This window comes from Giraffa tippelskirchi, chromosome 7 (assembly GCF_054371585.1).
Source record: "Giraffa tippelskirchi isolate mGirTip1 chromosome 7, T2T-mGirTip1v1.2.pri, whole genome shotgun sequence".
NCBI lineage: Eukaryota > Metazoa > Chordata > Mammalia > Artiodactyla > Giraffidae > Giraffa > Giraffa tippelskirchi.
In genome coordinates this window covers 141,974,529-142,262,886 of record NC_137281.1, presented here as the reverse complement: position 1 = coordinate 142,262,886, position 288,358 = coordinate 141,974,529, and the positions used below count along the sequence as shown (strand labels likewise).

The following is a 288,358-nucleotide window of genomic DNA, read 5'->3' as shown; positions in this document are numbered from 1 at the left end:
AGGGGGAGTCAAGAGGGAAAATTCTTAAAGAGATGGGAATACCAGACCACCTTACATACCTGCCTCCTGAAAAACCTGTGTGCAGCTCAAGAAGCATCAGTTAGAACTGACATGAAACAATGGACTGGTTCAAAATTGGGAAAGGAGTACATCAAAACTGTATGTTGTCACCCTGCTTATTTAACTTAAATGCAGACTATATCATATGCAATCGTAAGCTGGATGAAGCACAAGCTGGAATCAAGATTGCCAGGAGGAATATCGATAACCTCAGATATGCAGATGATACCACCCTAATAGCAGAAAGTGAAGAGGAACTAAAGACCTTCTTGGTGAAGGTGAAAGAGGAAAGTGAAAAAGCTGGCTTAAAACTCAACATTCAAAAAACTAAGATCATGGCATCTGGTCCCATCACTGCATGGCAAATAGATGGGGAAAAGATGGAAGCAGTGGCAGATTTTATTTTCTTGGGCTCCAAAATCACTGCAGATGGTAACTGCAGCAATGAAATTAAAAGATGCTTGCTCCTTGGAAGAAAAACTATGACAAACCTGGACAGCATATTAAAAAGTAGAAACGTTACTTTGCCAACAAAGGTCCATATAGTCAAAGCTGTGGTTCATCCAGTAGTCATGTACAGATGTGAGAGTTGGATCATAAAAAAGGCTGAGCTATTAAGAATAGATGCTTTTGAACTGTGGTGCTGGGGAAGACTCTTGAGAGTCCCTTGGACAGCAAGGAGATCAAATCAGTCAGTCCTAAAGGAAATCAGTCCTGAATGTTCATTGGAAGGACTGATGCTGAAACCGAAGCTCCAGTAGTTTGGCCACCTTATACGAAGAGCTGACTCATTGGGAAAGACCCTGATGGTGGGAAAGATTGAGGGAAGGAGGAGAAGGGGGCAACAGAGGGTGAGGTGGTTGGGTGGCATCACTGAATCAATGGACATCAGTTTGAGCAAACTCCAGGAGATAGTGAAGGACAAGGAAACCTGGCGTGCTGCAGTCCATGGGGTTGCAAAGAGTCAGACATAACTTAGTCACTGAACAACAACAACTGGAGGCAGAGGGCCAAGCTTCAAAGCCAAGTTGTTCCTCTTTGACAAGTCATTCAAACTCCCTGTGTTCCATTATCCTTGCTTTGATCAAATAATAATACTTATGTCATACACTTTTTTGTGGGTTATAGGAAATAATAAATGTCAAAATACATGGCATATAGCAGGTGCTTGGTAAATTTTTAGCTGCTGTTAGTTGTAGTAGTGGTTGTAGTACTATTGAGATATTAGTTGTCATACAATTGGATAGATTGTGGAGATTTTCCCACATTTTTGTAATCTGCCATGCCATCTGAGCCATGCTTATATTAGCTTTTTAAATTGCAAATGGAATCTAACAGACTTAAGTAATTTATGGCTGCTTTTATTTTTCTACAGATTGATCCTGAGTTAGAAAAAAAGCTGAAAATGAATAAAGTGTCATTGGAATCGGAATACGAGGTATTGTATGCTAACGTAGCAATATTCCTAGTCTGTAACGGGTTCTATCTGCCTTAAGGTAAATTCAAATTATTACCAGTACAGAAAAAAAATTACCTTAAATATACGTTGTTGAAACAACTATGTGGTTGTTTGAGAAGACAATAAACATGGATCTGTTTTTCATATACTATGAGTAAATTCTGGATGGATCAAGAATTTAAAAATAAAAAAACCCAAAAGGCTAAAAGTACTAGAAGTAAAAAATGAAGTTTCATTTTTGTGTTCTTGAGTCAGAAAAGCCTATTTAAATGTGATGAGAAATAGAGATGCTTTAAAAGTAAATATTCAAAGGTACCACCTAAGAAAACTTGTGTAATATAAAGTCAGTAGTTAGATGAGAAATCCTAAAAATATTGTTTATCCTTATGAATTAATTTAAATATAAAGAGCAAATCAGTGTACCAATTTCAACAACTCAGTTGGCAGTGGAAATGTGGGCAAAACATGTAATGAGTTCAGAGACAAGGAAATAAATAGCATTTTTTAAACATATGAAGAGATGTTCAACTTATAATAGGAATGTTAATTAACATTATAACGAAGTGTCATTTTTCCAGCTATCTGATTAACAAAATCAAGGAGTTAACGGCATGTTTAATTACAGGATGTAGGGAAGTAGGACATTCTCCATCTCTTATCATATTTTCCCTTTTTTTGTTATGCATGGCCCTTTTTTACTGAAATGTAGGCATTGTGAATAGTAAATATTGAAGAGACTTGTGAAGAGTGGTTGATTCACATTTTAGTGGTTCAGTTATTGGCTGGTCATTCTGAGCTTGATTTTACACTCTGTAAGGGAGGATCTGTGGAAAGGCTTTGAGGTTTCCTAAATCCCCTGAACTTTGTGGGACTCCTTCTCTGAGTTGTTTTCCCGAAAGGATCTTGTCAGAGCTAAAGACTGGACCACTGTGTTGTTTGTTATTTTTGTTTTAGTTTAGTTTGAGACTGGACCACTTTTCCGTGAAGTAATTCAGTCAGCCTTGCATCCCATCTAACAGTTATTCTTAAATTCTTTTGAGCACACATGTTTTTATGTTATCTGAATGAAGGCCATTGTTCTTTCTTAAAACCTTTTTTAAACTTTGGAGCATTTCATAACTATACTTAAAAATAATTTACTCTGTTCTTGAATTAGTAGAATTTTGTTCACCTTTGTAGATTTAAACTCTTGGTAAAGCTGTAAGAGAAATTTAGAGAATCATTATTCACTATTTCCCCATTATTTTCTCTTAAACTTCTCACTTGGTACTTCTCAGTATATAAGCAGTATATGAGCTATGAAGGGTTTGTCTGGAAGTAAGATGTTCCTTATAGTTCTTTTAGAAACCATAGAATATGAGAGCTGAAGAAATCATGCAGACCATTTCATCTTGTCTTTTCATTATTACTTTTGAGAAAATTAGTGCCCAGATGACTCAAATCACTTGCACAGGATTATATAGCTTACTGGTGAAAGAGTAATGCTTAATATCCAAGTGTCAAGGCCAATTTATATCATTTCCTCTGTCACTGGATGTAAGCTGGTCTGTGTTCTCTGGGTTTCTTTTTCTATCTTGTTCGGTTAATAATTCGAGAATAACCAAAGCACATATATGAAAGTTACTGTCAGAGTGGTGTGAGAGGATAAAGAAATGTTTTTGTTCTTCCCTTTTTTCCTATTTTCATTCCTGTGCTTCAGAGGTACAGCTAACTAAAGATACAGTGATCCAAACTGTACATGAAACTAGTTTTTATTGCCCCAAAAAGGCTTTGCTCACAGCCGCTATAGGGAATTGCTTTTCATTCTTCAGTCCAGGCTCATTTCTCAGGTGCCGAACAGATCATTGTGATCTCTCTTCCTTCTAGCAGACTCTATACAGTCTCCACCTTTGGTCTCTTCCTTTTATTTACTGCCAGCACCTGTGCTAATCATTACTCTGCTGGATCAGTGTTGAGGTGGAATTTCATTTTCTCAGCTTCTTCCCTTTCTTTGTGCTCTCAGAAATAAAACATGTAAATTATTCAAGAAATACAAGTCAGAATGACGTGGAACAAAGAGGAACCACCTCACATAGATCAGAATGGCAATCATTAAAAAAAATCTACAGATAAATGCTGAATCCGGTTTAGATAACCGTCCCGCACTGTTGGTGGGATTGTAAATTGGTATAGAGTTGCCATATGACCCAGCAATCCCACTCCTGAACATATATCTGGAGAAAACTATAATTAAGAAAAATATATGTACCCCTGTGTTCATAGTTGCACTATTCACAATAGCCAAGACATGGAAATAACTTAAATGACTATTGACAAATGAATGGGTAAAGAAGATGTGGTACATACGTACAATGAAATACTACTCAGCCATAAAAAAAGAATGGCACCATTTGTAGCAACATGGATGGATCTAGAGATCATCATACTACGGAAGTAAGTCAGAAAGAGAAAGACAAATGCCATGATATCACTTATATGTGGAATCTAACATATGACACAGATGAACATATCAACAAAACAAACAGACTCTGATATAGAGAACAGACTTGTGGTTGCCAAGTCTTGATATAGAGAACAGACTTATGGCTTGCCATGGTGGGGGGAGGTGGGGGAGGGAAGGATTGAGCATTTGAGATTAACAGATACAAAGTATTATATACAGAATGTGTAAACAACAAGGTCCCCTATAGCACAGGGAAGTATATTCCATATTCTGTGATAATCCATCATGGAAAAGAATATGAAAAAGAATGTATGTGTGTGTATGTATACATATATATGCATAACTGAAGAACTTTTGCCATAGCAAAAATTAACACAACATTGTAAATCAACTGTAATTCAACAAAATAAATTTTTAAAAAAACATGTAGACTCTGTTCCTTTTTTAATAGTTTTATTCTGATGAGGGAAAAGATAGGCAGTAATATCAATAGCAAGAAAAATTCCAGATCTTATAAAGAAATATAATATTTCTTTAATTATTAAGCTTGACATGCAGTTGATTTATTTACCAGAATTATAAGTCATGGCCTATTGAATTCTTTCTACTCATTTATTCAGTTAGGTCCTAGCCAAACTCACAGGGCCCTTATACTAATATTTATGCTCTAATTTTTGTGGCTCTGTAGAAAATAAAGGATTCCACCTTTGATGACTGGAAAAATATTCGAGGACCCAGGCCTTGGGAAGATCCTGATCTCCAAGGACGAAATCCAGAAATCCTTAAGACTAATAAGACAACTTGACCATGTTGATTCTGTTTTTACTTTTTTTATTTTTAATTAAAATGTTATCAACTGGAATTCCAACCATATATTCCTATCCAATGGAGAGAAAATTCCAGACCTGCAGAAGCCTAAATATGAGTAATTTGATGACAAGTACTCTTGATAAAAAGTCAAGTATGGGTTTTTATAAGGCCCAACTCTTCCATTTGCAAATGAAAGTAACAATGTTGACCGTATATATTTTTTACTGCTCAATAAACATGTGAATACTGCTACTTAATGAGTGTCCTTTATTCTACTCCCGACAAGCATGCATGCTAAGTCGCTTCAGTCATGTGTGACTCTTTGCAAGCCTATAGACCGTAGCCCACCGGGGTCCTCTGCCCATGGGATTCTCCAAGCAAGAATATTGGAGTGGGTTGCCATGCCATCCTCCAGAGGATCTTCCCGACTTAGGGATCGAACCCACATCTCTTACGTCTCCTGCATTGGCAGGCAGCTTCTTTACCACTAGTGCCATCTGGGAAGACTACCCCTGCCATATTTCTTTTCCACCAGCAAGTAGGATTCCTACTTGACAATAGTTGGTCTAGATCCAAATTTTAACAGTAATGTCAAGCAAAATTTTATATCAAACCTGTGTGGAAAATGATCAGTCTGATGAGATTCTTGGGTTTATTTATAATACCTCACGTGACATGCTAATCAGTCTCTGAGGCATCACCTGATGATTTATTGATACCATTAAAATGTGTTAAGAAACATATTTTCCCAAGTTAAAGGAAAAATAATGAGGTCTTAACTTCCAGCCTAATAAACAAAAAAAATTGAAAAACTGAAAATTGATATTCTTTGATCCATGAGAATGGAGGTACAGGATAAAACCATCATCTGAAAACTTGAGATATAGACAAAGAGAATCACAGTTTTCCTGGAGGAGAAACCACCTGGAAACCTCCGCTGGGCCCAGCATCAGATAGAAGTACCTAAAGGGCAATTGACTAATTACTAGAGACTGAGCATGGACTAACCTGAGAGTTAAAAACTCCTGGAGACCAGGCCAGGGACAAACTTTGACTTCCAGAAGCCCCACCAGCTTCTCATAGTGAATGCTGGAGAAAAATCTTGTTCTTCTAACAAGGGGAGGGAAAGTAACCATTTTGAAATATACTCCCAAAATTCTCTTCTTAACAAAATCCTGGTCTCAAACTAACTGTTTTGGTAGAGCCTAATTACACAGGATTTTACCAGAGCATAACCAACTGGCATAAGGGAAATACCCAACTCTAGCCCCTGCTAGCCTTTCTTTCTCACCTAAATGGGGGGAGGGGAGCAGAGAGTAAGACTGAGAAGCAGTTGTGAAGGTTAAATACCAGGATCCCATGAATGGCAATAGAGTAAGACCTAATCAAAAGACTAGACTGTTGCCATCACTTTCCACATTACTGCCACATCTCCAGAGGCCTACTCAATGGACTTTGTTTTACCCAGTCCAGCTGGATATTATGACCAACTTTGAACAGCAACAACAAAAACTACACAGCATACTAAATGACAAAAGGCACAGTTCTGAAAGACAAACCAGGCATGAGATTCAGATACATACACGGCAAGGATCGGAATCATCACACTGAGAATTTAAAATGACTATGGTTAGTATGTTTAGAGTGCTGATGAAAAAAGTATATGACATGCAGTTGGATAATAAGCAGAGAGATGAAAGTTCTAGGAAATCAAAAGGAAATTCTCGAAATCAAAAATGCTATTAACAAATGAAGAATGCTTTGATGGAGTCACCAATAGAGTAGACAGGATTGAGGAGGGAAGGAGTAAAAAGGAGGAAAAGGATACATATACCATGTTAACACTAATCAGGACAAAGCTGGAGTAGCTATTTAATTCAGGCAAGTAGACTTGAAAGCAAGGAAAATTATTAGGGATAGAATCAGGGAGCACTACATAGTAATAAATGAGTCAATTCTCTAAGAAGACAGAACAATCTTTAATGTGTTTGTACCTAATGACAGCAGCAAAATACATGGAGGAAAAACTGACAGAATTGCAAAGAGTAGTAGGTGAATTCCACTATTATTGTTGGAGACTTCAACTGCCTTCTGTCAGAAATGGACATGTCCAGCAGTCAGGAAATCAGTAAGAACCTACGTGAGCTCAACAGTACCATCAATCAACTGGTCTAATTGAAATCTCTAGAATACTTTCTCCAACAACAGTAGAATACACTCGTCTCAAACTCACACATGACATTTATCAAGACAACATTCTTGGTCATAAACCACATGTTAAAAATTTTGAAAGGAAATTATACAAAGCATGCTCTTAAACCACAATGAAATTAAATTAGAAATCAGTAACAGAAAGCTACTTGTAAAATCACCAAATACTTGGAGATGAATTAATGCACTTCTGAGAGAGTCAATTCCTAGGTAGGTTGATAAGAAGTCCAGGGTTCCCAAGGAGGAGAAAGTGGTCCAGAGCCCTCGAGAAGGAGAAAGGGATCTGGGCCTCTCAAGGAGAAAAGGACATTATTTTCTACATTGCTTTGTCTTAGGCAATATAACAGTGTATCTTGAGGACATGTTTCTCCTTAACAAGAACCTTCTGACTAATCCTGACATCTTAAAATGTATATTATGGGAGTGGGTCTGGTAAGATCTTTCAATTGTTCATTCTAATCTTGTTAATTTAAGATGTATGTTGTGGGAGTGGGTCTGAAAAAAGTATATAAGGCCTTGATAAGACTAGCTAGGGGGTCATTCTCTGTCCCCCTTCTGATGTCTGTGTCAGAAGCTTTCTCTGTACCTTTACTTACTTTGATTAAACTCTGCTACACAAAAGTTCTTGAGTGATCAAGCCTGGTCCCTGGACCTGAAGCTAAATCGTCTTCTTCAGAGATCACGAAACTGACATTGTTCACCATGAGCTTGCACTTCTAAATAACACATGTCACAGAAGTCTAAAGAGAAACTTAAAATATTTTTAAGTAAATGAAGCTGAAATACAACTTACCAAAATTAGCTGGGTTCAGCAAAAGCAGAGTTTTGAGGGAAATTAGTATCATTGAATGTGTGTGTTAAAAAATCTATTAATCTAATGAAAAAGAAGAGCAAATTAAATTCAAAGCAAGCAGAAGAAAATAAATAATAAATTAGAGCAGGAATCTATTGAGAAAATCAACAAAACCAATCGCTGGTTCTTTAGAAAGGTCAATACAATTGATAAACCTCTAGCCAAACAGAAAAAAAAAGAAGACACAAATGACTAATACTAGAAATGAAAAAAGAGGCCATCAGTATTGGCCCTATAGATGTTAAAGAATAATAAAGGAATGTTATGAACAACTTGATGCCCACAAATTTTATAATCTAGATAAATCAGTCACATTTCCTTTCAATTCCTTGAAAGATACAGTCTGCTAAAACACAAGAAGAAATAGATACTCTGAATAAACCCATATCTTTTAAAGAAATTGAATCAATCATTAATGTTCTAACACAGAAGGCACCAAACGCAGATGAGTTCAGTGGTGAATGCTACCAAATATTTAAGGGAGAGCTTATACCAGTTCTCTGCAGTTCTTCTAGGAAACAGAAGCAGAGGAAATACTTCCTAACTCATTCTTTGAGGTCTACGTTATTGTAATACCAAAGGCAAAGAAAGATACAACAAGAAAGAAGAACCATAGACCAACATCCCTCATGAAGATAGATGCAAAAGTCCTCAAGAAAACATTAGGAAGACACATCCAACAATGTATAAAAACAATTATATACCACAACCAAGTGGGATTTATCCCAGGTATACCTAGACTAGTATACAAGGCTCTATACAAGGCTCAACATTGCTCATTATTAGAGAAATACAAATCAAAACTACAATGAGATATCACCTCACACCAGTCAGAATGGCCATCATCAAAAAGTCTACAAACAATAAATGCTGGAGAGGGTGTGGAGAAAAGGGAACCCTCTTGCACTGTTGATGGGAATGTAAATTGATACAGCCACTATGGAAGACAGTATGGAGATTCCTTAAAAAACTAGGAATGAAACTACCATGTAACCTAACAATCCCACTACCGGGCATATACCCTGCGAAAATCACAATTGAAAAAGACATATGTACCCCAGTGTTCACTGAAGCACTATTTACAACAGCTAGGATGTAGAAGCAACCTAGATGTCCTTCAAGAGATGAATGGGAAAAGAAGCTATGATACATATATACAATGGAATATTACTCAGCCATAAAAAGAAATGAATTTGAGTCAGTGCTAATGAGGTGGATGAAACCAGAACCTATTATACAGAGTGAAGTTAAGTTAGAAACAGAAAAACAAATATTGTATATTAACACATATATGTGGAATCTAAAAAGATGGTACTGATCAACTTGTTTGCAGGGCGGCAGTGGAGAAACAGACATACAGAACAGACTTATGGACATGCAGGGTGGGATGAATGGAGAGAGTAGCATGGAAACATATACACTAACATATATAAAATAGAGAGCCAGTGGGAATTTGCTGTATGACTCAGGGAAGTCAAACCAGGGCTCTCTGACAACCTAGAGGGGTGGGATGGGTGAGAGGTGGGATGGGACTCAAGAGGGAGGGGACATATGTATACCTATGGCTGACCCATGTTGATGTATGGCAGAAATCAACACAAAACTGTAATTACCCCTCAATTAAAAATAAAAAAAGTCACAGCATAGATAGTATTTTAATAGCATTGCTCAGCAGTCTGTTAAATTAATAGCAATTAAGCTTATGTTTCTTTGTTGCTTTTTTCCTGAAATCTTGTTTTGTGTAATATGTATATGAAAATTGATTGTTGAAATAAAAGTTTAGAAGGAAATTTTTTTAATGAAAAGATTATATCTAAATAATCTTGTCTCCTCTGTAGACAGCAAAGTCCAGTGGGAAAGAATGCAAACTGATAGACCTGAATTGGAATCTTGGCTCTGTCAGTTTGTCAGATTACAAACTATGTAATCTATTTTTTTTTAATTTTTTAACTTTACAATATTGTATTTGTTTTGCCATACATTGACATGAATCCAAAAAAAAAAGAAAAGAAAAAAAACAAACTATGTAATCTTATACAAATTATATAATCCCCTTGAGACTCCATTGCTTTGTCTGTGAATTGAAGTTTTGTTGTTTATGTCAGTTAACCTAAGTGAGATATGTATGGAACTCAGGCAAGGAAACATAGGTGATAAAAAGAGTGGCTACTACTATTGACTAGGAGATAACAAAATAGCCTGTTTACAGATGACAGATATTCTTTCCTAAATCACTGCTTCCAGTAATTCTCTTTTTTAAAAATTTCTCTAGTTTGTTTTCTGCCTTTTGACCCTTAAATAGTATTTAACTGGCTGGAAGCATCACCAAATGATAGAAGGCAAATGGACAAAAGTCTTCTGAAATGGGATTTTCGATTTCCTCTAGATTGGGAGAGTGGAGACGAGACTTTGAGGACAAAAAAGTGCTGAGAGGCATAACTGGTCTGTGGTATTTCCAACAGAAATCATCCTGGTGTGGAAAGCCTTGGAGTCACTACCTATTACCAGTGGAGGGTGTACTAAGACCACACAACACTGAATTTGGGGGTTCACCTCTTAATTAAGGGTGCTTCCCAGATGGCGCTAGTGGCAAAGAAGTCACCTGCCAGTGCAGGAACCATTAGAGACACGGGTTCAATCCCTAGATCGGGAAGATCCACTGGAAGAGAGCATGGCAACCCCCTGCAATATTCTTGACTGGAAAATGCTATGAACAGAGGAGCCTGACGTACAGTCCATAGAGTCACAGAATCGAACACAACTAAAGAGACTTAGCACAGCACACACACTCTTTTTTTTTTTAATTAGTTTATTTTCTATTTTTTAACTTTACAACATTGTATTTGTTCTGCCATACATTGACATGAATCCACCGTGGGTATACATGCTTTCCCCCTCCAGAACCCACCTTTCACCTCCCTCCCCATCCCATCCCTCCGGGCCATCTCGGTGCACCAGCCCTGAGCACCCTGTATCATGCATTGAACCTGGACTTGCGATTCACCTCATATATGATAATTTACATGCTTCCATGCCATTCTATGGGGAGAGGGCGAGGGCGGGATGATATGGGAGAATGGCATGGAAGCACACACACTCTTAAGTAAAGTCCAGCTCTGGTGCAGGTTGCACTCTCTACAGGGCCCCCAGTCTTCAGTTCTGATTTGTTCTCTCTGCATTCTCCCTTTATATACTGTGAGACCAGCAGATACCAGACTGGGTGAAACTGCCTTGGCTACTTCAGCTACTACATCCTCCTTGTGCAGAGCTGATGCTTGCAGCCCAGGCTGCTGCTGCTGCTGCTAAGTCACTTCAGTCGTGTCCGACTCTGTGCGACCCCATAGACGGCAGCCCACCAGGCTCCGCCGTCCCTGGGATTCTCCAGGCAATAATACTGGAGTGGGTTGCCATTTCCTTCTCCAGTGCATGAAAGGGAAAAGTGAAAGTGAAGTCGCTCAGCCGTGTCCGACTCTCAGCGACCCCATGGACTGTAGCCTACCAGGCTCCTCCGTCCATGGGATTTTCCAGGCAAGAGTACTGGAGTGGGGTGCCAAAAGTATTAAATCAGAGAGAGGACTTCTCTGATTTTTGTGCACACAAGTTGACAGGTGAAATCTGAAGATGAACATAAAACCCTCAATGCAATTACTTCCCCTGTCAAATACAACATATCACGTGATGAAATACGGCAATTCCCATTACCTCGGACCAGGAGAGCCACATAAATTCCGGACTCCACAGAGACGAGATCAAAGAAACTATAGAGGACAACAACTTCCACATCTGGTGCTTCTAGGAGCTGCCCACCACCTCTTTCTGAACTGGGCTTTACTCTCTCTCTCTTTATCTATATCCTTTTGCCTTCACACTTAGTGCTCACCTTTCTCCTATCCCTTCTCATCTTCTTTTTCCTTGCCACTCAGGCCTCCTCCCATTAAAAAAAAAAATCATCAAATAAGCCTTGATGAAGCTGAAACTCCAATCCTTTGGCCACCAGATGCGAAGAGCTGACTCATTTGAAAAGACCCTGATGCTGGGAATGATTGAGGGCAGGAGGAGAAGGGGACGACAGAGGATGAGATGGTTGGATGGTATCACTGACTCAATGGACATGAGTTTGGGTAAACTCCGGGAGTTGATGATGGACAGGGAGGCCTGGTGTGCTGCGGTTCATCGGGTCGCAAAGAGTCGGACACGACTGAGCAACTGAACTGAACTGTTTGAACACTGAGAAGACACTCGACTTGGAGAAATTCCAGCACTTTACCAGCAAAGGTTCAGCACTGAGGTTCATTAAGCCTTATTTAGTGATTTTTTTTTTTTAATGGGAGGAGGCCTCAGTGAGCAGAATAATTATATTGGAGTGTGACACTTCCAAATACACAGGAAAAAATCTTGACAAAATCCTTGTACAGGTGTCTACTCCTAACCAATCCTTTGGATTTTACAACTCGGAGAAGGCGCCAAGGGGAGCTTTCGCTCCCTTTCTGCTGCCTCTCCCATCCTTCCCCATCAAAGAAGGGCAAGAAGCCACCACAGTTGTCACAGTTTTCCCCTTTTTCCTTTGCTATGCTCTGTCAATTGCTTTTTACCATGAACTTTCTCTGAAGTTCTAGAACGTGAAGGCCAGAGAGGCCTTTACAGATAGCCAAACAATACCATCCCACAGTCTTCAGCCACTATTTCTGATGCAGCTCCAGAAAATATTATCTCCTATCATATACTAGAAGAGAAAAAAATCAGGCTCTTCATCAGTTTGCACAGCTAATAACTTGAGCTTTTCTGACAACTGATACTGGGCCTACATTTACTAAAATGTCAGAGAGCTTCCTTGGTGGCTCAGCGGTAAAAAGAATCCACCTACAATGCAGGAGACAGGAGACGTGAATTCAATTCCTGGGTCAGGAAGATCCCCTGAAGGAGGGCATGGCAACCCACTCCAGTATTCTTGCCAGGAAAATTCTAGGTACAGAGGAGTCTGGCAGGCTACAGTCCATGTAGTCGCAAAGGGTCGAACACAACTGAAGCAACTGAGCAAGCAGGCATGCAGAGTTAGAGAATGTGAAGTTGACAAGCTTAGGACCACCCATCTTTGACTAAGATGCTTATTTTACAAAAAGGATAGATGAGGCCAGAGAAGAAAGGTGACATTTCCAAGGTCACACAGCTGGTTAGTGGAAGATTCTGGACTGAAATCCAGTTACCGTTCCAGTTAAAGACAGTCCTTCTGTTTACTTTCAGTTTAAAGGGTGAATGGGAACCATTAGTTTTTCCCAAGGGTGATAAACTCTGCATGTCTCTGTTTGTGAATGTAGATGAGGAAACAAGCCTCTGAGAGCTGGTACAGTGTTTTTGACATTTGTAACAATGCAAGGTGAATACGTGCTTAGAATGCTTATTAAATGAATAGATGGATGTGTGTGAACAAGGAGAAGGGGAGCGGCCATATGTACAATATTGTCTATGACTCAACAAAAACAGACAAGCCAGGGACACATTAATGTTAGGGAGTGTGTTTGTCCCCTGAGTACAAAGCCTGGGTGAGGGAGAGCGTATCCGTGGGTAAGTGACGTCTGTAAGCACCAGGTGTGTGGGGAGTCCAGTCTGTGATCCCAGGATTATCCTTACCCTCCTGGGGCTCCATTTCATTATCTTCCTGAACATTAAATGACTAGATTAGATCTCTAAGGATTATCTCAGATCCATGTCAGATCACAGACCTCAAGGAGGGAATGGACTTCATTTCACTGACATGTCTCGCGGTCTTGTGACACTGTACCCTTTTGTGCATGTATGTGGGGGGGGCAGGGGAGTCTCTTGCTGAAAACTGTATTGGATAGAAAAGGAGCATTCCTACCTCTTAACATCCAGCGCATCTGGCTCCACTCCCAAATCCCAAGCCCCATTTCTCCCTCCTCTGTTCATGAGAGATGAGAACTTGGAAAAAATCTAGAGGTTTCAGTGTTCAACTGCTTGTAGCTGATGAAACAACCTTGAAATAACCTGTGGGCTGTTTAATTTTTTAGCACCTAGCTGGCCATTTATTTCATTTCCTATCCCAGTCCATATCTAGTGAAATCAAAGTCCTGTGACTATTTATTCTCTCAACTGTCATGAAAAGTGTCCCCCTCCCCCAGATGGAGCTGATTTCTTTGATTACATTTCACACTGCCATTCTGAGGCCACCTGCCACTACTCAGGACTAGATCTGCACCAAAGCTTCTGTGCTGCTGGGTCAGGTAAACAACGAGGCACAGAGGAGGGGAGGGGAAAAAGGATACCAGTGGAGGACAGTTCCTCTCTTTTGGAAACTAGTTTCTGGCATTTGACAAGTCAGTTAAAGGAGAGTAAGTTTCTAAAGGTTTGCTGGGCAAATTCTGCTACTCGCCTCCAACATCTGAGAGCAGGCTTAGCTGCTCTAGCTGGCTCTGAGATCCCTAGCACAAGGAACTACAACACCATGACTGGGGGGCATCCTTGGTGCTGAGCCAAATTATAATTTGTTTCCCTAGAAATGAGAATTAACCTGAGCTTAATTCCTATCTGTAGAAAATAAAAACCAAATTAATTAAAAGGTTATACACCCTGACTCCCCATGACTTTCACGGACATTTTTGTAGGGAATGGGCTCATTTAAGTTCATCCTGATCTCATCAACTAAAGGACTGTTGTTGTTGTGTAGTCGCTCAGTCGTGTCCGACTCCTTGCGACCCCACGGACTGTAGCCCGCCAGGCTCCCTGTCTATGGGATTCTCCAGGCAAAAATACTGGAGTGGGTTGCCATTTCCTTCTCCAGGGGGTCTTCCCAATCCAGGGATCAAACCCATCTCCTGAATTGACAGGTGGATTCTTTAGCACTGAGCCACCAGGGACACCCCCAACTAATGGACATGAGATTTCAATTCAGGTTCCAGCCCTTCTGCTCAGCTTGGTTCTGTGGTGCATTGCAGGGCACAGAATCACACCCAGTACTGGGGACCAGCCTCCTGATAGGCACGAGGTTACAGCGGGAATGTAAGTTCTGTGAAGAAAAAGGTGCTAGCAATGGAAATATTCAGTCTGAGGCTGGTCGGGATGAGGTGGACTGAAATATGGTCCCCAACTTTGGGAACTTTGCAAAGCAATCACTGATCAGTCTCTGTGTGTATCATCTATGAGTTAAGGAAAGGCACAAAACGCGCTTTATTGGCAGCAGCAGTATTAGAGATCCTGGACTGATAAAATGTTAGGAAGTCAACAGTCAGGCAGACCAGGGGGTTTCTTCTTTGGACAAATTCCAGCAGAAAAGGAGATGGAAAGGATTAATTCATGTGCCAGTTCATTGAGTGATTGTAAAGAACAGTATTGCATGGGAATCTGGAATGTCAGGTCCATGAATCAAGGTAAATTGGAAGTGGTCAAACAGGAGATGACAAGAGTGAATACTGACATCTTAGGAATCAGTGAACTAAAATGAACGGAAATGGGCAAATTTAATTCAGATGACTGTTATATCTACTGTTGTGGGAAAGAATCTCTTAGAAGAAATGTAGTAGCCCTCATAGTCAACAGACAAGTCTGAAATGCACTACTTGAGTGCAATCTCAAAAAGGACAGAATGATGTCAGCTGATTACCATTCAAGATCACTGTAACCCAAGTCTATGCCCCAACCAATAATGCCGAAGAAAGCTTAAATTGACCAGTTCTATGAAGACCTACAAGACCTTCTAGAGCTAACACCAAAGAAGGTGTGCTTTTCATCATGGGGGGACTGGAATGCAAAAGTAGGAAATCAACAGTTACCTGGAGTAACAGGCAAGTTTGGCCTTGGAGTACAGAATGAAGCAGGGCAAAGGCTAACAGTTTTGCCAAGAGAACACACTGGTCATAGCAAACACCCTCTTCCAACAACACAAGAGGTGACTCTATACATGGACATCACCAGATGGTCAACACCAAAATCAGATTAATTATATTCTTTGCAGCCAAAGATGGAGAAGCTCTATACAGTTAGCAAAAACAAGACAAAGAGCTGACTGTGGCTCAGATCATGAACTCCTTATTGCAAAACTCAGGCTTAAATTGAAGAAATACAGAAAACCAGTTGGCCATTCAGGTATGACCTAAATCAAATCCCTTGTGATTATACAGTGGGAGTGACAAATAGATGCTCTTCCATATGATCTGCTGGAGAAGGCGATGGCACCCCACTCCAGTACTCTTGCCTGGAAAATCCCATGGATGGAGGAGCCTGGTAGGCTGCTGTCTATGGGATCGCACAGAGTCGGACGCGACTGAAGCGACTTAGCAGCAGCAGCAGCATATGATCTGCTCTGTTTCCAGTGATTACTAATGCATTCTTCATCTTATATACTGAGTTCTTCAGCTGCCAAATTTATGTTTGGTTATTTTTTAGAGTTTCAATATCCTTGTTAAATTATTCTGTTCATTAATTTTACTGCTGAGCTGATTGAACTGGTTTTCTGAGTTTTCTTGTACCTCGTTGAGTTTCTTCATGACAGCTATTTTGAATTCTTTATCAGTTAGATTGGTGGTTCATTATTAAAGAATCCGCCTTCCAATTCAGGAGACAGGTTTGATCCCTGGATTGTGAAGATCCCCTGGAGAAGGAAATAGCAACACGCTCCAGTATTCTTATTTGGGAAATCTCATGTAGAAAGGAGCCTGTTGGGCTACAGTCCATGGCATCACAAAAGAGTTGGCCATGACTTAGCAACTAAAAACAACAACAATCAGTTAGATTGCAGTATTCCATGATTTTAAGTTTGGTTTCTGGAGAATTATCATTTTCTTTCTGTGGAACAGTGTTACTGTGGATATTTGTAGTGCTTGATGAGTTGTTCATCTACTGATGCATTTCACATAACAAATACCCTTCTGCTGCTGCTGCTGCTAAGTCACTTCAGTCGTGTCCGACTCTGTGCGACCCCATAGATGACAGCCCACCAGACTCCTCTGTCCCTGGGATTCTGCAGGCAAGAATACCCTTCTACTTGATTCTAATGATTCAATTTGTTAGAAATTAAAGGATTTTATTCTGTTTTCCCATTGCTGTTGTTTTTCAGTCGCTCAGTCCTGTCTGACTCTTTGCAACCCCATGGACTTGGGAAGATCCCCTGGAGGAGGAAATGGCAAACCACTCCAGTATTCTTGCCTGGAGAATCCCACGGACAGAGGAGCCTGGTGGGCCACAGTCCATAGGGTTGCAAAGAGTTGGATATGACTGAAGTGACTTAGCACACATGCACACGTATGCAACAAGAGCCCCCTCAATTTTTAGGGCAAGATTTCCTCTAGTATCAGTTCAGTCGCTCAGTCATGTCCAACACTTTTCAACCCCATGGACTGCAGCATTCCAGGCTTCCCTGTCCTTCACCATCTCTCAGAGCTTGCTCAAACTCATGTCCATCAAGTCGGTGATGCCATCCAACCATCTCATCCTCTGTCATCCGCTTCTCCTCCTGCCTTCAGTCTTTCCCAGCTCAGGGTCTTTTCCATTGAGTCAGTTCTTCACATCAGGTGGCCAAAGTATTGGAGTTTCAGCTTCAGCATCAGTCCATCCAATGAATGTTCAGGACTGATTTCATTTAGGATTGACTAGTTTGATCTCTTCACAGTGTAAGGGACTCTCAGGAGTCTTCTTCAACACCACAGTTCAAAGGCATCGGTTCTTCGGCGCTCAGCTTTCTTTATGGTCCAACTCTCACATCCATACATGACTACTGGAAAAAGCCATAGCTTTGACTATATGGACCTTTGTGGGCAAAGGAATGTCTCTGCTTTTTAATATGCTGTCCAGGTTGGTCATAGCTTTTCTTCCAAGGAGCAAATGTCTTTTAATTTCATGGCTGCAGTCACCATCTGCAGTGATTTTGGAGCCCAAGAAAATAAAGTCTGTTCCCTAGTAGGTGGCACTATATAGCACAAGGTTTTGGTTTCTCTTGCTTGAGCTACCTCTGGCTAGAATTGAGTGTTGGCAATTTATACCCTTCACTTCCTCTGGCAGAGGTGTCACCCTGAGCCCTTGTTATGGCTTCTTGTGCCTGTAGGGTCAGTGGTGCCTTGCCATTGCCAGTATCGCTGGAGTTTCTGCCTGGGGCACCAGAATGGTGGGCTCTTCTGCCATGTGTAGGATCTGCTGAGTGTTGGGTTCTGCTGCTGCAGGGAGAGAGGGAGGCTGGAGGCCTGGAGAGATGAGAGTCAGGATGCATGGGAGCTTCTGCTGTGTTCAGTGTTTTAAGCTTTATGGGCTCTGCTGCTGTGGGATTGGAGGAAAGGCTCTGGCATCATGCGTACCTCAGTGGCTGGATGGTCAGTGTCCCAGGCCCCACTGCTACTGCTGCCCAGTTACCTGTGGCCACAGGTGCACAGATAACTGCAGCCTGGAGGCTAGAGTTGCACGCATCACCTCCCCTGCTACTGCTGCACTCTCTGGAGAGCCAGGGTTGTAGGTACCACCTCCACTATTCCCCTGGTCCCACCTCCTCTTTCTGTTTCAGTTCACCCACCTTTAGATGTCCAGGTATGTGGCATTCTTTGGCATCCTTGTATGTTTGGTAGAAGCACCTCTGTCGAGTTGTGGATGTTCTACTGGTTGCATAATGAAGGGTAGAAACTGTGTCATTCTGTCATGCTGCTGTTGTCACAAGACTCCATCTCTTAATGGCAGAATGGCAAGATCACCTAGCATAAGAAAATGTGGGTTGGGAGATATCATTGGAAAATATCTGTCAGATATATGTATATATTGGTGTGTGTATATGTATATACACAAAGAGAGATAGGTTTTCCCTCCCAAAGAACAACAATATTAGTAAATTAGTCTCAACTTTTTTTCTGTTCTGTTTCAAGAATCAAGGTTTTCCCCCTATGAGTGTCACTTCCTTCTCCTCTTCTCAGTATTTTGTAATAGCACGCATGACTACTGTACACAAAAACATATTCTTAGATCAGGTAACTGCTGCAGGCAAAATGGCAGGTCTATGCAGTTCCTCACCTTAGTACGTGGACTTTTATTTTTTTTGGAGTACAAAATTTTTTTTATTATTAATTTATTTATTTTAGTTGGAGGCTAATTACTTTACAATATTGTAGTGGTTTTTGCCATACATTGACATGAATCAGCCATGTGTTTACATGTGTTCCTGAACCCCCCTCCCATCTCCCTCCCCATCCCATCCCTCTGGGTCATCACATTGCACCAGCCCTGAGCACTTGTCTCATGCATCGAACCTGGACTGGCATTCTGTTTCACATATGATAATATACATGTTTCAATGCTAGTCTCTCAGATCGTCCCACCCTCACCTTCTCCCACAGAGTCCAAAAGACTGTTCTATGCATCTATGTCTCTTTTTCTGTCTCGCATATAGGGTTATCATTACCATCTTTCAAATTCCATATATATGCATTAGTATACTGTATTGGTGTTTTTCTTTCTGGCTTGCTTCACTCTATATAATGGGCTCCAGTTTCAACCACCTCATTAGAACTGATTCAAATGCATTCTTTTTAATGGCTAAGTAATATTCCATTGTGTATATCTACCACAGCTTCCTTATCCATTCATGTCCATATCCTGATGGACATCTAGGTTGCTTCCATGTCCTGGCTATTATAAACAGTGCTGCGATGACCATTGAGGTACACGCGTCTCTTTCAATTCTGGTTTCCTCAGTGTGTATGCCCAGCAGTGGGATTGCTGGGTCATATGGCAGTTCTATTTCCAGTTTTTTAAGGAATCTCCACGCTGTTCTCCATAGTGGCTGTACTAGTTTGCATTCCCACCAACAGTGTAAGAGGGTTCCCTTTTCTCCACACCCTCTCCAGCATTTATTGCTTGTAGACTTTTGGATAGCAGCCATTCTGACTGGTGTGAAATGGTACCTCATTGTGGTTTTGATTTGCATTTCTCTGATAATAAGTGATGTTGAGCATCTTTTCATGTGTTTGTTAGCCATCTGTATGTCTTCTTTGGAGAAATGTCTGTTTAGTTCTTTGGCCCATTTTTTGATTGGGTCGTTTATTTTTCTGGAATTGAGCTGCAGGAGTTACTTGTATATTTTTGAGATTAATTGTTTGTCTGTTGCTTCGTTTGCTATTATTTTCTCCCAATCTGAAGGCTGTCTTTTCACCTTGCTTATAGTTTCCTTTGTTGTGCAAAAGCTTTTAAGTTTAATTAGGTCCCATTTGTGTATTTTTGCTTTTATTGCCAGTATTCTGGGAGGTGGGTCATAGAGAATCCTGCTGTGATTTATGTCGGAGAGTGTTTTGCCCATGTTTTCCTCTAGGAGTTTTATAGTTTCTGGTCTTACGTTTAGATCTTTAACCATCTGGAGTTTATTTTTGTGTATGGTGTTAGAAAGTGTTCTAGTTTCATTCTTTTACAAGTGGTTGACCAGTTTTCCCAGCACCACTTGTTAAAGAGATTGTCTTTTCACTATTGTATATTGCCTCCTTTGTCAAAGATAAGTTGTCCATAGGTACGTGGATTTATCTCTGGGCTTTCTATTTTGTTCCATTGATCTATATTTTTGTCTTTGTGCCAGTACCATACTGTCTTGATGACTGTGGCTTTGTAGTAGAGCCTGAAGTCAGGCAGGTTGATTCCTCCAGTTCCATTCTTCTTTCTCAAGGTTGATTTGGCTATTCGAGGTTTTTTGTATTTCCATACAAATTGTGAAGTTATTTGTTCTAGTTCTGTGAAAAATACCATTGGTAGCTTGATAGGGATTGCATTAAATCTATAGATTGCTTTGGGTAGTATGCTCATTTTCACTATATTGATTCTTCCAATCCATGAACACGGTGTATTTCTCCATCTATTTGTGTCCTCTTTGGTTTCTTTCATCAGTGTTTTATAGTTTTCTATATATAGGTCTTTTGTTTCTTTAGGTAGATAGATTCCTAAGTACTTTATACTTTCGTTGCAATGGTGAATGGTATTGTTTCCTTAATTTCTCTTTCTGTTTTCTCATTGTTAGTGTATAGGAATGCAAGGGATTTCTGTGTGTTAATTTTATATCCTACAACTTTACTATATTCATTGATTAGCTCTAGTAATTTTCTGGTAGAGTCTTTAGGGTTTTCTATGTAGAGGATCATGTCATCTGCAAACAGTGAGAGTTTTACTTCTTCTTTTCCTATCTGGATTCCTTTTATTTCTTTTTCTGCTCTGATTGCTGTGGTCAGAACTTCCAAAACTATGTTGAATAGTAGTGGTGAGAGTGGGCACCCTTGCCTTGTTCCTGACACTAGGGGAAATGCTTTCAATTTTTCACCATTGAGGATAATGTTTGCTGTAGGTTTGTCATATATAGCTTTTATTATGTTGAGGTATGTTCCTTCTATTCCTTCTTTCTGGAGGGTTTTTTTTTTTTATCATAAATGGATGTTGAATTTTGTCAAAGGCTTTTTCTGCATCTATTGAGATAATCATATGGTTTTTATTTTTCAATTTGTTAATGTGATGTATTACATTGATTGATTTGCATATATTAAAGAATCCTTGCATTGCTGGGATCGGAGAAGGCAATGGCACCCCACTCCAGTACTCTTGCCTGGAAAATCCCATGGACGGAGGAGCCTCGTAGGCTATAGTCTATGGGGTCGCTAAGAGTCGGATACGACTGAGCGACTTCACTTTCACTTTTCCCTTTCATGTACTGGAGAAGGAAATGGCAACCCACTCCAGTATTCTTGCCTGGAGAATCCCAGGGACGGCGGAGCCTGGTGGGCTGCCGTCTATGGGGTCGCACAGAGTCGGACACGACTGAAGCGACTTAGCAGCAGCGGCAGCAGCGGCAGCAGCAGCAGCATTGCTGGGATAAAGCCCACTTGGTCATGATGTATGATCTTTTTAATATGTTGTTGGATTCTGTTTACTAGAATTTTGTTAAGGATTTTTGCATCTATGTTCATCAGTGATATTGGCCTGTAGTTTTCTTTTTTTGTGGCATCCTTGTCTGTTTTTGGTATGGCCTCATAGAATGAGTTTGGAAGTTTACCTTCTTCTGCAATTTTCTGGAAGAGTTTGAGTAAGATAGGTGTTAGCTCTTCTCTAAATTTTTGGTAGAATTCAGCTGTGAAACCATCTGGTCCTGGGCTTTTGTTTGCCGGAAGATTTCTGATTACAGTTTCGATTTCCGTGCTTGTGATGGGTCTGTTAAGATCTTCTATTTCTTCCTGGTTCAGTTTTCGAAAGTTATACTTTTCTAAGAATTTGTCCATTTCTTCCAAGTTGTCCATTTTATTGGCCTATAGCTGTTGGTAGTAGTCTCTTGTGATCCTTTGTATTTCTGTGTAGTCTGTTGTGGTCTCTCCATTTTCATTTCTAATTTTGTTGATTTGATTCTTCTCCCTTTGTTTCTTGATGAGTCTGGCTAACAGTTTGTCAATCTTATGTATCTTCTCAAAAAACCAGCTTTTAGCTTTGTTGATTTTTGCTATGGTCTCTTTTGTTTCTTTTGCATTTATTTCTGCCCTTATTTTTCCTTCTACTCACCCTGGGGTTCTTCATTTCTTTCTTCCCTAGTTGCTTTAGGTTTAGAGTTAGGTTATTTATTTGACTTTTTTCTTGTTTCTTGAGGTAAGCCTGTATTGCTATGAACCTTCCCCTTAGCACTGCTTTTACAGTGTCCCATAGGTTTTGGGTTGTGTGTTTTCATTTTCATTCGTTTCTATGCATATTTTGATTTCTTCTGTGATTTGTTGGTTATTGAGAAGCGTGTTGTTTAGCCTCCATATGTTGGAATTTTTAATAGTTTTTTTCCTGTAATTGAGATCTAATCTTACTGCATTGTGGTCAGTGAAGATGATTGGAATGATTTCAATTTTTTTGAATTTACCAAGGCTAGATTTATGGCCCAGGATGTGATCTGTCCTGGAGAAGGTTCTGTGTGCACTTGAGAAAAAGGTGAAAGTCATTGTTTTGGGGTGAAATATCCTATGTACGTGGACTTTTATAAAGAAGAGAATGGTTTGGCTTCTCAGCTTTCATTGTTAATCAAAAAATAGAGAATGAGGTATCGTCCCTAAAATTTAGATGCTACATGGATCTTGGTTTACTGGGTCTTTGGTAGAATTCTTAAGCAGATTTGCCAGTACTCTAGTGCCCTTTTTCCTGAACATAAATTAAAAAAATTTATTTTTTATTGCTATCTTCATGTTGCCTTTTGCTATTGAAGGAACATTTGTACTGCATGCTTGAATTTATATTAGTAGGTAACCAAGTGCAATTTTGAATGTAACACAAAGACTTTGGAATTACTGGGGTGGGTGTTCTCTTAATGTAGCCCAGGGCCAGAGAAAGAAGGTGCCTCATACTCTAGTTAACTTCAGTTTGCTACAATGTAGTTGGATTACTAGACGGTTTCAGTCAAAGAGTGCGGCTCCTAATTCTGTCCACCTCCAAGGTAACCCTGCTTTCCACAGGTAATTACATATAACTCTAGACACATGTGTATCCCTCAGCATTCTTGCAGCATACTGTGCTTCCCAAACCCCGTGTCCCATTTCTATACCTTTTGGTAATATCTGGGCACTACTTTACCATCGACATTGGTTTTCTATTGTTGGAGTAACAAATTACCACAAACTTAGTGGCTTACAATTTTTTTTTTTTAATTTCACAGTTCTGGAGGTCTGAGTCTGATGTGGGTCTCACTGGGCTAAAATCAGGGTGTTGTCAGGGTTGTATTCCTTTCTGAAGGCCCTAAGAGAGACTCCTTCTCCTTGCCTTCCCTGGCTTCTGGAGGCCACTCGCTTTCATAGGCTTTGGCCACTTCCTCTACCTGCAAAGCCAACCATGGAAGTTAAGCCCTTCTCACATCTCATTGCATCACTCTGACCTTTTCTTCTGCCTCGCCTTTCCACTTTTAAGGATCCAAGTGATTACACTAGGGCCACTAGGTCATCGAGGATAATTTTCCTATTTGAAGATCAGCTGTTTACTATCTAAATTCCATCTCTTAATTCCTTTTTGCTGCATAAGATAACATATTCACAGTTTCCAGTGATTAGAATGTGGACATCTCTGGGCAGGGGCATAGGGGTGAGAAGAGGAATTATTTTTCCACAAGAATATTTTTGTTATTTTGGAGAAGTCTGAGCATACCACCAGTTCTGAGCACACCACCAATATGATAGGGAAAAGGTAGAAATATCTCACAAGTAATGATCATCATCATTATAATCTTCCATTAAGAAGTAAGGCCTCTTAGCTCTTGGGCTCAGATCTAGGTTGCATTAACATGGTGAAACGTACCAAGAAGGTCAGAACTGTGGGCAGATACAGGACCCATTAAGGTGCCTCCTTCAGGAAAATGGTGAAGAAAATTGAAATCAGCCAGCACGCCAAGTATACATGCCCCTTCTGTGGAAAAACCAAGATGAAGAGATGAGCTGTGGGCATTTGGCACTGGGGTTCCTGCATGAAAACAGTAGCTGGTGGTGCCTGGACCTACAACACCACTTCTGCTGTCACAGTAAAGTCTGCCATCAGAAGACTGAAGGAATTGAAGGACCAGTAGAAGCACCACCATTGGATAACGTTGCTAGCCTATAATAAATTGGTTAATTTATGTAACAACAACAAAAAAAGAAGGCCTCTTAAAGATGTTTGAATGGTAAATGACACACAATTGATATGTATCAATTCACTAAAATACTTACTGATATTAAGTATTTAATATCACACTTGTAGAACCATGTACAAGTTACCACTTAACATTTAAATTTTTTTCAACCTTAATAGCATCCAAAGAAACATGAATCAGTGAGATCTCTCCTTTCTTTTTTTTGCTGTGCCAGGTCTTTAGTTGTGGCATGCAAACTCTTAGTTGTGGCATGTGGGATCTAGTTCCCTGACCAGGGATCAAACCCCAGCTCCCTGCATTGGGAGTGTGGAGTCTTAGCCACTGGATCAACAGGGAAGTCCCTCAATGAGATCTTAAATAGTATTCTGTAGCTAGCTATAAAGATTAAAACATTATGATCACCCACAAAGTTAGTGAGCAGTATGAAAAGGCAAAAAGATATGACACTGAAAGATGAACTCCCCAAGTTGGATAAGCTACTGGAGAAGAGTGGAGAAATAGCTCCAGAAAGAATGAAGAGGCTGAGCCAAAGCAAATACAAAGCCCAGTTCTGGATGTCACTGGTGATGGAACTAAAGTCCAATGCTATAAAGAAAAATACTGCACAGGAACCTGGAATATTAGTTCCATGAATCAAGGTAAATTGGAAGTGGTCAAATAGGAGATGACAAGAGTAAACATTGACATCTTAGGAATCAGTGAACTAAAATGGACTGGAATGGGTGAATTTAACTCAGATGATCATTATATCTACTACTGTGGGCAAGAATCCCTTAGAAGAAATGGAGTAGCCCTCATAGTCAACAATAGAGTCCGAAATGCAGTACTTGGAAGCAATCTCAAAAATGACAGAATGATATCTGTTCATTTCCAAGGCAGCCATTCAATATCACAGTAATCCAAGTCTATACCCCAACCAGTAATGTCGAAGAAGCTGAAGTTGAACGGTCCTTTTCATCATAGGGGACTGGAATGCAAAAGTAGGAAGTCAAGAAACACCTAGAGTAACAGGTAAGTTTGGCTTTGTAGTACAAAATGAAGCATGGCAAAGGCTAATAGAGTTTTGCCAACAGAACACACTGGTCACAGCAAACACCCTCTTAAAACAACACAAGAGATGACTCTACATGTGGACATCACCAGATAGTCAATACCAAAATGAGACTGATTATATTCTTTGCAGCCGAAGATGGAGAAGCTCTATACAGTCAGCAAAAACAAGATGGGGAGCTGACTGTGGTTCAGATCATGAACTCCTCATTGCCAAATTCAGGCTTAAATTGAAGAAAGTAGGGAAAACCACTAGACCATTAAGGTAAATCAAATCCCTATGATTATACAGTGGAAGTGACAAATAGATTCAAGGGATTAGATCTGGCAGACAGAGTGCCTGAAGAACTATGGATGGAGGTTCGTAACACTGTACAGGAGGCAGTGATCAAAACGATTCTCCAGAAAAAGAAATGCAAAAAGGCAAAATGGTTGTCTGAGGAGGCCCTACAAATAGCTGAGAAAAGAAGAGAAGTGAAAGGCAAAGGAGAACAGGAAAGATATACCCATCTGAATGCAGAATTCCAAAGAATATCAAGGAGATATAAGAAAGCATTCCTCAGTGATCAATGCAAAGAAATAGAGGAAAACAATACAATGGGAAAGACTAGAGATCTCGTCAAGAAAATTAGAAATACCAAGGGAACATTTCATGCAAAGATGGGTACAATAAAGTACAGAAACTGTATGGACCTAACAGAAGCAGAAGATATTAAGAAGAGGTGGCAAGAATACGCAGAAGAACTATAGAAAAAAAGATCTTCACAACACAGATAACCATGATGGTGTGATCACTCACCTAGAATGAGACATCCTGGAGTGCAAAAGTCAAGTGGGCCTTAGGAAGGTTCACTACCAACAAAGCTAGTGGAGGTGACAGAATTCCAGCTGAGTTATTTCAAATCCTTAAAGATGATGCTGTGAAAGTGCTGCACTCAATATGCCAGCAAATTTGGAAAACTCAGCAGTGTCCACAGAACTGGAAAAGGTCAGTTTTGATTCCAATCCCGAAGAAAGTCAATGCCAAAAAATGTTCAAAGTATCACACAATTGCACTCATCTCACATACTACCAAACTAATGCTCAAAATCCTCCAAGCTAGGCTTCAATAGTACATGAATCAAGAATGTCCAGATGTTCAAGCTGGATTTAGAAAAGGCAGAGGAACCAGAGAACAAATTGCCAAGATCCATTGGATCATTAAAAAAGCAAGAGAATTCCAGAAAAACATCTACTTCTGCTTCATTGACTACACTAAGGCTTTGACTGTGTGGATCACAACAAACTGTGGAAAATTCTTCAAGAGATGGGAATACCACACCACCATTCCTGCCCCCTGACAAATCTGTATGCAGGTCAAGAGGCAACAGTTAGAACTGGACATGAAACAACGGACTGGTTCCAAATTGGGAAAGGAGTACGTCAAGGCTGTATATTGTCACCCTGCTTATTTAACTTATATGCAGAGTACATCATGTGAAATGCTGGGCTGGATGAAGCACAAGCTGGAATCAAGATTGCTGGGAAAAATACTAGTTTTCATTTTTTCTTGATAGTAGCAACTATTTTATGTCTCTTACCTTTCCTATCCAGATCATGGCATTTGGTCCCATCACTTCATGGCATATAGATGGGGAAACAGTGGAAACAGTGACAGACTTTATTTTGGGGGCTCCAGAATCACTGTAGATGGTTGACTGCACCCATGAAATTAAAAGACGCTTGCTCCTTGGAAGAAAAGTTATGACCAACCTAGATAGCATATTAAAAAGCAGAGACATTCCTTTGCCAACAAAGGTCCATCTAGTCAAAGCTATGGTTTTTCCAGTAGTCATGTATGGATGTGAGAGTTGGACTATAAAGAAAGCTGAGTGCTGAAGAACTGATGCTTTTGAACTGTGGTGTCGGAGAAGACTCTTGAGAGTCCCTTGGACTGCAAGAAGATCCAGCCAGCCCATCCTAAAGGAGATCAGTCCTGGGTGTTCACTGGAAGGACTGATGTTGAAGCTGAAGCTCCAATACTTTGGCCACCTGATGAGAAGAGCTGACTCATTTGAAAACACCCTGATGCTGGGAAAGATTGAAGGCAGGAGGAGAAGGGGATGACAGAGGATGAGATGGTTGGATGGCATCACCGACTGGATGGACAGGAGTTTGAGTAAACTCCGGGAGCTGGTGATGGACAGGGAGCCCTGGCGTGCTGCAGTCCATGGGGTCGCAAATAGTCAGACCCGACTGAGCAACTGAACTGAACTGAACAACTATTTTATGTCTCTTAATTTTCCTATCCAGCCCGCCCCGCCCTGAATCCATCTGGAATGGTAAAATCAAGACAGAAACGCGCTACTTGCTTATCTCACAGTTTGATTTGAGGACCAGGTGAGAGAATGCTCAAACTACCACACCATTGCACTCATCTCACACACTAGTAAAATAGCGCTTAAAATTCTCCAAGCCAGGCTTCAGCAATATGTGAACCGTGAACTTCCAGATGTTCAAGCTGGTTTTAGAAAAGGCAGAGGAACCAGAGATCAAATTGCCAACATCTGCTGGATCATCGAAAAAGCAAGAGAGTTCCAGAAAAACATCTACCTCTGCTTTATTGACTATGCCAAAGCCTTTGACTGTGTGGATCACAATAAACTATGGAAAATTCTGAAAGAGATGGGCATACCAGACCACCTGACCTGCCTCTTGAGAAACCTGTATGCAGGTCAGAAAGCAACAGTTAGAACTGGACATGGAACAACAGACTGGTTCCAAATAGGAAAAGGAGTTCGTTAAGGCTGTATATTGTCACCCTGCTTATTTAACTTATATGCAGAGTACATCATGAGAAATGCTGGGCTGGAAGAAGCACAAGCTGAAATCAAGATTGCTGGGAGAAATATCAATAACCTCAGATATGCAGATGACACCACCCTTATGGCAGAAAGTGAAGAAGAACTAAAGAGCCTCTTGATGAAAGTGAAAGAGGAGAGTGAAGAAGTTGGCTTAAAGCTCAACATTCAGAAAACTAAGATCATGGCATCTGGTCCCATCACTTCATGGCAGATAGATAGGGGAACAGTGGAAACAGTGGCTGACTTTATTTTGGGGGGCTCCAAAATCACTGCAGATGGTGATTGCAGCCATGAAATTAAAAGACGCTTGCTCCTTGGAAGGCAAGTCATGACCAACCTAGACAGCGTATTAAAAAGCAGAGACATTATTTTGCCAATAAAGGTCTGTCTAGTCAAGGCTATGGTTTTTCCAGTGGTCATGTATGGATGTGAGAGTTGGAGAGAAACTTTTCTTTCTGTAGAGAAAGCTGAGCGCCGAAGAATTGATGCTTTTGAACTGTGGTGTTGGAGAAGACTCTTGAGAGTCTCTTGGACTGCAAGGAGATCCAACCAGTCCATCCTAAAGGAGATCAGTCCTGGGTGTTCATTGGAAGGACTGATGTTGAAGCAGAAACTCCAATACTTTGGTCACCTGATGCGAAGAGCTGTCTCCTTGGAAAAGACCCTGATGCTGGGAAAAAATGAGGGCAGGAGGAGAAGGGGACGACAGAGGATGAGATGGTTGGATGGCATCATTGACTCGTTGGACATGGGTTTGGGTGAACTCCAGGAGTTGGTGATGGACAGGGAGGCCTGGCGTGCTGGGGTTCAGGGGGTTGCAATGAGGCGGACATGACTGAGCGACTGAACTGAACTGAACTGAATTGAACTGAACTGGGAGTTCGTGCCGGGCGGCAGCCAGAACCACGACTCCCGGCATTCCTGGCGCTCGCGCCTCGCCCTGCTTCCTCTTCCGGTTCGCCGGCTGCTGAAACCGAAAGTGCGGTGTTGTGGCCGCTGCCCGGAGTGCTTCTCACCTTCACCTGCGCCGGTCCTCGCCGACCCCGGTGGGGAAGCCAGAGAGTAAAATATGAACGGAAGAGTGGATTACTTGGTTACCGAGGAAGAGATCAGTCTCACCAGAGGACCGTCAGGTATGTGCAGAAGTAATCATCGTTGAGAGTAGAGTTCTTGAGGCTGCAGATTGCAGAGCGTACACCTCTTCTGCGGAGCCAGATTCTTTTGGCCCCGGAGAAGACGGGTCCCAACCAAGAGGTTTCCTGAAGCATTTGTGAGCAAACGGATGACTTGTCTTGGCATCCGGCGTTAGCCTGAGAGGATCTGAGGAGTCCACCTAATTTTGCAGTCGCTTGTTGGTTCAGTCGCTCAGTCGTGTCCGACTCTTTGCGACCCCGAGGACTGCAGCACGCCAGGCTTCCCTGTCGTGACCACCTGTTTTTCTAGTCAGGAGGGGTTTCTTTCTGCTAATGGTACCGGAAAATTCTGGGCGGGGTTTGGGGGAAGCCTGCTTTTTAGCCAGCACTGGTGAATACCACACCCCTCCTTCCATTTGTCTGCTCTCTATTTCTGAGAGACCGTTTAGTGAAAATGGAAGCATAAACGGTGTGAACTGTAATTCATATCGGTTTTCTCGCTGCTGGTATTCTTCCCTCCCGCCTTTCATTTCTAGAAAATTCATTCAGAGGGTTAACTGGAATGTTAAAGCAGAAAGAGACCTTAGAGATCCACTACAAATGTTCACAAAGCTGGTTTCGCTTCAAAATTATCCTACTTTGTTTGGTTTTTCTTTTTTAAAGTAATTCCTAGAACCCATCTCTCTGAATTTGGATTCAGTGCAATTGTTTCTTTGTTTGGGCTTTTTCCTCTTTTCCTCCCAACAAACCTGTCATGTGATTCTGATACTACCAAATCTTCATTTTCGCCTCCAGTCCTCTTATCTCCTGATGCTCTTGACTCCACTAGGCTCTTAACACTACCACATGCTGCCCACTTTGGCTTTTGTTGCCTTTCCTTTATAGCTGTCTAGTGCTTTAAGAGCTTAAGCTTTGGGTTTATGTAACCTCTTATAGTTCATTGATACTCATTAGCTAACTTTACTGATATAAGCTTTAATGTATCATTTGTAAAGTGTGCATAATAGAGTACATTTCTAAGGGGTGTGAGAATGAAATCAGTTAATCTGTAAAATATTTAGAACATTGTGTGATAAGCACTGTGTGTTCATTACTCTTGTTTTTATTGTTAGGAAGTAAATGAAGGTTAACACACTAAATCTTGCTAAATACTGTTATTTCAAGTCTTCAACAGCTCATCAAGTACCAGGCACTCTATCTGAGATGTTTTTGTAAGCCATACACACCTGTCTGTTGCCATCACTACTACCAAGCCAGTCTCTCTTTTCTCATCTGAAATTTTGCAGTAGCTTGACTACAACTCATGTATTATTTTTCATAAAATATGGCCCAGAATCATCTTTGTCTTTTTTCTTGTTATAAAAAATTGGAAATCAGCTTAATGAGAGTGTAATTTATTGCTAATCTGCATGGTTAAATGCCATGCTTCATAGGAGCTCCTTAACTTTTGTCAAAGGCTCATTCAGTATGCCCAAATCTCTTAGGTATACTTCTCTTATTTAAGTTTCTCCTTCTCTTCCTGTTAATCATTATTGACTTTTGAAACTAACATAGAAAATTATTGTTAAACCAAAATCTGTTTTTCAGTACTTTTCATCCATTGGCACTTGTTCTCCTAGGGCCAATTGAAACAATGGTAGTTGCAAGTATTTAAAGTCAGCTGGCTGTACTGCTGTTTTGTCTCTTCCTTCTAAGCCTAAATATCTCTAGTTGTTAAACTAGTTCTCTCCTGTTGTGATTTGAGGTTTGATTCTTGTTTCCTGCTTAAGAATTTAACCTATTTTGACATAGTTCCATCAATGTAGTATCTGCAGTATTTTCAGAATCACCTGACTGGAGCAGAGCAGCACTCTGATATTTTCTTGTTTATTTCAGTCACTAAATATTTTTAAAGTTTAGTGTAATATCACTTCACCTTTTTGGTAGTTACATAACAGAGTTGCTGATGTTCAGCTGACCACTTACTGAAATTTTTCTGATCCTATTGATCTTGCAAACCTGAAGTTCCTAGTATAACCATTTTTCTGAATTATTGGAATTACGGAAAGGATCAAAGCACTGATCAATAATAATTTTTCTAGCTAATGTATCTCACCTTAGACTTGTTTAATTTCTGTTTTCTATGTGCATTTATTCAAAATGAATGAATTTATTCACCTAGTGACTTTTAATTTTTTCTAAGCATTTTCATGTTTTACCCATAAAAGTTGATAAACTTTCAAAAATTTAGATGAGTAGAGCCACAGACTTTTGAAGTTTGGTTGGTTCATTTAACAAGGTTTCAAGTTTCTGTTTATCACGTGCCATAGCTAGTTACCTGCTATATGGTGTTCCCAAGAAGTCTCACAGTCTGACTCCACTTTTCCTCACTGTGTCATCATTAAGATATATAGGGAAGAAGTCAGTTATCACACCTAGAAGCTTCCAGTCATTTGGGTAGTCCCAAAGTAGCGGTCTTGTCTTTTTTTGGGTAGTCCCAAAGAGCAAACTAGGAAAAGCCTCTAGTTCCAAATATGCATTTCTGTTTGTAGGCTGTATTGTCACTCTTTGTTTCAGTACAGCTTCCTTTGCAGGGACCTGATAATTTTATCAAGTAATTGCAAGAATGTATATACTTTTGTTTTTGTGTGTGAGTGTTCTGTCAGGGACAAGGGTCTCGGAGAATTCCAGTGTTTGGGCCCAATTTGCAAGGCAAATGAACCTGTTCTGTCTGGTCTTGCTTACTGCACAGGGAATAAAATCTTGGAAAAATTATGACAATGAAGTGAGTATCTGGTGTGGCAAAAAGAAGCTTGATATGTTAGCTTGGCATCTATCCTATGCCTTCTTCCTCAGCCATGTAAGGAGTGTCTTAGGTTGGATGACTGGAAGTTTCGTCCTCCTCCAAGAGTTCATGATTCTTTGGCCCACTCCATGTGTTGTTTCATGAGTCCTGCCATTTTTAACTAACAGTAGGTAGTCTAAAGAATCAGTTGAAATTTCAAATGCCTTTAAGGATTTGAAGAGTTCCCTTTTTATCCTTTACAAAACACTCTTCTTTCCGTGGAAATCCAGCTTGATTATAGTCTCAAAGCCTCCTGCTTTTTCCTTTATCAAATTGGGTTCTTCATGTTGGAAAGACTCAGTTACTCTTAAGAAGTATGACAATGAATTTAATCTAGATTTTTTTACTTCATGTTGGATATTAGGATTCCTTGTTCAGGACTGAGTTCTCAGTAAGTTTCAACAAGTTGCTCCTGATTACCATCTTTAAAAAGGGAGCAGAATTTCTATTCTTCTACTTTCTTTAAAGGAGTTGCAGAGGATAATGGGATGGAACAGTGTTTTAATAATGAATAATTAGGGAATTCCGTATTATCTTTCTGGCAATATGCTAGTTATTTCATACACACACACACACACATACATATATACTGTTTTTTTCTTCAAAACCACCATGGGTGGTGATTAATCCATATTATTAGATGAGAAAATTGTCTCTCAGAGAGGTTAAGCATTTCCCCAAGTTCTAAAGTCAGTAAGTTTCAAAAGCCCAGAATTTAACCCAGATCTGTTGATCCCAGTGTTCCATATACTACCGCCTAGTATAGTAGCTGCATTTACTAGGCTGCCTAGTCACATGGCTTTACAACATGCTTCTATAGCTGAGCATCTATCAGCTTTTTTTTTTCTACTTCTGTCTTAAAAAATTTCTTAATAAGGTTGACCCTTGAAGCAGTCTTTAGAGATACAGTTTTTATAGCATATACTTTTCTCACTCTATGTGTTTTTCCACATGTTCCATCTCTTTGTTTCTGGAATCTTAGTCAGTTTCCTACCCACTACATTGTATTATGACCAAATTCATTCTTCTCTCTCAAATTGTGTTTAGTGGAGAACCTTGTTTATGACTTTTTGAAAGGTGAACTAGACCATGTTACTAGTTATCTTTATGTAACAAGATATTATATTTTTTGATATTAATCAATTTGCCTAGTCATTTCATGAACATCTGCTGACTACTCTGTGGCATGTGCCAGGCAAGGCATTAGGAAAACAGGAAATGAAATATATATCCTTTGAATCAGAAGAGTTCAGACTGAAGTTGAGGGAGGAGGAGAGATAAGTAAGGAAGCAAATATAGAAATAAACACTATTTTTTTTCTCCCTATGCTCTCACAGGACTCTGTGATCTTTCTAGAGTGGTTCAGAGTATGGATTCTTAAGTCACACAGCGTGCACAGTCTCTTCAGTTGTGTCGGACTTTGTGCGACCCTGTGGACTGTAGCCTGCCAGGCTTCTCTGTCCATGGGATTCTCCAAGGCAAGAATACTGGAGTGGGTTGCCATGCCCTCCTCCAGGGGACCTTCCCAACCCAGGCATTGAACCCACGGCATCTCCTTCATCTTCTGCATCTCAGGTGGATTCTTTCCAGTCTCACAGACCTGCATCCAATTCTTAACTCTGCCACTTAAGAGACATGATCTAGTAGAGACCAGGCATATGCATTCATTTCTTGCACAAGGGCTTATCCTGGAATGAGAGAATAAAGATGCTGGTGACTGAACAAGAATGCATAATCTAAACATGGAGAATTATGTTTTATCTGGCAGTCTTCCTGGGGACTTCAGGCCCACAAGACAGCTACTCAAAGAGCTCTGAGGGACTGCTGCAAAGTAAAGGAGGAGCCAGAATATTATAGGGATTTTTGCAACAAAGACCAGGTAGTCAGAACATCAAAAGATTACCGTTAATGAAAGAAAACTAGGTATCTCAAGTTAGGGAATTTAAGGCTTTTCTGTGTATGGGAAGATGCGAGTCTGGATTCATTGAAATCATTCCTTTGATACACATCTTAGGTATGTAGGGCCAGTATCCTGTTCTTTCCCATCCTGAGCCCTCTTGGGGTGCACCGTTGGGGGTGGCTGCAGTAGCTGAGGGCTTGCCAGTGGGTCAGCCTGTTTGTTTCCACCCTGATTTCCCTCAGAGCTCACTGTCAGGAGCAGCTGTAATATGATGGCTTAATGGCTGCAACATCCTTTGTTTACCAAAGTGACAGGCAACCTTTTTCATCCACAATTTCTCCCCTTGGTCGTAAATTTGACCAACATTTGGGATAAACATTTCATGACTAATTTTTGTCCCATGAACCTCCCTAGGAAGGCTCATTCCTAGATCAGACAAAGATTCTGTTGCTCTGCCACTCAAGGTGCTATTCTGGATTAGGCCCTGTTGATAATTTAAAATTCTCTGGATCCCCTGTCTTACTAATTTATTATGATCCAAGAAATGTTTTTTCCTTGTTGCTTCTTCCTATACCTAGAGTTGCACTGTTATAATTATTCTATGTAGAGTTATATATGTTTAACTCTTAAGACGTCATTAGTTTTGTTGGAGGCCTGGAGTAACACAGGAGACAACAATCTTACAAAATGGGCAGGATGTAAAGAACACAACCAGTAACATTAACAAAGTCAAGTGCAGCAGAGAGACATAAAGCACAAACAATTAGGAAACAAAGAGAACAAATTAAACCAATGATTAGTATAACTAGTTGTAATCTGGTGGCAATAAACCATCAAGTCCACAGGCGAGCCAGCTGGAGAAGCCAAATTATGGAAGGATCAGGCATAGATAGATCAAATGCTTACCTATATATTTGAAAGAGAAGTGTAGGAGCAATGAAAAGAGGCCCTGATGTACATCCTGACAGGTATTGCCTAAAACATCTTTGGTAGGTATTGACTAAAAAAAAAAGCACAACCTAGAAGTTGAAAGTTATGTTTTATTTGGCAGATAGAACTGAGGACTTAAGGCCAGGGCAAAGCCTCTCAGGTAGCTCTCAGTCTGCTCCAAAGAGGTAAGGGAGGAGCCAGGATATACAGGAGTTTTTGCAACAAAGACCAGGTAGATCAGAGCATCAAAAGATTACTGTTAAGTTAAGAAAACCAGACATCTCAAATTAATGAATTTAGAGCTTTTCTTTGTGGCTCGAACCCAGGTCTCCTGCATTGCAGGCGGAGTCCCCACCCTCCCCGCCCCCCCACCATCCTTCTGAGCCACCGCCTCTTTTCTTCTGTATATGGGGTGATGCAAAAGTCTGGGCTCATTGAAGTCATTCCTTTGATATGCACCTGAGCTCTATAGGGCCAGTATCCTGTATCTTGCTCTGAATCTCCTCAGGGTACCTCATTGGAGACGGCCAAGCAGTGGCTGACTGCTTGTTGACAGGCATCCTGTCTCAATCCTGAGTTTGTTCAAGGTTCATCTTCGGGGGCGGCTGTAATGTGATGGCTTGATGGCTGCAGCAACCTTTGTTTACTGATGTTGTAGGCGATATTTTTTTCATTCACATAGGCCATATTCTTTGTTGCTTCCATCAGAGGAGGCACCAGGATGGAGAGGGACTGAGTTGAGCACAGTACATTTTTTTGTTGCTGTATCATCTTTCTGTTCCTTTGAGATTTAAGATTTCCCTTATTCTCTCCTTGTTTGTCATGCACGCTTGTTATTCTCTTTTGGGAGAAGTAACAAATAAAAAGTGACATATTTTATCTTTGGACCAGAGTTTCTCCAGAGAATATAATAGTTTTGAGTGAAAAGATGCCTCATTGTTAACCTCTTGAGTCACTTATTTGAATCCTTCTTTCTGTCTGCACATATATTGAGCAATGACAATAGGGCAGGTTTCTGTGCCCAGCACTGTGGATACAAAAGAGAACTGAATTTTAATGTAATTGCAGTGGGTAGCTGAGCATAGTGATTAAGAGCCAGAATGCCTGCATTGCTAGCTACGTGTGCTTGGGCAGGTTACCTCACTTCTCTATACCTTGATTTCTTGAAAATGAGGGTATTAATAGTACCCACTCAGAGTCTTTGTGAGAATTAAATGGGGTTTTATTTTGTTTTGTTTTACAAATGATGTTGATTCTGTATCAGGTACTTGTCTAAGCAGTTTGCCAAAAATAACTCATTTAATTAATTTAATGGTGCCTGTCATTACTGCTGCTGTGTAGAAGATAGACTTTACTAGGGTAAGAGCTGAGTCATCTAGGAAAGGCAGGGTAACCTATCTCACGGGCGTTTTAGGAACATTGGGCTTTCCTTCCTGTGTTTCCTTTCTTTTGTGCCTTTTTTTTTCTCCCCAGGCTCTTTTAAAAAGCCTGCTGGAGGCTTTTTAACAGAGACATTTTTAACCTTGCTTCATTTCCCCAGAATTAGAAATGTTAGGAATTCCTGCCTTGAGTGTTATTTCCAATGGTTTAACAGAAACTTAACACCAACTGAAGTCCATAGGTGTACTGGGTACTGTGTGGGACAGGATATAGAAAAATAAACAAAAGCCAATCCCCTGCACATGGATGTTTATAGCAACTTTATTCATCATTGGAACTTATTATTGCAGTAAAGAGTTAATTAAACCACTCATTTCAGTGAAGTGTGTTTCTAGGCAAAAGGAATGTGGTGGTTTAGTCGCTGAGTGGTGTCCAACTCTTGCAACCCCATGGATTGTAGCCTGCCAGGCTCCTCTGTCCATGGGATTCTCCAGGCAATTATACTGGAATGGGTTGCCATTTCCTTCTCCAGAGGCAAAAGGAAGAGGACATTGAAAATCATGGAGACATGGAACACTTATGTGTAAAAGTGTCAAAAGCAGGGAGGTGGTAATTATTATTTTTTTTTAATTAAGACTTTATTTATTTAGAGCAATTTTTGTTTCATAGCAAAACTGAGAAGAAGGTAAAGAGATTTTCCATATCCCCCATCCCCACATATGCATGGTGGTTTAGTCACTAAGTTGTGTCCGACTCTTATGGCCCCATGGACTATAGCCTGCCAGGCTCCTTTGTCCGTGGGATTCTCCAGGCAAGAATACTAGAGTGGGTGGCCATTTCCTTCTCCAGGGGATCTTCCCCACCCAGGAGTTGAACCCAGGTCTCCTGCATTGCAGGCAGATTCTTTACTGACTGAGCTACCAGGGAAGCCACATATGCATAGCCTTCCCCGTTATTGACATCCCCCCCCAACAGTGTTTGTTACAGTTGGTGAACCTACACTGACTCACTGTAAATACCCAAAGTCCAGTGGTTCACATTAGAGTTCACTCTTTGTGTTGTACCTTCTACAGAAATGGACAAGTGTAGAATGACATATGTCCATCCTTACAGTATCATACAGAGTGTTTTCACTACGTTAAATCCTCTATGCTACATCTATACAGCCCTCTCTTCCCCCAACCCTAGTAACCACTCATCTTTTTACTGTCTCCATAGTTTTGCCTTTTCCAGAGTTTCATACAGTGAAAATCATACAATATGTAGCCTTTCCAGACTGGCATCTTTCACTGAGTAACATGCATTTAAGGTTCCCCATGTTTTTTCATGGCTTGATAGTCCATTTCTTTTTAGTGCTAAATAATAGTCTATTCTCTGGAGAAGTGTGAGAAGTAGGGGAGTGTAGTCATATTTTTTGCTCAATTATTTGAACAAATTATTTCAGCAAATTTGGAAAACTCAAAAGTGGCCACAGGACTGGAAAAGGTCAGTTTTCATTCCAATCCCAAAGAAAGGCAATGCCAAAGAATGCTCAAGCTACTGCACAATTGCACTCATCTCACATGCTAGTCAAGTAATGCTCAAAATTCTCCAAGCCAGGCTTCAGCAATACGTGAACCGTGAACTTCCAGATGTTCAAGCTGGTTTTAGAAAAGGCAGAGGAACCAGAGATCAAATTGCCAACATCCGTTGGATCATCAAAAAAGCAAGAGAGTTCCAGAAAAACATCTACCTCTGCATTATTGACTATGCCAAAGCTTTTGACTGTGTGGATCACAATAAACTATGGAAAATTCTGAAAGAGATGGGCATACCAGACCACCTGACCTGCCTCTTGAGAAACCTGTATGCAGGTCAGGAAGCAACAGTTAGAACTGGACATGAAACAACAGACTGGTTCCAAATAGGAAAAGGAGTTCGTTAAGGCTGTATATTGTCACCCTGCTTATTTAACTTATATGCAGAGTACATCATGAGAAACGCTGGGCTGGAGGAAGCACAAGCTGGAATCAAGATTGCTGGGAGAAATATCAATAACCTCCGATAGCAGATGGCATCACCCTTATGGCAGAAAGTGGAGAAGAACTAAAGAGCCTCTTGATGAAAGTGAAAGAGGAGAGTGAAAAAGTTGGCTTAAAGCTCAACATTCAGAAAACTAAGATCATGGCATCTGGTCCCATCACTTCATGGCAAATAGATGGGGAAACAGTGGCTGACTTTATTTTGGGGGGCTCCAAAATCACTGCAGATGGTGATTGCAGCCATGAAATTAAAAGATGCTTACTCCTTGGAAGGAAAGTTATGACCAACCTAGACAACATATTAAAAAGCAGAGATGTTACTTTGCCAACAAAGGTCTGTCTAGTCAAGGCTATGGTTTTTCCAGTGGTCATGTATGGATGTGAGAGTTGGACTGTAAAGAAAGCTGAGCGCCAAAGAATTGATGCTTTTGAACTGTGGTGTTGGAGAAGACTCTTGAGAGTTCCTTGGACTGCATGGAGATCCAACCAGTCCATCCTAAAGGAGATCAGTCCTGGGTGTTCATTGGAAGGACTGATGTTGAAGCTGAAGCTCCAATACTTTGGTCACCTGATGCGAAGAGCTGTCTCCTTGGAAAAGACCCTGATGCTGGGAAAGATTGAAGGCAGGAGGAGGAGGGGATGACAGAGGATGAGATGGCTGGATGGCATCACTGACTCGATGGACATGGGTTTGGGTGGACTCCGGGAGTTGGTGATGGACAGGGACGCCTGGCGTGTTGCAGTTCATGGGGTTGCAAAGAGGCGGACACTACTGAGCGACAAGTGAACTAAACTGAACTGAAAATTCATATACTGAAACCCTAAGCTCTAATGTGACTGTATTTGGAGACAGGCCCTTTTATTGAAGTAATTAAGATTAAATGAAGTTATAATGATGGGGCCCTGATATTATAGAATTAGTGTCCTTAGAGAAAGTGACCCAGAGAGCTCACTCTGTCCTTGTGCATATACAAAGAAGTCATAGGAGCAAGAGCAAGATGGTGGCCCCCTACAAGTTAAGAGAAGAGGCCTTAGAATGCAATCTGTCTTGCTGGTACCTTGATCTTAGACTTCCTAAGCTTCCAGAATAGAATTTCTTCTAAGTCACTCAGTCTGTGGTATTTTGTTATGTCAGCCCAAGAAGATTAATATAGTTATTTTTATCGATTTCTAATTCAGTTCTGTCTTTTGAAATTTATTGGACTTACTTTATTGACCTACCATCAATCTTTGTGAACATTTCCTGTGCGCTACAAAAGGATGTTTATTTTACAGTTGCTGAGTATGTTGTTCTGCAAATGTAAATTAGATTAAGTTCGTTCTTAGTGTTGTTCAAAGATTCCATATTTTTACTGACTTTTCTGTTTATTTGTTCTGTCAATTACTGAGGGAGAAATGTTGAAATCTACAAGTCCTTTTTAAAAAAGTTTTATTTATTTATGGCTCCACCAGGTCTTCATTGCTGTGCATGGGCTTTCTCTAGTTGCAATGAGTAGGGGCTGCTCTTTAGTTGTGGTGCATGTATTTCTCATTGCAGTGGCTTCTGTTGCAGAGTACAGGCTCTACACATTTGGGCTTCAGTACTTCCAGCACATGAGGTCAGTAGTTGCTTCAGTAGCAATGGCCCCTGGGCTCTAGATCGTGGGCTTAGTAGTTGTGGTGCGTGGGCTTAGTTGCTCCATGGCCTGTGGAATCTTCCCAGACCAGGGACTGAACTCATGTCCCCTACATTGGCAGGCGGTTTCTTATCCTCTGTACCACCAGGAAAATCCTGCAAGTCTTTTTTGATTTGCCTTTTTCTCATTTCAGTTCTTGTTTCATTGATATTCAAGTTCTGTTATCGGTGCATCCGTATCTAGTGTTTTAATGTCTTTTCGTGAATTGACTCCTTTTTTTAAAATCAGGAAATGTCCCTTATTATCCCTTGTAATTTTCCTTATTCTAAAGTTTACTTTTTATTACATTCATGGGACCAGTCCAGCTGCTTAGTATATCTGTGTTCGTCCGTTTAATTTTAAGGTGCATTTACCCATATATTTATGATTTCCAGTGGTGTTCATTCCTTCATATCCAAGCTTCTGTTGCGTATTTTGTTTTTGCCTGACAGACTTCTTTAATGTTTATCATAGTATAAATGTGATATGTCACATTCTGTCAGCTTTTGTTTTTCTGAAAAAGTGTTTATTTTGCCTTACTTTTGAAGGCTGTATTCACTAGACATAGAATTATAAGTTAATTTGTATTTTTCTTTTAAAATTTTAAAGATGATGCTTCATTGACTTGTGGCTTGCATGGTTTCTAAGGAGAAGTCTATTGTCATTCTTATCTTGACTCCTTTGTACTTTGTTGTTGCTCAGTCCTCAGTCCTGTCCTGCTCTTTGTGACCGCATGGACTGCAGCGCAGCATGCCAGGCTTCCCTGTCCTTCGTCATCTCACTGCTCAAACTCATCTGTTGAGTCTGTCATGTCTTTATACTTACTATGTCCTTTTTCCCTCTGACTGCTTTTAAAATTTTCTCTTTATACCTGGTTTTGAGCAATGTGACTAAGATATGTATTAGTGTGTGTGTGTTTGTTTTCTTTTGTATTTATCCTGATTGGAGTTTGAACTTCTCAGATTTGTTTATATTTTCATCAAATTTGAGCCAGTTGTTTTCTTCAGACATTTTTTCTATCTCCCTTTCTTCTTCTCCTTCTGGAACTGTAGTTACATGTATATTAAACCATGTGCCATTATCTCATGTGTTACTGTGGTTTCCTTAAACTTATCTTTTCACTTATCTTTTCTCCTGTGGTATCAAATCTGCTGTCATTCACATCTAGTGGATTTTTCCTTTCAGATATGTAGTTTTTAAACTTATTAGTTTCGTTTTCTTAAAAAAGCTTCCAGTTTTACACACAGATCAATAGAACAGGAGAGTCCAGAGAGTAAATTGATCATATGCATATGATCGATTAATCTGTGACAGAGGAGCTGAGACTACAGTGGAGGAATGATAAATGAATCATTTATATCTTCAATAAGTGATGTTGGAAAAAGTGAATGCTAAAGAATGGAACTGGACTCCTGTTTTACGCCACACACAAAAATCAGCTCAAAATGAAGGCAACTTCAATATTTGAGGGAAAAAACTTGCATTTTCTCATGTTTCACTTCCTTTATTTTCACATAGTTGTAATAGCCTTTTAAACATCATTGTCTGCTAGTTTCATATTTCTGATTCTCTTTCTCTTGACCAATTTTTTTTCTTGATTCTAGGTCATGTTTTCTTTCCTTGTTGTTCAGTCACTCAGTCATGTCTAACTCTTTGCAACCCCATGGCCTACAGCATGCCAGGCTTCCCTGTCCTTCACTATCTTCTGGAGTTTGCTCAAACTAATGTCCATTGAGTTGATGAAGCCATTCAACTATCTCATCCTCTGTTGCCTCCTTCTCCTCCTGCCCTCAGTCTTTCCCAGCATCAGGGTCTCTTCCAGTGAGTCGGCTCTTCACGGCAGGTGGCCAAAGTATTGGAGCTTCAGCTTCAGCTGAAGTATTCAGGATTGATTTCCTTTAGTATTGACTGATTTGATCTCCTTGCTGTCCAAAGTACTCTCAAGAGTCTTCTCTAGCACCATAGTTCGAAAGCATCAATTCTTCAGCCTCAGCCTTCTTTATGGTCCAATTCTCACATCCATACATGGCTACTGGAAAAACCATAGCTTTGACTTTATGGACCTTTGGTTTCTTCTCAGCATGTTAAAAGTTTTTAATTAGATTTTGGATGTTGTGACTGATTACATTGCTCAATGTCTGCATTTTGTTTTGTTGCATTAACAATTCTAGTATTACATTGTGGAATTTGTTTTGGTAGGCAGTTAAGTAACTTGCAGATCAGTTTCACCTCTTTAGGTCTGTGTGTAAACTTTTCCAGGGTGAATCTAAAGTAGCATTCACTTCAGGGATAGTTGAACCCTCCAAATGTTCTAAGTGGGTTGCCACTGAATTTCCTAGTATATCACTGAAGATTTTGATTCTGGTTGGTTAAAGGTCTCTCTACCTTGTGTTAACTTTTGAGAATTGCTCAGGCTGTTACTAGTTTTTATTTGTCTAGCCTTGTGGAGTTTCCCTTAATGTATACATGGCCTCTCAGTAGACTCATGCGGATACCTGGCACTCTCTCTTGTACTCACTTTTTTTTGGTCTAGCTTCCTCCTTTCCAGAACTTTGCCTTGTAACTTCCAGCAGCCTCACCCTCCCCAAACTCTGATCCCCATTTCATCCAACCAGTGAAGCTGCTGGATTCAGTTTGGGCCTTACACCTTGTGGTAGTCACTCAAAAATTTTCTCCAGAAAGCTGTGGTGATCACAGAGCTACATGGTTTTAATTCAGGAGCCTTTTAAGAGGATTATATACTGTGACAAAGTGCAGTTTATCCCAAGAATGCAAAGATGGTTCAATATAAGAAACCCGGCTGGTATGATGCAACATGTTAATAGAATGAACCACAAAGAGCCCACGTTATCATCCCAACATACAGAAAAACGATTTGAGAAAATTTCCTTTCCATGTTAAACACCTTCCCATGTTAAAAACACTCAGCAAAGTAGGAATAGAAGGAAACTTCCCCAACATGACAGAGGTCATATATGAAGAATCCATCTATGGATATGTCATACTTGGTATAAGAAACTTTTCTTCTAAGATCTGGAACAAGACAGTATGCTTGGGTTCACCACTTCTGTTCAACATGGTGTTGGAAATTCTATCCAGAACAGTTAGGCAGGAAAAAGAAAGGCATACAGATTGGAAAAGAAAAAGTAAATTGTCTCTGTTCACAAATGGTACAGTCTTATGTGTAAAAAATCCTAAAGGCTCCACCAAAAAAACCCAGAATTAATAGCAAACTTGGCAAAGTTGCAAGGTACAAAATCAACACAAAATTAGTTGAGTTTCCATACATGAGCAATTTGAAAAGGATGTTAACTAAACATTTCTATTTATAATAGCATTAAAGATAATAAAATACTTACAGATAGCTAATGAGACAATAAATTGTACATTGAAAACTACAAAATTTGACTGAAAGAAATTAAAGGTGTAAATAAGTGGAAAGATATTCCATGTTGGTGGGTTCAGTTCAGTTCAGTCGCTCAGTCGTGTCCAATTCTTTGTGACTCCATGAATCGAAGCATACCAGGCCTCCCTGTCCATCACCAACTCCCAGAGTTTACCCAAACTCATGTCCATTGAGTCAGTGATACCATCCAACCATCTCATCCTCTGTCGTCCCCTTCTCCTCCTGCCCTCAATCCTTCCCAGCATCAGAGTCTTTTCCAGTGAGTCAACTCTTCGCATGAGGTGGCCGAAATATTGGAGTTTCAGCTTCAACATCAGTCCTTCCAAGGACTGATCTCCTTTAGGATGGACTGGTTGGATCTCCTTGCAGTCCAAGGGACTCTCAAGAGTCTTCTCCAACACCACAGTGAAAAAGCATCAATTCTTCGGCGCTCAGCTTTCTTCACCGTCCAACTCTCACATCCATACATGACCACTGGAAAAACCATAGCCTTGACTAGACGGACCTTTGTTGGCAAAGTAATGTCTTTGCTTTTAAATATGCTATCTAGGTTGGTCATAACTTTACTTCCAAGGAGTAGGTGTCTTTTAATTTCATGGCTGCAGTTACCATCTGCAGTGATTTTGGAGCCCAGAAAAATAAAGTCAGCCACTGTTTCCACTGTTTCCCCATCTATTTTCCATGAAGTGATGGGACCAGATGCCATGATCTTAGTTTTCTGAATATTGAGCTTTAAGCCAACTTTTTCACTCCCCTCTTTCACTTTCATCAAGAGGCTTTTTAGTTCCTCTTCACTTTCTGCCATAAGGGTGGTATCATCTGCATATCTGAGGTTATTGATATTTCTCCCAGCAATCTTGATTCCAGCTTGTGCTTCTTCCAGCCCAGCATTTCTCATGATGTACTCTGCATATAAGTTAAATAAGTTCATGGATTAGAAGAGTTAATATTGTTAAAGTGGCAATGCTATGTGACAGTGCTAAAGTGACAATTGTTCATGATAGACAATGCTATCCAAAGTGATCTACAAACTCAGTATTTATCAAAATCTCATCTGCCTTTTTACAGAAACACAAAAATCCCATCCTAATACTCATATAAAATCTCAGAGGACCCCCTAATAGCCAAAGCAATCTTGAAAACAAAGAACAATGTTAAGGGAGTCACAACTTCCTGATTTCAAAACTTACTGAAAACTACAATATTCAAAACACTGTGGTGCTAACATAAGAGCAGATGTATGGAGCTGTAGGGTAGAATAGAGAACCCAGAAATAAGCCTCCTCATTTATGGTCAGATGATTTTTGAAAGGGTACCACCACTATTCAGTGAGTGGAAAGACAGTTTTTTCAACAAATTATGTTGGGAAAACTGGATATCCACATGCAAAAGAATGAATTTGGATCCTTGCCTTACATTGTGTGCAAAAATGAACTAAAAATGGATCAACTACTTGAATATGAGAGCTGAGACTAAACTCTTAGAAGAAAAGATAAGGGAAAATTTTTTATAACATTGGATTCACTGATCTTGTTAATGTGACAGCAGATGCACAGGCACAGAAGAAAAAAATTAATTGGGTTTTAGCAAAATTAATAATTTTATGACTCAAAAGAGACTATAAACAGAGTAAAAGATAACCCACAGAATGGGAGAAGATATTTGCAAATCATGTATCTGGTACTGAATTAATACCAGTATACATAAAGAACTCTTAAAACAACCTCATTCAAAAATAAGTGAAGGCCTTGAGACAGTTCTTTAACGAAGATACATAAATGGACAATAAACTTGTGAAAAGATGTTTAACATCACTAGCCTTTGGGAAATCCAAATCCAACTCACACTGAGATACCACTTCACATTAATCAAAATAACTATTACCCCAACCCCCCCCCCAAATGATGATAAGCATTGATGAGGATGTGGAGAAATTGGAACCCATGGGCAATGCTTTTTGGAATGTAAAATGTACCTCTATGATAGAAGACAGCTGGGCAGTTCCTCAAATTGTTGAACATACAATTACCATGTGATCCAACAATTCAATTCCAGATATATACCCAAAAGAATTGAAAGCAGAAACTCAGACACTTGTATACCCGTGTTCATAGTAGCATTATTCACAATAGCAAAAATATGGAAACAACCAAATGTCCACTGACAGTTGACTAAACAAAACGTGGTATGTACATACAATGGAACATTATTCATCCTTTAAAAGGAATGAAATTCTGATAGATTGTACAACATGAATGAATTTGGAAGACATACTTTGTGGAATAAGCAAGACACAATGAACAAATTTGTATAGTTCCACTTATATGGGGTATATAGAATAGGCAAACGCACAGTGACAGAATGTATAATAAAGGTTACCAGGGACCAGGGGAAGGGGAGAGTGAGACATTATTTTTAATGGATGGAGACTTCTCTTTGATATGATGAAAAAGTTGCAGATATGGACAATGGTGATGGTTGCACAACATTGTGAATGTACTTAATGTCACTGAATCATACTCTTTAAAGTGGTTAAAATGTTAAATATTGTGTTGCATATATTTTACCTTTAAACAAACAGTTAGTTGTTTGTCCATTAGAGCTTGATTTTATGCTACATATATTTTGCCATGAAATGATTAAATGAATAGTGGGTTGTGTGACCAATAGAGCTTGACTGGTATCTAGGGAAATTTATTGAGATTATCTTGGGATAGAAAAACCCTCAGGTAGATAGGGGGAAGGTAGAGTATTTGTTCATCTAGTGTTCATAACTCAACATGTGGCCACCATCATTGGTGTTAATGGACTATTTTGTTTCATTTTAATGAATTATTTTTTTCCAGAATAACAGATTGTGAATCACTGCCCTTTTACTTTACAATGTTTAGATTTTAAAGAGAAGCATCTGAATGAAATGAAAGATTTTCCCTTCTCTGTCACGATAGTAAGCAATAGGGATCCTGACTGAGGTAACAACTCAAGAATAACCAATTCTTCCTTTGGAATATATTATACTTGAGGACTGTTCTACAATCATTATCCCAACATTGCTTATTCAAGCCAGCCCCCAAAATAAGTTGATTTATGCAAACTTTTTTTCTAATGCAGTTGTTCATATTTTCTACAAAGATACATAGCAAAATGGTTTAAAACTTATACTTAGCAATCAAACTTCCTAACTTAGTGTCTGAGCTTTACAAAGAATTAGCTGTGTTACCTTTTAAAAAGTTACTTAATCTCTTCATGCCTTACCCTTTTAAGTTCATCTGTAAAGTGTGAGTGATAACCTCTCCATGTGTATATTGGGGAGATTAAATGGGATAATGTATGTAGAGTGCATGGCATTATACCTGGTAAACACTTAATAACTATTAGTTGCTGCTGCTCTTATTTGTAAACAAGCTCAAGATCCAGACCTGGAGACAGGAAGAGGCCCCAGGAAGGCATTTCTTGTTTCATTTTACAAAGCTCTTAAACTAGACACACTTTCTTTCTCTCCCAGTCGTATGATAGTGTCATTCTTATGCCACCCGTACATTTTTGTGCTTAGACTTCTCCTCCAAATTAGAGACCAAGCAATCCATTTTAATCTTGATAACATTTTAAAAATTTATTGGTGCCTTATAACCAGGGTTCACTATGGAGTATGTCTTCATTTACTCACTTTTTAAAAAGTCTATTGAGTCCCCGTCTTTTTCTTTCTCCCTCTCCCCTTAACTGCTTTTGGATAGTAGATGCCAAGTACTGAATTAATTAATACCTCTCAGCTCCATGGGAAAGACTAGAGATCTCTTCAAGAAAATTAGACATACCAAGGGAACATTTCATGCAGAGATGGGCACAATAAGGGACAGAAATGGTATGGACCTAACAGAAGCAGAAGATATTAAGAAGAGGTGGCAAGAATACACAGAAGAACTATACAAAAAAAGATCTTAAAAACCCAGATAACCCTGATAGTGTGATCACTCACCTAGAGCCAGACATCCTGGAATGTGAAGTCAAGTGGGCCTTAGGAAGCATCACTATGAACAAAGCTAGTGGAAGTGATGTAATTCCAGTTGAGCTATTTCAGATCCTAAAAGATGACGCTGTGAAAGTGCTGTACTCAATATGCCAGCCAATTTGGAAAACTCAGCAGTGGCAACAGGACTTGAAAAGGTCAATTTTCATTCCAATCTTAAAGAAAGATAATGCCAAAGAATGCTCAAACTACCGCACAATTACACTCGTCTCACACTCTAGCAAAGTAATGCTCAAAATTCTCCAAGCCAGGCTTCAACAGTATGTGAACCGAGAACTTCCAGATGTTCAAGCTGGATTTAGAAAAGGCAGAGGAACCAGAGATCAAATTGTCAACATTCGTTGGATCATAGAAAAAGCAAAAGAATTCCAGAAAAATATCTACTTCGTCATTGGCTACGCCAAAGCCTTTGACTGTGTGCTGCTGCTGCTAAGTCGCTTGATTCGTGTCCGACTCTGTGCGACCCCATAGACGGCAGCCCACCAGGCTCCGCCGTCCCTGGGATTCTCCAGGCAAGAACACTGGAGTGGGTTGCCATTTCCTTCTCCAATGCGTGAAAGTGAAAAGTGTGGATCACAACAAACTGTGGAAAATTCTTCAAGAGAGGGGAATACCCGGCCCACCTTACCTACCTTCTGAGAAATCTGTATGCAGGTCAAGAAGCAACAATTAGAACCAGACATGGAACAATAGATTGGTTCCAGATTGGGAAGGGATTATGTCAGGGCTATATATATTGTCACCCTGCTTATTTAACTTAGATGCAGAGTACATCATGCGAAATGCCGGGCTGGATGAAGCACAAGCTGGAATTAAGATTGCAGGGAGAAATTTCAGTAAACTCAGATATGCAAATGACCCCACCCTTATGGCAGAAAGCGAAGAGAAATTGAAGAGCCTCTATATTGAAAGAGGAGAGTTGAAAAAGCTGGCTTAAAGCTCAACATTCAGAAAACTAAGATCATGGCATCTCGTCCTATCACTTCATGGCAAAATAGATGGGGAAACAATCTATTTGTTGTTTTTATTAATTTTATTTTATTTTTATTTTCTTGGGCTCCCAAATCACTGCAGATGGTGACTGCAGCCATGAAATTAAAAGACACTTGCTCCTTGGAAGAAAATTTTGACAAACCTAGAGAGCATATTAAAAACCAGAGACATTTGCTGACAAAGGTCTGTATAGTCAAAGCTGTGGTTTTTCCAGTCGTCATGTATGGATGTGAGAGTTGGACCATAAAGAAGGCTGAGCACCGAAGAATTGATGCTTTTGAAGTGTGGTGTTGAACAAGACTCTTGCGAGTCCCTTGGACTGCAGGGAGATAAAGCCAGTCCATCCTAAAGGAAATCAGTCCTGAATATTCATTGGAAGGACTGATGCTGAAGCTGAAGCTCCAATATTTTGGCTACCTGATGTGAAGAGACAAGTCGTTAGAAAAGGCCCTGATGTTGGAAAAGGTTGAAGGCAGGAGGAGAAGGAGATGACAGAGAACATGATGGTTGAATGGCATCACCGACTCAATGGACATGAGTTTGAGCAAGCTCCAGGAGATGGTAAAGGACAGGGAGCCTGGTGTGCTTCCCTGGGGTTGCAAAGAGTCAGACAGGACTAAGCGACTGAACGACAGCAACTTCAGCTCCATAGTATGTTGTCCTCATCAGTAGGTTCAAAGTCCCTTTTGGTTTTCATTCCTAAGCTTTATCTTCTATCCCTCCCTCACAGATAATGTGTCTTAAATATGTATACATTTTTGTAAATAGGTAACACTGTTCCGCATAGACATGTTTTTAAGAAGATTTTTTACTGTTAATTGGGGAGGGAAATGGCAACCCACTCCAGTATTCTTGCCTGGGAAATCCCATGGACGGAGGAGCCTGGCAGGCTGCAGTCCATGGGGTCACAAAACAGTTGGACATGACTGAGCGTGCATACACACATACTATTAATATCAACATTACATTTTAAAACTGTTACTTTGTGTATGATCATTCAGTGTATCTATGTTTTAGTTTTTTCTTGGTTACCTGTTCCCCAAAGGATGAACACCTAAATTGCCGTCAGTTCCTCACTACCACAAAACATGCAGCAATTAATATATTCTTACATTACCCTTGATAAAATGATCACATTGGTCCAAACTGAGATGCTTTTAAAATTGAAAGGGACTATTTTAATTGCACTGGGACAGTATGTGTCTATCAAGATTCCCTGGCAAACCAAGATATGTGGTCCACCCTATTTATGGAAGATTTTCCTTAGACGGAGCCAATAATCATCAGTTGTATACTAGGATAGACCTTCCCATTCTGATTGTTTCCAGCTGACATCTGGTTGGTGCATGTACTGGCTTGATTATTGAATATTTTTAATACTACCATTGCTAGAAATTACTCAGTGAAGGAGATGTCTGGGTCACAGGTAATAGACAGCCTTAATTTCCATAAGGATGAAAGTTTATTGAGTTCCACAGTTCAGTCTTATCCTATTAATAGATGGATGGACATTTTAATCTGTCTTCCTTTATTTCAGGATTTTTCACATTTGTACTTTATGTTCATTCATCGTTTCTCCATCAGACTATCTAGTTTGGGCGTGTAGCAGGCACTACAGTTTTATTGGCAACTACTTTTAAAGGAGCTACTCCATGTAGCAACTACTATATAGTTTATAAAGGATTTTTTCAGACTTTATGTTATTGGACCCTACTTTTTGAGTTAGAGAGGACAGAATTTATAATCCTTAGGTTACAGAAGAAGCAGCTGAGGATCAAAGGTACACTGACTTGTTTTAGTCCACATATTGGATAAGTTATGGAGTTGAACTGGTGGCCAGGTCGTCTGACTTTAATTTACTTTTGCAGACTCTAAGAGGGACAGGAAAAAGGGTATATTTCTATTTGTTGTTGAAGCAGAGACTGTCCAGTTTAGCTTTATGTCTTCCTCGGAATATAATGCAATGCCTAACATATAGTAAATGATCAATAATGAATAAGTTGATTGAGGATTATGTATGTATCCATGGAGCCCAGGCTTAAATTGTTAATATTGCTCCTCAGTGCTTCAGAGGCTCCTATTTATTGCAGCGACGCTTCAAGTTAAAGGTAAGTTCAGTTTGTAAATGTTGTAGCTGAAGAAAGAGACTTCTTGTTAGTCTCATAGAAGTTAGAAGTTCTCATATTAAGTGGTGTGGTTCATTTACAATTGAAGTAGCAATAAGCGTGGCATTATAAATATGCTTATATATTGTGATGGGGGAAGGAGTAGACTATACTTGTTTGTATATAGAAAATTTGGGGAAGATTTTTTCCCCACTCTTCTTTTTTAATCACTATTCTGTAGTTTTAAATACCCAGTAGCAGAGTCCTTTTTCTTTCTAATTACTGTGTTACATTCAGCTACATAACATATACTTCCTATTCCCAAGATTCCCAGAGGCAGCTCTATTGTTTGGTGAGGATATTGGATTTCACTGAAAAATATTCTCCAGATTGTTTCTCCTAGTACTGAGAGAGGCTGATTGGCCTCAGCGCACCTTGCTGAAACCTGTCAGGGTCTTAAAGGTATTTCAGAGCCTTTTATAATCAAGCTCCACCTACCTTTCCATCTGATCTGAACTGCCTCCCATCCCCTTTCCACTACCTTCTACCCACTATGATAAAAATTAAGAGTTTTCTGAGAGAAACCATTTAGTAACTTAAAATTTTTATAATCTACCCTTTAAAGAAGTTGAAGTAGTCATCTTCCAGTGGAAGTTCTTTGTATTATGTATCCTTTTCATTCTCTAGCTGCAGATACTCTGTACAGGAGGTGGGCTATTTCAATTAGACATTTCCTGCTGCTGCTTTCGTTGGCCATGTGTTTCCTCAAATCATAGATTGATTTGCTAGTGCGTATGTTAATACGATAAGGTTCACTTAGGCTTTCATCTCATCCCGTTAAGTATCTGTGTTCTGTTGAAACCAGTAGTAGACTAGTGATTATGGCTGTATTTTTCCAGTTGTGCTGCCAGATACATGTTTTTCCATTGTTTCATATCTCCTTTCTCTTTGCACTGTGTCTTTGAATTCTACAGCACCGCATGTAAAGAAGGCCCTATTTTCTTTCTTTTCTTTTTATTGCATAGATAAAAAGTGGCTTTTCTCTATTGCATAGATAGAAACCATATAACAATAGTTTTGTAAAATGAAGCCCTTCCCACAACTTATTGTTTGGTCCTTGGAAATAGTACCTTGGTAGTCATTTTTTTTTATTTTTTTAAATTCAATTTTATTTTATTGTGGTAAGAACACTTAAATGAGATCTACTCTCAACAGAGTCTTAAATATCTAATAAGGCTTTTGTTATCTGTAGGCACAATGTTGTACATCAAATTTCCAGAACTTCCGTCTTGCAAAACTGAAATTTTGTACCTGTTTAAAATAAAATCACTCATTGAAGTGAAGAATGGAATGGTGGTTGCCAGGGGCTAGAAAGAGCAGGAAATGGGTAGTTGCTAATCAATAGGTTATTAGTTATCTATAGTAAATAAGACGCGGATTCTGGGAAGATTCTCTGGAGGAGGGCATAGCAACCCACTCCAGTATTCTTGCCTGGAGAATCCTATGAACAGAGGAGCCTGGTGGGCTACAGTCCATAGGGTCGTGAAGAGTCAGACACGACTGAAGCAACTTAACACACACACAGTGAATAAAACTTGACAGTCACTATACCCAAGGATGTAGTTGTTTGCACTCATGGCATAAAAAGAAAGAATAAATTTGTTGGTTTAGTCCTGTCATGAAGCATCAGTTACATTTTTGTGCCACCACCTCAGTTCAAAATAGAAAAAAATAAATGAACTTCCAAGGCCATTTCTTCCAGAGCACCACCATACACAAACTCTTCTGAAGGCTGGGAGAAATACACAGGGGAAGGTTTGTTTAAGAATCTCCCTCTCAATAAGGAACAGTTCATTTGCCAACTAGTTAAAGGCATTGCTTCTTCTAAGCAGGAAAGTCAAGATTTTGGATCCTCCAAATGCTATCAACAGAATCTAAATCAAATATGAGCAGCACATCTTAGAATTGCCTTAACTGCCTGTGGTCTGCAATGCTGACCACTAAGTGCTAAAGAATCCAAATGTGAAATACTTAGTCTTGGGAGCCTGGGAGAATGGCTCCTAATTCTTTTGTTTATTGGTTGGGAGAAGTTCTTTTGGGGTAAGAGATATCATACAAGCAAGAAAGAGCTTAGAGCTCAGAGCCAAGAGGCCTGGGTTTCTGCCCTGATTCTCCTCTCGGGGGTGGGGGTCGGGGGGCTGAGGCTGTCATGGCTTTCAGGAAGCAGTGTAGACTGATGACAAATACATTCTCTGCAACGATGCATCTTGTAAGCAGCTAGGGTGGGGAGAGGCTGAGCTAAAGTTGAGCAGGGTGCTTTCCTGCAGGACTTCTCAGAGCCTTTCATGTCATTATAATGACAGGTGATATTTATTAACCACTTACTCTGAGCCATCACAGTGCTAATGACTTTGGAAAAATATATTTTTTTCTTTTTGTATTCAACTAACCATGTTGATCACTGTGTTTGTATTTTTAGCCCTGCCTGGTCTGATTGAGTAACTCTGGGTACTCTTAACCTCTGTTAGTGATTCTAATCACTGACCTTGCCCATTACTAGCCACCAGCTACGTCACAGTCTGGACTTCCCCACCCCGCTTACCCCCCACCACCACTCCCTAACCCCTACCCCTGCCACAAGGCCTTTCCTTTCTCTTTCTCCTTATCTTCTTTAACCTCTTTCATCCTTCTTCACCCCTATCTCCTTTACAACTCCTCCATGATTTTCTTAGGGCTGGGCTTCAACATCGTCGGTGGGACAGATCAGCAGTATGTCTCCAATGACAGTGGCATCTTCGTCAGCCGCATCAAAGAGAACGGGGCTGCGGCCCTGGATGGGCGGCTCCAGGAGGGTGATAAGATCCTCTCGGTGAGAACTGGCTTCTTCCTCCTTCACTGTGCCTGGCTCCTTAGACCCTCGTGCCTACTCCCAACCCCTTCCTTGGGAAGATTCCTGCCTGCCTTTTTGGATCTGGAAATACAGTAATTCCCTCACAGACGAATGCGTTCCAGTCTGAGAGTGAGTTCATAAGGCTGATTTGTTCGTAAGTCCAACAAAGTGAGCCTCGGTACGCAGCTAACACGATTGGCTACATAGTACTGTACTGTAATAGGTTTATAATACTTTTCACACAAACAACGCATTAAAAACAGAAAATGAAACATTTTGAATTTTACAGTCCAGTCCCTTGAGAAGTAGAGGAGTACAACAGCTGGCGTACAGGGACTGGCAGTGAGTGAACAGGCGGCAGAGTTATCGGAGGAGGGAGAAGAGGTGGGAGAGGATAGAGCTGAAGGGTCCTCAGCTCTAGGAGGTGGAGGGCAAGCTGCAGTTTCATCAGGCCTTACGTGACTGGACATTCAAACACGTACTTGCACCTTTAAACGTTCGTATGTAGGGGACTTACTGTATCCAGATTGCAGAGTTTGGTCAGAAGGACCTTGATCAGTCATCTTTTCCAGCCCTGCCATCGAGCATGGAGGATAGTACCTCACTCAACGGAGAAGGCAAATTAAATCCAGAATGTGAGTGAGTGGTGTGGGAAAGGGACTTAAAACTCACATTTTTTGGTTCTTTTATTATACTTTTATTACTTCCTTTTGTTGATTAAACACTAAAGTGTGTCTTCTTTTACTCCAAAATTGGAGACAAAAGAGGAAGGTAGGAATTGTGTCCTTTTAGACTCAAAGACCTTTTTAAACTCATTATTAAGATGAAATTTGGAATGCAGTCTGATTTGGTTATCTGTCCACCATGCTCCCACTTCACCCTGCTAATGTCTCTAAGAGGGCACTGACTACATGGTAACCACTGATTTTATTATTTTCTGGAAGTTCCTCAAGGGCTCAGACTACATCTTTTTTTAACCGTTTATATTCTAGCACAGTACTTAATATATATCTAACAAATGAACAAGTTAAGAAATTTATGAACACCCGGAAAGGTTGGCTGATCTAGAATATAAGTAATAGCATCATGGATGGTAATACCCCATTTTAATCCTTCTCACTGATTGTTTTGCCTCTTTACTGTCTCCTAGGCCCTGTTTATTAATCTGTGCGATAAAGGCAGTGATAATCTGCCTAAGTTTAGAAGCAGGTTATTTCTTATTGCTCCCAGGAAAATGACATTCTAAAAAAATAAAAACATGAAGTCAACTTGAGTGATGTGTTAAGGAAAACTTGAGAATGGGTTGTTAAGATTAAAGTGTAGCATGTAGTTAGAAACTCTGCAGTTTAATATTTTGACACATAACTGCATTCTCTTCAAAATACTGGGAACTAGGCTTCATGGTGAAGAGGGACTTGAAAAGTAGGGTTAAGAAGAGAGTCATTATTCAAAAAGCTTTGGTTAAAGATAAATCATTGAAAAATGAGACTAGTTAAAAGTTTTGAGCATTCTATGCCAAGCAGTATACTGAGAACTTTAAACTTATTTAATATTATAGCAACCCTATGAGGTGGGTATAATTGTTATGCATATTTTGCAGCTAAGGAAGCTTGGTGATGTCAAACAGCTTGCCCAAGGTCATGTAACTAGTAGATGGCAAAGGACTTGGTCTGCAAATTTGGAACCTCTACTCTTAACCCATATACTATATTGCCTCCTAAAAGATAAATGAGGAGCTGGGGTTCTTTATCCTAAAGAGAAAGTTGCATGGTGAATTAGTAGTAGAGTTTATGTATGGTTTTATATAAAAACTGAAATTAGTCTTTCCTGTTAACAGTAAAATGATAGAACAACGGGACATACACCTCAATGTGAGAGAATTTATTAGACCTGAGCCAAGATAAGGAGCCTTTCGTATGTGAACCATCACTTCAGAGAGAAAAGAAATTACTGGAAGGCCACTCAAGTTTTTTTAAAAGATATGGTAGGAGATAAATGTCAAGGAAGAGAAAAGTAGATGTCTAAAAAACTCAGCTCATTTGTCTTTAAAATTTATAGCAAAGAGGACTTTACTTTATCGAAATACAAAAAATGTATTACAAAGATCTCTTGCAAGATATAAAACATTACAAATATATATAAGACATATTCCAAAGAATGATTCAAGTTTACATTCTGGCCAGGTAAGGAAAAGGTATGTGAAAGAAGGGAGGAGAAAATGCCAGGCAAACAAAAGGCAAAAATATAAGACAATATTTGTACCTGGAAAATTCCATGGATAGAGGAGCCTGCTGGGCTACAGTGCATGGGGTCTCAAAGAGTTGGACATGACTTAGCAACTGAGCAACCGTGGTATCTCACTATTGTTTGGGCTTCCCTGGTGGCTCAGTGGTAGAGAATCTGCCTACCAATGCAGGAGATGTGGGTTCAGTCCCTGAGTTGAGAAGATCCCCTGGAGAAGAAAATGTCAACCCACTCCAGTATTCTTGCCTGGGAAATCCCATGGACAGAGGAGCCCGGCAGGCTACAGTCCATGGGGTTGCAAAAGAGTCAGACACGACTCAGTGACTAACCACAGCAACAACCCTCTTCCCTACTTCACCATACCTCAGGGAATGCAGTCACCCTCACCACAGGGCCCCTCTTATTCTTTGCCTTCATCATGAGACAGATACTGAGAGAAATAGAGAAGACCGAAGAAAAGATGGAGCTTATAGAAGAAGAAAAGGCCAGCATGTTCTCGGTTCTATCCAGGGCTACATTCTTTGTCTCCAGTTCCCCTTCTAAGAGTGTGCTGCAAAATTTAAATTCTAGATCCCATTTCTTAAGAAACATTGCCTCACCATCCTGTTCCCTCTGTATCCTTAAGTGTATTTATTAGGCATTAACCATTAAATGGTTCCACCTGTTCTTGAGCTTGCTTTATCTCTTTGATGTACTTAAGTGCTCATTTATAATTAACTTTGGAGTCTCTATAAAGTGATGCTAAATTATTTATTGGCCCATATTCCCATTTGTTCTTTAAGGGCTTCCATATTTTCCTCACATGGTTATTTTTCCATGTTGTAAAATTTGCTCCGACTGTTTCTGGTGCTAGGTAATCAGACTAAGAATATGTCCTTTCCTTAGTACATATTCATTTTTGGTAACTAATAGAAGTATCGTTCAATGACTTCGATTTCATGTGGATAATTATTGACTATTAGTTTAAAGCTTCCCTGGTGGCTCAGATGGTAAAGAATCTGCCTGCAATGCAGGAGATGAGTTTGATCCCTGAGCCAGGAAGATCCCCTGGAGAAGAGAATGGCTACCCACTCCAGTATTCTGGCCTGGAGAATTCCATGGCCAGAGGAGCCTGGCAGGCTACTGCAGTGGGGTCACAAAGAGTGAGACACGACTGAGCAACTAACACTTTCACTTTTCACTTAGGAGATCAGTTGGAAACTAGAAACTCGCATCCAGTCAGTTACAGAGACATTGAAATATGCAGGATCCTTTAGACAGAGTACCTCGAAGGAAAAGTCCTTGTTTTCTCATCTCTGTTAGTACCGTGTATGCCTGTAGCTGGCACAGAGTAAGCATCTAGTAAGCTAGTTGCTCCGTGAATGAAGCTCTATCACCTAGGAGCTTATTGCAAATGCAGAATATTAGGAATGAATTATAACATAACTGACTTTTTTGGTTTGACTTGATTAATTGGAACTAGATAATCTTTTTTTTTTTTTCCTTTAATAAAAAAAGAGGATCCCTTCCCCCAAATTGTAATTCATTTCAAGATTTGGGGGAAGAATTAAATTATCCAGAGTATAATCTGAGGTCAGTGCTTACTAAATTGAACCCATTCTTTCTCTGTATCTTACACATCTGCATTTATATTATCCTATAGTTAGCACTCCAGTAACTCTTAACATTATCCTAAATGTTAGATTATCTTAATGCCATCCAAAATGATTAATCATCCAAGAAGTCTTATTTTAACTCAGTTTACTCCTTTTCTAAGGCAGGAAATGGGAAACTCATTTTTAAATACTGATAATAGCCATAGTTAAAGCAAAAAATCATATAACTCCCCATCAGTTAACTAGAATACCACAATCTTAACACTGATCATTCAGTTAACAAAATTTTCTAGCATGTTGCAAATCTATCATATCTCAAGTTTAATACAACTTACAATACCATGAGTTAAAGAAACTGAAGTAACAAGTTTAGCAGTATTCTAAGATTTCTCAGTTGAATAGCTCTTGGTAGTAAAAGTGAGGTCCAAGGACCATCTGCCCATCACCTGGGAGTTTTTACAAATGCAGAGTCCCAGGAAACAGCCTGTGGATAAATTTTGAGAAGCACAGCTATAGGCAAGTGTTTTTCAAACGTTCAAATTATGACCTGTAATGGGAAATGCACGCACACACACATAAGCAAAATTAAACAAAATAATACCTATCTCTTCTGTATGTGATGCATTTTGATATGTTGTGTTCTCTAATTTCACTTATTTAAAACTATTTCTCTTATTTAAAATTGAATTCTAATCTTGACCCACTGGATTGACTTCACTATCTTTTGTAATGGGTCAACAGACCTGTCTTTGAAAAATCACTACTCCAATAAATGGAAAACCATTGATGGAGTCTGTGGATGCATAGACTATGGATTAAGTAGGGTAAGTAGAAGAAAGCTTCAAGCAATTTAGGTTAAAGCTAACTCAAACTTCATAATCACCAGATTACTAGAATGGGGCCTAATAAATTGCACTTTTAACAAATTCCCAAGTTAATGCTGCTGGTCCTGAGACCATATTCTGAGAACCTTTGGTTTATATTATTAGGTTGGTACAAGAGTAACTGCAGTTTCAAACCATGAATTTTAAATCATTATAACTAGGATCAAACACATCTTTATTAATCAAAATAGGAACTATTACAATCAACACATTTTTGCCAATGAGAAATAAGTTTTTTTATTCTGTAGGGTAAAGATCTGTACGTTGGGATTCGATGAACTCTTGGAAAGCATTTTCTGCCTCTGCTGGTTGTGGAAGCATTTTGCCTGCAAAAAATTGCTGAGATACTTGAAGGGTAGTCGATTGGCGACAGGTTAGATGAATATGGCCCATGAGGCAAAACTTCATAGTCCAATTCGTTCAACTTTTAGAGCATTGGTTATGTGATGAGCAGTTGGACATTGTCATGGAGAACAATTGGGCCTATTCTGTGGACCGATGCCAGAGGCAGGCATTGCAGTTTTCGGTGCATCTCATCAATTTGCTGAACATACTTCTTAGATGTAATCATTTCACCCAGATCAGACTGGCCGCAGACCACCAAACAGTGACCATGACCTTTTCTCCGTGCAAGTTTGGCTTTGGGAAGTACTTTGGAGCTTCTTCTCAGTTCAACCACTGAGCCGGTCATTGCCAGTTGTCATATAAAATCCACTTTTTGTCACATGTCACAGTCCGAGAAATGGTTTGTTTTGTTGCATACAATAAGAGAAGACAACACTTCAAAAATGACGGTTTTTTTGTTTTTTGGTCAGCTCATGAGGCACCCACTTATCAAGCTTTTTCACCTTTCCAATATGCTTCAAATGCCTAATGACCTTGAATGGTTGACATTAAGTTCTAGGACAACTTCTTGTGTAGTTGTAAGAGGATCAGCTTCTCTGATTGCTCGCAGTTGGTTGTTGTCAGCTTCCAGTGGCCGGCCACTGCACTCCTCATCTTCAAGGTCCTTGTCTCCTTTGCAAAACTTCTTGAACCACCACTGCACTGTACGTTCATCAGCAGTTCCTGGGCCAAATGTGTTGCTGATGTTGCAAGTTGTATCCACTGCTTTATGACCCATTTTGAACTCAAATAAAAAAATTGTTTGAATTTGCTGTTTGTTTAACATCAGTCATTTCTATAGTCTAAAATAAATATAAACAGTAAGTAATAAGTCATTATTAAAAGAACATAAAGCAAGAAATGCACTTTAAATAATGTAGAGCCTAACCACATTTATTTGAGAATGTATCCCAATATCAAATGGCAAATTTCAACAGTGTAGAACCACAATTACTTTCGCACCAACCTAATAGGATTGCGATAGAGTGGATTCCACATATATTTAGGATTAAAATCTACAGCACTTGGAAGTTAGTCTGTATGAACTGGAATCTGTAAAAACACTTAGAGAAAGTAAATATTAGAAAGAAAATTCAGCTTTAGAGTGGAGAGATGTATACTTGTCAACAGAGAAAGAATCATTAGTTTTATGGAGCTGTTTTACCTCCCACATACTTGGGTAAAGGATGAGAAATGGTTCTTTAAAAAAGAAAATCCCTTTGCATTTCTAAAAGGCTTTTTTTTTTTTTTTTAATTTTTTTAAGGCAATTAGAGTAACTGACCTCTTAGAATACCTCTAGAGAACTAGGAGGGTTGAAAGAAATCATTGGCCTGTGCTCTTCTTTTGCCTGATGTCACCCAATGTCTTTCTTCCCTGTTGGCAAAAGGAAACTCACGTGAGGACCAAGATTATACTTGCCGTCCCAGCAACAAATGCTAAAGGAACTTCTCGAAGCAGGGAAGATACCAGAAACTTAAAACAACCTTTTACACATGTAGACTGCTGTATCAAAACTTCACGAGAACAGCAAACCCTAAAACCACAATAGATACACACACACACACACACACACACACACACACACACACACACACACACACACACACACACACACACACACACACACACACACACACACACACACACACACACACACGAGAAAAAAAGAAAAAGCAATCCAAACACAACACTAAAGACGGTCATTGAACCACAGGAAGAGAGAGCAAGAGAGGAATGGAAGAAGAAAGACTGACAAAAACAAACCCGAAACAGGGCCTCCTTTGTGATTCAGTGGTATTTAATCCACCTGCCAGTGCAGGAGACACGGGTTCGATCCCTGGTCCAGGAAGATCCCACATGTGTTGGAACAACTAAGCCCATGTATCACAACTATTGACCCTGTGCTCTGGAGCCCGGGAGCCAAAACTACTGAGCCCATGCTCCTGCTGCTCAGTAGCTTCAGTTGTGTCTGACTCTCTGCAACCCCAGGCATTGTAGCCAGCCAGCCTCTTCTGTGCATGGGATTTTTCAGGCAAAAATACTGGAGTGGGTTGCCATTTCCTCCTCCGGGGGACCTTCCTGACCCAGGGATTGAATCCGCATTTCGTGCGTCTCCTGTACTGCAGGCGGATTCTTTACTGCTGAGCCACTGGGGAAGCCCTCACACCCTAGAGCCTGTGCTCCATAACAAGAGAAGCCACTGCAATGAGAAGCCCTCACATTGCAACTAGAGAGTAGCCCACGCAGCAGTGAAGACCCAGCACAGCCAAAAATAAATAAATAATTTCTTTTTAAAAAAAGAAATAAGGAGAAAGTAGCACTAGAGGATATTAAGAAACTTTAAGGGGAAAGGAAAGAAAATGGAGAGAATGTTTGTCATAAGTTCTCAGTATTCTCAGAAAAGTTAAGATAGGAATCTGCTGAGAAAAGAGATGGAATTGGAGTTTGATGGTAGGAAAGGTCTTGGGAACAGCTACCCACTGCATATGTATTAGGGAGTTCACTGGGGAGAAAGAAGGGTTGTAAAGATACAGCAGAAGCCAGCTCGCATGGGTCTGTGGTGGAAAATGTGACTGTATCTTTCTCTCAGAATATTGAACTCACTGATGACAAGGAAAGGAAATGCAGTGTGTTGCCCAGGACTGGAAAGATGGTAGAAGATCATGATGATAAGGGATTCCAGTGGTTTTCCAAAAGCTTTTTTGAAATAGTAGGAACTCCTAGATGTGTAAAAGGCATTGATGAGGATGAAGAGGAAATTTTCAGAGGTATAGGAAGTATGGAGAACGAATTTTTTTTTTTTAAAGTTTGAGATATTAGAGCTGAAGCATGCCTAATGTTGAAGTGGAAGGCTTAATGACAGTTGGTGACTAGAATGGAATAGAGCTGAAATCCTTCAGTTTGGAAAGGTAGACAGTTAATAAGGCCAGACTGTTGGTGGAGTTATTCAGTAAGAATATTGACAGGGAAAAGACTGGAGGGATAGTTACGAACCTCTTGGAGAAGGGAAAGGAAGATGAGAAGGTTGAATAAGTAAATGACTTGAGCTTCAGCAGAGGAAAGAATACTTGGTGAGTCAGGGTGGAGGAGTAATAATAGTGCAGAAGGAGCAGTAAGAGGCAAGAGCACTTTAGTCTTCCTTCCAGGATATAAAACCCCTTAGCCCTAGCTTCTACAGTTACTATGACTTTGGGTAAATTACCTAACCTTGCTAGGCTTCAGTTGTTTTTTTTTCATCAGTGGAAACAAGATAAAAATAATGTCTACCTCATAGGATTGTGATTACTCAGTGTGATAATGTATGAAAGGATATAGAACAGAACCTACCAAATATATTAGATGTTCTTGCTGCCATTGCCAGGTATAAAAGCTATGGAGATTTTGCATAAGGTGGGCTACGCTATATCCCTTGAGTACAGCATAGGCTAGATATTGCTTGTGGCCAGTGTCACTCCTGACACTGAGAAGTGTTGATAGCAGAGTCCTTCGCATCTCTTAGCTTTAGGTGGTAGGACTCAGCTTCACCAAAACATTTTTAGGAGTTTGTATCATCACAGAAACATGGTTTTTAGTAAATTTGAGGAGGATAGGAATATCCATGGAATCAGTGGAAATTGTTCAGAATAGAACAAGAACAATAGAAGAGGCTAGTCGATTTGTACCACATCAAACTAAATTGTGGGAGAGCTTCCTAGAGTTAAATTTCTAGAGCTGAAGCTGGCCCAGCCATGCCAGGGATTAAAACTATAAAGGATATAGAGTGGTAACCTGGAAGACCAGTAGCTTTGAAGATGAAAAAGTTACTCTGAGTTCTAAGTAACTTTACCCCTTCTCCTAGCCCTTGGAATTGTCTCTGTTTTTAAATCTGTGGTCACATGTAAGTAAATCTTTTGACTTATGAGAGTTCACATTCTGTATCTCTCACTACTTTTCCTTGCTGTTTTTGACAGGTCAATGGCCAAGACCTAAAGAACCTGCTGCACCAGGATGCCGTAGACCTCTTCCGTAATGCAGGCTATGCTGTGTCCCTGAGAGTGCAACACAGGGTAGGTTTCATTTGCTGCCACCAAGTTTTTGTGACATTGTTGTGAATTAATCATGTGGTGTAATCTTCAGTAGTGTGTTTGGCTTTTTTCCTTTCCCTCTCATTCCTTTGAAGAGATTATCTGTCATAGGCAAGGGTCTTCTGAGATTTCTCCTAATCTTTAAAGGAAATTCATAACAGTACATTTGCAACCTGGTAGCTTCAAGGTAATGTGCCCTAAAGATAAAGCTTGATAACCAAATTAAAATAAATTGGGAAAAATACAACCAGGCCAATTTTATTTCTTAGTAGGGGAGGAAACATATGTCGTCCCTTGAACATTTTTATTTATGAAACTCTTAAGTGACAGACAGAGAAGGCAATGGCACCCCACTCCAGTACTCTTGCCTGGAAAATCCCATGGATGGAGGAGCCTGGTAGGCTACGGTACATGGGGTCGCTAAGAGTCGGACACGACTGAGCGACTTCACTTTCACTTTTCCCTTTCATGCACTGGAGAAAGAAATGGCACCTCACTCCAGTACTCTTGCCTGGAGAATCCCAGGGACGTTGGAGCCTGGTGGGCTGCTGTCTATGGGGTCGCACAGAGTCGGACACGACTGAAGCGACTTAGACTAGACTAGACTAAGTGACAGAGGTGGTCGGTTTTTTGATATCCAGTATGTGCTTTTCCCTATCATCATCATGAACACTTTTCTGATCAGCTTGGGGGTCCTCTTGACCAAAGGCCTAGTGCTCAAAGGGGAGCTCCAGGAGAAAAGAAATGAGATTCAGAATTTGATCAAGACAGCTATCTATCCCTATATCCTCTCCTTAGTTCCTAGTGTTTTATCATTTGGATGATAAGAAGAAAACCCTGAGTGGACATAATCCTCCTGTAGCATGAAGGACTTTGGAATGCACTTACAGCACAGGTTCATTGTGTCTTTAAAGTTGTTCCTTCTTAAACTGATGCTGTCTTTGCCTCACCCAAGTCCTGAGTGAGGCTTCAGAGACTGAAGAATTCAACAGGAGATAGTGAAAGAATTGGAAAGGGCACAAGGCCCGAAAGATATTTGAGAAAACAGCCAGGGTTGCAAGCAGAATCTGGGTGTGATGGATTAAAAAACCAGGTCAGTAGGAGACATATTAGTATCCAGCTGCTTCTGCCTTGGCCCTTCTTTGTCTCTAAAGCATGGGAGAAAGTATTGATATGCAACAGATAAAGGCAAGCAAATTTAGGCATACACTGTAATATGATTAGAGTTAATGTTGAAGGCATGTGAGGTCATTTTTTAAGGAAACATCCATAAATAACTCCAAACAAAACAGATTGTTCTGGTCAAGGAATTGGCCTAGCCCTAAATGTCATGTCTTTCTATTGAGCATGTTCTCTCAGGACATCTCATCAGGAAATGAATGAAAGATATAGAGGGGGGATATAAGATAGAAAAGGTAGTTTTTTCAGTCTTGTCTTTCAGATTGAGGGGTCAGAGTTTCATGGACTAATGAGATTAAATCTAACTAAAACAAGATGGCTTCAGAGTTACTAAGTTATCTATTACCAGTTAATGTTAATCTAATTCGAAAAGATACATGCCCCCAATATTCATAGCAGTGCTGTTTACAATAGCCAAGACAGAGAAGCAACCTAAGTGTCCAGTGACAGATGACTGGATAAAGAAGATATGGGGTGTGTTTGTATGTGGTAATGGAATATAACTCAGCCATAAAGAATAAAATATTGCCATTTGCAGCAACATGAATAGACCTAGAGATTATCATATGAAGTGAAATAAATCAGAGAACAACAAATACTGTGTCATATCACTTATATGTGAAGTCTAAAAAAAAATGATGCAAATGAACTTATTTATGAAACAGAAATAGACTCACAAGCATAGACAAAAATGTAGGGTTACCAAAAGGGATAGTAGAGGCAGGGGAAGAGATAAATTAGGAGTTTCAGATTAACATATACACACTATTATATAAATGGTGTATAAAACAAATAATAAGAACCTTCTGTATAACTCAGGGAGCTCTATTCAGTATCTTGTAGTAACCTATGATGGAAAAGAATCTGAAAAAGAATATATTTATGTATATACTGAATCACTTTGCTGAAACTAACTCAGCATTATAAATTAACTGTACTTCAATTTTTAAAAATGGTTTTTTAAAAAAAGTTGATGTTAAGAAAGGCTACCTTTTACAAAATTGACTGAAATGAAGAAAGATTACCAGCCTCAAAAGGGAATGTTTTGGCAATGGAAAATTATAACCGTTAGGATCTGAAATTTTTTAACTTATTTACCTTTGACTCTTTTACCTCCATTCCATATTAGTTTCACCTTTTATCTTTGCCTAGTATTACCGAATGGGGGATGAAGGACAGGACCCCATCTTCAGAAGGAGTAGGTACCTTTCAGGAATTGAAAAGTATTTCTAAATAATGGCATTGCGCCTGTCCCATTGCTCAGATCTGCTGTTATTACACACTGACTACTGATACTCTTTCTCGGTAAACATTTCTAGAAAGATGGACACCCCTGCCCTTGCCCAATAATTTCCAGGCTTCCCGTAGGATCAGTAGGCTTCATTTCATATCTTCGTTTTCCTGGTATGGTACGCATATAGTTTGGTGGAGACAGTGCAGAAATAGAGGTTATCGACTTACCCTTGGGTCCCTTTAGGTCAGTAGCACAGCAAGGTTAAATGCCTTTCCATCAGACTTACTTTGTTTCCAAAGAATCAGTGACATTGATGTATCAACTCAGGATAGACAGAGGACACCTTCTGTTCGGTAGTGTTTAGGACTTGCAGCTTTGAGTGATACAGAGACTGCTGACCCAGGTAGTATGTCAGCTTGGACACTGCAGTTGTGGTAAACACACATTGTCACTAGAGTTAACATTTTTCTTTCCCTTCCAGTTACAGGTGCAGAATGGGCCCATAGGACCTCAAGGTGAAGGGGAGCCAAGTGGTATTCCCATAACTATGGTGCTGCTTCCAGTGTTTGCCCTCACCATAATAGCAGCCTGGGCCTTCATGAGATACCGGCAACGACTCTGAAAAACTTGCTTTCTTCCTGTGCTCCCAAAGAAGAAGACACATTTCTCTTTTTCTCTCACCCTCTCCTGCCAGTCTTCCATAACTTTCCCTCTACATAGCCAGCTCATGATATCAAGAGACTGCTGCCCAACCAGAATCTTCTATTCGAAATCTCTGAATCCTCATATTCTCATGGGAGAGTAAAGGCAGTGTTTGAAGGAAACCTGAAAGAAGGACTTGCCTAGAACAAACGAAGAGTTATATATTTTACTAGAACCGCCAATAGAAGTTCAGCTACAACCCAAAAAATGGGAAGGATCCAGTCTTCCCATCACCCTGCGGTATTCCTTTTTTTCTTACCTGGCATGCGTAAAAGTCCAGCTGTAATAAGAGGAAAAAGGATTATTTCTCTTTAATGATCTTCCTTGGGAAGTTTTTGTGGCCTTTTATTTAATTTCTAACTATTAATACCTACGTGGGCACCTACTTTGTATCAAACAAAGATGAATGAGAAGAACATTTCTACTTTTTAAAAAAAGCGAATATATATATATATATATACACACACACATATATACATAGATATTCATGTATGATAGTATAATAGTGATGCCTTGTGGAGAATTAAAGAAGTGGAAAGCAACTCCGGTTTCTGGGTTTCTGCTGTAAAGATTAAGTGGTAGTCTTCAGTTGAAGAATTCAGTACGTAGCAAGAGTAATAGAGTGAGAATTAAAAGAGGATAGCAATCTGAGTCATTTAAAAAAACGAAAACTAAAGCAACTAATTAAAAATATTAGAACAGTGTTTCTTCTTCATAATACCTATGGTGACAGCTGAGGTAAAATGCCATAATCCAGCTTTGTGCAAGTAAGTCTTTAAAAAACTTTGGAGATGTAAACTGTTTTGGTACCTTATAGTCCTGTTAAAGGATCAACTGGAATGACTGTAGTCAGAGCTGTGGGGCCAAACGAACCCAGTGAAAAAAACTCAGGCCATCTACCAGTCTTTCCTGTTTCTATTAATAGGCAAACTCTGAGAAAGAGACTGCTCCCCAGTGGGACAGGCATGAAATCAGCTCTCCTTCAATTCAGTTAAGTTGAAATGGTTTGGATTGCTGATTTTTCTTTTTTTGAAATGTTCTAAGCACTGGTTATGGCTTTTAACGAATTAACTATTTTTGCAAGGAAGGGGAAGAAAGTTTTGTTTGTTTTAGGGGCTCTGGAAGTTTGGTTTATGTTTCGTGGGGAAAACTTGTGGATGAAGGGATGTTAGGTAATGCCAAGGGCACTAATGAGGTGGGAGCCCTCCTGCCCGTGTGGCATTTAAGGTTGGTTTTAAAGCAGTCATGAGAGCTGAGCCGAGGCTGATTTTCTGGCTGAAAGTCATTTCCATCCTCTACATATAGTTGGCAGGCTATAGGCTTTACATAATCTTGGCAGTAAGAGTATGAAAACCCTCAGGACTCAAGAAGTCAGTTGTGTCCAATTTTTAGCATGGATAATCTGATAAGAATTTTACAAGTGTCTATTGGACATCAGGTTTGTTAAGACTTTTACAAAGAAGCAAAATACACAGCCTCCATCCTGAAGGGTTTTTTTTGTTGTTGTTGTTATTGTTGTTCCATTTGGGAAGAGAACACCTTTACACATAAAATAGTATACAGTTACCTCCATAGGCAGGGCAGTGCAATTTAGGGTCAAATTTATATTGCAAACAACAAAAGGGATGGTTAGAGAATTGAGGCACTTGAGAAACTTCTATGGAGGAAGAAGTCAAGTTAAGGACCCTTGAGTTCACAGTCTAGTTAAAAGAATTCATAAGTAGATGAGAAGTTAAAAGTATATCATAAGGTTAAGTGATAGTTGAGAACAATAATAAAAGAAATGGCACTATTCAGAATATGATGCAGCAACAAAGACGTGGACTTTTTTTTTTTTTTTTTTTTTTAAGGAATTTAGAAAAAGCTGTTGATGGCATCAGGCCAAAGTGGAAAGAGAAGGCTTTTAAAAGTAAAAATCTCAGTTAAGACTTTGCCTCTGGGTCACCTATTGGTAAAAGAAGAAACTTTCTGTAAACGATCCTGAGGATTTCTGCCTTCAGACCTGAACAGTTTAATACCTCTGAGACTCAACTTAGACAGCTGCATTCATAGATTCCAAGGAGAAACCCTCGCAGTATTCTGGTTCTCACCTCAACCAGCCCCACTGTGGAGGCGCAACCTCAGGTGCCCTTCCTGTATCGGGAGGAACGTACAGCAGTTTCTGCAGTGGGCCTGCTTTCCTCCCAGGATTCCTCTCAAGGTTTGAACATTAACTCCTGAGAGGACCTTGAGACATACAACAGGAAGCAAGTGGCAAGCAGGATGGAAAGCTGTTTCATCTTTTGTGTGTTGGTATATGTAAATAAAAACACTTATTGCATCATTGGTAGAAGTTTTGCTTTGATAATAGGGATTCTGATACACTTTAATAATTCAGGTTTTCTCTGGAATTGTATTTAAAAGTCAATAGGGACTTCTCTGGTTGTCCAGTGGTTAAGAATCCACCTTCCAATGCAGGGGACGCAGGTTTGATCCCTGGTTGGGGGACTAAGGTCCCTCATGCCTCAAGGCAACTAAGCCTGCACCACAACTACTGAGCCCAAAGTATGTTAGAGCCCACGCGTCACAGCTAAGACCAGATGCAGTCTAATTAGTTAAAAAATAAAGATCAGTATATTAAAAGGTTTAGGTAGGTAGGCTACTTCAATTATATTCTTATTTCTGATTTTCTAGATAATTAAATTATTATCATAAGTGATGTATTGGAGTCCATTGTAGGTCATTAAAACATTCATGCTCTTTAGATCAAATCTAACATTTCTATCACTTTATCAGTTGTATCTAATATTACTTGCACCTAAATTACTATGTTCAAAATGTTCAAAGTTTAAAGATTGAATGAAAGTATCTTTTAAGACATTTACTTAAAACACTTCTCTACATTTATCATCCTATGTTATATATACAGTTCTAATGAGACACTGTTTGCTTCAATTCTCTCTTCTCTTTTCCTGCCAAGTTTTAACCAATGCTGTTAACTTATTCATAACATCTAGCCATGTGTAACAGAAAAAGGAAATGAATACCTGTTACTGCGTTCTGTGCCAGGAGCTGAACTAAACCCTGATTGGTAACACTGTTGATGCCTCACAACTCTGAGGTCTGCTGCTGCTGCTGCTGCTGCTAAGTCGCTTCAGTCGTGTCCAACTCTGTGCAACCCCATAGACGGCAGCCCACCAGGCTCCCCAGTCCCTGGGATTCTGCAGGCAAGAACACTGGAGTGGGTTGCCATTTCCTTCTCCAATGCATGAAAGTGAAAAGTGAAAGGGAAGTCGCTCAGTCGTGTCCGACTCCTAGCGACCCCCTGGACTGCAGCCTACCAGGCTCCTCTGTCCATGGGATTTTCCAGGCAAGAGTACTGGAGTGGGGTGCCATTGCCTTCTCTGACTCTGAGGTCTAGGTGTTGTTAAAAAGACAGTAAAGAAAAGAGAATAAGTTGTTTCCTAAGATTGCATAGGTGGTAATAATAGAATCAGGCTTTAAACTCAGGACTTCATGTGCCACCACCAATGATACTTCCTTACTGGCAGTGGTTCTCAAAGTGAGGTCTCTGGACAAAAGCATCAGCATTGATAATGCTGATTGGGAACTTGCTAGAAAAGCAAATTCTTGGGCTCCACCCTAGGAGTTAGAAACTTAGTAGGGCGCCCAGAAATATGTTTTAATAATCCTTCCAGGTAACTGATGCACACTGAAGTTTGAGAATCACTGCTCTATGCCAATAGTTGCCTTTTTCTCAGGTTAGAATCACCTGGAGAGCTGATAAAAATTCTGATGTCCAGGCTGCACCTAGATCAATTAAGCAGAATCTCTAAGGGTGGGACCAGGGCAGCAGTGAAACAGTTCATCAGGTGATTCCACTGTGCAGTGTCTGGAAAAAAAAAAAAAAGCTATGGCATTTAAACCTAGACTCTGTTTAAATTATTACAGCCAGGCATTGCTCCAGCCCAAAATAAGAATTTCACTCAGGCCCTTTTGGAACCCGGCCCTCCATTAGCTTATGCCTCAAGTACAGACGTGAAATAAGAAGCGGAGCATTCATTGGCTGTTGATTTGTTAGGGACTGACCAACTTCCAGCAAAATGTATTAGCATGTCAGTGTGTGTATCTGTTGAAACTGAATCATAGAACATTGGAACTGAAAGAGTCTAGGATGAATCTGTCTTAGAGATGAGAAAATCAGGGCTGGGAGAGGTAAACTAACAACCCAGATTAAAGAGTCTGTTGCAGAAGTGCCCTTTCTGTCTTACATGTCTTGAATGTATCCACTATATGAACATAGACAAAACTATCCTTTTTATCTCACTTCCCTCTTCTTTCTTTGGGCCTTGAAAAAGATCAGAGAACTGATTGACAGCTGAAGGGTATTATTGCAAGCAACATGCCTGATTGGGAGATTACACAGAATAATCTGAGAAAAATCTGCCCTCTTTAAAAAAAAAAAAAAAGCACAACGTGAGAGTTGGGAGTTGTTTTGTTGGCAAAATGAGGACTATAGTCCAGGAGACAGCATTTAAGATAACTCTGAGAAACTGCTCCAAAGAGGTAGGGGGCAAGTTCAGAGTATGGGATTTTGGTGAAGGGAGAGTACATGCAATCAAGCACATTTTTTTTTCTTTTGCAAAAGCTTTCTAGTCAGGAGGAGCAGCTGTTACCATGAAGGATTTAGTGTTTTGCTAGATATGAGGAGATACAAGAATTGGGCTCATAAAATCAGCTCCTGAAAATATCTTAACTGAAGACCTATTCTGCTGAGCTTTCCCAGAGCACAGTGCCTCATTGCCATCTCCACCTTGAACACCTTTCAGGGGTGTTGAAAATCAGTTCAGTTCAGTCGCTCAGTCGTGTCCGACTCTGCAACCCCATGAACTGCAGCACACCAGGCCTCCCTGTCCATCACCAACTCACGGAGTCCACCCAGACCCATGTCCATTGAGTTGGTGATGTCATCTAACCATCTCATCCTCTGTCGTCCCCTTCTCCTCCTGCCCTCAGTCTTCCAGTATCAGGGTCTTTTGCAATGAGTCAGCTCTTCGCATCAGGTGGCCAAAGTATTGGAGTTTCAGCTTCAACATCAGTCCTTCCAATGAACACCCAGGACTGATCTTTAGGATGGACTGGTTGAATCTCCTTGCAGTCCAAGGGACTCCCAAGAGTCTTCTTCAACATCACAGTTCAAAAGCATCAATTCTTCGGAGCACAGCTTTCTTTATAGTCCAACTCTCACATCCATACGTGACTACTGGAAAAACCATAGCCTTGACTAGACGGACCTTTGTTGACAAAGTAATGTCTCTGCTTTTTAATATGCTGTCTAGGTTGGTCATAACTTTCCTTCCACGGAGTAAACGTCTTTTAATTTCATGGCTGCAATCACCATCTGCAGTGATTTTGGACCCCCCAAAAATAGAATCGGCCACTGTTTCCACTGTTCCCCCATCTATTTGCCATGAAGTGATGGGACCGGATGCCATGATCTTAGTTTTCTGAATGTTGAACTTTAAGCCAACTTTTTCACTCTCCTCTTTCACTTGCATCAAGAGGCTCTTTACTTCTTCTTCACTTTCTGCCATAAGGGTGGTGTCTTCTGCATATCTAAGGTTATTGATATTTCTCCTGGCAATCTTGATTCCAGCTTGTTCTTCTTCCAGCCCAGCGTTTCTCATGATGTACTCTGCATATAAGTTAAATAAGCAGGGTGAAAATAAACAGCCTTGACGAACTCCTTTTCCTATTTGGAACCATTCTGTTGTTCCATGTCCAGTTCTAACTGTTGCTTCCTGACCTGCATACAGGTTTCTCAAGAAGCAGGTCAGGTGGTCTGGTATTCCCATCTCTTTCAGAATTTTCCACAGTTTATTGTGATCCACACAGTCAAAGGCTTTGGTATAGTCAATAAGGCAGAGGTAGATGTTTTTCTGGAACTCTCTTGCTTTTTCGATGACCCAGCGGATGTTGGCAATTTGATCTCTGGTTCCTCTGCCTTTTCTAAAACCAGCTTGAACATCTGGAAGTTCACGGTTCACATATTGCTGAAGTCTGGCTTGGAGAATTTTGAGCATTACTTTACTAGCGTGTGAGATGAGTGCAATTGTGTGATAGTTTGAGCATTTTTTGGCATTGCCTTTCTTTGGGATTGGAATAAAAACTGACCTTTTCCAGTCTTGTGGCCACTGCTGAGTTTTCCAAATTTACTGACATATTGAGTGCAGCACTTTCACAGCATCATCTTTTGAAATAGCTCAACTGGAGTTCCATCACCTCCACTAGCTTTGTTCATAGTGATGCTTCCTAAGGCCCACTTGACTTCACATTCCAGGATGTCTGGCTCTAGGTGAGTGTGAGTGATCACACCATTGTGATTATCTGGGTCATGAAGATCTTTTTTGTACAGTAGAGGAGCCTAAAAAGGATGCTGATCTTCTGCAGCAGCTCATGATTTAATCATTATAGAGGCAGATGGCAAGTGCCAATGTGGAGTTGACAGACCTAGTATCAAATTGAATCAGATGAACTCTTCTGAGACTAATTTCAATAGTTCAAAACTAGAGAGGTATGGTTTGTTTTTAACATTGGACATCGTTTTTGTTGTGTGAATAAGCAATTTTAAAAAACAACATAAGGTTCTCAACTATGTGGGGGAGTAGAGTTCATTTAATTTCTTGTGAAGCTGATAAAGATTTTATTCCAATCTATTTTAGTCAAAATTTATCTTTGGACAAATGGGGGATTTTTCTTTCATTCAACAAATGAGTGCCTACCATGTGCATCAGGATCAACTCTTCTGGGAGGGACAGTGTGAAGAAGGGATTGGGAGATGGGCAGGTGATGAAAAGGTATCCATGACAGTGACTCTCCCCAAAGATCCCATGCTGGGCCCTCCATGAAGCCGTTTTCTCCACTGATCTAGCCCATATAGGTCTGGCTCTCTTTCACTTAGAACCTGCAGAGGAGGGCAGAGGAATCAGTCATTACCATGGCTTTTCTGAGACATATGTAAGCAGCTGGAGGGCAGGAAGTCAGCCTTATGTTTCTGTGTGGGCTGTATGTCAGCTAACCCAGCGCAGGCATGTGGCTACACAGGTGCTTGTTGGGTGACTCGGGGCTCGCTCAGACGTAAGTACAGACACTGATTCTTGGTGACAAGCAAAATTTTAAAAAGTGGGAGTGAATTTCTTGGAGGGTATGGAGTAGCTCATAGAAGAGGTGGAAAGGAAAACTCCCAGACCTCAAGATGGCCCATGGCACTAGAGAGCAAGAAGGAAGAGACAGACTCCATGGGGCACTGCCATCCAGTAAATCACCGTCAGCCACCTTCCATTCTTTGTTTATTTGGCTGCACCAGGTCTTAGGCACAGCCTGCAAACTCTCAGTTGTGGCATTTGGGATCTAGTTCCCTGACCAGGGAGCGTGGAGTCATGGCCACTGAGTCACCAGGGAAGCCTCCCCCCCCCGCCCCCCGTTCTTATAGCCCTCCACCCAAGACTCAAATTCCCAGCTCAACCAACTACTGGCTTTATCACTTGGACAGGTCACTTAACCTCTGTGTTTGAGACTCCTTGTTGGCAGAATGGGGCTAACAATTAAGCCCGCCTCCTAGAGACACGGGAAGGACTGGATAACTCAATACATGAAGGTTCTTAAGGGGCCTAGCACCTAGCAAATACTTAATAGATGCTAGCTAGTTTAAGGGACTGTTTTTTTAGCGGTCATTTTGGCTTTTCACCTTGTGATCATTGTTTCCTTAAATGATACTATATCACATTAATGAATACTATAAGAGCACATAAAAGATTCTCCTTAAAAAGAAAGGAAGGTTAAAAATAACTTTTAAAACACCGAAACAATTCAGCAACTGTCTGTAAAGCAAGCAAAGTCTCAAGGTGCTGTAATCATACAGGTTATGATTCCCAAGACTTAATTGGAAATACAATTTATAGAAAATGACCTAGGAGCCTCTTGAGTCAAGTAGAATCGTGCACAGAAATACATAGCTGTTGAAAATGCCATGACATTTTATTATAGTGGTAGATTTGTGTTTGTGTGTATTTTTGTCTTTAAATTGCACATAATACTGTAAATCATTTATTACTGAGCCAGTATGTAGACCCTCTGGGCTTCCCAGGTGGCTCAGTGGTAAGGAATTTGCCTGCCAATGCAGGAGACACAGGAGACTTGAATTTGATCCCTGGGTTGGGAAGATCCCCTGGAGGAGGAGATGGCAACCCACTCCAGTATTCTTGCCTAGAAAATCCCATGGGCAGACGAGCCTGGCGGGCCACAGTCCATGGGGGCCATAATCCATGCGGTCACAGAGAGTAGGGCACGACCGAGCATGCACTATGCGCTAGGTGCTGAAGGTACAAATATAAATTAAATAGGGTCACTCTAAGCTGAAATAACATCATCTGAAAGGGAGGGAGTATTTGCTGGTGATTTTTTAAAAAACATTTTTACTTATTTATTTATTTGGCTATGCCAGGTCTTAGTTGGGGCATATAGGATCAAGTTTCCCAGTCAGGGATTGAACCTGGGTCCTCTGCATTTGAAGAGAGGACTCTTAACTACTAGACCACCAGGGAAGTCCCTGTTGGTGATCCTGATGTCAAAGTATTTTTCTGATTTCACCTAGAAGTAGTAGATTGAGTTGTGAAGCTCTTATGGGTGCATGCTGAGTCACTTCAGTCATGTCCAGCTCTTTGCGACCCTGTGGATTATAGCCTGCCAGGCTCCTCTGTCCATGGGATTGTCCAGGCAAGAATACTGGAGTGGGTTGCCATCCCGTCCTCCAGGAGATCATTCTGACCGAGGGATTGAACCTGCATCTCTTATGTCCCCTGCATTGTCAGGCAGGTTCTTTACTATTAGTGCCACCTGGGAAGCCCTGGGAAGCTCTTTGTACATGCATGCTGAGTCTCCTCAGTCATGTCCAATTCTTTGCAACCCTGTGGACTGTAGCCCACCAGGCTCCTCTGTCCATGGGATTCTCCATACTCTCACCAATTATATAATAGGGTTACAGTTGGTTGCCGTCCTGGGATAAGCCCCTTTTGCTGTTCTCTTTTATCTGCACATCTTTTTGAGACCAGCACTCACATGCAGAAAGGCAATTGTAATCAAAAGAAGACAAAAGGAAGGCAGTATTTTAAGGAATTATATTCAGAACCAAGTTCTTAACAGCCATAGTCAGCCTGATGTAGATACTCGTATAGAGACTCCAAAGCACTTAATCTGCTTACCTGATACACTTGATGATAGTGTAATAAACTATGGTATAAGCAAGCATTGGTCTGTCTAAGGGATCAAATTATAGTGAACATTAGGTCATGTTTCTAAATGTTTTCCTTTCTTTTGCAGGGTGATAAAGGGCAAAGGGGAGAAGGCAATGGCACCCCACTCCAGTACTCTTGCCTGGAAAATCCCGTGGATGGAGGAGCCTGGTAGGCTACAGTCCATGGGGTCACTAAGAGTCGGACACGACTGAGCGACTTCACTTTCACTTTTCCCTTTCATGCACTGGAGAAGGAAATGGCAACCCACTCCAGTATTCTTGCCTGGAGAATCCCAGGGACGGCGGAGCCTGATGGGCTGCCGTCTATGGGGTCGCACAGAGTCGGACACGACTGAAGCGACTTGGCAGCAGCAGCAGCAGCAAAGGGCAAAGGGAGAAAGCTGATGTGCGTTTTTCAAATGCAAGTCAATCATTAGCAGTCATTTATAAAAGAACTTTGTATTTCCTGTAATCATTAAATCAATTGACCAGTAAGGAAAATATGATTCTTCTTCCTGTTTTGAGATTTGCAAATGGAATCATAAAATTGAATCCCATTTTTTTTCTTAGTAAATGGAATGTGGTTTTAAAATTTTACTTAGTTATTTGGCTGCCTTGGTTCTTAGTTGCGTCACTTGGGATCTTCCTTGCAGCATGTCAGGTCTTTTGTGCAGGCTTCTTTCTCTAATTGTGGCACAGATGCTCAGTAGTTGCTGTGCGTGGGTTCAGTAGATGGGGCACTCAGGCTTCGTTGCACTGGGCATGTGGGATCGTAGTTCCCCTTTTAATTCTGTATCTGCAGTGCTGATTTGAATATGATTTCTTCTTATTGTTTTTTATGTTGAACATTGTTTTTATTGTGTAAAGTACATGTACGTTGTACCCCCAAAACATGTTAATCTTTTTAAATTTCTTATTTTTCATTTTTGAGTGCACTGAATCTTCATTGCCATGGGCGTATCTTTTCCCCAGTTGCAGTAAGTGTGGGCTACTCGCTTGTTGCAGTGTGAGGGCTCCTCGTTGGGGTGGCTTCTCTTGTTACGGTGGCTTCTCTTGTAGGGCATGGGCTTAGTTGCCTTACTGGTATGTGGAATCTTCCTGCACCAGGGATTGAACTCGTGTCCTCTGCATTGGCAGGCAGATTCTTAACCACGGGACCATCAGGGAAGTCCCATGTTAGTCTTCATAAGATTGTTTTCTTTTGAACCTTAGTTTATTTTCCTTCCTTTCTATTTTGATCCTAATGTCATATTGCATGCCTGGATCTAAACAGCAGTCAGTCTCTGATCCAACAGATGCCTTATAGCAACTTGGAAGATATATGGACATAAAATCACTTTTTTTTCCTAAGGAATACCATTACAAATTAAATATGTTAATGATGCCATCAAAATAGGTAGTAATCACTCCTAAGCTTTGCTATTTGATGCCAGCTACAGCACATAAGATAATAATGTATCTAATTGTGCCTAACTTAGTATTGGCATTCAACAGAAACTTGTTGCATTTGTCCATTATTCTTTATAATCCTTTTTTTTTCCACCTCATTTTGGGGATGGTTGAATAAATGTCTCCTTATTTAACCGCCAACTTCATGGGATAACACTCTGACAAAGCGATAAAATGAGAAAAACAAAAATTCTAAATAATTTGAGGCCTAGCTTTGACATAGAAGATAAGGAGATAAGGATAAGGGCTCAATCCTGTACTGCTAATAACAATTGGCTAACAATTATTAAACTCTTATCAATTTATTTCAATCAGTCTTATTTCAGCTACTGTGCTAAGTCCTTTACATGTGTTTATTTAAGCCTCACAACAACTCTAAACTGCTGCTGTTGTCCCCATTTTACAGATGAGGTAAGCAAGACATAGAGAGCTTAATTTGCTAAATTACACAGCTGTTAAGTGCCAGAACTGGGATTTAAACCTAGGCAGTTTAGCTTCAGAACCTACACACAAAACCGTAATATGCTGTCTCTACTCTCCATGGTTCCAGGCGCTACACTGGGCCATCCTTTTCAGTAACTTAAATGTCAACAAGTTCTCGTAACTATGCAAGGCAATATCAATAATTTATTTTTATAGATAAGGTAACTCAAGGCCTAAAGAAATTAATAACTTGCTCAAGATACATAGCGAATCAGTGCCAGACCTGGGAATTTCCTTCAAGCCAATAAGGAGTCTACTTCTCGTCTATCACTCCAGGAAATTAAAGTTTATTATATTTTAATTGAATCGGCTTCAACCACGCTAGCACACTCTTTCATTATGGGTAATAGAGAATTGACTGCATTACGTTAAATGTTCTACAACAACAGCGGTAGTAGTACCATTCATTTATACAAAGTTTGAAAGCAGTTATCAACATTTGCTATCTGACTTGTATCCAAACCTTATAAGATACATAGAAGAGAGAAAACGGTTTGTGCCACAGGATGTGGAAGGTGTTGTCAGAACTGAATATTGACCTTTTGCCTAAGTTACTTTGCATACTCTGATATGAAAAGTTATTGTTACTGTGTCATATGACTGAAGCAAAGTCCAGACCGGGAGTCAAAGTGCTAGTCTCTAACAGTAATGTGTACAGAATGGCCATTTTCTCCCTTGATGGGCAAAGAAAACATATAAGTTAGCAATTACATAACAAACCATGGCAAAACTTAATGTCTTAAATTTTTTTAAATTTAAAAAGATTCTGTGGGATTCTTGGGATAAGCCCCTTTTGCTGTTTCTCTTTTATCTGCACATCTTTTTGAGACCAGCACTCACATGCAGAAAGGCAATTGTAATCAAAGGAAGACAAAAGGAAGGCAGTATTTTAAGGAATTCTGTTCAGAACCAAGTTCTTAACAGCCATAGTCTCTTGCCTGATGTAGATACTTGTATAGAGACTCCAAAGCATTTAATCTGCTTACCTGATACACTTGATGATAGTGTAATAAACTATGGTGTAAGCAAGCATTGGTCTGTCTAAGGGATCAAATTGACTGTTTCTTCTGCTACCACCTAGAGTCACATGGAACTGCATTCATCTGATGACAGAGGAGGCGTAAGTAGTCCAAGGTGGCCTCTCTTTCCTTACTAGCGCTTAGTGCTAACTGTAGACTAGAGTGCCTTGGTTTTTGTCCTCACGGCCTCTCATCTTCTAACAGACCAGACTGGACTTCTACTGCATGCGGAGGGGGTGTTCTCAGGGAATTGTTCTAAGAAGTCAAGTCCCAATGTGAAAAGCATGAGTCAAGCCTTTGTACCTGTCACACTTGCTGATGTCTTATTGGCCAGATCAGGCCAGGGCCAAGCTTAGAGTCATTGCAGGATAGGACCTAAACTCCACCTCTTTTTTTAAAAAAATATGTCACATGTACTTCCCCACCCCCAACCCCATTTTTTGGTTGTTTCATGAGGCATGTAGATCTTAGTTCCCCAACCAGGGATGGAACTAGAACCCCCTGCAGTGGAAGTGTGATGTCTTAACCACTGGACCACCAGGGAAGTCCCCCTAAATGCCACCTCTTGATGAGAACAGTGCAAAGAATGTGTAGTCATTTTTCATCCACACAGAAAGAAGCCAAGCTTCAAACAGCAAAGACCAGGGGTCAGCAAACATTTTCTCAAAGGATAAGATAGTAAATCTTTTAGGCTTGCAGGCCTTGGGTCTTTGCAGTCTGGGGTATGAAACCAACCATAGACAATATATAAGCAAAAGAATGCAACTGTGTTCCAGTAAAACTTTATTTGCAAAACCATGAGGTTCTGTATGGTTGGTTTTATTATATTTACAAAAACTAAACTACACACTATAGTTTGAGGACTGCTGCCAAAGACTACTGCAGGTTGAAATAGACTTTTAAGAGTAAAACTGAGAGAAGAAATTTCCCAAATGTTGATCCCTTGGGGTTCCAAACTGACACATTTTCTAGGAATGGCTTTTTAAAAAATCTCACATCCTCCAAGAAAGAGAAGCCAGGGAAAGTCCAGTGAAAATTTCTCCTACTGTAATTTTGGAAATGAGTTGCAGAGTGACCATTGTCAGACTTAATGAAGCACCCATCATAGCCAGGTTGTGTCCAACTCTTTGCAACCCCATGGACTGCAGCCCACCAGACTTCTCTGTCCTTGGGGTTTTCCCAGGCAAGAATACTGGAGTGGATTGCCATGCCCTCCTACAGGAGATCTTCCCAAGCCATGGGTCGAATCCAGGTCTCCCACATTGCAGGTGGGTTCTTTACCGCCTGAACCACCAGGGAAGCCCTCATAGCCAGGACACCATCCAAATTCAAGGATTCACATAAAACTTAGAGCAATATTAAGAGTTCACTAGGTACTTTATGGAAGTTATTTCATTTCACGCTTAAGAAATCTTGTTAGGTTAAAATTATTACCCCAGGTTAAAGATAGAAAGATCGAACTTTGGAGATGTGAAGTTAAATGTCTCTAGTTAATGTTATTAATGTTAAAACCTAATGTTAAACAGCCAATATTTGAAACCAGAACCAGAACATTTTCTACCACGTACTCTACCACACTGACCCTGCCTTTTGAGTTTGAAAGGAAAATAATCTATGTAGGAAAATAACTTATTGGAAAAATTATTTATAAAAATTATTTGTAATTACTAGTCACACACACACATACAAAATAGCATCTCTTCAAGTGCAGGAAAAAAGATGAGGAATAAGAAGAAATGGTAGTTTTCTCCTACCTATTTTAAATATGGGTAGTTTTCTCCTACTTGTGCTTTAATAGCATGCGAGATGTATAGTAGGGCCAAAAGATCAGGAGACAACTGACATTGAAAGGTTAGTTTATTACAGTTGCCAAGAAAAGAGGACACTCTATGTCTTGGGGGCTGCACAGGAAAGCACTGATGCTGGTTTTAGGGCAGAGGGAGAGGGAGGAACTGTGGGCGAGAGCTTTTATTGTGGTTTCTGTGAGAAGGAACTGACCAGACTAGGTAAGCAGGCCTAGGATGGATTAGTTTGAATAATGTAAATGGTCTCTGTAGCATAGGGGCTGTCCCTACTAGCTATCGGGTACCTAGCCTTGGGGTGATGAGGGCATGTGGATAAATGGCCCTAAGTGTGAGAGCTCAGTAAAAGAGATTGTTGGAATGTGAGCTCTGGATTGGTTACTTTGTATCTGAAAACTGTGCTCATAAGAGAGTTGTTTACTATCTCTAAAAATTTACTAACCTCTGGAGGAGTAGTCCCTTCAGGGTCAGCAAGGCCCCAGATGTCAAAGCATCAAAATATAGAAAATAAAAGACGGTGGTTATACTACCACTACTACCATAGTGGGTTCTCTAATTTTTGCTTTTACTCCAAGACTTACAGAAATAACTGAGATAGTCAAAGGTAATCAGAACTATCTAGAAAATAGCCAAAAACGAGGAAAGAAACAACACAAAAAAAGAGGGTTCTGGTTCAAGATGACAATATAGGAAAATCTTCATTTCACAGACACACTGAGTCTACAGCTATGTGTAGAACAATCTCTTTCAAAAACCTAAAGCCTGGCTGAGTGATGACTGCCCATCAGGCAAACAAGAGGAACCACATCCAACTGGGTAGGAACACAATCTCGCCATAAAGCACACCCCCAGCACAGTGGCACACAACCCGGAGGAAATTCAAAACCTGAAGCTCCTCTCTGAGGAGCAAAGGGTTTTATTTCCTTTCCGGTAACTTCAGCTTTTAGGACCTGCACCAGAGAGATGATACCCACCCACTTTGAAAACTAACAGAACCTACGAGACTGTAGTAATCTGGGAGACATATCCTAGAAGGTCCGTGCCCTGAGAGGAGCACCATGATCCAGCTCATTGTCAGCTGATCTCAACCAGACTTAAAGAGGCTTGAAGATCAGCAACAGGACAAGGGTGCCCACCATCACCACTTATACTCAACATAGTATCAGAAGTCCTAGTCAGAGCAATGAGACAAGAAATAGAAACAAAAGGAAGATATAAAGCTGTCATTGTTCACAGATGACATGATACTATACATAGAAATCCTAAAGGTAACACTGGAAAGCTACTAAAACTCATCAATGAATACAGTATATATTGTTTATTACAGTAGCTTATAGTTGTTTAAACTATAGCTGCAGTTTATATTATAAACTTGTATAATACAAAATTAATATACAGAAATTTGTTGCATTTCAGTACACTAACAAGAAACTATCAGGAAAAAAAGAATCCCATTTATAATCATATCGAAAGAATGAAATACCTAGGAATAAATCTGAGGGAAAATGACTGTACTCATAAAACTATAAGAAACTGATGAAAGAAATTGAACACATTACAAACAAATGGAAAGCTATGCCTTGCTCATGGATTGGAAAAATGAATACTGTTAAAATGACCTTACTACCCAAGGCATATACAGATTCAGTGTATATTTTCATTAGTTATGAAAACACCAATAGCATTTTTCACAGAACTAGAACAAATAGTTCTAAAATTTGCATGGAAAAACAAAAGACCCTGAGTATCCAAAGCAATCGTGAGAGAAAGAAACAAAGCTAGATGTATTACATTTCCTCAATTCAAACTATACTACAAAACTACAGTAATAAAAAACCCACGTTTATATGGCAATTAACGTACTATGAAGGAGGCAAGAAAATACAATGGGAAGTAGACTTTTCGAGCAATGGTGTTGGGAAATAATGGACAGGTACTCACAAAATAATCAAACTGGACAACTTTCTCACCCCATATGTGTAAATAAACTCATAATGGATTAAAGACTCAAAAATAAGTCCTGAAATCATACAATATCTAGAAGGAAACATAGTGCATTCTTTGACATTGGTCTTAGCAATATATTTTTGGATATGTCTCCTTGGGCAAAGGAAACAATAGAAAAAAATTAACAAATGGAACCTAATCAAACTAAAAAAGTTTTGCACAGTAACAGAAACTATTGACAAGGTGAAAAGACCGCCTAATGAACGGGACCAGGTATTTGCAAATGATATATCCCATGAGGGGTTAATATCCAAAAGATACAAAGAACAACTCAACATTTTTTTTTAAAAAGCTGATTAAGACATGGGCAGAGGACCTGAAGAGACATTCCAAAGACATACAGATGGCCAACGGGCACATGAAAAGATGCTCAGACTTCCCTGGTGGTATAGTGGATAGGAATCTGTCTGCCATTTCAGGGGACACAGGTTCGATCCCTGGTCTGGGACGATTCCATATGCCATGGAGCAGCCAAGTCCCTGTGCCACAACTACTGAAGCCCGCTCACCTAGAGCCTGTGCTCTGCAACAAGAGAAGCCACTGCAATGAGAAGCCCATGCACCACCACAAAGAGTGGCCCCTGCTCACTGCAACTAGAGAAAGCGCTCATGAAGCAACAAAGACCCAGTGTAGTCAAAGATACATGCATACATACATACATACATACATACATACATACATACATACATACATACATAAAAATGTAAAAAAAGATTCCCAACATCATTAATCTTTACAGAAATACGGATCAAAGATACAGTGAGATATGACCTCACACCTTTCAGAATGGTTATTATCAAAAAGACAAGAAACAACGTGTCAGTGAAGATGTGGAGAAAAGGGAACCTCATGGACTGTTGGTGGGAGTGGAAATTGGTGAGGCCACTATGGAGAACAGTTTGGAGGTTTATCAAAAGCTAAAAGCAAAGCTAGCATATGATCCAGCAACTCCACCCCTGGGTATGTAGAAGAAGAAAAGGAAAACACTGATTCAGAAGGCCATCAGCTGACTTTTCTGTGGAAACTTTGGAGGCCAGAAGGGAGTGGCATCTGGCATCATGTATTTAATGACTTCGAGTGACTTCGAATGAGTATAATCTATAAAAATATTGAATCACTATGTTGTATACCTGAAAACAATATAATATTGTAAATCAACTACACTTCAATTAAAAAATAAGAAACTGACTTTTCTTTTCATGGTAAATTGATTTCAGGCTGAGCTCAAGCATACTTGTATCTGTTTGAATATTCCTGAGTGCACTAATTTTTAAAAAATCCTTCAGTGTTGCATACAACACATTCATACAGTAGGACATTTTTCTTTTCTAAATGTTAACATGAGTGGTACTTGTTCTAACTAAAAGATATAATCCACAAAAGAAATCAAGTGAGATAAGTTGCTCATGGTAACTACCTTATTTTGAGTTGAGTTCATTTACAGGCAATCCTATTCAGAGATGATTTTTGAAAGCACAAAGAAAATGATGTATGAGACAGTGATGATCATGATAATGATGTAACATTCTGGAAAGAGCTAAAAAGGAGCTGAAGTCAGAACTTTTTTTTTTTAATAAATCAATTCTTTTGAGGTATACTCAGTACACAATAAAATGTTCAGAGTTAATGATGCAGCTTGATGAAGTTTGACTTGTAAGTACCATCCTGTCTTAGCGTGTTGAGAATACTATAATAAAGTACCTTAGACTGGGTGGCCAGACATCCTGGAATGTGAAGTCAAGTGGGCCTTAGAAAGCATCACTATGAACAAAGCTAGTGGAGGTGATGGAATTCCAGTTGAGCTATTTCAAATCCTAAAAGATGGTGCTGTGAAAGTGCTGCACTCAATATGTCAGCAAATTTGGAAAACTCAGCAGTGGCCACAGGACTGGAAAAGGTCAATATTTATTCCAATCCCAAAGAAAGGCAATGCCAAAGAATGCTCAAACTACCACACAATTGCACTCATCTCACACGCTAGTAAAGTAATGCTCAAAATTCTCCAAGCCAGGCTTCAGCAATACATGAACCGTGAACTTCCAGATGTTCAAGCTGGTTCTAGAAAAGGCAGAGGAACCAGAGATCAAATTGCCAACATCCGCTGGATCATCGAAAAAGCAAGAGAGTTCCAGAAAAACATCTATTTCTGCTTTATTGACTATGCCAAAGCCTTTGACTATGTGGATCACAATAAAGTGTGGAAAATTCTGGAAGAGATGGGCATACCAGACCACCTGACCTGCCTCTTGAGAAACCTGTATGCAGGTAAGGAAGCAACAGTTAGAACTGGACATGGAACAACAGAATGGTTCCAAATAGGAAAAGGAGTTCGTCAAGGCTGTGTATTGTCACCCTGCTTATTTAACTTATATGCAGAGTACATCATGAGAAATGCTGGGCTGGAAGAAGCACAAGCTGGAATCAAGATTGCCAGGAGAAATATCAATAACCTCAGATATGCAGATGACACCACCCTTATGGCAGAAAGTGAAGAAGAAGTAAAGAGCCTCTTGATGCAAGTGAAAGAGGAGAGTGAAAAAGTTGGCTTAAAGCTCAACATTCAGAAAACTAAGATCATGGCATCCGGTCCCATCACTTCATGGCAAATAGATGGGGAAACAGTGGCTGACTTTATTTTTCTGGGCTCCGAAATCACTGCAGATGGTGATTGCAGCCATGAAATTAAAAGACACTTACTACTTGGAAGGAAAGCTATGACCAACCTAGACAGCATATTAAAAAGCAGAGACATTACTTTGTCAACAAAGGTCCATCTAAACAAGGCTATGGTTTTTCCAGTGGTCATGTATGGATATGAGAGTTGGACTACAAAGAAAGCTGAGAGCAGCAGAATTGATGCTTTTGAACTGTAGTGCTGGAGAAGACTCTTGAGAGTCCCTTGGACTGCAAGGAGATCCAACCAGTCCATCCTAAAGCAGATCAGCCCTGGGTGTTCATTGGAAGGACTGATGTTGAAGCTGAAACTCCAATACTTTGGCCACCTCATGCGAAGAGCTGACTTATTGGAAAAGACCCTGATACTGGGAAAGATTGAGGGCAGGAGGAGAAGGGGATAACAGAGGATGAGATGGTTGGATGGCATCACCGACTCAATGGACATGAGTTTGGGTAAACTCCAGGAGTTGGTGACGGACAGGGAGGCCTGGCGTGCTGTGGTTCATGGGGTCGCAAAGAGTTGGACACGAATGAGCGACTGAACTGAACTGAACTGAGAGTGGGTGGTTAATAAACAAGAATATTTCTCACAGTTCTGAAGGCTAGTAAATCCAAGATCAAGACACCAGCAGAATTAGTGTCTGGTGAGAACAATTCCTGGTTCATAGATGGCATCTTCTCACTGTAACCACACAGGGCAGAAGGGTTGAAGGATCTCTCTGGGGCCTCTTTGTAAAAGCACCAATCACCTCCCAAAGACCCCAACTGCTAATACCATCACCTGCCGGGGGTGGGGGGCAATGTTGAGGATTTCAACATGTGGACTTTGGAAGGAAACATTCATCTTGAGCACACACCAATCAAGATACAAGTTTCCCATCACTCAAGAAAGTTCGCTCTATCCCTCCATTCCTTCACATCAGGAAACACTGATGAGAATTCCATTCCCTTGTATTGTTTGGACTATTCCAGAACTTCGTACAAAGGAAGTCCTATATGAAGTTTCTTTGTTCTGGTTTCTTTCTATCATCATCCTATCTATGAGATACATCCATGAATGTACACATATCAGAAACTTGTTCAGATTTACTGAGCATTTTCCCACTGAATTAATATGCCAGTCTGTTTGGCATTCATCTACTCAATACTGGTTGTTTGTTTCCAGTCTGTGGAATAAATCCATGCATTATGCTGCCGTGAATATATATACATACATATGTATACATATATATATGAATCATTGTGGAGAACTTCCTATGGTAGAATCACTGAGACATAGAGGAGGTGTAAGTTTAACTTTATAAGAAACTAGTATTATCCACCCTAATGATGCCAACAAATGCAATTACAGAGGGGTGTGCAACAATGACAAAAAATTGTCACTATCAGCAAGGTTAGAAACTACCAAACTGTAAGGAAAAAAGAAGAGGTGGTAGTATACTCAGTCACCCTCCACCTGACATGAAATCAGGTATTCGAGGCAAAATAATGCCTAGTGTAGACATGACTGTAGCTGCATTGTGTATTCACTTCATACTTCTGTTACTACGATGTTTGCTGGTATCATTTTTCATGTAATAGATGTTTTGTAAGAGAGAAAATAGGAAACAAATTTTAATGAAACAGAAAATCCCTGAACAAAAGAAACACTAATGGAGAAAATCACAGTGGCACTTACTGGAAGAAATGATGAATAATCACTCTGATAATTACATAATTCTACCGCTATTTTGGTGAAAGAGGAGAGTGAAAAATCTGGCTTAAAACTCAACACTGAGAAACTAAGATCGTGGCATCTGGTCCCATCACTTCATGGCAAATAGAAAGGGATAAGTGGAAACAGTGACAGACTTTATTTTCATGGGCTCCAAAAACACAGCAGATAGCAACTGCAGCCATGAAATTAAAAGGTGCTTGCTCCTTGGAAGTAACGCTATGACAAACCCAGATAATGTATTAAAAAACAGAGACATCACTTTGCCAGCAAAGGTCTGTATAGTCAAAGCTATGGTTTTTCCAGTAGTCATGTGTGCATGTGAGAGTTAGACCATAAAGAAAGCTGAGAGCCGAAGAACTGATGCTTTTGAATTATGATGCTGGAGAAGGCTCTTGAGAGTCCCTTGGACTTCAAGGAGATCAAACTAGTCAATTTGAAGGAAATTAACCCTGAATATTCACTGGAAAGGCTAATGCTGAAGCTGAAGCTCCAATACATACTTGGCCCTCTGATCCGATGAGTTGACTCATTGGAACAAACCCTGATGTTGGGAAAGACTGAAGCAAAAGGAGAAGGCGAAGGCAGAAGATGAAATGGTTAGATAGCATCACCAACTCAATGGACATGAATCTGAACAAATCCGAGACAGTGGAGGACATGAGAGCCTGGTGTACTGCGGTCCATGGGGTCGCAAAGAGTCAGACAAGACTTAGGGACTGAACGGCAATGAACAACAAAATGTTGGCACTAACATTATAGCATCTCTTATGCCATACCAGGGATTGATTTATTGACATTTCAATCAATGAGTGTTCTCTATTTCTTCTCCTAGATGAGTTCTGCATAATTTTATTTGCACAGACTTTTCCAGGTATTAGAGTTGTAGTTCATGTCAGTGCACCTAGTTTCAAAGAAACATCTTCCCTTTTGTGCAGTTTCATCTCCAAACAAAATACCATGGACAGAGCAATGCATAGCTCTTATCAACCAGACTCGTACCATGTGACAACTCCTAAAGCTAGGAAAACGTTTAGCTCATGAAAGTCAAAAACCTCAGTGGAGGAAGTCATGGTGTTCTTATCAGGTTAAGAAAAAATGGATGTGGGGCAAATAAAAACAGATGGTTATTACTATTTCTGACTGTAGTCTGGGCAAAAGTCTGGCTACAAAAGGATTTGGTCAAAAAAATTTTCTCACCCTAAAAGCCTCCATTCCTTGAGATTTCTATTTTCTATGGCTTAAATAATGGTTGTATCTCTAGGAATCCCTACCCTCCTTGTGGCTTAGACAGTCAGCCTAGACCTTGCATACTTGAGGGGTAGATTCAGCACAGTTCCCTATAAACTTAGAATTTTCACTTCTTCCTTAGCCCAATTACATGTCTTGGGATCTTCCATTCTCTAACTCACCACAAGGTACGGGAGGCCTAAGCAATAATGAGGCTTATGAAGAAGAGAGACCAGGTGAAACAGCTAGTCCAAGCTGATCGAGTCAATTTACCAATCCTACCACATGGGGGCAGTAGGAAACAAGAGAGAGGGAGTTATACACATGCCGTTTGAATGCAGAGAGACTGCCCATCTATCACTGTGGCCAAAACGTTACACCAGAATTTGACAAAATATTATAAACTCCTCAGGATTGGGATGGATTAGGGGAGAGCAAAAGGGAAGACTGAAATAAGGGAAAAAAGATTTTCTTTCTATTTCAATATATATTTTCCCGTTACTTGTCTAAACATAAAGGATAATGTGGCATTGTTTGGTAATTTGTTTTTTCAAGTTAAGAGCATATTTCCATGTGCTTAAATATTTGATAGCACACAATATATAATTTTAGGGGCTTCTCTGGTAGCTCAGGTGGTAAAGAATCCACCTGCAATGCGGGAGACCTGGGTTCCATCCCTAGGTTGAGAAGATCCCCTGGAGGAGGGCATGGGAACCCACTCTTGCCTGGAGAATTTCATGGACAGAGGAGCCTGGCAGCTATAGTCCACGGGGTTGCAGAGTCGGACACGACTGAGCAACTAAGCACAGCACACAGTACATAATTTTAAATCTCTAGATAAATTTTCAGTCAAAGGTGACTCTAATATATCTACTTGAACCACTATTTGGGGGTAGTTGAGATATTTCTGGAATTTCTGTAGTTATAAAATAATTAACTATAATTAGCTCACATCACAGTCATTTCCTCTGATGGAAGTGCTGGGTTCAAATGAATATAGATTTTTAAGGAATATGTGCTAGATCGCTTCAGTCATGTCCAGCTCTTTGCGACCCTATGGACTGTAGCTCGCCAGGCTCCTCTGTCCATGGGATTCAACAGGCAAGAATACTGCAGTGGGCTGCCATTTCACCCTCCACGGTTTCTTTTGGACCCAGGGATCGAACCAGCATCTCTTATGTCCCCTGCATTGGCAGGCAGGTTCTTTACCGCTACAGCCACCTGCTGAATTCATCAAGAAGTGCTTACCAATGTCTATTCCACAAACAACATATTACATTATGCTTACACTTGGTGGCTTTTTAAATATTTACCAAGTTGATTCTCTGTTCATTCATATTTCTTAAATTGTAATAATGTTGCATATTTTATTTTATTAGAATTACAATATTATTGTAATGTTATAACATTCATATTTTATTCATGCTTTTTAAATTTCTTTTTTGAATTTTCCATGAATATCCTTGATCCAGAAGCACTTACTTTTTCTGAGTAATTTTGGTTCTGTTTGGATACGTAGTACCCTTGTCCCAGGTCAAGAAAGCATTAGTAAAAGAGGAGTTTGTATCACTGTGTTTTTGAAAAGCACTGTCTTTCTTTACGGTGCGTTTTAAGTTCTCTTTTCCCCTCTCACCTCAGTAACAGCTACCCCACCCAACACTTCCATCTTGCTTGTCTGCTCCCATAAAGAGTTTGTGTGGACATCCTGAGCAGCCCATTCAGAGTCCTCACAGTCCTCACAACAGGGAAACTGTACCCAGCACTCTCTACCAAGAGGTCACCGCTTGATAAAGCATCCTTTTTAAAAATCTTTCCTGTTCCCCTATTTGTGACGTGAACTTTTCATTTAGTTAGTTTCTTTTGCAACCCATTCTGATGAATTCACCTCAGACTCACTCACTCTCAGTAGATAGATCTGTCATATTAAAATAGCACTTCAGAGTTGGATGAGGCAGTGAGGAGGAAGACAAGAGAGAGAAGAGTGGGAAGAAAAAGAGAGGGAGCTGAGGCGGGAACTCGGATGCTTGAGAGAAAAACTTGACTACCCTGAAAATAGACAGCTTTTACTTTTAGATCAAACTCAGTATTTGATTGTTGGAGGGGGCAGACTATTTTTAACATTTTTTCCTCTATATGACAAAGTTATTTTTAACCTATGCAGATTTGTCAATGACTTGGTCAAAACTGATCTTCACATACTCATGTTTAATGGACAGTATAGCCAGATTTATTAATTTTTAATTAATTTTAACTTCAAAAATTCTGTTAATGTATTCTAAGATAAACTAGTTAAGTTTCTTTTTTTGACAAAAGATAATCAGAGATTCATAAGAATCGAATTTCACAATAAAATCCAAAATTGCAAAACACTGCCCATGTGTTTATTTCTTCAGGATCATTTCTAGTAGCTTGCAAATATCTCTATAATCTTAAATTTTAAATTTTATCAAATTTTTAAACAAAAAACTTCACAACATTACATGTAATGACAGACTTGAAGTAACTCAAGTTTTATTTCTTTGTTTCTACAACCACTGTGCTCTCACTGTTTATTTTAATTTTTTCTTTAAACACTGGAATATGTGCTATGGTAAGAATTGGAGACACAAACTGTACCCAAAGTTACCCAAAGTAACTACCCAAGCTAACCCAAAGTTAGCTTGAATAATTACAAATTTTTACAAATTTACCCTCAAAACAGTGCATGTAGCTAAGTCTGCATGGGCCAGGGCTATCTTTATTTTGATAACATTATTGTCTATGGAAAATCTGAAAAAAATTGACAAAAAACCTCCTGAAACTAGTAAGTGATTATACTAAGGCTACAACATACACTTTAATATATAAAAGTCAATCCTATATCCTAGATACTAGGAATGAAAAAGTGGAATTTGAAATTTGAAACAATACCATTTACATTAACACCACCCCTGCCCCCCCCATGAAATGCTTAGCTGTAAAACTAAAAAATATGGACATGATGTATATGAAAACTACAAAACTCTAATGAAAGAAATCAAATAAGAACTAAGTGAATGAAGATATATTCCATGTCCATGGTCAGGAAGACTCGATGTTGTCAAGATGTCAGTTCTTCCCAACCTTCCCAACCATTGAATTCCCAGATTCAATGTGATCTCAGTCAAAATCCCAGCATGTTATTTTGTGGGTATCAACCAACTGATTTTAAAGTTAATATGAGGGGCAGTTCTTCCCAACCTTCCCAACCATTGAATTCCCAGATTCAATGTGATCTCAGTCAAAATCCCAGCATGTTATTTTGTGGGTATCAACCAACTGATTTTAAAGTTAATATGAGGGGCTTCCCTGGTGGTAAAGAATCTGCCTGCCAGTGCAGGAGACACAGGTTAAATTCCTGGTCAAGGAAGATTTCACAACTCAACAACTAAGCCCATGGGCCACAACTAGAGTGTAGCCCCTACTCACCACAACTAGAGAAAAACCTGAACAGCAACAAAGACCCAGCACAGCCAAATATAAATAAGTAAGATTATATAAAAAATAAAATTACCACAGATTTACTGGTTTAAAACACAGTTGTTGTTTTAATTAAAAAAAAAAAAGCTCATATGGGGAAGGAAAAGACTCAAAATTGAAGAAGAACAAAATTAGAGGAACTGACACTATTCAACTTCAAGAATTACTCTAAAGCCACACTATTCAAAATGGTGTGGTATTGTGAAAGAATAGACAATTAGATCAGTATAATAGAGAATAGAGAGCCTAGAAATAGAAACATATAAATATAGTCAACTGATCTCTAACAAAAGGTAAAAGCTAATCTTTTTAACAATGCTGTTGGAACAACTGAATATCCACAAGCAAAAACCAAACCAAAACAAACAAATTTAGATGCAGACCTCACACCCATCACAAAAATTAACTCAAAATAGATCATAGACCTAAATATAAAGCCCCAAATTATAAAGCTCCTAGAAGATAACAGGTGAAAATATATTGGGTTGACCAAAATATTCATTTGGGTTTTTCCATAAGATGTTACAGAAAAATCCGAATGAGCTTTTTGGCCAACCGATAGAAGACTGTGGATATATAATACCAAAGGCAGGATCCATGAAAAAAATAATTGATAAGCTGGACTTATTTAAAATTAAAAACTTCTGATATGTGAAATACACTGTCAAGGGAATGAGAAGACAAGGCATACACAGGGAGAAGGTACATGCAAAGGATGCATCTGATACATGACTGCTTGGGTGTGTGCATGCTAAGGCTCTTGAGTCATGCCCAACTCTGCCACCCTATGGACTGTAGCCCCCAGGCTCCTCTGTCCATGGGATTCTCCAGGCAAGAATACTGTAGTGGGTTGCCATGCCCTCCTCCAGGGGATCTTCCCAAACCAGGGATCAAACCCACATCTCTTATGTCCCCTGAATTGTCAGGCAGGCTCTTTTCCACCTGGGAAGCCCAAATAATACAGAATGATGTATAATTTACAGTTATTTCCAATAAACACTTTTTTTGCATTTTTGTTAAAGTAATAAAACAATTGTCAGTTATAGTTATATATTTTTGTATATAATACTATATATTAAATACATTGTATATTTAATATTTTAAAATATAATAAATTTATGACATATCTACCACATTATGTATTGAATAATTATTTATTATTTATGTTTTAAAAAGTTGGTTGCCCGAGTCAGCCCCCACATAGTCCCACATAGCCCCCCACATAAATCCTATGAGATAATACTATTATCCTCACTGATTTACAGATGAAATAAAAACTTGAGAGATATTAACTTGCTTAAACCACAGCATAATAAATGATGATTTTTTTTTTCTCCTTTCCATCTAAGGTTAATCAGCTAGATTATTTTCTCTTATCAAGACAACTGAACTTGGAAATGTCCTTTTTTCCTTTGACCATGCTCTGTGATATGTGGGATCTTAGTTCCCCTACCAGAGGTCCAACCCACGCCTTCTGCAGTGGAAGTGCAGAGTCAATCTCTGGACTGCCAGGGAAGTCCCAAAATACCCATTCTTTTTATTACAGGCTTCAAAAGTTAGTCATCCATGGTAGTAAGAATGTGTGTTTGTGTGCATGTGTGTGTGCGCGCTCATGCTTTGGTCAGCAATATATTTTTAAATTAGGAATTTCACATAAAAGTCAGATTTCGGTTTTCTCTTAAAAACTTGGATGATCTGGAAACACTGGGCCCGTATTCCTCCGCAGCAGTTGCTTGCTAATGGACATTTGTCAAGACATTATCTCCAGTTTGCCAAGCTCCCCCTTCTCCCTTTCCTCTACATCCTGCCAGCTTCAATCAAGGACATTACACTTACTACAGAGGAAGCAGACGGTAATAGTTTAAGAAGCCAGACTGGGGTTCAAATCCCTGCTCTGCTACTTAACCAGCTCTGTAACTTTGGACAAATTACTTAACCTCTCTGTGTATAGGTTTCTTCAGTTTGTAAAGTTGAACTAATAACAGTGTCTTTCTCATAGGGCTTTTTTCTAAAAACCAATTTTTAAAAATTTTGTATCTCCTTATTTATGGCTGCCCTGGGTCTTAGTTGCTACACACAGGCTTTCTCTAGCTGTGGCCAGCCTGGAAAGTGTTAATCGCTCAGTTGCGTTCAACTCTTTGTGACCCCCATGGACTGTAGACAACCAAACTCCTCTTTGTTCATGGAATTCTCCAGGCAAGAATACTGAAGTGGGTAGCCATTGCCTTCTCCAGGGGATCTTCCTGGACCAGGGATCAAACCCTTGTCACCTGCATTGGCAGGCGGATTCTTAGCCACTGGATCACCAAAGACGTCCCCTTCACAGAGCTTTTAGAGGATTTAAAGTAATAATGCAAGAAAACCTTAGAACATTCTTTAGCATATATGTGTTCCCTAAGAGTATCATTACATCCTGTTACAGTGTAAGCAATTCAGTTTGAGTCCCCTGTTGATGAAACTCGATCTCTCCACCCTCAGAGGTATAGCCAGAAAATGAACTCAGACCACAGTAGTCCAGCAGCTGTGCTTTCTGGGTTATTCTGTGTTAAGTAATTCCACACGTGGACTTCCGTCATCCAGCCTGTGTTGAGCTAAACCAGGGCCAGTCCAATTTCATAGTCTCTATTCTAAAGGGAATAGACCACTTCACAGCCTTCATGAGGTTTTCAGTTTCCCAGATACCCCGTGCATCATTAATCGCAAGGGAACAAGCAATGCTTGGCAAGGCAGCGCGCTCTAAACTCGGAAGCAAGCAAGAGCAATTTTTCCACCTTCACTTTGAACCCCACCCCACCTCAGAGACAGCTCTGATTCAGACAGGCATGAGAAGGCTCATTACTGAACAGAATTCTGGCCACTCGAGGTAAATCATCCCAATCAGGTTAAGGGTGACTCCTATCTCCCCAAAGCTGAAATCAACTTTCTTTTTCAGGACTGAGAAACCTGGCAATTCAGAAAAGATCTCAGAAGAATCTTAAGGGTCTGACTTTAAATATTCATTTCTAGGTATAAATGTAGATTATAAACATACCTATAATTAAAGCAAAATAGATTTTACTTGATGTCTTAAACCTGCTCTTTTCATTTAGTACTACATTAGCAAAATATTTGATGTAAATATATTTACAATATCATTTTTAGGGGCATTTTGATATTCAGCTATATGACTGTAACAATCCCCTATACTTAGATATCTGGATAGCTTCCTAATGTTCCCCAAGTTCACAAAAATGATGTGATAAACAATCCTGTAAATTAAATTTGGAGAGCAACTTTACTTGTTTACCCTGGAATTTTTCTTAGAGGTAATTCCCCTAAGTCCTGCCCACCATTGGAAATAATTTTTAAAGAAAAAGTAAACCCTAAAATATCCCAGTTTGAATATTCCATCTATTTCCTGTTAGACCTTAATTGACACAGAACCTATCACTTATCAATATCTATTGTGTGTTCTATACTTTACATTCTTTAGTTAAATCATCCAACAGCTTTTTGTGATGGGCATTACTATTCTCAGTTAAGAAATGAGGCTCAAATGTGTAAAGTAATATGTCCAAGATCACAGCTAATAAATATCAGGAAATTTAAATTCTCCTTGGTGACTTTAAAGTTGAGGAACTTTCCTTAATACTGTGTTCCTGAGGAGATTCCATAATTCAATTTTTAAATAGACTCAACAATATTTTAGGTGCTGTGGGGAAAAGGACCATTTAGAGTTGTCAGTAATGATTTGCAAAATGAATACCCACTCACTAAAAATTGATGGAAATTAAAATGTTTAGTTATGAGGTAGCTGAAATCAAGAGATATTTCTGATTTCCTTTGGTTCTGAAAACACATAATTAGTATCACCTGCTCTGAGATGGATGCATGTGCCAGCTCAACTTCACTCTCTTCCTTAGTGCCTTCCAGAGCTCCTTGAAAGGTCTCTATTCAGACTCTAACTCCCTGTTCTTATAATATGCATGCAAGCATGCTAAGTCTCTCCAGTCATATCTGACTTTTTGCAGCCCTATGGACTATAGCCTGCCAGGCTCCTCTGTCCATGGGATACTCCAGGCAAGAATACTGGAGTGGGTTGCCATGGCTTCCTCCAGGGGATCTTCCTGAGCCAGGGTCTATTATGTCTCCTGGATTTCCGAGTGGGTTCTTTACCACTAATGCCACCTGGGCAGCCCATTCTTACACTATATAGGTTAACTTTTCTCTGTTGGGTATCATCAAAAACATATATACTAATGTCAACATGTTTTAGATGTAACAGATAGCATATTTTAAAGAATATGCCATATACCTGTACTCAAAGTTTTGTGGAATATAAATTCTGGTTGGTTCTTTTTTGGCCACTTGCTAATCTAAATCTGTCCATCTTTTGTAAAGATCAGCTTCCACCAGTCAGAAGACAAATGCTCCCTGTTCACCCACCTGGTCAACTCCTAAAATTGGATTTGTTATCTGAGCACCGAAGAATTGATGCTTTTGAACTGTGGTGTTGGAGAAGACTCTTGAGAGTCCCTTGGACTGCAAGGAGATCTAACCAGTCCATCCTAAAGGAAATCAGTCCTGAATATTCATTGGAAGGACTGATGCTGAAGTTGAAACTCCAATACTTTGACCATCTGATGCGAGGAACTTATTCATTTGAAAAGACCCTGATGCTGGGAAAGATTGAAGGTGGGAGGAGAAGGGGATGACAGAGGATGAGATGGTTGGATGGCATCACCGACTCAATGGACATGAGTTTGAGTAAGCTCTGGGAGTTGGTGATGGACAGGGAAGCCTGGCGTGCTGCAGTCCATGGGGTCGCAAAGAGTTGGACACGACTGAGCGACTGAACTGAACTGAGTTTGTAGTTACTACAACATTGAGGGTGCCCTTCAGAAAAGCTTAACCTCTCACTCTTTGACCATTCTTTGCATCAATTAGGATAGGTTCACCTGCAAGAAAAGTGCTTTAAGCCATTGGAAATTTTCTTTTTTCTTAAGGAAGTTTCCCAAAGTGGGCAGTTCCAGAGTTGACTGGCAACTCAAACATGTCATCAGGGACCCAGCGACTTTTCATCCTTGAGTTTCAGCATCCTAAGCGTGCTGCCTTGCATCCTCATGTTTGTCACAAGGTCACAAGGTGCCTACGGAAGCTCCAGGCCTTAGGTCTTCACACAACATTCAAAACTGAGAAAAGGGGGCAAAGGAAAAACACCTTTATTGTTCATCAAGAAGGAAATATTTTCCAGATTTTCCCCTATGCCCAAGATGGGAACTGGATCAAAGAGCCATCTCTAACTGCAACACAGGTTGAAAGGTGAATATCTGGCAAAGAGATTTAAAATTCTGATCGACTTAGACCAGTCACAATTTCATGCTTATTCAGCCTTTCTATCCTACCTCTTTAGTGCATTTTTTGATCTTTCACTCTTACTGTGGCTAAGGTTGAAGAAAGGGGAAATGAGCTATCAGTGGCTGCTGTCATGTGGTGTAGTGTGTCATAGGATCCTCTGTGCTCTGATATGAAGAAAGGATGATAAAGTTACCTATATATTATGATTAGGACTGGTCAAGAAATGGGTTTGGTCTATGTTTGATTCTTGCTTTAGCCTTGGCCACAATCAGTATAAAAGAAGATAACAAACACATCAAAATTGTAGAAATGCAAAAGGTGGCTAAAATCTTCCGTGGCTGAATTAGGAGTATGGGATTAACAGACACACACCACTGTATACAAACTAGGTAAACAACAAGGGCTTGCTGTATAGCACAAGGAACTATATTCAATATATTGTAATAACCTATAATGGAAAACAATCTGAAAGAATATATATATATATATAACTAAATTACTATGATGTATACCTGAAACTAGCACAATATTATAAATCAACTTCAATTTAAAAAATTGTCTGGGCTGAACTCATTACAAATATCATTTAGAGGCTCAGCAGGGCCAAAAATGAGAGAACGGTTATGTCCAAGTCAGGCAGAGAACAGTTAATCTCTGATAGTATCTTTGATGAAGACAGCTCCCCTTATCTCTTAAGACTAAAGAATAAGCCAATTTCTCCTGTTAGAAAGCCCCACTTTTTAGGATAAAGGTCAGGATGTGTATGCCGTGATGCATGCATGCCTGTGTGAGTGCTCAGTCGCTCAGTTGCGTCTCTTTGTGGCCTCTTGGACTGTAGCCCACCAACCTCCTCTATCCATGGAATTTTCCAGGCAAGAATACTAAAGCAGATTGCCATTCCTACTCCAGGGGATTTTCCCAACCCAGGGGTTGAACTTGGTCACCTGCATTGGCAGGCAGATTGTTTACCACTGAACTACCTGGGAAGTTGCTGTATTCCATGGTAGAGGCAGTCAAAAAATTTTAATGCCATTTGTGTGGGTGTGTATGTATCTGTCCCTCAGCAATACACTATGCACTGAAAAGAGTTCTAATGACAGCTACACACTAAATAAAATAATCAGCTAAATAAAAACCAGTCCCCAGATCTCAGAGTCTCCTCTATCCTCTTTGTATAATACACCTTTGTGAGCTGGAGAGGGGAGTCAAGGAGCTGCCAAAGTTGTAACACAACAGTGTTCATCTCAGAAAATAACGCACATGGGACATAATTCTGACTTTGTCAACCCCAACCTGTCCCTGCATAGTTTCCTTGGTATCACCAGAGACTAAAGCCCAGTCTGTGGAATTAAAAAGCAGTATCAGTGGAAAGCTGATTACTAAATAACGCTGAATTTAAAGTTAGGATACAAAATTGTAACTACCAAATGCTCAGGTATACTCAAACACATATTAAGTGTGTAACTGTATGAAATTACACATGTCATAATAGTTATGTCCAGGTGGTGTTATTTGGATGATTTTCCTTTATGCTTTTCTGCATGTCTAATTTCCCAACAATAAATATGTATTGCTTCATAATTAGGTAAATATTACTGTTTTCTTTTGTCTGTCTTTAAAATCAGCATCACAGTGTAAGAGGCTGTTCTGTTACAAAGCTGGTGCTGTTCACCACCTCCGCAAGGAGCAAATCTATCAAGAGCTGTTTTCATCAAAAAGTGCATTTCTCACTGGTGAAAGAGATCAATAGATCAAGACCAGAAGTTTTGTGATGATTTCTTGGAGGAAGAGACTGCGCAGGGTGCTTGGGGCCTGTGCTGTCTGGTTCCCTTCTGCCTCTGGCTCTCTGCAGAATTTAGCAGATTTATCCCTGCACTCCATCGAGACTTGGTTATTTTTAGCTCTGTTGACTTCTAAACTGTAGCATACAGAAATGCAATAGACAAAGTACCTTGTAGGTGGACAACCAAGCCATGGAAAAAGGAAAGAGCCCTCCACCAGGAAGAGGATGACTTACCCCAGGCAGAAGAATGATATGATATCTTGAGTAGAAAGGATTTAGGGAAGGGGACATCAAGCTAAAAGCCTCAGGAATTCCAGGCTGCCTGCCTTCAGCAGCAGCCAGAGCTGAAGGTCTTCCCTGCTTGTTTGCTGCCACCCTCTCCCTCGCCCTGCATCCTTCACTAGGCTCTAGCCTTGATGGCTGCTTCCCACTCCTTGAATACAGCACTGGTCACCTGCCCCCAAATGTGCACATGCCTCACGCCTTCACGTCACTGAAGCTGCTGCTCAAATGTGACCTTCCCTGAGAGACCTTCTCTGAGCATCCAATCTTGATTGCCACCAGACTATGCTCACCACAACCACTCTCTGAACTTTCACCTGGCCTGAGTTTTCTTCATGCCACTTTCTTTCATCTGGAGATTCATAAAAATGCACTCTAGTTTATTTGCTGATTATCCCCCTTCTGCTCCGTGAGAGCAGAAACTTTGTCTTGTTGACAGGTACATCTTCACCCCCAGAACACTCCCGTAGATAGTTGGCTTTCGAGAAATAGTTGTGTCATCCCCCTCACTTTTGAAGGTGGTTTTGAGGCAGTTGTACTGCCCTTCACTAAGGGATGGTAACTCTGAATCTGGGGTGGAAAACGTTTCCCTGTTGTTTCTCTCCCTCACCAACATGTTCACTGCCCAAGAACATGGCCCTCTCGCTCACCTCATTTTTAGCTCTTTTGTGTTCAGTTCCTTCCATCAGCTTTTCCTCTGGGGACTCCCCCTCGAGCCTCAGCCCTTTTCTGGATATCTTTCCTGTGCTCTTGCTTTGTTTTGTATTTTTTTTTTTTTTTGCCAGTTTCTTTGAGGTTTGACTGACAAAACTTGTAAATATTCAAGTTGTATGTGATTTTTTCAAGGTGTATATTGTAATGATTCAATGTTTGAGTGTGTGGTAAGGACACTTATGATCTACTCTTGGCAGATTTCAAGTGTACAATACAATATTCCTATGGTCCTGATGCTAGGAAGAACGGAAGACAAAAGGAGAAGGGGGTGGCAGAGAATGAGATGGTTGGATGGCATCACTGACTCAATGGACATGAGTTTGAGCAGCTCCAGGAAACAGTGGAGAACAGAGGAGCCTGGAGTGCAGCAGTCCATGCGATCACAGAGTCAGACATGACTTAGTGACTGAACAAAAGTAACAAAATCTGTGGTCACTGTGCCTCACATTAGGTCCTTAGAACATATATCTTATAACTAGAAATGTAACTGAGCAAGTGGGTTTGTGATCTGCTGCACAATGGAAAGACCAAATACCAAGTCAATGGTCTTTTACAGAGAGAAACAAGTTTTATTGCAAGGCAACCAAGCAAGGATGCAGGAGGCACTGTACCCTGTGACCAATAGCTCCCCACTTATCCCCATTTATTTTACTTTCTGGTTCTATGAGTTCAACTTTTTTAGCTATCATACCACTCACCACAAGAAGTGAAAAGCGTTAGTTGCTCAGTTGTGTCCAACTCTTTGCGACACCCTGGACTGTAGCCCGCCAGGCTCCTCTGTCCATGGGATTTCTCAGGCAAGAATACTGGAGTAGGGTGCCGTTTCCTTCTCCAGGGGATCTTCCTGACCCAGGGATGGAACCTGGGTCTCCTGCATTATGGGCAGACAGTCTGAGTCACCAGGGAAGCCCATTTCCCAAAGACAAATCAGTAAATGGAGAGATGAGGTGTTGGGGCAAGGAATAGTGACTTTATTTGGAAAGCCAGCAGACTGAGAAGATGATGGACTACTGTCCCAAAGAGCTATCTTGCCCTGGTTTGGATGCTAGTTTCTTTATAGAACAAAGAGGATGAGGTGAGGGGGTAAAGTGAAAAAGGTGATAAGCAGTTGCAAATACTCTCTGGTTCCAGCCAGACTCAGAGGGGATGTGTTCATTTCTTTTTATCTGCAGCTATTTATGGGTTGGCATGGTCAGGATATGTCCTGTGAGTGTAAACAAAGGTATTTTAGCTTGAATGCAGGCATGGGAGGCAGGGTTACCAGAGATGGGCCATCATGTATACTTTAAACTATAGGCAACATCCCTTTAGTGATTAACTTTCAGCAAAAGCAAGAGGATACAAAGGTTAAAGTAAAAGAAACAGATCCAATATGGAGTCAGGTTTGTTCTATTAAAATTTCCCACTATCAGTGTCTATTCCACAACCTTGTGGGAAAAGGGGCTATCACTGCCCTGGCTATTTCCTGCTGAATGGGGGCAGTGAGGGGGTGATCATGGGATAGAATTGATGGAATTGATCAACTTGGGACTGAAAGTTGTACTGAGTCCCTGGTTGGGCATACAGTATATGGCCCTGTCACAATACTTGGACAAGCACTTGAACATATACATACATTCCCACACTTGGAATAAGGACACCTAGGATGCTCTCCTCTGTGTTGTCTCGAGATTCTGCCAAACATTTCATCCTGGAGAAGGAAATAGCAGCCCACTCCAGTATCCTTGCCTGGAAAATGCTGTGGACAGAGGAGTCTGGTGGGCTACAGTCTGTGGGGTCGCAAATAGTCGGACACGACTGAGTGAGCACACATGCAAACACTTTGTAGAAGAGGGAAGGTTATTTCCTCCTTCGGTCCTTTCCCAAAGTCCCTTGTCTGTGGCCAGTGCAGTGAAACAAAAGAGCAGAGCAACAGTCATCATTCCTTACCTGGTAGGAAGCCTGGCTTGAAATAGCAAAGTAAGCCTGTGGCTCAGCTGGCAAAGAATCCGCCTGCAATGCGGGAGACCTGGGTTTGATCCCTGGGTTGGGAAGATCCCCTGGAGAAAGGAAGGGCTACCCATGCCAGTATTCTGGCCTGGAGAATTCCATGGACTATATAGTCCATGGGGTCGCAGAGTTGGACACGACTGAACGACTTTCACTTTCACTTTCAATGGCTCATAAGACCAAGTCTGTTTTCCTTTGTTCCATCCAGGTTCTGGAGGAGTAATACTTGGGTGTGGTAAATCTATGATCTTATCCCCACTAATTTAAAGAGGAGTGAGTGTTCAGCAGCACCTTGTATGGTCCTGTCCACTTAGTGGCAAGTTGATGTTCAGGTCCTTGTTCTCTCTAGGTTTAGAGGAGGAACTGATCCCCAGGCAGGAAAGGGAGCAGGACTTCCTCATTTGGGGAGACAGACTATTGGGGACAAACTCACGAATGGAAGTTAATATAGTGCTAAAGTTTTAACACAGTTGGTGACTGCTAAGTCCTTTAAGACATCTATAGATTCTCCTGCCCAGACAGGCACCTGGAATAGCCTACCATAAATATTTCAAAAGTGCTTAATTTAAGCTTGCTTTTAGGAGCCACATTAATCTGTAGCAGGGCAAGTGGCAAGGCCTTATCTCAAGTTAAATTAGTCTCTTGACATACTTTAACAATGCTCCTTTCTGATGTACGATTCATTTTCTCAGTTTTTCCTGTTGATTGTGGTCTCCAGGTTGGTGGTTGTTTTCAATTAACGTGTATTGTTTAGACACTTGTTGGGTTATGCTTGAGACAAAGGCAGGCCCTTTTATCACTTTAAAGGGTACTAAACCATCCAATGGCTTCCCAGGTGGCACTAGTGATAAAGAAACCATCTGCCAATGCAGGAGACGTAAGAGACACAGGTTTGATCCCTGGGTCAGGAAGATACCCTGGAGGAGCACATGGCAACCTACTCCAGTGTTTCTGCCTGGAGAATCCCATGGACAGAGGACCCTGGTGGGCTATAGTCCATAGGGTTGCAAAGAGTCGGACATGACCAAAGTGACTTAGCACATTCAGAGACCATCCAAATTGGAGGATAATTTCCTTAAGAAGGGCTGTCACAACTTTAGAGGCTTTTAGCTATCTGGGTGGAATATGCTTTCCCCCATCCTGAAAAACTGTACACAAGCACTAGCAGGTATCTAGAATTTCCTGCAGCTTGAAACATTTGAGTAAAGTCTATTTGCCAGTTCTCAGTGGGGCAGGTCCCTCTGTGTTGAGTCCCCAACGGGGGAACTCTGACAGCAGTCTTTGGGCTATTTTTGCACAAATCAAGCAGTTCTGAGTGACTCGCTGCATAGTCTTTTGTAGGTTAGATCCCATTAAATACTTCTGAATCCATTTAAGGTGGCATCTCTCCCATAATGGGTACTATTATGAATGTGCTGCAGGGCTTCCCTGGTGGCTCAGATGGTAAAGAATCTGCCTGCAATGCAGGAGACCTGGCTTCAATCCCTGGGTCGGGAAGATCCCCTGGAGAAGGGAATGGCAACCCGCTCCAGTAATCTTGCCAGGAGAATTCCATGGATAGAGGAACCTGGCAGACTACAGTCCATGGGGTTGCAAAGAGTTGGGCATGACTGAGCAACTAACATTTTCACTTCATGAATGTGCTGCAGCACAATGTCTCAGAGTGTCTCAGGGATCAAAACAATTCCTTGTGCACAACATTTCCAGCCAGGCAATCAAGAGTGAAAACTTTGACCCTCTCCCTGTCCTTTTCTGAATACATTGACTGTCAATCTGTTAGAGAAGTGATCCCATCACGACTTGATAAACGCCCTAGCAAATCATCCATATATTGCAGTACAAGTCCTTCACTTAAGTTTCCAACCTTTTCCCAAACAAGGTAGGGGAATTTTTAAATCCTCAAGGCAGGACTGTCCAACATTACTCTTGGACTACATGTGTTTCTGGGTCCTGCCATTCAGAAGAAAATAACTGCTGTGATTCTTCCGCAAATAGGAATGCAGGGAGAAAAGAAACCATCTTTTAAGTCCCCAAACTGAGTACCAGCCATATTCTCTCAGGATAATTGTGAGCAGAGCACACACAGAGTGCAACTCTTAAATTTTTTTTTTTTTTGCAACTCTTAAATTATTTCATTAATAGCCCTCAAGTTTGGACAAAGCGATATTCTGCAGAGTTTGACTCTGCAGAATAGAGGTTTTGTATGGGGACCTGCAGGGTTTCATCTGTCCTGTTTTCAAAAACTTCTTGAGAATTGTCTGGATTTCCTTTTTGTCCTCTTGTCTCAGGATATTGTTTTAGATTAAGTGTCCCACCATCCCTTTTTAATGAGATCTATGAGAGTCCCTTGGACTGCAAGAAGATCCAACCAGTCCATCCTAAAGGAGATCAGTCCTGGGTGTTCGTTGGAAGGACTGATGTTGAAGCTGAAACTCCAATACTTTGGCCACCTCATGAGAAGAGTTGACTCATTGGAAAAGACCCTAATGCTGGGAAGGACTGGGGGCAGGAGGAGAAGGGGACAACAGAGGATGAGATGGCTGGATGGCGTCACCGACTCGATGGACATGGGTTTAGGTAGACGCAGGGAGTTGGTGATGGACAGGGAGGCCTGGCGTGCTGCGATTCATGGGGTCGCAAAGAGTCGGACACAACTGAGCGACTGAACTGAACTGAACTGAACTGATGCATTTTTGGCCTTCCCTGGGGTGCCATCTGCCCACCCTTTTGGTCTTATATTTCCATATACCTTGGTGGGGAAAGAGCTCTGTCTCCTTTTCTGGGATTTTTATGATTGTCATCTGTAGGCTTAACGCTTGCTCTGGTGGGACTCTGATTGTCAAGCTGTTCTGGCAGAAAAGTTACTTGAACTTTACAAAGGAGATTTCCACCCAAAAGAGGGATTGGACATTCTGGTATATATAAGAAACTATGTTTCAAAGTGATGTCCCCTAGCTGGCATTCAAGAGATTGGATAAACAAAGGATTTTGTGCTTCTCCAGAGACTTCCGTGACTGAGATGGATTGAGATGTTTTCGGTGCCACCTTGATGTTACGTCTGCATCTATCAGAAAGTCCATCAGCTCATTCCCTGCTGTCCCTGGGCTCCTGTGGAGAAACTGGAATCGGGCTCCTCAAGTCCCCTGGGGGCCCTGGGTCTCTTCATTCATCATCAGTGTTGCTCTCTTTCTACCATATGAGAGGCTCCCATCTTTGTTTTATTGCTTTTCCTCCTTATCTTTTAGCTCAGGGCAACCTTTTTTCCAATGCCTTTCCTCCTTACAGTAAGTGCATTGTTCCTTCCACAATGGCTGTTTCCCTCTCTTTGGATTTTTGTTGAATGAATTTCTTGTATATTTTGTTAAACCCAGCCTGCTGGCTATTTGCATTTAGGCCCGCATGGGATAATGACAAAGGGGAAATTGCTCTGCACAGGGAGTGGCTCCTGGTCTGCACAGGGTTCCCTGTCAGGTCTTGGTTGGTTCCTCTGCCCCAGGAACTAGCACAGGATTTTCCAGCTGATTCCTACATGGAGGGAGAGCTAGTCCCATTGCTTTGTGAGCCCCAGCATGGAAGCAGAAGTAGATGTTTTTCTGGAACTCCCTTACCTTCTCCATGATCCTAGGAATGTTGGCAATTTGATCTCTGGTTCCTCTGCCTACCCAGCCGGAGGTTCTCCAATCATGTACTGTTGAAGACTAGCTTGAAGGATTTTGAGTATAACCTTACTAGCGTGTGAAATGAGTGCAATTGTATTATGGTTTGAACATTCCTTGGCATTGCCCTTCTTTGGGAATGGAATGAAAACTGACCCTTTCCAGTCCTGTGCCCACTGCTGAATTTTCCAAATTTACTCATATATTGAGTGTAGCACTTTAACAGCACCATGTTTTAGAATTTTAAATAGCTCAGCTGGAATTCCATCACCTCCACTGGCTTTATTGGTAGTAATACTTCCTAAAGCCCCCTTGATTTCACACACCAGATGTCTATAAAACATACTAGATTGTTTTCAGCTACTCCTCCACTGACTTTTAAAATCATCATATCCAGTGTAAAAAAAAATATCAAACTAGGATTCTGGTAGAAATTTCATTACATATATAAATTCCTTTGGGAAGGGTAGATATTGTTATGACATTATCTCATCCTATTAATATCTTAGGAAGTTGTGACTCCATTTAGATATATTTTTTTCCACATTTTAATAAGATTTGTGTAGTTTTACTTATTTAGGTCTTTTGCCTTTCTTGTAAACTTTATTTCTAGGTATTTGTAGTTTGAGGTTTTATTAAAAATGGGATTTCCTCCCCCCAGAAATTTAAATTTCTGTTTATTAAAACTGTCAACTTTTGTATTTTAATTTTGTATCCAGTGACATTTTTCGATCATTTTAATAACAAAAACTAACAGTTTTGGAGAACTAACAACTAACAGCTAGACATTGTTTCAAGCCTTTTAGTGGGTTAACTCATTTAATCCTCATAATGTCTCTGTAAGGTAGATACTATTATATCATTTCTATAGATGAGGAAGTGAAGGTGTTAGTCTCAGTCGTGTCCAACTCTTTGTGACCCCATGGACTATAGGCTGCCAGGCTCCTCTGTCCATAGAATTCTCCAAGCAAGAAGACTGAAGTAGGTTGCCATTCCCTTCTCCAGGGGATCTTCCCAACCCAAGGATAGAACCTGGATCTCCTGCATTGCAGTCATCTTTACCATCTGAGCCACCAGGGAAGCCCGTAGATGAGGAAAGTGAGACATAACATAGAATTTCTTAATCTTTCCTGGAAAACAATCTTCTAACCTGAAATTGAAGATGTTACTATTTAGTGATATTCTGGTAATTTTTTAAATCTTATTGTATTGCCCAAAACTTATAAAACTGTGTTGAATAACAGGAGACATAATACATGTTTTTCTTTATTTTAATAGAACTATTATAAATAGAGATTATAGGTAAATCCAAATGTACCCTGGAAATATGATAAAGAACTATATGCTTTCAAATAATGATATTATTATTATTATTATTATTAGGGAACAAAGAAAAAATAAAGAGATTTATATGTGCAAGTATATTCCATCATCCCAACTGAATGCACAGTTACAGAGAATACCAAGGAGAGATAAGAAGGCCTTCTTCAATGAACAATGCAAAGAAATAGAAGAGAACAATAGAATGGGAAAGACGAGATCTCTTCAAGAAAATTGGAGATATCAAAGGAATATTTCATGCAAGGATGGGCATAATACAGGACAGAAATGGTAAAGACTTAACAGAGGCAGAAGAAATTAGGAAGTGGAAAGAATACACAGAGGAATTGTACAAAAAAGGTCTTGATGACCCGGAAAACCACGATGATATGGTCACTCACCTAGAGCCAGACATCCTGGAGTATGAAGTCAAGTGGGCCTTAGGAAGCTTTACTACTGATAAAGCTAGTGGAGGTGGTGGAATTCCAGCTGAGTTATATGAAATACTAAAAGATGATGGTGTTAAAGTGCTGTACTCAATATGTTAGCAAATTTGGAAAACCCAGCAGTGGCCACAGGACTGGAAACAGTCACTTTTCATCCCACTTCCAAAGAAGGGCAGTGCTAAAGAATCTTCAAACTACCGGACAATTGCACTCACTTTCCATGCTAGTAAGATTATATGCTCAAAATCCTTCAAGCTAGGCTTTACCAGTACTTGAATTGAAAACTTCCAGATGTTCAGGCTGTGTTTAGAAAAGGCCGAGGAACCAGAGATCAAATTGCCAACATTTGTTGGATCATAGAGAAAAAGGAAGGGAATTCCAGAAAAACATCTACTCTGCTTCATCGACTACACAAAAGCCTTTTGACTGTGTGGATCACAACAAACTTTGTAAAATTCTGAAAGAGATGGGAATACTAGACCATCTTACCTGCCTAGTATGCGGGTCAAGAAGCAACAGTTAGAACCTTATATGGAAAAACTGACTGGTTCAAAATTGTGAAAGGAGTATGACAAGGCTGCATATTGTCACTCTGTTTATTTAACTTATATTCAGAGTACATCATATGAAATGTTGAGCTGGATGAGTTACAAGCTGGCATCAAGACAGGCGGGAGAAAGATCAAACAGTTCAGATATGTAGATGATAACCATTCTAATGGCAGAAGTGAAGAGGAACTAACGAGCCTCTTGATGAGGGAGAAGGAGGAGAGTGAGAAAACTGGCCTGAAACTGAACATTCCAGAAAGTAAGATCATGGCATCTGCTCCCATCACTTCATGGCAAATAGAAGGGGAAAAAGCAGAAGCAGTGACAGATTTTATTTTCCTTGGGCTCCCAAATCACTGCGTACAGTGACTGCACCCATGAAATTAGAAGATACTTGCTCTTTGGAAGGAAAGAGCAAGTTATCCCTCACCTTCCCTCAAGCAACCATTGATTGTTTTCTGTGACTCTAGATTCTTTTTTTTTGCTTGTTCTAGATATTTTTCTTCTTGCCTCTATATCTGTTGATGTTTCTTCAGTGAATATTTGTTTTCACGTCGCTAAGTCGTGTCCAACTCTTTTGCAACTCCCAGAATAGGCTTCCCTGTCCTTCGCTATCTCCCAGAGTTGCTCAAATTCATGTCCATTGAGTTGGTGATGCTCTCTAACCATCTCATCCTCTGCCACCATCTTCTCCTTTTGCCTTCCATCTTTCCCAGCATCAGGGTCTTTGGAAACATCACTTTGCTGACAAAGGTTATATAGAAAGCTTTTGTTTTCCCAGTTGTCATGTACAGATGTGAGAGCTGTATCATAAAGAAGGCTGAGGGCCAAAAAATTGATGCTTTCGAATTGTGATGCTGGAGAAGACTCTTGAGAGTCCCTTGGACTGCAAGGAGATCAAATCACTTAATCCTAAGGGAAATCAACCCTGTATACTCACTGGAAGGACTGATGCTGATGCTGAAGCTGAAGCTCCAATCCTTTGGCCATCTGGTGCAAAGATCGGACTCACTGGAAAAGACCCTGATGCTGGGAAAGATGGAAGGCAAAAGGAGAAGATGGTGGCAGAGGATGAGATGGTTAGAGAGCATCACCAACTCAATGGACATGAATTTGAGCAACTCTGGGAGATAGTGAAGGACAGGGAAGCCTGTTCTGGGGGTTGCAAAAGAGTTGGACACGACTAAGTGACTTGAAAACAAATATTCACTGAAGAAACATCAACAGATATAGAGGCAAGAAGAAAAATATCTAGAACAAGCAAAACAAAAATGAACCTATAGTCACAGAAAACAATCAATGGTTGCTTAAGGGAAGGTGAGGGTTAACTGCAGAGGGGATTGAGAACTTTTGAGAGATGAAAATGTACTGTATCTTGATTTGAGTGGTTGTTATATTTGTATGTACTTTTGTCAAAACTCATCAACCTGTACACTTAAAACAGGTGACTTTTATTGTATGTAATTGAGATGGTTGGATGGCATCACCGACTCAATAGCATGGGTTTGGGTGGAATCCGGGAGTTGGTGATGGACAAGGAGGACTGGTGTACTGCGGTTCATGGGTTTGCAAAGAGTCAGACATGACTAAGCAACTGAAATGAACTGAACTGAACTGATACCTCATAAGGGCTTCCCTGATAGCTCAGTTGGTAAAGAATCCACCTGCAATGCAGGAGACCCCAGTTCGATTCCTGGATTGGGAAGATCCATAGGAGAAGAGATAGGCTACCCACTCGAGTATTCTTGGGCTTTCCTTGTGGCTCAGCTGGTAAAGAATCTGCCTGCAATGAGGGAGACCTGAGTTCGACCCATGGTTTGGGAAGATCCCCTGGAAAAGGGAAAGGCTACCCACTCCAGTTCTCTCTGTTGGAAAATTAAGATGCTTCCAATTTTTTACTCTTATATGTAACTAAACATTTGAGCACAGATCCTCCATTATTGCCACAAAATGAATTTCTACTAGTAAAATTACTAGTAGAGGCAAAAGTGGTTCACATTTTTTAAGTAATTTGATATATCTTCCAAAACTGCCTTCCCTAAAATCTATGCTAATTTATGGGTCCACCAGTGGTCTCTTGGTCTTGATTATGGACCAATCCGCCTCATGGGTCCCCATGAAAACAGACACAAGGTAAATCCTACCAGTTGTCATAACCTGAAGTCTCACGTTAGAAGTTATTGAACTTATGCAGAGTCAGTGCCTCAGCCCTTAACTGGATTCAAGGCCCATGAATGTTGAGGGATGTGAGACCACAGGGCTCAGTTAGGACTGAGGATATCTGGGACTCAGACTCAGGACTGAAACCACTGTGTGATTTGATGAAATAGCATTGTTCAAGGGACCAGGAAAGAACTCACACACCATCCCAAGCTCAGGCGCTCTCTAACTCCTATGCCTACTTAATCACTTTGGACCAAACCTTGTTCCAGAGCAGTTCTTAGGGAAGCCAGGAATCTGGGAAGTTGCACATACTGAGCTTGCTGTTATCAGTGAAAATCCAGTTGATTCCACCTTATTCTGCATGTGGCCTTGGGATGGTTTTTTAACCTCTCTAAGGCTCAATTTCCTCAAGAGAAAAATGGAGTTCATAATTGTACCTGTCTCACAGAGTTTTGTGAGGATGACATGAAATTAGGCAATCAAATTCATTAGCAGGGCACTTGGCCTTGAGGAGGTGCTGACACTTGGAGAGTACTATTCTCACTTTTTTGGCCCATCATTTTCGGCTTCAGGCAGCAAAGGCCTGAGAGCAACTTCGTGCCCCTGTGTTTTTTCCCAGAACCTGCCCTGGTGTCTCTACAGAAGCCCAGCCACCAGGCTCATTTTAGATCTGCCTAATGCCATCCATAGACTAGGGATGTGAAACCCCATTCTTAGGAGAGGCTTGCCCACCCCTCATGCCTCCAGGACCAAGCCTGACAAATATAGCAGAAATTACAGGCATCTGATTTAAGGCTACGTGTGTACACTTTGTGTAAGCCAAGCCCCAAACCCTAGTTCTGTTGCTGCATCAAAGGGTCATCTCTCTTCCAGACTCCAGGCCCAGAAGAAGCAGCAATTTGGGAGACAGCCCCCTCGTATTTTTAGCCTTAAAAACCCCAAAGCCAACATACCAGCGCTCACCCAAGCGTCTGTCACAAGCTGTTGTTTGATTTGGGTTGAGAAAATGACAGACTGAGTTCTGCACCAAGAACAGAAGGGGGAAAAAAAAAGAGGGGAAAAAGGGAGTTTTCTTTTCCCTCCACTGCTAACCTCCATCCCCCCTCAACTCCTCCCCTAGGCCTGGGTGGACCCTGCCTGGTTAATCGCCCCCTGCTATATTTAAAAACCACAGATGTGTTTGGTGGAGACTTAATTTCGGGATTGCAGGCGGCGTCTCCTGAGGACAAGGGGAAAGCCGGTGCTGCGCGCCCGCCTGCCCTCCCTCCCCGCCGCTGCCCGGAGCTCTGGACTCCGCGGAATCCAGGTCAGGACGCGCCGCCGTCTTGGAACTGCCGCTGGCCAGGAGGCGCCCGGCGCCAGGCTCCAAAGATTGGGTGGGTGGCCGCGGGCTACGGGTTCCGTCTGCATTCGGTCCTGGGGGCTCTCGGGATGCGAGAGGCAGACTCGGCTCCCCGCTGCTGGTCGGGAAGCTCTCTGAAAATCGCCCCCATCGGCGCGCGAGGATAAATATGCGCGGCTAGTCGTGCCGTGATAGGGTGACGTTGGGTTTTGGAGGCTTGGAGATTGGCTTTTGATTCGGCTTCCTCCTGAAGCTTAATGGGCAAAGCTCTCGGCTCGCCCAGAAACCAGACCCTCCGCGCGTCCCCTCCGCGCGCGGCGAGGCCGAGACGAGTCCTGCGGTGACGGCGTGCTAGGCGGAGAGCCGGCGCGCTCCCAGCCCCGGGAAAGCCCCGGCGACGCAGACTGCAAGTCCGGGGTCCTCGGAGCCGCCAGGGCGCGCCGGGCCGCTCGCTTTCCTACCCCTCCCGGCAGGGATCCCCTTGCTGCGGGCGGCCGGGACTCCGGGCCTCTCCTGAGCTTTTAGTCCGAGCCCGCGCCCGAGTCGGGGTTTCCCGGGGGTCTACGGAGGCGTGCTCCCTGCTCCTTAAACCGGTGCCAAGGGACCCCTCCCCAGGCCCCCTGCTCCGGCCCTAGCCCTCGCCCTCCGGATGCGCTGCCCCAAGGCTCCCTGAAAGCTGGTAGCCCACGAGCCCGGCGGGCGGGCGGCGGCGGCGGACTGACATGCCCCGGACGCGGCTGCGGCCGGCGGGTAGCCCGCTGGGGCGATGAGCCGCTGCGGCCGGTGAGGAGCCCGGCGGCGGGGGCATCGCGCACCTTTCTCACCACCCCCCCTCACTTGCCCACCCCGCCCGAGAGACCGAGAGGAACCGGTGAGTGAAGGGCTGAGCCTCCTGCCCTTCCCCCTCAACCGGCGGCCGAGGCCGGGGAGGCAGAAGTCTGGCGGGGGCGGCTGAGGGTGGTGGTGGTGGAGGGGGTGGGTTTGGGGATGTCCCCGTGAGGGTTCCGACTTGTGAATAACGGTGTTAATTAAGTTCTTTCTCGAGATCATTCACGTGAACTGCTTTCCTGCGGGTCTAGTGTCAGAAGAGGTGGCGGGGGGGAGGGTGCCCCGGAAAGTGTACTCGGATACAGGCGGTGCTGGGAGGTGGGGTGGGGGGCGTTCTGGCGGACTGAGTGCCTCCTGGGAGGTGCCGTGGTGGTTGCGGGGAGGGGGGCGCGGTGCAGAGATGCCTGGGCTGGTCGCGGGTTTGTCGGGTTACGGGCGGGTGCGCATTAGGGAGGCTGAGCGCCGTGTTGCGTGCTGGATGCGTGTATGCATGTGTGTGCCTGGGCTGTGCCAACGAGTGTTGTGCTCCCGGGGTGGCGAGCGCCCGTGGGGTTTGGGGGCTGCGAGGGGAGCGCGTTACCCACTCGGCGCGCGCCCGCCTGTACGCACGCCCGCGCGCACCCCAACCTCGGGGCTCCACCGCCGCGGGTCAGGAACTGCAGCCCCGGCGCACCAGCCCGCGGCGGCCAAGGGGGCGGGGAGAAGGAGGGTTTCTCCCGGCCGGTGTCCTCCCGTCCGCGGTGGTCTGGGCGGGCCGGGGCCAGGTGGAGAGAGGTGATGTGTGTAACTATCCCCCCTCCCCAGCCCATCTGCTCCCCGCCCCACCCCCACCCCCGCTCGCCTACACACCCCTCACCGCCGCCACCACACACATGCACACAAGCACACATGCACACAAGCACACACGCACACAGCCACAGGCCTTCATTCAGAGGCTGGCCTGCTCCTGCAAGACCCTGCCTGACCTGCCCCGAGGACCCGAGCCACTGGGGAGATGAAGAAAGCGATATGTTTCGGGAGGGGAAAAAAGCGATTTTTTTCCCTCCTCTTTATTCACTGTGTTTTATTTTTAACCGTGGAGGGAGGGGGTGGGGGTTAAATAGAACAAACGCCTTTAATGCAGTGCCATAAATTTACCCGCTCCCTGCCCGCCTGCCTGCCGCCTGTCTCTTTCTCCCTCTCAGTCTCTCCTTGTCCGTCTGTCTCTCTCTCTCTCCCTTAGTCTGGTGCGCTCTCTCTCTGTCTTTGGCTCTGTCCCTTGGTGATTAAAAAACAAACCCCGAACATTTGGTTGTTCGGGCTCCTGGGCGGAAAGATTGAAACTGGGGTTAGTTTATGAGAAGGGCAGGCCGCAGCTGGGAGCAGGGCTGCGCGCTCTTGAGTGGCCGAGGAACACCCCAGGCGGAGGGAGCTGTGGATACGTGATAGGAGCACATCCGGCCTGCTGGTGGGGGCCTCGTGGCGACCTGGTGACTCGCAGCCGTGTGTGATTAATCTTCCGCAGCTGTTGTGCCCCGTCCACTTGAGCTGAGCTCTTGTTTACCTCGATTTTCAAATATAGCTGCTGCACCCTGCTTCTCCCTGACGGAGGAAGATCCGCTCAGGTCCTCCCTCCCGCCGGCCCTTCTTCCTGCGGGCCTTACGGGTCGAGTTTGAGAGAAACCCGCGCCTTCCCGCGTTGCGCCTTTCCACGCGAGCTGGGTTGAGGGTCAGAGCTGGGGGCAGTTGTGGTCTCCCAGCCCCTCACAGGCATCTGCAATTCCCCTTTGCAGTTTACACATACAAGTCCACTCCACAGTTCCCTGTTCCTTTAAATTAAATATAGATATGGGGTTGAGAAGAAGCAGGTGGGACCTAAATTTGGTTGAAGTGGTTTTCAGACTTCATGAAGATGGGAAGGCTGTTTAGGTGGTTTCCTCTACCTGGGAATGCTTTATTGCTCTTCCAACACTTCGTCCTTGTCTAATGTACTCCTATTTATCCTTCTGTCCTTAGTTCATTGGCGACTTTCTCAAGGAAGCTTTCCCTACCTTCCCTAAGCCAGATTCCCTTATTTTACACTCCTAACTTGAACCTATTATTTTGAAGTAATTTAAAGATGCACGTTCAATTTATTTATGTGATTGAGTAATGCCAGTCACACCTCTGGACAGTAAGCTGCATGAAGGGAGGAAAGAGAGCTGGTGTTTTTTCATCTTGTATCCCCAGGGCCTGGCAGTGTGCCTGGCATAGAGAAGCTACTCTGTCAATGCTCGGTGAATGAATGAAACTAGGAGGAATAAGTTACCTCTCCTCTGATCTCTACTTTGGCATCTCTTGCAGAAGGGCTACAGTCCTTCCCAGGTGGTGCTCATAGTAAAGAACCCATCTGCCAGTTCAGAAGATGAGAGAAGATGCAGGTTTGATCCCTGGGTTGGGAAGATCCCCTAGAGAAGGGCATGGCAACCCCCTCCAGTATTCTTACCTGGAGAATCCCATGGACAGAGGAGCCTGGCGGGCTACAGTCTATGGGGTCACAAAGAGTCGGACACAGCTGAAGCAACTGAGCATGCATGCACACATGGCCCCGCAGAGCCTCCTGGTCAGAGAAGGAAGAACAGGGCCAGCAAACTGACCCTGTAAAAAACACACCCTTCCCCTGGACTTCTCCCTGGGCTGGGGCCCTGAAGCTGAGGGAGTGTCCTCCTGATCCAGCCCTGCCCTGTCCCTGTGCAAGGCGGCCCCTTGTACAGTCCCTGGCGCAGTTACTGGTATTGTCCATGGGTAGTCATTGTGGGCATTGTTCCTCAGCCTACATGGTCCAGTCACTCACTGCCGACAATCTGGATTTGGAGGAATATGTCACACAGCTTCTCCTCAAGCTACCAAGGTTGGATCAAAAGAGAAAATCACTCCCTTTGCACTCAAGCCTGGTTGCTTTGCTTGGAAGTTCAAACATTTGATGAGTTTTAGAAATACATTTGACTCCAATAAAGAAAGGCGTCATTGATTCAATCAATCAGTTATTTATTCAGTAAATATTCAACAATCCCTTTGGCCAAGTATTTGCTGGGTACAGAGGCAAATAAAATAGAGTGTTTCCTTCCCTCATAAACACACACTCATCCCAGCAGGGATAACCAACTAGTGAACACACAATTACCATTTAAACTGATTCCTCTCTGTGAAGGCTACATCCCAGGTGCAGTGAAAATGTAGGAAGATCACGCTCTAGGGGGTCTTGAGGAGACCTTCTAGGGATAGCTGATCCCAGAAAGACAGGCTAGCGAGGAGCTGGCTTTGGTGAAAGTAGGGAGGGAAAAGGTGGGGGAGCAAGGTCTTTGAGTGAAAGGATCAGTACGTGCTGTGCTGTGCTCAATCATGTCCAACTCCTTGAAATCCCCTGGACTGTAACAGCCCACCAGGCTCTGTCCATGGGATTTCCCAGGACAGAATACTGGAGTGGGTTGCCATTTCCTACTCCAGGGGATCTTCCCCACCCAGAGATTGAACCTGCATCAGTCTCCTGCATTGCAGGCAGATTCTTTATTGCTGAGTGGTCAGGGAAGCCCTGAAGGGATCAGAATGCAAAGGCCTAAAGTGGACAAGAGCTCTTTCAAATGACTGAAGACTGAGGGTAAAGTTTAGAGAGATGAGTTTAGAGAAGTTCTAGGGGCCAGATCTTGAAGGACTTGTACTTCATGCTAAGGTTTTCCACTGAGTTTCCAGTGGGGACTTGGGAAGGATTTCGGGACTGAAGAGCATGGTCAGATAGTGCATCAAGACCAGAGAGTAGCAAGAGGGAGTAGGGGGCTGTTGTAGAACCCTTGTGCGTTGTCATCCTGCTGGCCTATGAGGGAGGGTTAGGGGGTTCCTCTTTCTGTTTTAGCATACAAACCAGAGCTGTCCTTCTAGGAAGAAATTTCCCTATTTTCTTTAATGAGATTGGTTTGTGTTCAGTTGTCTCTTTGTTTTTTGGATGGGCACTCTAAACCCAACGCTGGGTAGACCGCCTCAAGGGAAAGGAAAAATGGCTCCAGCATGTCTAAGACACTCTTCCCAGTCAGCTGAGCTGCCCAGCAAGGTGGACCCCTAAAGATCTGAGATCTCTGGGGCGTGGGGAAGGTCTTGAGCAGGAAGGTGAAGGGTAAGAAGGGTTGCGATCCATAGAGACTATTGAACAAGACATCTAGATAGGAAGAATCACACGTATATGTACATTTTTTATAATGTGAAGAGTAAGTAGAGGCTAATTCCTGAATCAAGTGTATTTAGATGTGGTATACAGGGTCATGTCTACTAAGAAAACAGCTCTTGGAATGGGTCAGGTAGCATTTACTGTCTTGATGTCTGAATGACAAATAGTGCTTTCCTGGTTGTGTACAGGAACGCTGGGTCATGTGGGGACTGGATCTGGAAGTGGGTCTGGAAACTGTATTCCTGCCCAGGCTTCCTCATGGCAGTTTCCAAATCACTTGAGAGGAAGGGATGTCCAGGTCACACACCACTTTGTTCATCCTAGATAATGAACCAAATAGTGTGAGCTTGCACACTCTTCCTTTGCACCCTGATCTCCCAACTTTGTATTCCATCCTTACTTGTTGCTGGTCTCACAATTTAAAAAAGCTCTCCCTTCCCTTCTTGCCCAGTGTCTCTCCTGCCCTGACTTCATCAGCTTGCCCTGAGCTCTTTCTTTTTGAGCATTGAATCCCCTCCATCTAATTGTAAGCATGCTCAACATCCTGGCAAGAATATCCCTTTGTTTACTTCCTCCCCTGTCATTTTCTCTTCCCATCTTGCTTTCCACACACTCTTGAAATTTTAGAGTAGACACCTATTTCCCCATCACTCATTCATACACTTCGTCCCTTGCTTTCTCATTTTTTCCTACCTTCTGCCCAACTCTCACTCACCAAGGACTTCTCATTCCCCCCAATATAATAACTTATTCCTGATTTCCCCCAACCCCCATCAGAAAAGATTGATCATTAGCTCCTTGAAACTGTCCCCTCTTGACTTCTATCACACAGAACTCTCCAGGTTCCACTAGCTCTCTAGGTGGGCCCTCTTTCACTTCGTCTCCAAGATCCTCTCCTCCCTCCCAGTTTTCTCCCACAGGTTTGCTGTTGCACCTCAGGCTGCAAAATTTACAGCCACTGTGTGTGATGAAGTGCTCCGTTAAGATGGAAAAGGCATTAAATTTGTACTGTAAGATATTCTGGGGGCTTTCCTAGTAGCTCAGTAGGTAAAGAATCTGCGTGCAGTGCAGGAGACCAGGGTTCAATCCCAGGATTGGGAAGATCCGCTGGAGGAGGAAATGGCAAACCACTCTGGTATTCTTGCCTGGGAAATCCTGTGGACAGAGGAGCCTGGCAGGTTATAGTCCATGGGATCGCAAGAGTCTAACGTGACTTAGCGACTAAACCACCACCACCATAAGATATGCTGAGTGAGAGAATGAAAGAGAATACACTCACACAACTTTTATTACAGTATATTGTTATAATTGTTCTATTTTATTATTAGTTATTATTGCTAACATATTTCAGTTCAGTTCAGTGGCTCAGTGGTGTCCGACTCTTTGTGACCCCATGGACTGCAGCACGCCAGGCTTCCCTGCCCATCACCAACTCCTGGAGTTTACTCAAACTCATGTCCACTGAGTCGGTGATGCCATCCAACCATCTCATCTTCTGTCGTCCCCTTCTCCTTCCTCCTTCAATCTTTCTGGGCCTAATTTGAAATGTAACTGTAAATGTGTATATACAGGAAAAAACATAGTATGCGTAGAATTAAGTACTATTTGCAGTTTCAGACATCCACTTGGGGGTCTTAGAATTTATTCCACACAGATAAAGGAGGACTTTACATCTGTAAACAGATGTTGCTTACATCTGTTCAGTCCATTCCTCTCTTCTCTATCCCTACTACCACTACCTCAGTATGGATTTTACAACCTCTTACATAATAATAATGATAAGTATAATAGAAATTATTATTATAGCAGCCAACATTTGTATGTTTGCAACAGAGTAAAGCTACTCTATTGCAAAGTGCCCAGCATTGATTTTTCCCACTTAGTCCTTACCGTACCTGTAAAACAAATCACTTTCTAAGCTATATTATTATGATGATACTATAAACAGTAACTTTCTAACATCTTCCCAACTTCATTCTTCCAGTCCTTCAATTCATTTTAGTGGCTGTTATAAGATTGCCCTCCTAAAACACCAATCTAGGCTTGTCATTTTCCCACACAAAAACCTTGAAGGGCCTCTCACTTTTTGCAGCAGTCCAACTCCTGATATTCAGGGTCCTCCATGGCCTGCTTCACCACTCCACGTCTAGTCTCACTTCTTACAGTTCCCATGTGGGCACCTAAGTACACTTGTCCTTTCTTCTGTGCCTTTGTTCATGGTTTGCTTTTCACTAAGAATCTTTCCTGTTCTTCAGTTCAAATGCCTCTTTCTGATGGGAAGACCTTGTGGAGAAGCAGTCTCTTATTCTGAATTTTGATAATGAAGCATCTGTTTTTCACAAGTCCCTTATATTTATTGAAATGCAGATTTTTTATTATTAAAAATATATATATTTTTTCATCTTGAGACTTACCTTCTTTCCTGGACCAAGTCCTTTCTCTTTCTCCCGCTTATTGTTGTATGGTACCTGAAACACAATGGCTGTTCAATGAAAAATGAATAACCTACCTCACTCTAGAGGCAGGTAGACTAAGATCAAGAAAGAGAATCTGTCCTATTTATCGTAAAAGGAGCCAGCGAAGGAGTCAGAAAATCAACCCAGGAATGGACAATGTGGTGTCACAGAAAATGCATTGAACAAGTGGCAAGAATAGTATATTTTAGTTATTATCACTTCTGACAACTACAGGCAAAACCCACTGCTGCTTTCTGGGCCTCACATTCCTTACTCTTAAAAAAGGCTATGTTGGATGTGTTGACTTTTAATCTACTTCCCTGACAATTCTGTGTTCTGTGGGTCTGGTTCCACAGCTTACAGATCATCTCCTACTAAGAATATTTTTCGTGCTGACCACATCTTTTGTTTCAGAGCCTTCCAGCTGCAATTTGAAGCCTCCAGTGTGTGTTATTACATTGGGTCTCTAGAGGTGAGATGAGCAGCCAACCCAGCTACCTGGCTGTCTGGGCTACAAGGCATCCTGAGCTGGTTGAGGGCCCTGGTGGCCAGAGCAGCCTCTGTGTGGCCCTCCTTTGTGGAGTCCCTTCCCACTGCGACCCTCTAGGGCATTCTCAGAATGACTAATAGTCATGCTCGGCCCCCAAATGCTCCAGACAGTTCAGTCTCAAGTCCTATGCTTCTGCTTTTCCTTTTCCAGCCAGGAAGGATGTATTTGGATCCATGTAGACTCTGTTGAGAGTCTACCTGGAATCCCTTTGCCCAGCGGCTTTCCAAAGGTTCTGCTTACTCCCTATCATATCACTGTACTCTCTCCCCTAGGATTCAGGAAGAATCATCTTGAGTCTGTACCTTCCAGACCCTCAGGAGGAACTAATGGGGGAGTCAACTTTGAGGGGAATTGTTAATGACCAGCCAGTGTGTGTGCTCTAAAATAGAGGAAGAATGGGACTTCCCTGATGGTCCAGCAGTTAAGACTCCTCCTTTCCATTGCAGGGGGCAGTGGGTTCGATCCCTGCTCAGATAGAGAGAGATCACAGCTGCCAAGACAGCAGCTGGATCTGCTGGAAGTCCTAGGAGTCTGCTCCTACTGCCCTCTTGTGAAAGAAGGGCCCAGAACATCCCTGGAGTTGAGTGTACAAGAGACTCTCCCAGCCATGTATCAGAGACCGAACTCTGAGTGCTTGCCCGAGTCCATGTGCTCTTCCTTTGGGCAGTGATATGATTTAATCCCATATTTTAACATTTAAAAATTAAGAGAACTAAATGGTATTAAAAAAATAGATCAGTCTCCTGGAGAATGAGCTGAGGAAAAGGTACGTAAAAGTACCAGCTTTTATGGCCAGCTTTCCCTTCATGGGTAGGCAGTAGGTCAGAGGGATGTCAGCTCTCTCTCTGTAGATAATTCCAAAAAATAGAGCACAAGTCATTTTCTCTGGGAACAGAGAAGGGTGGGAACGATACCCCTTCAGGCTGCCCTGGGCTTCTCACGCCCCTGGCCGAGCCCTGATTTCCTTTCAGTAATAGGGAATGTTGTCTCTTGGTCTTTCCTGACATGATGCTTTTCCAGCTTTGGTGGAGGGAGACCCCTGAAACCTGGAGGACCAAGGTTTGGTTCTGACTCCATTATTTCTTGGCTTGGAAACTCTAGGCAGCTAACTGAGCCTCTGTGTCTTCATCATGATGAACATCCTCGTGAGGACTGAATGGGAGCAAGAAGGCCTTTGTCAGCTGTTGGTACAGACTATCACTTGATGTTTGTTGAGGGAATAGTGCCCTATGAGTGTTGGCTATTATGAGGCCACACACTCTGGAGCAGAAGTAAGGTGCCCATGAGAGGACTAAGGTAAATAGAATGAAATATGTTTAGAAACAGTCTTCCAACAGCCCTCCAAATACTTTGTGGTCGGTCCTGTTGGTGCTTTCAAATGAACAGAACTGCCGGCTCTCTGAGGTCATTGGTTTTAACCATTTACCTCTCTACCCCAAGGCTTCCCAGAAGCTTGACATCTCCTCTTACAGGTGCATCTCTCCAAAAACGCTTAGTCCTGCAGAGCGAGCACTGATCTCTTCAACAAATGCTGGCACTCACTCTGCCAGGCTGCAGTCAAGCAGCCTGAGAATATCATGGTGAGAAAAAAGATCAAGTTGTCTGCTCCCATGGAGTTTATAGTCTATGATAAACCAGTGAACAAATAGAAAAGCAATGATTCCAGCCAGGGTGGGTGCTCTAAAGAAAAGAAAAGAGTGGGAATTCCCTGCTGGTCCAGTGGTTAAGACTCTGCACTTCCACTGCACAGGCACGATTCCATTCCTGGTCAGGGAACTGAGATCCTGCAAGCAGGATCAAGTTGTGAGCTTTCAGAGATGCGTGCATTCCATCAACATTAGGCATGAGTGAAATTGCAGCTTGCCCTCCATCTCCTATAGCTGAGGATCCTTCAGCTCTACCATCTTCCACCTCCTCTCCCTGCCCAGTCAGTAACTCTTCTTGCCTGTTCACTCGATGCCAGCCCCTGTATGCCAGCTGTTGTACTGTACTCCTGTACTTTTCAAGGTACTGTACTGTAAGATTTAAAATGTTTATTTTTTGTGTTGCTTGTTTTTTTTTTTTTTAATGAATTATTTGTGTGGAAAGTATTACAAACCTACTACAGAGTAGTTCTATATAGTCAGTTGTGTTAGTTGAGTACCTAGGCTAACTTTGTTGGACTTGGGAACAAATTGGACTTACAAATGCACTCTTGGAAAGGAACTCATTTGTATGTAGGGGACTTACTGTATCTGATTTACATTTTAAAAAGATGGTAGTTGCTGTTTTTCTGGAGCGTAGACTATAACAGATGTGGCAAGATTGGCAGCTTTGCAGTAGTCCAGGTAAAAGATATAATATTGAATCTCCAGTAGCTGGAAAAGAGTGTGACATACAGTTGGCACTCAATAAACTTGAAAACACATCCAAGATTCTGCGGACCAACTGAAAACAGAAGATTCTGGTAGTGAAAGAGGGATGAAGAGACACAGCTGGGACCAAACCGCATCAGGCACTGTCATCATCCCAGTGGTCCTGCAGGGCTTTTCCTGTAAGGATCTCCAGGACTGAAGAAATGGGAGCTGGAAAATTCGACACAAATTGGTCAGACTTAGATAGCTGTATAGCTTTAGGGACGTCTGTGAGTGTGAGACAGATAGGGCCAGGAGAATTCTGGGCTCTTGGGAAGAAAGCTGTAGAGCTCCAACAAAGGACCAGAATGCTCCTCAGTCTTGTCAAGGTAGTAACCATTTGTTGGCTCAATAGTTCAGACTGTTCTGAGTCTGGGCTTCCAGGTGGCACAGTGGTAAAGAACCCACCTGCCAATGTGGGAGATGCAAAAGTCACGGGTTCAATCCCTGGGTTGGAAAGATCCCTTGGAGTAGGAAATGGCAACCTGCTCCAGTATTCTTGCCTGGAAAATTCCATTGACAGAGTAGCCTGGTGGGCTACAGTCCATGGGGTCACAATGAGTTGGACACGACTGAGCACACGCACACACACCCCCACCCACATGTATTGATTCTACTTTTGAAAACGCTCTAAACCCCTGCCTCCCCTCAACAGGCCTGCTCTCATTGCCTGTGTTCAGGTTCTGATCACGTCTCACTCAGATACTTTGAGAGTCTCTGAACCGGTCTTTCTGCCCCTAGTCTTGCCCCACCTTCATTCACGTATCTAGTTTCTGCATTGTTGTCAGTCTAGGTCTCCGTCCAAAGGAAAAACAGTGATCTTGTCCCTCCTGTGATTAAAAGCCTTTCAGTATTTCCTTATTACCACCAAGGTAATGACCAAATTCCTTGACTGGGCATACAAGGCCTTTCACAAACTATTCCTCACTGATCACTGCAGCTTCTCTCAATTCTGTCAAATCCTGTCCTTCAGACACCCTGCTCACCTTTCTTTAAACAGACATTGCTTGTTGAGGCTGACCTGCTCTTTAGCATGGCTTTCTCTTACCTTTATTTGAGTTGCAGTGGCTTTGACCCAGTTAACTCATGTTCATTCTTCAAATCCTAGATCCAAAGTTGCCTGGTCCATGAAGTGACCCTGATGGTCCCAGGCAGCACTTGACCTTCCTTCCTCTGTACTGTCTTGGCACATTGCACATGCTTCCAAATCTAGGACTTTTTTTTTTTTTTTTGTAATTTGGTTTTCTGTCACTGTCCTCCAGTGAAGTGTGTGCTCCTTAGGGGGGATTACATTTTTGTTCATATAACTCAAATTGGAAAAACCTTGCCCACAGCATCCCTGACAGATGGGATGCTCCATTTGAACACTGCCAAGAGTGGGAGAAATCACTGGCTATTATGCCTTCTATTTTTGTGCATTTATTCATGGATCTATTCATTCACTAAGTATATACTGAGCACCCACTCTATGCCAGGCACTGATATAGATGGCAGGGATACAGAAATACCAAACAGATAAAAATTGCTACCCTCTAGGAACTTTTATTCTAAGTTTTTTTGAATATGCAAAAAAGGAGTTGGGTACCTTCTCATCTAATTCAGTGAAAGTCGACCTGTACCACGTGGACTGAGTTTCATACAAGTGCATGCATGTATATGTGAATAAATGAATCACTGAGCAAACAAAGATGGCGTGAGGAAAAACATGGAGAAGTCAACATAAGATACCATCCATGAAAAGGAAAATACTTAGAAACATGTCTTGCTGAAAATAGGATGAGTAGCATCATTTTCCTGTGTAGATAAGGGAACTCTGGGTCTTTTCTGTTTCTTTAGTAAAAGTGTAGATTAAGCTAATAGCAGGTTTAGGGAGAGACAATGGGAAAATCTACTTATATGGGTAGGGAGTTGACACTCTTTGTCATTGGCAGGGTATGAAAAGAAGTCAGAGTCCAGGAGGGTGAATGTTTGTCTAGTGTATAGAAAGGCTTTGTGGTACACCCACTTATGAGTCAACTCATGATATGCTAAGAGTCCTTCTTTTGGTCCAGAGAAATTCCGTAATGGTTGGAATCCCTGAGATGCAAATGTATTTCTTAGTTAGTCTGTGTTTTTTTTTATTCTCTCCCAGGATTCTCAACCTTGGCTGTACCTCTAAATCAACTAAGGAACTTTTAAAAAGTCTAAATATTGAGACTTCACTCCCAGAGAGTCCAAAACTTAGGTCTGGAGTGAGATCCAGATACCTGTATTTTTTGGAGCTCCAAAGTTATTCTGATGCACAGCCCTCTTTAGCATGTGATCCTGCTTCCATTATTGCCTCCAGTGTGGGGGATGACTTACATCCAGCAGCTGGAGAAGCAGAACTTAAATTAGGTGAGCAAGGCCCTTTCTTTCATTCTTCCTTTCACTCTGGTCCCCTTGCATGGTTAGTGACTCTCCAGATCTGTCAAGGACTTAAAGAGGGCAAAGTCCTCTGGCCTCTAGAGAGTGTGGCAGACCTCTGAGTGGAACCAACAAGCCTTGGAATCATAGAATTTTGGAGGCAGGGAGGATATTAGAGATCAGATCCAACCTCTTAGCCCTCTGAACTGAGTGTGATCACTTGCTAAAAAAGAAAAGTCCCTATATTGAGGGGGAACCCCTCAGGGAGTTTCTCTAAGTATGTAGGAGATGGACATGCAGACAGATCAGCCCAGGTTAATGTGATGATGTGTGACAAGTGCTTTTAATGGTCATCAAAGGGCAAGAGGAACACAGGGGAGAAAATGACTCAGTTGGAAGGTAGAGGAAGAGGGTGTTATCAGGGAAGGCTTCCCGGAGGAGATAGAGGTTTCCAGGGCTATAGGTTCTTGACCTAAGGGCTCCAGATTCATACCCTGTTTTTCCACCTTCACTTTTAGACTTTGGCATTTGACACACAAAGTTTCATAGCTCAGCTGTGCTACTCAGCTAGTGGACCTGGGTAAATTAGTAATCTTTGGGCCCAAGTCTCCTCATCTCTAAAACAGCTACCACTACCTAAATCATTGTGGGATCCTTAGGTCTTAAACAGAAGCTATAGAAATGCCAGATGCAGTACCAGCCATAGAGTAAAGAATATTCAATGAAGAGATAGGATTGTTGTTGTCATTTTAAAGTCCTTTATTTATATACAGCATGAGGAGATTGAGGCTTGCTGGTGCTTCCTCTTTGTGTGTGGCAGTGCCTAGGAGAAGGCCAGCTGGGTTTTATGAAGTTATCATATGACTTGGATGCCATTAAGGGTTTGGAGGCTTTGAGGAAGGCAAAATGTGACAAATGCATGGGAACAGAGAAGCAAGAATTGTAGAATATCAGCCACACATACTACTGCAAGGTCCTCGATATTATCAAACCGTGATGTATTGCAGCCATTGTCCATAAGGTTAGAGGCAGCTGTGCAGTGACCAACTTGAGAGCTTAGAGCGGAATGAGAAAAAGAGTAACTTCCCATGACATCATCATAGTGTCATGCCCATAATTCCTTGTTTGTCTCTCTCCTTCTTTAGAAGAATATGTCAAATGGTTGGGGATGTGGTGTAGCACTTTCACGGGTGTACGCTCAATCACTAGCGCGGCGCTTGGTCCAAAATGGGCATTCAAAGAGCAGTTGTTTAAAAAATGAGTTTGATCCAAGGTGCTTTTAGTAAATCCAGATTATAGGCTCTCCTTGCTTTCTCCTTGCCTTTTCCTCCCACCCTTCCTTAATCTCTTCTCTTCTGATGTCTCCTGGGGAGTGACTGGCCCTCACACTGCTCTGGGCCAACCTAACTGAAATGTGTGCCTTCACTTCTTTGCCTGTTGTGAGAGATGGACGTGTCTGCCATCAAAGCATTTTTGACTCAAAGCAACTATGGAGATTATCCAACCCAACATGAATTTTCTGGATGAGGAAGCTGATGCCATAAGAGTTCTCTGACTCTTTGAAGTCTCATAGCTTGTTGAGGCAGAGCTAGGAAGAAAGTTTTTGCCTCCTGCTTTCAGATTTGGGGCTCTTCTACTGTTTCAGGCTGTCTTGGAGTACGTAGCATCTCCAAGTTCATAGTGAGGGCTCCATATCCAGAAAGACTCACCCTCCCTTCCCCACGCCCTTTGCTTTTCAAAGGGGTACCCAAACCCAAGGCATCTACCTAGCATGGTGGTTAACGCCAAGTGCTCTAGAGTCAGACTGCCATAATTCAAGAGCTTATTTGTCAACTTACTGTGATTTGGGCAAATTCTTTAACCTTTGTAAATTCAAATTTGCTTATCCCCTGGAGAAGGAAATGGCTATCCATTCCAGTATTCTTGCTTGGAGAATCCCATGGACAGAAAAGCCTGGTGGGCTACAGTCCGTGGGGTCGCAAAGAGTCGGACATCGCTGAGCGACTAACACTTTCACTTTCAAAATAGGCATGACGATAATACTAACTTTTTCACTTGGAATATTCAAAGCGATCATAGTGGATGAAAAGCAGCATCCTTACATTTTCCTCCTTGGATCCAAGTTCCGATTGTGGCAGCCAAACTGCCTAAGTAGCCGAGGTCACGTCTTTCCTACTCGAGTGCCGGGAACTTAGTTCCTGTGTTTCTGGGAGAGCTTTGCCATGGAGAGGACTCTGCAGACTCTCAGCCCCTGTAGGCAGAGGAAGTACAGGAGAAGATGCAGTGTTCTTGGACTTGGGTGACACTTCAGATCCAGTGCAGCCTGGCTGCACCTAAAACTTTAATGTAAATTGGCTGTGACGTCTGTGCAGGGGCCCAGATTTAGAAGCAGAGCAGGACGAGTCTACCCAGGCTGGTGACAGACCCGGAGCAGTGTTCCCATTGGAGAAAGTAGAGAGCGTAGCAGGAGGGAGAATTTGCTCAGTCTGGCCTGGTGGCTCTGTTTTATTAATGATCTGGAAGAAGAGAGGAACAGTGACTTTAATTAAATTTGCCAGTGATATTAAAAGATGTCAGGAGCCACTGCTGAGGACACGGACACCTTGCAGATGGCCCCGGGAGCCTTAGAAAAATAATCCAGGAAAAAAATGAGAGGCCGTGGGCTGAGCCGAGGGGTCAGAGGGTCATCATATGCAGAATGTACCCTAGGCCCACCCTCTGTATCTGTTCTGTTTCCAATAGATTTCTGACTGATCTTCCTGCTTTGGTTTTGTCCCTCTTGAAAGTGAAAGTGAAGTCGCTCTGTCGTGTCCAACTCTTTGTGACCCCATGGAGTGTAGCCTACCAGGTTCCTCTGTCCATGGGATTTTCCAGGCAATAGTACTGTAGTGGGTTGCCATTTCCTTCTCCAGGGGATCTTCCCAGCCCAGGGATCGAACCTGGGTCCCGTGAATTGTAGACAGATGCTTTACTGTCTGAGCCACCAGGGGAGGCAGTGTCCCTCTTATAGCCACCCTAAAACCCATCTAGACAAATTGGTTTTTCTTGAATACAGATCAGACCATGTCATTCTCCTGTTCAAAATCCTATCATTGGCTTTTCACTGCCCTTAGGATAAAATCCCATCTTCTCAGCCTGGCATATAAGACTTGCCATGAATTGGGGCCTCCCTCCGTGTCCAGCCTCGTCTTCTGTCCCTCCTGCCTTACACTGATTTGCCTGTAATCCTATGTACACAGAGGGCTTTCCTGCCCCATGTCTTTGCTTGGGCTGTTCTCTTTGACTCAGATGCCCTTCCCATTTTCTTTTTTTTCTTTTTCTTTCTTCTTCTTTTTAACTAAAGTGCACTCATGCTTGAAGCCTCATTTCAGGGATCACTTCCTTCAGAACGCCTCCCTGAATCCCCAAGTTGGCTCAGTGCCCTGCTTGTGTTCGGCAGCATTCGGCCCACACCTTCACTGATGACAGTAGAAGTGCCTATGTGTGCAGCTCTCCACCCCTGCTCAATGGTGCTTTGGAGAGAAAACCCCGTATCATATTTTGTTTTGTCCAGTTGGCTCTAGGACAGGCCTGGCAAATCACAGGCACTTGTTAGTGTTTGTCAAACTGAACTGATAGGAAGGAGAATATTTGGGTGGGAGACAGCCTTGGACAATCAGGACACCTCCAGGAGACCTGGGGAGCAGTCGACTCAACCAAATGGTTGGTTCTCCTGTGAGAGTACGTAGGGCAGCCAGATTGCTTCTAAGCTCACAGAAGACTGGAAGCTGACTGGGGCTCATGGATGTTCTGCAACAAATTGGGACATCTTAGTAAGGTGGAGTGGTTAGGACCATCAACTTTGTGTCATCTCTATGTGAGCTCTGGTTCTGCTACTTCTTTGCTTTATACTTTGAGTAAATGACTCAAATGACTTAACTAAGACTCAGTTTCCCAAAATGTAAAATAGGGATTAAAATAGTACTGGTCTCTAACAACAACTAATAGGGTTGTTATGAGGACGAAATAATACGATTGAACTTTATGCACACAATAACTGCTTTTAAGTGTTAGTTACTGTCGTTAATATCTTCCTTGTTTGGGGCACTTCTGGGGATCTCAAGCTGGATCACCTCCATGAGTATGCCTTAGGACTGATTAAGAGCCTTCTGGAAACACCAAAGATCAACTGGGTCTCTTAGGGGGTGCAGTGAACCACCCAGGAGGTAGGGATCTGTCTCAATCGGTGTCTGGGGCTGGAGTTATGGCAAAAAATGACCATTGGCTTGTTCATTAGAGACATCCCTCTCCCTCTGACTTCTCAGGCAGAAACCATCTCCTGGAAGAGCTGGAAAGAACAGCTAGGCATCCACCCGTCGTTTTTCACCTTCAGTTCTAACAACTTGGTGCAGGCAATCCCTAACCACCTTCTTGCTTTGTTTTCTTTTATTTGTCCCTTCAGTTCATCTGTTGTCTCAGGGAACAGTCTTTCTAAACTGACCTCTGATTATGACCACGTGATAGCATAGTCCCCATAAAAACCCGTTGCCGCAACGTGATCCTCCTTAATTGTCCCGGGGGGTATGAGCAGTCGGAGTCCTCATCCCCCGTCGATCAGGATAACACTACCACCTGGGTGTCCCCTGTCCCCTGACTGCAGCAGGCCAGCCTCTTCCCTAACCTGTGGATAGCCCACCCCTTTGGGCTTGGCCAGTTGTGCAGCTGCCACTGCCTGTCACCATGTTGGCTCTTGGTCAAAGAGCTGCTCCAGCTGTGCCCACCTGCTGTCTCCTCCTGCATGGGGCTCATCAGAATTCACACAGTGTTGGGTTTTCAGAGGTCAAGGCAAGGAGCCAAGATCCATGTCTGTCCACAATTCTCCAGGTAGGTGAGTGCTAAACCTATGAATGGGGTCTCTGTGTACATCACAGGTTATGGGGGCATTTTCAGTCTTTGAATACGGATACCGATCACCTTCAGCCTCTCTACTGCTCTGCAGTCATCCTCATAGCCTCTTCTCCCCCGAGTGAGGTCAAAGCCCCAAGCACCTGCTGGGATGACCCCTGGTACCTGGACTAATGGGGATTGTGGGCCTCAGCAGTTGGCTTCCATTCTGAGGAATATGAAGCCAAGTTAATCCACAGAGCCCTTTGGGAGGAGGGCCTTCAGGATTACCATATGCACCAGGGTGTGTCCCAAGGGGAACTTCTCTTTGAGTATAAGCCTTGGCAATTGAAAGAGGTCCTATGTAGCCTCTAAAATCTAGTGAGGATTTGTCTGCGAGATCTATTTTTTTCCAAATGGCTACGATTCAGATTGTAAAATGACTTTTAAGAAGGCTGATTTCTGAGTGTGTTAGGCTGCTCAGGCTGCCATAACAAAATACCATAGACTGAGTGGTTTAAACAACGGAAATTTGTCAGGAGGCTGGGATTCCAAAATCAAGATACTGATAATTTGATTTCTGGGAAGAGGTCTCTTCCAGGCTTGCAGATGACTGCTTTCTCCCTGTGTCCTCACAAAACGAAGAGCTCTCCCTTTCTTTTTCTCTCTCTTGTCTTCTTAAGCGCCACCAAGCCTATTGGATTAGAACCCCACTCTGATGACTTCATTTAGCCTTAATTACCTCCTGAAAGTCCTATCTCCAAATAGAGTCATACCGTGGATTAGGGCTTCAACATAGGAATTGGTGGGGGGATTGTACAATTCCATCCATAGCAGTGAGGAAGCTTCCCTCGGGCCACATTTATTTATTCCAAAACATACATTTATTGAGCACCTACTAACTACCTACTAAGGATACCATGATAAACAGAACAGACATAGTCTTTGCCTTTTTGTCATAGTTTAATGGATGAGTTAGTCGTTAATCATATAATCCCACAAATACAGATGTAATTCCAAAATTTTGCAAGTGCCATGAAGAAAAAGTAAAGGAACGGAGTTGACCATTTTAGGGTGAAGGAAAATTTTTGTGAGAAAGTGACACTCAAGCTGAGAGCTAAGCATTGTTATGAGTGGGGGTACAAAGAAGAAATGATATTTTTGGGCATGGGTCATGTTATGGGCCAAGGTCCTGAGGTGGAAAATAAGTTGGTGTACTCTAGGACCTGATGTAAAGACCATCACTGCAGAAATGCAGTGAGAGGGACAGTGGCAAGGGATGAGGGAGACGAGGAAGAAGGTAGCTCGCACGAGGCTCAGCAGGTCATAGTGAGGATGCAGGTCTTTATATTAAAAGTGAAGGGGAAATGCCAAAAGGCTTCAAATAGGGGAGTAGGAGCACAGGTTTAGGTTTTTTTGTTTTTTGTTTTTTTAAAGATGACTATGGCTATAAGAGAAGATGGAATAGAGAAAGGTCAGAGTTGGAGTGAGTTCAGTGAGGAGGTGACTGAGTAGATTCATCAGGTGAAAAGTAATGGGCTGTGATGGTGGTGAGAGAGATGGGGAGGAGAGTTGATGGGAATCTGTGCTGGACTGGAGAGAGAAAGGCTTGCAAACAGGCAGCAGTTTCCAGGCTGAGAAACCCGGTGGATGGAAGTGCTATTTTCTGAGATGGAAAACAGCGGAGAAGGAGGAGGAGCAAGTAGAGAATAGCAGCATTCTTCCCTTACTAACAGTACTCCTACATGCTTGTAACAGAGGTGGAAACATGGGCAAGTTGTTTTTCTTTAAGGTATTGGATAGTTATTTGCAGTCTCATTCCATCTGAATGAGGCAATGAGTAGAAAGATAACTGTAGTTTCAGCTGAATTTCTTCCATTCTTCTGAACTTATGTTCACCTTTTAATGTCTTGAGGTCAGCAGAGGAGGCTGAATTTCACCCTGAAATCTTGCCTACAGGTTAAAAAAACGTATTTAGAATCACTTGCATGTTGTTTATAGTGCTTCCTACCACTTGGCCTTTGCAGTGTTTGGGTTTCGAATTAGATTGGCTGACTGATCTTCATCTTCCCGTAACTGGATGCCTAAACTCTTTCATAAGGCTGTCTTGCTGGAGGGCTAAGGACTGCTGTGGACTGGGCCTTGGGCACCACTTACAGAACTTCGGTTTAGCTACATGACAGGTAGTATTCACTAGAGAATCAATTCTGTTGATTTCTCAAGCAATCTGAGAATTACAACTTGCCTCCCTAAATTTTCATCTGGGGAAGGAGTTTTTCCCAACTGGGCTCAACTGCACACAAAGCAAGGTGTTCCATTTGCAGGGGAGTAGTCCAGGAGAACAGTTCAATTCAGCATGGACTCCTGTAAACTTATGTTTTGCAAGATTCTTGACTATGATGACAGTATGGTAAGGAAGGCTGAAAACCCTAGAAACAGTGGAAGTGGGGATGAAGATTCCTGTTATCCTTGGCCAATTTTAAGTTAATTTTTGAGAACTCTCACAGATAACAAAAGGGTTGGGAGGAAGGACTAAAGGGGTATCAGCTAAGTTTCCATTACCAATATTCCCAGCTATTTTAAGCCATTTTTCTACTGACTCTACCAGATGGTCCTGAGGACAGAGCAGCTATTTGAGCCTCCCAGTGACATCTATTTTTCCAAGTGAGAGACTGCCCCATATGTTAGTACAATATGTCACTCAAGATGAAGCATCAGTTTGTATTGGTGGGAACCTGCCATTTGTTGTCCTCCTTTTTTTTTTAAAAAAAAACTTTTTATTTTTTATTGGGTGTATAGCTGATTAATAATGTTGTGATAGTTTCAGGTGAACAGCGAAGGGACTCAGCCCTGTATATGGATACATATACAGGTATCCATTCTCCCTGAAACTGTTCTCCTTTTCTTCATGCCTTTTTCTGCCTCTCTGATCTCTTCTAGGTCTCTGGCCTGTCAGGAGGACCGTTGGTGCTGCAGTGGAAGCCGGCGGCTAAGTCTTGTGTATGGCGTGGTTAAGGTTGCAGCCTCTCACCTCTGCCTTCCTCCATTTTGGGCTGATTACCTTTGTGCTCTTCCTGAATGGTCTTCGGGCAGAGGCTGGCGGCTCAGGGGATGTGCCCAGCACAGGGCAGAACAATGAGTCCTGTACAGGGTCATCGGACTGCAAGGAGGGTGTCATCCTGCCAATCTGGTACCCGGAGAACCCTTCCCTTGGAGACAAGATTGCCAGGGTCATTGTCTATTTTGTGGCCCTGATATACATGTTCCTTGGGGTGTCCATCATTGCTGATCGCTTCATGGCATCTATTGAAGTCATCACTTCTCAAGAGAGAGAGGTGACTATCAAAAAGCCCAATGGAGAGACCAGCACAACCACCATTAGGGTCTGGAACGAAACTGTCTCCAACCTGACCCTTATGGCCCTGGGTTCCTCTGCTCCTGAGATCCTCCTGTCTTTAATTGAAGTCTGTGGTCATGGGTTCATTGCTGGTGATCTGGGACCTTCTACCATTGTCGGCAGCGCAGCCTTCAATATGTTCATTATCATTGGTATCTGCGTCTATGTGATCCCTGATGGAGAGACTCGCAAGATCAAGCACCTACGAGTCTTCTTTGTCACTGCTGCTTGGAGCATCTTTGCCTACATCTGGCTGTATATGATCCTGGCTGTCTTCTCTCCTGGTGTGGTCCAGGTTTGGGAAGGCCTCCTCACTCTCTTCTTCTTTCCAGTGTGTGTCCTTCTGGCCTGGGTGGCAGATAAGCGACTGCTCTTCTACAAATACATGCACAAAAAGTACCGCACAGATAAACACCGAGGGATCATCATAGAGACCGAGGGTGACCACCCCAAGGGCATTGAGATGGATGGGAAAATGATGAATTCCCACTTCCTTGATGGGCACCTGGTGCCCCTGGAAGGGAAGGAAGTGGATGAGTCCCGCAGGGAGATGATACGGATTCTCAAGGATCTGAAGCAAAAACACCCAGAGAAGGACTTGGATCAGCTGGTCGAGATGGCCAACTACTATGCTCTCTCCCATCAGCAGAAGAGCCGCGCCTTCTACCGCATCCAGGCCACCCGTATGATGACGGGTGCGGGCAATATCCTGAAGAAGCATGCAGCAGAACAAGCCAAAAAGACTTCCAGCATGAGCGAGGTGCATGCTGATGAGCCGGAGGACTTTGTCTCCAAGGTCTTCTTTGACCCGTGCTCTTACCAGTGCCTGGAGAACTGTGGGGCTGTGCTCCTGACAGTGGTGAGGAAAGGTGGGGACACTTCCAAGACCCTGTATGTGGACTACAAAACAGAGGATGGTTCTGCCAATGCAGGGGCTGACTATGAGTTCACAGAGGGCACTGTGGTTCTGAAGCCAGGAGAGACCCAGAAGGAGTTCTCTGTGGGCATCATCGATGATGACATCTTTGAGGAGGATGAACACTTCTTTGTGAGGCTGAGCAACGTTCGCATGGAGGAGGAGCAGCTAGAGGAGGGGATGTCTCCCAGAGTACTCAATAATCTTCCCTTGCCTCGTGCTGTCCTGGTGTCCCCTTGTGTGGCCACAGTCACCATCTTGGATGATGACCACGCTGGCATCTTCACTTTTGAATGTGACACTATTCACGTCAGTGAAAGCATTGGTGTCATGGAGGTCAAGGTTCTGCGGACATCAGGTGCCCGGGGCACAGTCATCGTCCCCTTTAGGACAGTAGAAGGGACCGCCAAGGGTGGTGGTGAGGATTTTGAAGACATATATGGGGAGTTGGAGTTCAAGAATGATGAAACCGTGTAAGTAACCCTTCCGTAGTCCCTCTGCCTCCATCCCTTGTCACCCCCTTCTCTCTTGCCCCATGCTTTAAAACTTTTCCTTGTACTCGTGTTAATGTCAAACTTTGGTTCCATCACAGGTATGCAAGATCAGCAGACACTCCTGCCAGGTTCTGCTTCCAAAATGTCCTTCAGTTTTCTCACTTTCAATTGTTTTCGGGCAAGGAATGCCGTGGCAGGATCTAAGCACACAGGATCTAAGAACATTTTGTCCACTGAAACTCAAAATGATAGTCGGTGCGGGTGTGGGATGATGGAAGCTCTGATATCAGAATTTGGGGAGGTTCTTGTGATGAAGCAAGATCTAGGAGACTGCTTGGGTCTCTCCTTTCTCCTCTTCTCAGGCCAAGGGCTTACATGAGCTTTGAAGGCAGTCCTTTCCATCCTGAGTCAGTGATAGTCCAAGCTGGACATCCTCAAAAATGTGAGTGGCATTGGCTTATGTTTTTCCAGTACCATATTGCAGTTGTATTGTATAAGCAGATTTCAGGCACCTCTCCTTCAATTTGGAAATTGCAGAATTGATTGAAACTTGGCAGTCTCTTTAAGCATCAGCTGGCTTATTTTATGATGTGAGGCTTGCCCAGTCTAGGTGAGATGAATCAATATGGCTTGAGTCCTGGAGGTATCTTGGAGAAGCAGAGCTCCCAGGGAAGCGGCCACCAGTCTTTAGTCACAGATCTAAGCTCCAGAATCTGGCTAAGCAGTGGAGGAGAAGCCTCTTAGGAATTGTGGGAAAAAAAAATACGTCTTCTGTGTGGTCATCTCTTTTCACAGTCCAGAGTTCTCCCAAAACACTTCTCAGGTCACTGGCCCATTTAGTCCTTCAGACACTGTGGATCTTACATTTCTATTGCCTATCACTCTGAGGCCTCTCTGCATTGAAACATCTTGTACTGGGTGTTCTGTCCTGTTCTCGGATGGATATCTCTAAAGAATAAAGCAGACTGACTCTGCCCAGGAGACCAGACTTTCCCGGGTTGCCAAAAAGGAAGGGGATGAGAAAGGGGAACCTTGTCTCAGAATGGCTGCTCACATCCACAGCAATAAGCAGTAGCAGGGGAAGATATGAGGAGCCAAAGGGACACATATAGGAAGTGGGAGATGTCAAACTGCTCCAAGAACCTGCTGAAGACACTTTCAGTGGGAAATGGAAGCTCATATCTGTAAAGTGGGAATAGCAATACTTTCCTTGCCTCTCTCGAGGTGGGCTCTTTTTTGCAGTTCCGTCCAGCTCTAGGATCTTCTGAACTATAGACATACGTGCTCAATGTAGGTCATAACCTGCACCAGCCAAAGATGGAACAGGGGGATACTGCCCCCTGAAATGAAATAGCCATTGACAGATTGATTTATTAGAGCTCTGTTTAGTCATGTTGCGGGAAAGGATAATCTCTTGTTAGCATTAATAAAACCCTGTGCCTTTCTAGAGAATACTCTCCCTTTCGGTGTGCTCTGGGGAGGATGTTTATACATACCAATGAAGGCCCTCGCGGCGAGGAAAACCTCCATGAAATTTCATGCGTATTTATGGCAATGTCAGTAGATAAGTTACTGTCAGGCATTAAATGACATCAGCATTGGCCATCACTGGAGAGACTCGGGGTTCCTCCCATTCAGTACCAATCTGCTGAGGGCACCGAAGAGTAGTTTTTTGAGAGATCAGAACTTGGGATCCCAATTTCTTCACCTCATTAGTAATCAACTGTGCACCTGGGATCTCTAAATATGACTAAACCTTCCTCAAACCTATGTATGTTTTCAGCTTGATTACTGTCTTGGTGTAAATGAGCCTCATGAATGATCACTTCTGGGTAATATTGGTTATAAATATGTATGAACTTCTACACGTTTGAGATGCCTGCCCAGGTAATCTAAGGTTTCCTATCTTTTCCTTTGCATTATTTTTTTTAGACTTCAGTAGAAATTAGACTACCCGCTTGGCCTTCTTCACTGCAGAAGAATGAGTTCAAAACCTGCTAACCTATTCTCACAAAAGGAGGCCTACTTTTGATACTTTAAATTGTAATTTTACAGCTAGAGACAGTATGATACAGCAGGAAAACCACGGGCTCTAAGTATAGTACTCTGTGGATTAGGATTCTGGCTCTAGTACTGATTTAACCACATTGGGGAAATTTTATTAATTTATGAGATTTTTTTTCCCATTGATAAAAAGGAGATCATAATGTCATTCTAGCAGGTCTATTATAATGATTCATGATATTGTATGCAATGTTCCCTGTACATGCTATGTACTCAGTAAACAAACTCATTAATAGTAATATTGATGAATTAATACTGTTCTTCAGAAGACACCATTGAGGTAATCAGGTTACTTGATTTTCTGTGTCACCCTAATTAATAAGCATGATAGTTTTTTGGTTATCATGAAGGTTACTAATCTAAACTCATAAAATATTGGAGCCAGAAAGGACCTTAGAATATCATCTAGATATTCTAGAGTAGTGTTTCTCACATTTTAATGTGCTTGTGAACCACCCAGGCATCTTGCTAAAATGCAGATTATGACTCCCAAGGTCTAAAGTAGGGCTTGAGATTCTTCATTTCTAACAAGCTCCAGATGCTTTTGGTTCCCAGAAGCAGAGCTGAAAGGCTCTGAAGCTCTTGACCAAATCATGAAACCTAGGAAGGAAAGTGGCTTTTCAAATGAGTTGCATGATTGGATCATGAATGCTTGCTTTCCAGTTCCAATGTTCAACTCCATCTTAGCTAGAATCTAGCTCTTACCCTGAGACCCTGCTAATTATACTAACAGTCTGAACCCTGAAATTGAAAACTTCAAGGGACTCAGACAGAAGCTGTGTGATGCCTGGAACAATTTCACTTTCTATTCCTTCTCTCTTTGTGTAGCTTTGTTTTCCCACCAAGCCTGGTGGCACTGTCACTTTTGCCCTCACCATAATACTCTGAATCTTCAGAACGAAGCCAGGCCTATGCTCTATCAATAATATTAGGTCCGTGAATTCGCTCATTTGGTTTTATGCTTTACTTCTTCACATGTGTCCTTAGCACCATGGTAGGATGGAAAAACAAACTCTGGTGTCTGACAAACAGGTGTGAATCCATCATGCATCAGTTGTGTAACTTTAACAAGTCATTTCAGCTGTCTGAGTCCCAGATATTTTGTTGCAATGATAGGAACAATAATACCTATCCTTCGAGATTATGATTAGTACTACATACAAATAGTAAGAAAATGCACCTTAGTGCAGTGCATAAGTGCATCAAAAGTGCTCAGTCACTCAACAGACATTTATTAAATATCTGCTACATCCTAGGTACATTACTAGTACTGGAGAGAAATAAATGACTAAGATAAAATAAGATCCTAAGGATCTTATTCTCCAGTGGAGAGGATACACGGTATACAGACAAATCAAAACAGTTGGGAGAATTATGGTTTGAGATTAGCTCAATAAAAGGGGAATGAAAGCTTCTCCTTTTGTGCATGACACCACTAAAGTTTTAAAGTCACCTTCATTAAAGATGTAGTAGAAAAGTAGGTGAAGTGTGGGGGTGGGTACCTGATTACTTTAAACCCACATTACAATAAACTTGTGATATTTGAGAAGGATACTACTGACATCTTTGTGGTCTGGAAGAATCCTGGTAGTTTGTGACTACCACTGTAGCACATCCTGGGGATTATGGCCTCCGAGCCTCCTGCATGTTAATCTTACTCACTGAACATGTGACCCACTCCTGTATCCCAGGCTCACAGAGCGCCTCTGCAAAAATAAGATTATTACAGCTCATTGACCTTTGGGGTCTCTGGGAATAGCCAAAGCCTCAGATGTCAAATATGCAAATGGAAAGATCTACTATAATTAAATAGCATGGGCCTCCTTCGAAGAAGAATGGAGTGTAAGCTGTACCACACATTTCCCAAGCAAATATAGATGTTGAAACTGGAAGGTATCTGTCCTCCCAGTTTTACAAATTATGAAATGTGAGAACCTGAGATGCAAAGCGACTTGTCCAAGATCACACAGGTAGATATGATAGAAAGGTAGACTTTAGAAAGGACTTTTTTGGATGCTACTGATTTAATGTCTCCCCCTCCCCATTTGGACTTTTCCATTTTATTTTTATCCATCAAAATGTTAACTTTGGAAAGAATATGGAAATTCATGGGTGAAAGATTCTCTGGAAGGGCATATCCAGGGGTGTTTATGTGAGTAATATCTTAACTAAGAATAATAATATATTATGGACTATTTTTAATCTCTTGGTTCACCTTGAAACTATTCAGGAAGGAAAATATTGAACTCATAGAAAAAATTTTTAGAAGCCTTATCTTAGTGATCTCTTGCTGAAAAAAGTGACAAGTGTAGCTGGGACATCTCTTGGTGATGGTTAACTTCAGGCTAGACCTTGTTCCATGAAATAATGCAGTATTTTTTTCAGAATGATGCAGGCCATTCTCTTCCAGGAGTGCTTTCTCTGTAAAGTTTTAGCCAACGACATCTTCCATCAAAACCTATACAAATAAGGAGTTATCCAGGACACAATTTTCACATTCTCCAACTTGACTAAACACAGTCTGGTTTTTGCTTTTTCTTTGGCTCAGCAGAATATTAGGATAGTTTTTTGTCTGGCCATGGAGGAAGATAAGGGGCTTCCCAGGTGGCGCTAATGGTAAAGAACCCTCCTGCCAATGCAGAAGACATAAGAGATGCGGGTTCAATCCATGGATTGGGAAGATCCCCTGGAGGATGGTATGGCAACCCACTCCAGTATTCTTGCCTGGAGAATCCCATGGACAGAGGAGGCAGGCTACAGTCCATAGGGCCACAAAGAGTCGGATACGACTGAAGCGACTTAGCACGCACACATGCATAGAGGAGGATCATTTGTTTCTAGAATGTCCTTTCTGCACTTGAGAAAAATCAGAAGCCGCACACTTAGTGTGGGCGGGAGTGCAGTAGAGGTAGAGATATTTCCCCCTTAGCTGGAATCCTTTTCTTCTTTCTTCAGCCTGCAGTGCTGATTTCCAGTAACAAGCTCTCTTTGTAGTTGTAGGTAAACAGTTCGTCCCCAAAACGGTGGCTTCGTGGAACTCACAGTGGAGCTGTGTGCTTGGCTCAGAGTGATCCTGAAGAAAGGAATCCGTGTCTAAGCCAATTGTTAAATGGGGGAGGAGGGGTTAACAGAATGGCAGAACATTTCAGATAGGGTTGTTCAACTATAATTTCCTCTCTTTGGGGCACAAAGGAGTGATTAGAGGCTATGTGGACTCTTCAGCAGAAGCTTTGGATATTGTGCCCAGAAAGACCCCAGGTCTTGGTAATTTTTTTTTCTTTTCTTAATTACTAAAATTGCCCAAGAATATGTCAAAGAGTGACATATTCCAACTTCAGGATCCATAAAGCACCCCAATATACTTAAACCTTATATGTCCATAAAGATCGCCAGCAAGTCCAGAGCCTTCCTGATTTATTTATTTTAGGGTCTAAGGGTGCAACATCCTTGGCAATACTGGGTTGGGCAGCACTGTCTCTGCTTGACTTGGTCAGGGACCATAGGCAACAGAGCATTCAGTGTGCCTGCCCTGAGTCTTCTCACTTTGGTCTGCCCTCTAGTATGAGAAAATTCATGGTGTGCAGAGTCGGAGACTCCACCAAGGAGAATGTCAGGTTGGGTTTGAGGAAAAAGGCACGCTGTGATTGGAGATGGTCACATGACCAGCCAATCAGAAAATGAAAAGGCCTCAGCCTCAAAGCAGGCCCCCCTGAGCATTGTTGGAATGATGCTAGTTGGGGCTTCAGGCAATAATAAAGGAATAACGATGAAGATCCTGCCATGGGCCTTGCTCCATTTGTCTCGACTCTACTGGCTATTCAGGTCAAAGTTTTCTTATTCACTCACAAGCATGATGGAAAGGGATACTTGGGCAAAGTGAGGTAGGTGAGTGGGGAGGACTCTTCCTTGTCGTCCAACTTTCATCAACTTTCCAGGTGTGTTTGGGTCATAACATGAGCACTCATTCCTTCCCCATCCTTGGGCTATGCCCCCATCAACTCCACAAGGAATGGAGTAGAATTCAGAGCTATGATCTTCAGTTTATTCAAGGTGTTGTTTTCCTGTTGCCCTTTTAAAAGAAAAACTAACCTGTGCTTCCAGAACCAATCAGAAGTCCTAGCGTAGAGCAGTGTGTAACTGATAGTTGGAGAGAGAGAACTCCTTGACCTACAAACAGAGCAAAATCCCTGTGTTTAAATTCTGCACCATCCAGAAGCATCTTGCAGGAATCACGTGCTTTGAGGATTTTGCTAAAAGATCATGAATGAAAGCACTAGGTAAACACTTTTAGGTGATGTGATAGTTGTCATTCATAGGAATTATAGTCCCACCCTACCATCTACCACATACACAAATAGGAAGTTATCTGGCTAAGTAGAGAAGAAGATAAAGTTGAAGTAAAATTTATTCATTATGGAAAAATTTGTTTTTCTAAAATTGAGTCATCACTTGGTAAGTGTATATATTTGAGTTCAGTTTTCAATGAGGCAGCATCCTGACCCTTTCTAGTGAAGGGTTAGCATGGCATGAACACAGCCTAGTTAACCTGCTCTTTCTTGAGCCCAGTTCACTTACCACTTGGTGATAAGGGTTCATGAAGAACCAGTTAGTTATGATGCAGACAACTCTTTAACATGGATACTTTAGTTGGTACTTTCAAAATGAGTGACATCTTGATGGTAGCTTCCTATTCAGAATATGGCTGAGGAACAAATTATGGAGTAGAGATGATGAATTCTGCCATTTCTTTGTAGTAGTCCATCTTTTTCCAGAGCCCTTGGTCTTGATTGGTCTCCCTTTTGGTTTCCTCCTTGTGTCTCCTCTGTGATTTCTCCTTGGGACCCTCCTGACACCCTGACCCTCTCTTTCTGAGCTGTAGTCGTGGAAGGTGTACCATACCACCATCCCTAGGGCTAACCGTGGACCTGACTGCAAATATTCCATGTGTTCACTTTATTTCCCTGTTTCTACCTTCCTTTTTGCTTGGATGCTTTCTCTTACATTTGCTCTCCCTTCTAAACGTCCTGGGCTACATCCTTTCTTTCTTTACTGTATATGCTCCAGGAGCTGCTGATACTCATGCCATATTTTCTTCTCCTGCTTGAGCTCAGCGCCTTCCTCCTCACGTCCTTCAGTCCCGTCTCCTGTCTTACTCTTATTCTATTCCCTACGTCTACTTCCTTCACACTGTTGGCATCTGTGTTTGGACTGCCTTCTGTCTACTGTCTAATCTCTGATTTCTTTGAATGACCAAGAGTCTGCTGTGGGCATCCCTCAAGAACGCCTGGCATTTGGATAGAAAGAACTAGCCTCATGATAATACCAAGAAGACTGAGATCTCCCAGGAAACAGACCACTCACTCTGGTGCTCTTTTTTTTTTTCCTTTACCACACAGTATTTGACTTTTAAGACTAGAAGATTGAATTGTAAGGATCCAGCATAGGCTAGAACTGGTATCAGAAAGGCATCAGGGCCTTAGGGACCACCTTCTCTGTCTAACACTCTCCCTCTCAGCCACGTGGTCTCTGTCTCCTGGCATCGCTGCTCCTCTCTGCAGTCTTCTCCCTTATTGCTTCAATGAAACCGCACAGCCCAACAACCCTATTTCCTACCTGAAAAGATCTTTCTATTCTTCTACCTCAGGTTCTCAAGGGAGGGACTCCGCTATTTCCCTCCCCCACCTCCACCCTTCCCCACCTCTCAACTTAACTGTGTCAAAGGCCACTGGCCAGATGGATATTGGTTTCCCTGGGTTAAGTCATGTTTCCGTCCATCCCCAACTTGACGGTTAATCTGCCATAGTTGGGTGGTGGGGTGGGAAAAGTTGCCCAGGGGTCTCGACGGTGAGCTAACTAAGCAATTGGGTCTCTAAGTGGTGGACAGTGTCACTTAGAAGGAAGTCCTGGGCGAAACAGTCATCTGTCACCTCAAAACTGACACAGTATTGTAAGGCTTGCCGTACCCCTGAGAGAGTGCTGGTTTTACAGTGATCAGCGCTGGCACAGTAGCCTGGAGTAAGGGAGAAACTGCCACTTCTGAGTCCTCAGCACTACCATGGCCATCCAGCCGACCACAGACTCAGCAGCCGAAATTAAACTGGCTTCTGCCCAGATCAACAGAAAGCATTCCTAGTGGGTGATGCTCCGTGGCACACATCTCCAGGCTGCCAGGGTCGTTCCTCCCCCTTTGCCCTTTTCTGATCTGTTGTCTCCAGGAGACGAGCATCAGAAGATCCTCTGCTGTCATTTTCAGGTGCACTTAGTTTGGGTCCTGAGTCACTGTCCAAGCCTCTTCCTGGGTTTGGGTTTCCGGAGCAGCCTGTATTCCCGACTGGGACAGAGAGCGTCCCCGCCACTTAATGCTCGCCAGGGATAGAATGACAGCCTCTCCCTTCCCTCCCTCCCCTGCTGGACAGCTGGTCTGCTGGACTTAGCCCAAGCCAGCGGTCACCCCCACCCCCTTATCTTTGCAGCTGTAACTTGATGCCTCTCCAGGAACTCCCCGGAAGCCACTGTATTCTCATCTCCAGGTGGCACAGAGCACGGCCCTGTCAGGTGCCCATGCCCCAGGGCACACGGCTGGGTGTAACACAGGACTCTTTCTGGGTCAGTTCTGGTCAGTCCGTCGTGGCTGTCCAGGAAGCCATCTTGGAAAGGATTTTTGAGGCTGTGTCTGGACTCAGCTGTGGATGTGAGAAGAAAAGCCAAGTATCTGCCAACTCAAGTCCTGGGATGAGAGATGGGAAGAGCTTCATGGGATAAAGTAGGAGTCTCCATTTCACTGAAGTGTGTTAGCATGAAGTTGTCACCGTCTCTCCAATACTAGGCCAGTCCTAGGGGAAAACCTCACTGAATCACTCTCTTCTTTCTCCTGCACAACACAGAACCGTCTTCTAGTCCCTGGGTGAATCCACAGGGACTTAAATCCCCACTGGACCCGTGATGCAGGTAACCTTCTTATCAGACCAGAACCTTCCAGAGTCCTTGCTACCATAGTGGGCTTTTTAAACCAGACCATGGGTTCCCAGCCAGCTTCCCATAACAGGCCATTTTAATTATCTACCCCTCCTTGTGGACCCCAGGTTTTAGAAGATTTTTAGCTGAAAATTAATTAGATTTCAATTTTTTTTCATAAAAAACAGCAAAAGTTAACTAGTGTCACAACAATGAGTTAATATAGTTCTAGCCAAAGTAGATAGAATTGATATTTTAATTAACCTGTGGACCGTTGGAAGAATATATACTTTCTATTTTGGGGACTGGGGAGAGAGTAGAATGAACACAGCCACATACTGACTTTCAAAGGAACAAACTGATATAAAATACTTTGAAAATATTAGGCACTAATTGTTTAAAGTTGTTTTGAAGAGGGCGATCCCCTGGGGAGTTCGGAATATGCTGGAGAATATATCAGAATATAGGACACGGTGTTGATTTTCTAGGCTTCAGCATTGTTTAGACCTTTGGGAAACATTACTGTTGTGGCTGTTATGTTTTTACATAATAAGACTTCTAATATTTATATAGAAATAAAAATTGCACTTTTAATATTATCAATTTCTTCAGATGAGTTAACTGAATTTAAGAAATGTTAATTTACCTTAGGACACAAAGCGTTTAAGGGTCAGTGTCCAAACCTAGATCTTCTGCTTATAAATCACATATTCTTTCAACTACATTACATATTTTAGCATCAGAAAAGGTCAGGAAGTTGAAAGCAGCAGACTTTATTCTCATATAGAAAGAGTTAAGAGGACATCTCTTCCTTAACAGCAAGAGTTGGCTGTCCTCTAATTCAGGGGCAACTGGGCCCAGGGAATTTGGCAAGGGCCAAATAGACTCCTTAATGCCCAGCTCAGAAATCTGGACTCATCACTCTTGGCTGTTGTCTCAGACCCACCCTTGCCCAGCCGGGCACACAGGGGATCCTTGTCCGGCCACTTCACCATCAGGAATATCCACAGCTGACGCTTTGGCTTGCTGCAGGGAAGGCTGACTCAGGAACATGTGTTCAGATTGAGGGGGCCCCCTTGGAGGTTGTGACCCTGGTGTCTGGGTCACAAAAACGAAGGGTTAGAGGAGGAGGATTGTCAGAGAGCCCGCAGCCCTCAGAGAACCCATGAGAGCCCTCCCTCCAGAGAGGAGGTGGGGCTGGGGTGCCAGTCCCTCAGAGTACAGTCAGCAGACGTTCGTGGAGCTCATACAGTGGGCTGAGCACCGTGTGAAGAGGCACCACCCCTGTCTTCAGGGAGTCTCCAGGCGGGTGGGGAAGGGAGTGCGTGTGAGCATTGCTGTGAAAGAGGGACCCCTGAGCCTCAGCCACACGGGGACGACTCCTGCCTTTTGTCACAATTTATCGTTATTATTCTTTATTTATTTGGCAATGTCGGGTCTTAGTTGCAGCGCACGGGATCTCTCATTGTGATGCGGGGAGGCTCTAGCTGTGGTGCTCCAGCTCCGTAGCTGTGGCATGTGGGCTTGGCAGTCACAGCCTGCAGACTCCAGAGCACGTGGGGTTCAGTAGTTGCAGCTCGCAAGCTTTCTAGTTGTGACACATGGGCTCCAGAGTGCATGGGCTTAGTTGCTCTGAGGTATGTGGGATCTTAGGTCCCTGACTAGGAATCGAACCCATGTCCCCTGCCTTGCAAGGTGGATTCTTAACCATTCGACCACCAGGGAAGTCTCCTTTTGTCATGATTCAGTTTGGAGTCATTAAAGGTGACTTGCACACCTCCTCCTCTAGTCCACTTAGAAGAACTTGTTAGGAAGAAGGGCTGGTTGGCTACAGCTTGTGGGGCATGTGTAGATAAAAGTAGAAGTTGACTTCAGGAGTAAATGGTCCCACAGCAGGCTGCGTCCTCAGATCAGAGCAGCGCTTGGTTCTCTTTCATCATACATCCTAGAGGCACAAAAGATGTCTGTTAAATGAATGAATGAATGAACAGAGGCCTGGTCCTCTGTCTACCATCTCCTGGTTGCAACAAGCTGGGGAGATACAGGATTTGAACGCACTTCTTAGGTGTGAGGTCCAGGGGTGCCCACCATCCCCCACTCTCCGTGCCTTCCTCCTCTTCTCTCCCAGGGTCTGCAAGACCACCGAGATCCCCAGAGCCCTCTCTAGCTTCAGGCATCCTAGTTCCTCCCCAGCCTGACCCCTCCCAGCACCAGCTCCACAGAAGGACTGCCCCTGGCTACCTCTGAGCACAGGCTGCCTTTGATGCTCAGGAGACACCTTGTAATTCATTTAGGAGCTCCCTCCAGGGAGCATGTCATTATGTCCTGTCTGGGCCTTGTAATGACAGCCCCCCGCCACTGCACAGGGAGCTGCCCTGCTCAGCTGTCCAGAAACCTTTCCCTGGGAGGGAACTAATCTGCTTAGCCCAGATTGGATGCAGTTCCGCACAGCACCTCCCTGAACGTCTCAGAAATGAGTCCCCACTAGCAGAAAGGACTGCCTTAAGGGAGCCTGAGGGTTAGCTCTGTTCTGCTCTGCTCTTTGCCATGAGCCCCCGACCCCCACCCCCAGGATTGTTCTTGGCTGAATGGGAGGCTGAGAGAGCTCCATCTCAGCCAGAGCCCCTGGGTGTCCCCTAGCCCTTGTAGGGGTTAGAAGGGAGATGAAAGGAGACTGAAGGAATTTGCCTCTTTTCCATGTGAGTTTGGGGAAAGAGGGTGCAGGGTGAATTGTGTCACTTGGCACAGTACCTGGATAGTGTTGCACTTTGAAGGGGAAGGGGCCTGGGGTGTTTTGAGCTATAGGGGAAGTTGCTGCCTTCTCTGCATGACTTTTGTCTGTTGAACTTGATTTCTGTGAAATGTTTTAAATGCAAGGGTGTGGCCTCAGTCCGGCACGGATGCTGCTCAGGGTGGTCTGTCTCCTCTATCTTCCCACCCACATCGAGGTTTACCTGAGGCTTTCCCTCGAGGAACCCAAATCCTCTCCTTGCTGTTATGTGAAATCAGCCAAAAATGCTGCTGGCAAGCTATGCAGGGTTGAATAGAGTCTCCCACTTCCTGCTCCCAAATCCATGTCCACCCATAACCTCAGAACGTGACCTTATTTGGAAATAGAGTCTTTGCAGATTCCATTAGTTACAGTGAGGTTATGCTCAGTTAGGGTGGGCCTTAAAGCCTATGACTAGCATCAGCATAAGGACGCCATGTGATAACGGAGATAAAGTTGCAGAGTGATGCCAGCTGAAGACCCAGGGATGCCAAGGATTGCTGGCAAACACCAGAAGCGAGGAGAGAAGCATGGAATAGATGCCCCTCAGAACCTCTGAGGAAGGAATCAACTCTGCCTACACCTTGATTTCAGGCTTCTGGCTTCCAGACCTGTGAAAGAAAAAATTTCCGTTTCCTTAAGCCACCAAGTTTGTGGTATTGTGTTACAGAAGCTGCAGGACACTAATACCCAAGCCTTGCCTAATGCTTGCTCTGGACTTCAGTGAGTCAGTGAGGGGTGCCACACGGATGGTTAAAGGGCTGCTGGTGAGAAGAGCATTGCCGGTGGGGTTAACCACCCTCAGGACATTGACCCACAGCTTGAAGGAGACCAGAGCTCATTTAGCAACTTTGTTACATGTGGATTGTAATTGTAAGCCTTTCCATTCCTGCTTGCAAATTAGATGAGAGTTCAAAAAAATAATCTGGCCCCTTTCTTTAAGCCACACTCCCCCGCATCAGTTTAGTTACTTTATGACAGATATTTTAATGGCCTTCCCTTTTATCTGCCAATATTCTTAGTTCTGATCCATTGATGATTATTATATATATATGTATATATATATACACACATATTCACTTTGTCAATATTTTTATTGAAATATACTTGATTTGGGCTTCCCAGTGGGCTTCCAGATTTGGGCTCAGTGGTAAAGGATCCACCTGCCAATGCAGGAGATGTAGGAGATGCAGGTTCGACCTCTGGGTTGAGAAGATCCCCTGGAGGAGGAAATGGCAACCCACTCCAGTATTCCTGCCTGGAGAATCCCAGAAACAGAGGAGCCTGGAGGGCTACCGTCCATAGTATCGCAGAGTCTGACACTTCTGAGCGACTGAGCATGCACGCATACTGATTTACAATGTGTGTTAATTTTTGCTATACAGCAAAGTGATTCAGTTATGCATATATACACATTCTTTTAAAATATATTCTTTTCCATTATGGTTTGTCATAGGATATTAAATCTAGTTCTCTGTGCTATACAGCAGGACCCTGTTGTTTATCCAGTCTATATATAAAAACTTACATCTGCTAACAACAAACACCTACTCGATCCCTTTCTCAACCCCCCAGCCTTGGCAGCCATCAGTCTTTTCTCTACGTCCATGATTCTGTTTCTGTTTCATAGATAGGTCCATTTGTGTCAAATTTTAGATTCCACGTATAAGTGTTATCATGTGATCTTTCTCTTTGTCTGACTTACTTCCCTTAGTAGGATAATCTCTAGGTCCATCCGTGTTGGTACAATGGCATTATTTCAGTCTTTGTTTGGCTGAGTAATATTCCATTGTACCACATCTTCTTTATCCATTCATCTGTTGATGAACATTCAGGTTGTTTCCATGTCTTAGCTATTGCGAATAGCGCTGCTATGAACATTGGAATTGTATCTTTTTGAATTGTAGTTTTATTTGGATATATGCCCAGGAGTGGGATTGCTGGATCATACGGCAATTCTGTTTTTCGTTTTCTGATGAACCTCCATTGATGGTCCTTAACTGCGTAGAGGCTCCAGCTAATGCTCCATGAACTGCCTGCCCACTTCTCCTTTTCCACCCTTGTGACTGGGGAGGCACAAGAAGGGCCCATTCTCCAGGCACTCTTTCCCATTGGTGTTCCCTGCTGCTTTGCAACCAGTCCTGAGAGCCAGATGTGTTATCTGCTTGTCCTAAAATGCAGATGTTACCTGCTTCCCTCTGCAAAGCAAGGTGGGCCTAGCTGGGGAACAAACAGAAATGCCACAGCCAGCCTGAGAGCAAGTGAGCCATGGCTGTCTGTGACGGAAGGAAGGCGGCCCTGGTACATGAGAAGGGAGCATTGCATGAGTGCTGGGAGCTGGAAGACAGAATTTGGGTTTATCATTTGCACCGTGAATCACCAATGACAGAAGTGAGAGAGCAGCGATGTGGGTAGAAGCCCGTGTAGATATAGGAGGGTAACAGAGCAGAGGCTTCCCTCATAGCCCAGTTGGTAAAGAACCCCCCTGCAATTCAGGAGGCCCCAGTTCGATTCCTGGGTCAGGAAGATCCCCTGGAGAAGGGATAGGCTACCAACTCCAGTATTCTTGGGCTTCCCTTGTGGCTCAGCTGGTAAAGAATCTGCCCACAATGCGGGAGACCTGGGTTTGATTCCTGGGTTAGGAAGATCCCCTGGAGGAGGGCATGGCAACCCACTCCGGTATTCTGGCCTGGAGAATTCCATGGACTGTACAGTCCACGGGGTGGCAAAGGGTCGGACATGACTAAGCAACTTTCACTTTCAACAGAGCAGGGTGATGAAATACACGGAGAAGGTGTCACACGGACCAAATTGGAATCCCAGCTCAGCTACTTATTGGTGAAGGGATCTAGGGAGAGTTAACTGGCCTTTCACTTACTCATCTATATATATGGATAACAATAGTACCTACCTCCTAGGGTTGTTATGAGGATTGAATACGACTATAAAGCCATTTAACATAGTGCCAAGTCTCAGTTACTCACCAGATGTATTATGTGCCAGTTTGTCATTAAGGAGTTAAAGAATCTCTGCCGTGACCTGTGGGCCAGCGGTCTTCTCCGGCAGATTCTCCCATAAGTAATTATATGCCCCACCTGAGCCCAAGGGGAGTTTGGGGGAAGAGACCATTGATCTAAAGATAGACAGTCAAAGAGTCTTGTCTGGAGGAAGGCGGGGAAAAGTTTCATTATCCAGGCTTTCTTTGACGACATCAGGGAACATGTCAGTGTTCTCTCCAAGGAGAGAGCAGCCCCAGGCCGGGGTACAAGGTGACCTTGGAGTGGATTCCTCTGCATTCTGATGTGGACTTTATTGAATTTGTTTGGGAGATGAAGGGAAAGAAGGAAGATGGAGAGAGAAGGGAGATAAAAGAAGAGGGAGAAAGAAGGGCTGGGAGGAGGATACATGTTCTTATCCGGAGTATAATTACATAGGAAATTATTGTACTTGCTGGTGAGGCTCTGGGGCTGGCACGACTACAGTAATTACAGTGCAGCCTCCCGGGGGCTCTGGGGCATGTCTCTGAGCAGCAAGTAGGCAGTGCTGTGATCTCTCTCCTTCAACCTGCTTCCCAGGCCCCACTGTACACCATCCCCCCTGGAGCCTGTCCTTGATCAGGAAGCTTAAACAGAGCAATTACCAGTGTCAGAACGGAGGCAATTACTACTTATTTTTGCCTTTCTTATTATAACTGGACCATTATATCCTAAATATGAGTCCCACTGACCAAACGCGTGTTTATAACCCTCCTGCTAAAATGGTAGACGCCATGTTCTGAGCTGGAACCAAACTCAGGACTGAGCCAAGGACAGAACTCCTGCCTTGAGGGCAAGGCAGATGACTTCTCCCACTTCTCTTCACGCTATACCTTGCACATAGTGGGTGATAAAAAAGCGTCTTTTGAATGGGTTAGCAAATGAATCTGTGTCACATTTTTATGCTTATGTAATCAGTGTGATTATCTATGGGCTCATGTGATGAAAACCATAAAGTTGTCCATCCTGGCCTCCTTCAGGTGGAGAGCCCTGCTCTTGATGACTGAGTGTTGGGAGCAAGATGAGCAACTCTGCCGCAGTGCCGGCCAAGGTGCTGTCTCTTCCCCCGTGTTGCCCCACGAGAGGAAGTTCAGTGACTAAAGAATTAAATGTTTTCCAGCCTGATTCTGGTGTTTCCAGTCACGGCCTTCTGCCTTTCTTTTTGTCTTTGTATTTAAAGATGACTCGTCCTTACACGAGCAAGGCAGTTTTCTGTTGTCTAGTAAGCGGCCAAATAATGATGTTGCCATTTTTTTTTGGTACTTGTTGCTGTTCAGTCACTAAGTTCTGTCTGACTCTTTGTGACCCCATGAACTGCAACACGCTAGGCTTACCTGTCCTTCACTATCTCCCCAAGTTTGCTCAGACTCATGTCCATTAAGTCGATAATGCCATCCAACCATCTCATCCTCTGTTGACCCCTTCTCCTCTTGCCTTCAATCTTTCCCAGCGTCAGAATCTTTTCCAGTGAGTCAGCTCTTCGCATCAGGTAGCCACAGTATTAGAGCTTCAGCTTCAGCATCGGACCTTCCAGAGAATACTCAGGGTTGATTTCCTTTTGGATTGACTGGTTTGATCTCCTTGCTGTCCGAGGTGCCAGGTCGTGTGTCGGGTGTGTGACATGTGTTATTTATGACCCTTACACTAATCCTGCAGTGGTACATAACTCCATCCGTGCCCTGGCCACTCTGCCCTGTGCTTTCCCTTTTGTAGCACAGCATATCACTAGATCAGAGTCAGAGATCTGAAGATTAAGCTTGGGTTTCGTAGGTGTTCATCCTTCCCACAGCTGCACAAAGCCCTTAGTTGAAATCTCCTGTAGTTGAGGCATGAACATGGTCACTGATGTTGTCCCTCCTGGCTCTGAACCCCAAGTTGTTCTATTCTTGCCTTGACATTGTCCGTGTTTGTGTCTCTTCCCACTCAAGAAGTCCTCCCCGACGGTACTCCTGGCTTCTTTCCTGCTTCCAGTGTCTGACCTGACGTTTCCTGACTGCTGGTTGAATCATATGTAGTTGCTTGCTCTTCGTGAATATCATGAACAATCATATCAGTTATTTCATGTGGTTCATCTAACACTGTGAACCCAGTGTTCTCTGCTTGCCCTATGTGAACACTGTTGCCCCCCAATTCCCTTTACATATTTTTTAAGAGGAGGTAAAATACTTGCCCACCCCAACTCCTCATCTCCCAACACTAACAGGCTCCTCACTTTTTTGCTAGTCACAGTAACTGCCACCACCCAAGGCTGAAGAGACCCGCTTTGTATTAAGACTTGTGTTAAGGCTTCTACCTTAGCCATTTTATCTGAATGTCTTTCATGTTTCCTTCTACCACTGTCTTCTCCCCATGGCAACCAAACAAGCAAGCAAAATCCAAAGCGTGGTATTACATCATATAAAGGACAAGAACATCAGCTTTAGGAGGCGGGGGACCCTGTATTTCAACCCTGACTCTGCCACTCCTTAGCTATGTATGTTAGTTTTCTTTTGCTGTATAACTAATTACCAAAGACAATACTGATGTATTGTTGTTCATTTTCCCTGGATCGAGAGTCTGGGCACAAGTTAGCTGTAGTCAAGGTTAGGGTTAGGTCAGCTGGGGCTGCTGTCTTATCTGAGGCTTAGGGTTCTTTTCCAAGTTCAGAGGGTTGTTAGCAGAATTAATTTCCTTTTAGCCATAAAACTTGTGGCTTTCTTCTTCAAGGCCAGCAGGAGAGAGATTCACCTTTTAAGGACTCTTCTGTTTAGGAGGGACACACCCAGAATAATTTCCTTTAAAATCAAGACTTAAGAGTCAACCGATTATATCTGCAAAATTCTTTCACTTCTGCATTGTCATGTAATCATGGCATATGACCATTGCCATGTTTACAGGTCCCCACTCACACTTTAGGGATGGTATCATGGAGCGCATGTACAGTGCAGAGAGGAAGGGATCTTAGGGCCATTTTAGAATTCTGCCTACTGTGCTGCGTGACCTAGGTAAATTGCCTACTCTCTTTAAGATTCAGTTTTCATACCTAGAAAAGAAAAGAGCAATAAAAGCAGCCATATAGAGTTATTACAAAGACTAAAGAGATATAATATGTTGAAGGGAGTGGCAGATAGTAGACACAAGTACATAATTTCCTACTTACCCTTCCTTTTGTTGTTCATATATCCTGCAGTCTCTGTGATTAGAAATACCGTGGAAAACTGTTCCAAGAAGTCAACATTGTGTCAAAAAGCATAGTTGATTCTCATTATTGGTAGCAGTTATGTTCTATAAAGTTGCTGCAAACACTGAATTAGTGAATGCAAGGTGGGGGGAATACAGAATTAGGATCCGGTGAGTCCCCGATCACTGTATTTTCACCAACTGACCAATGCACTGTCTTGTTTTAAGTGTTTCTGTAGCTTATGTAATATATGCTGTCACTTCATTAACATTAAACTCATAGGCAACAGCACCATAACTCATGCCTTATCAAAGCCTATCCAATACAAGTATTTTCTCCATAAGGTGTATCATAGCCTAGAAACACTGGACAGCACTTCAGCACTAGACTGGGTGGGGGGCATTTAAAACACAAAATCACCAATAAAACCCCACAAAAATGTGAAAGACAGTGGCGCCAAACAGACTGCCAGAAGGACACTTGTTAATGGCATGAGATGAAACAAGAAGGTGGAGCATCACCTTTTTGGACCTCACCTGGGAACATGAAGTCAGGTGACTCAAATGTTATATAACATTTTATATAAATATTAAACAAAATATTTATATATTTTATATATATAGGTTATTTTTTAAACTGCTCTTATAGTTGATTTACAATGTTGTGTTAATTTCTGCTGTACATCAAAGTGGTTCACTTATATATATTCTTTTTCATATTTTCCATTATGGTTACTCACAGGATATTGAATACAGTTCTCTGTGCTATACAGTGGACCTCGTTGTTTATCCATTCTACATATAAATAATAATAATTTGGATCTGTCAATCCCAAACTTCCAATCCTTCCCTCCCCCAGCCCTCTCCCCCCTTGGCAGCCACAAGTCTGTGCTCTCTGTGAGTCTGTTTCTGTTTCATTCCCATGTTCATTTGCATCATATTTTAGATTCCACGTATAAGGGATATCACATGGCATTTGTCTTTCCCTTTCTGACTTCGTTTAGTATGATAATCCCTAGGTCCATCCATGTTGCTGCAAATGGCACTTCATTCTTCTTAATGGCTGAGTAAAATTCCACTGTATATATGTACCACCTCTTCATTACTCACTCATCTGTTGATGGACATTTAGGTTGCTTCCGTGTCTTGGCTATTGTAAGAAGTGCTGCTATGAACACAGAGGGGCATGTATCTTTTCAAATTATAGTTTTGTCTGGATATATGCCCAGAGTGAGATTGCTGGATCTTATGGCAACTCTTCAGTTTTTTGAGGAGCCTCCATACTTAAAACAGGTAGATTATTTTTCCCCCAAATCTTTTTCTAGTGGTTTTTCACTGACTAGATGGAGGAGCTGGAGTGAGAGTCGGAAGCAAGGGCCCTCTTTCCTTTTGCCTTGCTGGGCCTCTTTGGAGAGCTTTCACCCCCTCAATACATTTTTACAACTCTTCTAAAGCACCATCAGAAAAGAGAAACTAAGTAAATACTGATTTGTTTAAAAAAATGTGCATCACTCCATAGTAAGAGATGAAATGTTCTAGCGGAATATTCTGAAGATACGACCTCAGCCCCGTGGCCTCATTGCGGACCCAGATTCCTGCCAAAGGTACTTTGGTTTGAACTTCCCTGGCCATGACACTGTGGATATGACAGATCTCCTGCAGTTCAGATTAGGGAAGACATCCGTAGCAGGCATTGTATATCAAAGAATGCTGAGAAGGGGTGATGCCCCGGTGGCTAGAGCTGTGTGTGAGTTGGCCACACAGGATGCCTCTTCCTTTCTCTCTTCTGCCCTGGTGACAGATTGCAACCAGCTCTGGCTGGCGGTGGCTTTGAGACACACTCGAAGTGTTCCAGAAGACACCTTACACCAAGTCTGTAATTCCGATGCTGTCGGACACGCTGTCTTCCAGCTCTGCCTGCCTGCGTTAGATTCATCTGCTTGAAAACCAGCTTTGCTGAGCACCTGTCTTCATGACTCCTCATTAGTGACATGGGAACCCTTCCCTTCTACCCTGCTAACTGCAACTCACTAGGACTCAGTAGCAACAGCTGTGTGCCGAAAATGGGGCTGGGGATTTGGTGTTGGGCAACAGGGCGGTGGGGTGATTATCTGGAGCAGATGAGCTCATTGTTGCTTTTGTCCCCTTCCTCTCCCCTCCCCACTCACCTCCCCCAACACACACTTTTACTGCACCAAAGGGAAACAGCAAACAGTGATCTGGCAGTGTGGCTGTCATGGATACCAAGCCTGCCATCTGTGGGGAACCCTTCTGTATCATCAGTCAGCAAAACAGAGCAGAACCCCGTATTTTGTAGCTGGTGGAGCAGGGCAGCATCTCCACTGAGGGGGCCGGGGCGTCTGTTTGCTTCATTAAGAAACGAAGCATCAGAGCTGATTTCATATTTCAAAGTCACACATTGGTGCAGGTGTGGATTGTAGGCATCCACTGACATAGTTGGCCCTGCTGTCTTTTCTCTGCAGTGACTTGTTGAACTTAATAATGGAGATGTGTAAAAGCCAGAGTGATTTGAACTGAAGGTGTAGGGACTTTGTTCCAAATTGATATGTAAGGGATTTGGAAGGGAATGAGGGATTCCTCTTGATACCTCTCATTCAATTTTGGAGCCAAATAACCACGCATTTACAAAAAGCAAAAGAGAAATTGAAATAGTATTAATCTGGGAATTTCTGTGCCTCCTATGAACCAAATCTTATAATAAGAATTATGTGGTTTTTTTTTTTTTATTCCGTGCTCAGTCAGCAAATATGATTAGTGGATATCTAGTGACTTCAGGCCCCACTCCAGTACTCTTGCCTGGAAACTCCCATGGACAGAGGAGCCTGGTAGGCTGTAGTCCATGGGGTCGCTAAGAGTTGGACACGACTGAGCGACTTCACTTTCGCTTTTCACTTTCATGCATTGGCGAAGGAAATGGCAACCCATACCAGTGTTCTTGCCTGGAGAATCCCAGGGATGGAGGAGCCTGGTGGGCTGCCATCTATGGGGTCGCACAGAGTCGGACACGACTGAAGCGACTTAGCGGCAGCAGCAGCAGCAGTGACTTCAGGGGACTGTGCTAAGAGGGGTTACCGAGTGTCTTCACTTCACAGAGCCCTGCTGAGCTCCTAAGCTGTGTCAGTACCATGCCGGGTGCTGCATGTAAAGCATAATGACAGGGAGTGTCAGGCCTCAAGAAACTTACAGTCCGTCCAGTGACATCAAACAAGTGAGCCAACAAAATGATCTACCATCTTAGAGATGAGTCACTCAGTCATGTCTGACTGTTTAGGACTCCATGGACTATAGCCTGCAAGCTGCTCTGTCTGTGGGATTCTCCAGGCAAGAATACTGGAGTGGATTGCCAGGCCCTTCTCCAGGGGATCTTCTTGACCCAGGGATCGAACCCAGGTCTCCTGCATTGTGGGCAGATTCTTTACCGTTTGAGCTATCCAGGAAGCCCCACTATCTTATAGTCCTCAAATTCATCGAGTTGGCACTCTTCTAAAGAAGGTAAAACATAGACCTGTGAGCATTCAAAAAACACCCACTGAAGACGGTAACAGAAGAATGCAGTCGACAACTGAACTATACCAACTGTAATAACTATAATATAAAAATTCACTGAAAGAGATCATTATGAGCTGGGGACAATCCAAGAGACTTCCTTTTGGAGGTATGTTTTGAGCCAAATCTTGAAGGGTCAATTACTATTGTTTCTTGCTTCCTATTAAAAAAAAAATGTCTGTGTCAAATGGAGGTGAACAGAAAGAGAGGCTGTGACAACAGAAAGAAAAACATTTCTCTGAAGAGTTTTCTGATATAAGAATCCAGCTCTTCGGGTCTGAGTGTATTCCTTCAACCAGTGTTGTTTGAGTCCATCCTTTATGCCAAGTGCTGCATCACACAAGGGGACACAGCCCGTGAAATTCTAGAACAGCAGCAGCAAAACCAGTAAGTTATTGAAGCTGTCAGAGCTCAGATTAGCTCCAGGATCTCGAATCCATGCCCTCTTTTGGGCATGAGTTCAGTTCCTCCCTGTAGGGGAGTGGTTCTCAGCCTAACTTCTCTTTAGAATTACACAGCTTAAAAAATACTGATGCCTGGGTCCTACCTCCAGAGATTCTGGTTTCACTGGGCTCTGGTGGGATTTGAGCACCAGTGTATTTTAAAAGCATCCCAAGTGATTCTAATACATAGCTAGGGTTTGAGCCTCTGCTCTAAATTAGCTATCTGCACTCTGGAAGTGCTCCCAGGCCTGTCTATCCATGAGTCAACAGGCTTTTTGCAGCAGCAAATGGAGAGAATTCCAAGGAGGCACTAGTGGTTAAGAACCCACCTGCCAGGTCAGGAGACATAAGAAACACAGGTTCGATCCCTGGGTCAGAGATCCCCTGGAGAAGAGCAGGGCAACCCACTCCAGTATTCTTGCCTGGAGAATCCCATGGACAGAGGAGCCTTGGTAGCCCTTATGGCAATTCTAGCAGAGAACTGCTCGATGCCTTACTTTATACACATTTGTGACTATTTGTATGGAAGTGCAGTCATATTTTGAGGAGTCCTGTGGTCAAATAAAGAATCTTTCAGATAACCTAATGATGAGATACACCGCTGCCCTTCTACCCCATTCTACTTTTACACAAATCTGAACAGTCAGCCACTCTGACTTTCTGAAGGTAACTAGCTCCTTTTCTGGGCTCTGCAAGAAGGGCATACAGCATCTCCTAAAGCAAGCCCAGGGTTAGAGAGATTAGATTAGAAGAGATTAGAGATTAGAAGAGATTAGAAGCCTGTCTGCTCATGGTAATGTGAATCAGTAGAAGTAGCACTCTGCACATCAGATTTGCTTTGAATTAGCCCAACCCTGGTGATTGGCGCTTCTGATTTTTCACTCCTGGTTCATGAGGGACTGCACTGACCATCCGTGCTAGGCTGGCCTCTGTGGAGCTGGTTCTGTGGCAGGACTCTTGTCATTGTTGAGAGGGAGGCCACTGGGATGGATCTCCAAACCCCAGGCAAAGCAGCTAGGTGGGCACCCTTTCAGAACAAAGAATGGATTACAAGGTGAAAGTCACACTGTGAGGTCAGCCAGGGAGTAAGAGAGCTGATCTGAGAAAGGTACCAAGTCCTTGTGGGTATAAGAGGAAAATTATCAGGGGCGCGTCTCTACAAGGTAGTATCTCTGAAACTACAGCATCTAACTTCTGGTGGTGTACATTGATTGATTTATGACCAGTTGAAACTGTGGGAGTTTCTCCTTGCCTCATTCCAGGTCTCGCTCTTCTTTCTGCTAAGTCTGAGGAGACTTGTTCTGTTAACAAGTACAAGCGGTTAGAAGAGGAAGTCGTGAACTCTTTTGTCCTGTGGAGACAGTCCGCATGGGTGCATGCCCTGCTGCTTCAGTCGTGTCTGACTCTTCGTGACCTTATGGACTGTCCCTGCCAGGTTCCTCTGTCTGTGGGATTCTTCAGGCAAGAATACTAGAGCAGGTTGCTCTTTCCTTCTCCAGGGAACCTTCCTGACTCAGGGATCGAATCCACTTCTCCTGCATTGGTAGGTGGATTCTTTACCGCTGAGACACCAGGGAAGCCCCTTATTAGCTACATACACGTTCGCAAGTGACTTCTCCTGTTGGCGCTACAGCCCAGGGGTTAAGACTGTGCTTTGGAGACACGTTTCAAAGACATGAATCTTAAATCTTTCATTATCTAGCCACATGACCTTGAGCAATCTATCTGTCTACACCTCTCTTTTTCTACCTATAGAATGGGCATACTATTATCTATCGTACAGCTTTGCAGTAAGGTCTAAGTGGGACTTTGCACAGTGTCAGTGCATATAGTAAGCTCTTGATAAGTGTTAGCTAAAGCCAACCGACTAACCCACCAATAAATAAAACCTTTCAGTCAGTGTTGATGGAAGGAGACCATGAGAGAGATTCAAAGCACTCTCTTACCATGCCTGACGCAGGGCCAGTGCTCCATAAATTAGTTGTTCTTATTATTATATTGTCATCATCATCTTCTTTCTCTTCTGTAGACCTCAGGTTTTCCAAGCTCTCTCACAGAGTAATAGTTCAGCAGCAGCATGGATTTCACTGAGCTCCTAGTGTGTGTATGGCTAGATGCCCTAGAGAAGAGGTGTAGACACAAAAGTGTGAAGAAGGAGAAAAGTGCACCTTAAACTAGGCTTTCAGGAAAGAGGCTGAAAACAATGTTCATAGCAGCATTATTTACAGTTGCTAAGATGTGGAAGCAACCCAAGTGTTCATCAGCAGATAAGTGGATAAAGAATGTATACATGCATATACACACAATGGAATACTACTAGCCTTTGCCATTTGCAGCAACACGGATGGATTTGGAGGGCATTATGCTAGGTGAAATAAAGTCATGCAGAGAAAGACAAATACTGTATTGATATCATTTATGAGAGAAATCTAAAAAATGTAACAACTAGTGAATATAGCAAGAAAGAAGCAGACTCAGGTATAGAGAAGAAACTAGTGGTTACCAGTGGGGAGGAGGGTGGGGGAAATATACGGGTAGAGAGGTCAAGAGGTATCAACCATTAGGTATAAAATAAGCTATAAGGATATATTGTAAAACATGGGGAATATAACTGATATTTTATAATAACTCTAAATGGAGTATATCCTTTAAAAATTGTGAATCACTATATTTTACACCTGTAACTTATGTAACATTGTACATCAGCTATACTTCAACTTAAAAAAAGAGCTGAAGGAATTAGTAGTTAATGAACATCTGCATTAGCTGCCAGGCTCTAGGTAAACATGTCCTGCTTAAATCCTCGTAGCATCTTGATGGTAGGTGGTACACCCATTTTATAGAGGAGGAAGGTTAAGTTCAGATTCAGTAAGTCATTTCCCCAGAATGCCGAGATGTGAGGTGGCAGCGCCATGACACAAATCCACTGGGACTTTGCCCCTAATCCATGTTCTGGATTCTCCAAGGCTTTTGGAGACAGTGACTAGGGGGAGATAAAACTGTCCCAGGTTATACGTTCTAAGTTCAGTGATGATTATATGATCGATCATACCTGATACAGCTACTGTACGTATGCAGTGCTATCATGTATGTGTAGCTAGTTTATTAGACAGTCTGAACTCAGAACGTATAACCTGGCTATTTGAGTGACAAATAGTGAAAGTCGCTCAGTCATGTCCGACTCTTTGTGACCCCACGGACTATACAGCCCATGGAATTCTCCAGGCCAGAATATTGGAGTGGATAGCCTTTCCCTTCTCCAGGGGATCCTCCCAACCCAGGGATCGAACCCAGTTCTCCTAAAAGGAGAAGGAGGAGCCAAAAATCTCCCCATTAGCCAGCAATTCAGGCACCCCCTCCTTTTCTCCTTCTCTGTTTCACAGAATGGGAAGGGGGTTGTTGGAGTGACCTTGGGGTGATGAGGGGAGCAGGGCCAGTTCAGCGGCCTTTTGCAGAATCCCAAGGGAAGTGTCTGGCTGCTGTCTTACAGGGTGGGGAGACTTAAGGCCTCTTTGCCTCAACTCCGCATTCCAACTGCCAGGGTCGGGACAGCAGGAAGAGTTGAGTTTGACATCCTGTTAAATATTTGATGCATAGTAGCACAGTGCCTGGCACCGGGCAGGTGTTTTCTAAGCGGGAGCCAGTGGGAGACCTACTGTATTCTTTTCCTCTTTGCTTAACCTCCAAGGTAGCTAAGCCCATTTGTTTGTCCACACGTAGCCAGATAAACAGAGCGCTGAGACTGTGGTGCTCTTTGCCCTGTGTCCTCATCCCACCTGGGAGTCTGGAACACACTCATCCCACAAATGTTTGTTGGAGCCTTCTCTATGCAGAGCACTGCACCAGGCTAGGGAGACCAGCTTTTCTGAACTCCGAATTGAGACCAGTAGTTGGGTAACTTCAGGCGTGGGGTGCAAGGGGAGAAGTAGTGGTTGTAAAAGCAGAGCTCCAAGTCCTCTGCCTTCCAGGAGCTTACAGTTGGCGCAGGGATGGGAGAGGTCTGAAAAAGTGAAAGTCGCTCAGTCGTGTCCAACTCTTTGCCACCCCGTGGACTATACAGTCCATGGAATTCTCCAGGCCAGAATACTTGAGTGGGTAGCCTTTCCGTTCTCCAGGGGATTTTCCCAACCCAGGGACTGAACCCAGGTCTCTCGCTTTGCAGGCAGATTCTTTACCGGCTGAGCCACAAGAGAAGCTCTACCGGAAGCCCGGGAGAGCTCTGAATCAGGATTCAATCCGCTGGATCTAGATGGGTGATACAGTGGGCAATGCTGTGAGCTCAAAGCAGGACGAAACCACTGGTTCAAAGAAGCGTCTGTCACATCTCAGCTGCTTTATATGGCTAATGGGAAGCATTCATTCATTCATTCATCCTTTCTTTCCTTCAGTCAACAAAGATGTCTGAGTCCCTTCTGTATGCCAGACACTAGTCCAGGTGCTGAAGATGCAGTGATGAACAAAACAGGTGCGATCCCTCCCCGTGGAGCTTGCAGTGTAGCAATGAAAGTGTCTTTCTCAGCGGCCTCTCCCTTTGTTTGAGAAACTGCAGCCTATGCCCCCGCAGTCCTGAGGCTGATTGCTCCACAGAGTCACACAGGCCCTCAGGAAGCTCTGCTGGCCACCCGTCCCCTCGAGGGCAGGGGCTGCAGCTGCTGGCAGTGTAATCAGTGCCACCCCGTACGGGGTACCCTGCTGCCTCCCTTCTCCTGAAGGCAAAATCTTGGGGAACATGTCGTCATTTCTCCTTCCTGCCCGGAAAGGTGTACAAGGGAATTGAGAGACGTGATGGATCGAGGCCCTGTGGAAGTGAATCACTGCCCAGCTTGGAGAGTGAGAAGACGTGCTTAAAGGACAGACCATGCCAAGTCCACCACGCTTCTCCCCCACAGAGGTGAACTGAAGATCTTATTTTCTCCAGGGAGTCAAATTAACAAGGTGCTGGGAGTTTTCCAAATCAGCAAAAAAATAAATAAATAAATAAACAACATCACTACCAGCTCTCAAATCAGATAGACTGGTGGGCGGTTTTGTCGACTAGCTCATCGTACTTGGCATCCGATGCTGAAATGGGGGTGAAGGCAAGGAGTTTGTATTGAAAATGCATCCACTTCTGAGCAGGGAATACAAATCAGCATCATTGTGTTTTCAGAGGCAGGAATCACGGCGTTCCCCGATACCAACTACCTCAATGACCACAAAGCTGAATTTTCACAAATTATGAGGTAGGAAATTGTCAGTCATTATACAAATTGATTTACCTCGGGATTCCTTCTAGGTGGCCAGTTCCCTCAGTACTTTAAAATATGACTTAATTTATAAAAATTTGATACTTAAACAGATTTTTTGATATTCTCAGCATGAGCTGGTAGAAAAGAGCTTGCATTATAATTCTTAGAGGCCTGGTTTTCCATTCTATTTCTGACTCTAGCAAAAGCATGCTATTACCTCCATTGATCAGCCCTTTCATGCTTCATTGTGGGTGTTCCTTCCTTCGATAGAGACATAACAGGATGAGCACTAAATGTAGCATTCATTCATAAAATTCATTGAGTGTCTTACATGTGCTGAGCACTGTGAAAAATGCCAAAGATATATTAATGAGCAAACTCTTTCAAGACAGTGAGCTTGGCTTAGAGGAGCAGCCCCATCAATGGTCCATATCCTCATGCAGCTTATAGCCCAGTGGCAGAATCAAGTAAATAAACAGCTAGAAAAATTAAACAATTTTAGATTGAGATAGGTGCTGTGAAGAAAAGAAGCAGGCTGCTTCAGACCCACATAGATAGGATGGTTTGGAAAAGTCCCTCTGAAGTGGTGACATCTAAAGGAAAATCAGAAAAGATAAGGAGATGCCAATTACATGAAGACCTAGAGGAACAATGTTCTATGGAAAAGGACTAGTCCATGCAAAGGCCTTAAAGGCAAGACAGGCTTATTGTGTTCTAGCAGGTGTGTTCTAGGACATGAAGAAAAGCCTTACTGGAGTAAGGGTGAAATAGCATAAAATGAGTTTGATGAAGTAGGCAGAAACCTCATCATACAGGTTCTTAGAAGCTATGTATTAGCATCTTGGGGTTGCTGGAACAAAATACCATAAACCACATGGATTCAAGCAGCAAAAATTTATTGTCTCAGTTGTGGAGGCTAGCAATCTGAAATTAAAAGTGTCCATAGAGCCAGGATCCCACTGTAGGGGAATCCTCCTTTGCCTCTTTCTAGCTTCTGGTGGGCTGCTGGCTGTCTTTGGCGTCACTTGACTTGCAGCTGTGTTATTCCAGCCTCTCTCCATAATCACGTGGTGTTCTCCCTGTGTGTCTGTCTTCACTGTCTTCTTAGGACACCAGTCATACTGGATTGGGCCACTGTGACCTCATCTTTACCTAACTAATTACATCTGTAGCAACTCTATTTCCAAATAAGGTCATAGACAGTAACTAAGGGGTTACGACTCCAACATGTAAATTTTAATGGCACACTTTTTCAACTCATTACTCCATGGTAAGGAGTTTGAATTTGATTCTGCATACAAGTCCAGAGTGATCTTAAGCAGATGGATGGCATGCTGTGTTCTAAAGCCTGCTATGTAAGAATGCGCTAGTGTTAGTTATGGAAGGGTGATGAGGATAGAGGTTGATGACTAGGAATTCACTTGTAAAGGGCTAGTCCAGCTCAGAGGGGATGATGGCAAGGACTAGGATGATTTTGGAAGTTGGAGAAGTAAGTGGAGTTTAAATACCAAAGAACAAGATGAGTGAGATGTATATGGACTGGGTACGGGGTGAAGGAAAAGAAGGACTTGAAGGAAAAGAAGGATACCATCCAGTGTTTTACTATAATTGTGAGAGGATGGTGGTACCATTTATCATTGTTCCCTTTTCAGACTTGGAGAGGATCAGATCTGGGGCTGGAAGTGGTTTGGGTCAAGGTCAAGGAATGGTAAAAATGCAGGAGATGAAAATTAGAAAGCTTTTCTAATCCCTGCCATCTTGCTTTTGTCTGAAATACCATAAACAAATTCTTTTTTTTGGAAAGCTCAGTCCCCTGTTAAAGTGAAAACGTTGCTGGGGAGGAAACACAGCCAGTCAGCCAGAGCACCTTTCCCCAAAGCAGTTGTTTTTTTGGGAGATCAGATAGAGCAGCAGACAAGACACCAGAAGAGAACATTGGGAAAGAAAGAGCAATGAAGCTCCAAAGCGCAGGGCCTGGAGTCACAGTTTTTCCTTAGACTGGCTGTAGGTGTGTACTTAATTAAATTCCATCTCAGTGCTGGAGCAGGACCCAAGAGCAAATAGCCAGAAGTGCCAGCAAATTGGAATTAGGATATAACAAGTTCCTTCCATAGAGACCAACTGGAAGAAAGTAAGATAGAGGGGAATTTTGGGGGTGGGTTGGGACATGCAGTGTTTAAAGCACATAAAACAGAAACAGGGCTTGGAGTAAAAAGTGGGCTAAAGCCAGGCTTTTAAAAGAGAACTGTTTCCGGAGCTCGACTCATCATCACCGTGGCTTTGTCTTGACTCAGTCATTTTTTTTTTCATTATTAGAAAATAATTAAGCATATCAGTTTTTTCTAAACTTGTTTATTTTTAATTGAAGGAAAATTGCTTCACAGTATTGTATGGGCCTCTGCCATACATCAGCATCAGTCAGCCATAGGTATACATGTGTCCCTTCCCTCTTTAATCTCCCTCCCACCCTTCCTCACCCCTCTAGGCTGTTACAGAGCCCCAGTTTGAATTCCCAGATTCAGTCATTTTTGATACCCCATCTTCTTCTGCATTCCCAGCAGTAGCTCTTCCAATCCCCAGAATTTTGCTACTACCAGAGCTGGGTTTTCATCACAGCATCCCCCTGAGCTTATATCTCCATTACCCCTTTTTGTTTGAATTCTCATCAAATCACCCAAATGTGGGCATTTGGAATGGTAACCATGGAGAGTGGCATCCTGGCTTCGGTACTTGGCATAGTGTGACCTCATTGCTCTCCACCACTTGTGTGCTGCCGCCTTGTCTTGAGTTCTCCCCACTGTGCATGGATTTCACCGGAAGACATGCTCACTCTCCAGCCTCAGTATACCTTGCTCTGAAGAAGATGTTAACACTCAAGAGGATATGAGGACGTGCTGGAAGGGGTCCCTGGCCCTCTTATATCTTTTTCCAAGTGACAGTGAAGGGAGAGGTGACCGCAGACCTACTATCTTTGGACAGACCACCTCCTAGCTTGGCATCAGGACCACTTGTCCAGCCTATTGAGCAAAGGTTATTCTCCTTGAGCTGAGAGCACAAGAGGGTTTAAGCATCACTTTCATCCTGTTTCTCTTCTCTTCCTTCAAGGCCTTGCTTTTTGTCTTGAACAAATGGCAAAGGCCATCCCGTTGCAGGTACCAGATCAACTTTGCCTTGGTTTTATTACCATACTAGTGGGGAAGGAGGCTCCTCTTTGTAAAACTTCAGAAGACATCTGTTTGGTTTGGAAGATGGGAGGTGGGGGCTGTAGCTGGAGGAAGGAAAAATTTTCTTGCTTGTGTTTTCTCGGCATTTATTGAGTGTCAAACCTGGCAGTAAATTAGAATCGAAAGATAGCAGTCACTGATAAGCAGAGAGGCCAAGGGTGTTGCCAGAGGAAGGCAACAGACAAAAGTGAATTGTTGGCTGGCCCCACAAAAGGTATTAGAAGGTCTCATGCTGTCGTGTGGTGAATCCCCAGATGTCCCAGGATGGGACTGTGGTTACCTGAGCTCCTGCCTCCACTGTCTCATCCCACCTCCCCTGGGACTGACTGACAACACTCATTTGCTCACCGAGGCCAGATATTCAGCAGCTAAGCCAAGAGCTGAATTTGTCTGGTCAATCTAGATGCTCCTCTCTTTACACCACATTGCCAGAATCACCGCCTCCAAAGGCTGTCCTGAGATGAAACTGGAATGAGACAAAAGGCCTCCTGTTTCATCCACTGTTGCCTCCTGCTACTTACAGCAGCAAGTCAAAGCCACTAGAGCTCCACTTGCCTGCACACACTGCGCACAGACAAGGACACCCCTGTGGCTGGAATTCTGAACGTCTCAATTCTAGTCTCAGCTCAGCCTCAGATTCCCTGTGCTTGGCAAGCTAATTTCTTCATCTGGAAAATGAGTTGGCTCTTCCATAACTTAAAAAAAATACTAGACTAGAATTTTCACTAAAAAATTGAAATAGTTTATAAAGCAAGGGGCCGAACCCCTAAATAATAACAATGAAGGCTGCAGCATTTCTTGAATTTTCTGCTTTCTCTGCTGGAGGATTTTCTAGCTTGGTTTCCTCTTTCCCAGTCCAATCCAACAAGGAGTGATCACCAGAAGAAGGCAAGCTGAGTCTTTTATTTTATTTCCTTTCAAGCAAACAGATACCATGGAAAGACCCAAGGGATCCAGGTTCTAGCCCTGGCTCTGCCATTAACTATGTGTGTGCCTTGTCTGAGCCAGCTGTTCTGACTCCAGCTCCTCTTTGCCTGATGACCAGGTCATCTGGGTGATCACTAATCACTCTTTTCCCCTGCCAGTATGAGAATTTGCTCTCATCTTGAGAAACTTTTCCCTGAGTCTTCCTATCCCTTCCCCTATTTGAAGACAGCCTGTTTCTTGTTTTGTAAACTAGTTCCTTTCTATCATTTTCTGATTCCACATATAAGCGATATCATCTGATATTTGTTTTTCTCAGTCTGATTTATTTCACTTAGTATGAAAATCTCCAAGTCCATCCATGTTGTCACAGATGGCATCATTTCATTCTTTTTAATGGCAGAGTAATATTCCACTGTGTTTATGCACCACATTCAGTGGGGATGGGTAGGGAGGAGGGATAGACTGGGAGTCTGGGACTGACATGTATGCATATCATGCTGTATTTCAGAAAAGGCGATGGCACCCCATTCCAGTACTCTTGCCTGGAAAATCCCATGGACAGAGGAGCGTGGTAGGCTGCAGTCCATGGGGTCGCGAAGAGTCAGACATGACTGAACGACTTCATTTTCACTTTTCACTTTCATGCATTGGAGAAGGAAATGGCAACACACTCCAGTGTTCTTGCCTGGAGAATCCCAGGGATGGAGGAACCTGGTGGGCTGCTGTCTATGGGGTCACACAGAGTCGGACACAACTGAAGTGACTTAGCAGCAGCAGCAGCAGCATTCTGTATTTAAGATGGATAACCAACAAGGACCTTCTGTATAGCACAGGGAATACTGCTCAATATTCTGTAATAACCTAAATGGGAAAAGAATTTGAAAAAGAATAGATACATGTATATGAATAACTGAATCACTTAGCTGTGTACCTGAAACTAGCACAACATTGTTAATCAACTATGCTCCAATATAAAATGAAAAATTTTTAAAAGACAGCCCCCACCCTCTTCTTCCTTCTCTGTGACCTTGCTTTCTCTACCACCCATTCATTCCTTCCCTTAATCTCTCACTTGTCACTTATCACTTAGTATTTATCACTTCTGAACTCGCTATGATCTTTGCTTCGACTGTCCCTGAACTTCAACGTGTTTTCACACAGACATAGTGACTTCCTAAACAATCACAGACTCTGTCACATTCAGTAACTGACACATTTCCCAGCAACAAGTGCAGTGATCTCAGAAACCCACAATTTCACCCAATTCCAGCAAGAAAATTCAGAAGCACTTGGATTACACTATTTGCCATTATGAGGGCCAGTGTCTGAGTTTGCCTGTCTTTCCCTATCACTTATATTCTACCTGTATTTAAAAAACCTCTCATGTGGTTGAGCTCCAGCTCCACTGATTGAATAAGGTGGTTTCCTGGGACAGATGGACCAACCCAAGGTACCCTGCAGCTGGATTGCAACCTGAATCCCTATCCCCCTGTGAACCCTGTGGTCTAGCTTTTGTTATATTCCCCTTACTGATGAAGAAACAGCCTTGTTGGATCTACTCCAGGCCACACAGTTGTATGGAAGCTGAGTGTCCCACTAAGGCCCCGGTGGACCCCGAAGCATTGCAGAAGCTCCACCCCGTCGCACAGCATTTCAGCTCCACTCCCACTTTCAGTTGCCATCCAGACTTCTCAGACATCTCCCTGTCTCTGTGTCGCCACCTCCTGCCGCTCCTCAGCCCCCTGCAGTCTAACTCCTCTGAGATCATCAAGCTGCTCTGATCTGTTTGACAGTGCTGATCCCTGGCCTTCCGGAAGTTCCTCACTCTCGTGCACTCCAGGACAGAGCATCCTCCTGGCTCTTCTCTTTCTGTCTCTGTCTTGTTCACCGGTAGCTTTTTCTCCATCACGCGTCAATATTGATGTTCCTCGGGGTCCCACTTTGCCTCCTTTCTGTACAGTCTCCATGATCTGTGTCATCCATCCAGGCTTTGCCCAAACCTCTGTACTGACACGACCTGACTCTCCAGCTCTGGCCATATGTTCCATTGCCTGCCAGGCATCTCTTCCTGAAGGTCTCACAGACGTTTCTCACAGCTACGATCCCCGTGGGACTGTCTCTTCCTCAGCTGGTAGCATCATCCTTCGCCTCATCACTGGAGCTGAAGTAACCTGGGATTCTTGCAAGCCACCCTTGCTTTGCTCTGCATCCAATTAAACACCACGTCCTTCTTCCTAACAAGTTTTTCTCACAGACATCTCAGGATAGACTCTACCTCCTTTGCATTCACCTATCATTACCTCTATATCAAGCCTTCATCATCACCATCTTTTTATACTGCAGTAGTATAAATGGCCTTTGTGTCTTTTTGCCTTGAATACCCTCATCCCATTTCTTGCCCATAAACTCCTACCTATCCTATAAAACTCAGCTGGAAGTTACCTCTCTGGAAAGTCTTCACACAGACACACACATGCATACACATACACACCCCACATGACCCAGGCTCCCTTGAGTGACTTTTCTTGAATAACAAACCCTAAACTACTGTGTACAGATGTTCATCTTCCCACTCACACTGCTTCAGAGCTACCTGTTCATGGATTTGTCATTTCCGTCAGAATGTGAGGACCATTACTCCTACATCTGTGGTTCCCAATCTGATGCCTGGAACACAGCAGGCACTGAATACATGATTAGGGGATAAATGAGCAGGTACACCAAGTGCTGAGCAAATCTTTAGTTTAGATATCTGGACATAGTTTTTTTTCCTCTCTCTTGCTAATGTTTAGTCTCATTATAATTAATGAAAGCACTTGACTGGACCATGCAATCTAGAGATGAAGAGTGCTTTAAAACACATTAGAGCAGGGGAAAATTTGTCACCTGATTTCTGGTCTATGTAAGTAACTGTCTGGATTTTAGGTTTTCTCCAATTCTTGGATAAACAGATGAGACCTCCTCCTACCCCCCGGGACACAACTTTTTCAAAGCGAGATTAGCCAATGGGCAGAGAATAATGATGATAGGAAATAACCTTCATATGTAGTGGTTATATGTGCCACGCACTGTTCCAGGCATGTTGTATAGTTAATATCATTTGTTTAATCCCCACAACATTGAGATGAGTGAGGTACCTTTACTGTCCCATTTTGCAGATGAGGAAACTGAAGTACAGAGCGATGACATAGCTTTCCAAGGAAACATAAACTGTAAGTAGCACACATAGATATCCACAAGTTTAAATAGCACTAAGTACTGATGAGACCAATTCTGCAGGCTGCGTTCTCATGGGCCAATTAGCCTCACTTCATTCATAACCACATTGCATCTTGAGAGGGAAGAAAGGGAAAGAGAAGCTTAGAATAGCTATTTGGGTGCACCTTTTAGGGCGAGAATGGCATTAAGGGTTTTACAAAGATCGTCTGATTTATCTCTGACCGGATAGATGCTCCTATTTTACCGATGGAGCAACTGAGACTCAGAAAGGCTAAGCAACTTCTGAAATTGCCTAGTAAGTGGCAGAGCCGACCTGGAATGCAGGCCTGTCTGACTGACATTGCTCCACAGTCAGCCCTCAAGGAAGACAGGGTTAATGCATGGGAGCGGAAAGGTGATTGCTCCCCAGTACCAGAAAACATAAGCATGAGATGTTGGTTTTGTTGGTCAGGATAGGCTTGAGTGTCCTGCAGTAACAAAGAATCCCTGAAATCTCACTAGCTTCATATAACAGTTTTAGTTCTTGTTCACTAGAATACAGAGCCCAATGTAGACACACTGCCTTCCTTCACTCTTGGCTACTCCACCAGGAATGGACGGCCTCCAACATCACCATGGAGGGGGAGAGAGAGAGAAAAAGATGGAGGGAGGCACACAGACTCTCAACTGCCTTGACTTTGACTTGACACATTTCACTTTCAACTACAGTCCTTTGATTGACACTGGTCACATGACCCCATCCAATGACAAGGGAGGCTGGGGAATTTAGCGGAGGGCATGGAGATGAGTGAGCACCAGCCTGCCCATGCTTCTGTGGTATCTACCTCTTATCCCCAAGGGCTCTTAAAGGATGTGGAAGGTGTGAGCCTGGAGGTCTCCTGGCATGTCTCTACATCTTTCCAGCACAGTATTCAGGGCTCCTTCCTCCTCTGTGAAGGTGAATCCTGCATAGAAGAGAGACCAGAAAGTTCTCAAGAGAGCAAGTTAGCAGATGCCTTTTGAACCCTATGCGTTCAGGCTCTGGGTCTTGTGAAATGCAACTTGATCTTTTTGCACTTTCAGGAGAGAAAATGCAGTGACACTCACCTATGAGAGGCACTGCTGTGTCTTCATTGCCCAGGAGTCAGGGGAGAGAGTAGGCCTGGAGAAGGAGCAGGGAAGGTCCAGGAGGGGAGTGGGAGTGAGGATAGGGGATTCCAGCTGCCGTCACTCCACAGCTGAGTCCAGACTCTGCAGCGGAGAGCAATCCTCTTTTTATTGGGCATAGTGCCTCTTTCAAAATAATTTACAGCACACAACCAAGTCTGCTGTGCGACATCACAATTTGTCATTAAAACTCCATTCCTCTTGCCGGAGTAAATGAGCCATTTACAGCCAGGGAGCCAAGATGGACTGTTGTTATTTTTTCTGCCTTTGTTATTATGAAGATTCACAGCTCTTCTCAGACAAGCCCTTGGGGATTCTCAGAGGAAGTGCCGTGACATTCAGGTCAATTAGCAAGGCTTAGTGTGGTTTTCTGGATATAGGTAACAGCCTTGCAGAGACTGCAGGAAACCAGATGTGATTGCTGACCCTGAGAAGTATTCCTTGTTCTTATGTGTGCTAACAGGTTTCCCTGGTGGCTCAGACAGTAAAGAACCTGCCTGCCAATGCAGGAGACATAAGAGACGTGGGTTTGATCCTTGGGTCAGGAAGATCCCGTGGAGGAGGGCATGGCAACCCACTTAGTACACATGCAGTGCGTGCGCGTACGCGCGCACACACACACACACGCACGCACGCACACAAGCTCTCACGTGTATACACAGGACACCAAGAAACACAGGGAACTCAGCATCTCTGCCTTCCCAGCTGTTAGCATTGTTGTACCTCCATTAAGGGCGGGAACGTTAAGGAAGGTTATCAAATCTCCTCTAAAATATGTGCCTAGATGGGCTCAAAGAGTGACTTGCAAATGTCTTAGGGTGTGCAACTCTTTCCCATGGTCTTCTGGTCTCAAAATTCCAACCCTAGCTGCTATTCTTGACAGTAGGTCAAGATCTGACCTAGACGAAGCAGGGGATAGTCAAGTAAACGAGTTCATCAGCTATTCTTTGAGGGAGAGAGAGTGAGAAGATTCTTTGGGTGGCTGGAGGAGGAGATTCTGCTAGTGACTAAGGAAAGAGTTGTCCAGAGGCCTGAGGGCAACAACTCTATCTTGTTTATCTTTATACCCCACCCCTCCTTGTATGCACACTGCCCTGGCAGGTACAGAGAAGATGCTTGATGAAAAACCTCTTGTATCTGTTGAGATGATCATAGGATTTTTATTCTTCAATCTGTTAATATGGTGTATCACCCTGATTGATTTGCAGATACTGAAAAATCCATGCATCTAGGGGATAAATCCCACTTGGATGTATGATATTTTAAATGTATTTTTGGACTTGGTTTGCTAGTATTTTGTCGAGGATTTTTACATCTGTGTTCTTCAGTGATTGGCCTGTAATTTTTTGGTGATAACTTTGCTTGGTGTCAGGGTGACCCTAGCCTCATATTAATAGAATAAGTTCAGAAGTGTTCCTTCCTCTCCAAGTTTTCGGAATAGTTTCCGAAGGATACGTGTTCACCCCTTTCTAAATGTTTGGTAGAATTCATCTATGAAGCCATCTATCTGGTCCTGAACTTTTGTTTGTTGGGAGTTTTTAAATTACTGATTCAATTTCAGTACTTGTAATTGATGTGTTCATGTTTTATATTTCTTCCTGGTTCAGTCTTGGGAGATTTTACCTTTCTAAGGCTTTGTCCATTTCTTCTAGGTTGTCCATGACAAAAAAACCTCTTGAATTAAATTATGCGTAATGGATGTGATTCTTCCCTCCAGGGATTTCCTCCTTTCCCGTTTCCCAGAAAGCATATGGCCTTCTATCTCTGCTTTTTGAGGTCTGGTCTTCCTTGCAAAGCCACTGACCCAAATCCTTTTCTTTAAGTAAGGCTAGTGAGTCAGTACCAACCTCTCTCTTTCCATAACAAAATCTGGTTTACTTGAATACTCAACTGTCTCCTCTACTGGCCTCTGGACTTCCTGGGTCAGGGAGCATATCTGATTGATCTGTAAATCTTCCACAATGTCTAGTACAGTAGCTGAAGTAAAATGCTCAATAAATGCATTAAAACATTAATGAAGCTCACAAAATGCTCTGTTTTATGAGTCACAAAACCCCAAGTTCTCTAAACTTTTTCTTCTGCTTAAAATAAGGATAATAATTTTAATACCCACACAGAATTGCTGGGAGGATTATAATGATATATATAAAACGCTTAGCATAGTAATATTAGTTACAAGATAATGGTAGCTTCTAGAGCAAGTCTTCTCAGCATTATTGACCTCTCCCCCTTTACATCCAGGAGTCCAGATCACAGTGGCCAAATTCCAGGACCCCATGTTTTCTGTAGGTGCTTTCCTTCGAGTATCAATAAGGTGATTTGGGTTCACGCTATGCTCTGTTGAACTCTCTTTTCCCTGCTCACAGGCACTGAATGTGGCCTTTCCAAGCTTGAGCTGAGATGGGCTTATGAGTAGAGATTCAGATCTTGACATGGGTTTGGGTAAACTCCGGGAGTTGGTGATGGAGTGGGAGGCCTGGTGTGCTGTGATTCATAGGGTCGCAAAGATTCGGACACCACTGAGCGACTGAACTGAACTGAACTGAACTGTATAAGAAAGTGTGCCTTCCCAAGGTCTGTTTGGCCTAATGTCATTAGAAATGGGTATTTTGGCCCAGAGCCCAAGCCAGTAATGGGAACCACTGCATACAGGCAGCCACCTCCCACTCTCACTACCACCTCCTCCCTATACCCATAACTACAACAGAAGCTAATTAACCTTGTGATAACATTGACAGATGTCAAGGCACCATAGTTTCAGACTCCCTACATGAGTTTTTAAAACAGTAAAGAAGCAAAAATTTTATACCCACACCTATCATGAAAGGCAGGTGGTAAGGGTGGTAAGAGCTAAAATAAAGGTATGAAACACCTTGGCAGAGCAGGAGGAATTTTACAGCCTGAGGCCTGGCCCCTTGATCAGGAGAAAGGAAACACTTTAAAAGAAGCCACCGTATAGCCACCTTCTCTGGATTTTTCATGGCTGTGCTTTTGTACTGCTTCTTCTAATATATTCTTATCATAGTCTTAATAACCAGCAATGTCACCGCACTAACTTAAAAATGCTAGAAGTCACCACTTACTGGGACAGTGTGTAGAATGGGAGATGACTTCATTAAAGAAGAGAGTCTTAAAGAAGAAATAGGGCTTTGTCAAAGTAAAATGGAAGGAAGGACATCTCTGGTCAAGAGAAGGAATTGCAGGGCCTATTGAGGAAACAGTGAATAATGCAATGTGACTGGATCAGGGTGCAGAGTGAAAGAACCTCAGAGTTTGACCGAATTGTAGATAGTCTTGACAACAGCTGGGCTTCCCTGGTGGCTCAGCTGGTAAAGAATCTGCCTGCAATGCGGGAGACCTGGGTTCGATCCCTGGGTTGGGAAGATCCCCTGGAGAAGGAAACGGCTACCCACTCCATTCTGGCCTGGAGAATTCCATGGACTGTATAGTCCATGGGGATGCAAAGAGTCGGACCCGACTGAGTGACTTTCACTTTCACTTTGACAACAGCTGGAGGGTTTGGACAATACTCTATAGGCAGCAAAGCAATCGCAGAACTCACTTTGAGTAAGAGAATGACATAACAAAACAAAAAGATCTTTGTTTTAGAAAGGTTAATCTGGTAGCAATATTGAGGATGAATAAGCTGCAGCTCCAGCGCCAACTCGGGGGCCTGGGCACCCCCAACCAGGGCCCAGACCAACTGTTGCTTGGCTGAGGGCACCATGAACAACATGTACATGAACATGCCTATGAACTTCTCTGTACTCAGCTGCCAGCAAGCCACCCAGATCGTGCCCCAACAGGGGCAGTACTTGCATCCCCCCTTCATGGGGTACACTGTGTAGCCAGACTCAGTGCCCATGACCCTGGTGCTCCCGTTTCTGGACGGGCTGCAGACGGGCTACAGGCAGATCCAGGCTCCCTTCCCTCACACCAGCAGTGAACAGAAGATGTACCCAGTGGTGACCGTGTAACGCAGAGTGTGGCCGGAGTCCTGGGCCAGACAGAGGCATGCAGCAACTGTGAGCTTGGGCAGGATTCTAGCCTGGAAGTCCCTGCCAGTTGGTGATGTTTATGGCACTGTTCTGTTGGATGGCTTCATTTGCCCCCAAACTTTATGAAAACATCTTTCTCCAAGTGGGCATTTCTTATGTTTTGGTCTTCCCTGGTAGTTCAGCTGGTAAATAATCCGCTTGCGATGTAGGAGACTCTCATTCGATTCCTGGGTTGGGAGGATCCCCTGGAGAAGGGATAGGCTACCCATTCCAGTTTTCTTGGGCTTCCCTTGTGGCTCAGATGGTAAAGAATCCACCTGCAATGCAGGAGACCTGGATTTGATTCCTGGGTTAGGAAGATCCCCGGGTTAGGAAGATCCCCTGGAGGAGGGCATGGCAACCCACTCCAGTATTCTTGCCTGGAGAATCCCCATGGACAGAGGAGTCTGGTGGGCCATAGCACAGTTCCTGGGGTCACAAAGGGTCGGACCTGACTGAGTGACTAAGCACAGCACAAGGGGCAGATGGAGAGAATCCAGAAAGAGGGCCACGGACTGAGGAAATATCCCAGAAATGCAGGTGAAGGATGAGAAAGGCCTGGGTTGTGTCTATTGAAATAGGAAATGGGTACAAAGGCATTCTACGAGACTCAGTAGATTTGGAGTCTGATTGTCACTGTGTGAAAGGAAAATAAGAGGGCAGTGTCAAAGATGACTCAGTTCAGTTCAGTCGCTCAGTTGTGTTGGACACTTTGCAACCCCATGGACTGTAGCACACCAGGCTTACCTGTCCATCACCAACTCCCAGAGTTTATTTAAACTCATGTCCATTGAGTTGGTGATGCCATCTAACCATTTCATCCTCTGTCGTCCCCTTCTCCTCCTGCCCTCAATCTTTCCCAGCATCAAGGTCTTTTCAAATGAGTCAGTTCTGCACATCAGCTGGCCACAGTATTGGAGTTTCAGCTTCAACATCAGTCCTTCCAGTGAATATTCAGGACTGATTTCCTTTAGGATGGGCTGGTTGGATCTCCTTGCAGTCCAAGGGACTCTCAAGAGTCTTCTTCAACACCACAATTCAAAAGCATCAATTCTTTGGCACTCAGCTTTCTTTACAGTCCAACTCTCACATCCATACATGACTACTGGAAAAACCATAGCTTTGACTATACAGACGTTTGTTGGCAAAGTAATGTCTCTGCTTTTTAATATGCTGTCTAGATTGGTCATAACTTTTCTTCCAAGAAGTAAGCCTCTTTTAATTTCATGGCTGCAATCACCATCAGCAGTGATTTTGGAGCCCCCAAAATAAAGTCTGTCACTGTTTCCACTGTTTCTCCATTTGCCATGAAGTGATGGGACCGGATGCCATGATCTTAGTTTTCTGAATGTTGAGCTTTAAGCCAACTTTTTCACTCTCCTCTTTCACTTTCATCAAGAAGCTCTTTAGTTCTTCTTCACTTTCTGCCATAAGGGTGGTGTCATCTGCATATCTGAGGCTATTGATATTTCTCCTGGCAATCTTGATTCCAGCTTATGCTTCATCCAGCCCAGCATTTCTCATGATGTACTCTGCATATAAGTTAAATAAGCAGGGTGACAATATACAGCTTTGACGTACTCCTTTCTCTGTTTGGACCAGTTTGTTGTTCCATGTCCAGTTCTAACTTTGCTTCCTGACCTGCATACAAGATTTCTCAAGAGGCAGGTCAGGTGGTTTGGTATTCCCATCTCTTTCAGAATTTTCCACAGTTTATTGTGATCCACATAGTCAAAGGCTTTGGCATAGTCAATAAGGCAGAAATAGATGTTTTTCTGGAACCCTCTGGCTTTTTTGATGATCCAACAGATGCTGGCAATTTGATCTCTGGCTCCTCTGCCTTTTCTAAAACCAGCTTGAACATCTGGAAGTTCATGGTTCACGAACTGTTGAAGCCTGGCTTGGAGAATTTTGAGCATTACTTTACTAGCATGTGAGATGAGTGCAATTGTGCGGTAGTTTGAGCATTCTTTGGCATTGCCTTTCTTTGGGATTGGAATGAAAACTGACCTTTTCCAGTCCTATGGCCACTGCTGAGTTTTCCAGATTTGCTGGCATATCGAGTGCAGCACTTTCACAGCATCACCTTTGAGGATTTGAAATAGCTCAACTGGAATTCCATCATCTCCACTAGCTTTGTTCATAGCGATGCTTCCTAAGGCCCACTTTACTCCGCATTCCATAATGTCTGGCTGTAGGTGATTGATCACACCATCTTGATTATCAGGGTGGTGAAGATCTTTTTTGTACAATTAGTCTGTGTATTCTTGCCACCTCTTCTTAATATCTTCTGCTTCTGTTAGGTCCATACCATTTCTGTCCTTTATCGAGCCCATCTTTGCATGAAATGTTCCCTTGGTATCTCTAATTTTCTTGACGAGATCTCTAGTCTTTCCCATTCTATTGTTTTCCTCTGTTTTTTTGCACTGATCACTGCCGAAGGCTTTCTTATCTCTCCTTGCTATTCTTTGGAACTCTGCATTCAAATGGGTATATCTTTCCTTTTCTCCTTTGCTTTTCACTTCTCTTCTTTTCACAGCTATTTGTAAGGCCTCCTAGCAAGATAGAATGAATAGAATAGCCTTTAAATATGACAGAGAATCTAAAAGTGGGGAATAATTTTGCGAGGTGTTTGGAGGTCAATGTTGAGTCCCATTTGGGATATGTTGCTTTTGAGACAGTAGTGGAACATCCATGGAAGAATTATTTAGACCAATAGAAGCATGATCTGGCATTCAGGATAGCTTTAGAGCCTGAAGTCATGATAATGGAGGTGAGATTGAAGACATGGGGGTAGATGAGGTCACTGAAGGGGAGAATTTAGAATGAAAAGAGGCCAAAGGCTAACTCTATGGTGTCCTTTCTTTTCATGTACCCTCTGGACCATCAGAATATCACAGTATTCACATCACCTCGTGGGTGACCACAGGCAAGTCCCTTCTCTCGAAGGGATTTATTTCTTCATCTGTAAAATCAGGGTTTGGATTGGATGATTCACATCCTATGAAGTCAAGTTTGGAGAGATTGTAGCAAATTGGTTGCTATCAGAGGAAGGCCATTATGAGGCGAAACGGAGCAAAAAAAGTCTAGCACAGAGAAGACACTTTCTGGTGTCGTCGCAGGAAGGCAGGACTCATCTTAACCCATTACCATCATTCTCAGAATCCTTCAGTTACCACTGACCACACTCACAAGGAGAGAAACCATTAGAGCTGAGAGTTAACCCCTTAGAGATGGTCAAAAAACTCTGGTCTGCAATACCTGGTGATAAAGTGCTATGATGCCTAAATAGGTTCAGAAAGGCTGCCTGCTCAGCACAAGGTGCTCAGATGTCTGACATTTACCAAGGGCCCATTCACCACGTTCTCTGGATGGACCTGGTGTAGGCTTCATCCAGACTCTTTCCGAGGAACAGAACATTTGGTTCTCAGTTGTAGGTGTTTGGGATTTACTTTGCTTTCTCTCCCCACCTCCATCCTTTCTGCCTCTTTCTAGTCTAAATCACAAGTAAATTACTTGGGCATGAATTTAGGAGCCATTTCTAGGGGACTAGAAGGCAGAGATGATGGGATGGGTGGAAGATGTTTCTCGCTGCTTCCTGCTACGCTCAACAGTTTAGGAGACATCCTGGGAGTCCTCTCCAGTGACCAGGAATTGGTCATGGCATGAATAAAATTGGTAGTAGGGTCAGAATGATAGCAATGCTTTAAGGTCGAAAAGACCTAGCTGAAACTGATAAGAGGAATATAGATCCTTCTCTTCCCTGGGTGCTACCTGCACATTTACTGGCAGGGTCCTGTATTTAGTTCTAGAGTGTGTGTGTGTGTGTGTGTGTGTGTGTGTGTGTGTCTGTGTGTGTGAATTTATTTCCTCAGTTATAGTCTGAGTTCCCCAGAACAAGATTTTGTGTTTCTTTGTTCTAAACAATAGTAAGGATTCCATTCAAGTCTGATTTTAGGCAGCTCCAAATTTTCTACATAATTGGCTTAGAGGCAACAATCTGGTTGCAATAGAAGTTTAGGAGCTTTTTAAAAACATCTTAAAATTTTTTTTTATGTATGTATTCATGTATGATTTTTGCTTGTGCTGGGTCTTCAGGCTTTCTCTAGTTGCAGTAAGCGGAGGCTCCTCTTTGCTGCCATACGTGGGCTTCCCGTTGCCGTGGCTTCTCTTGTTGCAGGGCACAGGCTCTAGGCGCATGGGCCTCAGCAGTTGTGGCATGTGGGCTCTAGGGCCCATGGGCTTCAGTAGTTGTGGTCCAGGCTTAGTTGCTCTGTGTTGTGTGGGTTCTCCCAAGACCAGGGGTTGAACCTTTGTCCCCGGCATTGGCAGGCAGATTCTTATCCACTGTACCCCCAGGGAAGTCCCAGGAACTTTTCTTAAAGCACATTTTACATGTAAGAAAGTGCCAGTTGTGCATATCTAAGAATCGGTGGGGTTTAATGACCCCCCAAGTTACCCTTACCATCATCAGTTTTCATTTCTTCTGATTCCGGGGCCATCTGATGAAGGCCTTTAGATCCCCCAGTGTAAGAGCCAGACTCTGCTGGCAGAGAAACTCTTCAGGAAATGGCAGAGAAAATTGTTAGAACTTGAATGCACCTCAGATCTAATGCAGTAAAACACTTTATTTTTTATCAGGTAAAATGGAGCCCCTGTGAAGTACAGTGATTTGTTCATGATCACACAGCTACTCAGTAAATCCATGACTTCTGCGATCCAATGCCCTTCTCTTAAACCAATGGTTCTTGACCTTAAAGAGCTTTAAAAACCTGCTAGTGCTATATCCTTTCCAGATTAATTAAATCAGAACCCATGAGGATGAGACCCAGACGTCAGTTGTTTTTTTTTTTTAAGTTTCCCAGAGTTGAGAGTCACTGTATTGTACTATGGGCCTCTGCTGTATTGTAGCTCAAAATGAGTTTAGAAAAATTTATAGATCAATATAAAAATATTTACTGAGTATGTACAGAGTGCAAGGTACTGTTAAATGACAGTAGGGAAATCAGATTGGGGAAGAAAGGCCAGATCATGGCCTAGATGAGCTTTACACTAATGGAAAAGACAAGTGATAATGAAAGGCCACCTTCTGCCACCCGTTCCCCATCCTTTTGACAATGGCAGATACAGCTAATTGATTTTGGTACCTTTATCTCTGACCCAAATACGGTCTCATAAGCCTTTCAGCCAGGACTCTAAGCAGATATCACCTTTTTAGCTCTTGACACCTGGGAAGAGACCCATTTACTGCTCTTGAAGGGGGCATACATATATGGCTAGAGCTGAGTGACCAAGTAGGGGAGTAATAAGAATTAAAGCAAGGGTTAAAGGTTCAGGAGACAGAGAAGGGTTTTGCATGTCAGGCAGTGATCTTGAATTTCTTAGTAGGAAATCAAAAGCTATTGAGGTTTTTGCATGAAAGACTATAAATCCGATTAACTTGGTTACCTTGAAGGACAAAGAGGTTGGAGTTAGTGAGTCGAATTGGAAGGCAATTGCATAGTTGAGTCATCAGGATATATAGGAGGCAACAAGGGCCTGAACATGAGGGGGTCATTGTGAAAACTGAGAAGAAGAGGTGATGGAAGAGGCATTGAAAGAGGAGAGTTGACAGGACTTCACGATGGATAGAGGAAAGTGGTGGAGAAGAGAGTGAGAGAAGTCAGAGGCCTGCCAAGTCTGGACCCTGGGTGAGGGAGAAGAGGATGATGCCATTACTGACAAGAGAGGCTGGAAGAGTCACTAGATTCAGTGGAGGGATAATCACGTTGGGATATGCAGACGTGTTCCTCTTGGAGAAGCCAGCTCTGAAGTGGCAACAGCATACTGAGTTCAGATTCCTAGTTCTATCATTTATCTACATGGAGTGGACATGAACTAGGCAAGCCTTTTAGTGTCTGTCAGTTGTTTCTTCTGGAAAATGGGGCTGATACTATTCATCACAGGGTTGTGTTGCGGATTAAATAAGACAAGTATGGCAGGGCTTTGTAAACAGTGATAAGACCTGAGCAACTGATTGATGATGGTTTCTTCTGGCTCATCCACCTGGATGTGTGCTGGCCCAGGGGGACCAGAGTCTGGGAGGGAAGCCAGACCTGAAGATGGAGACTTGAAAATACTCTTTGTGGAAAAGGCAATTAAATTGGCATTGTTTCAGTTCAGTTCAGTTCAGTTCAGTAGCTCAGTCGTGTCCGGCTCTCTGCGACCCCATGAATTGCAGCACGCCAGGCCTCCCTGTCCATCACCAAGTCCCGGAGTCTACCCAAACCCATGTTCATCGAGTCGGTGATGCCATCCAACCATCTCATCCTCTGTCGTCCCCTTCTCCTCCCGCCCCCAATCCTACCCAGCATCAGGGTCTTTTCCAATGAGTCAACCCTTCGCATGAGGTGGCCAAAGTATTGGAGCTTCAGCTTCAACATCATACCCTCCAATGAACACCCAGGATTGATCTCTTTTAGGATGGATTGATTGGATCTCCTTGCAGTCCAAGGGACTCTCAAGAGTCTTCTCCAACACCACAGTTCAAAAGCATCAATTCTGCGGCGCTCAGCTTTCTTCACCGTCCAACTCTCACATCCATACATGACCACTGGAAAAACCATAGCCTTGACTAGACAGACTTTTGTTGGCAAAGTAATGTCTCTGCTTTTAAACATGCTATCTAGGTTGGCCATAACCTTCCTTCCAAGGAGTAAGCGTCTTTTAATTTCATGGCTGCAGTCACCATCAGCAGTGATTCTGGAGCCCAAAAAAGTAAAGTCTGACACTGTTCCCACTGTTTCCCCATCTATTTCCCATGGAGTGATGGGACCAGATGCCATGATCTTAGTTTTCTGAACGTTGAGCTTTAAGCCAACTTTTTCACTCTCCTCCTTCACCTTCATCAAGAGGCTCTTTAGTTCTTCACTTTCTGCCATAAGGGTGGTGTCATCCGCATATCTGAGGTTATTGATATTTCTCCCGGCAATCTCGATTCCAGCTTGTGTTTCTTCCAGCCCAGCGTTTCTCATGATGTACTCTGCATATAAGTTAAATAAGACCCATTAAATAGATATCAAAAAGAGAATAGAAATCACATAGAATGTTGAATAATACCACTTTGTAAAATATTCTATTTTATTTCTATCATAAAAGAAAAAAATCACTCTACATGGTTTCCTGCCACAAAACACATGATTCACAGTTTATTGTATCTCTTTCTGTCATGTTTTTTTGTGTGTTTAATATAAACAATTATTCATAAAGGAGAATAAGAAAAGGAGAAAGTGGCTATGACATTAAAAATGGTTAAAATAATTCTAACCCCGGAGAATAGTCATAATACGTTTTTTTTAAGAAGTGTGGATAAAAATAACATACTCCTATAACTGAGAAAACTGTGAAAGTCATTTAATCTAAGCTATGTTTTTGGTTAAGTCTTCATCCATTATATACACAATACGATCCAGATCCTTGGCTAAATTATATTCATGCACTGTGTCATATAATATTCCCAGTAATCCTGTGAGGCAGATAGTATTACTATCCATTTTACAGATGAGGAAACTGAGACCAAGGTGTGGTATCCTGACCGAGGTCACAGAGCCAGGCCTGCCTGATGTCGAGATGCATGCTTTTAACCATTGTGCCATCACAGTCGTCCTCACTGCCCTTGGCCTAGTAAAGCTGGAAGTGTTCTTAAGGCATGAGCGGGAAACACGGCCCCTGGGGGTGTGTCTGAGTCAGAAGCAGCTGGGAGTAGGCTGAGAAATGAGTCTTCTGTGACACAGAGTAAAAGACAAAATGGGTCAGAAGGCGATAATCATTGTCAGTCTTTTTGGGAATATGTGGGGTGGGAGTGGGGCCATAAAGGTTTCCAAAGTCATTTAGAGGTGACATGTGGCTACTCACGTTCTCCATTCACACACATGCCCCTGCCAGATCTCTGCTGTGGCTCTCTTCATGGCTATCTCTGGCTTCTTTAGACAAGGGGGTGCCCAGTCCTCCTGTTGTCACAGCGTAGGGATTCAGCTGTGCCAGTGGAGACGAGGAAACCTCTCCTTCTTGTTGAGTCTGAGTCTTTAAACAGAGAACCCTACTCCAGCATCATTTGGAATGAACCTTGGGCCATGGCCTCTTTTCTTGTCAGCTGGGCAGTCCTATAAAAAAAGAGTTGGAGGCTGGGGAATCCCCCGCAGGAATCAGAAGGGCTGACAGGATCGCTTTTCCACAAACAGCCTTTGTGCCTTATTGGAAAGAAAGCCCTCTCCCCAGCTCTACTCCAAGGCAGCCTCCTGCAGAGCATCCATAGCAGCGCTGAGCTGTTCCTATGGCAACAGAGGAAGGGGCTTTTTGTTTCCCACAGAAGGGTGAATCCTTTCAAACAGAAGGTTGGCTAGTAGACTGTTCCCCACAACCTACAATCTACTGGTTTTTGGCTGCATAACTAGTTTTGCAGTTATGGAGTTTTAAACATAATTAAAACAGGTATAATATGTGGAAAATAGGTATAATATGCTGAAAGGCTTAAGGAGGCAACTAGTCTAGAAGTTTCTCAGCAACAGCATGTTTTTGTTGTTGTTGTTTAGTCGCTCAGTCATTTCCGACTTTTTGTGACCCTATGGACTGCAGCTTCCCTGTCACTTTTATGTTAGATTTTTTTCCCTCACTATCTCCCCAAGTTTGCTCAAACTCATGTCCATTGAGTTGGTGATGCCATCCAGCCATCTATCTCATCCTCTGTTGTCCCCTTCTCCCCCTGCCTTCAATCTTTCCCAGCATCAGGGTCTTTTCCAAGGAGTCAGTTCTTTGAAGCAGGTGGCCACAGTATTGGAGTTTCAGCTTCAGCGTCAATCCTTCAATGAATATTCAGGACTGATTTCCTTTAGGATTGGCTGGTTTGATCTCCTTGCAGTCCAAGGGACTCTCAAGAGTCTTTTCCAGCACCACAATTTGAAAGCATCAGTTCTTCAGCACTTAAACTTCTTTGTTGTCCAACTCTTACATCCATATGTGACTACTGGAAAAACCGTAGCTTTGACACTACAGACCTTTGTTGGCAAAGTAATGCTTCTGCTTTTTAATATGTTGTCTAGGTTTGTTATACTTTTTTTTTTTCCAAGGAGCAAGCATCTTTTAACTGTATGTTAGAGCTATAGATTTAGACCTGCTTAGAGCAACACTCATCAGAATCTGCAGGGGTGTCATGAAGAGGCTCCAGCTACTTCAAAAGCATCCTCTAAAAAAATCCAGAAGTTTCAAAGCAAGAAATGTAGGTGGCGATGCAGTGGAAAACACTGACCTGGCCCCTCTTTGGGGCATAGAATGGGATGCTTTTTCAAATTTCCCTTCTTTTCCAAGGCTATGACTCAAGATGACTGGCATAGAGGGCCTGAACCTGACCTCATCTTCAGGTAAGTGACCTTGGATGAGCTATCTGATCTCTCTGGACCTTCGTTTCACTTGTAAAGTGAGGGCATATGAAATAATAGGCTCCTTTTGGGTTTAAAATGCAGTGCTTTGGGGGGAAAAGACATTTCTGAATTGTTACCATGTTGCATACTCTGAACCATTCCAGAATGAACACCTTTCTTAGGATATTTGCCTTGCTTTGTCCTATATTATACATCGAGGTATATGAGGGCTATGATTGGCCATGTAGGAAGAGAACACTGTACACAGACTGCCTCCAACATGCCTGAGTCCAGGATAGGCAAATCCCCTCTAGACTGATCCCCTTGAGGCCAGAGACCATATCTTAAAGATCTTTGTCCCCTCCCAGCACCCAGCACAGTGCTCGATAAATGTCTGTTGAGTGGAAGAACTTGTGAAAAAAACAAAAACAAAAACAAATCATTAGAGCTGAGAGGATCCTTTGAGCTGTTTCAGTACTTCATTTTATAGATGAGGAAACTAAGGCTCAGGACATTATGTGACTTGACCAAGGTTAGGCAGCAAGTTAAAGGCAGAGGGAAGACCAGGCCTGGGCTGTCTCAACACTTACACCACCACCCTTCCTACAGCGTTTCTAATTCTTTCACCATTCTTGCAAGGGATTTTATAGGAGCGGCAGGCCAGGGCTGAAATCATTTAGAATCCTCTTATCATTCATCAGGAAAGCTGTGTCAGCCACCAGGGAGGACAGAACTATCCTGGGCTCTGCCTCTGTGCCCTCTGCTTTTTAATAGCAGGAGAATGTAGGCTTTTGAGTGTGAGAATTAGTTTAAGTAGGGATGCCGTGAATACCTAATCTTTCCCACCTTCAAACCCAGAAGCTGTAGCTAAAAGTGATACCAGTTAAACACTCCAATTTTCCCTTTTATTTTCTCAATATATGTCCTACTTGAGTAATAATAGCAAAAGCGTATTAGTCCGGGTGATTCATGCAAGCTCTCGTAACAACCCCCAGATGTCACTGGCTTCCACAATAAAAGTTTACTTCTTACTCATGCAAAGTCTAATGTCCTGGGCAGGCAGTTCTTCTCCAAGCCATTACTTGGGGTTGCAGGCTGCTTGCATCTTGCAGCTCCACCATTTGAGGGCTGCAGCGTTGCTCTGGCAAACTCTGATCAACAGAGGAGGGGAAGGCTTCCCTGGTGACTCAGTGGTAAAGAATCTGCCTGCCAGGGCAGGAGACAGGGGTTCGATCCCTGGTCTGGGAAGGCCCCACGTGCCACAGAGCAGCTACTCCCATGCACCACAACTATTGAGCCTGTGCTCTAGAGCCCAGGAACTGCAACTGCTGAGCCCACATGCCGCAGCTACTGAAGCCCATGTGCCCTAGAGCCCTTGCTTCACAATAAGAGAAGCTACCGCACCAAGCCTGCAAACAGCAACTAAGAGTAGCCCTCTGCTTGCTGAAACTAAAGAAAAGCCCACGCAGCAATGAAGAACCAGCATGGCCATAAATAAATGAATAAAATTGTTAAACGGAAAAAGCAGAGGAGGACAAATTTTGTGCCTGTTACTGAACCACCTTGGTCCAGCAGTGGCACACGTCACTTGCACTTCTCTGGTGCGCACTCAGTCATGTGACCCTACTTAGATGCATAGGAGACTGAGAAATGTGGCCCCTGACTGGTCAGCTGTGTTGCAGTGACAACTCAACTCTACACTGTGGAAAGGGAGCCCAGATCTGTTTTGGTCTCTACCACAGGGAGCTAGCATTTAGGCCAGGGATCCCAAACCTCCAGGATCTAATGCCTGATGATCTGAGGTGCAGCTGATGTAATAATAATAGAGATAAAGTGCACAGTAAATGTAATGTGCTTGAATCATCCTGAAACCATCCCCTCCACCCACAATCTGGGGTGGATAAATTGTCTTCCATGAAACTGGTCCCTGGTGCCAAAAACGCTGGGGACCACTAATTCAGGCAACACTAATTATTTGCCAAGCGTCTTCCTAGGTATTATTTCATTTAATCTTCACAGCATCCCTACAAAGTTATTATCATCCTCAGTGTACAGATGAAAAAACTGCCTGTAGAGATGTCACACAGCTAATGCAAGGTTACATAAGTAGTTGGTGGCAAATCCAAAAATCAAGCCTTAACTCCAGAACCCAGCTTCATAGATGCTTCATTACAGTCTTTTGAGACGCTGGGCTGAGAAACTACATCAGCCACTAGGTAGCCTGTATGGGCTTCAGCAATTTACTTTTCCCCTCTGAACCTTGGATTCATTCTCTGTAAAGTGACAGTGTTATGCCGGGTGAGATCTGAGCTAGCCTTCCAGCTGGGATATTATATGATTCTTGGGGTGAACAGATAAGATGTGTGTGTGTCTTAGTCAGCTTGGGCTGCTAATAGCAAAATACCATAGACTTAGTGTGTAAATAACAGACATTTATTTCTCTCTTTTCTGGAGGCTGGAAAGTCCAAGATCAAAATGCTAACAGATGTAGTATCGGGAGAGGGCCTATTTCTCAAGTTGTAGACAGCTACCTTATCACTATATCCTCACTTGGCAGAGAGAGAAAACTCTAGTGTTTCTGCCTTTTCTTTTTTCTTTATTGGAATATAATTGCCTTGCAATGTTGTGTGAATTTTTGTTGTACAATGAAGTGAATCAGCTATATGTATACATACATCCCCTCCTTGGACCTCCCTTCCACCCTCCATCCCACCCATCTAGGTCACCACAGAGCACCAAGCTGAGCTCCCTGTGTTATATAGCGGGTTCCCACTAGCTATCTATTTTCCACATGATAGTATATATATATGTCAATCCTAATCTCCCAATTTGTCCCACCTCCCCACCTCATGTCCACATGTCTGTTCTCTCCATCTGTGTCTCTGTGCTTATAAGGGGGCACCAATCCCATCATGGGAGCTCCACCCTCATCACCTTATAGAAACCTGATTACCAACCTCTCACTTCCTGATACCATCACGTTTGGAGTTAGGGCTTCAACATATGAATTTTGAGAAGGAACATAATTCATCCCATTACAATAGGATCCCTATAGTTGCTTGACTATAGCAAGGCCTTTCCAAAGCTTTTCTAGTTCCCTATGGAAACATGAAGGCTCACAGTGTCCATATAGGGGAAAGCATGTCAAGTTAGTCTCCTTTCCCTGATAAAAAATTAATATACTGAGAAAGGAATGCTTTTCCACCCAAAGCTTCAGAGTAATTTAGGGGTATCCTTGGAAATAGGATCTTTTATCCAGTGCTCTTCTCACTGGAATGTGGCGCGGGGGACAAATTTGGAGATTAGGATTGACATATATACACTATCTTGTGGAGAACAGATAGCTAGTGGGAACATGCTGTGTATAACACAGGGAGCTCAGCTTGGTGCTCTGTGATGACTACTGTTCTCACTAGAATGGGGGGAAAACACTACTTCAGTACCCAAAATGCCGATTTCCTGAAATTAAAGGATGTCACCTGGACACAAATCATTCCCAACAACAACAGAAAAATACTTGCACTTAAATACAATTGTGAAGCTGTAGGACGTTAATGAGCAGGGTCGTATAAGATCCTTGCATCGACATGCTCTTGAAGTGCTCAGATGGATGAATTATTCAGCATGACTTCTCATTAGACTTCTTATGACAGTAAAGTTCCAAACTCATTCCAGGTCCAAATATTTAAGGAAAGGACGATCTTTGAACGGCTGTGTAGAGCAAAGCTATATTTCACTGTGTTCAGAGGAGACCAATTTTACATTTGTGGGTGTGTTTGTATATGCCTTCATGTGTCCTTTCTACCTCCATCTTCCTGATGCTCCCACCCACAGCATCCTAAGCATCTTGAGATTGCTAAACTTGGAGGTAGCAGATGCTCCAAAGGCCTCTTACAATGTCTTCTGAAAGCTTTTTTGTAACATGTTGGACAGTTCATTAAGGAACAAAGAGATGACCAACAGGGTTTATATTTTTATATGGGGATGTATGTGTACAGGAGCATAGGCATCCCTTCTTAGGACTGAATTTTGCTTCTAGAAGAAAGATGATCCCTCAAGAAACCAGGGAGGAGAAATAAAGAGTTGAGCCTAGAAATTACTGGTGGTCAGAGCTGAGAAGACCAAGTTCTAGGCAGAGTAGATTCTAGAGTAGCTTCAGAAGACCCTAGAGTTTGTTTGGGTAGATTCTGCTAGAGTAAGTGTTTCCTGTTCATATTTGTTCCAGAATGAGATAAGAATGTGAGAAGTCATAGTGTGAGTGGAAAGGGAGTAGGGTGCATGAGGCATTTGGAATCTGCCTGTTGTAGTCTAGCCTTGAGAGCATTAGGCAGCTTGCTTGGGAATGACTAATGCCAATGTCTCCCCATGGCTCTTGAATCTTAAAGGAATTCAGACACTTTGTTGGCTTGGAGAAGCATCTCTCTAATACCTTGTTTTAAAATATACCCAAGATTTATTTTAATCAGGTATGGTAAGACACACAGACATGGAAATGACCTTATGGAGGAATAAGATTTTATACTCACAGATCCCCAGAGATAGCAGGCCTGGCATGTCATGCAGGACTACAGGGAGAAGCACCAGGATTTGTCACCAGAGGGAAATGTGGGCAAGAGTGTTCATTTATTGTGGTTCCTGTAGGAAATAATTGGCAAAGCAGAGTAAGCAGGCTTAGGATTGGCTAGTTTGAATATTTTTTGTGGACTCAGATATAGGGCTTCCCAGGTGGCTCAGTGGTATAGAATCTGCCTGCCAATGCAGGAGTGGCAGGAGACACAGGATTCAATCCCTGGGTTGGAAAGATCTCCTGGAGAAGGAAATGGCAACCCACTCCAGTATTCTTGCCTGGAAAGTCCCATGAACAGCAGAGCCTGGTGGGCTACAGTGTATGGTGGTCACAAAGAGCTGGTCACAATTTAGTGACTGCCCAGGCATGCACACCAGGTATAGGCACTATCTCTAGCAGTCTGGCATCTAGTCTTGGGGTGCTTATAGCAGGTGGAAAGTGACCCAGAGTGTCAGAACCCAAAAAAGGAGGTGGTTGACGGAATGGGCTTTGGGTTGGTTGGCTTGTATATGAAAGGCTCACTTGTTGATGAGTCCTTTACTATCTCTAGGAATTGGCTAGCTCAAGATGGGACAGGATCAGCAAAACCCCAGATGTTAAAGAATCAGGAAATAAAGAAAACTTAAAAAAAAGAAGATTGATGCATACCTGTAGGAGGCCTAGTCTTTGTGTAGTTAAGAACAACCTAAGCGTTGGTATTACAGATTGGTTTCCCCAGAAATCAGACTCTGAGCTGGAGATCTGCATGACGGAAGTTGAATGTGGACAGCTCTAAGGCTGTGTACATGTGGAGGAAGTGAAGGGAGCCTTACTGGGCAGAGGAGAAACTGGGCTGTGAGGCTAGTTACACAAAGACCTTGGGGTCTTGGTCAGTGTGGAACTCTGGAGCGCAGAGGGCCCTTCAGAGATATCCTGAATTGGAGCAAGGGGTCAGACCAGTCACTGGGTACAGGCTCCCCATCCTGCCCTAAGAGGGATGTGGTCTTAAACGAATCAGCTCTCCGTACACAGTGGAGGCTTAGCCACCAACACCCCCAGCAGCTAAAGGAAGAATGCTTCTGTCCTAAAGGGAATCTGGGTGGCACACCTGGGCATTCATTAGAGCTAGGATGAGAATCCATCTCAAAACTAGGCCAGGGGCTGCTGGGCAGGAATCCCCTGGAAAACAGGGGTCATTATTTTATTTAAAAATAATTTTTTATTTTTGGCCACACCTCCACACCATGTGGGGGACCTTAGTCCCGTGACCAGGGATTGAACCTGCCCCCCCTACATTGGAAGGTAGTGTCTTACCTCTAGACAGCCAGGGAAGCCCCTCCTCATATTTTATTTTAAATCAAGCTACATATCTGAAGCTTTGTAGTGAGACATCTCAAGCTGCTGCTGAGGAGAAGTCACCAAACTAAACTGGCTTATTCATGCTGAAGAAGATGAGAATCATCCCCAGATTTTGTGGGTGATCCTGCTCAGATGAAGTTTATCTATTGATATGCTTGTGGTACGGTGGTACCATTGCTAAAAATCCCATAAGGAGAATCTAACCCAAGGCATTTCCTTCCTCATGGATTGGCTTTTAAAGATGGAGGTTTACCTGGTGCCCCTCTGGATCTTACATGGAAGTGCCAGCTTTCTCTCTGAAATGGGAAGGAACCAACCCTGCCAGTAAGCATGACTGGAGTGTCCCTTTTGTGAGAGGAAGATTTAGTAGAAATTATTTATTTTGAGAGCCACAGATGAAGACACATCATGGCTTTCTTTTACCTTCCAGGCCCTGTCAACCATGGACTTACCAGTGTACCTGAGAATTGAGGATGAAGCAGGTGCTGTGCCTGTCTACCTTAAAGTCTTGGAGCTCTCAGGCAGCACAGCTCCATCGTAGTCATGGGGGTTTTGCTTGGTATGATAATTGGATTTTGCTTGGTATGAAATGCATTCCGTTGAGCACTTATATAATTGCAGAGTCGATGGTGATCTCCAGGCCAGTTTCAAGTCAAAGCTATTTTTAATGAAATTGCCAAAGGATGGTAGGGTTGGGGGCAGGGAGAGAAGAGATGTTTACAGAATGCTTTTTTAAGCCAATACATCTCCCAAAATTTTAGCCTTTGCATTTCTGAACCTGAATTTTCAGGGCGGAGGGGATTGGAGCATGCAGATTAAATCATAGCAGATGTATGTGAGAGTGGGATTCACTTTTCTGAATCTATGGTTTTCTTTTGAAAGCTGTTGCATGTAGTGGAAAGATGACTGGGATGAGACTCAAGAGACCTGAGTCCATCCCCAGCTCAGTTAAAAGCCCTTAATGTGCCCTTGAGCTGGTTACTATCAGTTGCTTCATCTGCAAAATGAGAAGGCTGAACTGAAATGATTCTCACAGCCCTTCCAACTCTAAAATCCTAGATGATCCACAGACATCAACAGCACTAAAGCCCCAGAGCTGTGAGATGTCATGTGATCCATGAGGGGTTAGGTTCTTCCTGCTTAAATTCTTTCCTCCAACCAAGACTTCTCACTTACCTTTGTTGATACAACCTTGCCTGTCCTAAGCATTCAAGGACCCAGGGCTTTATTTTATACGCTTTCTTGGGAAGAACGTAAAAGGCTTCTCTGAGTTCTGAACACCATCTAGGGAGAGCACAATTTAAGTTATTCCAGTGTTAGGAGTTCATAAAGCTTAGTATCAAATCTTCAGAGAAGAAATTTCCACCAACACCTAGTAATTTCAAGAAAAAAAAAAGCTTCTTCTGCCACAGTTAGGTTGTGTGTGTGTTGCTCAGTCGTGTCCAACTCTTTGCAATCCCATGGACAGTAGCTTGCCAGTCTCCTCTGTCCAGGGGATTCTCCAGGCAAGAATACTGGAGTGGGTTGCCATTCCCTTCTCCAGAGGATCTCCCCAACCCAGGGATTGAATCCAGGTCTCCTGCACTGCAGGTAGATTCTTTACCGTCTGAGCCACCAGGGAAGCCCTAGTCAGGTTAGGCTGCTGAATTCTGATTTTGACCTTGAACTTGCTATATCTGAACAAGGTAGACAAATGACCTAATGGAGTGCTTTAACATCGCTTTAGCACAGGAGTGGATTTCTGAACCAATTTTAAGCAATCCTGGCTCTTTCTGTGCATGTTGATTTAGCTATGGTTATAGTGCTAACAGTTTTGTAATTCATCTCATTTTTAATCTCCCTTTCCCTTTAGCAGGATCATTTTCTCTGTCTTAAGGGATTAACACTGAGGTAAGAATGGCTAAATAACAGCCCTTTTTGGAATACAAATGACTTTATAAATAAAGGAATATAAAATAGGAAGAGTTCTCTGTGCTATTGCAGTCAGTAAATGCTGTAGGCCTTCGTCTCCGTGCATTAGCCAGACCAAGCATGACATTAAAAGTTCAATTCTAGATAATCTCTTTCAAGACCATCCCCATGTTTGAGTCTCTACTGGGTGCAAAGACCACTGTGCTTGGCTGAATCATGTGTTCCCCAAAATTTAATGTCTGTCTCTCAATGAAACCTTATTTAGAAATAGGGTCTTTGCCTATGTAATAAGTTAAGACGAGATCATGCTGGAATGGGGTGGGCATACCTCATAAATCCAACATGAGGTGTGTCCCTAGTAGAAGAGAAGAGGCCCAGATACACAGGCAGTTTGTGTGATGAATGAGCCTGAGATTGGAGTGATGCTGCCTCAAGCCAGGGAAGATCAAGGATTGCTGGCAACCACCAGAAACTGGAAAGGGTCAAGGAAGTATCCTTCCCTAGAGCCATCAGAGGCAGGGAGCATCAGAAAGAACATGGTCCTGCCAGTACCTTCATTTCAAACTTGTAGCCTCTAGAACTGTGGAGCAGTACACTTCTGTCGTTTCAAGCCACCCTGTGTGGTACTTTATTATGCCAACCCTAGGAAACGAACACAGTCAGGCTGGAGAGGCATCTGGGAGCCACAGGAGAACAAATTGTAAGAGCCAGAAACCCCCAGCCTTGACTTGTGCACTGCCTGTTGCCTTCATTCCTGCTTCCAGGCTAACAGATGGCAGGAAGTTGTGAAACCCACTGATGGTCTCTGTGCGGATCCTGCTCCTTAGTCCTGTCCAGACCACCATGGCTCTGTAGCCAGCTTTTTATTCCTTTCTTGTTGGCTGCCTGTCCCATCCCCTCAATGACCGGTCTGAAACTTTCTCATCTTTCCCAAGTCTCCAAACCCACCCACCTACCTCACCCTCAATGGATGATTTACTCTGAAACCATGAAGAAAACGCTCTTTACTTCTTGTCTCACCCTAGAACTCTTTCTGAATCCTATGTCTGAGGGAAGATGTGCACCTCTTGCTTGCCAAGGAGACTCTCTTCTTTCTCGTCTCTCTTTTTTTAGTTATCAAACATATTAGCACATTTTATTTATTCATCTAGTTTATTTGTAAAAACAATGGACACTAAATTTTCTTAGATTGATTACTTCATGTGTTGAATCATCAGTTCAGTTCAGTTCAGTCGCTCAGTCATGTCGGACGCTTTGTGACCCCGTGGACTACAGCACGCCAGGCCTCCCTGTCCATCACCAACTCCTGGAGCTTACTTAAACTCATATCCATCAAGTCAGTGATGCCATCCAACCATCTCATCCTTTGTCATCCCCTTCTCCTCCTGCCTTCAATCTCTCCCAGCCTCAGGGTCTTTTCCAATGAGTTAATTCTTCACATCAGGTGGCCAAAGAATTGAAGTTTCAGATTCAGGACTGATCTGCTTTAGGATGGATTGGTTGAATCTCCTTGCAGTCCAAGGGACTCTCAAGAGTCTTCTCCAACACTACAGTTCAAAAGCATCAATTCTTTGGGACTCAGCTTTCTTTATGGTCCAATTCTCACATCCATACATGACCACTGAAAAAACCATAGCTTTGACTATACAGACGTTTGTTGGCAAAGTAATGTCTCTGCTTTTTAATATGCTGTCTAGGTTGGTCATAACTTTTCTTCCAAGGAGTAAGCATCTTTTAATTTCATGGCTGCAGTCACCATATGCAGTGATTTTGGAGCCCCCAAAATAAAGTCCGTCACTGTTTCCACAGTTTCCCCATCTATTTTCCATGAAATGATGGGACCGGATGCTATGATTTTAGTTTTCTGAATGTTGAGTTTTAAGCCAACTTTTTCCTCTCCTCTTTCATTTTCATCAAGAGGCTCTTTAGTTCTTCTTCGCCTTCTGCCATAAGGGTGGTGTCATCTGCATATCTGAGGTTATTGATATTTCTCCCAGCAATCTTGATTCTAGCTTGTGCATCATGCAGCTGGGCATTTCACATGATGTACTTCTGCATATAAGTTAAAGAAGCAGGGTGACAATATACAGCCTTGATGTACTCCTTTCCTGATTGGGAACCAGTCTGTTGTTCCATGTCCAGTTCTAACTGTTGCTTCCTGACCTGCCCACAGATTTCGTGGGAGGCAGGTCAGGTGGTCTGGTATTCCCATCTCTTTCAGAATTTTCCACAGTTTTCTGTGACCCATACAGTCAAAGACTTTGGCATAGTCAATAAAGCAGAAATAGATGTTTTTCTGGAACTCCTAAATTACTACCTAATATATAACTAGGGGGCTCCTCTTTATATTTCTTTGTATTTCTCTTGTCTCCTGTCATGTTCTTCCTATTAGGGTTATTGCTCCTGTGATCATATCTTTCATTCTATGTTGTAAATCATTTATGATAGCAAATAGTAGAAAGAGTAGTTTACTTTTGTATTACATGGTTTGCAAAATGCTGCTTTCAAATTAAGCAAATCCTCAAAATATTCGTCTGTTAAGAATGATTACCCCCACTGTAACATATATGTTTGTTCAGTTCAGTTCACTCAGTCGTGTCCGACTCTTTGCGACCCCATGAACCGCAGCACGCCAGCCCTCCCTGTCCATCACCAACTCCCGGAGTCCACCCAAACCCATGTCCATTGAGTCGGTGATGCCATCCAACCATCTCATCCTCTGTCGTCCCCTTCTCCTCCTGCCCTCAATCTTTCCCAGCATCAGGGTCTTTTCCAATGAGTCAGCTCTTCACATCAGGTGGCCAAAGTATTGGAGTTTCAGCTTCAACATCAGTCCTTCCAATGAACATCCAAGATTGATCTCCTTTAGGATGGACTGGTTGGATCTCCTTGCAGTTCAAAGCACTCTCAAGAGTCTCCTCCAACATCACAGTTCAAAAGCATCAATTCTTCGGCACTCAGCTTTCTTTATAGCCCAACTCTCACATCTATACATGACCACTGGAAAAACCACAGCCTTGACTAGACAGAGCTTTGTTGGCAAAGTAATGTCTCTGCTTTTTAATATGCTGTCTAGGCTGGTCATAACTTTCCTTCCAAAGAGTAAGCATCTAATTTCATGGCCGCAGTCACCATCTGCAGTGATTTTGGAGCCCAGAAAAATAAAGTCAGCCACTGTTTCCACTGTTCCCTATTTATTTGCCATATTTGTTACTTGAGCTAAATTTCCTTGTTATAGTTGAAACAGGTCCTCATCCATAGGAATAATGCAGTGTTTGTGGATTGTCATGATAGCTTGAAAATCTAGTACTTGAAAATCTGGCCATGGAAGAGCAAGAGATACTTAGTCTATGTGTCCTCATATTGTAAAGTTACAACCTGTCAGTGGACTTTAGAGTAAGGGCATTGATGTAAAAGCAACTTTATAGCACTTGGAGCAGCCTAACACAGAAACTGTCACAGATGTGAGCTTTTTATTTCTGTGTCTGGAGTATTACAGTGGTCATTTCTGCAGAAGGAGGGAAGATGGCCAAGTAGGATAGATTCTTTATTTCTTTATTAAAAAATTTAAAACATTGAAGTGTAGTTGATTTGCATTGTTGTGTTAATTTCTACTGTACAGCGAAGTGATTCAGTTACATGTATATGTATGTATATACATATGTATGCACTTATATAATATACATATACATGTATATATACTTTTTAGATGCTTTTTCAGTTTCTCTCCCATTATAGTTTATTGCAAGATATTAATATAGTTCCCTGTGCTGTATATATACACATATATACACTTATATATACATCCTTTTATATACTTTTTCAGTTTGTCTCCTATTATAGTTTATTGCAAGATACTGAATATAGTTTCCTGTGCTAAACAGTAGGACCTTGTTGTTTATTTATTTTGTAGATAGTAGTTGGTATCTACTCATCTCAAAGTCCTAATTTATCCCTCCCCTGCCCCCTTTCCCTTTTGGTAATCATAAGTTTGTTTTTTATGTCTGTGAGTCTCTTTCTGTTTGGTAAATAAGTTCACTTGTATCATGTTTTAGATTCCACATACAAGTTATAAGATAGATTCTTTATTTAATCCTTTATTTAAAAACTATTTATTAAGAATCATTTGTGTGCCAATAGCTGTGCTTGGTAATGAGAGTGTGGTGGTAATTAAAAACAAAACCCTTTTCCCGTGCAAAATTATCAGCCCACTGGGAAAGACTGGTTTAAGAAATAAATAATTACAACTTGTGAGAGTGTTATAAAGAAAATAAAAAGGTGCTAAGATGAAAATAATGGATACACTTTATTTTGAGAAAACCCCTTGAAAGCAGCATTTAAAGTGTAGAAGTTAAACCGGCAGATATTGAGGGGAAAGCAGTCCAGGCCGAGGAAGCATCAAATGCAAAGGCCCTGAAGTGGGGAAGAGCCTGGAAAAGAAATGCAAGTCAGGGCAGGCCAGTATGGCAGGACCAGAGTTACAGTACAGAGCTAGACAGCCCCCTCCCTGCCGACCCCCCAGGCTGTAGTAAGGAAGTAGTTTAGATTTTCTTCTCAATACACTAGGAAACTGATAGCTGGGCATTCTAAAACTATCTAAGAATGGCAGCTTCTTCAATAAACTCTCATATACCCAGACTCCAATACCATGAGTGGCAGCTATTCTAATTCAGGGTGGATCCTCCCGCCACACACCGTGTGGACAGGGCTCTGATTCACCAAGGGGACATTCTTCTCTGGAAGAGTTTAGCGATCTGCCTAGGGGGATACCTGAGTCTCAGAGAAGACAAGGCAGCAAGGAAAGACAACTTGTTGGGACAGAGATTTGTAAGGATGAGAAGAGAAAAGGAGGTGTGGAGCCCTTTTCCCTAATCCACAGCCTTCAGTTGGGCACACAGAGAAGCCTGCCTTCGCTGGTTTCATTCCATGGCTGAAGAGAACTTGGAAGAGCCTCTCAGTAATAACACAGGCTACTCTTCCAGTTCCTCAATGAATTTTTGGAGCTTCTATTATGTCCCAGGCTCTACCAGCCACTGGGGATATGACAGTGAACCAGACAGGCAAAGCTCTTGTCATCAGAGAGCCTAAGTAGCAGTGGACACAGGGAAGTAGAGAGCAACGCTTTAGGAAGTCATTGTAAGCACATCCAAGAGAAGAAAGTCTAAGGGCAAACACATCCATTCATGCCAAACGTCTCTCAGAGGCAAGAGATAAAGGAATTTTAAGACTAGACCTCAGTGACAAAAGGAGGTCTTTGGAAAGGAAAATAGGAAGGATGAGGGTAATTACCTGGGTGGCAGGATTTGTCTGCTATCCTACCTCAGCTCTCTCTCTAATCCTTTTTCAACCCCAGTCCCAAATTTGAAAAGGTGGCCAGGAACTCCTGCTGGAGTCATTTCAGGGTTAAGTAAATGTGCGGAAATGAAGACCCCTGGATTGTTTGCAGATTTCCCTATACTTCATCCCTTTTGTAGAAAAGTTGCACTGTGGCCTTTTGGACCACTGTGATTATGTTAGGACCCCACTGAACAGCATTGGCATGAATTAAACTGCTTCAGTATCTCTACAGATCAAGAGACTGACTTCTGGAAATGTTCCAAGGCACAGGGAAAGCCAAATATCTCCCCACACTGAGACTGAAAATGCCTTGGGTGCCCTTGCTGATAAGATCTGATGTATAGATGCATGTCTACAAGTACTCAATGGCTGCTGGCAACATTTATTACAACTCGAGTGTCCATGTGCTGTACATGTACATGGATTCTGATAAAATTTATCAGCCATGGTTGATGTACAAGGAACCTGGCTTCACTGTGACTGAGTCAAGTTATCTTATTTCCTATTTCTAAACCACATTTACTCTGGGAATTGAGCTGGAAATTGCTTGCAAATACTCTCCTTTCTTAGTTATGAAGGTATAGTTGTTTGGTTTTCTCTAGGAAGAGATATAAGCCAATCACATTAAATCATATTCTACTGATGTCAGAACTATTGGTCCTAATCTCCTTTCCAGTCTCAACTTCTATTTGTTTGTAACTATTGCTCCTCCAAACTAAACTACTTGTGGGATCCTGAAATTGTCACATCTATTCAGTCTGGCCCTTTTGCCAGGAATGATATAGGAGAGTTCTCTCTCATCCTTTGTGAACTAGCTGAAATCTCAGTGTCTCTGAAAATTCTTTCTGTCCACTGGAGAATTTCTTTATTCTGCATTCCCATAGGTCAGGTCCTGTGTTGAGCATGAGAAATGCAAAATCAAGCTATATAAGTGTCTGTACCCTCAAGTCCTCATAACCTGGTGGAGAGCTAGAAACCAGTAAATACACCTGGTTTATTTACTTCCTATAGCAAAGGCATAAAAAGAGACACAAAATAAAGAATTAAATCAAATCATATGGAACATGGATCCCGATTCCGAGCTCTTCCATCATTATGAAATTACTTGTCTTCTCTAGTGATATCACAATCTCATTCTGGTACTCTTCTCAGTACATTAGCCTCCTTCCTACACAGGTAATCACTATTCTCATCACGATCAGTAGCAATCTCATAATCATAAAATTATAAAAACAGAGTTAACAGAGTGTGAACTTTCCAAATCAACAATATATGGTATGATTATTCATATGATAAGGATGACTCTTCATTTTCTAAAGACATCTCTAAATACTAAGATTCCTGCTACAATAAAACTCAAGTTCAATTTACAGATATTGAATATAGTCCATTTTTAAAGAATATTTATTTCATAAAATAAAATTAAAACGCATATGAGAGTATTAGCACAAAGGAGTTGCAAAATAAAATTTTAGTCAAATGTAAAATAAGATGCACATGCATTAAGAATAGGAACAGTGATGATCATTATCATATTCATAATCAATATCTCTCTAATCAGTGTGCCTTCTTTGTAGTATTTAGAGTTGCACTTATTGCACAGAGTACCAGTTGTTCAAATGCCCTGTATTAGAGATTTTCTTCTTGAACTTAAGTAACCTATTAATGATTTTCTTTAAAATTTTATAGGCATAATTTCTTAACTATCAATTTATCTTCCGTGGAAACTAAAACTCACTATTCTGTTACATTGCCAATACCATACTAGCTTAATAACTGTGGCATTTTAGTAAGTAGTGTGAATTCCCCAATTTTATTCTTCTTGTTCAAATATTATTCTAGTTCCTTTGCATCTCCATATACATTTTAGAATCAGCTTATTAATTATAGAAGACCAGCTGTGATTATAATTAGAAATGTAGTGTTGAATGCATAGGTCAACTTGGGGAGAATTGAAATCCGTATACTATTGAGGCTTCCAATCCATGAACATGCTATATCTTTCTATTTGTTTAGATCTTTAATTTTTCTCAGTAATGTTTTATAGCTTTCAGTGTAGATGTCTTCTATATATCTCCTTGAATTTATCTCAAAGTATTTCTTTTTGTTTTTGGTACTAAGTGAAATTTAAAAGTACTTTTTCAATTTCATGTTCCAGTTGTTTGCTGCTAGTGTACAGAAATACAGTTAAGTTTTGTATATTAGCTTGTGTCCTATGACATTGCTAAATTACCTTGTTAACATCTGATTGTTGCTTTATGTTTTTCTTAGGGTTTTTAATGTAAACAATTATGTTGTCTATAGTTTTACTCTTTCCTTCATGCTTGTAATTTCTTTTTTCTTGTTTGTTGCACTGGTTAGTATAGTGTTGAATAGGAATGGAAAGAATGGACATTCTTGTTCCCAATCTTCTTCAATATTATGTCTATAAAGTTTTCATTGATGCCATATATTAAATCGAAGAATTTCCTTCTATTTCTGTTCCCTTTTGATTTTTTTTAGACCATAAATGGGTTTTAAATCTTGTCAGTTTTTTTTCCTGTGTCTCTTTAGATAATCATCTGGTTTTGCTTTTAAAGCTGTTAATATGGTTTTTACATTGATCAATTTTCAAATGTAAACCAATCTTATAATACTGACATAAACTGTAGTAGGTCCCTTTTATATACTGAAAGATTGAAACTACTACTAATTTTTGTGTATGTGTCTATTTTCATGATGGAAATTAGTCTGCAATTTATTTCTCATAAGGTTTTTGCAAGGGTTTAGGGTATCAAGGTTATTTGAGTTGAGAAGTACGCTCTTTCTTCATTTTTCTTAAAGAATTTGTGTGGCATTTGAATTATTTCTTCCTTAGATGATCAGTAGAATATACCAGTGAAACCATTTGGACTTACAGTTTCCTGTTAGAAAGTTTTGATAAGGAATGCAATTTCTCTAAAATATAGTATTTATATTTTCTATATTATCTTGTGACAGGTTTGGTGAACTGTATTTTTCAAGGAATTTGTCCATGTCATCTATATTGTTAAATTTATTAACATAAAATTGTCCATAATATTCTTTGAATGTCCATAGATCTGTACTGATGTCCCTTCAATTTTTTTCAAGACTGCTTGCTAGAAGCTTATCAATTTTATTAACCTTTTCAAAGAACTACCTTTTGGTTTTATTTATTTTTCCTCTTGTTTGTCTAGACTTCCCTGGTGGCTCAGACGGTAAAGCGTCTGCCTACAATGTGGGAGACCCAGGTTCATTCCCTGGGTCAGGGAAGATCTCCTGGAGAAGGAAATGGCAACCAACTCCAGCATTCTTGCCTGGAAAATCCCATGGATGGAGGAGCTGACAGGCTACAGTCTATGGGGTCACAAAGAGTCGAACACGACTGAGCGACTTCACTTTCACTTGTTTGTCTATTTTGCATTAGACTGTTACCCATTCTTTATTTACCTTCTTCTACTTTGGGTTTTAATTTGTTCATTTTTTTCTAGCTTCTTGAGATGGAAGCTAACATTATTGATTTTGAAACTTTCTCCTTTTCTAATATGTGCGTTTAAACTTGTGTTGCCCTTTAAGCCCTACTTTAGCCATGTCTTACAATTTTGATATTGTTTTTATCATCATTAAATTCAAAATATTCTAATTTTCCTTAGGATTTTTTGTTTGACCCCTGGGCTATTTATAAATATGCTGTAACTTCCAACTGAAAGTGAACGTGTTAGTTGCTCAGTCCTGTTGACTCTTTGCAGCCCTATGAACTGTAGCTCTTCAGGTTCTTCTGTCCATGGAATTCTCCAGGCAAGAATACTGGAGTGGTAGCCATTCCCTTCTCCAGGGGATCTTCCTGACCCAAAGATAGAACCCAGGTCTCCTGCATTGTAGGCAGATTCTTTACCATCTGAACCACCAGGAAAGTCCAATTTTCAACTGTCTAAAGGCTTTTACATATGTCTTATTATTGTTGTTTTCTAATTTAATTCTGTGGGGTCAGAGTACATACTCTATAAAATTTCTGCATTTTGAAATGTATTGAGAATTGGTTTTTGACTTAGCAGATGGTTTATCTTGCTGAACATTTTATTTTCATTTGAAAGGAAAGTATATTCTACAGTTATTGGTTGTAGAATGAAGTGATTGATAATGTTGTTTAGATCATCTATATCCTTACTGAAATTTGTTTAATTGTTTCATGAATAACTAAGAAAAAGGAGTTAAAAATCTACAACTGACTGTGGATTTGACAATTTCTCTTCTTGGTACTGTCAGTTTTATTTCATGTATTTTTAAATTCTGTTATTAGATGAATATTCATTTATGATAGCTGTAGCTTCCTGATGAATTGACTCTTTTTAAAAATCATTTATGGGGACTTCCCTGATGGTCCAGTGATTGAGACTTCACTGTAGACCTGTTTCCATTTGATATTATTTCTTTTGGTCTGAAACTTCCATTAACATTTCTAGTGCAAGACTGCTGGAAACATATTCTCTGTTTTCATTTCTCTTGAAATGTATTTATTTTGCCTTCACTTTTGAAATATACTTTTACTGGGACATAGAAATCTTGATTGACAGTTGTTTCCCCCTTTTTCTTGGGTTCCATTGTCTTCTGACCTCTGTTGTTTAGGAAAAGAATTTATCCATTATTTGCTGTTTCCTTGTATATAATACATATAATATGTTATTTTTCTTTGGCTGCTTTTAAGATTTTTCTCTTTATCTATGGTTATCCACACTTTGCATATGATGTGCCTAAAAGTTGTTTTCTATATTTATCCCACTTGGTGTTTACTGAGCTGCTAGGCTATGTAAGTTAATTTTTCCTTGGACTGCAAAGAGATCAAACCAGTCAATCCTAAAGGAAATCAGTCCTGAATATTCATTGGAAGGACTGACACTGAAGCTGAAACTCCAATACTTAGGCCACCTGATGCGAAGAATTGACTCACTGGAAAAGACCCTGATGCTGGGAAAGATTGAAGGTAGGAGGAGAAGGGGACGATAGAGGATGAGATGGTTGGATGGCATCACTGACTTGATGGACATGAGTTTGAGCAAGTTCTGGGAATTGGTGATGGACAGGGAAGTCTGGCATGCTGCTGTCCATGGGGTCACAAAGAGTTGGACACAACTGAGAGACTGAACTGAACTGACTGGGAAATTTTAAACCATTATTTTATGTTTCTTCTTTTCTGTTCTCTCTCCTCTCTTCCTGACACTCCGATCACACATAGGTTATACTGCTTGATATTACCCCCAGGTCACTGAGGTTCTTCTTTCTTTCTTTTTTTCCTATATTTCCATTTTTTCTCCTCTGTTCTTCAGATTGAGCAATTTATCTTATCTGTCTTAAAATTCATTTATCTTTTCTTATCTTATTTCCAATCTGATATTAAGGCCACCCAGATCTAAAATTTCTATTAGGTTCTGTTTTATAGTTTCCATTTCTCTGTTAAGGTTTTTGTTTGCTCATTCATTAAGATATATTTTCCTTTAATTTCTTAAACATATTTGTAATAGCTGTTTTAAAGTCTTTGTCAGCTAATTTCAACATCTGAGTTATCTTGGAGTTATTCTCTATTGAGTGATTTTTTTCTCTTGTCTGTTGGTTACATTTTCATGTTTCTTCACATGTCTAGTAATCATTTATTGTCTGCTAGGCATTGAGATGAAATATTTTAAAAGGTCTCAGTAATGTCATCTTCCTTTAAAGTGTATTGAATTTTGTTTAGAAAGGAATTACAGTACTATAACTTTTGTTTCTGTCAAGCTTGGTCCTATTCTTTGTAAGGATGGGCCTATTTTTAGTTTTAAACAGTTCTCCTTGCTTTGTGGTATGGTCCTTACTTCTACCAAGCTTACCTTCAATGCCTGAGATGCTTAGTGAGGTGCCATTACTCTGATTGGGCTGGAACTGCAGTATTTCCCATCATGGCCTGATCTCTGTTTTCATCATTCAGCTCTCAGGCCCACATAAGGAGATCTCTTCTGGGCCTTGTGGAATCTTTCTTGCACTTGTGCAGTCCAACACTCAACTAAAGACCTACAGGGAACCTACATGCAGACTTCTGGGCTCTCCCCCTCTATAGCTTCCTCTTCTCAGAGATTCTACTATGAAAATTTCAGCTACCTCAGCAATCCAGGACTCTAATCTCTACTATATCAACTTAGCCCGGCTACTACTCTCTTTCAGCTCCATCTTTGGCTCCACAAAAAGAAAAAGGAAAGTATCTCCAGGAAGGAAGGCTGGACAATTGTGAAATGTTTATGACTTTTGATTCATGTGTTTTTTTTCTCTTAAAGGTCACAGTTCAGTCCTGTTTGTTATTCAATACCTGAAGACAGTTTCTTCAAATACTTTCCCAGTTTTATGGTTGTTTTCAGTGGGAGGTCATGTCTAGTACCAGTTATTCTGTCATGACTAGAGATACAAGTTCAACATGAATCTTTTTTAAAATACAAATTGGGTCACATCTCTTCCTGCCCAAAACCCTTTGGTAGCTTTCCATGCAGTTCAGTTCAGTTGCTCAGTCGTATCCAACTCTTTGTGACCCCATGGACTGCAGCACGCCAGGCTTCCCTGTCCATCACCATCTCCCAGAGTGTGCTCAAACTCATGTCCATCGAGTCAGTGATGCCATCCAACCATCTCATCCTCTGTCGTCCCCTTCTCCTCCTACCTTCAATCTTTCCCAGCATCAGGGTCTTTTCCAATTACTCTCACTTTCCATTACTCTTAGAATGTTTGTGATCTATAATATCATCTTCAAAGCTGTATATGGCAGGGACTCTGCCTACTTCTGTAGTTTCTTATGGCATCACCTTTCCTCCCTCATACGCTACCCTTATATTAGTCTTCTCACTTTCCATGGAGTTCTCCCACTGGGGGCTTCTCACATCATATTCCTTCTACCTTCAAAATGCTCCACTATCTCCTTGCTGCTATTCATCCTCAGGTTTCAACCAAAATATAATTTCTTGAGGATGACCATTCCTGCCCCCACCCTGAGTCCTAGGTTTCCATCTCCTATTATATGCTTTTGTTTCAGTCTGTATTTTTCCTTCAAAGTACTTACTAAAACTATAATTATGTGGGTTTTTTCCTGTATCTGTCTGCTCCGCTAGAATGCTCAATCCAGCAGCACAGAGGGCCTGTCCCTTGTATTTATTCTACATCCCCAGTATTTATTAGTACCTAATACTTAGTAGTTAATATGTACTTGTTGAATAAGTGAGTCTACCTCTGTCTTTTAGATCTTTTATTCACATTATCACTGATAGTAAATATAACTGTATAGTCTTTTTTTTTTTCAAAGAGAAATCTCCTGCATAACTCCTCTGAGTTTCACAAAACCCTGTAAGGAAGCTTTGTGACTGTTATCAGGTAAAGATTTTTGAAACATAGAAAAGCCTGATGATATGTCAAAGCTCCTACTACCAGAGGTGGAAAAATGGCTAGAACAGTCTCCAAGCATCTAATCAGGAAGTTTTTCATAAGAATCCCCCTGGCCATCTTTCTACCCTTATAAAGTAAAATGTGTACACAGTATAATCCTCTTTTGGAAACAAGTCTTTAGTTTCTCAGGATGGAATCATGTTGACTTTTTAGGTTCTTAACAAATATCAGTGAGCACAGAGAAGACTCTGTGTGGGTTTACACTCATTTTGCTCCTATCAGTTCCCACACTGAGCAGTTTCCCCATTTCCATTCTTGGCTTTGTGGGGCTCTTGGCTGTCCAGTCACAGTTTAAAATTGCTTGGGCCTTTTCTTGCAAAAATACATCTCAAACACTCTAACACCCCCTTTTTTTAAAAAAAAAAAGGTGACTAAAGGCTGTTCCGAAAATCAGCCATGAGTCTAGAAAGCCTGCAGTCATCCATGTGCTGTCGTCCCTGGGTAGACATGCGTGTTCTGAGCTCTATCCCTACCCCCTACCCCAGCTCCTTTCTGTGACCCGTATGGATATTCACAGGACAACTGACAGGGAACACCATCTGAATTTTTGACCACACAGAGCCGAATGGCTGATCCAGGTTTAACCTTGACATCATCAGCATGACCTTCTCAGCACCACTTTGGCTCATCAGCTCAGTTATGCATTCCAAAGGATGAATAAATGCAGTGTCAGGGTCTCCTTGGGGGCTTTTGAGCTCATTTATCTGTTCAATCTTTTATAAAAGCTGAGGAGGAGAAAAGGTAGGCCAAAATAATTTTGTGCTATTAAAGGTTGTCTGATTTCTCAGTACATGTTCTTTGCTGCTTTTCTGCTAAAACACGGTTTGGATGATGTTGGTTTTAGTAGGTCTTGTGCATAATGGGCCTGGTAATGCTGTATGGTATAGCACACGGCTGTATGGTAGTGGTTTGGGTGAGTAGCTAGTCCTGGTTTTAGGTATTCATCGTCAGAGCCTTTGTCCAACTCCTCGTGGGCCCAGAATCCCTGTCTCCACGGAACACCTTTGAATTCTGGGAATTCTAATTCCTGAAGCAGTTGTGAGGAGGAGTATCTGATGCTTATCCAAACCAAAATATTTGCAGTTGGCGTAATTCTGGAAGAAAATCTAGGTCATTTTCCTGCCATATTTCAAATGTACTTTTCCATCCTTCCCAACGGTAGTGCTGACTACCGTTTATAGAGCACTTATGCAATGAACACTGTGCTAAGCTAGTGTCTTCATTCTCTGTGAAATAGATACCAAGCCTAGTTTTACAACTGAGATGCACAAAAATGATATAAATGCCATCAATTCATTCATTGAGTCAGTTCATGGAAGGACTGGGGTTTGAACCTCAGTATATCTGTCTTGAGTCTATAGTCTTTGCTTTTAACCAGAGGTTGGAAAACTATTTCTGCAAAGTGAAGTGAAAGTCGCTCAGTTGAGTCTGACTCTTTGTGACCCCATGGACTATACAGTCCATGGAATTCTCCAGGCCAGAATACTGGAGTGGGTAGCCTTTCCCTTCTCCAGGGGATCTTCCCAACCTAAGGATCGAACCCAGGTATCCCGCATTGCAGGTGGATTCTTTACCAGCTGAGCCACAAGGGAAGCCCATTTCTGCAAAGGGCAGATGGTAAATATCTCAGTCTTTGCAGGGAATATGTGGTCACAGTCACATCTTCTTCTTTCTTTTATAACCCTTTATAAAAGCGAAAGCCATTTTGAAATCACAAACCACACAAAAAGCAGATGATGAGCCTGATACGGCCTGGCTTCAGTCTGCAGCCATAGTTTGCTGACCTCTGCTCTTAATCAGTGCACACACTGTTTCTCAGGATGTCAAAACTCAGTGTTTCCAGTGGAAGATAGTGAGAAAAATGGTGAGAGCCTGGGAGAGGAAGCAGGATGACAATAGGTGCTGTCCCCACTCTGGTGAGATGAGCCAGGGGTCATTTAACCACTGGCCGCTGTGTGCCTGGAAGAGTTCAGCTTTCCCTTACCAATTCTGTCAGGAACCTTGTGCCTCCAGCAGCCCAGAGAACCACAGGCCAGAGGGACAGCACTCCTCATGGGAGAAGGAGACCTGCAAGGCCAAAATTGTCTTTGTGTCTGCCTGATCCTTCTCACCCTTTCTTTCCTGCACCCTCTTGATTATAATCAGAGCACTAACAGGAACCCTAGAGTCAGCAGCTTTTTATTTGTATGTTTTAATTTATTTCCCTTTTCAGTTGCCAAGCATTTGACTGTTTAAGGGACTCCCGTGGTAAATATTTATCTCCCTCCTGGTACAGCAAGGTTCCCTTTGCTGGGCTCACACGGTGGGGTTCTTTGGGTGCTGCTGACCAGGACAGCTGACCATCTCTAGTAGGTGGAGTCCACAGCTGTGGGATGAACCCCTTCCAGAAGAGGCTGGAGGGCCAAGAAGCTTCCTGCGAGTCCCCACTGCCCCCATCTAACCAACATCTCCATCTCCTCGCCACACGCCTCCCTGCCTGCCCCCTTCCCCTGGAGTAGACACATTCTTCTGCCTAGCAAAAGGAACCGTGTTTCCATGGAAGCCTCATTAAATCTGCATCTTGCTTTAGTTTTGGTTTGATCACGGCTGCCAGAAGTATTTTTAGCCCATGCAGTTCTGTAATGAGGTGGGAATTGGGGAAGGGAGAGGGGACAGTATGGACAGAGAAGATTTAAAAAAAAAAAAAAAATAGGAAGGAAGGAAAGGAGAACCTCAGGAAGAGGGTCCCACCAAAGGAGGGAAGGGTGGAGCACTCCTTGGGTGGTGAGGACCGCTGTTCCTGGCTTGCTCCATCCCCTGGAAGCCTGTGGACACTTGCCATGACAGCTGTCCTGGTCACATGTCAGGGGAGCCTCTGATCTCCCTTTCCATGAGCTCAGTTGGCCCCAGCCAGGGTGTCACTTAAACCAGGGAGTGTGGTGGATGACGCCACTGCTCATGGGTTTCCCCTCCCAGGGGGTGGAGGGGGCAGGGAAGGAATAGTAGCCACGTTGAGGACTGGCGTTCTCAGGGTCTGCAGTTGTAATGGCCACAACATGATAACAAGGGAGAGAAGGTGTCTTAACACACTGGAAGTTTATACCCAGAGACAGGATTTTGGGAGTCAAAGAGGGCATGTAATGTGATTGTGCCAGAACCTGACACCAAGGCCATCCCCTGGCAGCTGAGGTTCCCAGAACTTTCTTGTTGGCCCTTCAGCCAGACTGTGCCCTCACTCTGCCCTTGTATGTGAGAGGGCTCTTGATAACCTGGTTGGTCATTTGCATTGGCGTTGTTGGAATGTGTGTGTACGTGTGTGTGTGCATGCCACACACCTACGTGTGCAGGTCCATGAATCACATCACATAAAGAGATCAGAACCCTAGGCAGGGAGAGTAGTTAACATTCACTGAGCCCTCCTTGTAGCCACACAGCGTTTTGGGCATTATATACACGTAACTCATTTTCCCTTGCCCTATTCTATGAATGAGACACTTACTGTCTCTATCCTGCAGACAGGGAAACTGAGGCATGGAGAAGTTAAGAAACATACTCAGGGTCACAGACCTAATTAGCAGAGGGTCTGAGTGTTGTACCCAAGCAGCCTGACTTGCAAATCTGCACTTTGAAATCAGTAACGTTAGCATGGGCCTGTCATATATTTGAAACAATTTTCTGTACAGAACCATTTATAGTAACTTTGGATGGATGGGCTGAACACAGTCTCCAGATGTGCTGCTGGGATTTCATTCATCATTAAAGAGATGGTGTTTTTTTTTCCCCCCAAGGTTTTCTGAGGGTGGTATCCAAATTCATAAAAATCTTCACAATCAAGATTTTCACGAGCTTCATTCTGACTCTCCTGCATTGCTGATCTTCCCACATTTCTGACTGATTTTTACTGTCTCATCTCTCTGAAGCCCCACTGCTCCCCAGCGTGTCCCCATGTGCAGCAACAAAGACTCAGTGCAGACAAAAATAAATAAATAATATATTTTAAAAACATCCTATGAGCTGAGTACCAGCGATACCCTTTATTTTACAGATGAATAAACTGAGGCACAGAGAGGTAATTTCCTTCAGGTCCACACAGGAGGTAAGGGGTTGGAACCATGATGTAAAAGAGGGCAGTCTGGCTCCAGAGTCTGGGCCCTTAATCACCATTCTATGTCACTTCCTACTTGAAAACAGCCAGGGAAAAGTTGGAGATAGATCAGCAGCCATCTCCTTGCACAATAAAGCAGAGGCCAACTGTCTGGAGCTACACGAGCCTGGTTGTGCACTGTGAAAGCCTTGTGTTCAGCGAGCACCTCTAAAGTTCAAGGTCTTGCCTGGATGCTGTTAACAACTGGGCACCAGCAGAAAAATCAATGTCTATGATTCGTCAGTTATCTAGTCCATCTAAAGGTGAGGTAGGAAGAACACATATGTATGCTCCATGTCACTCTCCTTTTTTTAAGTTGAATGTATATGGTATAAGGGTACCTTACAGAATTTGGTTAAGGCACACAGGCCCTCTGAGGTGCTGAAAGCAAGAAGGAGGATGTTGCCAGTACCTTAAAAAGTCAAGGCAGAAGTTAGTCACATCCTTTTCACGGATGGAGAACCCAAGGCACAGAATGTGCCTGGTTGAGGATCCAGATTTCTGGCTTTTGTGTCTGTACTGGGCCCACCAGACATGGTATCTGATTTTGAGGGGATGTGGGGTTTCTCTACTTTGTCTCTCCCCACAGTACGGGCTCATCACGGGGTCCTGGGGCCCTCCTAGGATAAATTCAGTGCAAGAGCCCCAGTAAAAAAGCATGCAAAGTGAAATTCTGGAACAGCTCAGGCTCTGGTGTTGTTACTGACCCAGGTTCTTGGCCTCCTGTATCAATAGAAATTGATCAGAGGCCAGACAAAATGTTCAGTCAAGGCTTTATTGGGGCCCCTGCTGCAGCAGAGGGGAGTGAGAACAAAGTAACAGGTTCCCTTGGTCATTCCCTGTAGGGAGGTGAGCTGGTTCCTCATTTGGGGTGAGGGTAGGGGTGGGTCCAGGGATCACCTGGAGGGGTGGCTTAGATGGTTTGTCCACTCCTCTGGTGGTATTGTTTGCAGGAGGCATGTGCAGTGCCCTGCTTTTGTTCCCGCCTCTTCAGAAGTGCCAGTTGGGTTTTTGGTCTTCCTGTAACTTGATGTCATAATTTGCCATAACTGCAGTTATTTTTAGTCCCCTTCAGTTTCTTCGTATTTTATGGTTCGTGGAGACGTTCTGTCTGGGTGCAAGCACTGCAGCAAAGGGCCCCAGGCCCCTAGTCCCAGCCTGTCTCAGAATGAGGACTCCTGGGTCCTGAAACCAGCTCTTGGCTCATCAGTTGCTTGGTACCATCATGGAGCTAACATCTAGTGCTCCTGAATTTAAATACAAGTCTTCAAAGCTTCGGTTCCTTCTACCATGTTTCAGACCCTCACATATTCATACCTCAGCCCTACGGGATGGGAGCTTTCAGACCCATATCCCAGATGAGCCAGTTGGTACTAGGAGGGTAAGCAGCTAGTTCAAGGTCACACAGCTGACCCAGAGGTGAGAACAGCCCTGTCTGATTCCCGAGAGCCGCTTGCCACACTCCTCCGCCCTCTGCTTCATTTCCTTGTCTGTCTGATGGGAACGATATGCTCATCTCCCTTGGATGTTGTTGGGGGAGAAACAGACAAAAGAAGAGAAAGTGCTCTGAAAACGTCAGCAGCCCCTGCAGATGGCAGTTGTTTTCGTCGCCATCACCTACCACCAGCCCCTCCACCCCTCACCCCCCGGAGTTTTGCCGAGCTCTATCCAGCCCTGGGCTCCTCCCCACCGACAGCAGGGGGGAGCCTGTCTTCACCCAGAGCCAGGCTGACAAAGTGAGCCCCACCCCCCCACCCCACCTCCCCAGGCCTGGAAGGAGTGTAGCTCCCTTGTTGCAGGAGCGGGTTAGGGTGGGGGAGGTAAGGGTGGGAGGTGGGGGTGCAGGGGGAGGAAGTGGGCTGAACAGCAAAACCTAGAATTTGGGTCTCAGCAGATTGAAGAGATGAGGACATAGATTCCCCCAGCCCACCGCTCCAGGTTTATTTTTGAAATATTTGTATTTGTGGATCCACATTTGCTTGCAAATTTCTGCCAGAAATACAGAATATCCCAGTAATGAGAACTGTTTAATAATTGAGGAGTGGGAAAGTTACTGAGCACCTGCTGTATATTGGACAACCATGTGACTGGGGGTCATCTTTGCAATGTAGTATAGGCTCTATTATGCCCACTTAACAGACAGGAGCATGTGTGCCTAGTCGCTCAGTCGTGTCCACCTCTTTGCGACCCCCTGGGGCCGCAAGGCTCCTCCGTCCCTGGGGATTCTCCAGGCAACAATACTGGAGTGGATTGCCATGCCCTCCTCCAGGGGAATCTTCCCAATGCAGGAATTGAACCCAGGTCTCCCACATTGCAGGCAGATTCTTTACCGTCTGAACCACCAGGGAAGCCCAAGAATATTGGAGCGGGTAGCCTAATGACCAGCACGGTTATGTTCAATTGGCTAGTTCTGCAGTGATGGAAGAAAGGGCTGGGGTTTGAACCTAGGTCTCCAAAGTCTCCGTCTTTCTACCACTGCCTCGCATTGGAGGGGAGATTGTGGAATAGATGTCAGAGATGTTCCTTTCCGGCCAAGCAGACTGGGAGGCTGATGGAAACTACTTGTGGAAAGGTCAGCTAGTAAGGAGGAAGTCAGAGATGGACTGGGCCCCCAGGCAGCTCACCCTTGCCGACCCACATGGTGTGGCCAGTTATCATCACCCGGGCTTGGACCAGGCTGGCTGTGTTCTACAGAGGCACACAAGCCAGAACAGTCTGTCAGGGTTCACCAAGGTTCACGCCAACTCTTTAGCTAGGGCAGGTACCTGGGAGTGTGTTCTCAGGGATGGAGCAGGTAGGCAGGAGACTCAGGATCCGTTTTCATGGCCAAAGGCTGAGCTGAGAGGCCTTCTGAACAGTGGCAGGGTGGGAAATGGCCAGAAGGTTTGCTTGATGATCAAGCCAGGAGGAGAGGAAAGAAAAAAATCAGGTGTTGAATGTGGGAGGGCTCACCTCAGCTCAGGTGTGTTGGGCCAGCTCTTGAAGCAGTGACCCTACCTGTGGCCACGTGTTTATCAAAACAGTCGTGTCAGCCCTGCAGTGGCCTCTGTGTTTAGAGAAGGACCCACTGTAATTCCCCAGAAAGGATTTAACAGCAGCGAAGTGCCACTATATGTTTTCTCTTATCATCCTCTCAGTAGTCTTGTGAAGTGAACAGGACCCAGAGAAGTTAAGTTGCTTTTCCAGAGCCACACAGCTGGTAAACAGTGTCTGTCTCAGCTGTCTTCTATCCCACATGCAATGGTCTGTGCACCACGCAAATAAAAGCCGATTGGGCAGCCATATGGAGTAGGTAGGTACGCCTTTTACAGTCTCCCTCATTTCAGCTTTCAGGAAGTGCTCATTATTTTTGGTTAGACAAGAAATAATCAGATCAGCCAACACTTGTGCAGGATGGTTAATCAAATACACAGAACAACCTCAGACCCAAATAGATGCTCAGAATGTGCACGGAGTCACTGCTTCACTATACAGCTTTAAGGTGTGATCTCATGTACCTATCATAGTATGCCACGTGTTCACACTCTCACCTCAGTCCTTGATTCCGCATTACAAGAAACACAATTTCACGCTTTGTTTACAGAGCCTCTGGTGAATGCCAAGCCTGGAGTCAGCAACTGGAGGCAGAGACATGAAGAAGGCAGTCAGTGTTACTTGAGAGGACTCTTTGGTTGCAAATAGCAGAAACCCAAGTTGCATACACGTTGGAGAAAGACTTCTTTGGCTCCCATAAGCAAAGCATGAGAAAGGCAGTCCCAGGGATGACCACAAGCAGCAATTCAGCTGCCTGCAGGATTCTTCCTGTCCTCTCTTTACCTGCCAGCTTCCTCTGCCTGGAATGGCCTATCTTCACCAGGCTGGAGACATAGCTGCAAGCAGCCATCAGGCTCACAGCTTAAGCTTAAACATTGGAGGTGACTGTCCCTCTGTGTCAGAGACCACTTAGAGCATTCACTCGGCCAGCTAGGAAGGACGTGTAAGAAGATGGCAGCTCCCATTTCAACCACGTGGTTGGAATTAGAGGCGCAAACATACCCCAAAGCAGGGGCTTGGAGGTGTGAACCTACCCCAGACAGGAGCTTTTTTGTCACACTGTAGGTGGCAAACGATACCCAGTCCCTGACCTGAGGGGTCTTTCCCTCTAGTGAAGGGTGTGGGTGTGGACAGTGAGTCAGCAGCTATAATACAGTCCCATAAGCTATAGACACAGGAGCCATGAAAGCCAGAGGAGGCAAATCCATGTGGGTCTGCACTGGGGTGAGGAAGGTCGTCAGCAAAGCCTGAGACGGGAGCTGAGGGACACTTGATGAATCATCTGGGTGTACGAGGGGGAAAGAGTATGCTGGCCAGACCCAGCCACATTAGCAAAATTCCTGAAGAGTATGAGCGTTTGGGAAAGACAAGTAACTCAGTACTGTTGGAGGCACAGGTACCAATGGGAGGGTGATAAAGTCCTGATGTCAAGGATAGAAGAATAAAGGTTTCAGAAATATTTGTAGAGTTAAGATCTTAAAAACCCTGAAAGGAATTGTTTAGAAGAGGGTCAGAGAACAACTTGAACAAAGCATACAGGCTGAGAGGCAATGGGTAGCAAGTAATGTGGTGACGAATGTGGGCTTGAAAACTGTATCTGTAATGCAATGGTTTTTTTGAGAATTTTCCTTTGGGAAGAGAGGAAAAAATCTCAAATTGTGCGAGTAATTAGTGAACTTCCCTATACATATAAAATCTCAGGAAATGTGGTTATGCGGATGATGGTGCGACATGCAAAATGGTGCAGTTTGTAATTAGTGGTTACTTAGTTGGCTTGTCCTTCAGGTCATGCTTGTAACATGATTTTCAAAAATTAAAGGTCACTTAAATTTGTTTAAAAAAAATTATAAAGGAGGAAGATTATGTTGCCTTAGGTTAAAAAGGAACATAGGAGTTGGTGATACAAATGATCCATAGCACCAAGCTACCTCTTAGGATTCAAGGGGCTAGGGTACAGCTCAGAAATCAGATATGTGCAAAGCAATATGGAAGGAGAGAAGTCCACAACCGACACTTAGAAGACTGGGACTGATGTAGGATTTTCAGGCACCAAGAAAATGAGAGGAGACCTAATAAAGGAGAACAGAAGTCAAGGATATGTAAGGTATTAGAGAAAGTGAGAGGGGAGGGTTTTGTAGGAAGGGAGGAAGGGAGGAAGGAGCAGCAAAAAGAGCCTCCCCCTCCCCTCTCCTGCCTCTTGCTAAAAAGTGGATTTGTTTTAGCTGTAATGACTGTAACGCAAACTTTTGTTTTCAAAAAGGAGCTATTTTGTGCTGACTTCCATCACAGAATCAGAGCTCTGCTGCCATAAAATAAAATCTCATAATAAGATGAGTAGGAATCTTGATATCCTGCAGAAGGAAAGATGGCAGCCCGCCCAGTGCCATGCTGGGCATGATTGCACATAAGCTGTGCACCTCCCGCTGGGAGCTATTGCTCCTGTCCAGCAGTTCACATTTTCTTTACAGCTGTTTTCTCTGCATTCTGAGGTTACTGAAATCCATCACCCCTCAACAATTGATCTTTAGTCTAGGAGTTATTGACTCAGAGCCTAGGGACATTTAGGGGATCAATGGCTGGTTTTTGTAAAGTCTGTGAACCCTCTGAAACTACATACAAAATATTTGACTGTGAGTGTGTATATTTTTCTGGTAAAAGACATCTGAATTATCAAAATAGTTCATGATCCCCCAAAAGATTAAGAACGATTCCCTAGAACAAAGAGAGTTTTTGCTACACTTAGAGACTTCCAGATTTGGCCAGGGCAGTTCACACAACTGGGATGCAGTTTCACACTTCAAAGCAGGTCTATTTTCAGCTCTACAAATTCATCAAGGACATGTCGTAGCAATTCTATAAGAATCAGAAATTTAGTGTATTGAATATATTTAGAATAAGGACTACTACATACCAGTTCTTTCAAAAGGCCAAAGATTATGCCCTTGGCAGGGAAGAACATGTCAGGTTCTGAAGTGCTGTTATAATTATATTTCAACCCTGAAAAATAACTGTGGTTTCACTAAGTAAAACCTTTATTTCAGTTAGGAAAATGTAGACTGGTTTTAGCTTTCAGAGGTAAAATATAGCCCTGATGATATACCATTGAATCATACTTTCATTCACTAACAGGGCTTTTGTAATTGACAGACAGGCATAAGGATGTGCCCATATTATGTGGTATGTTTAAGGACTCACAAATGTTCCCCTGAACTGGAGGAGAAGAAAATTCAAAACACAGAATTTCTTATGGAAAATCAACATAGAGAACATAGAGGAGGCAAAAAGAAGAATGAGTAGGAATAATTCTTGTGAAACTTTTCTGGATCAATAGCAACCAATCTGTTGATCAAAGAAATTATATTTGGAGGGTGGGGAACAGTAGGACCCAACTGAAAAATAAGCATCATACTGTGTAAAAACAGGTGACAGAAATTACAATGGCCGGACGGTGTAATGAAGTAATTAACATCTGGAGTTTGCAAAATATGCTTGAAAAAAAGAGTAAGAGTTGTTAGGAAGACAAAATACAAAAACAAAACAGCAGATCTTCAAAATCAGAAGCAATGGAGACAATTGTTCAGAAAAGTAAGAAAAGAAACTTCACTTAGACCTGAATTATCTGGATAATTGATGAAACTTCCTTTCACGAAGCAGCTTCTGACCTCTGCTCTTCTCTCTAAATTCTGTATTGAAGACATCTTCCGTAGATGGTTTTTAAGAGATCTTCAGTGTGGATAAGTCCCACACCTGTGTCTCCTGGGCTCTGTCCTTGCTGTCTAGCTGTCATCTCCCAGTCAGCCTGCCCAAATTGAAAGCATCATTTTCCTTCACCAGAGCCAACTCCTTCTGCTCTTCTGGAAGTCTCTCTCTCTGTCCATCGCTCCATCATCCCTTCCTCCTCCATCTGGTCTGAAATGTTACCTTTGTCTTTTACTTTGCCTAACTTTCCATTTCTGCATTCAGAATATTTTCCTCACACATCCCTTCATTCATTCATTGCCTCACTCACTCATTTGTTCATTTCACAAGCATTTTTGAGCTCCTGCTGGGTCCCGGAAACCTTGCTTGGTACCGGAGATGATCTCGTGAACAAGTGATTTCAGTTGAGTGTGTTGTGTCACCACAAAGGCAAGAAGAGTGCAGTGGGAGGGCAGAAGAGACTCACCAGCCAGTTCAGGGAGGTTGGTAAAGGCTTCTTGGAGAAGATGGTGTCTGAGGGCTGGAGGATGCGTGGGAACTGGGCAAGAAAAGGGGCAAGGAACAGTGGTCCAGAACAGCCTTTTACAGCACGCTAAGAAGTTTAGAGGACTGCGAAAAAGGGAAGGAAGGGACTGTTGAGACTGGCAGCTTGAACAGATGGCTGTATTGGAAGAATGAAATAGCATGGCCATGAAGCAAGTCAGGGAGATGATTTAGGAGACTGCTGTGGGAATCTGGGCCAGAGCTGATGGAGGCCAGTGAATGAGAGTTTTATAATACCATTTGCAGCAGCATGGATGGACAAAGAGATGATCACACTAAGTGAAGTGAGTCACATAGAGAAAGACAAAACCATATGATATCACTTTATGTGGAGTCTAAAACACAATACAAATGAACTTATTTACAAAACGGAAACAGTCTTTGAAAACAAATTTGTGGTTATCCAAGGGGAAACCTGACAGGGAGGGATAAATTAGGACTTTGGGATTAACATACACACATACACTGCTATATATAAAATAATCAATAAGAACCTACTGTATAGAACAGGGAGCTTAATATTCTGTAATAACCTACATGGGAAAAGAATCTGAAAAATAAAGTATAACTGAATCATTTTGCTGTACACCTGAAACTAACACAACACTGTAAATCAACTGTACTCCAACATAAAGTTAAAAATTAAGAAAAGAGTTTTAGAGGAGGATGGGAAGAAGAAATTGTATTTTGAGCCCTAAATAGGTAGAAACAACAAGATCCAGTGCCTGGCTGGAAGTGGGGGTGGGCCGGAGAGAGCCCCAGGATGCAGGAATGAATGGATAGTGTATGATCCACTGACAAGGGCTCCAAAGAAGGAGAAACAGCTTTGATCAAGAAGACAATAAGTTCAATTAGTAATAACTGTATGTGGTGTGTATATATACACAGAAGACGATTATTCATCCACAAGAAAGAAGGAAATCCTGCCATTTGCAACAACATGGATGGATCTTGAAGGCATCATGCTAAATGAGTAAGTTAGAGAAAAATAAGTACTGTATGATCTCACTTATATGTAGGGTCTAAAAGAAGCTGAACTCATATAAACAGATTAGAATGGTGGATGGGGAAAAAGGGATGTTGTCAAAGGGTACAAACTTCTAGGTTATTAGACGAATAAACTCTGGAGATCTAACATACAGTACGGTGATTGTAGTTAATAATACTGTGTTGTGTACCTGAAAGTCATTACGAGAGTAGATCTTAAATAAAAATAGTAATTATGTGATGCAGGTAAGAAAAAAAAAAAAAAACTTCAGCTTTGGGGTGTGGGGATTTGTTATTTCAGAGGGGAAACCATTCTAGGCAATGGTGAAGCTCGGGCATAGAGGTTTGAGAGTGGATGGCCGAAGCAGTGGTGAAGGTGATTGAAGATGAGAAGGTCAGCAGATCAAGTGGCAAGGATTTTGGATTAGTCATCTTGGGGCTGCTTACATCACCCAGGATGCTGGCAGGAAGACTAGGAGCCAGGTATCAGAGTCTGCAGTGCTGAGGCAAGTGACTCAGACGTCAGCAGACAGGGGCAGGAAGCAGCAGGAAAGGGGTTTATAGCCTGCTGGGTAAGGGACCATTACCTGAGGGTGGCACGGAGGACAGAATTTTCCTTGGCCGATGCAGCAATGAGGGCTTGTGCTTTTCAGCCAAGCCCTGAGAAAGAAACAGCAATATTCTTAGGAAGTGGTAGACACTGGCTTCCCCAGAAAACCTGCCTAGATGCATTCTCTTGCCAAAGGACTCTTGTCTAGAAAAGGGCTTCGTTATCAGAACATCACCAGCCAGATGTGTATATCATTAGTTAACCTGCCTCTACAACCCTTCTGCTCTGGCCACATGGGCTTATCCGTGGTCTGCTGAGTACACCTATTTTCCTCTTTCAGTGCTGCATAGTTTGCAGCCTTCTTCTTGCCTCTTCTTCACCTCACCTCCCTAAACCTTGTGGATTCTTTTTTTTAAATTTATTTTTAATTGAAGGATAATTGCTTTACAATGTTGTGTTGGTGTCTGCCATGCAACAACGTGAGTCAGCCATAAGTATACACATGTCCCCTTTCTCTTGAACCTCCTTCCCACCCCCCAGCCACCCCACTCCACTCCTCTAGGTTGTCCCAGGGCACTGGGTTGAGCTCCCTGTGTTATACAGCAACTTCCCACTAGCTCTCTGTTTTGCATATGGTAATATGTGTGTTTCAACATGGAATCTAGAAAAATGATACTGATGAACCTATTTGCTGGGCAGGAATAGAGATGCAGACACAGAAAACAGACTTGTGGTCACAGTGGGGAGGCGGGGAAGGAAAGGAGGGGATGAACTGACAGAGTAGCTTTGAAACATATACATTACCTTGTGGATTCTTAATGACCAACTTCATCCCAGCTCTTCCAAGAACCTTTTAATACCTACCAAGTGATCATTCTCTCCTCTGACTGCACCTCTGCAGTGTAGCACTTGTTCTGTAACTATCAAATACTATCACTAGGCACATGTTTTGCAGTCTCTTGGTGGGCACAGAATCCAGCTTATACTTTGTCAGTCTATAGCAAATTCCTTGCATACCTGGATGCATCATGAATATTTAGAAGACTGGTCAGTTAATTTCCTACTTGGAAATTACATGAGTCACAAAGTTCTGACCCCTGTGTTTCTTGTATGAAGTAGGAATGACAGACAGTAAATGGAGTTAAAAGTCCATGAAGCAAAAGCATATAAGGGATGGCACTGAACCATTTGTTTCCTTTTAGCTCTTGTAGCAACTGTTCTGAATTTGTTTGATTTGCCTGAGAGCTAGGATTGTGAATGGCAGTTCAAGTGATTTTTCTGTACATCCAGAAAATGAAATTGAGTACTTGATAGAGAGTAACCGCTTAAGACAGGAAAAAGAGGAGATTGTTGTGTTCAAAAAAAATTTATAGCAGAGGAATAAAAAATGAAAATAAATAAGGTCAAGTAGCAAGTGTCTAAACCTATTGGACACAAGCTTCTGTGGCCATTGATGGACAAAGTTTATATGACGGCTGGGCCATTGATAGATGTATGTTACTGGTCGGTGTTCCAGGAAATTTAAGGAGATGAATGGAAATTGCACAGCAATCCAAGTGCTTTCTTAGGATGACAGTATTCTGTCAGAATGCCATCAGTCTGTTTGCCTGTTCTAAATTCTTCACATTTAATTGCCTTCCTTTTCTCATATTTTTAAAAGAGTTTTAATGGGACCATTTTTTAAGTCTTTATTGCATTAGTTACAATATTTTTTCTGTTTTATGTTTTGATTTTTTGGCCATGAGGCATGTGGGACCTTAGGTCCATGACCAGGGATTGAACCCATACCCCTTGCATTGGAAGGTAAAGTCTTAGCCACTGGACCACCAGGGAAGTCACCTTTTCTCATTTTTATGATGGGTATCCTAATAATACTCTAGCCTGGACTTTGGCCAAGACATCTGGAGATAGGAATGATCCTGAATTATTCTATCCTTTGGGTAATGATTTTAAAAACTTGTTAGATGGCTAGAGATCCTTGGAGAATTTCTGTTTTCTTGAAAAACTGTCAAAGATAGTGAGGACTGTGCTTTGGATAATGGTCCTTGTGAAAGGTGACGTCATCAGCAGCTCCCCAGACTCTAGTCAGTGAGGAACTGCAAGAGTTTCATCTACTGATCCCCACAGACTCTTCCCTCCAGCACTCCTAATTTGGCACTGGCTCTATGTAGTAGGGGATCTGGTTTATAGAATCTGATTATCTCTGCAAGGGGGTGAAGATGGGCAATGGAGAGCTCGTGTTTAATGGGGACAGAGTTGCAGTTTAGGATAGTGAAAAATTCTGTAGATAGATGATGGTGAGAACTGCGCAACAATGTGAATGTACTTAATACCACTGAACTGTACAGGTCCGTCTAGTCAAGGCTATGGTTTTTCCAGTGGTCATGTATGGATGTGAGAGCTGGACCATAAAGAAAGCTGAGCACTGAAGAACTGATGCTTTTGAACTGTGGTGTTGGAGAAGACTCTTGCGAGTTCCTTGGCATACAAGGAGATTCAACCAGTCCATCCTAAAGGAAATCAGTCCTGAATATTCACTGGAAGGACTGATGCTGAAGCTGGAACTCCAATACTTTGGCCACCTGATGCGAAGAACTGACTCATTGGCAAAGACCCTGATGCTGGGAAAGATTGAGGGCAGGAGAAGAATGGGACAACAGAGGATGAGATGGCTGGATGGCATCACTGACTTGATGATCATGAGTTTGAGCAAGCTCCAGGAGTTGGTGATGGACAGGGAAGCCTGGTGTGCTGCAGTTCAGTTCAGTTTAGTTCAGTCGCTCAGTCAGGGTCGCAAAGATTGGACGTGACTGAGAGACTGAACTGAACTGAACTGTACAGTTAAATATGGTTAAAATAGTGTGTTTTATATTACGTGACTTTTAACACAATAAAAAGTATTAAAAAAAAAAGAGAGAGAGACGATACAAGCACCTTCTCAGAGTGAGGGAACTAGAAACACTTATCCTACTTTCTTGAAACTCCAGAATTTTAGGGCGACACAAATGTTCAGTTCATAACAGGGCAGAGCACTAGTACCTGGCTCACTGAGCTGTAATGAGGGTTGAGTGAGATGTGTTGAAAGCACTTAGCACAGGGTCTGGCACATAGAAACATTCACAGAAACATTCAAGAAATTGATAAATGCAGGCTGTAAAGTAGCCAGAGAGACCTGAAGGTGACAGTGGACAACAACGGCTGTAATCTGTTCTGTTTCACTGAAAAGCAATTTTTTACCATCTCATTTGAGAAGTCAGTATAGTCTGGTTGTTAAGGGTGTGGACTGTGGACTTAGACTACCTCAGTTCAAATTCTGAGGCTGTCATTTAAGCTGTGTGACCTTAGGCAAGTGACTTAACCTCCCTGTGCCTCAGCTTTATTATCTCTAAAAATAGATAATAAATAAAACAATGATTTCTACCCAATTTGGTTGTGGAGGTTTAACAAGTTGATATACATAAAGTCCTTGAAATAGTCCCTGGAGCATATTAAATGATATGTTAGTATTAGCTGTTACTATTTTGTGATGTGTGGTAAAGGACATATAAGAACTCCAAGGGGAACACATGTAAACCCATGGCTGATTCATGTCAATGTATGGCAAAAACTATTACAATATTGTAAAGTAATTAGCCCCCAACTAAAATAAATAAATTTATAAAAAAAAAAAAAGAACTCCAAAGTTTTTGAGGTGTTTCCCAGTTTCATAAATCACACTGTGTGCAGTGTAAATATTTCTTTGCCTATCTGCCTTCCCCATTGGACTGTGAATTCTTGAAGAACAGAGAAACAGTTTCATTCATCTCTGTGTAGCATAGCATCTTAAGATGACGCCTGATGTTTTTGAGATGTTGACCACAGTATTGGGCATATCATCAGATCTCTGTCAATGTGGATCAGAGCAGGCGGGACGGTGGGTAGGTTGAAGGAGAGAAAGGCTTCAGGGGCATCACACACACTAAATAGTCACCAACATATACTGAAAACACTGCTATCCAGGAAAAATCAAGTCCGTATTTTCCCTTCAGTATCAACACCGAAGAACCTGAGAATACGTAGAAGAGAAAATTAAGATTTGCTTGTACATGTTTTATTTAATTTTTTACAATATTTATTTATTGATTTGGCTGCTTTTGTTGCAGAGCATGGACTCTTTAGTCATGACACGTGGGCTTAGTTGCCACTTGGAGTATGGAATCTTAGATCCCCGACCAGGGATCAAAACCTTGTCCCCTGCATTGCAAAGAGGAATCTTAACCACTGGACCACCAGGGATGTCCCTGCATGTGCTTTAATATTATCATTATTATCACTAGATAGTTTTGTGTGTGTGTTTTATGTTTTGTTTTTAGTGTGCATGGAAAATGAGGGCCCATCTTCTCCCCTCCCCAACGCTAGAGCTCAAGAGAAATCGTCACAGACATGAATCTGTAAGCTGGGAATCTGGCCATGAGGGTTTCTAGGTCGCTCTTCTCAACATTTATAATCTGTTTCATGCCAAGCTCCTTGAAGTAAAGAACATCTTACTCATGTTCGTAACTCCTTCAGCCCCTAAAGCCATATACTTTGACTGTAGACATTCAATAACCGTTAGAAATGGCATTGACTTTCTGAAATCCAGGAAGGCACTCACCTTTTCCCATCCCTTCTGGATGATACACTTTGTCTATCCTTCTCTTGCCTTCCTTCACCCACCTTATAGATAGCATGTGATGACATCCCAGGCATCTTCTTCCTCCATCATTGTACTTGACACCTCCACTGCTCTGTGACTCTCTTGTCGACTTACAAGGCAGGAATAGGGATGCAAATGTTGAGAATGGAGGTGCAGACATGGGATGAATCATATTAGGTTTGAATATATATAATACATATATATATATAGATATATATATAGATATAGATTCACTACTATGTGTTAAATAGATGGCTAGTAGGAACCTGCTATAAAGCAAAGGAAGCTCAGTTCAGTGTTCAGTGATGACCTACAGGGGCGGGATGGGAGGGGGTAGGGGAGGAAGGTCCAAGAGGGAGGGGGTATGTGTATCCACATAGCTGATTCACTTCATTGTACAGCAGAAACTAACACAACATTGTAAATAAATTACACTCAAATAAAAAATAATCAAATTTTTTTTAAAAAATCAAGGGGAAAATCCCACTGCATTACAGTGAACCAGAGCAGAAATAAACCAGGAAAGAATCCATTTTGGGGGATAAAAAAAAGAATTTCAAGTGCCTTTAAAATTCTAGAAATCAAGAGACCTAAGGCTTTTCAGACCCCGCAATCCAGTTTTGTGATGTGAGGTGGGTCCCTAATTTCTCTCTCCAACTCTACTTCTCCTCTCTCTCAGTGAATATTTTCTGAGTTCCCCTAAGGCATTGCAATTCCAGAAATATTCGTGTTCTCCTCTCTTAATACCACGCTCCTGGACACCACTTTCCCTCTAGAGACTGAACGCTGGAGAGAAATGGAAAAGTACTTTGAAAGCATGTGCGTGTGAGGAAAATGCTAAATGTTCTCTCTGATCGCTTCAGTGACAAGTTTACCTCTTCAGAAACTGGACTAGACAGAGTGTGAGGGAAAAAAAAAAAAGGAAAAGGCAGAAATGTGTTAACCTTGGCTGAATAATGACCAGCAACTTGAAAAGATAAGAAAACCACCTACCCACAGGATTTCTATCCTTAAGCCCCAGGAAGGTTGACAACAACAGCATTGAAACTACTCTTAAAGTGGGGTATGGCAAAAAAAAAAAAACAACCCAAAACTGTACAGCCACATTTTTGGTTTATTTTTATTTTTTTTAAATTAATTAATTAATTTTAATTGGAGGCTAATTACTATACAATATTGTAGTGGTTTTTGCCAAACATTGACATAAATCAGCCACGGGCACACATGTGTTCCCCATCCAGAACCCCCCTCCCACCTCTCTCCCCATCCCATCCCCCAGGGTCATCCCAGTGCACCAGCCCTGAGCAAGCTGTCTCATGCATCGAACCTGGACTGGCAATCTGCTTCAAATATGATAATACACACATTTCAACACTACTCTCTGAAATCATCCCACCCTCGCCTTCTCCCACAGAGTCCAAAAGACTGTTCTTTACATCTGCGTCTCTTTTGCTGTCTCACATATAGGGTCATTGTTACCATCTTTCTAAATTCCATATATATGCATTAGCATACTGTATTGGTGTTTTTCTTTCTGACTTACTTCACTCTGTATAATAGGCTCCAGTTTCATCCACCTCATTAGAACTGATTCAAATGCATTCTTTTTAATGGCTGAGTAATATCCCATTGTGTATATGTACCACAGCTTTCTTATCCATTTGTCTGCCAATGGACATCTAGGTTGCTTCCATGTCCTGGCTATTGTAAACTGTTGCGATGAACATTGGTGTACACGTGTCTCTTTCAATTCTGGTTTCCTCAGTGTGTACGCCCAGCAGTGGGATGGCTGGGTCGTATGGCAGTTCTATTTCCAGTTTTTTAAGGAATCTCCACACAGTTCTCCATAGTGTACAGCCACATTTTTGAAACAGGATAGGGAAGTTTGTGACATAGAGAAAATGCCTAACCATATGGGATCCCACTGCCATCTTGGACAATAACCAAGATGATATGGTCTTATTCAGGATCATTTAGTTAAAACAAATCCAGTGGTTAATGCCGTTGTTTCTGTCAACAATCACAATAGCAGTGAGTGTATTTTGAGGAATTTGTGCCAATCAATTTGCAGGAGTAGATACCACTTAATCCTCATGCTGTCCTTTTACAGACAAGAAAATCACCTTTAAACAGCTATTTTCCCCACTGTTATCTGGCCGTGAGTGGCAGAGCTGTAACTCAAACTTAGGCCAGTCTAACTGCAAGATCTCTGCTCTTCTTTCCTGTACTGTGATATACCCAGTTCATGGAGATGGACCCTCATCAGAACTGCTTCTGTTACCTTCAGAATGCCTAGATATGGATTGAGTCAAGCCTATAGGCTGAGAGGAAGAAGAGGGTGTTTTTTATTCTTTCTTTCTTTTTAATTGAGGAATAATTGCTTTACAATATTGTGTTGGTTTCTGCCATGTAACAACAGGAGTCAGCAATAGGTACCCTGAACACACACGATCTCATCTGATCTCAGAAGCTTAATGGGGTTGAGCCTGGTTAGTACTTGGATGGGAGAAGAAAGAGAGAGTATTGAAAAGAGTATGACCTTGTTTCTGAAGACATGAGCCTAACCCATTTACCAGACATAAGTGCCATTTGCCCGCTGTGTGACCTTGGGCTGATTCCAACACAACTGAGCCCCAGTTCTCAGTTGCCACACACCTTAAATGTAATGTGAGTGTAACTCTCATGTGTGAGTTATAACTCAGATGTGTGACTATACTGCATGGGCCTCACTGAGCTGTTTTGAGGCTTAAATGAAATAACTCTCTAAATGAAAGTACCCACTGCAAATACAAAGCATTGTTGGCACTCCTCAAGGGGTACCAGTGGTAAAAAGCCTGCCTGCCAGTTCAGGAGACGTAAGAAATGTGAGTTCAGTCCCTGGGTTAGGAAGATCCCCTGGAGGAGGGCATGGCAACCCACTCCAGAATTTTTGCCTGGAGAATCCCTTGGACAGAGGAGCCTGGTGGGCGACAATCCATGGGGTTGCAAAGAATCAGACACAACTGAGGCGACTTAGCATGGCACTAGACAACTAGGAACACCAAACATGGTCAGTTGTCTACCACTGGTGATATAGTTAATTTTGGCTCCTCTTTCTCTTTCTCCTCAAAAACTTACAAGACATTTTCCGGCTGCCTTTCCAATAGGATTTTTTTTTCTCTTCATGCATAGTAAGTTGCTTCAGTTGTGTTCGACTCTCTGCAACCCCATGGACTATAGCCCACCAGGCTCCTCTGTCCACGGGATTTTCTAGGCAAGAATACTAGAGTGGGTTGGCCGTGCCCTTCTCCAAGGGATCTTCCCAACCCAGGGATCGAACTTGCATCTCCTGTGTCTCCTGTATTGGCAAGCAGGTTCTTTACCACTAATGAAACCTGGGAAGCCCAGGGAGAGAGGAAATAGACCTCTCTTGTTGTTGTTCAATCTCTCAGTCGTGTGACCCCATGGACTATAGTCTTCCAGGCTCCTGTCCATGGGATTTCCCAGGCAAGAATACTGGAGTGGGTTGCCATTTCCCTTTCCAGGGAATCGAACCTGTGTCTCCTTCATTGCAAGTGGATTCTTTACCACTGACCTACCAGGAATGCCCAAGATGCCCAATAACTAACCCCATAATTCTCTGGAGGAGATGGGACCTCTGCACTATTAAGGTCAGACAGTGGTGGTGGCCTCATCTGGACCCTGATAACAAGTTCCTAGGCTAGAACCCAGAACTTACATAATAAATGTGTTACAGTCTTTTGTTGGTGTTTTTTTTAAAAATAGAGAAGACTTGATGATGTAATCTGCTGTAAGAGCAGGAAAACAGCAAGGGACAAAATCGGGAAAAGAACCCTCTTGGAGATATACCTTCATTTACTTGGTATTGGATCACCCAAAAGCATTAGCTAAGTAGAATCATCTCCCCCAAAATTAGGGAAAAATTGAAATAATTTGAGATTTAAAAAAAATCTTATCACATTAAATAAATAAAGAAAAAACCAAGAAGGAAAAGAAAACAACAACAACAAAAACTCTATCATGAGGACCTAATTGGGCTTCTTATATTTATTTTATGGGTTAGAGTGCACATAGAACCTGGCTTTAGACCACTTACTGCCTGGGTAACCTTGGACAAAATCACTTAACTCCTAACAGAGTCAATTTCCTCACTTGCAGACTGCAAATGCTAATAGTACCTCATAAAGTTATGGGGAGAGCTAATGAATTATTAGTATAAAGCATGATGTTCAGCCCAGAGGAAGCTACTATTTACAGGGGAGGGGCCATCATAAGGTCTTCAGAATGGAAGAGAGCTGAAAATCTTAGTCCAACCCCGACTATCTCCTCAACAGCAGCATCAGAACCTCTGTCCTTTGTCATATAGTTCTCCCAACAGTTCAGTAAATGAGCAATTGAGCATTCATCCTTCAGTGTATTTCTGCAGACTTTGTGCTTGGCCAACAAATGTATTTTCAACCCAACTCTCACATACTCATTTAGGATTTTTCATCTGATCGACCTCTTTCCTGTGCTTTTGAGTACAGTACCCTTCCTCTCTGGCTCACCCAGAGCTTCTGTTACGGAGTCCAAGCTGGCTCCACTCACTGCACAACAGGTCAGTGAATCCGAGAGATGAGGTGTTGAAGCAAGGGAAGCAACTTTATTCGGAAAGCAAATGACCAAAAGGATGGCAGACTAGCACCTCAAAATAACCATCTTATGGGGTCTGGATGCCAGGTCCTTTTATAGATCAGAGATGAGGGGAGGTGAGGAAGAAAAGTAAAAAGGCCATTAATCCTGGAAACATCTCCTAGAATGGCAAGCCTCAGGCAGGGGATGTGTTAATTTCTTCCTTCCTGCCATCCGCAGGTGGACAAGGTTCTGAACAAAGGTACTTTAACAGTCAGGCAGAGGGGCAAGATTCTCTGAGGCAAACCATTCTGTGTGATTATAATAACAAAAGCAACAAAAAACAAGTCAAACAGTTTCATCACGGAGTCAGAATTGGCTTCTCTGCAGCACATCCTTGGGTGGCCATCTGCGTGTTAGGCACAGTGATGACCCCGCCAAGGCCAGAGAGTGGCTGTGGCCTCATCTGGGTCCTGATGACAGGTTCCAAGACTACAATCCATGGCTTACCAACTGGCTGGAGTCCAGGTGGCCTGGGTTCAAATCCCTGTTCCGCCATTTATCAGCTGCCATTTATCAACTGTTGGGCAAGTTGCCAATCTCTCCATGTCATTTCCTCCTGTAAAGATAACCCTACCTCACCAGGCCATTTTGAGGATCCAGTGAAATAATGTGTGATTAACAGCTTTAGGAATGCTGGATTGTTCTGCAGTGCAGGTTTTGTATCATCTTGGAGCCTGCCATGCCCATGTTCAAATCCAGTCAGTATACAGAGTTCTGCATAAAAGCCTTCTCTTCCTTTCTGCTCTTGTGTGACTTTGGTTTTCCTTATGGGCTGAATGCATGATGTGTGAGCCTGGGCTATGGTGGGGGTCCCCTGGATTCTGTTGTTTCTTCCTCCAAACCCCTCAGAGCTGAGGACTAGAATTTCCCAAAGTTCAGCAACAAGAAAGGGGGCATTCCTCCTGGGAAAGAGTCTGGTCTGAGCATCTTCCGAACCCCAACATCACTGATGTCACTCCTCCACCAACCCCATCAGCTGCCTCCTGACTCAACTGATAGAGAAATCATTTGAGGAAGGCTCCAGAGCCAAGGCTGGGGCTGGGTCAGTGGAGAGAGCAGTTTTCAACAGTTAATTTTCTTTATCTCCTCTTAGGAGCCTTTCCTAGGCAGTGACTCCTCCCATTTCCCTGCGGCACCTCCTGATGGGGTGCACAGGTGGGGTTCCTGGCAAGCATCAGCTCAACGGGAGAATCCCCCTCCAACCAGACTCAGAGATCTTCCCGACAGAGCTTCATCTTTCCTTTCCTTTCCTTTCATCTTTCCTCCCTGCTTCCTCCCCCACCATCACCATAGCAACACAGTGGTGTAAAAAATAAAAGAGCTAAGGCATCTAAATATAGTCTTGAGTCCCAATACTTCCAGCACAGGGCCTAAAACCTAGAGGGTGACAACTAGGAGCAGCCGAAGGATGAGCAGCAACCAGGAGGCAGGATGAGTCCAGGAAGGGTGGAGAAGAGAAGGGAAGGGAAGGGAACGGCCATCCCCTGACCCTGCTGCCTGTGTCTTAGCATTTGACCCCCACGCCCCTCTCCTTCCACGTGGATGGGGTCACCTCCATGTTACTGCTGAAGACATGGAAACTCAAAGAGGTCAGGAACCCGGCCAAGTTCACACAGCTGTAAGCATTCGCGCTCAAATTTTTAACTCATGTCTCTGGGACCCTAGAGTTTATGTTTTTTTCCCACCATACCATATATTAGATGCAAGTGAGAGACTTTTCTGGGGACACTGGGCTTTTTGAGATGATCACATCAATAAGCTGAGTCCAGAGTTCAACTAAATCATTGGGTGAGGTTCAGCCTAGTTGTAGGGTGAGGGGTAGGGAGGAGAGGGAAGGATGTGGCTTCTACCTGCAGCCCCTGTGTGTTCCTTGAGGACAGAGGAGGAAGAAGAGGGAAATGATGACCCAGGGCACATGACAGAGTGGAGTGGGAGCGGAAGCTGTTTTGATTCCCTAGAACAGAACTTAAACCTGTACAAAAAGGGCATGATTAGAAGCCCTAAACCAGAGAATGCTCACTGTGATTCATGCCATCACGCATCCATTCATTCAGCGGATATTTTTATAAGCATCTCACATGCGGTCGACTCTGGAGATACGGAGACAATTAAAACAAATATAGCCCCAGCCCTTGTAGAGCTTAGAACAGTGGAAAAGACAAATAAGGAAATAATTGCACACTTGATTCTTTCCAACTGCAACATGTATAAGTATGTAACAGAAGTACATCACCTCCCTGATGGTATCAGTATAAGGGAGATACAGACACTGTTACAAATGAAAAAAATTTACTTGGTCAGTTTTCAAGATGATGTCCATTCTCAAGGTGGTGTACTAGTAACTTAGCTCCAACCATGAGCTTACGTGATCAGTGTACCCTGTCCTGTCTCTTCGTAAAAATCATGGAGCCTATCTGATAGCTGTATAAATGAAGCTTTCAAATCCCTGCACCTTAGACCCAGATGAAATCTGATGGAAATGCATTATGTCTTCTTACAGCCCTTGGTGTCACTGGCATAAGTGTGTGTTAATGTAAACAGGGTGAGTGAAGCTATAGTACTGGTTCCTTAGGGCTACCAGGAGCAGAATTGGAAAGTGTCTTGAATTAAGCAGGTGCAGGAGAGGAGGGAGAAGGCATTAGAAAGTTGTGAGTTTCTGTGGATCCAAAGCTTTTCCAAACTACCTGCAAGGCAGCAAAGACGGGGCATGCTGTATGAATGAGTTAGAATTAGATAATAAAACGTACGTGGAGCCCTTTAGATCTTCAGAGTAATGCTGTCTAAATACATAGTGCTCACATCAAAGATAATGATATAGTAGTCTATTTATAGCACTCTGCTACCTACCTGCGGGCTCTTTTCCAGGGATGTGGTACAGATGAATGGGCAAGAGCTGGGAAATGTGCTTTGAAATCCTTGATTAAAAGCCCCTCCAGGCAGATGTAGAGTTTCAAACAGTATTATATGACTGTCATTGTCGTGAGGTTTTCTTTTATCACTCGGAGTGTCACCACCTTCCGTTTCAGGTGAATGACTCTGCCTGACTGGTGCACGCCCTGAACATCATCAGGAAGTCAGCAGCTCACAGATGTGCAGTATAAACAAGCATGTTGTTAACTGAGGGTTCCATGGGCATGCTGGGCTGACTCTTGTCAGCTGCCCACCGCCCACCCCGCTCCTGTGAACTTAGGTTCTCCCAAGCTCATTTTATTTCCACCACTTAGGACAGGAAGATTCAAACGTTGTACTGGAAATGAGCATTGTCGGCAAACCTTCTGGTCCTGAAAAGTGGGGAGAGGCGAAGATTGGAGAAAGGGCAGATAAATGTGTTAGGAAGGAACAATGGACTCTTCTCCCCGCCCACCCCCCCGCCTCACCTGCCCCTGCCAGGCCAACAGAGCTAGGGAGCAGGCACAGGAGAAGTCTCAGAAGTGAGGGCGGGCTGAGAAACAAGCTCCAGGAATTGGCACTAATTGCAACTAATCGTGAAATCAGACTGTTGAATCTCTGGGAACAGCAAAAGGTGTGGATGGGTGGGGGATGGGGTGCATATCTGTCAACTGGAACATCCAGCATCAGGCTGGAAGGAAGTGAATTCAAATGCTGCCTCCACTCCTTGACCTCCCATGGAGAACTGCTCTTCCAAGAACAAACTGGCACCATTGCCTCTTCACATTCCCCCGGGAAATCAACCAGGACCCTTGAAGGCCCTTCTCTAACCCGTTAAAATATGGGATTAAACTATGCAAATGAACCACCTCTGCAATCACCCTCAGCTCCCGCCCCAGGATCAAGAGCAGAGTTGGATAATAGGGAAGGTTACCTTCTGATAATAGGAAAGGTTATCTCTGCCTGTCCAGCCCATCAAGGCAGCAAAAGGTGTCCCTCCTCCCGTCAGAAGCAAACCACAGGTAAAGGACTTAGATGTAAAGGAAACCAGAATATTGTCTTGAGCTGCAGACACTTTGGGGCTTCCCAGATAGCTCAGATGATAAAGAATCCAGGAGACCTGAGTTTGATCCCTGGGTTGGGAAGATCTCCTGGAGAAGGAAATGGCAACCCACTCCAGTATTCTTGCCTGGAGAATTCCATGGACAGAGAAGTCTGGCAGGCTATAGTCCATGCGGTCACAAAGAGTCGGACACGACTGAGCGACTAACACATACTCAGACATACCTTCTGAGAGGCCTGTGGCTAACATTGTGGCAGCAAGTGCAGGGGAAGGATGATCCTCGTTTCCCAACAGACTTACTAAGGCAGGCTAAGGTGCATATGCAGTGATAGAAAGTGAGGAGTGATGCGGAGGAGATACCAGCCCCCTCCGGGCATACACACCCCGCTGCAATTCTTCCTCAGGCCAGACCGTGGAGTGCAGAAAAGGCTCCGCCTGGTTCCAGACCAGCACTTGTCAAACTCCCAATCATCTCACCCTCTTCTGACCGTATCCCAGGAGGGATGCTCCCTCTGTTAGTTGCATAACGATAGACCATAATAAAATCAAGTGAAATTTATGACTGCTTATTATATGCCAGTTAATATACTATGAGTTTTACTTGCATTCCCTTATTTAATCCTCTCAAAACCCCTGTGAGGTAGGTTTTATTATTGTACCCATCTTCAGATAAGGAAATCAAAGCTCATAGAGATTAAGCCATTTGCCCAAAGTCCTAAACTCTTTTTCTCCCCACCATAGGTTAACTTTACTTTATCTTTTTCATTGTAATTTTTGTTTTTATTGAAATATAGTTTATTTACAATATTATATTAGTTTCTGGTGTACAACAAAGTGATTCAGATATATATATGGAAAAAACATGAAAAAGAATATATATTCTTATATATGTATATATTCTTTTTCATATTTCATGTATTATATATATGGAAAATATGAAAAAGAATATATACATATAAAAGAATATATACATATATATATATTCTTTTTCATATTTTCCCATTATGGTTTATTACAGGATATTACATATAGTTCCCTCTGCTATACAGTAGGACCTTGTTATTTTTATCTATTTTATATATATTAGTTTGTATCTGCTAATCTCAAATTCCTAGTTTATCCCTCCCCTAGTCACTTTGTTTTCTGTCTGAGAGTCTGTTTCTGTTTCATAAATAAGATCATTTGTGTCATGTTTTAAACTCCATATATAAGTGATGTCATATGACATTTGTCTTTCTCTTTCTGACTTACTTCACTTAGTTTAATAATTTCTAGATCCATTCATGTTGCTCCAAATGGTATTATTTCATTCTATTCATGGCTGAGTAGTATTTGATTGTATCCATTGTGTGTCTGTGTGTATATATATATATATACACACACACATATATATATAGGTATATACACACATCAATTCAGTTCAGTTCAGTGGCTCAGTCGTGTCCGACTCTTTGTGACCCCATGAACTGCAGCGTGCCAGGCCTCCCTGTCCATCACCAACTCCCGGAGTCCACCCAAACCCATGTCCATCGAGTCGATGATGCCATCCAACCATCTCATCCTCTGTCGTCCCCTTCTCCTCCTGCCCTCAATCTTTCCCAGCATCAAGGTCTTTTCAAATGAGTCAGCTCTTCGCATCAGGTGGCTAAAGTATTGGAGTTTCAGCTTCAACATCAGTCCTTCCAAAGAACACCCAGGACTGATCTCCTTTAGGATGGGCTGGTTGGATCTCCTTGCAGTCCAAGGGACTCTCAAGAGTCTTCTCCAACACCACAGTTCAAAAGCATCAATTCTGCGGTGCTCAGCTTTCTTTATAGTCCAACTCTCACATCCATACATGACCACTGGAAAAACCATAGCCTTGACTAGACGGACCTTTGTTGGCAATGTAATGTCTTTGCTCTTTAATATGCTATCTAGGTTGGTCATAACTTTCCTTCCAAGGAGTAAGCGTCTTTTAATTTCATGGCTGCAGTCACCATCTGCAGTGATTTTGGAGCCCAGAAAAATAAAGTCAGCCACTGTTTCCACTGTTTCCCCATCTATCTGCCATGAAGTGATGGGACTGGATGCCGTGATCTTAGTTTTCTGAATGTTGAGTTTTCAGCCAACTTTTTCACTCTCCACTTTCACTTTCATCAAGAAGATCTTTAGTTCTTCTTCACTTTCTGCCATAAGGGTAGTGTCATCTGCATATCTGAGGTTATTGATATTTCTACTGGCAATCTTGATTCCAGCTTGTGCTTCCTCCAGTCCGGCGTTTCTCATGATGTACTCTGCATATAAGTTAAATAAGCAGGGTGGCAATATACAGCCTTGACGTACTCCTTTTCCTATTTGGAACCAGTCTGTTGTTCCATGTCCAGTTCTAATTGCTGCTTCCTGACCTGCATACAGGTTTCTCAAGAGGCAGGTCAGGTGGTCTGGTATTGCCATCTCTTTCAGGATTTTCCACAGTTTATTGTGATCCACACAGTCAAAGGCTTTGGCATAGTCAATAAAGCAGAAATAGATGTTTTTCAGGAACTCTCTTGCTTTTTTGATGATCCAGCGGATGCTGGCAATTTGATCTCTGGTTCCTCTGCCTTTTCTAAAACCAGCTTGAACATCTGGAAGTTCACGGTTCACATATTGCTGAAGCCTGCCTTGGAGAATTTTAAGCATTACTTTACTAGCGTGTGAGATGAGTGCAATTGTGCAGTAGTTTGAGCATTCTTTGGCATTGCCTTTCTTTGGGATTGGAATGAAAACTGACCTTTTCCAGTCCTGTGGCCACTGCTGAGTTTTCCAAATTTGCTCACATATTGAATGCAGCACTTTCACAGTGTCATCTTTCAGGATTTGAAATAGCTCAACTGGAATTCCATCACCTCCACTAGCTTTGTTCATAGTGATGCTTCCTAAGGCCCACTTGACTTCACATTCCAGGATGTCTGGCTCTAGGTGAGTGATCACACCATCATGATTGTCTGGGTTGTGAAGAACTTTTTTGTACACTTCTTCTGTGTATTCTTGCCACCTCTTGTTAATACCTTCTGCTTCTGTTAGATCTCTACCATTTCTGTCCTTTATTGAGCCCATCTTTGCATGAAATGTTCCCTTGGTATCTCTAATTTTCTTGACGAGATCTCTAGTCTTTACCATTCTATTGTTGTCCTCTATTTCTTTGCATTGATCACTGAGAAAGGCTTTCTTATCTCTCCTTGCTATTCTTTGGAACTCTGCATTCAAATGGATATATCTTTCCTTTTCTCCTTTGCATTTCGCTTCCTGTCTTTTCACAGCTATTTGTAAGGCCTCCTCAGACAGCCATTTTGCTTTTTTGCATTTCTTTTTCTTGGGGATGGTCTTGATTCCTGTCTCCTGTACAATGTCACGAACCTCCATCCATAGTTCATCAGGTATTCTGTCTATCAGATCTAGTCCTTTAAATCTATTTCTCACTTCTACTGTATAGTCATAAGGGATTTGATTTAGGTCATACCTGAATGATCTAGTGGTTTTCTCCACTCTCTTCAATACCACATCTTTATTCATTCAACTGTCAATGATTGCTACCATGTCTTGGCTATTGTAAATAGAACTGCTATAAACATTGGGGTGCATGTATCTTTTTGAATTATAGTTTTGTCTGGATATATGGCCAGGGATGAGATTTCTGAATCTTATGGCAACTCTATTTTTAATTTTTTGAGAATCCTCCATACAGTTTTCCCCAGTGGCTCCAGCAATTTACATTCCCACCAATAGTGTAGGAGGGTTCCCTTTTCTCCACACCGTCTCTAGCATTTGTTATTTGTAGACTTTTTAAGTGACAGCCATTCTGACCTGTGTGAGGTGATACCTCACTGTACTTTTTATTTGCATTTCTCTAATAATTAACAATGTTGATCATCTTTTCATGTGCCCACTGGCCATCTGTATGTCTCTTTTGGAGAAATGTCTATTTAGATCTTATGCCAATTTTTTGATTGGGTTGTTTGGTTTTTGGTTATTGAGTTGTATGAACTGTTTGTAATATTTTGGAAATTAAGCCCTTGTCAATTGCAAATATTTTCTCCCAGTGCATTGGTTGTCTTTTCTTTTTAAGGTTTCCTTTGCTGTGCAAAAGATTTTAAGTTTGATTAAGTCCCATTTGTTTATTTTTTTTTTCCTTTTATTTCTATTGCCTTGGGAGAAAAGTCTTAAAACTCTTTAAGTACTGAGTCCAGGTTTATCTCTGACCTTGGGCTCAAGCTCTTAAACAGTAAATGACAGAACGGAATGTTGTTTTCACAGCACAAGTCACAGGAAGGAACACAATGTGCTGTGTTCAGTTGTGTCCGACTCTTTGTGACTCCCTGGACTATAGCCCGCCAGACTCCTCTGTCCGTGGGGTTCCCCAGGCAAGAATACTGGAGCAGGTAACCATTCCCTACTCCAGGGGATCTTCCCAACCCAGGGATCAAACTCCTATCCAGAACAGGAAGTTGTTTGCATGGCCTGGGTCACGGGAAGGCAGAGTGCAGCATATTAACATTCCACTAAAGGCAGGACTGAATTCATCAAGTGGCAGTGGAGCCACGTTCTAGCCAAGGGGACTCCTTTCACATATGTTTTAAAGGCCAAAGGAGTTTAGATTTGTTTGGGAAGGTAAAGGGGAGAGAGTAAAGATCGTTTCATGAGAGAAGCCCCATAACAATGCTCCGAAGGGAGAATATAGGCAGGAATGATGTCAGAGAGGCCCACTCAGGTCTCTCTTGGCGAAGCCTCCAGCATGATCACTTGTTAAGAGTTTAAGTGCAGGCTCTGCAGTCAGTCCTCAGGTCAAATCCTGGTACCACCACTTAGTAGTTTTCATTCATTATTCATTGAACAGATACAGATTGGGGGCCTAAGTGCCAGAGGCTGTTGGGGCACTGGTGAATAAGACAGTCACAGTTTTCTGCTCTCAGGGAACTTATATTCTGGTGGGGGAAACAGACTGTCCACAGACAAAACAAACATGTAAACAAGATAAAAACAAAACAGAGTGATCTGATGGGGAGTAGTTATAGCCAACCAGAATGGGTGGACAAAGAAGTAACAGGTAAACTGAGACATTTAAAAAGGCCCTGATGATAAGAATCTAGAAGGTCCCAGGCTTAGGAAAGAGTTTAGTGAAAAGGCACTAAAGTAGGATTGAGGTGGATGCATTTGAGAAAATGGAAAAAAAACAAGTAGACTTGGGCAGAGTGGATGGAGGAGGAGTGGTAGGGTGTCAGTTGGGGGCAAGCCAGGATGAGCTCTGCAGACCCAGTCAGGTCCTCAGGGTGATTCTGGAGCCTGTAGCATCAGTGTCCATGGAAACTTGTCTGAAATGCAAATTCTCAAGCCCTACCCAGACCTCTAGACTCAGGAACAATGTGGGTGGGGCCCAGCATTGAGTGTTTCATCAAGCCCTCTTAATGATTCTGAACATGCTGAAGTTTCAGAACTTCTGGGCTTGATTATGCAGGGTCGGTGGTTTGTTTTTTTTTTTTTTTTTGGTTGTTGTTGTTTTTAAATTTATGTGCTTATTTTAATTGGAGGATCATTGCTTTATAATATTGTGATGGTTTTTTGCCATACATCGACATGAATCATAGGCAGTTTAATTTTATTCTCAGTGCACTGGGAACCCACTGAGGATTTAAAGTAGGGGAGTGGCACATTATGATTTTCATTAAGAATTTTTTTAAAGCCTCCTTGCTGTTGAGAAGATAATGGACTCTTAATTCAGCAAAAGGGATGGAAGCAGGGACCCGGTTGGCTTAGGTGGCTATCTTAAGAGTCCTGGGCAGAAGTGACAGTGGTTTGGGCAGAGTGCGTACCAGTGAGGAGAGCTGGACCATCCCTGACAAGGACAGGGTCCACAAAGAACTAGCTGCCACCGTACATTTCAAAGGCAGTGCCTTCAGAGAGGACATTCTGCCCTGCCCAGTCTCCTTCCTTTTGTCTAAAATTAGGGAGCTTGAAGCTGAGATCGGACCTGTCTCAAGAGGGCGGGGAATTCCCCTGGTACATGAGGACAGGTGAGGTGGGCAGCAGTGATAAGGGGATGGATTCTGAAAGGCTGAGAAAGTTGAAGCCTTCCTGAGAGGCCTAAGGGGTTAGTTTTGGAGGGTGAAGTAGGAGCCCTACACATTACACACACATACACACACATACAGGTGTGCTTGACTGAAACCTGTCATTACCAAAAGCAAGGTTGTGCTTTTTGGTTTATATCACTATCAGCAAAAATCCCAAGAGAGAGATAAGGGCTCCTGTTCTCTCATTTAAGCTCAGAGAGGGTGAGTGCCTTAGGAGAAGGCATTGAATGAGAAGCAACAGCTGAATACAAACTCCGATCTTTTGCTTCCAAGGCTAACAGCCTCTGTGTTAACACAAGTCACCAAATGACCCCCGGAGTGGGTTAGGATGAGGGTGAGGTGAGTCATACACATGCAGGGTGGCTCCTGTCTTTATTTAAAAATTTGGTATTTATTATGAATTTTTTTAACTTAATTCTTCTTTTTTTTCATGTTGCATTAAAATATTACTTATCTTGATCACTGAGTTGCCTGGTGGACCCTTAAGTTTTGCACCTTTTGCTTGCTTGCCTCACCCTGGTCCTAGCCATGGACCTGCTACTCTAGTCTGTAACAGCCTCTTCCATTGACCATGAGCAGAACTTCAGACTTTTATCACAGAGCAAATAGGATGTCCATTCTCCTCACCCTGTGAAAATCTCAACTGCAGATTTTAGACTCTATTGCCCAAGAAACTGGCCTCTTGTCTTCCCACCGAGATCACCAAGTAGCTGGAGGCTAGGTCCTGACACTGAAGCTGAGAATGTAGCACTCAGCACTCCAATTTTCAGCTGGGGCCAGGATTCAACCCTGCCCACTCCAACCCTTTGACAGTCTGAGCTCCAGTTTATCTCTAGGTGGTACAAGACAAGAATTTTCTGTTTGACTGGAAGAAGAAGGGAAGAACCCTGAACTGGAAAACAGGTCATCTAGAAATCTCAAAGGCAGAGAATTCCCTGGGGGTCCAGTAGCTAGGACTCTGCACCTCCACTGCAGGGAGCACAGGTTCGATCCCTGATCTGGAAACTAAGATTCTGCATGCTGCGAGGACAAAATAACATGAAGTCAGTTAGTCTTTAGAAAAGACAAGTCTCATAGGCAGAAATTTCCGACAACCCCTTTGGGACACACAACACAATTCACCCAAAATGGTGACAATGGTTGACATGTAACCTGGATGCTCTCCTCTCATCCAGGGCCTCTGTATCACAGAACCCCAGGGCCAGCAGTCCCATGGACATCTGCATGAATGGATGGAATGCTGCAGCTCGGCCTTAGTTTAGTTCTGGATTGAATCAGTCAAGAAAACTCTCGTAGGACCAGCAGCTCACCTTCCATTTTGTTAAATCCCTAATTGAAGGAGTTTCTCTGCCCAGACCTGGGACAGTAATCTTTCCTGAACTTGCTCTTCACTGGAATCTCTAAAAATTATCCACCAGAAGGATGGGCTTTGTAAGTGCTGCAGTGGACAGGGATGTGAAGTGGAAAGTGAAGCTTTGACTGTGTTTAACTCAAGTCCTGAGGAGCCAGCTCCTCTGTCTTCCTAACTATTAGAAGATTTTCCTTGGACCTGAATTTTTGCATCTGTACAGTACGAACTTCCCCCCTTTCTGCTTGGATCAAAATCATTCTGAAAAAATGAGATCCCCAGCAGAGAGAGAAAATAAGACAGAAAGACCCAGCATCTCCAAAGCTATGAATCAGTCACTTGTTCTCTTTGGAGCTGGAAGAGACACACTGTTAAATAAAATGATTTTATAGGTTATTCTCACTGCCTTTCTAAGAAAGAGATTTATCAATTTCAAGGCACAGAAATGGTTTATTCCCAGATCATTGATGGGTTTCTTTTTTTTTTTTTTTCCTTTTTACCCTCTTCTGTTGACTTAGAAGAAGAAGAGAATTGAAGCTGTGAGTTGTCCTCCTCTCCATCCTGTTTTCTTAGGGTGAGGCAGGGCACACTTGGGACCCAAATAGGGCTGCAGATAACTGAGTCACATATGGAACTGAGACCCGCACATGAGAGCCTGGGGATTGGAAATTGAATTTCCCTTTGTGCATAACTAAGTAAGACTCCTGCAGAAACTTCTTTCAAGAAGGCCAGATTCTCTCTCCAATGTAAAGTGGGTTGTACCTAACCCTTCCCCACCCCATCATAGATAGCTTCACTAGCATGCACACACACACACAGTCAAGAACATGAAGCACTCCCCACCATAGGGCAGTAGAGGGAGAGAAATCTTTATTGTGGCTTGAAGAGCACTCTTCTCCCAGCAGAGACATTGCAGCTAGACAGTGGAGGAGCTCTTTTCCCCATGTGTGTGAGCGTGCGCACACATAGACTTTTATCTTTGCATGGTGGCCATGAGACATAGTCAAGCTTGGGAGCCTCCTTGAGGTTTGAGGTATGCTCAAAGCAGGATGGATTTGCACTGCTTGGGGAATACAATCTGATGCCTCCGCTGAGACAGTAAATTTCCTAGAGCTTAATATTACCTTCTTTGCCATGGAAATGCCATAAAAGCATTGGTCAGGGGAAAAAGGGTACTTTCTGTACATGTTCACACCACCGGACTGTGAGCTTCAAGAAGGCAGGAACATGCTTTTGATCAATATGTGGTCATATTGATGGGGGGCTGGATGGATGGATGAGTGTGTGGAGGGATGGATATTACAGAGAACGACTAATTCCTAGACTGAAGGGTCCAGTCTATATCCTCTATGAAAAGGTAGAGAGATAAAAATCTGTAATCTTTTCTACCCTGTAGGGCCACCCTGTGAGGCATGACAGCCTTCCAAAGAAAGGGTGTCTACCAGAAATGCAGACAGACTGCTGACTGAGGAGCAAGAAATGGAAAGGATGGGGGAAGAAAAGAGGAAGTTCCATGTTTTGCTCTGTATGCTTTTGTACCATTTGAATCTTTGAGGATATTTTACTTGAGTTATAATAAAGAGAAAACACAAAGGGGAAAAAAGAAAGGGTGCTTATTTAGAAGACCATATCGTTAAAACATTAAAAGATTTTCTCTCTTTGTCCTAACCTATGGGAAACAGAATGAGTTGGCCCTACTGGGACTTTTGGCACTATTCTGGCTCTAAACGTATCCTAAAGCCTTAAGTTCATAGTCATGCAGTCATTTCAGATGTCCTTTTCCCTTTAGTCCCAGGTAAGAAGCTCTTCAGGTATGGGGAAAGCAGGGGATTAGGAAAGTGAAGGAATCGGTCATGAGTTATGGTGCCCAGTGATGAGCCCAGACAGTTCCAGATGGGCAGGATGCACATGAAGTCTTCAAACGTGGGTGTGCGCCTAGCGACTTGCCCAGCAGTCAGGTCCTAATTGTCAGTGGAGACAGGATGTTTCTCTATTTTGCCTAGGGGAAGCCACCCATACTTATAGGTTTTCTCTGATCAGCCCAACTAATAATAAGTTTGTAAAAGCTGCACACAGCAGCAGGCTCATCAGAAGGGTCCAACGTAGATGCCAAAGCAGCAGAAATCATGTGCATGTTCCTACTTACACACTCAAACACCTTTCCCTCCCACTCTGTACCTCCTTGCCTGCTCATCCTCCCACCTATCTGGCCACTCCCCAGGCTGCAGAAAGTTATTCAGTGAAATCCATGTCTCCGCCTTCACCTGTCCCATATTCTTGTTGGTTCAAGCATGTGTGTGGAACAATCAATCAGGCAAGAGTCTGCCAAGCGAGGCTGCCATGTATAGTTGTACAGGTTGTGCACTGCATGAACACCCTTGAGTGGAGACTCAAAACTCAACCAGCACTCTCCACACCAAGTTCAGCTGTCTGACATGACCTACTGCTCTGGAAACTGGAGAAAGGCGCTCTCTTCTTGCCAAGCTGTGTATCTTCAAGAGCTGTATCTTTTCTTAGTTTTGCATAAAGGCGCTGTGGAGCCTAGCAGTGGCTCTACGTCAGGACAAAGTAGTTTGATTACTAAATAGACACTGCAAGACAGTTCCAAGAGATCATCTGGCTCAGTTCCTGACTTCATAAAATTTTAAAAAGCCTTTCATATTAGTTGCTGTGAAACAATGTGTCATTAACTTAGAGATGTAACACAATACCTAAATCACACTTCCATAGCTCAGAAATCCAGGCATGGCATGGCTACGTTCTCCGCTCAGAGTCTCCTGAGGCTGAAATCAATGTGTGGGTGGCTGGGCTCTTGTCTGGAAAACTCTGGGGAAGTGTCTGCTTCCAGCCTCATTCAGGAAGTTGGCAGAATCCAATTTCTTGTGGCTTTAGGTCTGAGGGCCCCCTTCCTTGCTCTCTGTCATCCAGAGACTACTCTGCTCCTTGAGGCTGCCTGCTTTTCTGCTCACGTGATGCCCTCCATCAATAAACAGCATGTTGTATCCTTCTTATGCTTCAAAGGGATTCATGCACGAATTCCTCTGGCTTCCTTTTTCTTCAGCCAGAAGTAAAGCTTTCTGCTTTTAAGGACTCTGGTGATTAGGTCAGGCCCACCTGGATAATCCCCCTATTTTAAGGTAACATAACATATCACATAACATCATGAGGGGGTGATATCATATTCACAGGCTCCAGGAATTAAGGTAGAGCATCGTTGAGGGGACATTGTATTTTATTTTTTATTGACGTATAATTGATATACATGTTGTGCTAAGATGGGGCTTGTTTGTTTGTTTTAAACCTTTAATAAAAGCAAAAAAAAAAATGAATGCAGAAGAACACAATGCTGAAAACTTAGTATAAATGTGAATCTTACTAGATGTTCAAATCTAGTATCATGTAAATTTTGTTCATGCTATTTTACATTTTTACCAACTTTGGTTTGTATATTTGCCATTAAGTATTGGCAACAAAATTCTTCAGATTCACATATTTTGGCTACATTGTTTCTAACAGATAAAGATTTATTCCCAGTTTAAGAGAAAAATGCTTATGGTTTGTGCATGGTCAAGTATATTTGAAAGATTCAATAACTGCTTTCATCTAATAAGCTGTGGTTTTTCATAAAATGCTGGCATCCTCATTGAAAAATCTTTTCATATAACTGATCATTTTTGTTCTCAGAAAATGTATAAGGGCTCATTGCAAAGTTCAGAATGATCCTCTTCTTTTACACAAAATTCCTCTAAAACAAATTAGCTACAGTAGACTAAAATTTACTCCAGAATATTTTCCTCAAAACAAAATCAAACCACAACAAAGACCATCGCTCGAGTGGAACTGGGGGTACAGTCCACAGCCATCAGCAGTGGCTCCACGTAAGATGGGGCATTTTAGAAATTCAACCTACCACAGTCTTGTCACCCACCCACATTTATTTTAAAAACCAAATCCCTGAGCCTTTTTTCCCCAAAGGCTTGTGTGAATAAGCTCTTTCAGATAGCTGCCCATTTTGAGCAGACACTCACAAGTAGTAAGATAATTTGTAAATTGATCAGAACTACCTTTTCTCATCATAACCTCTCTGGAACATGCTGGTAGAATCTGAAACTGTCAGTGGTATGTTGGAACTGGCTCTTACCAGTTCACAAGAGCTGATTGTTATGTGTTTAAGCTTTTTGCAAGATGGTTGTTCAAACTACTAGTACCCTAAAATTTACTATTGTGGGAGTATTTACACCATGGAAGACATCACCCCAAATCAAGGTTGTTGTTTTTTTTCCCCAATGAACAGGTTTACCAGCACACCACTGAGTGCTTATCTTTCTTTACAGGTCATCTCCTTGACATCCTATGACATGCAGAATCCTTTCCACAAACCTTTTCATGGATGGTCGTCACCCAACTTTTGAATATCACCAGAAATGGGGTGATCACTCCCTTTTAAATCAGTTGATCTCATTGATGTAATGGTATATGGTAGAGTTGAAGTCTGCCTCCTGGCCAATGGCCTTGGTCCTTTGGACACACCACTTGTGATGGCCCCAGGACCATTTGGAGTGGGTGCCATCTCCTCCCCAAGCAGACACCTCTCTGGATCCACATATCTGATCCTGATTAGAAGCTCAGTCTTTAGAGCCATACTGTTTGAGTTCAAATCCCAGCTCCGCCACTCATTTATCTGTGACCTTAGGCAAGTCTCTTAACTTGCCTGGGCCTCTAGTTCTTCATCAATAAAATGGCAATAAAAATAGTACATACCTACATGGGTTATGATGAAGACTAACTAAATGAGATGATGTGAGTACCTTGCCTGGCATGTACCTACCTCATGGGTTTGTTGTGAAGATTGAATTATCTAATGTAATAATTCTATAATCTAATATATAATTCTAGAATTCTAATAATTCTATCTAATATATAATTCTAATGAAGTGCCAAAAGAGAACAGTGCCTGGCATAAGTAAGCACTATTAAATATTAGTCAATTAATTTGAAACATGATGTCTTCATCAACTAAGTCACCCTGTTAAGGGCACACTACAATTCGCCTCTTGAAATGTCATGTCAAGGGACTTTCCTCACAGTCCAGTGGTAAAGAATCTGCACTTCCATTGCACGGGGCACAGGTTCGATCCCTGGTCAGGAGCTATCCCGCATGCCACGTGGTATGGCTGAAAAGCAAATTTAAGAAATTAAAAAAAAAAAAAATGTAGTGTCAGAATGGACCCAACTCCAGCCCTTGCTGAAATGCTAGACTTCGATTTCAGCTCCACCTCCCCGACTGGCACTAGTTTTTGAGCAGCTACGTCCTTTTCCCTGAGTTTTTAGTAGAGTCAGAGAGACTTCCCCCAAAAGTCTTGGGGGCTGGACAAGCAGCATGCAAATACCCGGGTTACTTGTTAGAAATGCAGAATCTCAGCCCCCCACCCCAGACCTGCCTACCCAGAATCTGCATTTTAACAAGATTCCCAGGGAAAACATGCACACAAGAGTTTGAGAAGCGCTATTTTGGGGACCCTATGACACATCGATTTTCAAGAGAAAACCAATGAGAGCATCTTAAGCCTTCTCATGAGATGAGAAGCTTTTCCCCCAGACCTTGGTAGGCGTGGGGGAATGTCAGTGTTGGGCTGTCAGGCTGTGTTGGAGGTGGGAGGGGCTTTTCTGCCCTGGTTCAGAGCCAGAAATCTAGCAGAGGGCAAGACGGGGGCTGCTGGCACCAACTCGAGAGATGAAAAGGACTAAAAGGAGAACCCAGCAAAGACGTGAGGCTTCTGAAAGCTCCCACAGAAAGGCTAACAGCTCTGTCCTACGGCCCTGGGTCAAGGAAGCTTTGTGAGCGTTAGCTGGCCTGGAGCAGCCAGGATAAATTTAGAGATGATGAAAAGGAACCCTTCTTGATGTGGTGAAGAGTCATTTAGTGGGAATCAGGAGGGAAGAGGTCACCAAGTCAGGGATTCTTTAGAGATTATTTCCAGCAAGGGAGGGCCAAAGGGTTAAGAAGCCACCTACTCACATTGCAAAGCAGAGTCAGATCCCTTTATTACCTGCCTATGCTGCCTGGATTTAAATGGGAGAATTCTGTGCTTCTTTACTGTGGCCACAGCTTGGGAATGGCACCCAGAATTTACCCACCTGCTTGTACAAAATAAGCTACAGGAATAATAAGGGACATATGCTAAAACCTCAGCTTTGCTGTTTCCTAGCTGGGCAAGTTACTTAACCTCTCTGAGCATCTGTTTTCTCATCTTTAGAATAGAAGGAATATCACCTATGTTACGTGGCTGAAGTAAGGATGAAGTGAGAAAGTTCTCACGGCACTGAATGAGAGGAAATGTATATGTTATGTTAGATTCCTTCCTTGTGTAAAGTGAGATTCACAAGGTCCTGATTTGGAATTGGGTTTCCTCATACAAAAGAATGTCCTGAGAAGGCCAGCTAGGCAGCCCAGAAATATGTTTCCTAATCCTTTCCCGGTTGCTGGTGGGTGAGGTCCTGGTGGTATCTTTTCAAGCAGCATAATCAGTCTTAGCTGGAAATGCTGCCTGGTTTGGCACCTTCCTCTGCAGAAGGCTCGGAGGAAAGGCAGGTGCAGACTTACAGTCTCTGAAAGCATGACTGGCTCTTAGGAACAGCTGCTCAGGATAATCTGACCCCATGACCATTTAGTATCTGCCACTGAGCGGAAGGGAAGGTCCCCTGGAGAAGGGACTGTCAGCCCACTCCAGTATTCTTGCCTGGATAATCCCATAGGCAGAGGTGCCTGGCAGGCTACAGTCTATGGGGTCGCAAAGAGCCGGACTCGACTGAATGACTGAGCATGCATGCATGAACTGGGCAGAAGGAGGAATTGGGAATAGGAGGGAGGTAGGGTTCAAAAGCCCTAGCCTAAACCCATGAGTTAGGTCCTGGCTTGTTGTTGCAAAGAACAATATCAAGTCCCATAGACTGGACAGATAGCATAGGTGAAATACACTGAGGGTGTAGTTCAATGACATGTGGGCTTCTAGCCTCTTTGTCCCACTGAGAAAGCTTAGGCATTCCATCAAAGTAGCCTTCAATATATTATTTGTTCCTAATGAGTTATATTTTCACTGTAAAAAGGCAGAGTAGATTCATTTCATGAAGTCTTAGTTTCATGATGAATTTCATGAATTTCAGATTAATTTCATGGATTTCAGATTAATTTTATGATTTTGTAATGGGCTAGAATTTTGCCATTAGCAAAATTAGACATGACAAAGGGCCTCCTCTACACCAGACACTAGGACTACAGTGACAAACAAGAAGGACAGGCTCCCTGTCCTCAGGCAGCTTACACTCTAACGTGGACAGGTAGACTATAAACAAGTAAGTTAAAAACCTAACCAGCTAACTTCGGGCTGTGATCGGTGCACTGAAGGGATTGAGCAGAGTAAGTAACTTGATGGAACATGATAGAAAGTGACCCAGGGTGGAGGGTGGGCAAGGTAGGGAGGAAAGAGGCCCAAGGAGGAAATATGGCCTCCCGAGGAAGGAATGTTTATGTGGCATCAAAAGGACAAGGATAAGCTCAGAGCCAGGCACTGGGAACAGCAGAGATGATGCCCTAAGTGGGCAATGATGTAAGGAAGAGGAAGACCAGTCTGTCTGGGATTCATGAGCAAAGGGAAAACATTATGAATGATCCTATAGGCTGTAGTAAGAATTTTGTCTTTATTCCAATTAAGGAGGCATGATAAGACCTGGGTTTTATTTTTAATAGATAACCCTGTTGTCATGCAGGGAAGGAATTGAAGGAGGACGGCAAAGTCAGGAGCAGGAAAACTTCTTAGGAAGCTATTGCAAAGTCCAGGGGACAAGTAATGTTGTTTTGATCTAGGTCTTGATAGCAGAGGGAAGATGGTGATAAATTAAATGTTTTAGGGTCAGAGGTGGGCATCGGGCAGGGGGCTGGCAATGGGGAGGGATGAAGGGAAAGAAAGGAATCAGGGCATTCTGGGTTTAAATAGATGATGATTCCATTAACTAAAATGGAGAAGAACAAGTTTAGAAGGGAACTCAAGACCCGGCTGGTAACCCTTAATAAATGTAAATGTTCTTGTGGCCTCATTTGTGGCTTGAGCAGAACTGAGAACCTTCTCGATTTTCTCCAGGCCAGGTAATATCTTAAGCCCAAACAGATGTGGTGCCTTCCCCACAAGCAATCTCAGGGAGGGAGTCTTTCAACTTGCCTCCTCCCCCGTGACACCCTCCAACTAGAGGTTCCTCCTCACTCAGCCAAATTTCTCTTGGCACTGCTTATCGTCTGGCCTCATTTCTCTGTCTTCAACTAAGTTGTCAATGGCTCCTCTCATTCTGTTTATCCATTCACTGAAAATCAAGCAAGCACAAGGCAGGCTGTGTTTCTGACATGTGGTCTGTCCAGCCCAGAACTTGTCACTGGCAGGGACACAAAGCCAGAGTGGGGGAGAATACGAGAGTCGCTCTCCATGCTACTACCTTGAAACTTCCAAGCCCCTCTAAGAACCCATCTGGCAGTTATGATCCTGTTCTGTCCAATTCCTTCTTGACCTGACTTCTGTTTCCTGCCTGTGCTACCTCTTGGGTCACCAGTTCTATTTCTTGACTTCCCTTTTATCCTCTGATTCGATAACTGGAGATGAGATCTCTTTACATATTACTCTCGATCCACCAAACTGGGGTTATATTACTCTTAGTAATGATAGTGGCTATTTATTAAGCATTTACTAGAGAACACAACCTGCCAAGTGCTTTGCATGCATTATCTCAGTTAAGAACGCTGTGAAGAGGTATTAGTATTCCACTTTACAAATGAGACTTGGCGAGCTCTAGCAAGTCACCTGAGGTCACCCAGCTGAGAGGTGGGGCAGGGTTTGATCCCAGGTCACCGTCTCTGATACAAAGCCACTGCCCTGGAGGAGAGAAGGCCAAAGTATTGTTGCCTTTCAGTGACCCCAGTGGGTGACTCCTGCACTCTCTGGTGACCAGCCAGGTTAATCTGTGACTGGGGTGGGTGTGACAAGTGATGAGGGTTTGAGCCTGTTTTTGAAGCAGTGGGGTGGCAGAGGCTGAGTGCGTTAGTAACTGCTATTACATTCACTTCAGGAGCAATGGACCGACATCTGGTTCTACAAGATCGACAGTGTGGCCGGTGGGAGCTCTGTAGACATCCAGAGTTCTAACAGTGACTTGGGAAAGCACAGGAGAGAAGAGAGATTTCCAAGACACAATGTAGCCATATTCCTACTTTATGCTAAAGAATAAAGGGTGAAGCTGAAGGCCTCGGTCTCCACAAAGGGCAGGGCTCGGGGAACCCGAGTGGAAAAGGGCAATGCCCTGGGGCAGCTGAGCAGGGCTCCTGTGTGGCCCCTTCTCTCCCACCACTAAGGGAAGACTCAGCTCCATGCCCACCCTCATCCTGCAATGTCTCTCCCCCTTAGTATCTGGGGTCTGATCCGGAAACATCCCCCTCGTCAAGCACAGCCTGGGAGAGGCTCAGGACCTCCTCTGTTTTTGAAGCTCCTGGTAATATGTATTTTTCAAAGTAAAGAAACATGCAAAACAGGGTTCCTGAAGTTGGTTTCTATTTTTCGATGTTTAATAGAACAACTCCTTTTCACACAAAAAAACAACTTAACTGTGCTCATCATAAGATCACTTAGGATTTATGAATCAATCGTAATTCAGAGAGTCAGAGTTTCTGTGATCCAGTCAGTGTGTTCCTCTGACAACAGAAGCTCATTTGCAGATCTGGTTGGTAGTGTTTGAGGACTGCTGTGAATTACCAGAAGGTGTGACTTGAGCCAAACAGCCCTCCAGGCTTCCCTGTGATAGTCACAAACCCAGAGAAAGGTACTAGTTGCAGGCAAAACTCCCACGGGCCAGCAACATCCCCCCACACACTGTCCTTTCTGCCCTTTCTATAAAATATAACTTTCAACTCAGTATCAGCTGATTTCAAAAGAAAAAAAAATTTTTTTTTAATTCTCTCTTGCTCTAAAAGCAAGATAGAATAAGGAAGCAAATGCTTTAGAGGAACCTAAATGTCTGAGCCTTTATATGTATATTTCACAGCTCTCACAGCCTGTTTGTGTAGCAGTGAAATTATTCGTCCAAGGTCACATAACGTATACAGGATTAGAACCTAGATCCTTTGACTGCAAAGCCTGAGAGTCTTCCAGTCTAATAATGCCATGAAGCCACTCAAAGCCTGGGAGGAGCCCAGTGGGGCTGGAAGGTGGCCGGGGACGACCACTCTCCTCTGTGCTCCTATAGTGTTGGGGCAGATTTTTGACCTTTCTGGATCTTTTCCCTGTTTCTTTCTCCTCCCGTTTCTTCTCTGGCTGGCTAGCCCCCCATTCTACTCCTTGCTTATGATCCTTATTTTTCCATCCACAGCAAAACAGTTCACATCAAGGTAATTGATGGTGAGGCGTATGAGAAAAACAAGAATTACTTCATTGAGATGATGGGCCCCCGCATGGTGGATATGAGTTTTCAGAAAGGTGTAGTACCCTGTCCTCCACACTAACGTTAACACTCTCCTCTCCTCTCCTGTTTCCTCCTTTCTCCTCCCCATTTGTTGCCTTCTCTTTCCCCTTCTTCTGCCTCTCTGGTTCACTATCCCTGTTTCCTTTCTTGTCCTCTCTTTTCCTCTCTCCCTCTGCTCGCTCTGCACCCAACTCTGTCCTAACACCTGCCAGCCTGTCACATGGTATCATAAGAGGGATGCTCAAGAGCCAGTGGTAACTTTTGTGGGATGAGGAAATGGATATGGGAAAAAAATTGAGAGAGAGCACCAGCCACAGCCCTGAGAGGATCATATATGAGGCGCTGTGCTTCTTCTGAGTGGTTTAGGATGCAAGGAAGGAAAAGATAGTGCAGCTCCAGGCAGAAGGGCAGCCCTGGAACACTGGCCCAGCTCTTAGCTGAGGTCCATGGGGCAGCTCTTCTCAGGGCTAAGCTGATAGTCCCTGGGTACGAAAGATCAATATATGTGGATTTGGGTTCTATTTGTGGTTCATCCATTCCTCAAGGCAGGCCTTAGGTGAGAGCCGCTTAACTGCCATATCCCTGCGAGCAAGGGTATTTTTCTCTCCCTGACCTTGATTGAGCTGAAAGTACAGGTTTGAGTTCTAGGTCTAGATCAAAGACCTGCCTGTCATATTCTGCTTTCCCTGTGAAGGGCATCTAGGGGTGAAGGCAGTTAGAAGATGGGAGGGAGTATTATGACCTGAGGGGAGGCTCCCCCAAGAAGTCACAGGACTTCTCAGAGTGGGCGGAGCATCTGCTTCGACTTAAATGGCCCCATACACCCCAGCCTCCAAGAGACAAGACAGAAAATCCTTTTTTCAGATGGATCATACTGTGCAGGAGGGCAGAGCCGTCAATAGTGTCCCTCCAGACCATGCCCATGGTCACAGAGCAAGCACCCCCTTCCTGTCCCCCAGCAGCATCCCTGCAGTGGAAAAACAGGCCAGGCTCACATCCTGTAGACAGCCCTAGGGTACCACATCTAGGATGAGAGAGAGTCCCAGAAAATGCCTCTTGACAATCAGTGATATTTGTCTTTGGTGCACTGAGCAAGGTGTGGAAAGATGTCCAGAAAGTGCTCAAAAGGTCACACACACGCACACACACACACACACACCACAAATGCACAGCAAGTCCTGTGCCCAACAAAGCACCTTAGATCAGCCTGCCACTGTATAGATGACAAAGCCGAGCCTGTCTTCAGAGTGGAACAGGAACATCAGAGGTTCTAATGAAACTTTTTACACTATTGTTTGTTAGCACATTTTACCCTTTAGAGAGCATTTAGGTCCCAGGCAAAACAAAACAAACAAAATACAAAAAAAAAAAGCAGAAAATAACAGTTAAGGCTTACTACTAGGACTCCTTGACACCACTGTGGTTCCATGACGGACCAGGTGAAGCCACGCAGAGAGATCCAGGCCCATATGGCAACTTCTCCAATGACAGTGGACCTGAGCCAGCCTCAGGCCAGGCTATGAAAGGAAGTGATTTTCATGGAAACTTTGCTTTCCTGTGTGATTTGGTTTTAAAAGATACTATGCTTTTGGGGGGCTTCCTGGTAGCTCAGTTAGTAAAGAATGCGCCTGCAATGTGGGAGACCCTGGTTCAATCCCTGAGTCAGGAAGATTCCCGTAGAGAAGGGATAGGCTACCCACTCCAGTATTCTTGGGCTTCCCTGGTGGCTCAGATGGTAAGGAATCTGCCTGCAGCGCGGGAGACTTGGGTTCGATCCCTGGGTTGGGAAGATCCCCTGGAGGAGGGCATGGCAACCCACTCCAGTATTCCTTCCTGGAGAATCGCTAGGGACAGAGGAGCCTGGCATGCTACAGCCCATGGGGTTGCAAAGAGTTGAACATGACTGAGTGACTAAGCACATGCTTTGTTGAGATACCCAGAAATGAACAGAAACCTCCATCACCATGTCCCCCTGATGCCTAATAATCAGCATTTGAGGAAGCCAGCTTTGAGACATATCACCCCCATGTGATAGAGGTGCAAAGATGGTTTAGAATTGATGATTTATGTCATTTTCATCACACTTTTCAGGAATGCATCAGCTGTAACTCTTAAAGGAGTCCCACATCATACTGTGATTAATACATATTTATTTTACTTCCCACCACTAAAGCCCTACAAGGTTAAAAATGAAGAAGATGATAGAATTCTGCCTTCCTTCCTTTCTTTTTCTCTCTGATTTCCCTGCCTCAAAAATACTTTCCTTTTAAGATTTTCTTTGTGAGGCTCATGTATGAAGTGGGTATAGACACAAGGAAGGGAAACAAGCCCCTAGAGAGATACTGTTGACATTCTCTGTTGTAGAAGAGCCCTGGGCCACTCCCATAGGCCAGCAGTTCACCTACTCCCCAAAGAAATGCCAGTTACCATGTGACACCCAACGGAATGTGCTGCTCAACTCACTTTGTACTAACCATCAGCAGGATTGAAAATGACTCCTCCCCCTCCATCACCCCCCTTCTTCCTTCCCATTTCCCTCCCGTCCTCATGGATCCCTTCCTTTGCCCACTTTCCCTTGCCTTCTGACTCCCTTTCCCTCTCACTCGTAAGGACAACTATGACCAAGGAGATAAGAAAAGCTAAGACCATTTTTGATATAAGAACAATATAATCCACCGAGTCCTGTCAAACGCCACCATGGCGGGACTGGGCTGCATGTGCCAAGAGTGATGGGGAATGATTTTAAAGGCTGTGCTCCGGGTGACCAACCAATCTACCGACCCAGTCGACACTTTCTCTCTTGTTGTCCCTACAGGAAAACCGTAAGGGTTAAAATAGTAGATGAGGAGGAATACGAAAGGCAAGAGAATTTCTTCATTGTCCTTGGTGAACCGAAATGGATGGAACGTGGAATATCAGGTGTGAGATTCTTAAAAAAAAAAAAAAAGAACAAACAAAAGAAAACAAAAAGAAAAAAATTTAAACAAGCTGAAAAGCAACAAGAACCAAAAGCAACTCTATTTTTTCTCCCCTCCCCCCTTTGTTTCTTTTTCTTCCTTCCTCCTTTTGACCGATGGACTTTTTTATTCTTTTCCCTCCTGTATTCTCGCTCCTCACCCTGTTTCGGTATCATCTCTGCCTTCTTAGCCTTAGCTTATTTCCGAGTCCTCCTTTTTCACCTCCTGGGCACAGTGCAGCCTCGACGCCTCATGACCCTGCTGAGTTACTTCTGCCTTGCGTTCCAGTTATCCGATTACCAATGTCCCCTGCACTTCCTCTTCCACTGCCCACCCCCGCCCCATTTCCTGCCCCACGCAAAGTCACCTGTAAATGTACCAACTCCTTGGTGGGTGGGGAGGAGAAGATAAAGAAAGGAATGCATGCGCTGCATGCCTGTGCCCCTTCCCTGCCTTCTTCCCCTTCCACCCCTTTCTCTCTCTAGCCGGGATTGAATGGGGGAGGGTCTGGGATGGGGGCTGGATCCCGGGTTGCAGTGATGCTTTGACAGTCTTCTGCTGCATCTCCCAACCTCCGTGGAGTGCTTGGCAGGTTTTTCACTTGCAGAGTGGCCCATGGGCCCCTGTGTCCTTCGTGGAGGTAAGTGTTTTATCTGGCTACTTCATAGTTGGGTAGAGCAAAACGTGGAAAGGTATACCAGTTGTCAGAGGCCACACTTCTGGGAGCTCTCTGAGGGAAAGCTGACTTCCAAGGTAGTCATGCCATCTGGAACCCTGAGCTGTTCATGCTTCCCTTGACATCCCACCCCATCCCGTTCTACCCCTTGTCTAGCCCAAGGCGGGGTACTTTATTCCAACTGCTTTAGGGTAAGGCAGTCCTGAAAGCAGATAATTGAGTCTGCCAAAGTGAAGTGATTAACTCCAGGTATGGAAATCACCTCAGCCAGAAGACCCTGGAAAAGGACTGACATTGGGCCGGCCCAGAGTATGGCCTTTTGGGTTTTCCAATAGGAGGAGCTCTCAATGGCGTGGTTGGTGTTGATCCTTGAGAAATAGATGTTGGACAGTTCACAGAAGGCAGCCTTGGCTTGGCGTCTGCAAATGAGCGTATTACCCAGGTCTCGAGATAACCCTCATCCCACACCAGAGACGTGGCCTCCTCTCCTCCTTTCCTCAGGACCTGCATCTTGGGATACCTGCCTGAGGGACTGATTATGTTGCAACCAAGGTAGATGTCAGGAAAGATTTCTTCCCTTGAAGAAAATGATTGGAAGCTATGCCTTTGAAAGTGTTGGAGGAGTACATGTGGGTAAGAATGCTCTTGGGAAATGCCAAGAGGGGGTCATTCAGACTCCCCTTCAGGACACATGTGCTGCTGGGAGCCTCATGGAGGATAGAACAGTGAGACCTACTTGTTTGTCAAAAATGATGCTTCTGCCACTACTTCACATGACAAACAACAGCATGAAGCCTTTCACTCAAGGACAGATCTAAGATGTGTAGCCACTACATTCCCAAAGGCTTGTTCCCAGGTCTTCTTCTGAGACCTGAATGATTGCTCAGTTCCCCTTGTCTTCTGACTCTCTCTGCAGATCTGACTGTTTCTGTGCCCACACTGGTTTGGTCACACCAGAAGCCCTCTCTGCTTTCCATTATTCATTCTCTTCTTGGCCACCTAATACGATGTTGCCATGAGCCTGATTCCCAAAGAGTGCTGGAAGAAAAGAGTAATTTCCATTGCTTCCCAGATTGTGTTCCTGCCACGTGGACTAGTCTCAGAAATTGTCTCAATATCTGCCCTACCTCATTCCCATCTCCCTTCTGCATTTACTGCACATCTTCATGATTGGTTGGATGCAGCTGACACCTAAGGCCATTGTAAACTAGCCTCATCAATTTCCACAGTTCCCAGCTACTTATGTGCAAATGAAAGCAGGACAAAGGATCACACAGGGTGGCTAGAAAGAAGGCAGTCTTCTTCAGACAAGGAGAATGAGTTGCAAGTCCATCCATGACTTTATTCTACCAGTGAGGAGGCTTTTTTTTTTCCTGCCTCCCCGATAAAGACCATTCAACAGCAGGACAGAGAGTGACCTAAGATAAATCTTGTGATCTTCAGGAGACTTGAAACACGAATGCCTATGGCTACTCTTCATTTGAGGACCCCTTTTCACTGCAATAGATTCTCTATCCAAGGAGATGTCAGCAGAGCCCTGATGGAGTCCAGTCCTGGGGGAAGCAGTAGGAGAGAAGACAAGGATTTCATCAAGCTACCGGTGTGATATGCCCCCAGATCTTTTCTCAGTGACCAAGGTGGAAGTTGCCAATAGGAAAGGTGTCCATTTTCTGTCAGTTTCTATTAACTATAGGGTTTATTTTCAGTTTCTTCAGATCTTCCCATATTTTGGCATTAGATCATAAGGTGAGAGGTCATAAAACTCAATTGTCTAGACTCAGAACCGAATGAAACCCCATCCTGATGGCCAGAATGTCCTGCTGTTCTCCTAGTGAGAAACAACGCAGTGGACATTGCTTTTCATTATCACTGCTGCATGGGAGAGGCTTAGGCATTCAGAAGAGCATAGCATAGTGGGTGCATGGTCAAAGTGACAATTGCATTACAAAAAAAGTAAAGTGCTGTATTTGAAATAAGAGATTCTATTCTTGGCCAACAAAACAGATTTCAGAGGGGAGATTAAATCCTCCAGACAAACTAGGGGAGGGAATAAGAGGGGATGAACAGGAAACACAGTTGTCCAGGAGTAGAGGAGGCATTGGAGTTTAGCAGTGGACAACGGAGAGCAACTCTGAGCAGTACGATCAAGGCTGTCAGGCCTGGGCCTGGACATTGGAAGCCTGTTTGTGCCTTCTCTTACCACATCCATGGGCTCCCCTAACAAGTTGCTCAGATACTTCCAAATGCTCAGAGTTGTGCTGTTTTCCTGCTTGTCCCTGGGGTATCTGAGCAATCACCTGACCCTGGGGGATCAACGCAGGGAAAAGTTGAGCTCCACCTTCTCTCATCAGCCACAGCCAGAAAAACACCCTGGAGGTATCCTGTCACTTAGTGTGTCTACCTGGGTCTCACTGATCCATCCATAACTGTGAAGTGGAAAGTCTCAGATTCATATAGGCATGGCCAGGAAACAGTGCAGTTCAGCTGACTGAAAGTCCTCTCACTGTGCTAGAGACGATCCTGGTGTTGGGAGGGATGCCTCAGTGAAAACCAGAGCAGCAGGGACTTTTCCGGAAGAGCTGCCCTTTGTCTGGCCTACCTGGGTACACTGATCTGTTTGGGTCTCTACTCTTCTTTTTTTTTTTTCCTACTCTCCACCGGAACTTGGGAGCCAGGAGAGACTCTTCTGTGAAGATCCATAGAAGGAGTAGAATGAGCAGGCTCTCTGGCTATCTATCTATCTCTCATCTCAGTGTAGTACGAAGATCCATTGATCCATTGCCCCTTAGAATTCCTTATGGGAGAAACCAGAAAAAGTCAACTGCTGTTCTCCTGGATTAGGTACCATAAAGATTCTGTATCCATGTGTGTTTTCAGTGGCTGTGAATATGGAATTACAGACCTGAGTTGTGTTCTTCGAGATTTTTAGAAGAAACAATTCACAGACACCTTCCCCTGCCCCCTGCCTCCCCCCTTCCTCATCAATCCCCATCAGTCCCCAGCTGCACCAGGAGTATGTAGCAGGATATTCCCAGGCTTTTATTTGACAAGAGCCAGGGAGCGAGGTGCTGTACTAAGACACTATCAAAGTGAAAGTGTGGTATATTACAAGAATTTCTTTTATCTTGAAATCTAGGAGAGTTTAGCATAAGTGGAGACTCAGGGGCTTGGAAAGACCTCTGCTGGGTATATCTTTAACTCAGCTTACCAGACCATTTAGGGACCTTGCATTTGTCATCTCCCATCTGTCATTAGCTTTCAGTATGACAGTCTCTCTGGTCCAGAATATCTAGACTCTGACTTAGCCTGTCCTTTCTGAAACAAAACACCATTCAGTGATGCAGCCCCACAGGATCTGAGAAAAATACAGTTGCCGAAATAGGTGGCAAACAGCAGACCTCTACTGAACATCTACCCATTGCAATGACTTTGCAGTTGGCTTCACAGTGACTTTGCACAGAAGGTAGAGTCGATGCAAAATGGGAGGAGTCCGTGGCCTCCAACCTCCAGCCTTTCTCTATAATATGATACACTGTTCAAGGAAAACATTTTGCAGGATTTATCTTTTCACGAGGTTATTCTTTTAGGGATACTCAAAGCTCTGGTAGGGTTGCAACCTATACAGTTTGAAGATAACTGGATTCTCACTCCTTCACAGAATGGATGTGATAACCTGATCCCTTAGAAGATCACGAATGGCCAACTCTGTCTCTGCTCTACCTACTTAGTTCCCCCCGTCCTCATCCCTCTATCCATGACCCTCGGGGTTGCAGAGAAGTTGTGGGGAAAACTTGCAGTTGCAAGGCCCTGGCGCTCAGGGGTCTCTCCAGTAGTTCACACCTCTTGCTGCAGCTGCTGCGCATGCTCCAATTGCTACCTTTTGCATGTGGCCACAGTGCTCTCACCTACTAAGCTCACTGCTTTCCTTGTGCTACTGCAGCCACAAAACCTGGGGACACTTTTAAGATGGGACCTTAATGCTCTTTCCTTTTCTTTCTTCCCTTTGTCTGGTACCCATTTGCAAACAGCGCTCCTGTTATTGCCAGGTAAGAGGTGTCTTCCCCCCCATCTCTTTTTCTGCTTCTTGCCAGTGCCATTATTTACTTTAAGAGCAATATCCTTTGCTTTATTTACTAGGAGCTGTGGGCTTAACTTAAGTTCTCCTAAGGACCAGCAGATTTATTTCCCTACCGGAAGTGATTGTGAGGAGGTAGACCATTTCAGTGGATGTGGGTAAAGGCATAGTTAGTCTTCTCTGAGACCAGGAAGAGAACTGAAACTTACTGAAGAAATGGGGGGAGGTCATACACTTCTCCTGAGTCTTAATTCATCCGTCGTCTCATGTTGTGGGGAAAGAGAGGATGAGAGTCAGAGCTGACTCTCCTAATAGGATCATGATGGAATGAGAAAGAAAATACTTCCATCTGGATGGGGTCCAGGGAGAAATAATCAGGAGCTGCTGTGAGAACATGAAAAGTAGTTTTTAAGGAATCTGGAATTTTATTGATCCTAAAGATCTTCCATCTCATCACAGCAGAGACCTAAATTTCTAGAACTTTGGTTCATTTGTCATTGATCTTTGAAATCACATGTGCCATGAACAACAAGAAGAATTAGAATATTATGGGGTGAGGGGGCAATTATTTGATTGGATATAGAAATTTGGGAGAATTTATATTAGGGATATTCTCACAGAGAATCTAGAGCCTCTCATAGGAAATGTACCAAATATGCTTGCATCCGTGTAATCAAATCACAGACAATATCCAACTTTGTGAGCAGTTAGGAAAGCATTGCCGGCATATGGGCAATACCATAACTCTTGGTGGCAGACAGAGCAAGCTATACAAGGTGTCTCAATATATGTTAAAATAACATTTTACATTCCATCAGTTCTTTGAAGGTATAAAAATTATAAGGTCATTTGAGATGCAAAACATCTTTCAGAATTCATTGATAGTCACCATAGGCTGCACACTGAGTTTGAGAAAGGGGCAGATTACACAGTAAGGACATTGACCTCCTTGGAGTCATAAACTGAAAAAAAAAAAGTAGATAAACTCCTACATTTTCCCTTTCTGGAAAAAAACTACTTCAACTTCCTTGGTTTCTTTCTTCCTCTTATATCAATAAGATAATGACTACCTCCAACCCCATATATTCCACTCTTCTCCCAGGTTTTAATGTCAAAGCATTGGGTGTTCCTTCTCCACTTAGCTCATCTTCTCGCCTGAGAAGGCATTCAGGCTTTTTTGTTCCAACTCTTGCCTCTACCCACTACCAGCCACACATACACATGCTCAAAACAGAGATTGTGATTTAATTTAAGCTTCATTATACTTTTAACACATTGGCACAGATACCAGTAGAAGCTAAAATAGGAAAAGAAGGTGTCATTTCCTAGATCTTTCAATCTGTAAACCTTTGATTTAGGAGCCCTTGGTTAGACTTTAAATTCACTGGGAATCTCAACTCCTTGTTTGGATTTTTCCAGGTGGCCAAGCACACATGATTCACAATGCCTCGTGATAAATGGAGAGAAAATGTGTTCAATCTGAGCTATGCCTCCAAGCTCAGGGGCCTGGGAGTTAGAGCACTGACTACACTGCCCCATTTCTTTCTGAGAATGTCTGTAGAACATTCATGGCAATCTATTGCAGTCTGGCCTGGCAAGCTTTTCTGTCTTCCAATATTTGTTTAATCTTCCATCCTATTAATAGGTTCATTCTCTCTTTCCCCCCTTCCTCCTCCTTTTCCTAGATCTAAGAGTTTGTTTAGTCAGTCTGAATATCAAGGTCACCTGTCATTTATTTTCTACACTCAAAATTGAGAGGTTACATAAACAAGTGATCAGAATAATTATGATCTTTAAGGTTTGAGACTTCTCACCCTCTCAAGAAATTAACTTAATTTGAATGTAAAGAAATGATCATTACAGAAGTAAGGCAGGAATTACTACCAAACCAAGATACTAAATCAGAATTGATTTAAAGGCATGTGAATCAGTCATTAACAGATGTATATATAGAGTACCTCTGTGGGGCTGTGGGAGATCCAAAGATAGAGGATTGGTTATTTGTCAAAGTGATTTCTGCAGAGAGCTAGGTGGAAAAACTGACTGTCACCACAGGGTTGGACAGGTCAGTAGCTAGATCAATATCCTGCCAGATGGATACAGTTCTAGATTGATAGCTAGACAAGGGGTTAGACAGGTACATTTATAAGTCACTGGAGAGCTCATTATATTGGGATAAAGTTCTTGTGGCACATGTAAAGTATGACATGGGGGAAATGGGGAGGGAGGAGTGGAATAATACTGTCACTACTAGGATAGGCATTGTAATATGACCCCAAAGACCACAAATAGAGAAAAAGAGGGCCCATGCATTTAAAGAATCTACATATATATGTTTTTACAAAGACTTTTATTCAGAGTGGCTTGCAGTCTGGCTTCCAGGATCACTGACTTCACGGCCAGACTTATTTTCACAGTTACCTAATAAGAAGCTCCTATGGACTAAATGAAGTCAGACTGCAAGAGGGTATATGCTTAAAAATGTACAGGAGGACATTGATCCATGAGAAGTAACTGTTTCCAAAGGTGGTCACCAACACTAGCGGGAGGACAGCACCACGGACAGCTCCCCAACATTTTGGGATTGCCTTCCGCCTTAGGAGCCAGAAGCACTGAGTAAAACAGCCAGCCCAGGAATCCACTGCACACTCTCTTACCAGTCTTCATTCAAAACAGCTTTAAAAATTCTTATATAAAACAGACACTCTGCCTGGTTTACGATCTTTCCAGTAAATTATTTTCCTTGCAACCTCGAGAGCTCAAGTCTCATCCCTCACCATGCTTCACCAATTCCCAAGATAGAAAGAAAAGAAGACCTTCTTGTCCTCTGACCCATTTTGTCCTTGAGATTACTCAAGGACTAGAAAACTCCCCTGGGAGATTCACTGTGTGGAATAAAAGCAATTAAAGAGCCAAATAAAAGAATTAATTGCATGTAAGAATGTGGACTCGGATGGAAAGATGTTTAAATGAGCTCTGAAAGAAACAGACTGCCAAGAGCAATTTTCTAATCAAAGGGGAATAAAAAGATTCAATCTCTGTTTCACTTTAATCCAGAAAACACGTCTTCATGGTGAAGTGGTCTTAAAATGGACTCACCAGCTGAAGTGGAAAAAATTTCTAACTGTTCAACATGAGAAGGGATCGTAAATGAGTCAAGATACTGAGGGGCGACCGGGAATGCCTCAGAAAGAAATAAAGGAAGAACTTTCTTTTTGTGTGTTTTTGAACAAGAATTTGTATTTCAGAAGAAATGTGCCTGGTTCCTTAGAAATCCTAGGGCTCTTTCATTTAGAAATCATGACATTTTGGGGGAAGTCTTCCAAGTTTCTCATTGTGAGGCTAATATTCACTAGTATGAAATGTAGATATTCCTGTAAATATCCTTCTTTGTCCCTTATAGAAGTTATAGTCCTAAGAATGTTGGAGACAGATGTTAATGTGAGCCAGTGGACATTCCCTTTGGTTGAAATGTGCTTCTGACCCCCAGGAACCTTCATGTGAAGTAGTCATGCCAGTCATGCCCAACAGTTCAAAACTGTTAAAGGTCAAGAGGTTTGGCTTTTGTTCCCAGCTCTTCAATATCTCATCAAATGTCTTGGGGCTTCACTTGGTGCTGCTTCTCGGAAGGTCTTTGGGTCAGGTTCCTGCCCCCCCAAGCCAGGTATAAAATGGAAAGAGGAGTGTTAAGCCTAGACGTGCAAGGAACCCTTTCATGGTCTGTTTAGCAGCTTACAGAAAGAGGCACTAACAAGTACACAAAATCCCCATCCTCAAGAGCTATTTCCTGTATACCCATTGCCAATGCCTACTACTCTGAGCTTTATTTAGACTTCCAGGGAATGGCAAATGTGCTAAAGCTCGTCTGGTTTTGTTTTGTTGCAGAGGTGACAGACAGGAAGCAGACTGTGGAAGAAGAGGAAGCCAAGAGGATAGCAGAAATGGGAAAGCCAATATTGGGTGAACACCCCAAACTAGAGGTCATCATTGAAGAGTCCTATGAGTTCAAGGTCAGGCCATAAGTGAGATGTAACTGAATAATAGAATAATGAGGTGGGAGGTAGAAGCGCTGGAGTTTTGTTCTAACGTCACCACTGAATACATAAAGTTGAAACTGGACAAATCACTTACCCACCCCAGTCTCAGTTTTTCCATTTGTAACATGGACAAACAGTGCTGGTCACTTGTAGCTTAGGAACAGTGAGGAAATATTACAGGGCCTATGGAACAAATGAGCTATAATGCCGCTAAAGTATCATCACTATTTAATTGTATTTTTAAAACAAAGATACTGAAATTCACTACCCCAGGTCTAGGTTTACTGACATCATTAGTGTTATTCTTTATTGTATTGTTTTAAATATCCAATGTCAGCAGTCACAACCAAACAAGAGGACAATAGAAGGACTATGCCAGAAGATGCCCCCTGAGGCCATTTCATGCATAACTTTCAGAATACAAGTGGAGCCCCCTGGAGCACAGGGTATCTTTCATCCCCACGAAGTGCCAAATTCTTCAGTGGTTCTGAGCATTCTTACCTCACGGTTCCAAGTTTTAATCTCCCTGACAGACTACCGTGGACAAGCTGATTAGGAAGACAAACCTGGCCTTGGTCGTGGGGACCCATTCCTGGAGGGACCAGTTCATGGAGGCCATCACTGTCAGTGCAGGTAAGAGGGTCTCGAGATGGACACAGGCCTTGCTGGGAGGAGCAGGAAGCTCCAGGGAAGCAGGAACACAGCCACGTCAAGAGCTCACCCATCTCAGGAAGGGCCTCAGTGACCAGCCTTCCAGCTCTTACCCTAGATGTTTGTCTTTTCAGTGGGTCACTTTGGAAGACAACTGTGGGGGCAACTAAAAGAGCATGGCTATCTCTGCTTTCAGGCCCTGGTTCTGCTGTGTGAAGAGCTTCCCAGGTGGCACTAGTGGTAAAGAATCTACCTGCCAATGCAGGAGACGCCAGAGACGCGAGTTCAGTCCTTGGGTCAGGAAGATCTTCTGGAGAAGGAAATGGCAACCCACTCCAGTATTCCTGCCTGAAAAATCTCATGGACAGAGGAGCCTGGTGGGCTGCAGTCCATGGGGTCACAAAGGCTGAGCACACATGCATGCTGTGTGAACTGGGACAAGCTATCCTCCCTGTGTTTCAGTTTTGTCACCCAAAAAGGGAACTATTGCTACCTTTCTTTCTCAATGAAGAGAGTAGAAAGCTACAGAGTCTGCTTCTGAATAGAAACTTAAGAAATTCTGGTTTTCATCATTCCATCGTCTTGTTAAGGCAGTCCTCCTTTTCTGCAAAATGGGAGACTATTCTGATTTAGAGATGTGCGGGTCTGAGGTTTGTAAAAACTTTGCATTGACTGACAGACCTCTGCCCTGGATGAGTCCAGATCTCTCCTTGGCACTTAGTGACAGGTCTCCTCAGTGGGGACCCATAGCACAGCCAGCATCCCAGAGGCCTACATGCGGGTTGGCATGGGGAGGGAGGGGTCTCATCACTCCCAGCAGTAGAGCCTCTCAGCACCACAGAGGCCTTCTGTGCTGCCCAGCACTCCGGGCCTTGTCTCTTTTCGTGAAGCTTTGTTGTCATAGCAACCCACCGGGTCACATCCCTGAGGTCCCAGCACCACAGCCAAAGTACAGACAGGAAGAGAGGGCCACTGCTGCTGTGTTCACTGCCCCACTTTTTCTATCACCTGCTTCCAGACTCCCCCTCTTATGACCTTCCTTTGCCCCTAAAGAGACAATGAGCGGACTATCAGCCACATAATTTAACGCCCTCCTTTTTCAAATGAGGGAACTGAGGTTCGGAAACAAAAAGGAATTGATCCCAGGTTCCAGATTCTCTTCATGGCAAAGATGCAATTGGAACCCAAGTGCCCTGAATCCTGCTTCTACAGGTCATGTAGGAACATGACAGAGCCTGCCCTTGACTGAGCTGCAGCACACCCTCTCCTCCTGGGCTGCTGAATGGGCACCTCTGCCCGAGTTTCCTGGCAAGGACAAACCAGGACCAGCCCGGCTCCTTCCCACAGAATATTTGGAGGATGGCAAACCTGTATGCAAGTCAAGAAGCAACAGTTAGAACCGGACATGGAACCAAGGACTGGTTCAAAATTGGGAAAGGAGTACATCAAGGCTGTATATTGTCACCCTGCTTATTTAACTTATATGCAGAGTACATCATGCAAGGTGCTGGATGAAGCACAAGCTGGAATCAAGACTGCTGGGAGAAATATCAGTAACCTCAGATATGCAGATGACACCACCCTTATGGCAGAAAGTGAAGAGGAACTAAAGAGCCTCTTGATGAAGGTGAAAGAGGAGAGTGAAAAAGCTGGCTTAAAACTCAACATTCAGAAAACGAAGATCATGGCATCTGGTCCCATCACTTCATGGCAAACAGATGGGGAAAAAGTGGAAACACTGACAGATTTTTTCCCTTGGTCTCCAAAATCACTGCAGATGGTGACTGTAGCCATGAAATTAAAAGACGCTCGCTCCTTGGAAGAAAAGCTATGACCAACCTAGACAGCATATTAAAAAGCAGAGACACTGCTTTGTCAACAAATATCCGTATAGTCAAAGTTATGGTTTTTCTAAGTAGTCAAATATGGATGTGAGTGTTGGGCCATAAAGAAGACTGAATGCCAAAGAGTTGATGCTTTTGAACTGTGGTGTTGGAGAAGACTCTTGAGAGTCCCTTGGACTGCAAGGAGATCCAATGAGTCAGTCCTAAAGGAAATCAACCCTGAATATTAATTGGAAGGACTGATACCAAAGCTGAAGCTCCAATACTTTGGCCACCTGATGCAAAGAACAGACTCATTGGAAAAGACCCTGATGCTGGAAAAGATTGAAGGCAGAAGGAGAAGGGGATGACAGAGGATTAGATGGTTGGATGGCATCACCGACTCAATGGGCATGAGTTTGAGCAAACTCTGGGATACAGTGAAGTACAGGAAAGCCTGGTGTGCTGCAGTCAATGGGGTTGGACTTGAGTTAGTGGCTGAACAACAACTGACTCCCCGGGATGCCCGCATGATCTGGAATGACAGGTGTCTCACTCTGGATGGATAATGACCAGAACCACGTGGTTATTGCAGCAGTCATGTCAGGAAAATTAGGAGCCCCACGGGTGTCCAGTGAAGAGTGGGCTCACAGCTTTTGTTTTTCTTCACCTAAGCAACCCCATGCCTTCTCCATCTTCCTCCCTCTCTCCTCCACTGCCCTGTCCTTTTCACATTCCCACATTCTATCTCTTTCTCTTCTTTCTTACTCCTCTGTTCCCTCTGTCCTACTCTCTCACTCTCCCTGCATTCAAATTGACTAGTGGGGCACTTCGATGCATTTTCTCTTTTCCTCCTGTTTTCGAGTGCCTGCACCAGCTGCCCAGGAGACATCTGGCATCTCCGTGCGGCCAATGATGCTCCTGATGTGGGTTGGACTTGACTTTCTCATGAATGAGGATCTGACCCCACCACCCACTTGTCTTGCCTTCAGCAGGGGACGAGGATGAGGATGAGTCAGGCGAGGAGAGGCTGCCTTCCTGCTTTGACTACGTCATGCACTTCCTCACGGTCTTCTGGAAGGTGTTGTTTGCCTGCGTGCCCCCCACAGAGTACTGCCATGGCTGGGCCTGCTTCGTCGTCTCCATTCTCATCATCGGCATGCTCACCGCCATCATCGGGGACCTGGCCTCCCACTTCGGCTGCACCATTGGCCTCAAGGACTCAGTCACAGCTGTTATTTTTGTGGCATTTGGCACCTCGGTGCCAGGTGAGAGTGAGGGGGAGCTTGGAGTTGCAAAGGGGATATTACCTGGTTCAAGTGAGCCCTCCGATTTGCCTCATTATCTTCCTGCCATCTCAGATCTGAGCTTAACAGAGCCTCTGCTTCTAAAATGCATGACGGTCAACCCAAGGGACCCTTGTTACCATTAAGAATGATCATTAACATTTCTTGAGCACTTCTGATGTGTCAATTGGTAGGTATGCTAAGCAGCTTACCTGTTTTAGCTCTGTAGCCCTCACCCAAACCTTATTCAATAAGGAGAGTTATTATCTCCACTTGACAGATGAGGAAACTAAGGCCCAGAGAGGTTAAATCACTTGCTGAAGTCAGTGACCCACTTTCTTAACCTCCGCATCAGACAACTAGGCCATTTCCCTCTGGCTGCAGATTAGCCTGCTTGGAGATGTGCAGAAGAAACGCCCTCAAGCCTCCTCTGCTTAGGACACCTGTAAATACCAAGTGTCTCCCAGCAGGACAGGCAAAGGAAGCTTCACAGGCTCTTGTCCTTCATATGATGAATGACATTTTTTTTCTCTCATAAACACCTAGAGATGAACAGGAACAGACATGCCTTTATTCATTCATTAGACAAATGTTTGCTGAGCCTGATACAGTTTTGTGCTGGTTGCCGGGACTGTAACGGGAAACAAGACAGACACACTTCCCTCTCCACATGAAGTTTATAGTCTAGTGAAGGAGACCATGTTCGACTATGATCATTCAAATCATCTCAATAAGTTTGATGATGAAAAAGTACAAGCACTCTGCAAGTATGAAACAGGGGGACCTCAGCTGGGCTGGAAAGGCAAACAGGGGTGAACAGGTAGAGGGGCTACATTAACTCAGGTTCCTTACTTAGTTTAGATAGGGTCTCCAGGGTGTCTGAACCCCAAATTCCTACCAAGGAGCTGGCCTCCCAATTGTGGTAAGAAGACACAGACAGACCCTTCCTATGGAAAGGCTGTGCCAGATCTCATCAGACGGACTCTGGTGGCTGGAAACCCTTCTTGTGCCAAGAAAGCATATCCTTCTGGAGAGTAACTAAGTCTGCATCACACTCTGGAGAAGCGACTTCCCCAGACCCCAGCACAGACCAGTAGAATTATTTGTACATTAATGATGTAAGAGGTTTGGCTATCATGGGAATGCATGGAGTAGTAGGAAATTAAATGGAAAATTAAGGGAAGGCTTTGTAGGGGAGATACTGTGTGATTTATCTATGTTCTCTGGCGCCTCGAGGAACTATCAGAGGGGAAGGAGCAGATATGGGTAAAAGGAACAGCTGTGGGAAGAAGTTGCAGAGAATCAGAAGTTAAAAAAAGAAAGCAGCAAGGTCACAGGCAAGAAAAGGCAAGAGGTTTTCTCGAGCAGAATATTGGCAACGGGGAGGCAGGCCAGACAAGGGAGAGCTTGGGGCTTGTCCAAGACCTTACATGGGTACAGAGAACAGCTGGCAGCATTAGGGGCTTGAAGGTGATGCTGTGGTCCACTCAGCTGATTTGTGGCTTTAGCTGAAGCTGTTTGGATGTCTGGTGAAGCTATGGAAAGGGCTCTCAGATGAGGGTTTTCAGGTCAAATCTCTTGCTAATTTACCTTGAGTAGATCCCTTGACCCTTATTTTTCCTAAGTTGTCAAATAAAAGGGTGACTGGCCATCCTTCCAGTGCCTACAATCCATCCCAACATCTGAAGTCCAATAGCCTTTGAGGCCCTGTGCTCTGTATACTAACTTCAAATCCTGAGCCCTGTCATTCTTGAGCCCCTGCATCTCCCCATCATTAGTCCCTGCATCTCCCGATGTGTCATCTGTCCCCATAAATCCAGCCCTTAGCACAATGCTAAGCCCACAGGCTCAATCACAATCTGTTTTGAAAGTAAAAGTCCCACGTGACAGAGGCAATCAAGCACTTATTCTAAGCAGCTTCCCCGGATGTCCGAGTTCCCTGGGAGATATTATGGGGAAGCAAACCCCCCCTTACAGAAGAAGTAGTCAGAAGGGAACAATAAAAGCCACTCAGTAAATATCAGGACCAGAAAGACCTTTGGGAACCTTTCAGGCTCAGGCAGATTAGGAATGGGAAACCCAAAGAAGTAAGGTGACCAGCCCAAGGCCACACAGCTTATTAACAGTGGAGCAGGGAGTAGCCCCCAGGCCCCTGCCTCTCACTCCCAAGGCTCAGCCCGTTGGCCTCAGCTGCCTTTCAGCCTCACTCCACGGAAGGCCCTCCACATCTCAGCCTCCCCACCGGCTCTCACTGTCTCTGCCTCTTTCCAGATACGTTTGCCAGCAAAGCGGCTGCCATCCAGGACGTGTACGCAGACGCCTCTATCGGCAACGTCACGGGCAGCAACGCCGTCAACGTCTTCCTGGGCATTGGCCTGGCCTGGTCCGTGGCCGCCATCTACTGGGCCCTGCGGGGACAGGAGTTCCACGTGTCGGCCGGCACTCTGGCCTTCTCCGTCACCCTCTTCACCATCTTCGCGTTCGTGTGCATCAGCGTGCTCTTGTACCGCCGGCGGCCCCACCTGGGCGGAGAGCTGGGCGGCCCTCGTGGCTGCAAGCTGGCCACGACTTGGCTCTTTGTGAGCCTGTGGCTTCTCTACATACTCTTTGCCACGCTGGAGGCCTACTGCTACATCAAGGGGTTCTGAATTACAGAACGAGGCCTCCGGCCGGGCAGGCCTGCAGCTTCTCCCCAGAGAAGGGTGCATCCCCACCCGTGACCTCTAGGGGATGAGCCACACCCCGGAGAGGCAGCCTCAGGACCCGAGCTGCAGGAGCATCACCGGACTGGGCCCTGGCAGTGAACTGAAAGGGCAGAGTCCATCCGTCCAGTGGAACAGAGGAAACACCCACTTGGCAAAATATTTAATTCAATCCACACCAACGACAGCAACAGATCCACCTCCAGCCTGTCTTCCCGCCGTGTCCCTGACCCATAGCAAAGTCAGACCCTCTCGCCACCTTCTCATCCATCTTCTTCTGACTACTCCTTTGCTTTCTAACTTTCCTCGGCGGGGGGACATGGTTTCTCCTGTCTGTCCAGCTTGACACATCACCATCCTCTCACTCCGCCCTCAAGGCGTGAAAATGAGTCCTGTCCCCGTGGCTGGCTCGGGGGTCTCTTTTCATTGTCGTCAGTATCATGGTTGTTTTCCTTTTCCCACCAGGTTTTGCTCATCCTTTGTTTGTCCACCTTGTCTTTTCTCTCTGAGGTTAGTGATGACAGTGCTGCGAAGGAGCTCAAGGTCTGAGCCGAGGGGCAGAGGCCTGAACTTTCAGACACACCCTTTTCCCCACTCTCCCTGCGTAACAGCTGTCTCCTGCCGCGTTGAGTTCCTGTTCCCTTCCTCCTTTTATCCTCCGCATTCTTGAATGGACTGTGTTGTCTGGGTGGTGGTAAGAATGGGGACTGTGGCTGGAGCAGGAACAGCTTTATCTCAAGCTTCTGTCAAGATCCAGTTTACAACAAGAAGTCCTTGTTCTCTTCCCTGCCTGAGCCTTTCAGATTCTGTCTGTCTCATTGTATCAGTGTCTGGATGTTTATCCCTCTTCAGGAAGACCCACCGAGCGGTAGATAGGGGACGAAAATAGAAATAGAATATGATGACAGAGGGCAGCTAGGAAAGCAGAAGGGCTATATGCCTTCTGGAACATCTCTGGCTTTGTATCTGAGGCAGGAGAGAAGCGATGTCCACCTAGTGGGATCTGTAGGGAAAAGATTGTATTGAAAATGTCAGTGATTCTGAGAGATGTCAGCTTCACCACTCCCTCACTTTCTAATGCACCAGACTAAGAGCTTTGACTGTATTTCTTGATTTCCTGCAAAAACTTAGAAGTTTATAAGAAAATGAGGGACTTCACGTCTCCTGGCCTCTTGGGTCATGTTTGAAAGCATTTTCACAGGACAGGGATTGGAATTCCTCATCTCTCCCACATTCCTGCTTGGTTTTAAACTTCTTGAAGCTCTTTTTCCAGCCTGTGGGCTATTTCTTGCCCCAGTAGAAGGAATCTTAGCTGCCATAATTCCATGGAGCCTGGGTTTATAGAGAGATTGCCATGCCCTGCAGACCTTTTCCCAACAAATTGTGAAAGGACCTGGCTTTAAAACACACACACACACATATAATCACCGAAAGACTGCCCACAGATCTTTAGGCTTTCTGCATTGACATAAATACATTTTTTAAGGGAAAAGAAGAAATGAAAAACACCTGTTTAATTTTAAACACATTTTTTTAAGAAAACAGATAACTGAAAAAGAAACCGTGTTCATGTCATAAGCTATGTTGACAGTTGCCAGTGGAAATGTTGGGTTGGTTTTAAAAAAAAAAAAATAAAAGCTATACTTATATCTCTCTGAAGACATCTTGCTTCTCCCCATGTTGCTTCAGGAAAAGGTCCAGGGGGCCACCTTGGGTTCCTTCTGGGACTGTAGTGGCTGAGGTGAAACTGTCATCTCCTATTTGTATCTCCTGTTTGTACCTGTCATCTCCTCAGATGCCAGTGTGCCAAAGCTAGGATTTTTAAAGCAAAAAAATGCTTCAGGGAAATGCCACCTGTCAAAATCTGGATTTTAAGAGGCTGGGGAGGCTCTACATGAGAGGTAGAGCCATGATGATTAAAGGGGAAAGAGTTCTTGGTATTAGAAAGGCCTGCTGGGTCAGGGACTCCAGCTAGACAAACAGCATCCTGTGTTTATTACCAATGGGCACATCCATTCATTCATTTACTCATGACTCTTTCAACAAATGATTTTGAATACCATGTGTGCCTTGAGATATGTTCTGGTGCTACAATGAAGAGGAAGATAGATAGAGTTTCTGACCTCAAGAAACACAGTCCAGAGTGGGAGGTAGAGCTTCTTTAACTAAGGCTCTTTGGGTTGCAAGAAGCAGAAACCCATTAAAGTAGTTCAAGAAATGAAGAGGGGCTCTACTTCGAAGCCCTGGTGGGGGCCTCTTGGGGAGCCCGAGGCAGGAACACGTCTGGCTACAGGGACCTGAAAACCTCAGGAACTGAGGTCACGTTCCATGTCCCCAAAATCACAGCATGTCCCCCATCCTGGTTCCTTCTCCCTCACAGCCCTATCCACCTCTTCCCTCTCCCAATGTGCTCTTGCTTTGCTCATCTTGTACATGGTCTGACATGGCCCTGACACACTACCATGACCTCACAACTCTGTTCCCTACAACAACCTGGAACATCTCTTTTAAAGTCTGAATGCAAATTCTCAATGGATGAAATGGGGCCAATTTTTCGTCACAATGGGCCATTTCCCAAAGGCAGAGTCCTTTGTAGGAGCCTCTGTCAAGGTGGCAGGGGTACCTGTGGCCTGGTTACTTTGTGTCAAGTGTCCACTTCTGGTCTGAACAGCTCAGGGAAGGAGAGGAGGGTGGCGACCACCTTGTATGTACTGTCACCCTTTCCAAAAGTTAAGTGACGGGAAGAAGGCTTTGATGCATATGAGCCATCAAGGTGGGAATAAAAATTACAGTTCTGTGCCATGAGTGGTCAAAAGGTGGCACAGACAGAGCACTACAAGGACATGATGGAAAGAAACACTGATTCAGCCTGCAAGAATTGGAGAAGACGTCACAGAAAATGGAATAGGTGGGTAAAATCTTGGAAGAAGAATAAATAGTGACTTATCTTGGTGAGGGGGTTGGTGATGAAGAACATTCGAGAAGAAACAGCATGCTTTAAGGCACGGGGTGAATCAGGGCCTGGCAGAGTCATGGATTAGCAATAGTTGTCATGGCTAGAGGATAGTGCTTAAAAGGACACACAAGAACACAAAAAAAGCAGTGTGGGAAAAGGGTTTGGCTACAAGGCTCAGTCATTTTTTTTGCCAGCCACAAAATTGACAGTGAAAAATTCCTGTTAGCCGATGAAACGGTAGATGCAGAATCATAAAATCCATTTGTCTCCATCTCTCCCCTTTCGTTAGTCATTTCTGGGTTATCCAGATGTTAGACTTTGTCAAGAGAGAAGCTGGGTTGAACCATAGAGACCTGGTTGAACCAGGTCTGAGGACTTGGTACTAGTTAGAGTGCCACAGAGTTGATGCTTTTGAACTGTGGTGTTGGAGAAGACTCTTGAGAGTCCCTTGGACTGCAAGGAGATCCAATCAATCCATCCTAAAAGAAATCAATCCTGGGTGTTCGTTGGAAGGTCTGATGTTGAAGCTGAAGCTCCAATACTTTGGCCACTCATGCAAAGGGTTGACTCATTGGAAAAGACCCTAATGCTGGGTAGGATTGAGGGCGGGAGGAGAGGAGGACGACAGAGGATGAGATGGTTGGATGGCATCACCGACTCGATGAACATGGGTTTGGGTAGACTCCAGGAGTTGGTGATGGACAGAGAGGCCTGGGGTGCTGCAATTCATGGGGTCGCAGAGAGTCGGACACGACTGAGCGACTGAACTGAACTGAAGATGCCACCACTGAATAGCTCTATGCACTTGAGCCAGTCCACCTTCCTCTGTTTCCTGAACTACAAAAAAAGTTTTAATATATGGCCTCTGAAGCTCATTACTTCTAGCTTTAACACTGGGATTCTAGAATATACATACATACATATACATATATATGTGTGTATATATATGTGTGTGTGTGTGTGTGTGTGTGTGTGTATGATGTATCTCTGCGTGTGTGTGTAATTAAACTGTCCACCGACCTCATCTGGTGGAGCATAGAAGATGTCCTTTTGCAATCCCTTGGCTCCACTGGCCTGTGTACTAGTGTGGAAAAGACATAGCCAGCCGTTATGCACATGGCATTTTCAGCACTTTTTCCTGGTGGAGCTATAGCATTCCCATCCCCTTGATTCATTTATTACTTAGAGCACTCTTAGCTGCTGTAATAAAGAAACCCCAGGATGTGGGGGTTTAACAAAATGTTTTAGCATTTCTCACTCACATAATAATCCAGCGAGAATTGTCCCAGTCAGTAGGTGGCTTTCTCCCATTTTTCGATGCTGCCAATCTCAGAGGCTTTGGAGTCCTCTTTCTCGGGTGGTAGGTGGAAAAGAAATTAGAGAAGGCACATTTCTCATGCCTTGGCTCTGAAGAGCTACTCATCAGTTTTGCTCGGATTCCTTTAGTAAAGGTTACTCACTTCAACCCAGTCAAATGCCAAGGAGATAGGAAGTACAATTCTGGCTGGGCTGCCACTTCCAGTGACCGTTCTATCCTACAAGACATGAATATTTTTTATGAATGGTTACCTCTGCCACAACCCCTTGGTGTCCATGTTGGAGCTTTGTGGTTTACAAACCTTTGATGTTTTGAGTTGGTTAAGAACCACAGAAGTAGATATCATTTTCATTTTATCAGTGAGGTTCCTAGAGGTTAAACAATTGCCCAGGAGCGCACAGAGAGTAAGAGGCAGGTCCCAAACACAAGTGGTCTCATTCTAAATCAGAATGTCATAGCCTTCCATGATACACACCAGAACAAAGGATGAGCCCCCGCAGAAGGCCATTCTTCCAGTGCAGGACCCTGGGAGGCTGCCAGGGTCCAGGAGGAATAGCTGAGAAGCCAGCCCTCTTGGCCTAATTCAGTCCCCTTCTCCTCCTTTTGTCCCCGTCCTTAACAGAGCAAGGACCTCCTCTAGGGGCAGCTGAATGGACCCAGTAAGAGTCAAACTGGTAAAAATTTCCAAAAAAAGGAAATTTCATTGTGATAAAGTAATTTGGGTTGATGAGTCTAATTACTCACAATTCATGATGGTATATTCCCTGGTCCCAAGGAGGGGGTGATTCAAAAGACATCTTAGGAAAGGGTTCCTAGAAAACTGCCCCTAGAAGGCATGTCATATGATATTTACAACATGTTCAGAAAAGGACAGGGGAATCAAACTGTCTTTATATGAAATAGGATTAACCTTTACTCATAAATGTGGAGGGAATTCATCATTCCTTCTTAAGAATCTGGAAGAAGGTGACCCAAGATAAACTACTTTGTTGCCTCCAAATTCTTGAATTCTGATTTCTAATCTAATTAATCTAATCTAATTTCTAACCTTTCTGCTGTATCTCAGGTTGGTCCCAACTTCTCCATCAGGTGAAACACAGTAGGAGTTGGTTGCACTCTGTGGCCCCCAATGACCTTTATTACAAGGTCAGATTACATGAGTGGCATTGCTTCTACATTGTGAGGTAATTCACTATTCTGCTATGATCATGGCCTCTGGCGGACTTCTTGTTAAACCCGTTTCTCTTTCCATGACTGTGGGGCAGGAGTTAAACCTGGTGGGCAGCAGTGTGATGCATTTGATCCATGTATTTTTTTTTTCTTTGATGGTTACCAGGGAGTGGAGGAGCAGGCTAATAAGATTGATATTTTTGTTTTTAATTTATTTTTAATTGAAGTATAATTACAATATTGTGTTGGCTTCTGCCATACATCATGATCAATGTATTTTTTAAGTAGAATAGCTTTCAGTGTCTTTAAACAAGCATTTTGTGTAAAAATATGGATTTTAACTTCTCTGGCCACACTGGGTGAGCATTTCTTCATGGCAATACTCCAGAGGAGCTGATCGGTGGTCACCCCGTGTTGACAGGGTTTAAGTTCTCAGTTCCCCAGAGTCCCTATCCAGCCTTTCACTCTCATTCACAGGACCTCCTGGTCCCTGGAGCCACTTGTGTGTGTGACACCTACCATGGGGTCAAGGTTTGGGTTTTGCCATTTGACCTTCTACCTGTTGGTGCTAACCTCCAGTATTCTATGGGGTTTGAATCCCAGTTGTATCATTTTTACCTTTTATGGGGATTTTTAAACAAGTGACTTTAACCTCCCTGAACTTCATTTTCTCCAACCCAGACATACAGTTGTTGCAAGGTTAAATGAGCCATTTTTCAAGGCAATTACCATAGTTCTCTGTACCTAGCACATACCCTAGAAATATTCCTTTCCCCTCACAATAATGCTTTGTGGTAAATCCCTTACAGCTGGTGCCATTGGAGTCTGACATGTTCCAGGAGCCTGGTAGTGTTCCAGGGGTAGATGGATGACCTCAGGCCACCTCATACAACATACCATCCCTCTCTATGTTGGTCCAGGCAGGCTCCCTGGAGGTGGAGAAAAGCCCTTCATAGTCTTGCTTCTGTAGCAGGAGCAGGTCTCTGGCTTCTTGGCCTGCATGGGGCACAGAGGTTAAGATTTAAAGGGAGAGCCAAGGGGCACCAGAATCCCCAGGTCAGGCAAGCCCCTTGGACTTTGGAGAAGTGGGGCAGATATGTTTGGCATCAAAGAAACAGTGACACAGAAAGGGACAGCAGCCCATATAGCGTCTTCCTTGCTAATACTAAAGTGGGTCATGGTGTACAGAAATACCTGCGGACTCACAGAAGGAGGTGAAGCTTTGAGAGAAGCCATGTAGTTTGGCCAAGGTCTTCCAGCGAGTAAATAAGCTGGACTTAACTATGTAGGTCTACCAGATTTCAAAGTCACTGCTTATTATCTTCATTTATACCTTTGTTTACTTTCATAGTGCTGATGAAAAAAAAAGAGGAGCTTAAATAGAATGACTTGTTTTGGTTTTCCCCGGACTTTCCTGGTTTTAGCACTGAAGTTCCCATGTTTTAGGAAACACTTCAGTCCTGGGAAATGAGGATGGTTGGTCACCCTAAAATATTCTGTTTTATGGAGTAAGACTTAGTGCGGTATTGCTACTGCTAATAAATGGTAGTTTCTGCACGTGCACCTTCTACCATGTCATGCTGTTATCTTTCCCCAATCGTTCCATGTCCCATTACTCTCAGCCAGTATTTCAGTTGGATGAGGTCCTTTATCTGGTGTAATAACTCAAACCTTCATCCCAGAAAATTTGAAATCTTGGTGTTTTGCTCTGGTTTTTCATTGATCAGTATTTTCAGGAAAGGGAGTATGAAAATGCACCCGCAATGAATCCCAAGGTTCCAAACATAGTCTTTCTTACTCTCATTATGTAGCGACCCAGGTCCCCCTAAATAACTGGGATAATCACCCTACCCAGTTCGGTGATCTCCTTTACCTTCTTGACGTAAATAATCTGAAACTGTGTTCCCTGGTAGAGGCATTTCTCCCTTAGGCTTTAGGACCACCAGACCTACTGAGTCCAAGGTTATCAGGGCAGAAAGTAAAATTCTCCAAGATTATTGGGCATAATGATGAGAGGAAACACGTCACCTCCACTCTTTAGTCCTCAGATCTATGCATCCTGTCTGGAAGAAGTCAGCACTACACTGGTTCCCAATTTAAAGCATGCTGTTGTTGTTATTACTTAGTCGATAAGTTGTCGATAACCCTATGGACTATAGCCCACCAGGCTCCTCTGTCCATGGGATTTTCCAGGCAAGAATGGAGTGGGTTGCCATTTCCATCTCCAGGGGATCTTCCCAACCCAGGGATCAAATCCATGTCCCTTGACTCTCCTGCATTGGCAGGCAAATTACCACTGAGCCACCAGAGAAGCAATTTAAAGAATAAACTGCATTCAGTAGGATAGCATCACAACCTCACAAGGTATTACCTCCTAGTTGGTACTGTAAGTGAGCCTGCAACAGGTCATTCCACTATTATGTCAAGTCAACCACATTTGAGTGATAGGAAATGTGCTAAGTTAGTGTCTCTGATTAAAGGCTGTGTTATAAAAGATATATGGCAATGGATAAGGCGATCTGAGTCCATAAATGATGTTATCAGAAACACTATGGGCAAATCCACACCCAGAAATTGAGCTCATCTCCTTGCGAAGACTAACTACTACCTCTTCCATGAAGAGAATGATTCAGTGTAATCACCCAGGTAACTAGCTGATCTTCCTGGAACATAGTATCATATCAAGGGCTTATCAATTACCTCCACAATTAGCAGGTTGTACACTTATCAGTGGCAAGAGCCAAATGAGCCTCAGTGAGGGGATCCAATTACTAAGCTTAAGCATAACCTCCATCCCTGTTGCCAGGACAATTTTATTGATGAGTCCATTGAGCAAGCCACCAGAACAGCTGGAGAAAGGGGCCAACTAAGATCTATAGTGTGAGTCATCCTGTCCATCTGATTATTGAGAACTTCTACTACCATGATCATTCTTAGGTAGGCATTAATATCTTCACACTTTGGGCAGCATTCCAGAGGTCCACATATACACATCTTCAAAATTCTGTGTCACCAATTACCTCCCTTTCAAAGCTTCAGGGAGCCAGTCACCCTTTTTTTCACTATGTATGAATCATTGTGGGCTTCCCCGATGGCTCAGATGGTAAAGAATCCACCTGCAATGCAAGAGACCTGGGTTCAGTCCCTGAGTTGGGAAGATCCCCTGGAGGAGGGCATGGCAACCCACTTCAGGATTCTTGCCTTGGAGAATACCCATGAGAGGCGCCTAATGGGCTATAGTCCATGGGGTCACAAAGAGTCAGACACGGCTGAGCGACTAAACGCAGCACAGCACGTGAATCAGTGTAGATTGATAATTCAGGCTAGATAGGCAATCAGATGTTCTGCGTGAAGTTTGGCCCTGGGAGAACTTCCACCACCGTGGTCTCTGAGGGCCATCTCAGTGGGGCTATAGCAGGGTGCTCTCCACTTCTGGCTGGTTCTGGTACACTGTAGATCCACCCCAGAATTAGGTTCATGCTTTCCCCTTATTTATTAACTGGCCACAGAGAATTGTCTGTGAAGCCACAGTATGGCTGAAAAAGAGGCAGCAAAGCAGATACAGTTGCTATAAGCATCTAAGTGAGTGAAGTTGCTCAGTCGTGTCCAACTCTTTGCAACCCCATGGACTGTAGCCCATCAGGCTCCTCTCTCTGTCCATGCGGATTCTCCAGGCAAGAATACTGGAGTGGGTTGCCATTTCCTTCTCCTGGGGATCTTCCCGACCCAGGGACTGAACCTGGGTCTCCTGCATTGCAGGCAGATTCTTTACCCTCTGAGCCACCAGGGAAGCCCATAAGCATCTAAGCCACCTGTTTTTACAGCTTACTGGTGCCTGCTTGACTTGACTGGCTTGGGTTCCATAATTATCTCTTCAATTTTCATAATTAAACAGCTGCTTTGTTAAGTCTAATTTTTATAGTTTTTTGGATAAGGTGCCCGGTTCTACACAGTTAAAGTCTCATGTTACTTGATTTCACTCCTTCCCTATCTGTGTCCTTAAGATACATAATATGCATGCTCAGTCATTTCCAACTCTTTGCAATCCTATGGACTGTAGCCTACCTGGCTCCTCTGTCCATGGGATTTTCTAGGCAAGAATACTGGAGTGGGTTGGTGTTGTGTATTTAATTGATGCTGTAACTTGGACTTGGTCCATATTCCTATCCTCCCAGTGCCTACAGGTGAGGAAGTATTCCTTTAAAGTTTTCTGGGAGGATTTCCGGTTGCTTATGGGCATATTCATAATTTTCATTTGTCTTTTTCCTATGTATGATCTTTAAGGCCATAAAAAGAGCTGGGTGGCTCCACAATTGTTATTACTGTTCTAACTGCTACAACACATTGATCTCCAAACACCTTGCTTTACTTGTGATAAACTGGGTAATTACAATCCTACCATATACCATGAACTACCTCGTCCCATTTGTCCTCATCCAGGAAATTATCTCTGGACTCCTCAAATACATGATCAACCCAAACCCAAAGTTCCATTTTATGAGTCTGTTTCCTGGAACCACTTCCAGCATCTGTCCTGTGTCAGAATCCCACTAGAAACAAATGGCATTTTCAAATTGGGATAATCCAAAAGTGTGGACAGTATTGAAAATCCAGGGCTGGCAGCAGTGGGACTGTTGCCACCTCTTGGCTTAAATAGCAGGGGAGGAGAGATTTTTGGAACTGAGAAGGAGACAGTCATGTACGTAAGTTTTTTGTTGCTGTTATTGTTCAGTCATTAAGTTGTGTTCGAATATTTGCCACCCCATGAACTGCAGCTCATCAAGCTTTCCTTCCTTCACTATCTCCTGGAATTTGCCCAAACTCATGTCCATTGAGTCAGTGATGCCATCCAACCATCTCATCCTCTGTTGCCATGTTCTCCTCCTGCCCTCAGTCTTTCCCAGCATCAGGGTCTTTTCTAATCAGGAAAAGCTCTTTGTATCAGGTGGCCAAAGTATTAGAGCTTCAATTTCAGCGCCAATCCTTCCAATGAATATTCAGGGTTGATTTTCTTTAGGATTGACTGGTTTGATCACCTTGCTGTCCAACAGACTCTCAAGAGTCTTCTCCAGCACCACAGCTCAAAAGCATTAATTCTCAGTGCTCAGCCTTTTTTACAGTCCAGCTGTCATATCCATATGTGACTACTGGAAAAACCATGCCTTTGACTATATGGACCTTTGTCAGCAAAGTGATGTCTCTGCTATTTTAATACACTGCCTAGGTTTGTCTTAGCTATTCTTCCAAGGAACAAGTGTCTTTTAATTTTGTGGCTGCAGTCACCATCTGCAGTGATTTTGGAGCCCAAGAAAGTGAAATCTGACACTGTTTCAACATTTTCCCCCATCTATTTGCCATGAAGTGATAGGGCCAGATGCCATGATTGTTTTTTGAATGTTGAATTTTAAGCCATCTTTTTCACTTTCCTCTTTCATCTTCATCAAGAGGCTCTTTAGATTCTCTTCATTTTCTGCCATTAAAGCAGTATCATCTGCATATCTGAGGTTGTTGCTCTTTTTCCTAGAAATCTTGATTCCAGCTTGTGCTTCATCTAGCCCGGCATTTTGCATAATGTACACTGCATATAAGTTAAATAAGCTGGGTGACAATATACAGACTTGACGTACTCCTTTTACAATTTTGAACCAGTCTGTTGTTCCACGTCCAGTTCTGTTCCTTCTTGACCTGCATACAGGTTTCTCAGGAGGCAGGTATTGTGGTCTGGTATTCTCATCTCATTAAGAATATTCCACAGTTTGTTGTGATCCACACAAAGGCTTTAGCACAACGAAGCAGAAATAGATGTTTTCTGGAATTCCACTGCTTTTTCTGTGATCCAGCATATGTTGGCAATTTGATTTTCTGGTTCCTCTGCCTTTTCTAAATCCAGCTTGTACATCTGGAAGTTCTCGGTTCATGTACTGCTGAAGCCTAGCTTGAAGGATTTTGAGCATAATCTTGCTGTCATGTGAGATGAGTGCAACTGTATGGTAATTTGAACATTCTTTGGCATTGCCTTTTGAATTGGAATGAAAACTGACCTTATCCAGTCCTGTGGCCACTGCTGAGTTTTCCAAATTTGCTGACATATTGAGTGCAGCACTTTAACAGCATCATCTTTTAGGGTTTGAAATAGGTCAGCTGGAATTCCATCACCTCCACTCGCTTTGGTCATTGTAATGCTTCCTAAGGCCCACTTGACTTTGCACTCCAGGATGTCTGGCTCTAGGTGAGTGACCACACCATCATGGAGCAATTTCAGTTGAAATCCAATCAGTACAAGGCAAACCCAAGAAAAGAACCAGGGGAATAAATACCCCTCCCTCCTTCCTCCCTTCCCACACTCCCACCTCCTGCTGGTCTCCTGGTTTATCCAGACAGCACTAGAATTCCACTGATGCAATTCACACAAGCCAGTCCTCCATGGCAGAGCAGGCAGCAGTGGAGAAGGGGAAGAATAGATGTAGAGAGTCAGGCAGATGTCTAGCATAGCACACAGAGTTGTTGCAATGATTTCATGAGATAACAGACTTAGCAAAGTGCGTGACATATAGTAGGCACTCACAGGTGAGAATGATGAGGAGGCCCAGAGAGGGAAAGCTAACTGCTCAAGGACACACAGCTAGTTCTAGAAAGCTGGGGGCGGGGTTGGGGGGAGATTCCCATAGTTAGTGCTCTCCCCACTTCCCCTCCCTGCCCTGGTGTATCACATGGCTTCACTGCTAACATTGAAATTTCCCTTCACCCTTCTCCTCAATGAATTATCTTCCCATAATACAGCCTCTATCACACCTTTCTGCAATGGAATGTATACCTCACCATGCTACTTACATCTCATTTCACTGCTTCAGTAAGTATATTTCATGATACCTGTCCCTAATGGTAGCAGCAGTGTTAGTCGCTCAGTCGTGTCTGACTCTTTGCGACCCCATGGACTGTAGACCACCAGACTCCTCTGTCCATGGAATTCCCCAGGTAAGACTACCCAAGTGGGTTGTCATGCCCTTCTCCAGGGGATCTTTCCAAACCAGGGATCGAATCTGGCTCTCCTGCATTGCAGGCGGATTCTTTACAGTCTGAGCCACAAGGGAAGCTCATACTTTTCCCTTAACATCTCATATTTTAGATACTGACATGATGTATTACTCAACATCACAGCAGACACACTTCTTCTTCCACATTTAATGGACTTTTCTGCTCACATATGTCATATCTCTCTTTAGATATGCCAAATTAAGCTCCATTAAGAATACTAAATTAATAGCCAAGAATTTTAATTACATCTCTATCACAAGCTAGGTGTCTGATCTGCAGAAGAAGACTTAACTTATCAAGGTCTTGGATTTTTTTTCATGTATCCAAGTAGGCAATTTTACAGGCTCCTCCCAGTGCCAAAGTTCATTGATGATGCTAAGGAAGAGGAGGAAGATAATGACTCACAGAGAGTGAGCCCCAGCTTTATACCAGGCACTGTGCCAAGTATCAATACTTTATCCTCATTACCTCACCGAACCACTGTGGCCACCCTGTGAGAAAGACCCATTATCCCCATTTTGCAGATGAAGAAACTGAGACTCAGAGCAGACAAGCAATTTGCCCACAGTCACCCAACTACCTCTTAGAAGCACCAGAATGTACTTGGATTCATCTGACACTAGAAACCACATTCTAATCCAATGATTCTCAAAGTATAGTCCCAAGATGAGTAACATCAGCAGCACATGGAATTTATTATGAATGCAAATTCTCAGGCCTCATCCCAGATTCCAGATCCTTGGGCATGTGTCCTAGCAAACTGTGTTTAACAAGCCCTCCAAATGAATCCAATGTGCAGCTCAAGTGTGAGATCCACTACTCCAAACTGCTATGCTATATAACTTCTCTTTCCCTCTTACCAGGTATATCTCATCATACATTCAAATATGCTGATATCAATACTGCTCTCTAAACACAAACCACAATATCTTTCTGTTTGTATATCTGGTTTTCTTCTTAAATGTGCTAATTACATAATTCTTCCCATATAAACATCTCAAGGTATCTCCAACATCCTTTAAATGTTTTCATATAACTGCCCTCATTTAGGTTTGCGAGATATCCTAGGCCTGAGGTGGTGACCTCAGTCTAGCTGAAGGAATAGACGTGAGAATTATTGATTGTAATTCGGGTAAGGACATGCGCTCTGGTGGTCAGAGGGGCAGTCTGTTAGGAGCATGAAGCAGCAGCATTCGATGCTAAAGCAACATGTAATGAACAGAGCAGTTGGGGTTTTCTTTCCAAAAGGAAGTAATGCTTGACTAGTTTCAAATATTAGAAGAATAATGATTGTTATTGTTTTAATCTTAGTTCCTTTTTTAAAATTTATTGAAATATAGTTGATTCACAATGTTTTATGTTGTTTCAGATGTACAGTAAAGAGACTCAGCCATATACATAAATATATATATATATACTTTTTTAAGATCCCTTCCCATTATAGGTTATTATAAGATATTGAATATAGTTCCCCGTGCTATAAAGTAGGTCCTTGTTGGCTATCTATTCCATATATAGCAGTGTGTATATTTTAATCACAAACTCCTAGTTTATCCCCTACCCCTTTCCCTTTGGTAACCATGAGTTTGTTTCTTATGTCTATATATCTATTTCTGTTTTGTAAATAAGTCCATTGTATCATATTTTTAGATTCCACTTATAAGTGATATTATATAATACTCACCTTTATCTGACTTACTTCAGTTAGTATGATAATCTCTAGGTCCATCCATATTGCTTCAAATGGCATTACTTCATTCTTTTTTATTACTGAGTAATATTCCATTGCATATGTGTACCACATCTTCCTTATCCATTCATCTGTCAGTGGACACTTGGCTTGTTTCCATGTCTTGGCTATTGTTCATTGTGCTCTATGAACATTGGGGTTATGTATATTTTCAAATTATACTTTTGTCCAGATATATGCCCAGGAGTGGGATTGCTGGGTCATACGGTAGTTCTATTTTTAGTTTTTTAAGGAACCTCCATACTGTTCTCTATAGTGGCTGTACCAATTTAAATTCCCACTAATGGTGTAGGAGGGTTCCGTTTTCTCCACATCCTCTCCAGCATTTATTATTCATAGACTTTTTGACGATGGCCATTCGGATCCATGTGAGGTGATACCTCATTGTAGTTTTAAAATATCAGACAAAGAAAATATTTTCACCAGCTCAAAGATTTAGTTGACCACTCCCCAGTGACAAATTAAGAAAAGACTCTAAAACAGGCACTCCAGTTTTCACCATATTCCTCCTGAAAGCTCAGGACTATGGCTGGGGTAAGATCAGGGTGGTTTGGAAGCACTCAGGAGGAAGTACCAGGAGTCAGACTGGGTGAGCTAAGTTTTGAAAGACCAGACATAACTAGCTATACAACGAAGACAAATGAGGATGCACATCTCCAGGCAGTTTGGCAATGCTGCATGAAGAAGTGATGGAGAGCACAGAGTGGCTTATTGTAGAGACCCAGGCTTCCCTGTCCATCACCAGCTCCCGGAGCTTGCCCAAACTTATGTCCATCAAGTCGGTGATGCCATCCAACCATCTCATCCTCTGTCATCTCCTTCTCCTCCTGCCTTCATTCCTTCCCAGCATGAGTCTTTTCCAATGAGTCAGTTTTTCACATCAGGTGGCCGAAGTATTGGAGTTTCAGCTTCAGCATCAGTCCCTCCAATGAATATTCAGGACTGATTTCCTTTAGAATTGACTGGTTTGATCTCCTTGCAGTCCAAGGGACTCTCAAGAGTCTTCTCCAACACCGCAGTTCAAAAGCATCAATTCTTCAGTGCTCAGCTTTCTTTATGGCCCAACTCTCACATCCATACATGACTACTGGAAAAACCATAGCTTTGACTAGACAGGCCTTTGTTGGCAAAGTAATTTCTAGGTCAATCTCTAGGTCAGGAAGATCCCCTGGAGAAGGACATGGCAACCCACTCCAATATGCTTGCCTAGAGAATCCCATGGACAGAGTGGCCTGGAAGGCTACAGTCCATAGGGTTGCACAGAGTTGGATATGACTGAAGAGACTTAGCAAGCAAGCAAGCGAGGAATCAAGTCCTGCTCTCTTATCACTGGCAGAATGACCTTGACTACATCACCTAAGGTTGTGCAAGTCTTGTATTTTTCACTCCATCACATAGTTAGAATAGTATTATCTAGTCTAGAGTTTTAGAGATTAAACTATGTAACTGATGTAATTTATACATTGCACTGCCTAGTATACTTGTCATTTTTTATATTATTATTGATGTTGTCCTCTCAGGAGGAAGCATGAGAAGTGAAGACATTGAAAAGCATGGGGCACAGAGTATTGTAATATGATTGAGGAGTGGACTGAATGTGTGAAAGCAGCAGGGTTTGATTGGACATACATTAGTGTAGCATGCTAGCATCACAACAAGATGTGCATAATTTTTAGGAAAAGTGTGTATGGAAGGAGTCGTTGAAGATCACAACCAAACCAAGAAGTTTAGCTTTTTGGGCTAAACTAAGGTGGTAGGTCTTAGTTTCAATCTTTCCCAGCATCAGGGTCTTTTCTAATTCAGTTCTTCACACCAGGTGGCCAAAGTATTAGAGTTTCAGCATCAGTCTTTCCAATGAACATTCAGGACCGATTTCCTTGAGGATGGACTGGTTGGATCTCCTTGCAGTTCAAGGGACTCTTAAGAGTCTTCTCCAACACCTGAGAAAGGCTGAGTCTGGGACCAGAATAATCTCCCTAGCAGATTTCCAGAGCAGTGGCCATTCTCCTGAGAGTCTGAACTTGCTTAAAATAGCCCACACGCTGCCCGGCAGCCCTCAGTCACCAGTGTGAAAACCTCAAACTCCAGCAGTCCAGCAGAGACACCTCAGCCTATTTCTAGTTTGTTTTTCCAGTTTGAGATGTCTCATTCCTCCCAAACCCTCTCCCTCCCTCCCTCCGCCCACCATAATTTTTTCCTCTTGAACTCAGCCTATCACAACTCTTCATCAGCCGTGACCCTCCCTCAGGGCTCTCTCAGCCACTCCTGATTTCCTTCTTGCCTCTCTTCTCCTTCTCCCTGCACGTGGCTTCACCTCTTGCTCTGCCTGCATCTTATTTCCTCTCTAAACATCTCCTCATTTTTTTTTCTTCCTTTCCTGACAATCGCAGGCCCATAATGTGGATTCCCTCCAAGGATGCTTTCTCACTCCCGTCCCACTTCCTAAAGGTGCATTTGTTGCCTCTCCCCATCCTGTACCGGCCCTGCTTTCCTCTGAGGACGCTCAGCACATCTTCCCTCTCTGTGTGCCTCCTTGTCCCCTGAGAGACAGAAACCTCCTGCAGTACAAGACCTGCTGCCCTGTGTGCAGAAAAGCAAAGAGCCCAGGCAGGAAGAATCAGTCTTTGAAAAGTGAAGGCAGTTACCTGAAACCAAAGGTAGTTCAGCGGCTGAACCAGGATGATAAGCTGATCTTCTAAGTCCAGGACTCTGGGAAATTAACAACACCAAGTGTGCCAGGTCTACATAGACTCCGACTTCTTGCCTTAGCTGGGCTCCTGCTGCTGCACAGGGGTCCTCCGCTCCATCTCCTGCTGACTCCCCTCCACTTTCCTCAAGGAGAAAGCTGCCTTCCCAACCTTCCTGCCTCAAGCAAGTAGACTTCTCTGGTCTTGGGATCTGCTGGATCCTGGTCTCCTCCAGGCAAAGGATTTTAAAGGCATCTAGGGTCAAGGGAGTTAAATTAAACACTCTGGAGTCATCTCTGCCCAGCATGGCTCTATTGGGTCTCAAGGGTGATCCCTCAGGAAGCAGTGGGCATGCATGCTCGGTCACTTCAGTCATGTCCAACTCTTTGTGACCCCATGGATTGTAGCCTGCCAGGCTCCTTTGTCTGTGGAATTTTTCAGGCAAGAATATTGGTAGGTGGCCATTTCCTTCTCCAGGGGATCTTTCCAATGCAGGGATCGAACCCACGTCTCTTAAGTCTCCTGGATTGAGAGGTAGATTCTTTACTACTAGTGCCAGCTGGGAAGCCTCTCAGAAGGCATGTCTTTAATAGGAAGGAGAGATGTCTATAGAAGAGAGTTGCTAAACACCGGAGAGTGGGGGAGGATGGGGGACTGAAAAACCTCGGGTTTCCATTTATAGCTACATAGCACATCTCTGAAAGTACTTTCCTTAAAATGCTCCAATTCCTCTCCCTGGGCCAGCATCGCAGGGGGGTTAAAGAAATGGGTCACGCATGGGAATTTACAAGATGTATTCATACAGCACAGGAGCCCATTGGAGGAGTGGAGATGAATTGGTCCCCTGGCTCCTGTCTGGTCCTGGGGTCAACACCCTGAGGGCGGAGTTGACTAGAGCAGCAGGCCCATTAAGGCTCTGAGATGGTGGGAGGCTGGAGGTCCCTGGGACTGGAGTTGGAGCTACCAGAGATTCTCTCTGGGCTCCTCTTACCTTGCATCGATCACTAAACCCACCATCATAGGACTGTGATGGGGCAAACATTTTCTATTTCCCCAGAATTAGTGATTAGGGCCCAAGATGAACAAAACAGAGATGCTAAGTATCCCATATTGTAAAGAACAACAGTTAGGGCCTTGATACCCTCCACTAAGAGAACATGACACTTGAAATAGCTCTGGAACTAACCACCCTTCCCCAGCCCAATCTATAAAAGAAGGATGGGAGAGAGAGTGGAAGGAGATAGATAAGAAACGCTGGGTTGCCTCTTCTCCTCCTTGAAGCTGAAAAAGCAGGGAGGCTCTGAGAGAATTGTTCATGGGGGGTGTAATCTGGCTGTTGGTCTGACATCCCTTTTCCCAGTTAGACGTCTGTGATGCAGGCAACTTGCTGATCAGCCTCCTCTACCTAGTGAAGCAGGGAGGGGAGAAGTTGGAGAGATGTAGAGAGGAGGCGATAAGGATCAACCTGCACGCCCACCAACTGGTACAATTTCCCAGGGGTGAATGGACCCCCAGAAGGAAGCCAGGTGTGAGCTATGATTCAGGTATGAAACCCAAGGCAGGGTCCTCAGAGCAAAGTGGACATGGCGTCGTGCATTGATGTGTGGAAGTGTGGAAAAGGTCAAGCCAGAACTGGATTTCCCACACACAGTTCCCATGTATGGAGGGAGCCCCCCCAGATCCAGCATGGGCTGCATACAAATACCCCGTATGGTATTTGAGCACCTGCCACCCAGAGGGCAAGCAGCGCCGACCTGAGAAGCTGCCACAATGAGCAGAAAGGGGAACGACTCTTGTCTGTTAACAGATCTCCCTGGAATCCCAGCAGTCCAGTGGTTAGCATTTCATCTTCCAATGCAGAGGGTGCGGGTTGGACCCCTGGTTGGGGAGCTAAGATCTCACATGCTTCGGGGCCAAAAAACCCCCAAAGCATAAAACAGAAGCAATATTGTAACAAATTCAATCAAGTCTTTTAAAAAATGGTCCACATCAAAAATACCTTAAAAAAAAACAACACAGAGACCCCCATGGTTTTCCTATCCTTCCTTCCATCCCCGTCATCTCGGGAGAGCTGCTTGAGGATAAAGTAGAGGAAGAATTGTCTCAGAGACTGACTGAAGCCCCCCTGCTCTTCTCCTCCAAGCTGCTGGGCTGTCAGTTCACCATTGGGCACTCCAGTATTCTTGGGCTTCCCTTGGGGCTCTGTTGGAAAAGAACCTGCCTGCAATGCAGGAGACCTGGGTTCAGTCCCTGGGTTGGGAAGATCCCTTGGAGAAGGGAAAGGCTCCCCACTCTAGTATTCTGGCCTGGAGAAATCCATGGGGTCGCAAAGAGTCAGACATGACTGAGTGACTTTCATAGACAGACAGACAGACAGACGGGGAAGAGGAGCTAAACCAAGCTGGAGACTGAAGCTTTATCATTGGACAGAACTGAGCTGGTAAATAACTGAAATAACCAGGAAGGTATGGGAACTGCCCAAGCTGTCACAGGAAAAAGAGTACGTCAAGGCTGTATATTGTCACCCTGCTTATTTAACTTATATGCAGAGTACATCATGAGAAACGCTGGGCTGGAAGAAACACAAGCTGGAATCAAGATTGCCGGGAGAAATATCAATAACCTCAGATATGCAGATGACACCACCCTTATGGCAGAAAGTGAAGAAGAACTAAAGAGCCTCTTGATGAAAGTGAAAGAGGAGAGTGAAAAACTTGGCTTAAAGCTCAACATTCAGAAAACTAAGATCATGGCATCTGGTCCAATCATTTCATGGCAAATAGATGCGGAAACAGTGCAGACAGTGGCAGACTTTATTTTGGGGGGCTCCAAAATCACTGCAGATGGTGACTGCAGCCATGAAATTAAAAGACGCTTACTCCTTGGAAGGAAAGTTATAACCAACCTAGACAACATATTAAAAAGCAGAGACATTACTTTGTCAACAAAGCTCTGTCTAGTCAAGGCTATTGTTTTTCCAGTAGTCATGTATGCATGTGAGAGTTGGACGGTGAAGAAAGCTGAGCGCAGAATTGATGCTTGTGAACTGTGGTATTGGAGAAGACTCCTGAGAGTCCCTTGGACTGCAAAGAGATCAAACCAGTCAATCTTAAAGGAGATCAGTCCTGGGTGTTCATTGGAAGGACTGATGTTGAAGCTGAAATTCCAATACTTGGGCTACTTGATGCAAAGAACTGACTCATTTGAAAAGGCCCTGATGCTGGGAAAGATTGAAGGCAGGAGGAGAAGGGGACGACAGAGGATGAGATGGTTGGATGGCATCACCAACTCAATGGACATGAGTTTGGGTAAACTCCGGGAGTTGATGATGGACAGGGAGGCCTGACGTGTTGCAGTTCATGGGGTCACAAAGAGTCGGACACGACTGAGCGACTGAACTGAACTGAACCCTGAGGAAAGAAGATGCAGTGGAGCACAGCTGAGAGCCAGGGTGGCAGAGGGGAAATGTCATATGTACCCCCAGAGTGCTGCAATTCCTCAGCTGTTTTCATGCAGAGTTACTTGTTGCCTCTCCAAGTTCTCCAGCACTGGGGCGTGGCTAATTACCTGAGACCTAGCCCACCCCCACCTCGCCCCTCCCCAGGGTGGGGTGTGGTAGCTCGAGGGAGAGAAGGTGAATTCATCCCCTGCTTTACCCACAACAGAGAGAATGATCATTACCCTAATGATCATTACCTTTACATCAGAAGTCATAGACATAAAATGCACTGTGGAAACTGTGAAAAAAACAAGTCTTTTTATTCTTGGACAACGTAAAAATTGCAGGGTTTTTCCCATCAATATGGAAAATACAAAGATAATCTATGTTGTGACAGTCAGCAGAGTTGTCCACCAAATACTAATTTTACTTCTGTTAATAGATCCCCCTGGACTCCCTGGCAGTCCATTGGTTAGGGCTTCACCTTCCAATGCTGAGGTGCGAGTTGGACCCCTGGTTGGGGACCTAAGGTCTCACAGTACTAATTCTACTTCTGGGCACTTGCCAGCTGCCCTTGAGCTAGATGGGACCATGTGATTTGTTGTAGTCATTGAGATTTGAACAAAGTGACATGCCACTTCCAGATGGAAGCTTTAAGAACCAGGGTACAATGTAGCATGTTCTCTCTCTTTTTTTTTTTTTCCTTCACAATCAAGGAGAGTGGAGCCTCCCTCAACCTGGGTCCCTGATGACAAGAAGCACCTCCTGCTGACGAGTGATGGATATGTTCCAGGAGGGAGACCAATACCTTTGTGACTTAAGTGGGTAGGGGGCAGGATGTGTATTACTACATCTTATCCTGGTCTCTCCTGATTCTTATGAGTAATTCACCAACATGTCCATCATCCAGTGAAGACACCACATCCAAGCAGTCAGTGGCCCTCCACCGCCAAGCGTGTGGATGACCAGGGTTAGTGTATGTGTCACATACAGGATGGCAGACCATTAGCTACAATCAAAACCTTGGTTAGGAAGACCCCAGGCAACAGGACCTTCACAGAGCAGCTACGGGAAGAAGGGGAGCAGTGTATTCAGTGGGAGGGATGAGGCTACCCCGGTAAGGTGTTGGCACAGAAGAGTATAAGGGATGGGTCAGATTTGACAAGAAATGGCAAGAGATACCTGTGTCACACACCTGACAGGCATATAATCAAGGTCATGCCCCTTCCTTGTTTAATTCATGAAAGTCACACAAAGGGACACAGTGATCCAGGCCACAAGAATGAGGCCTTGGTTTGGTATCACTGCGTGAAAACGATCAAGTTTTCCCTGTCACCCCTGTAAAACAGGAGAAAAAAAAAGTCAAATGCCACAGACCAGAAGATTAGGTTTCCAAGAAGCTCTTCAATGTCCTTGATGGGCACACCTAATGGCCTTGTGGGTCATTCGGGAACCTGGGAATAAATGGTCAGAAGAGCAGACTGGCTCTCTCCGGGTTTTTTTCCTACCAGGATTCTGGTGCTGCCAGATTCCCAGACCCCTGGGGAAACCAGGGATGAGTACCAGCCTGGAGACCCCTCATAGTATCTGAGGGACCCCAGCAGCAGTCATCTCTTGACATCCAACTGACAATGTCTCCGGTCTTCCCCTCCCCACAAAGGCCAACCTTGACTCAGGAGCCTTTGGGTGAAAGAATTAGCAGGATGGGTCTATGGTTCCCTTTTCCTTGACTGCCACTAGGAATGGCCCTCTCATCTTTGGAGAAAGCAGAGGAAGGCTAAACAGGGCTGCAGGGTCAACCCCAAGTCTCCCAGTGAGGTTCTGCATGGGCAAAGACCTCCCTTATTTCTCTTCCCCAACCCTGAAAGCCCATGATAGACATCTGCAAATTAATGGTTTTTTAATAAGACTCTAAACTATGCAGAGAAAAAATAATATGCACTCAGAGCTGAATACAACCACGCAGAGTGAAGGAAGGAGAAGGCTGCTATTTCAGTGCCTGAAGGAAGGCAGCCCACAGTGGGCAGAGCTCCGGGCCTGGAGGGGAAGATCTGAAGGTGATGCTTGGCTCTGACTTTCCCCGTCTGGTGCAACCCAGCAAGTCACTGAGCTTCCGAGCCTGTGACCACACCTGTAAGATGGGGATAACGATGCCCACGTCACTGGGCTGGAGTGAGCATTAGTTCAAGGCCTGTGGACACAGCAGCTGACTGTCAGCACTGGAGGAGGGAAACCTGCCGGACCCCATCTGAAGGCTGAGATCCTTTCCCAGGAACGCTTAGCTAAAGAAAGGGCTGGGGGCAGGGTCATTTTCAAGGGCATTGTATTCTGTTTACCTGCAAAGGGTAAGGGGACAGAGGTGGCAGAATGAAGTTCTCAGAGGTGGGAGAGGAAGCCACAGCTGCTTGTGCAGAGAGGGAGGCAAAGGGGAAAGATGTCTGTAGCACCATAAATAATCTGGAGCCTCATCTCTGCTGCAGTGTCCATGCTGAAGGCCTCCAGCAATGTGAGCCAGACCAGCAGCCTTGACCTGAATACGTGCCCCACAAAACTAGGGCACAGACGGCGTGAACCCCACTGGGGCCCGCTCCTTGTTTACAGCTGCTTCCCAGCCTGGGGTCTTGCGCTCAGAATCACGGCCAACATGGCCACTCCCATCAGCCTGAGCCATGGAATGGGCTACCCCAGCCCTGCCCACAAAGCACCGCCAGCAACATCCCCTACCTTCCAGTGATGGCTTGTGGGGCCAGCTGCCTAGGTGCAGGTCAGAGGAAGTGTTACA

General features: G+C 43.1%; 3 protein-coding genes, 1 long non-coding RNA gene and 1 pseudogene across 18 annotated transcripts in view; all 5 read left to right on the top strand.

Moving 5' to 3' along the window:
* The window catches only part of COX16 (cytochrome c oxidase assembly factor COX16), a 12,220-nt gene extending 7,196 nt beyond the window's left edge, over nucleotides 1-5,024 (top strand). The window contains exons 3-4 of the mRNA XM_081508857.1: nucleotides 1,436-1,498; nucleotides 4,651-5,024. Of these exons, the coding sequence (XP_081364983.1) occupies nucleotides 1,436-1,498; nucleotides 4,651-4,767 (180 nt within the window). The 3' untranslated portion in view covers nucleotides 4,768-5,024. The remainder of the gene's footprint in view (nucleotides 1-1,435; nucleotides 1,499-4,650) is intronic.
* Nucleotides 5,025-24,088: 19,064 nt separating this feature from the next.
* LOC145513225 (large ribosomal subunit protein eL43 pseudogene) lies at nucleotides 24,089-24,371 on the top strand (annotated as a pseudogene).
* A 4,924-nt stretch (nucleotides 24,372-29,295) lies between these two features.
* SYNJ2BP (synaptojanin 2 binding protein) lies at nucleotides 29,296-76,071 on the top strand. Of its 4 annotated transcripts, none has more exons than XR_014059214.1 (5): nucleotides 29,296-29,459; nucleotides 53,433-53,569; nucleotides 62,649-62,744; nucleotides 65,657-66,117; nucleotides 75,235-76,071. XR_014059214.1 is itself a non-coding variant. In XM_081508856.1 (4 exons), exons 1-4 carry the CDS (start codon nucleotides 29,396-29,398, stop codon nucleotides 65,795-65,797), a joined length of 432 nt encoding a protein of 143 aa, XP_081364982.1. In that variant the 5' UTR covers nucleotides 29,296-29,395; the 3' UTR covers nucleotides 65,798-68,200. The 4 variants fall into 4 exon arrangements, 2 of the variants coding, with proteins under 2 accessions (XP_081364982.1, XP_081364981.1); XR_014059215.1 differs by lacking the exon at nucleotides 75,235-76,071 and adding an exon at nucleotides 67,728-68,200; XM_081508856.1 differs by lacking the exon at nucleotides 75,235-76,071 and having other exon boundaries at nucleotides 65,663-68,200.
* LOC145513226 (uncharacterized) lies at nucleotides 55,872-60,371 on the top strand. Its single transcript, XR_014059216.1, has 2 exons — nucleotides 55,872-56,070; nucleotides 56,911-60,371. It is a non-coding gene; the product is annotated as an uncharacterized LOC145513226 (long non-coding RNA).
* Nucleotides 76,072-110,418: 34,347 nt separating the features above from the next.
* SLC8A3 (solute carrier family 8 member A3) lies at nucleotides 110,419-266,882 on the top strand. 12 transcript variants are annotated; one of them, XM_081508853.1, is made up of 9 exons: nucleotides 161,483-161,555; nucleotides 167,595-167,648; nucleotides 182,181-182,233; nucleotides 246,922-247,028; nucleotides 249,830-249,933; nucleotides 258,608-258,732; nucleotides 259,293-259,392; nucleotides 262,226-262,501; nucleotides 264,791-266,882. In XM_081508853.1, exons 5-9 carry the CDS (start codon nucleotides 249,915-249,917, stop codon nucleotides 265,165-265,167), a joined length of 897 nt encoding a protein of 298 aa, XP_081364979.1. In that variant the 5' UTR covers nucleotides 161,483-161,555; nucleotides 167,595-167,648; nucleotides 182,181-182,233; nucleotides 246,922-247,028; nucleotides 249,830-249,914; the 3' UTR covers nucleotides 265,168-266,882. The 12 variants fall into 12 exon arrangements, with proteins under 12 accessions (XP_081364971.1, XP_081364976.1, XP_081364974.1 ...); XM_081508843.1 differs by lacking the exons at nucleotides 161,483-161,555; nucleotides 167,595-167,648; nucleotides 182,181-182,233; nucleotides 249,830-249,933 and adding exons at nucleotides 110,581-111,477; nucleotides 131,199-133,044; nucleotides 254,676-254,693 and having other exon boundaries at nucleotides 262,229-262,501; XM_081508842.1 differs by lacking the exons at nucleotides 161,483-161,555; nucleotides 167,595-167,648; nucleotides 182,181-182,233; nucleotides 249,830-249,933 and adding exons at nucleotides 110,581-111,477; nucleotides 131,199-133,044; nucleotides 254,676-254,693.
* Nucleotides 266,883-288,358: the final 21,476 nt, after the last annotated feature.

Coding starts and splice junctions, on each gene's coding strand:
- SLC8A3 (XM_081508842.1), top strand. CDS start 131,261: ATGGCGTGGTTAAGGTTGCAGCCTCTCACCTCTGCCTTCCTCCATTTT. Junction 133,045..246,921: donor TTCAAGAATGATGAAACCGT/GTAAGTAACCCT, acceptor TTCCATCCACAG/CAAAACAGTTCACATCAAGG. Junction 262,502..264,790: donor ATTTGGCACCTCGGTGCCAG/GTGAGAGTGAGG, acceptor GCCTCTTTCCAG/ATACGTTTGCCAGCAAAGCG.
- SYNJ2BP (XM_081508855.1), top strand. CDS start 29,396: ATGAACGGAAGAGTGGATTACTTGGTTACCGAGGAAGAGATCAGTCTC. Junction 53,570..62,648: donor AGGGTGATAAGATCCTCTCG/GTGAGAACTGGC, acceptor TGTTTTTGACAG/GTCAATGGCCAAGACCTAAA. Junction 62,745..65,656: donor CCCTGAGAGTGCAACACAGG/GTAGGTTTCATT, acceptor TTTCCCTTCCAG/TTACAGGTGCAGAATGGGCC.